Source organism: Rhinolophus sinicus, linkage group LG13 (genome assembly GCF_036562045.2).
Source record: "Rhinolophus sinicus isolate RSC01 linkage group LG13, ASM3656204v1, whole genome shotgun sequence".
Taxonomy (NCBI): domain Eukaryota; kingdom Metazoa; phylum Chordata; class Mammalia; order Chiroptera; family Rhinolophidae; genus Rhinolophus; species Rhinolophus sinicus.
The window spans coordinates 2,272,587-2,539,146 of NC_133762.1; the positions used below are offsets into that span (position 1 = coordinate 2,272,587).

Consider the following 266,560-nt stretch of genomic DNA (forward strand, 5'->3'; position numbering starts at 1 on the left):
GCTCCCCAAGTCTCTGGCTGTCCTGCTGGCCCGTCTCTTACCCCAACCTTGAGTGTCACTGAATCAGAACATCGCCTTTGGATGAATGGAGTGAAACTTTCTGGGCTTTCTGAGGCACCAGCAAAAGACACTCCGACAGCCACACTCCGACCTGCCCCAGAGCACACCTCGCTGACAGAGAACTCGCCTTTGCAGTGGCTGTTGCTGTCTGGACAGGTTGCCAGTTCCCCAACCCATCCATTCCCGGTCTCTTTGTGCTTAATGCTGTTCCTTCCATTTCTCTCTCCCTTCACACATTCTACTACCAGCAGCAAGGTGAAAGCAGGCTGTACCTTCCCTACTTGCTGGGAAATCTCAGCTAAAGGACCAGGCTTGTCATTTGTAAGTTCTGTAGCGTTGAAGCGCAGTCTCGGAGCTGTCACCAGTAGTGGATGGAAAGTCCTTATTTCTCCTGTGGTGATGTAGGCATCCTCTGCGGGACTTAGGAGTTTTGTCCTCTGCTTTTCACGTTCTCTGAGGTCTCCCTACCACAATCCCTATGGTCTGCAGGTCTGGTCACTGTCTGTCCATCACCGTCTAGGCTTTTACTGTCATGCTCCACAGAATTCTCCTGCCCTCTGACCGAGGCCTGATTCACATTTCTAGGTATTTGTTACAGCAGCACCCCACTGCCCAGGCAGGAATCTGTATTTGTGTTTTTCTGTTGCTGCCATAATATATTCACAGGTGTAACATCAGGTGGAGGAATCCTGGCGACAAACCCCTGCCTGTCACTCCTCCTGGGACCCAACTCCGAGCTGTGGTTGGTTATACAATTGTAATGAACCCGAGCCCAGCCTGAGACTGTGCAGAGAGGAAAAAGGCAGGCAGTGCTTCCGATATGGCAGCAGTGGACCCACAAGGTCTTCTGGCTCTTGAGGAAGTCACAAAAACAGAGACTAGATGGCATGGGCCCAGGAGGGTCTCAGACTGGAGCAGCAAGTGGAGAGGAGAAACCCCCTGAACAATTAGCCCCAAGAGGCTGCATTACACCACATATGTGTCTTCATTCCACAGAAGTGCTTAAGGCAGGGGAGAATGAATCAGTACCTGTTTTCTTCTTCTCTACTGTTCCCTCCAAAACATGCATCCGCGAGTGCACGCGCACACACATGCACACACTACAAGCCACTGCATTTACAGGAAGTTTTACACTTCAGGTGGGTCTACTAGTTTCCAATAAACAAGCTTGCCATCTATTTTTGGATGTCATTACCCTAATGAAAGGATTGCTGAATGCTTCACCGCAATTACTGTGCACAAGATAAATGCATATATTTATTCATTCTCGATAGTGATGATTAACAGGGAGTTCATTTCACCGACGTTTAAAATATAAATGAACTGACTGCAGGAAAGAATACCCAGCCCAACCTGAGGAAAAGGCTCTTCTAGGTAGGGCTGTCCTGTCCTATTAGGATGGCATTGCTCTTCTGTTCTTTCACATGCACTGAGGATGAGCTAAGGCACGTGCCAGACAGATACCAGTCGAAGAAGGAGACAGCCCTCCCTTTTCATCTGAGAAGCACAAACCCCAAACCTGGTCTGCATTCTGGGTTTCCCTTTTCTCTAATGGTTTCTTTCCCACTGCAGTTCCATTAGGCTGCATGTCATATTTATTTTTCTACAGCATAAGAAATAGATTCATGCAGGAAAAGATATCTCTAAATAAATCTGCTTTTGAAGTTCTTACTGAGAGACACATTTTAAGCTGCGATCTGTACTATGGAAATATGCATCTGTAGCCTTATATTTGTTGAGGCCTGTTGAGAACTCCCAAAGCACCGAGCACCAAAAAGTCCTCCTTTGGTGATGTCGTGATGGTTTGATGTAGACGGACACACGCTGGAGGAACAGCCTTGCCATCCATGCACTCTGTGCGCTTTCCAGGTAACTGGCCTACCGGACCAGGCCACCCAGCATGGGCGAGCAGTGTGCTTTCCCAGACCCATGAAGATTCCACACCGCAGAGTCTTAGCACATTCAAATGTCAAAAAGGTACCTTTTAAATGGAGACATAAGCCATGCTCACACTCCGCCTTGTTGTTAGTGTTTTGAGGAGCTAGGATGTGAGCCTTTCTCAGTGGCTGAATGACATGTGAGGCCCCAGGAGGTGCTGGAGTCCCCAGCAGGGCTGTCCCCACATTGTGCTGTTGGTCCCCCGACTCTGGAAACCTTCACCACATACAGTCTATGGATTCTCTCTGTCTTTGGCCTCCCTATGCCCAGTTTCTGCAACGCTCCAGAAAACTCTAAGAGGAAGGTGATGGAAAAGTCATAAAGTTAGTGCTTAATGTGTGCATATTATATTATGTAGCCAAAATTGTCCCATATTTGGGCCAGGAAAGCTGCTGTTAGAGGCTCTTGTCTTCCTTTCTCTCCTCTCTGCAAAACATAGTGAATCATGGACTTTTCTTTTTTTTTTTCCATGAATTTATTATTATTTTTTTTTTACAGGACTTTATTGGGGAACAGTGTGTGCTTCCAGGACTTTTCTCCAAGTCAGGTGGTTGTCATTTCAATCTTAGTTGTGGAGGGTTCTGTTCAGCTTCAAGTTGTCCTTTCAGTCTTAGTTGTGGAGGGCGCAGCTCAGCTCCAGGTCCAGTTGCCGTTGCTAGTTGCAGGGGGCACAGACCACCATCCGTTGCGGGAGTCGAACCGGCAACCTTGTGGTTGAGAGGACAGGCTCCAACCAACTGAGCCATCTGGGAGCTCAGCGGCAGCTCAGCTCAAGGTGCCGTGTTCAATCTTAGTTGCAGGGGGCAGAGCCCACCATCCCTTGCGGGACTCGAGGAATTGAACTGGCAACCTTGTAGTTGAGAGCCCACTGGCCCATGTGGGAATCGAACCGGCAGCCTTCGGAGTTAGGAGCACGGAGCTCTAACCGCCTGCGCCACCGGGCCAGCCCCTGAATCATGGACTTTTCGATCAGCTCCACCAATAAGGAGAGAACACAGGAAGGGAACATGATCAAGATATGGATGTAAATGCTGCTGAATACTTTCTTTCTTCTTTTGCTTTATGAGTGTCTTATACAACTTTCATGACCAACATTTCTGTTTGAATATTCACACACATATATACGAGGTCTGACAATTAAGTCGTGAACTTATTGCAATGATGTCACTAAACTTTTTTGATATCAGAGGGATTATTCATTATGAATTTGTACCAACTGGACAAACAGTTAACCAACTTTTTTCTATTTGGAAGTGCTGAGAAGGCTGCGTGAAGAAGTTAGATGACCTGAACTTTTGCCAACAATTCATGGCTCTTGTATCACGACAATGCACCCGCTCACACGGCACTGTCTGTGAGGGAGTTTTTAGCCAGGAAACAAATAACTGTATTGGAACACCCTCTGTACGCACCTGATCTGGCCCCTGGTGACTTCTTTCTTTACCTGAAGATAAAGAAAATATTGAAAGGAAGACATTTTGATGACATTCAAGACATCAAGGGTAATACGATGGCAGTCCTGATGGCCATTCCAGAAAAGAGTTCCAAAATTGCTTTGAAGAATGGACTAGGCACTGGCATCAGTGCGTAGCTTCCCAAAGAGAGTATTTCAAAGGTGACCATAGTGATATTCAGCAATGAGGTACGTAGCACTTTTTCTAGGATGAATTCTCAAATGTAAGGGTCAAACCTTGTATGTATGTGTTAAATAGTATTTATTTATAAATTAAATAAGTTAGTATTTTTACTTTTAACACAAAATAGTTAACAAACCAATTACATTCAATTAAACAATTCTAACACCAATGAAAAGTTCTGGTTTCTTCTCATTTAGACCGATGACATTGTCTGACCCTTTCTTTGAGCTAGCACTTGAAGTGGCTGCTGAGAAACAGAGGCATCCTGCAAGCTGTACAAAGCTCCACGAGCTCAAATGTCTCCTTCCAACGTGGGAACTATAATGTCAGGTTTAGAAGCAGCACACAGAATGGGTCTCGTCACTGCCTGCGTGATGCCGACTGCACCCGGAGGTCAGTAGCTGTTGGTTATGTTAACAATAGAATTAATTCCTGGAATAACGGGAATCACACAATTTTATTTTTCAGAGATCTCCATTTTAGCAGCCTTTTGAGCTTCAGTTCAATCTTCTCCATTTCTACTCTGTGTTAGAAATGAGTTGATCTCACCGGTGGCCAACGGGCGTGTTGTACCTTCTGGTTAAACTTGCTCAGGGGAGCGGGGAGGGGACAGGCCTGGAAGCATGTGCTGTGGGGGCAGCCGAGGAAGTGACCAATTCTCACTGAGATGTCTGCGAACACATTCGCTCCGCTCTGTGTTTTTTCTTTACAAATCACAAGCTTCTAATTTCCCAAACAAAACTACCTGGTGTCACTGGTCTCATTGTGGTGGAAGAGTTGAGAGCTCCCTCCCTGCGAACAGCCAAACAAAATGTAAGATAATTAACACTTGCTTTAGAGTCACAGGGCAAGATGAAATAGTATTCCCAATTTAAATCAAACTATAATTTTCTTAATGGAGTTTCTATGCTATGTGCAGGTCACACATACAAGAAAGGGGGCCGGGCTTCTCTCTGCAGCAAGATGGTGCGGCACTGCCACAGCACTCCACAGTAGTAATTTCTGGGTAGGAAATGGTCATTCCTCTGTGATTTACATATTGTAAATGATGACCTCATGTCACATCCACCATTGCCACAGTCGTTCTTCTTAACAGGAAAACAGAGACTGTCCCCATTTTGAACATATGGATGCTGAGGCTCAGAAAAGCTAAGTGTCTTGCCCAGAGTCAAATGTATGTTTGTAGTTACCATAGTGACATTAAAGGACAAAGTGTTTAATACACAAATATATGATTAATATGTAGTCATTATGTAGTATGTAGTATAACATTATAGTAATATATAGTATTATTAAGGATATATAATACATTAATATATTAACTGAAACATATTCTGTTAACATATATTAATATAGTAACATAACATACTCAATATATATTAATATATTTATATAGAACATGTGAATACAGTGTATTAACTAATATATAATGTATTATATATTAATTATATATAATGCTACATTAATACATTAATATAGGACTATGATATATCAAATTATATATTATTATATAGAATGTAACATAAAATATAACTATATAGTATAGTATATTAATTATGCATATAAAATATACATTACATATTAATGTGTATGACATATGATATATAATTACTATATATTAAATAAAATTATTTATTATATATTAACATAATATATCTGAATATAACAATTATTTTAGTAATATATAAATTATTAATTATGTAGTGACATATTATACTAACACATCTGAAATATGTCTTGCCTCCCTTCTTTGAGAGGAAGGGGCAGATCTTATATTATTTTGCATCTCCTCTGGCACCTAGCACTGTTCTGTAATCATATTAGATGTTTAATAATGTTTATTTAATTAATCAGCCGGACAATTTGTGTGTGTGTGTGTGTGTGTGTAGTAATAGTTTGGACAGTGTCTTTCATGACAAAAAATACAAGGAAACTAGTGTGAGGCGACAAGAGAATTACTGGCTGATAAAGGTGAGAGGTTCGGCAGCCAGGGCAGGTTGATGATGTCATCAGGATTCCATCTCCCTTTCGCCATCTTGTCTCCTCTCTATCGGCATTAGTCTTTGGAAGACCTGTCACAAGTATATAATTCATATGCTCCGTACGAAGAAAAGATTCAAAAGAGAATTCTAACAAGAAGAAAGTACACATTGTAAGATAGGGGAAAATAACAAGTAAAGAAAAACCAAGTGGGTGTAGTCCAGTGAATGAGTTCCATCCCACTAGCCCATATGCTCTTTGGGGAGCTTTAAGTATTGGGGAACTCCTGAGGCTTCTTCCCCTTACCCTGTTGGTCCCCCAGCCTGGTGTGGGACCCCTAGTACACTGGTCAGAATATGGAGCAGGAGAACCTGTCAGAGCTGGGCCTCCCCTGCAAGTGAGAAGAGTCCTTTCATTAACTCACCTAGAGGGAAAATTGAGAAATCCCCATTTCTCAGAACACACCACATTAAAAAGGGAGCTGACACCCATGATTGCTGGGGTTTTGCATTCACAGAGAGGACACCACCTGAGGCTCCTGAGCTGGAAGCCTGGGGACAGAGTGCCCTGGCCGTCTCTTGTCCACAGTGATTCTGGCGGCGAAGGCATGGGGCAGTGGGAACTATCGTTCAAGCACATCTATAAGCCTGCACATCATCGGGAGTGATATCAGACTCTAGGTTTTATCAGCTGCAGCAAATAACATGGGCTTGCAGAGCCATGGCCTCCCCACAGCACAAGGCCCAGAGGAAATGGCCCAGGGTGGGGACCAACGTCCATTTAGGTGTATCCCCAGGTAGCGGGCCACACCGGGGCCTGAGCCAGCATCTGCCCAGAGGAAGGAGCAAAGACAGAGTGTGATGGTGGCTGCCAAGCCCTGGGGGCAGCAGCCACCGAGGAATGAACTGGACAGAGACCTCATGCTGCAGGGAAGAACATTTGGCTGAGAAGAGTGTGCCCTCTGCACCTCCCCTCAGAATACTGCTCCCAACTCTCCTCCTCCATCACTGTCCTGGACACAGGCCTGTTCTAGCCTCGGGGTCTTCTCCTCATGGTGACACTGGGGCGATGGCACCAAAGTCCCTTCTAATCCCACCAAAACCACCCCAACTCCTAAAACCCCCATGGCTCCTGTGGTCTCACGCCTCCCTCACCTGAAACACACACCACCTGTTCCAATCTGTCTCTGTGGCCATACCCAGCACCATCTTCTGGCCCCACTGGTCCTTCAGAGCCTCTACCCCACATACCAGGAAGCCAAGACAAGATGTCTGCTCTCCAGAGAAACCACTGGTTTCTGCTCATGGACAGCTAGCTCCCTGCTCGCATTTTCATTGCCTGCCTGCCACCAGCCTCTAGATATCTGACTTCTTCAGTTGCCACCTGCTCAGCTCAGATTAGCTTTGTGCTTCGTCCACCAGTGGGCTATAGATAAAAGGGCAGCACAACACAGACTGTCTCTCTGAGGAAGGAGTACTGAGGGAGGCCCAATGTCGAAAGAGGTGACAAAATCAAGGACCAGAGCCTCTGGTATCTGCAGCTTCAACAGACATTCGACAAAACCCAAATCCTAGCCAGATTAACATCAGTTCTCATGCTCTGTAACCCAGTGTCCATTACCCAATACAATATGTAGGGATTGCAACAGAAACTTCCAAGGCATGACAAAAGGTGCAAAATTAAAAAGTCTGAAGAGACAGATCAAGCAGTAGAACCAAGCTCAGATACGGTAGAGATTTTTTTTTATTTTTTTTTTAAGATTTTATTGGGGAAGGGGAACAGGACTTTATTGGGGAACAGTGTGCACTTCCAGGACCTTTCTCCAAGTCAAGTTGTTGTCCTTTCAATCTCAGCCGTGGAGGGTTCTGTTCAGCTTCAAGTTGTTGTTCTTTCAGTCTTAGTTGTGGAGGGCGCAGCTCAGCTCCAGGTCCAGTCGCCGCCACTGGTTGCAGGGGGCACAGCCCACCATCCATTGCGGGAGTCGAACCGGCAACCTTGTGGTTGACAGGACACGCTCCAACAAGCTGAGCCATCTGGGAGCTCAGCGGTAGCTCAGCTCAAGGTGCCATGTTCAATTTTAGTTGCAGGGGTGCTGCCCACCATGCCTTGCGGGAGTCGAGGAATTGAACTGGCAACCTGTGGTTGAGAGCCCGTGCTCCAACCAACAACTGAGCCATTTGGGAGGCAGCTCAGCTCACGGTGCCGTGTTCAATCTTAGTTGCAGGGGGCAGAGCCCACCATCCCTTGCGGGACTCGAGGAACCGAACCGGCAACCCTGTGGTCGAGAGCCCACCGGCCCACGTGGGAATCAAACCAGCAGCCCTCGGAGCCAGGAGCACGGAGCTCCAACCGCCTGAGCCACCGGGCCAGCCCATGGTAGAGATTTTTAAGACATAGAATTATAAGACATAGAATTTTAAATACTTATGATTAATGTGTTAAGAGCGCTGTATGGTTAATTTTATGTATCAACTTAGCTAAGCTCTAGTACTCAGTTTTTCATTAAACTCTAAAACAGGTGTTTCTGTGAAGGTATTTTATAGATGTGGCTAATATCGCCAATCATTTGAGTTCAAGTAAAGGAACTTTTCCTTGATAATGTGGCCAAGCCTCCTCTAATCAATTAAAAGACCTTAAGAAAAAAACCGAAGTTTCCTTGAGGAAGAAGAAATTCTATCTCAAGACTGTAGCATCGGCTCCTACCCAAACATTCCAGCCTTCCAGCCTGTACTTTTACACTATAGATTTCAGACTTGCCAGCCCCCCCACAACTGCTTAAACCAATACTTTGAACTAAATCAATATCTATCTATCTATCTATCTATCTATCTATCCATCTTCTATCTATCGTATGGATCCAGCCATATATATTTCTTTTAAGAACACTAACTGATATAGTCTCTAATGGAAAAAGTAGCCAACCTGCCACAACACATGGGTAATGTAAGCAGAGAGAGGGAAATTCTAAGAAAAAACAAAGGGACAGTCTAGAAATAAAACACTGTACCAAAGATGAAGAATGTCTTTGATGGACTCATCGGTAGACTTGAAATGACTGAGGAAAAATCAGTTAGCTTGAACATAGGTCAATAGAAACTTCCCCAATTGAAATGCAAAAAGAAAAAAAGGGCAGAATATCTGAAAACTGGGGGATAATTTCAAAATCATATCATATGTGTGATTGAAATACCAGAAGTAGAAGAAAGCAAGGAAATGGTAGAATAAATATTTGAATAATGACTGAGAACTTTCCAAAATAAATGATAGACACCAAACCATAGAGCCATGTAGCTCAAAGAACAACAAACAGGAAAAAGCCAAACAAAACTGTACTTGGGCATATCATGTTCAAATTTCAAAATACCAGAAAACAGAATATCTTGAAAGAAGCCAGAGCAAGGGTTGGGGTTGCAGGTAGGAGTTACCTACAGAGGAAAAGAGATAAAGGACAAGAATTACAGCCGAAATCATGTAAGCAAGAAGAGATAGAGTGAAATATTTAAAGGGTTAAAGATTAAGAAACCAACCTAGAATTCTATATCCAGCAAAATTATCCTTCAAAAGCAAAGGAGAAATAAAGGCAATTCACTATCAGACCAGTCTTTCAAGAAATGTTAAAAGATTTTCTTCAGACAGAAGAAAGATTGATATGGGTCAGAAACTTGGATCTAGCTAAAGACGAGTGTTGGGGAAGGAATAAATGAAGGTGAAATAAAATATTTGGTTAATTGATCAAAATATTTTGTTAATTGATCAAAAAATAACTGTTTCAAGCAATAATAGTAACATGATATTGGGAGATTATAGCCTATAGATCATTCAAATGGATGACAGCAGTATCACAAGGAACGGGAGAGGAGATTGGGAACACATAGTTATAACATGTCTGTTCTGCATGTGAAGCTAAATAGTGTTATTTGAAAATAGACATAAATTAGTGGAAAATGTATATTGCACACTCCAGAACAGCCACTAAAAATGCTTAAAAGAAATACAACTGATACTCTAAGAGAGAAGATAAAATAGAATAATGTAAAATGCTCAATTAAAACCAGAGAGGACAAAAATAAACCATGGGCAACCAATAGAAAGCAGATACAAACATGGTTGATATTAATACAAATATATTAATATCATGTTAAATGTGAATTGTCTAAACTTATCACTTAAAAGATATTGCCAGAGTGGATAGCAAAACAAGACCAAATTATATCTTGTCTACAAGTAGCCCACATTAATCGTAAAGTCTCTGGTGGGTGAAAGTAAAGGTATGAAGAAAGATATACCATGATGGCCCTAATCAAATAAAAACTGGAGTGGCTAAATGAATTTCAGACAAACAGACTTAATAACACGGAGAATTATTGGGGATAAAGGTGGGGGAACTAGATAACCATAAAGAGGCTAATTCTACAAGGAGACAAAATAATCCTAAACATTTTTGTGCCTAAAAACAGATTATCGGAATATGTGAGGCAAAAATGGATAAACTGAAAAAAATAAATTGACCAATCCGCTATCATAGTTAGAGACTTCAGAATTCCTTTTCCATAACTGATAGCTCAAATAGACAGGAAATCAGTAAGACCACAGTTGACTCGAACAGCACAATCACCTTTACCTGACATTGAGAGAAAACTCTATCCAAGGACAGCATAATATGTACTCTTCCTGAGCTCGCATGGAACATTCACCAGCATAGACCACATTTTAGGCCATAAAACACAACTTATCAAATTAGAGAAAAACAGAAATCATAAAGTATGCTCTTAGACCACAACTGAATTAACCTATAAATCAAAAACAAGAAGACAGCTGAAAATCTCAAATTATCTGGAAAATAAACAATACATTTCTATATGTATTTGGATCAAAGATGAAGTATCAAGAATCATTAAAATATATTGAATGAAATGACAATATAACATCAAAATTTGTGGTACGCAGTGAAAGCAATGCTTACAGGGAAATTTATAGCATTAAATGGAAAAGAAGAAACAAAAATCAACAACTTAGGCTTCCATCTTAGTACACTAGAGAAAGAAGTGCAATTTAAGCCTAAAGTAAAGCAACAAGAAAAAAATTAGAGAAGAAATAAATGAAACTGAGAAAAGGAAAACCATAGAAAAAATTAGCAAACCCAAAAGCTGGCTCTTTAAAAAACTCATTAAAAATGATAAAACTGTACCAGGATAACAATAAAAAAGGATATTAGCCACACTTTACCAACACCAGCAATGAAAGAAGATTTATCCCTCCTAATTTCATAGACATTTAAAGAATAAGAATTACAATGAACAACTCTATACTCACAAATTTGGTTATTTAGAGGAAATGGACCAATTCTTTGAATAACACAACTACCAACATTTACACAAGAACAAATAGATAAGTAGGTCTATTATCTATAAATTAAATCAATAATTAATAATATTCCAAAATTATCACCAGATCCAGATGGTTTCACCAGTGAATTCTATCAAACATTTACAGAAAAAAAAATCATACCAATTTTCTACAATCTCTTTCAGAAGATAGAAGCAGAGGGAGCACTTCTTAACTCATTCTACAAAGCCAGCATTACCCTGATACCAAAAAGAGATAAAACCATTACAAGAAAGGAAAAGTACAGACCAATATCTGTCATGAACACAGATGTAAAAATCCTCAACAAAATATTAGCAAATTGAGCCCAACAATGTACAAAAACAACTGTACATGATGACCAAGTGGGATTTATCCCAGGTATGCAAGACTAGCTCAACATTTGAAAATCAAACAAGATCCATCACATCAGCTAGCTAAAGAAAAATAAAATCACGCGATCATTTCAATAGATACAGAAAAGGCATCTGACAAAATTCTACACCCATTCATAATTAAAAAAATAAAACTCTCAGCAAACTGGGAATAAAAAGGAACTTCCTCAATTTAATAAAGAATATGCACAAAAAAAACCCTACAGTTAACATCGTAATTAATGGTGAGAAACGATGCTTCCCCCCTAAAATCAGGAACAAGGCAAGGAAGCCCTCTTTTACAGCTCTCAATCTACATCATACTAGAAGTCCTAGCTAGTTGAATAAGGCAAGACAAGAAAAGAAGAGAAAAAGGGAAAAAAACAATATACCAATTGGAAAGGAAGAAATAAAACTGCTTCTGTTAGTAGATGACAATATTCTACATAGAAAAGAATTCTTAAAAATACACTTGGAGCAAATACAGCAAAGTCACAAGACACAAGGTCACCACCTAAAAGCCGACTGCTTTCCTATATTCCAGGAATTGAAATTAGAAATACAAAAACCCCATTACAATAGCTTCATAATAATAAAATGCATGTAAATCTAACAAAATATGTACAGGACTTTTATGCAGAAACTACGAAACATTGCTGAAAAATGCAAAGAGGATCTAAATACATAGGGACATGGATCATATTTATGGATTGGAGGACTCGATATTGTTAAGATTTCAATTCTTTCAAACTTGATGTATACATTTAATGGAATCCCAATCAAAACCTGCACAAATTATTTTGTAGATATCTGCACACTGATTCGAAAGTTTATATGAAAAGGGAAAAGACCTAGAATCGTCAACAGAATACTGAAAAATAATAAAAAGGAATGAAACCTCCCAACTTTGACTTACTATAAAGCTATAGTAATCAAGGCACTGTGGTATTGGTCAAAAAATAAACACACAGATCAAGACAACAGACTAGAAAGCCCAGAAATTAGACTCTCACAAATATAGTCAACTAATCTTTGACAAAGCAGCAAAGGAAATTCAATGGGGAAAAGGATGATTTTTTTAAAACAAATGATGCTGGAGCTACTAAACATCCACATGCAAAAAAATAAAAATCTGACACAGACCTTATACCTTCACAAATTTAAATAAAAATGGATCATAGACCTAAGTGTAAGATGTAAAACTATAAAACTTTGAAAAAAATTTACATAAATCTATGTGACCTTGGGTTTGGTTATGTTTTTAGATACAATACCAAAAGTATTTTCTGTGGAAGAAAAAAATTGCTGTTAGACTTTATTAAAATTAAAGACTTCTGCTCTGCAGAAGACAGTTAAGAGAATAGAAACACAAGCCTCACACTGGCAGAAAATATTTGCAAAATACATAGCATAAAAATACTATCAAAAATATGCAAAGGATTCTTAAAATTCAACGAGAAGGAAATAAAAAAACCCGATTAAAAAATAGGCAAAAGATGTGAAGAGACACCTCACTAAAGAAGATAAACAGATAGCAATAAGGATATGAAAAGATGCTCAACATTATTTTTCATGAGGGAATTGGAAATTAAAACAATGAAATATCACCTATGAGAATGTCTAAAATTATATGTATTGCAAATACCAAGTGCTGACAAGAATGCAGGAAAGTGGAACTCACATTGCTGGTGGTTAACATGGTGGAGTCACTCTGGAAAACTGGAGGGTTCCTATAAACTTGAAAGAAGTTTACCATAAGACTAGCAATGGCACTCCTATTTTGATAACTTTTGTCCATACAAAACTCTGCATTCAAATGTTTATAGCATATTCACAATCGCGAAAACATGGAAAGCATCCGAGTAACCTTCAATGAGTCTGAAGAGAGCAAGTATGGTACAGCTAACGGGATAGTACCCAACAATAAAAGAGCCATTGATACACGCAACATGAATGAATCTCAAAGATACGATGGTGAATGAATAGTCAGTTTCAAAATGCTGCATAGTGTATAATTTCATGTATATGATATTCTCGAAAAAACAAAACCACAGCATTGGGGAACATAGTAGCTGCCTTACGCCAGCACATAATAGGGTTCGGGGAGGGCGCGGCTATAAAAGGACCGCACAAGGGAATCCTTTGAATGATGTATCCTGACTGCGCTGGTACTTACACGAATCTAAGTAAATGTTTAAAAATCACAGGACTGTGCATTTTAAAAGTCTTTACTGTGTATTAATTTCAGACGTCAAATAAATTACTAAATTTTATTAAATATATGTCTGAAACCACGCAAACGTCCGAAGCTGTACAAGAAATACAGGATGGTATCAGCTATCTGCAATACAACATGGTATTTGGAATAGGGGGCGAGGTTCCCCCAAGAGGAAGATGTGAGAGTGGGCAGAGAGCAGCGGGCAGTCCTTGCTTGACATCGGCGAGGGGAATCACCCAAAGTGGCGGCGTGAGAAAGTATTAAGAGGAAGCAAGATGGGCAACGGCCGGAGAACCGGTTTAGGAGGCAAAAGAACCAACTCTGGATTAGATGGGATGCGTTGGCCACGGAGCAGGGCTTGGAAATGGAGCCGAGACAGGATGGGTGGGAGAAAGTTTGGGATGCTTAGGACGGAAGCGCGAGGTGGGGGAGGGAGGGGAGAAATGAGAAAGGTGGCCCGGACTGTGCGAGGCAGGCAGAGGGCAAAGGCGGGCGGTGCACGCAGCGTTTCCTGCTGCCCAGCGGGCAGGTGCCAAGGGGCACCGCGAAGGGCGAGCACGGGAACGCGGGCGTGGGGGCGCCGTGCGCTCTCCCCGGAGCTCGGGTCTGCGGCTCAGGTCGCGGCCGCGAGCACGCGCGCTCATAGGTCTGCCCGGTGGGGCGGGGGCGACGCGGCGCGCGCACGTCGAGAGGCGGGGGCGCGGCTGCGGCCGGTGACGTCAGGGCAGGGCGCGCGCCGGGCGGCTGCGGGCGGAGCCGGGAGGCGGGCGCTGCGCGCGGCCGCGGGCGGAGCGGCGGGGCGCGAGGGGCGGAGCAGCGCGCGGGAGGAGGCGGGGGAGGAGAGGCCCCCGGGACCGCGAGCAGCAGCTGGGGAGGGGGCCGCGGAGCCGGAGCGCGAGCAAAACAGCTGATCTGATTTTCCTTTAAAGCGAAAGAAAATGGAAGTCGGGTAGCGGCGACTGCGGCGCTGCGGGCTGGCGGAGCGGAGCGGAGCCGCGCGGCAGGTGAGACGGCGCTGGCCGCGGTGCTGCCGGCGGCGGCGGGTCGGGGCCGTGGACCAGGCAGGTGCGCGGTCCGAGCGCGGGCGCGGAGTCCCTCCGCGGCGAGGCGAGTGGGCGCAAGGCCGGTAACCGTGGGGCAGGGGCGCGGGGGCGCGGGGGTCGTGGCCCCCGCGCGTGGCCGGCGGGCGCGTCTGCATTGCGGGCTCCGCTCTGGACCCCGCGAGCGCCGTGGCCACCGGTTCCGGCCCGGCGAGGCGCGCGTCTCCCAGGCAGGGCGCGGCGCTCCTGCTGGGTCGGGCCGGCGTCTCCTCTGGGCCGCTCAGCTGTCCGCACTAGAACGTGATGACAGGCGTGGGGGGACCGGTCCCTCGGTCCGTGGGAACGCGACGGGGGTCCCGCGGCGCCGGCTGACTCCCAGGCACGGCCCTGCCCGGGACCAGCGCGTGAGGCCGCTAGCGGGGCACCCGGGCTGTGGCTGGGTGGGCCACCGCGGCCCGGCGCACCGCTCCATAGCTCCGCTGGGTCTGGCTGGGCAGGAAGCGAACCGATAATGCAATTTGGCTGTGAACCCGGAGAGGCCTTCCTTAGTGTCCTCTCACTGGAGGGGGAAAAAATTGCAAATGCTGTGCTTTCAGTGCTCCTTTAAATTTGGGAAATGTCAGTGATGTCATCATTAACAAAAACTTTCCTTCATTGGACACAACCGCTGGAGTGTACCCTCCTCCCCGTGCAGCTCTTGCAGCGCTTTGAAAAGCTTTGCAATAAAATGGATTTGCCTTTGCTCTCTAAACTCAACCACCTTACAGAAGTGAAAACAGTTTTTATTTTTATTTACTGGCTTGAGAATTAATAGTCTTGAGAGTGGCCGAAGGGAACTTGTTAGATCCCGCGGATCTTGGAATCGCTACCTGTCCACAGTGCAAGGATCCAGGGGAAAGTCACGCATGACACATGCTATTGCCTTGCCTTATGTTTCCAATTGAAAGTAAGCCATGATCCTATAATTTTTTAAAGGTATTATATTTAATGTGGCAGACGATGTGTCCAGGAAAAGATGGACAGCATAAGCAAAATCTTTACAGGCCTTGACGGCTTCAGGAAAATCTGCAGGTCTCTTTCCTTCTCCATGAACCTCCCCCATCCAGGAGGTGTCTGGGAGCAGCCTGCCTGGGGAACGTTAGCAGCTCTTCCGGTCCTCCTTGCTTTTCCTCTCCTTACCACAGCTGCTGTGTGTCCCACCAGCATCCAAGGCCAATTCAACACCCATAGAGGGCGGAGAGGGGGCGAAGGCTGGAAACCTACCTACAGCACCCCACGTTCTGGAGGCATTTTTCCCCTAAAAGCGAGCAGCATGCCATCATTAGAGTTTGTGAGTGTTCCACTAGTACCGACTATTATGGGAACAAAAGTAGCAAGTTCCCAAGACAGTCTGAATATCTACTTAAGCCTCTCATATCAAAAGGATATTCAGCATGGGACAAAATTATTGACATTTTTGTATTTAATAATTAATGACCACTCCTAATTGGTTAAAATAAGCATGGATTAAGTCATTAGTGTGGTCCTATTGGGTCTGTAAGGAATTTAGTACCACATGCTACACAAAAGTTCAGGCTAGTCAGGAACATGAACCTTCCGAACCCTGGATGGGTATGAAGCAAATGGGGGAAGCAGGGGTTTCCTTTCCACACTTGCCGTTGGGAGTGGCCATAGAAGCCATTGCTGTATCGAGTCTTGCCAGGTGTGGGTCTCAGCCTGGATCCTGTGTGGCAGGTGTCCCGGGAGGAAGTAACCGCGGAGGCCTGAGGCCCTGGTGGAGGCCAGCATTGGAATTGTGGAGATGCTGAACCATCTGTTCTCACCTTGTGCAGAAGGGGAGGGGCACCTCCCTTCTGAGCAAGCAGGGTGTACATGGCGCCTCATTCTTGAAAGTGCCAAATTTACTCATAATGGCAAGGCTGGATGAGAAAGGGATGCTTGTACCAGAACTGTCCACAATACGCGTCATTTGGTGACTTTGACCCACTGTGTACAGTTGCTTTAGAACTTGAGCTCCCACGTCAGGGCTGTGAAACCACTCTTGCCACATATCCACTTTTTTTTTACCTGTAGCCCTCTGAAAATATTTATCATGATGTTTTTTACTTAACTCGTGGTTAGTACTTGTGAAAATTCAAATGCAAGTGTTTTCACTACATCTTTAGATGTCCTGCATTTATTTCCTAAAACATTTCAAAAGCAAATGTTTTAGGCTTTAAAGCTTTTTCATCCCCCTTTTAGAGGGTCGTATCTTGCGTTTCTAAGAAGCCAAAATCGCTTTGGCTTTCCCTTTTGTTCCCTTTGGATCTTAAGGTCATGTATTCCTGGCTGGGGCTGGGAGAAGAAAGGCTGAGTCAGCCCCCGCGGGGCCAGCAGGGGGCGTGCGGAACGCGGCTGGCGAGCCTCCACCTGAGCCACCTTGCGAGAGGATCTCCAAGCCGTGGGGAGTGTATGTGCGCGCCGCCGCGCCTCCTGTGCCTGTCGCTCAAGGGATGGAAACTGAAGGAAGGGCGGGCACAGACTTGAATAGCTAGAGGTTGTGGCTCCCAGAACGTGGGCCTCCTTGGATGAGGCAGGGACGTTGCTCTAATGGCGCCATATCTTGGGAGAGTGGCGGTTGGTTCCAGTCTGAAGATTCAGTGCTGTCCCAGACTGCTGAAGGGGAGTGGTGGCTTGGGAAGGAGTGAGTTGGCTGGTAGGACCGAATCCTGGTCATGCTGAGGGCATGACAGCCAGGACAGCCCGTGGAGAGTCGCCCAAGTCCTGGTACCGTTTTATCTTGGGTTTGACTCCTACTGGCTAAACCCTGGGACTGTGTCAGTGGAACCTCCCTGGGGTTGATTTGCCTGCCTTGCCCGATTGTTGGCCTCAGGATTTCTCCGATGGAGAAAAGTGAATGTTTAATCACTGTACGTTTCTTTATCCATAGGAAATACAAACAGGCGCAAAGAGGCAACTGTGCTTTTCACTTAAATGTGCTTAACCTGACTTCAGTGCGTGGCAGGTTACTCACCAGCAGGTGCCCTGGAGGCTGCCCCTGGCAGACACTGAACCTAGGTCCTGCGTGGAGGGTCATCTTGGGAGCAGGGATCAGTGTTTCCCAGGCGTGGGTGCTCACCACGGCGTCTAAATGTGGTACCGAACAGCAGACTCCCCCCTTCCCTGTGGAGAACCCATGCAAAAGGGAGCCATGACACCTTGAAGGAACAGTTCTCTTCTACTAGAGAACTGTCCAAATGCTACGACTGGATATCTCTTTTTACTTCTTATTCCATCGGAAATGCGTGTAAAAATCCAATTATTGATGCCAAAGGGACAAACAGGGAGAGTGTGTTCTTCAGCTTCATGCTGAGCCAGGCTCTTCACTTGCAATGGCGACAGGGGGAAGTGCCACTAGATTAACAAAACAAGGCAGGTGGCACCTGATCCTTTCAGATGTCCATCCTGAGGACGACCCCGGCACTTCCTACCCACAGGGAGCCCTGAGATCCACAGGCATGGGCATGGAAACAAAACATTCTGGCTCCTTTTTGTAATCTAATTTAAAATATTTCACCCTTGAAACTTGGAAGTGGAGTTTTATTTGTCCTTGGTGACTGCTGCAACCCCAAGCAAAGTGTGTGTCAGACCAAGAATAAGATGGCCCCAACACAGATGAGACGGAGCGGGCAAGGGAGGTACCGCCTTTGCCACAATTTGGGGGCAATCATTCATAGTGATGGACTACAAAAGAGGCTTGAAAATAAGTCTTTAAATTCTGAAATTGAGAGATGGGCTGGATGCTGCCTTCTTACTTGCCCGCTTTGTGGAGGCGCGTTTAGCGGGCTGGTTTGCACGTGGCATCTCTTGACCAGGAGGTGGGGCGCGGGCAGTGTGGGATGAGGAGGTAGTAGACCCTGCTTTTCCTCCTGCTTCAGCCACAGCCGGCCGCTTGTGACAAGACATGGTCCACTCATGCTTTAGGCTCCTCGTGGGAGCAGGAGAGCACCAGCCAGCCTCCGTGTCACCAAGGCCTGATCTCATGTGATTCCATGAAACCCCAGCCCTTGCTGTCCCAGAGTCATGCCATCCACCTTCTCACCTTCTGAGAAGTCCCCTGTCCATTAATGCTCAGCCACGTTCTAGATACATGGCTCTGGTGTAAGCAGGCGAGTCATAAGTACAGTCATTTTCTGAATTGGAAGGATTTTGTGTTTGTCCTTCCAGTGATATGTTTCCTGTTTGACCTGAGTTTACTCTTACGTAGCTTTCCTTATAAATATAATGGGAATTTGATGTCTGAATGAATATACATGAGTAAGATGCTATTGACTTTTATGAAATATAAAATGAGACCTTTGAAATTCATTTCCTTTTCTGCTCGGCATTTCATTCAATTGTTTTGTTAGATTACGGCCGTTTCATGTGGTGCTGAGGATTGGTGTGAACAGACAAGCCACCCACCCTGGGTGAGGTGGGTGTGGCTCAGTTACTGGGATGAGTTTCGGAGCTCACCCCAGAGACAGTGGCTGTGTGGGGCTGGCAGATGTCCCGGGTGCCACCTGCTAGCTTGAGCCTTGACATCTCTAAGAAGACCCGGCTGTGCTGACACAGCCCCAACTCACCCCATCATCTCTGCTCCCATGTCAGGAGTGGCTGTAACGTGGGGCTCTCCCGGTTCTTCAGTGAAGCTTAGCTTGCTCTGTACTGGGTGTGTTCTGGGGCGTGGTCTGTTGCTCCTTCTGCAGCCCCCTCCCACCTGAAAGCTCAATCAGTACCCTTTTCTCTGGGAGGTTCAGAGACCAGGGTTACAACCCATTTCCCCATAGTTCATCTAATGATGATTTTGAGCTGCAAAACAAACGTGTTACTGAAGTATAGGCCACACACTTGCACGTGTCATTCTTCCTGCCTTTAAAAAGGGTTATTTGACCCAAGATATACAGTTAACTTTTTAAACAATGTATGAATTAGAATATTTGTTTTTCCAACCTTAAGATACTATTGTGCCATCTCTTAAAGGAATCACCACTGAACAGTAAAAATAAATAGGACAAGTCGCCAGCCGACTTGGATGGGTGAGCAGCTGTGTGCCCTTGGGCAGTCCCCGAGTCCCCTGAGGGGAGACTGTTGGCTCTGGCCCTCCCACAGGCGACAGGGAGGAGCAGATGGGAGTGTATGCACTGAGTTCTTAAACTCTAAGCGATCAGACATACAGTAAGAGGAATTGGAGACAAGGTGTGTCTGTCACCGCGAGCCCAGTTTCTGTCCCTCGTCACTTGATGGATTCGACAGTCTGCACTTGTCACCCAGGGCATTGCTTGGATGAACTACTTTGTCCTTGATGTTTGTAGAGGAAGAAAGAGGCCTGGGTAAGAGGGATGGATGACCTTCGAGGACGTCGTGGTTCTTGTACTGTATCTAGAATCGTTAGCCTGCTCTGTTGAAAAATGACGAAGGACGCGTCTTTACCTCAGAGGACTGCAGACTCCCTGAGAACCGGGAGGTGTCCCCTGCTGGCCACACGAAGAGCGGCCCCCAGGCTCATTGGGTGGGGTGGTTACAGCATCCTGTTGCTTCCACTTGTAAGCTGATGAAAGCTCAGTCGTTGACACAGACAACTTGGGGTGGGGGCGAGGAGAGAGAAAAGCTTTCCAAAGGTGGAGTCCTGCAGGCTGGGGCGGTGGCTGTGACCTGAGGTCCTGCCTGAGATGGTGGTCTCAGCATGGACCCCTGGGGGAGGTGTGTGCCAGGCCACTGCCGGCCCCACCCTCAGCACACTCCCAGCGTTCCCAGAATGAGTCTGGGCTTTGAGGCCCTGGGGCACCCCTGTCATTGGCATTGCCTGTGGTGAAGGCCAGCTCAGGGATGATGCCGGCCCACGTGGAGGTAAGTGGCCCCGTCACCTGTTAGGTTGAGAAAAAGCTCGGTGGCTCTCTGTTTCCCTTGGCACCATGGGTGCGCAGTTATTGGAAGGCCGGCTGGATCTCTTGGGAACATGAGGCCTGGAAGTGCAAGGATGGGTGCCGTCCGGGTGCACATTCCTGGTTAGTCGCTTGCAAAGCCTGTCTCTGAAGTGCTGACTGAACTGAGCCCTCGGGTCCACTTGGCTGGAAGTGCCAGTTGACTCTGGGTTATCAGGTGCCGCATGTGCTGTCAGCCCAGCTGCCTCCCCAGGGTCCTCTGCCTGCCCTGGGCGAGGCTGACAGGGTGTCCCTAGGTGTCTTCTGCCACTGTTGGCTTGTCCTGTGCACAGTCTGGCAGGCAGTGCATTCAGAAATGCATTATTTTCACAACCGGTGCTGGAGGCTTCAGGGGCCTTAGAGCAGGGTCCGTGTGGGCGAGAGTCCACTGCTTAGTATTTGGGGGTTATTATTATAAGATCAGTGTGTCGTTGCATTTCAGTTAAACTCCTCTGTGCCCACGGAGTGACTGGAGGCCCAGGCCAGAAACACGGCCATGGATGAGCGTCTGCATGTGGCCCTGCTGTCCCCCTGTCCCCAGGGTGACAGCCTGGCAGGGAGAGAGCTCGCAGCCCTCGTCTGGGGCACATTCTCTAGGTCTTAGTTGCACATGAAAAAGGAAGACGGGGCTGCCTGACCTCTGTCGTCGCATTTCACCCCGTGATTCTGTGCCCAGTGACCCCAGTTCTCTCCAGGTGCTGAGAGAGAACAGATAGGAGCAATTCGGTGTCCCCTAAAAATATTTGTATCCATTTCTCTGGTTGGGGCGCCTACCGAGCATTATAGCAGCATTTCCAATGAGAAATGAGTTGCGTGGACAACACCCCCCAAACACTAAGCCCCTCGAGGGGCGTCTGACGACGTCTCGGGGCCACTTGTTCAGAACACACTTGCAGTTTGTGTTTGTCATCTGCGTTCTGTTGTCCTTCAGGAATTAAAATCAGAGATTTAATTATTCTTCCTAGAATTGCTTAGCTCCCGTGCGTTCACCAGTGGTGTGGTTCAGAAGGTAGTTGATGTGAAATTTGGACTATTTTCTATCTTGAGCCCCCAGTTTGGTAGCGCGCGAAACAAACCAAACCCGGGTGATCCGGTGACGGGCGGAATGAGCCTCGCTTGTCCCATAGCTCAGGGTGTGTTCTAAGAGCAGTTCCGGTTTCGTACTTTCCACTTTATGTGATATACATACATCCACTGTGTGCTGTCTTAGCGAGTATTAGCTGCATCCGTTTGATAGGACACAGTATTGAAACGCTCTCCTCCCTGCCTCGCTGTTTCTGGGTTTGCAGAGGGGCCTCGAAGAAGAAAGCGTTTTACACCATCCACACTGCACCGCAAATGCCCCCTTTGGGCCTCTGTTCACATCCTGACCAGGACCGTGCTGTGCACTCGGGTCCCCCGCCCTCATTCTAACTGCCAGGCCTCTTGCATGGGCTCACCTGTGTGCTCTAAAGGGTCCCAGGAGGCGGCCGGGGCCCTCGGACCTCCCCTCGCTGCCACTGAGCAAAATCCCTTATCACCTGCTATCCGGTTATTTCAGTTTGGAAGGAGAATGATACCCTCTCAAGTTCCCGTGACAGACCCACGGCACCGTGACATGCAGGTCTGATCCGTGGAGCTGCGTGGGGAACGAGGCTTTCTGGACAAAGTACTGCTAGGAAAGTTTTTTTGTAAGTAATTAGGCTTGCCTGTCTTTCAGCGTTCTCTCTTTTGTGAAAGTTGCCCAAGGAGGAACGGAACCGCGGTCTCCGTGGTGACAAAGTGAGGGCTTCAGTTAAACAGCAGTGTCTCCACACAAAGCCCTTTATAAGAATGGAGAGTCTGTGGGGGCCCCCTCCCCACCCCCCACGCCCTGTACTCTGCGCACACCTGGGTACGCTCTGGAGGGAGACGAGGGTGGGCACCACTAAGAAAACTAACCCTCCATGGTGCAGGACATGCCCAGGGCATCGGGGGGGGGGGGGGATGAGTGTTTAAGGGCAGGGGGAGCGTTCTGGAATGAAACCCAGAGCCCCCGTTCCAAAACCTGCGCTCGTCACGTCACATTCTTCCTGACAGGGAGGGGAGGAAGCACATGCTTTCTGAGCAGGAAGCATGTGGGCCACCCCAGCTGTGCAGCGCGATGGGACGGCCCGTCTGCATTCACAGAGGTCACTGACACCCCTCCCTGTTGGTTCCTCGTGTTGCCCGCGAGGCAGGTGGTGGTCTTTTGCCCCAGATTCCTGGTGGCATTTCACAGAATAGCAGAGAAAGACATGACAAAGCCCTCTAGAAATGGACATCTGGCTGCCCCAGCCACAGACCCCTGCCAAGGGCCTCGGGTGCTGGCTGGGCTGCACACGAAAGGTGACATGGGACCACTGGGCACTGCACGCTCTTTGGGCAGTCACCAGGGTGGGGGGAGGCCACACAGGAGGGCACCATGTCAGCAGCGCACAGACTCGTGGGAGCCAGGGCTGCCTCTGAGGGAGCCAGGTGGGGGCCAGGGGCTCCACAGGCCAGGCACTTCCTTGGGGGCAGACCTAGCCCTTTACAGGCCCAGCTGCAGAAAAAGCTTCTTCCTGAGGTAGGCAGCGTGCTGACCCCCAAAGCTGCTCAGCTCCTCACCCCTGGCCCCTGTGACCCTGGTACTTTTCCAAGGCTGCAGGCACTCAGAGCTGTAAGTTAGGCGTCTGGAGGTGGGGGTGTGAGCCTGCGCTGCCAGGTGGGCAGCTAGGATCCCGGGAGGCAGAAGCGGCAGAGTGCGAGGTGTGACCCTGGAAATAGGTCAGTGATGCGGTTCCTGGAAGGGTCCATGGGCCAAGGAGCGGGGTGGCCTCTGGACACCATAAAAGACGGGGAGCACATTGTCCCTGCACCCCCTGGGGCACGCAGCCCTGCAGTGCCTTCCCTGTGGCCCAGTGAGACCCAGGGGGCCTCCTGACCCCCAGAAGGATCAGATGACACATCACTGGTGTTTAAAGCCCCACGTTTGTGGTGCATTGTTACGGCACGAGTAGAAAACTCACAGACTGTGGGGAATGTTTTACTGCAAGTGTCCTCACCTGCCCGGTTTGTCGCCATGTAGCTGTGTTCACTCTCTCCCCCCTCCTGCTTCACCCCCGTTTCCGTGCCTGGTCCCCGTGCTGGTTCCTTTGTGACTCTGTCCTGTTTGACACTCAGGGCTCTGCTGAACACGGGGGTCAGGGAGGAGCCTGGGTCTGGAACACACTGCTCGGCGGGTGGGGCTGCGTCCCCAGATGTTCCTGTGTGAGGTGGGTGTGGCTGGGAGCGGGTGCTTTGTGTTTCTGTCTCAGGTCGGCTGCCTGCCTTCTCTCTGGACGAGGCCACGCCCCTCGTCCCCGGGATCTGGCACCACCATCGCTTCTCCCAGAGGGGTCTGTCTCCCCCAGGGGTCAGGCGGGCACGGCTCGCTGTGTCCATTCCTGACGACCTTGGTCCTGGCTTGCGGTGATTTGTTCTTTCTGCTCGTGTGTCACCTCGATGCGTTCAAGGTGGACTATGTTATCGTTCTCATTCCCTTGCTCCCTTTTCATTGTTCTTTGGGGCTTCCAGCGTGTGCAGGAGTAAGCCGTGCCCTAGAAGCGGCTGTCCGGGGGTCTTTGCTGACAAACTCTGGGCACTCCTTGTGCTTTGAGAAGAGAAACGGGTCACCGTTCTCCATCTGGGCTGGGCATTGTGTAGCATTTGTAACTTTGGGGTTCCTTTTCCAAGAGGAGTTGTTGTTTTACTGCAGAACCATTTATCACAAAGGCCCTTCTGTTCTATGAGAACAACTATTGTGTTAGAGATCTGACATCCCACGGCTCAGGCCCCCCTACACGGGGGGCAGGAGGCAGGCAGGTACCTCACTCACTGCGCGTCTGGCCCAGGCTGTGTCTGTCTCTGCGTCCGATCCCGCACCTGCTGGGGCCTGGCGGCCTGGGACAGACCCACCGCCTGTGTCTCGGAAGTTTCTGTGGCCGCTGGACGTGAATCAATAAAGCCTGGAGTCACCACTTCCTGCTTTAATCACTGATGAATGTTAAATAAAGGCCATAATCCCTGTGCAGAAAGAGTCGCCATCACAGATTGCCACGTGCTTTATCAACATTATCTAGTTTAAATTTCACAGCTACACTGTCAGGCAGGTAACACTGTTCAGGTGACGCAAGCAGAGGGCTCCCAGCTCTCCACCTCGTGAAGTACAAGCTATTTTCACAAACACCGACTGAGCCCTTGACACCCAGGAGCTGTGCATTTGCTTTGTTGAGTCGAAGCTTCTAAACATTTTGCATTTTTTTCAAGAGTTCTTTGCATGTGCAAATCTGTGGGCCCAAACTACATTTTGGAACTGGCTTCCTTGCAGCAATCTAAGTATGTTTGTTTTAAGCATTTGGTTTTAAAGAGTTACATGTTTACAACGTTCAGTTCTGCAGAGTTTGTCCATCTTTCAGAGGCCATGGCAACATAAGAGTAGGAAGTCCTAAATCCTGACAAATGAGTGTTGGCAAGGGGTGTGCCCTGGCCAGGTGCCCTGCCGGCTGTCCTGGGTGCAGCACCTTCAGCCTGCTGGGCCTGGGGTCCCTGCCAGCCACGTGGCACACAAGTGCGGGGGCACCCACACTCGCCGTCTTTAGTTGCTTAGTGGGGAAATCCACCAGGCACTGCAGAGCCAGGAAGCGGAAGTCTCCACATGGTTTCTTCTTTGCCTGCCTACACAGGGCGTGTCAGTGGACCGAAGCCTCGTGGACGCCCGCTGGGCTGACCCCCACATTGCCGCAGACAGAGGTCAGCAGTCCCCTGACAGTCAGTTCAAACAATGGCCAACACTGCGCTGTTGCAGATGTGGACGGAAGGTGTCTGGGAAGGACTGCACCCGGGGGTCACCTGTACAGCCCAGATGTGTGACGGCCTGGAGACGGGAGCCCCTGGGTACGGTAGCTCCTTTGAATACCTGGGACCACAGGAACACGAGCCACCATCCACCAGCTCCCGGGTCCTCCCTGCCCAGGGCGTGATGCGGGTCTGGCATCCGTGCAGGGATGTCATTAGATCATTAGCCATCACTGTCACCAGATGTCTGTTGCCACTTGCCTCTTCTCTTTCTTTTCCAGTTGGTCATCTATCAGCCATTTCTGTTCTTTGCCCGTTTTTACAGCCACTCTCACATTTTTTCCTTTCAGCTCCCTGCCCCGCGTTCTGGATAGTTCTCTCTGCTCTCCCTTCGCCTTTGCTAATCTGCCCTTTCCCTGGTCCACGTCACACCCACGACAAAACCCAGCCACTTGGGTTGTGATTTCTGTGATTCTGTCGTGCATTTCTGTAAGTTCTCTTCATTTCCCATGTCCTCAGTCTTTTTAAAACTGTCATACTATTTACTTCGGGTTTTGATCCCTTTTAAAAATGCTTGAATTTATCACCTAAAACAGTGCCAAGTCATTTGTGACCTGAACTTCTTGGGGTGGTGGGCTGGGGGAGGGGGCGCTGTCCATCCTGCGGCTGCCGCCCGTCCGTGGGGAGTCGCTGCTTCTTGCACATTCTCACTTGACTGCCCCCTTTGTTGGCTTGACTTCAGGGCAGGTGTATCTGGCCAGTGAGGTTGTATTTGCTTCTGTGGGGTCCCTGGGGTTCTGGGAGCCCAGAGCCACTGCACATGTGAAGTCCTGGGTGGTTCTGGCGACTCTAGGCGGCTGTGTGAGCCCGTGCCCTTTACCTGGTGTTGTCGTGCAGCTGGAGCGAGGGCTGTGGGAGTGCCCTGCTTGTGACAGGGACGTGGCCGGGAGCTTGGAAAATGGAGCCACCACAGGGCAGGGCAGGGCAGGACAATGCCTGGTGCATTTGTATGCCGAGGCCTCGGGGTAGCCAGGGAGCCGTTTCCTGGCGGAGTGCTCACTGTGGCTGGGCCGCCTTGGTCCCATGGGGAGCTGTCAGCTCTGCAGAGGCCAATGACTGATTGGGTGTCTTGTCTGGAAGTGCACGTGTTTGCTGCTTTTCATCTGGTCACTAAGATAAAAAGTGCGGCGTGGGGTGTGGAGGAGCACAGATGCCGCAGGGGGTGAGTGTGGGGTCTGCAGGGAAGGGAGGAAAGCACCCCAACACTGGCAGACAGCTGGAATATTCTAGAGCCCTTTGTGTGGATGATATCCACCTGAGGCATCTTTTGCAGTCTGCATGATTTACAACTTAAAAAAAGAGAGAAGAAAAGCACACGCTATTTTAGAGTATTTCCTGCTCCCTGGGCACTGCCCCCAGGACACCTGGCCCAGCCCCCACCTCGTCCCGGTCACACCACAGTGTGTGGCTGCCCTGCCCCATCATGGCTGCTGGCTGTCCCGCCAGGCCTGGGTGCAGTAGCCGCCCCTGTGAGCCGTACTCCCGCTGCTGCCATGGTGCCTTTTAGGTTCCTTCTGAAAGCCTTTCCCTGCCAGCCCCTCCCTCACGTCCCCGAGTGTGCATTCCCCCAGAGCTCTGCCGTGAGGGTCCTCGGTCCCCAAGGGCAGGTGGCAAATCTTCCCGTGTTCAGGAATCTCACCCGTGGGCTGCCTGCCCCGTGGTGACGGTGCTTTTCATAGTCATGACACTGGAAAAACTCTTCAGATTCCTCAAAGAAGGGACTAACTTGGGGTGCAGTGTCGTGCCCAGTTAGTGCCCCCATAGAGCCGTGCTCATCACCCCGCACCCCTGCACACACGCAGTGGAGAGGGGAGTCGGAGCGCACGTTGTGGCTACACGACAATAAGTGTAATGCCCAGCCGCTGTGACCTGGCTTCACAGGTGGCCGCCTTCTCCCAGAAGAAAGGGTGGGGGCGCCTGAGCTGCACTGAGGAGGAGAGCACGCGTCCTGCTCCTGGACGGTTAGTGTGTCACACACTCGACATCGGGCACGCGCGTGCCATGCCCCTACTCTGGGTGCTGTTCTGCGTGTGGGGCCTGGGGTGGGACCATCTCGGGAGCACACAGCTCCGACTGCCTGTGTGTACTCCTGGACGAGGTCTGAAGGACTCAGGTGTTTACGTAAAAGGTCCCCAGGTGTCTGCCTGCTGCATCTTGAACTTTCTCTGCCGTCGATAGTGTCATTCGCGTACCCTGACCCTCAGTCCCGTCCACCTGGGGTGCCTGGGGTGGCAGCGCACTGGGCAGGCGTCCTGCTGCCTGGGGACAGCCAGGGGGGTGGGTGTGGGTAAGGGCGGGTCTTCAGTGTCCACTGCAGCCCATGATGGTGGGCGACTCTGGGCATTTTCTTGGCTCTGCGTTTAATCTTTCACAAACTTCTGCTGCCCTTGACTCTGTGTTATCTCATTCGTTTGCCAGACGTTGTATCTAAACATTTCCTTTCTCCTAAAAGTAGCAAATGCTCTTCGGAAAAATACCCATCAGAGAAGACGTAACCATGGGTGCAGAGGATGTCCCGTTGGTTTTCTTCTCCTCTCCACCTGGCACTGTTTCTTGCCCTTTGCACATCACTGAGTCCCTTCTGTGGCCGCCGGGCACTGCGTTGCCCTGGTTATGGCTCGCGGGGTCCCTGAGGCCTGGTTGCCAGGCCGTGCTGTGGATGCGCTCCAGGTGGGATGGAGAGGTCGTCCCAGTGCCGTGTGGCGGGTCCCAGGAGAAAGGGACCCACCCACCGGTTCTCGTTCCCCAGAGCTGTTGTCAGGTTTCTCCCTGTATTACTGATCCTTGCACTTTCGGGGCCCCCTCCAACGTCCCATCAAAGTGAACGTGCCTAGAACGTCACAGAGAGGATTAGTAAGCTGTGGTGCGAAAGCTCCGATGCCCTTCCGGCCTGGCTGGGCGGTCCTCGCTGAGGCCACACGCACGGGAGTGACCGTGACTCCAGGGCCTCTCAGGCCAGGGAAGCAGCTTCCGTGCAGAGCACGAGCCCGCCCCTCGCAGGGCAGAGGTGCATTCCTGGTCTGCGGGCTGTATGTGACAGAGCCGCTCTGCTAGTCCTTAAACTGCTTGAACAGAACAGAAAAACTAAGAGGCCCAAAAGAGTAACTGACCAGCAGGGTTTGTGCCCTGTCCCCCAGCTCCGCAAGGACTCCTCAGCGACACTGCCACCTATGGCTGTTTGCAGAAAACGTGGTCGCCGCCTGCGTTACCCTGTTAAGCAGAAGTGGTAGAGATTTTCCTTTTAAAGCCATCCATTTTTAAAGGAAGAGCTGGAAACATAGCACAGGTGGGAAAAAGGTCACTGTCAGGACCGAGATCATATTAATAAAGGCTCATTGGTATTTCCTGGTTTTGAGAAAATGTTTACAGAATTGTTGTCACATGGAAGACGAATGCTCCTGAGAGCCACCCCCCAGGAGATGGGTGAGAGGCGGGCTTCCAAGTCTGGGGCCTCTCGAGGCCCCTGTCCTCATGGCCTCAGGGCCTGGCGTGGGCACCGTGTCCCTGCTGGGTGGGGACTGAGGCCACACAGCACCCGTGTGGGGCAGCTCCTCACACGTGTCCTCAGCCCTTACCCTCGGGTACCCAAGGCCCTGATGGCGACCCAGGACACTTTAGTTGGCATTTGGGGTCTGCGGGGTCAAGTAGCAAATGGAAACCCATCTTTTGGAATGCAATAAACTTGGGATTTTCTTCTGTGCTGCTCTTGCTTAAGTCATGAGAGACGCGCTTTAAATAGGGACGCAGCGATGTCACTGACAGGCGCCTTCCCAGCACTAAGTGGGTCAGCGTTTTGTCACAGTTTTGACGAGATCATAGGTTGGTCACCGTAAATTGGGAGAGCCACGAATCTTGTATGCATTTGCAATCGAGTTAAACAGCACGCCTTAATTCCTGGCCTGCAGGGCGTCCTCTGGCCCCCACTTCCCCGCCACCCCCCTGCCACCCCTCCCACAGCACAGTCTCGGCCCAAAACAGCCATCAGAAAGCTGGCCGTCTGCAGGGCCCAGGAGGGCTCCCCCTCTGTGCTGGCGACGGACCACTGTCCTCTTGCCTGCTTGGCTGCTGGGAAGCACCCTGTCCTGGGGGCGGCCTGAGAGATGCCTCCCCTGTACCTGGCCGCCAGCTTTGCGCAAAAGCACAGCCTCCTGCAGAAAGGGGCACAGCAGATGCACACAGCTTGATGAATGTTGTCACAGTGAATGCACCCTTGTCATCCACAGCCAGAGCCCGAAGCAGACACCCGACACCTGGGAGCCTGCTGGTGTGACCACTGTCGTCACTTCTCACCCCCAGGTTGGCGTGGCCTGGGACCCACGAGTTCACACCGTGTGCGTGCATCCCACCTGCGCCCTTTCCGGCCATGTGCTGTGTGCAGAACCTTCCGGGTCCTTGTGTGTCGTCGCAGGTCATTCATTCTCAGTGCTGTAGCTGGCGGTTTCCAGGTTGGGCGCCGGGAGCCCTGTGCTGCGGCCTTTCTGGAACATGTCTTTGCTCAACCCTTGGATGCACTTCTGACAGGTGCACACCTGGGAGTGGAATTACTGGTCGTGGGGATTCAGGGCGTCGGCTTCGGCGATGCTCTAGCTTTCCACAGAGACGCCATTTCCAGGTAGAAGCCAGAATGAGGGTTTTCGGGGAGAGCGAATAAAGTTACGATGGCGATGGAGTGTATTTTGGTGGCTACTGGGTCAAGCACACATCCAAAGACATTTCAGTAAGCACTTATTCTTAGAAATCTGGGAGAAGAGAATTGGTCCTTAGAGAGGCAAATCCTGCCTTTAAATGAGGACTTTGTATCCCAGTGTGTGCTTGTGCACCTCAGTTCACTCTTTCTCACTGTGCTCAGATGATGTCCTGCCCCTGATAAACCCACTCTGGGTGGGGAGTAAGGGAACGGGTCATGCAGACGTGCAGAGGCAGAGCGGAATCGCCACATGGTCCCTTGTCACATGTGCCCCAGAGGCTGTCGTACATTAAAGTATGTAACTGAATGGTCCTTGGATGCTAAGAAAAACCCCACCCACATGTCCCATTTCCGAGGTCAGGCTTCCGACAGCATCACCTCTTACACCTTCTGAGACTGGGGAGCAGGGACAGTGTTACCCTCTTGTCACAGTTGACGAAACTTAAGTTCAAGTTAAGTGACTAAGTAAAGGGGGCCTGGCCGGTGTCTTTTGGTCACAAACCCCAGGACACTGTGCCATTCCCAAGCCCGGTCTGCTATTTACCACGCAGGTAAAGTAAAGGTGGTGGCTTATTCTGTGGTGACTATTAACAAGCTCACCACAGCACCCAGCTCCTTCGGCCTTTGCCACCTCCATCTTGCACAGATGACGTGGGCGCTGGGTGACAGCAGCACGGGACTGTCCCTCGGTGGGCCAGCCAGCGTGACCAACACGACATCCTTTTACTGTGCTTGTTTGTATGGATTCTAGAAAAGTTATGTTAGGAAGTTTGGATGGTGGGATACAGTAAATCAGGTAATGTGAAATCTAAACCTTCAGAAACAACATTTGGGCAGGTGTATGGATTTAATGTTTCCTAGCCATGTGTGGTATATTCTGAAACCGCAGCGTTCACCTTAAAAGTATATTTTTCTGAAACTACTGACGTCTATTAAAGGGGAAAAAAATAGACTAAAACACAGCCTCGTTAACTCAGCAGTATGTCTGTCGTTACAGGAAGCTTGGTGTTTGATGTCACCTTTGCTACTTCTCATAGAAAACACACAGCTGTTGTTGGCAGGTGGGCTCTGGGCTTTGGTTGTGTGATGTTCTGTAGAATAATTTCAGAAGCTACTGCCTGTGTCGTCAAACTGTCAATGGGGATTACCAGCTACAATGTTTTATTTTTATTATCAGAAGACATTTTTTGTGCAGCTAGGTTAGTTCCCGTCTGACCAAGTTAAAGATCTGAAAACCAAACCAAACAGCAGCAACAACAACAAAAACCCTAAGTTTATTTTTAAGTAAATAAAGCAATTTGCTGAATGTGTAGTTTATATTTATATTAAAAACAGTGTATTGATATTAATATTCATATGTGGTTTTACCCTTCACTGTATCTCCCAGGAAAGTGACTGACTTAATCACTTACAGAGTGATCATCCCAATAAATCTAGTACCCACCTGACACCATACATAGTTATTACAATATTATTGGCTATATTCCCTCTTGTTAGGGTCTATTTCTGTTTTCTTAATCCTGTTCCACTGATCTATGTGCCTTTCCTTTCACCATTACCTCTCTGTGGTTTCTTTGTCTTTCCATAAATGTTTTAGAATAAACTTGTCTATATCTACAAAAATGCGTCGCTGGGATTTCAGTAGGATTGTTGGAGAGAATGGACATCTTTATACTATGTTGACTCTTCTAACCCATGGAAATGGTACATCTCTCCATTTATTTAGATCTTCAATTTCTTTAATCATCTTTTCATAATTTTCAATGCGTAAGTCCCATAAATGTTTTGTTCAATTTATACCTAAGCATTTATTTTAGTTTGAATGATTGTCATATTGTGTTTTAATTTCAATTTCAATTCCATGGGTGCATTGTTAGTATATAGAAACAGGGTTGATTTTCGTATGTTGATTTTGTCTCCTATGACCTTGCTGAATTCACTTAGTTTTAGGAGATTTCTTACAGATTTCTTAGGGTTTTCTGTGTCGGCTATTACATTATCCATAAATAGCTTTGTATTCTTTCCCAAACTATATGCCTTTTATTTCCTTTTCGTGCCTTATTGCACTTGCTAGAACTTCTAAAACTAAGTTAAATAGCAGTGGTGAGAGTAGACAGCCTTTCTTGTTCCTGATCTTAGGGGAAAACATTCAATCTTTGGCCTTTAGTTATAATAGTAGCTTTAGGTTTCTCAGATATGCCCTTAATGAGTTTGAGAACGTTCCTTGTATTCCTGGTTTGCTGAGTGTTTTTAGCACGAATGTATGTTGGATTTTGTCAGCTGTTTCTCTGAGGCAATTGATACGATCATGTGGCTGTTATATTTAGTCTGATTTTTGAATATCAAACTCAGCTTGAATAAGGCCCAGTGGATCACTGTGTCTGATTCCTTTTCTATATTCCTAGAGTCTGGTTTTTGTGTTTTGTTGAGGTTTGCTGTGTCTCTGTTCTTGAGGGATGTTGGCACTTTACTTGCACTGTCTTTGACAGGCTTTGGTATCCTGGTAACACTGGCCTCATAAAGTGAGTTGGAATAATACTCTTATTAGTAAGCGTCTCTAGGAAAGGAATCATGAGTTAGCTGTTGCACTGTAAATTCTGTGTAGACGTTCTCAATCTAAAATGATATAAGTTCATGAAAAGTACAAAAGGAAACATTCAGAAGAAACTGAAAAGGGATTCAGTTATGCAAGCACCCTCTTCCAGGTTCTAAAATGACCCATCCCAGCAAGACTGGTGAAAGGCTATGTCTATACTACAATTCTGCATTTGAGGGGCATTTCAACATTTCAGAAGCGCCAAATATCACCTTTGGAGTTTGCCTGAAATATGTGCCTTGGATTAGAGGCAAATTATAAAACAGTGCTGAGTTTCAGAGAAAAAAAAAAGGTGTAGTATGATTTTTTGTTTGTTTTACGGTGGTGTGATCACAGGGACAGTGCTTTGGCCACCTAACCGCATGTGTAATATTTAAATCTAGGTCCAAAGAAATAGGGCAGTTTGAAGAACAAAGAAGAGAATATTTTTTAAAAAAATGACAGGAACAGAGTGACTGCATTTCTTGTTGGTAATGGCCAACCCTGCCTGCCTATGGCTCACCATTTGCAGTGCAAACTCAGTGACATGTTTGCCTTGTGTTGCTTTACCATTCTGTATGGTGACTAGCAGAGAGGCTTTTAAGAAGGTCAAACAAGTGTGTATTTCCTTAACAGTCGCCAGATGTAGTGAACAGAAATAGAGGATGCCCTGTGAAATTTAAATTTCAGATAAATCACTGGTGATGTTTTAGTATAAGTTAGTCCCAAATATTGTGTGGGACATACTTATATAAAACATTGGTTTTTCATCTGAAATTCAAATGTAACCATCCTATATTTTATCCAACAATCCTAGCTTTTTTCCGTATTTTTTCCTCTACTTCGAACCTTGTTCATTTTCATTCAAGGGAAAAGCGAAAGAAGTACATAGAATGTCAAAATTCTATTGCAACTGTTGTATTTAGTGTAAGACAGTTGCCTTCTCCTGGCAAGTGAACTCACTGGCCGACCTTGTGTCATATTTCATTGTTTTGCTCTGAGGGGTGCCTGTGGCAGGGGTTACACCCCTCCCTAGTTTGTGCCCTGAGCCACCAAAGCCCACACACACTTTCTGTTTGGAACGCTCTCACTTCATTCAACTCGCCAGCATCTACTTATCCGAAAAGATTCCTACTTTTCCACACACTGGCACCTCAGTCCTACTTGCAGTCTTACCCTTCCCGGATGCTGCCTAATTTGGTGCCCTGCACTATAGACACGTAATAGCTTTTACGTACTTCCGCATCGGGTGTATAAGTAGAAGCAGAGTTTATCTCTTGCGTTCTTTACTTTCATGACCCCCCCGGTAAGCTTCGTTCTGGTATCTGTGGTGCCTGGATTAGATGAATGGCCTAAGAGGATGTAAGAGAACGTCTCTGTCACCACCTGGAGGTCTCAGACATCAGCAAGAGGACACCTGCTCAGGAGACGCTCTCAGAGGTCACCCTGTGTCCCTCTTGGCAGCAGCACTGGTCCCAGAGCCCGCCGTTCTGTTCTCTTCTGCTTTCACTCTGTTCCATGCATCTGGCAAAACCACTTTGCTATGGACCGTATGCTTCTTCTATGTGTTAGCATTTGTTTCAGCCCAAGGAAGGACGTTCCCTGACTCTTTTTTGTGTTGTTGGCTGGCTTTAGGGCACTTGAGGCCATTAACAAAGCTGGAGTATTACTCATGTAAGAACCAAATGCCCTTTAATATCAGCTCAGATTAAAAAAAAATTAGTCAGTTTAGCAGCAGCTGAAATGGAGGCCTTCTCTGGCCTTCCTGTTGCATTTGTAAGATCACAAATAACGTGGGGCTCTGGATGGGGACGAGTCAGGGAGCACCCCCCCCAAAGCAGAATGGCAGCTTCTGGAGGCATTTTCTTCATGCCTTGTGAAAACTGAACTCACTATTCCCAAGTTTGTGATTGATTCTCTGATTTCTACAATTTCCATCTAAATTCACTTAAAATACAGGTTAAAATATTCTTTGTGATGGGCTATTTTATTCACTCAAAACACAGGAGTGAGAAATTTGATAACTGCCAGTAACTCTGGGATTCTGAGCGTATTTAAATCTGGCCTGGTTCTAAAAGTCCCAAGAAATTATAAATATAACATTTTTATATGGACTTAAATATGTTTTATTGGTTCATTTGCATAAATATATATTTGCTAAGAATTGGTCTTTCAGTGCTGAGAATGAATATTTTCCTACAATTTTGATGTTATAATAGGTAGGAAAAAATTTGCTGCAATCCTATTATAATTTGTGGGGATGTTTCTGCAGCTGTTAAACCTGAATAAAGATTTTCAAATAGAAATTGCTTCTTTTGTAAATATTTTCTGTTTCTTAGCTTTAACACTTAAACATAAAGAAATCTCTTTGGATTCTAACAACTAGGAATTATACACACACTTGCATCACATGGGTGTTGGCTACACGTGTGCAGACGTGCCGGGCGGCTCAGCAGAGTCAGGCGTTTTGTGGAGACAGGGCCCCCATTTTCATCCCCTGGACCTTCTCTGCCTCAGTGTCCAGCTACGAAACTGAGTGCTCTGCTCGGAAGTCATACCGGAAAATAAGACCTCCTTATTTTTCCTCTGAGAAAGGAGCAGAGAATTCTTCTTTCTTTAAAAAGTGTTTAGGATGTCACCTCACATCTATCAGGATGGCAACTATCAAAAAAAAAGTAACAAGTATTGGCCAGGATGTAGAAAAATGGGGAGCCTTGTGCACTGCTGGTGGGAAGATAAAATGGTGCAGCCACTATGGAATACAGTATGGAGGTTCCTCAAAAAATTAAAAATAGAATTACCATATGCTCTAGCAATCCTTCTTCTGGGTATCTACCCAAAGAAAATAAAAGCAGGGATTCTGACAGATATCTGTACACCCATATTCACAGCAGAATTATTCCCAATTTCCACAAGGTAGAAGTAACCCAAATGTCCATTGACAGATGAACGGATAAATAAAATGTGGTCCGTACATCAAATGGAGTATTAACCATAAAAAGGAAGGGCATTCTGACACATATTACAACATGGATGAGCCTTAGGACATCAGGCCAAATGAAGGAAGTCGGTCACAAAGGACAAACCCTGAGCCCACGCGTCCGAGGGCCCTAGAATAGTCCAATTCATAGAGACAAACAGTGGGATGGTGGGTGCCAGGGGCTGGGGGAGGGGAGAATGGGGATTTGTTTTTTTAGTGGGTACACAGTTCAGTTTGGGAAGTTGAGAAAGTTCTGGAGACGGACGGTGGCGATGGTGGCACAACAACGTGAATTCACCTAATTCCACTGAACTGTGCACTTAAAAATGGTTCAAATGGTGAACGTTATGCTGTGTGTATCCTACCACAATGCTGAGAAAGAAGGATGTGTACCTGTCCGGAGATGAAGGCATCATGCATTCGTTCCTCTGGAAGGTTCTGCTTCAGGTTGCTGCGCCCTGATCCTGCACAGCTTTATCCCAGCTCCCCCGCCCTCCACACCGGTGTGACTGAGGGTCCCCAGCAGAGGGGACAGGATTTCAGAAGTGCCTCTAGGGGTCCAGATCTCTCAGCAAACCAGCCCAACTTCTTTTTGAAGTAAAATGAAATGCATAAATTTCAGGTATACTTTTAGATGAGCCATGACAGGCACATGTGTCTGTGTAACCCATGTCCATATCAAGATATGGAACATAGTAACATCATTCCAGAAAGTTCTCTCACGCCCTTTTCTAGAATGTCATACAAGGAATCGGGTAGTAGGAACTCATCTCTCCTCTGCTTAGTGTTTCTGCGACCCCTCCCTGCTGTTGCTCTGTCAGTGGCTTGCTCCTGGGCATTTCATCCCACTGTCCCACCCTGCCCGGGGTTATTGGGCTGCTTTCTTGTTTCTGATCTGCGGGGCTGTTCCCAGCTTGGGGCTCTCATAAATTAGGCTGCTGTGAACATTTCGATACCAGGTTTTTGGTGGACAGATGCTTTCATTTCTCGTAGGTTAATGCCTAGGAATGCAATTCCTGGGTTACAAGGCAGGTGTATAAAAGACCCCCAGACCATCTTATACTCCCACCCACAAGGCGCGAGCATTCCAGTTGCTCCACTTCCTCGTCAACACTTGGTGTCATCAGCTTAGATCCTTTAAGGCTTTCAGTGGGCGTATAGTGGGATATCATCAGAGTTGTAATTGGCATTTCCCTGGTCATTTGTCTTTATATTATTAACTCGTACATGTGACATTTGATAAGCAGACTTTTTAAACTTTTATGAAGTTAACGTACCATGTTTCATTTATGGTTATTGCTTTCTGTGTCCTCCAACAACCTTTGCCCACCCCAAGCCCTGCAGATATTCTCTTATATTTCTGCTTGACGTTTTATCATTTAGCTTTTTACATTGAGGTTTGGGGTTCATCTTGAATTCTTTTTTGTGTATGGAGTCAGGTAGGGGTTGAGGTTCATAGCTTTCGATATGGCTTTCCAGTTTTTCCAGCACCATCTGTTGGAAAGACCATTCTGTCCATGCTGAATTATAATGGTACCTTTGCCAAAAATCAAGTGGTCACATAAGCGAAGGTCTATGTCTGGGCTCTTTATTCCGTCTCCAATGACTGATTTGTCTGTCATGGTGCCAGGACCACAGGACCTTGGCCATTGCACCTGGATAGCCACATCCCACAGTTCAGTCCATGGCGTTGCTCCATTGTGAGACAGCGGATGCTATTAACACTGTCACTCACACTTGCTTTCCTTGTGCGTAGAGTAGTGATGCTATCACTGAGCAATGCTGTTGGCTGTGAATTGCCTGTGGCGACATCGGGCACAGCCACACGTAGGCCATGCTCAGTGAATGCTCATCTCCCTGTTTGATTCTGGAAGTGGCTCCCCTCTTTGTGTACCCTTACCCCATCTCTGTGGTATGGTTGGGAAGTCAGCCGGGCAACAGGGTAAGATGATTTTAATGATGCCATTTGATTCTGTGACAGAGGGAAAACTAAGCTACAGTCTGCTTAGTCCCAGTGTTCAACTTGGCTACTTTTTTTTTTTTTGCAACATTCTCTAATCTTTTAAAGTATACTTCTCTGAGCCTCAGTTTTTGCATCTATAAAACAAATAATACCCCTCAAGGTCATTGTGAGACACGTCTGCATCTAGGCGTGTGAAAGTACTCCGTATGGTCTAAAATGTTATAGCAGTATGAGGTCTGATCAAACAATATGGTGAAGGTTTAAAAAAAAAACTTATTACAGCAAAAGACACATTGCCATGAATCCCTCTCAAAACACACCCTCTCACTTCGAACACACTTATCCCATCGTTCTTGCCACTTTCTGAAGCAGTTCTGGAAGTCCTCTTTCATGAGTGTTTTTACTTCATTCTCCATCATGACAACGCTCTGTGTCACACATCGCTTCTGGTACATGGCAATTTCTGTCAAATAAAAACATTATGGTGTGTCCTCATCCACCTTATTCACCAGATCTGACTTCTGGCTCTTCCCCAAAGTCAAAATGACCATGAAAGGTAAACATTTTAAAATAATTCAGCACATTGAGGCAGCGACGACACGCAACGAAAGACACTCACGAAAGAGGACTTCCAGAACTGCTTCAGAAAGTGGCAAGCACGATGGGATAAGTGTGATCTAAGCGAGAGGAGTATTTTGAGGGGGATTAATGTCAGTGTGTCTCTTACTATAAACATTTTTAAAAATTTAAATGTTCACCATATTTTTTGATCATACCTCATAATTTTCCATCTTTCCCATTCTCTTCCATTGAGGATGCGGATATTCAGAGGGCAGGGGACTTGTTCCATTTTGTCTGTGACTCAGATCCGAGGGCTCACATCATTGATTTGGCGCCTATTTCTTTTTTTTTTTTTTTTTTTTTTGTCGTTAAAGTAATTGCTTCTATCAGGATTTTCTCAAGGACCATAGATAACTGCATATTTGATTCCCTGCTAGGAGCTGTCACACTTTATGAACAGCCCATTTAAAATCATTTGCCAGAAGTGTTTACAGACGCAAAGAGTCAGCTCTTGTTTTCTTGAAGGCTTTGATTTAAGACACAAAGCAAGGCAGGTCTGAACAAGAGGTGGAAATGGTGGAAAGTGGACATTCAGAGCTGAGTAAGCAGAGGAGGCGATGGCTGACCGTCCACTCTGGAGCCGTCCGGGCCTCGCCGGATACGTCCGGAACATGTCGTTGTCCCTTAAGCCATAGGAAGGGTGAGAGCCCCAGGTGAGGGGCATGGTAGGCACATGGAGGATGAGGGCAGAGAGGACAGGAAGTGGATCCTGGGGCCCCGAGCCCTGAGCAGTGGCTTGCAGGACTGTCCCAGAGTGTTGCAGGTGAAGTGTCTGCACCGCCGTCCACAGCGCAGGTTCAAGAACCAGCCCTTTCGCTTTTCTGTGCCTCTGCTTCCATTCTGAGTCTGAGCTTCTGTCCCACCAGGCTCACAAGCCATGGGTCACGTCATTTGGGGGTCAGAAGACACCCTCTCTGGGTGGTGCTGGAGACGGGATCATCGTAACTGAAAGAGGGTGGCCAGCAAAGGGGAGTGGGCACGCTCAGGCCAGTGGGCACGGGGCCACACAGGTGGTCTGACTCCCAGGGATCCGTGCCCTGTGGGCCCTGGGCTCACAGGTACGTGTACCTGGTGAGGTCGGGAACGTCTAGCATGTCTGTGGTGACATTCTGACTCCTCGTGTCCTCAGAGCACTTCATGGTGGTCTCCACTCCCTGCAGCTGTTACCTGCAGTGGGCAGAGGCCTATGGAACAAAGAGTGACGATGACAGAAGCCTCCTTCATCTGCTCAGGGTGTAATTTCCAGAACAAAGCTGGCATGGAGGAGGGATAAAGTGTGGGAAGCCTCCCCTTACTGTACTGACAGCACCAGGCTAAGCCTGAGCCAGAAAATCTGCTGGAGCCACAGGCAGTGCCGACACATCAGCCAGCCCTGGCTCAGACCTGGGACCTGCTGGAGGAGAGGGAGGGCGGCTTCCTGCCTCTGGACTTGACCGGCCAGCTCTCCCGCTGCTGTCTCTATTTGCAGTGCTTGCTGGCCATACCCTGCTCTGCACCGATCGTCTCTTTGGTTTTCTTCATCATTTCTAAATCATTCATTTGTTGATGCAATGATTGATCTAACAGATGTTTACTGAGCATGTGCTGTGGACTGGGGCAGAAGTCAGTAAGCACCTTCTCTGCTGAGATAGAGCCAGCTCAGTGCCACTGGACGTTCAGAGGCCTGGCGATGAAGAAGGGGCCATGCCCTCCTCCATTGTACTGTATGCGATCTGGCTCCTGGCTTAGGGACCCTCCGACAATGCTTAAGGAGAGGCATCTATGGGAGGCAGCAGTGCCGAAGCTGCAACCAGAGGGTGTGTGGCAGGAAATGCTTTGTTATTAGCCAGCCCCACCCATGAAATCCACAAACTCCAGGAGACGGGGTCCCAGGACAGAAGAACGTGCAAGTGGATGAGAATATTTCAGACAGATTTGGATCAGGGCCTCCCATTTTCTCAGGTTAATCTTCCGGTTTATTCCACACTGTTCCTCGGTCAATAGCGGATTTCATTCAGAGACAGCCAAGGACAACAGAAGGACTAGCACACAGAGAAACAAACCGGAAAATAAAGATTGGGAGAAACCAGGGAAGATGATGAGAGAAGGCGGACCACTCAGAGACCACCTCCAGAGCACAGAAAAGTGCGTTTCCAGCCTCTCAGGAAAAAATGCTGGCAACACGATTGCTAAAGCAGAGTTTGAGAATAGAAGAAAGATTCAGAGGAGTGAGAGAGACAGAAGAAAATGAGGGCCAAGCTGGCAGAATTCAGGGGGGAAGCGGAAGAGAAAAAAGTAAAAATGATACCGACACAAAGACGAATTCAGAAGTCACACAGTAGGAAGGCCTCATGGAAGAAACACTCGCCGTGGACAGGCTGGAGGAAACTACGCAGAAGGAACCAAGCATCACCATGATTTGATTTGCTAACAAAGAGTTTTAGAAAAGAAGAGAAAAAGATAAGTATAGGATAAAAGATAACCTGTGTCAATATCCAGGCCAGACGTGGCACATTCAAAAGGAAGTGTTGCTTTTAGGTAAGCAATAAAAAGAATAAGCGAAACCAGACCCCCTATCTTACACCATTCACAAAAATCAGCTCAAAATGGATTAAAGTCTTGAATGTAAGACCTGAAGCCATAAAACTCCTAGAAGAAAACATGGGGTGCAATCTCCTTGACTTTGACCTTCGCAGTGATTTTTTTTTTTTTTTTTGAGTTGACACCAAGAACAAAGGCAAGAAAAGTAAAAATAACCAAGTGGAACCACATCAAACTAAAAGTTTCTGCAGAAGAAAGGAAACCATCAAAATGTAAAGGTAGCCTACGGAATGGGAGAAAATATTTGCAAGTCATATATCTGATAAGGGGCTAATATCCAAAATACTTAACACACACAACTCAATAGCAAAAGAGAGATTGAAAATGGGCAGACGTTCTGAATAGACATTTTTCCAAAGAAGACATCTAAGTGGCCAACAGGTACATGAAGAGATGCTCAACCTCACTAGTCATCAGGGAGATGCCAATTGAAACCGCAAGGAGACATCACCTCACCAGTCAGAATGGCTGTTTTAAAAAGACAAGAGATAACAAGTGTTGGTGAGAAGGTGGAGAAAAGGGAGCCCTCAGCACTGTCGGTGGGATTGCAGACTGGTGCGGCCACTATGGAAAACAGTATGGAGGTTCTTCAAACAATTAAAAATAGAAATACGTTAGGATACATCCAAGGAAATGAAAATAGGGTCTTGAAGAGGTATCTGCACCCCCATATTCATGGCGGCATTCCTCATAGTAGCCCAAATATGGAAACAAGTGTCCATCAACAGGAGCGTGGGTAAAGAAGAGCTGATGCACATATGCGCATGGAATATTATTCAGCTACGTCAAAGAAGGAAATCCTGCCATTGGCAACAACAGGGGTGAAGCTGGAGGACATTACGCTCAGTGAAATAAGCCAGACAGAGAAAGACAAATCCTGCAGGTGTCACTGAAATGTCAAACTCATAGGAACAGAGAGTGAAAAAGTGGTTGCCAGGGGCTGGGGGGAGGGGGACGAGGGAGAGGTTCGTGATGGGAAAACAAAACCCCCACGCACAAAGGAAGGAGTGATACTCCACCCCGCAGACTTCCTTGGTTTCCGTGGTGCCCTCCACTGGGCATGAGGCAGAAAAGGTAAGGGACATAGGTGGGGTGGCACTGTGCTGGGCCGGCCTCTGCCAAGCTGTGCCTTCTGAAAGGACGCTTGGAGTGGGACAATAGATGTGCCAGTAATTTCCCATTTAGCCAAACTGCCCTAAGTAGAAAGAGGGGCACAGTGGACAGACCTCAAGCTGCCAGAAATCAGAGAGTTTAGCTACTGTGAGCCCTTGTGAATAAGGGGTTTGAGGAAACTACTGAATGTCAACATTCAGCCCAAAAGAAGTGACTAAAAGTATAGAGCTTGGTAGAAGATGGGTGGTGAGCCCCAAACGTGTTTAAATATAAAACGAAGGAAGATTGGCCGTCCGTGTGAATTGCAGCAGCAGAAATCACTAGACAAGGAAGTGAGAAGCCACCAAATATAGAATGTCCTCCTCTTAGCAGCACAGTCCATGGACGCTAAGCTGAAAACACTGTTTGCAAAAAGGAGGGCTCTAAGTTCAAGGCTTCTCATAATGCTGGTGTTACCTTCAGAGCCCTGCCAGGCAGCTGTCTCCTGCAGTGAGGAAACATTTCTCTGAACTTCAGCGGTGCTTTCTCTTTGGCTGTCACATCCGTCCTTCCCTTTCTTTGTCCCTAATGGAAACACTGCTTACCGAATGCTGAGTGTGCTCTGGGGATTGGGAACACCTGGTGAGTGCCCAGCAGGAAAGGTGAGCAGTGTTGCTATGGAAACGAAGCAGGTGAAGTGATGCGAAAGCAGAGGTGAGATGTGGCTGAGGAAAGCCTGTCTGAGGAGATGCTTAGATGAGGCCTGGATGCTGAGCTGGAGCCAGGCGTCCAGAAGCAGAACAAACGCCTTGTTCGGGGTGCCCCGCTTTGCTGGCACTCGAGCAGACGGCCTGTCTTCTGTGTAACCCTATCCCCACCATGCTCTTCATGCCTTGGCCTGTGTCTTGGTTTTCCGTTTTGCCTACCTAACCAGCTTTTAGGGCTGTCTGGAAGAGGCTCGATGAATGTATAAAGACAGATGAAAGAGAGAGGGAGGGAGGGAAAGAAAAAGGAAGGGAGGAAGGGAGGGAGGGGAGGACTTTTTGGTGTTGTCGGGTTAATGACTTATCACAGTGTATGCCATGAGCTGCTTTTTAGGTTTAAGTTTCATATTTTTAAAGTAGATGGCCTTTTGGAAACAGTGTGAAATCCACTTTTTCCAGCATGTGACAGGCTGCTAATGATGACTTGTGACCAGCCAGTTCAGTGTTCTGCCACCCGCCTGTGAGCCACGTGAATAAGTTTCAGGTTCTAAGGTACACGGAGCATCAGAGAAAGTGGATGTATGGCCAAGGTCCTCATCGGTGTTTATCTGAGGGGACGCAGGCTGAGCTGTTCTCTCTCAGGTCCAGGAGGGCAGCGCCCTTCAGGAAGCAGCACATGCACCCACTTCTTGCTCACCTCTTCTTTACATACAAGCAAATAAGGAAAGAAATTGGATAAACTGGACCACATCAATACTAAAAACATTTGTGTTACAAACAGTATGTTCAAGGAAGCAAAGGTCAACCCACAAAAAGGGAGAACATGTTAGCAAAGTCATATCTGACGAGCGATTCTTATCCAGAATATATAAAGAGTTCTTAGAACTCAATAATATAAACACAAATAAATCGCCCAATAAAAATAGACAAAAACCTGAATACACGTTTCTCTCCAGAAGATATATAAGTAGCCAATAAGCCCATGGGAAGGTTCTCAGCATATCGGTCACCAGGGAAGTGCAAATCAAAACCACAAAATATCACTTATACCCATTAAGATGTCTAGAGCAACAGCAAAAAAAACACAAACAAGTCTTGATGAGAAAGTGAAGAAATGGGAACCATCACATGTTGCTCTTGTGCTCTTTGAAAACCAGTTTGGCAGTTCCTCAAAAAGTTAAGCACAGAATTTTCATGTGACCCGGAAATTCCACTCCTGGGTATGTACTGAAGAGAATTGAAAACGGACGTCTCCACAAAGACTTCTCCATGAATGGTCATCAGCATTTTTTAGAGTAGCTAAAAAGGAGAAGCAACCGACATACATATCCATCAACTGATGATGGTTTTAATTTTGATGTGGTCTAATTTATCTATTTTTTTCTGTAGGGCTTTTGGCGTCCTCGGTAGTAACTCTCTGCCCCTGTATGGCTGAGGCTAAATATAGAGTAGTATACAGTGGAATGCCGTATATTGTGGCATACATAGGGTATTACCCAGCAATGAAGAGAAATGAGGTACTGATGCAACTGCAATGCAAATGGCCCTTGGAAACATCATGCTAAGCGAAAGAAGCCAGCCACCGAAGACCTCGTATTGTTGATTGCATTTGTATGACACGTCTACAACAGGCAAATTTATAGAGAAAGAAAGTAGAGTGGTTGCCTAGGGCTGGGGAACTTGGAGAGAATGGAAGTTGCTATTGGCGGGCACAGAGTTTCTTTTAGGGGGATAAATATGTTTGAGAATTAGACTGTGGTGATGGTTGCACAACTCTGTGAATGTACTAAAGACCATTGACTTGCACACATTAAATAGGTGAATTGTATGGTAAGCAAATTATATTTTTGTGCTTGTTAAAAAAAGAAAAAATTTAAAAAATAAGAACAACCTTTACATCCTGATCCAAATTCCTGGAAAGGACACTGATGCAGTTTGTGGAGAGGCAACCCTTGGACCCAGAGTGGGGTCCTGTTGTAAGACCACGGGGACCAGGTCCCCACGTACCATGCCCCTGGCAAAGCAGGAAAGCAGGGAGCTGAGCGACGGGTGTCCACGCATGAAGATGATAGCCTCCTCCTCACAGAGTGATATTAGGATGAAAATCAGTAACTTGGTGTTGATCATTTAATTCAGAGCCAGCACACCACACACGCTGACCGAAATGGCCTTGTCAGTGTCATGTCACCCTCGGGAGAATGGTGAGACTGAGTGCCCACATTAAAGCTCAGATAACAGTCGCATGATGAACTTGACCTCACAGAATCTGGAGATAAACCCACGAATGGACAGGCCCTTTCATGGATGCACTCTGCTTGCTTGCGTGAGGACTGTCACAGGTTTCCGTCTGTTTCATATTGTCGCAACTGTCCGTTGTCGCTTCCTACAGTGTTATGCGTTCAAGGGTTGCCAACAGAAGCGACAAACAAGATCATTTGAGGGTGGGGCTCTCTCTAATGGCCCTTCGTGTCTGACACTCAGAGCAGGAGCCTTCTTCGGCTGCTTAGGTTTCAGATTCCACCATGTGAATGACGCCTGGGGTGAGAGGATGGCGGGTACCTACCTACATATTATACCTAGAGGGCAATCACAGAACCAAATACTAGGGCCATAATTTTAATAATCACAGCGTATGTAAGTAATCTATGTAAAATACGTACACTTATATACACTCTAAAAGTAATATGAATTTACATGAAAAGTAAAGTGTTTCAATTATGCACATAATATATGACTGATCACCTTTTAAAAAAGACTGTGCAAATATACAAAAGAAAGGAAATTGAAATCTCAAAATTTCATATTCCCAAATAACCACTCTTGGTATCTATCTGGAAAGAGTTTATGTATTACGCTAATCATATTCTTTTTTTCCCCCCGAGCATTTATTAAATATCCTCGTGTGCTCATAAGTGCAGGTTTATGTCATCATTTTGATTTTTTTTTCTTTTTGTTTTCAGATCATTTTAGACTTACAGATTAGGTCGCAAAAATAGTATTTACCTGCCTCACTCTGGCGTTTGACTTCTCATGCGTGGAAGGGAAGCTGCCTTTCTTAGAATATAGTGGGTTTCTCAATCGGGACAACAGACAACTTCCCCGGACTTTTAGTAAAATCTCAGTGATAAGCTGTGGGTGATGGGGAAATAGCTGGAACGGTACGAACACAAAGAGGAGACAGTGTAATAAATTGGAGGCTGAGGCTGTGGACCACAACCTGAGTGACCTTGAACTAGGTGAGGCTCGGGAAACCCAGCAGGCCGGGGGCCCAGGGAGACTCTGCTCATAGAAACCAGAATGCCCTCAGACTCTGGAGAGGGCAGTGCCGGGAGGCTTTTTGTGTGCTTCTTCGCTCGTCTTTTTTAAAGTGTTGTCACACGACTGGTGCCTTCATGCTGTTAGGTGTCAAGTGCCATTCCTCAGAGCGGGTGGGGGTGGACCTGCCGGCCACTGCCCCCCATGACTCCATGAGTGTGGGGACTCCTCTCCAGCGCCAGCTGTGGACCCTCCTCTGTGTGCCTGTAGACCTGCCTGTCAGCCATTTCTCATTGTAATCTTTTCCATTTTTCCTGTATGCTGCATTGTTTTAACAGAAAAGCACGAAGGCCCCTACAAACCTAGTATGTACAAATTAGATCCCGGCAGTAATAGTTTATGTAACAAAGACTTTATTCAAGGATTTTTTTCAAGTAATAAGCATCTCAATGTACATGTCACACGTGATTCTGGTTTTAAAAATAATTTTCCTTAATATAATCAGTTGTTAAGGAAAAAAAAATCTGACTCGTATTTCAGATGGCTGTTTATCCTTCTCTTTTCGGGCCTTAGTAGGAAAGAATCAAATACCTTCTTTGCAAATTTTGAGAATGGAATGCTGGGATTGCACGTGTGCGTCTGGGCCCGGCCCCCAAAGTTTGATGTCACCGCACATGCACTCAATGACTGGACATGTCCAAAGCATGCCTGCTGCTTGTGACCCTCTGACCCAGGTGGGAGGGGAGCTGGCGTGCTCACAGCAGAGTCCTGGCCTCGGCGGCAAGCACCTCCGCTCCTGGAGGCCGGCAGGGGCCCATCTGGAGTATGTGCCAGTCACTGTTACTGTTGCCAGGGGGAGATGTGGCAAGAGCATAAGCCACCACTTTCCCTGGAGGCTGGGAACGTAGACGGACGGTTCTCCCTGTGAAGCCCTGGTCCCTTTGGGGGGGGGGGCACTAACCGTCCCTGGGGACGCTCCCTGTTCATCGTTCTCCCAGGATGCATGCAGGGGTCCCCGAGGGACGCTGTCCCTTTTCCGGGTGGGTAGAGCCTCAGCCTATCCCCACCGTCCTCATATCCTGGTGCTGTTTCCAGAATGAACCCACCAGGTTCCTTCCTTCCAGTATTGGCAGGTCTAGTCTGAGGCCCTTCTCAAAATGGACTCGCATGAAACATCCCTGCCCCTCGGATGCCTTGGAAGGCCAGTGTCAGAGGGGCCAGAAGTGCTGGATGCCCAGTAAACTCGGACACAATAGCCAGGTGGCCTTGCGCTGGGTCCTTGCCGGGTAGATGTGTGTCCATCTGTAACGTAGGACGATGGTGCATCACCCCGAGCAATGGCTGTGATGATTAGATGGGGGACAAATGTGAAGGGTCCCCCACATTTGGGGCACCGGAGCTGACAGGGGCCCTGGTTCCTGCAACAGGGAGGGTGCGCTGCTTTGTCTGCTAAAACCAGGTGCCTGCGATAACTGCCCCCCCCCCCCGCACCGCATCCCAAAGGTCCTGGCAGGGGCATGTCCACACTGCATGGACTTGGGCACCCAGGGCCCTGGAGGCAGGGGACGGGCTGGGCATTCCTGTACCGCCTCCGCTAAAGGACTGGGGACAAATGCCAAGCAAGGCTGCTGCCTCCTTTGCAGCCATCCCGGGGGCCCAGAGCCGAGCGGCGGCTCACCGCAGCCTTGGTGGGGGCGTGGGGTGGCTTGGTCGTCCAGAGGTTGGGTAGCAAGACCTTGGCCAGTGCAGTGTCCCTTGTACAGAATTCACCTGCTCAGTAAATGGGGATGGAGCTCAGCATTGGTTATAAAGTGCCATTTTCATAAACGTCAGGGTCCATCTTTACATCACAGCTGCCGAAGTTGGGATGCGTCAGCTGGGCGGGTGGCAGCAGGCCCGCCCCCCCATGGTCGTGGTTGGCATTCTTCTTGCCAGCTCCCCGTATTGGTGGCACCTGGCAGGGCCTCTGGTGGCAGGGTGAGCTGTGAGTGGGAGTGACGTGTGTCAGCTGCAGGCTGTGAGCTCTCCTGCCTGCTGCATGGGGGTGAGCAGCAGCTCGGGGCAGCGGGGGTGGGGGGAGCTGCCCCCCCAGCCTGCAGCCCACAGCAGGGGGGCCATGGCAGCACCGCCCGCCCGAGGTGACCACAGCGACTGTGCAGCCTGAGGAGAAAGACGCGTGGTGGGTCTCAGCCACCAGGGTGCTCGCTGGAATTCGGCCCTTTTTCTTCTTTTCTCTTTTCTCTGCGAGCTGTTTTCAGACTGCTCCTGTCTCAGAATCGGGGTAGTATGCTCACGCCTCTGGGTACTTTCCAGCTGTCGCGGTTAAGGCACCTTTTCAGGCGTGCTCAACAAAACAGGGAGAAAGCCTCTTGACTACAGAGGGAGGAAGTGGGCATGGCTATTCCAGGAGAGTCGGATTTACAGAAGCATTTTGAACGTGAGAAAAGTCTGGGACATGGTGAAGCCGGAGCTCTCCGATGTAAGTGTCATGATGCTGAAATAGGTCCCCCTAGAAAATAGAATAAGGTTCTGGGACCCAGTGAGCTTGGGAGACGTCATGTGCTGGCGTCTGTCCGTGGAGATGCTTGCTGTCCAGGAGCGTATCCAAGGCTCTGAGAAGGCCCGCAGTGAGGGAGCCATTTACTCAGTGGAATCCGGTGTCCTCCAGTGTGTTTGACCGGAGAAGGTCCTGTACCCCAGCCCCACGCACATCTCTTGGGAAGTCAGTACACGAAATGCGGATTTGCTGGATGTTGGGGAACTACAACAGGTCTTTATGGCTGAAAGCTGCGTGTTGTGTCACGCAGGAAATCACTGGATACGGTATGTGTTGTTCCACAGTCACTTCCTTTTCTAGTCTTTTATGTAACCATTTAATGAGCTCCCATTGTTACAAGGCCAGCTGTGCTGGGTGGTGAACCGTACACCAGTGTCAGTGCGGGCAGGGACCGTCCTCCACGGCCCCTGTGTGGGCAGGAACCAGCCTGCACGTCCCGGCCCCCACGGCCCCTGTGCAGTGGGACCGTCTTCACTGAGAACACGCTTCACTGCGAACACGCTCACTGAGAACACGCTCCGTGTCATTGTCACGGTCCTTGATATTTGGAAGGCACTGCGTCTGATATCTTGCTTCCACCCTCTCTCTGTTTGGGGTTAGGTTCTGGAAGTGGCCGGGAAGGTCCTGGCCTTGAGAACCTGGGCGTGGGGTCCCAGCGGAGCCCACGCGATGTGTCAAGACCTCACGTCTGTGTTTGCAGAAATAAGCTTGGAGCCCTTTGGCAATGACAGCTAAACTCTTGCACTTTAGAGGAGGCTGTCACTTGCGTGTTAAGGGCAAGGGCACTGAGGACCGAGGGAGGCGTTCACCAGGTGGCCCCTGGGGCCTGGGGGCCTGTGTCCCGGGCACAGCTGCGCCTCAGACACGCAAAGCTCGCCATATGGTCGGGTAAGCTTCACACTTGCAGTTGGTCACCCACAGGGTGACACCCCAAAGGTGACACTGTGGGAGGCAGCAGGGTGGGGGTGCAGGGGAGGGGGCTCCACGGCGGCAGGTCAGACTGTTCTAGCTCGTGGGTGCCTTTCCTTTCGGTGATGGGTGCGACGCCTCCGGTGAGGCCGGGCTTCTGGAATTTGTCCAGGCTCTTGTCACTGGTCCAGGAAATGGCTTCAGGGCTTGTGTTTCCTTGGGAGCTGTTATTAACCGTCACATGAAATCTCTCCCGAGGCCGCTGCTTCTCTCCTCCAGGAAAGGCAGTTGTGAATGAGGCAGACTCATTTAAATTCTGCCCTGTTATGTTCAGATTACCTCGCGGTGGCTGATGGAATTGGCCTTGGTCATTTGCTGCTGGAACCATCTGATTTGGGCACAGATGGGCCTCTGTGGGGAAAGCGCCAGCACAGACTTTCAGGGCGACGGGTCTGGCAATTCAGGGAGGCTTAAAACAGTATGGAAGCTGGGGTCCCACCCTGGGCGCCTCCGTGGACGCTCCCCAGATGAGTCAGCTGTCAGCACTGGGCTGTGAGCCCAGGAAAGGACCAGCGCGAAAGGAGCAGGCCTGCGCCTCCTGTGCCCCAGGCGAGGCTGGGAGAGCAAGTCAGTCGGCGGCCTTGCAGCTCTGGCTGCAGTGGGTGAGACCCTGCCTCCCGCTGCCCAGCCGTGGCCCCACGCCCCACACGCCTCCCGCCCTGGCCAAGGGGCCGCTCCTCTCCCTTTCCCCATGGGGCAGTGGCCGGACCACAGGGCTGGGCCCCCTTCTCTCCAGTGCCGTGGCCTTGGGTGACACTGGGCTGCGTGCTCGCCTGCGCCCTCCTTCCCCCGAGCCCCGGGGGTTTATCCGGCTGCAGCACAGTGTTCTCACATCCTGTGTCCCCAAAAGGATCAGAAAACACATGTGCTCATGGCACACACACGTGCACGCAGACCGTAACACACATGTTCACAGTACATGTGCCACATGTGTGCGTGCCATGTACAAGCAGGTTCGTATACACGCATACCCCCTGCTCGTGCACTTGTCACACACGTGTCCCCATGCACACATGCATCCTGTTCATCAGGGTCTGCCTCTCCCATCACATCTCATGGTGCTGCCTTGGCCCCAGGCTCCAGGCCACAGGAGGTGGTGGCCCCTCCTTTCCTCCTGCCATCCAGGCCCTCGCCAAGGCCCGTCCCTTTTAGCTTTAGCGTCTGCCCTGACTCAGCCTCCCACCCCGACTGTCTTCTCTCCACACAGCTGCCAGAGTGACTGGAAAGGCTGTGAGTCAGAGCCTTCCCTTCTGCTCTGAGCCCCGGGCCCCGGCCCCGCACCTAGTCTCTGGCAGCCTGTGCGGCCCTGCTGCTCCCGGGCAGGAACCCTGCTTTCCAGGCCTCCCAGAGGGACTGTGGGCATCCACGGGCTCTGGGCCGATGCGCACATCCCAGAACCTTTCCCCACGCCGGCTGTGGGAGCCCCGGCACCTTCCCGATAGGACACCTGCCTCTTTTCCTCCACGCGTGTCTCATTAGGGTGTCTCTTCTGGCCCGTGTCTGCCCGGCCTGTGGAAGGGAGACCGCCTCGCGTACTCGGAGTGACGGGGCTGCCCGTCGGTGCTGTCCCAGCACGTGGAGCTGCGTCTCCCGGGCAGAGCCCTCAGCACTGAGCCCAGTTCCCTCGTCTGCATCTGACACGGGGTGTGCGTTGAGGGTCTCTAATGAGCTCATCGCGGTGCTCGTGTGGTCGTGGTCAGGGGGCTGGCACAGAGGTGAGATGGGGAGAAGAGGGCCCCAGGTCCTCGGTGTGTCTGGGCTCCGCACCCCAGTGGCGGCAGGTACACATTGCAGGTAAACGTCCACCGTGTGGAGCTGCCTCTGGGGAAGCTGTGAGGCCCAGGCACACCCTCCAGCCCTTCTTCTCGCTCGCAGACTGGGGGTGGCAGGGGCCTGTGGGTACAGGGCAGGTCATGCTCTGGGGCTCGCAGGGCACATTGCTGGCCATGTTTGGGGGGGGGTTGCCACCCGAGCCTGGGCCCAGGGTCTGCGTTTGCCCTTCCAGACGCCGGCCCACCTCCCCCGCTCCACTGCCCCCACAGCTGCCCACACAGGCTCCGCACCCTCTGGCTTTCCCTTGAGATTGGGTAGGGGTGAGCCCAGACAGAGCATGGTGGGGGGGTGCTCATTCATTCTTGAGACCCTGCTCTGCTCCCATGTATTTTGGCCCATCTCGTCCATCCAGCTCTCTCCTGCTTCCCTCCCCTCATTGGGGTCCCTGCTCTCTCCCATCCCCCCACGTTCATGAAGACCCTTTATCACCATGCCTGTTGGTCCTGTTCCCATTGCCGTCTCACCTCTGGGCTCTAGCCTCACCTGGCCTGAGGCTTACCACGAGCATCACAGCAAATGCCAAAGAGCAACCCCCCTGTGCCCCAACCTTGGGTAAGTTCCGGGGCTCCTCTGCATTTGCCTGCAGGCTGCACGTCCGTTTCTCTGGGGCTCAGTGTGGGAGGTTTGAGAGCCGCTGGTGGGAAAACACGGTGACAACGGCAGGCTGGTCCCAGTGACACGCACACAGAATAAGGGTGGACTGTCATCACCTGCTCCGGGGAGCATCAGGCCAGAACGGGCGTCCCCACAGAGGCCCTTTACGTTGTGAGCTTCTCAAGCGCTAGCTTTGGTGAGACTTGTGAACTAAATCCACTTCTGGTTTCTCTTCAGGACACTCTGTCCCAAAAGCGAGGTTCATGTGTGTTTCAGGGGTTTTTTTTCCCTCTCAAAGAGGCGGAGGTGGTGGTGGCAGGGGCAGTAAGTTCCCCTCCTCTGTGTGGCTGGTGGGAAGGGAGGTGGCAGCCAAGCTGAATCGGTGCGGCCAGTGCACGTCCCAGGCTCTCCCCAGGGCCCCCAGGAACGCAGCGTGCCCATGACACAGCGGATGGGGCCAGGCTGGACCTGTGCCCAGTGCCAGCACCGGGGTAGGAGCCGGGGGAGGGGCAGGGCTCTGCATGGCCCCTGGCCCTCCCGTCTTCTCCACATGCAGTGGAGCAACGGGGTGTGAACTGTGCGAATCCACTGACATGCAGAGGTTTTCCAATCGACAATCTGATAAAACTCGCAGAGAAGCTGCGCCGCCTAAAGCAGATGGTGTACGCTTACGTATTGATAAATGCAGTGCAGTATTGTGAGTGTGTTTTCTCTTCTTGCGGTTTTCTTAGTAGCATTTTCTTTCCCTGACTTTATGTTCAGCATACAGTATACAATACATACACAAAATACACGTTAATTGGCTGTTTATGTGACCGGTGAGGCGTCTGGTCAACCACAGGCCATTACTAGTTCAGTTTTGGGGAGTCGCAAGTTGCATGTGGGTTATTGACCGTGCAGGGGGTCAGTGCCCTTAACTCCCATGTTGTTCAAGGGTCAACTGTCATTCCTCTCCTGGCGGAAGTCCTGGGGCAGAGCCCTGAGGACACCTGCCAGCGTTGCTCACGGCCGTGGGTCACCTGTGTCCTGGTTCTCAGCTGCCTTGGGGCCCTTGTGCCCCCCAGCTCTGTGAGGAGGTAGCCACACCCACCAGCTCATGGTGGTCTCCCTCCAGCTCCTGGAGACAGGACAGCCCTTCTTGGCCCATCCTAGGGCCACCGCGGCCGCCTCCTATTGCCGACCAGGTGAGTGCAGGCCTCAGAGGCAGGTCCATGTAAGTCCTCGCAGGCAGGACGTGCTCCTGGTGTGGCCAGGGCTCCCCCCTGCTCAGCCACCTATCGGGGTGGCCCTCTGTCCTCCCCGGCCATGCCCTGTGTTCTGTACAGGACCCACCGAATGCATCTGCTCACCTGTCTGTCACGCTCAGTGTGTTTGCTGTGGCCGCTCCTCGCACAGTTTCTTTTGGTTTGTTCTGTGGCTGTCTCCCCTGCTGGGATGCTGGCACCAGGCAGCTGTGTGTACCCAAACACCCATTGTCCCCGGCACGTGATAAGATTTGGTGGTTGGCACGAATGGAGGAGTGAGTGAGTGGGTGGGTGGGTGAGTGAATGATCAGCTGTTGCCCGTGTATGGCCCTGGAGGCCAGCAGGAGAGAAGCACGGTGCCTTAGTCCAGGCGGACGCCGCGTTGCCTGCAGGCGGGGCCTGGCCAGTGTCCGCACTGGGCAGGTGGCCGGCCTCGCTGTGTCCCAGTGTCCTCGCTGTGCAGTGAGGACAGTGAGGCCATTGTTGTGAGGGCAGATGGGCCACCGTGTGCAGCCCTTTAGATCTGGTGTGGGGTGTGGCACGCTTTCGCTCAGTGTGGAGACACTCGTCATTCCCACGGCTCGGTCCTCAGTCTCTGTCTCCTCCCAACGACCCATACGTACATGCACACACGTGCGTGCGCACACACACACATACACACACAGTAACACACACAGTTACACACACTGTACCACACACACAACACACACACAGTATCACACACACACACAGTACCACACACAGTATCACACACACACACATACAGTCACACACACAGTCACACACACACAGTCACACACACAGTTACACACACACTGTACCGCACACACAACACACACACAGTATCACACACACAGTACGACACACAGTATCACACACACACATACAGTCACACACACACACAGTCACACACTCACAGTTACACATACACTGTACCACACACAGTCACACACACACACAGTACCACGCACATACACAATACCACACACAGACACAGATACACACAGTATCACACACACACATGCAGTCACACACACACAGTTACACATACACTATACCACACAGTCACACACACACAGTACCACACACAGATACACACAGTATCACACACACTGTACCACACACACACAGTTACACATATACTGTACCACACACAGTCACACAAATACACAGTACCACACACAGACACGGATACACACAGTATCACACACACACATAGTCACACACAGAGTCACACACACAAACACACAGTACCACGCACACACACACAGTATCTCACACATACACACATACACACAGTATCACACACACATGCAGTCACACACACATAGTTACACATACACTGTACCACACACAGACAGTCACACACATACACAGTACCACACACACACAATCCACCACACACACCACATGCGTGCACATAGCACATGTACTGCACACGCATGCATACCACACACACATCTCCCACACACCACATAACACACTGTACACACACATACACATCATCCCACATACATGTCAATCAGTTGAAAGGTCCCCGTAGTTTCTTTCCCCAAACATCCCTCACTCTGTCCACCCCCTTCCATCCTGCTCTCCTGGCTGCAGCCATCACTGTCACTCACTGACCTGAAATACTGTGATCTTTTCCAACAAATGTAATTGAACTTGTTCCTGCTGGCGTCTGTCTTGCTGTCCCCCACACACAGCTCAGTCCCTTGGCGTGCTATTGGCTTGGCTTTGCATTCCATCTCCACTTTGGTCAGTTGTGCAACACCTTTGAAAAGGAACGGCTGGACGCCAGGCACAATGAAACATTATAAAAGGGAGCAGGCCCGGGCCTCAGCCAGCCTGTGGGGCCCAGGAAGGGGTCAGCGCCTGCCCTGCAGTTGTGAGGTGCAGGGAGGGGGTGTGCGTCTTTGTTCATTTTTTCACTCGCTCTCACACCGGAGTGGGTGGCCCTGTGTACACAGCCTGGTGAGGCCCCAGGCCAGGTCATCCCAGCAGGTGAGAATGTGAATGAGAGCCGATGTCGTGCTCTCATGTGTCTCAAAAGGCAGGTGATGCTTTGACAGCAGAAACATCAAGCGAGGTCCTAGGTAACTGTACGGAGGCAAGGTTGGTTCTGAGCAGGACTCAGCGAAAAGGAGGTGGGCCCCAAAGGAGGTACAGCCAGAGCTTCGCCAGACCGCTGGCTCAGGTGCCTCTTCTGTTTCCAGACCATCTGTTCTCTGAGAAGCAAGTCTGAGCTTGGGCTGTTGAATGCTTTTATCTGAATAGGGTGCATGTTGGGGAAATGCAGCCATGTCCTTGGTGTTTGACGGTATTTCACCTCACCTTGGGGCTCATGGAATAGAGAGGCAGAGTTTTTCTCGATAGGTAGATTGCTTTGCTTTGAAAGTTCCTCCTGGCTCCTTGCTGGTGGTTTGGCAATTCTCGAATTACATTCTCATAGAAATCTTATAAAGGATACTTGAGTTATTTTTGTCTTTTGGTATAAAACTTTCTTCCCGTGGTATATAGACATTTACGGGCTCAGCTGTGGAACAAAATAGTTGTTTGGGTTCTCTCTCTTCTGACCCTGCCTTAAGTGGTTCGGGCTGCTGTAACAGAATACCATACCCTGGGTGGCTTATAAACAACATACATTTCCCTCTCAGTTCTGGAGGCTGGAAGGCCAAAGCAGGCACCAGCTTGGTTGTGTTCTGGTCAGGGCCTCCCCAGCTTGCACACTGCCTACCTCTCCTGTCCTCACACGGGGGGAGGGGCCAGGGCACTCTCTGTGGCATCTTTTGTAATAACACTAATCCCATCGTGAGGCTCTGCCCTCATGACCTAAGCACCGCCCACAAGCCCCGCCTCCTTACCCCCATCACCTTTGGGGATTAGGAAGGATCTCAGCATATGAATTTCAGAGGGACCTGCATTCAGACCGTAGCAGATCCCTTCTTTGTGTAAAAGTACTACATGCTTTAAGGTGTCAGCTGCTTCCACAGACAAATGAAAATGACACCTCTGATTAATTAAGAAAAAAACCTTGGATTTAAAAAATGACAGTGAAAGTCAGGAAAGCTTTCTCTGGATCATTAAATTAAAACAGCTTCTTGGTAGCGGAGGTTCGCTGAACTGGGTCGTTTCCTCTAAAATCTTGGGAAGATGAAATGACAGACCGTGAGATGGCCAACATCTTGTAAGGTTCCCGTCACTTTCTTATGTGCGTTGTTTTTCGTTGTAGTTTGCTTGTTTTTTGCTCTGTGATTTTAGATCAATCTTTACTTCTGTGAGAATGGAAGCGTTTAATCAAATATAGCACTTTCATCCCTGGGAGACTGGGTCCCATGGGCTCTGCTCACTTTTAAACCATCTCAGGCGGGCAGGTGCATTACTGAGCCCAGCTGTCCTTCCGGGCGGACGCCTCGCGACCTCACCAAGTCCACTGCCAGCGTGTGGGACACTCTCTGTAGAATCCTGTCAGGCCTGGATCTGCAGCTTTACTCTGTCAGTTCTGCCCCCCTCCCCCACCCCACCCTTCACCCCGCAGTCATTTTAAGCCCAGGTAAGAGATTGGGACTACTTCTCCATGCTTTTTGCTGCATGTCTTGGGCCAAATCAGAGTGCCATTTGGAGACAGGATAAGTAATACGTCAGAGCTTAGTACCATGTTTCCCCGAAAATAAGACCTAGCCAGACAATCAGCTCTAATGCGTCTTTTGGAGCAAAAATTAATGTAAGACCCTGTATTATATTATGTTATATAAGACCTGGTCTTATAGTAAAATAAGACCTGGTATTATATTTTATTATATTATATTATACCCGGTGTTATATAATATAAGAGCAGGTCTTATAGTAAAATAAGACCTGGTCTTACATTAATCTTTGCTCCAAAAGACGCATTAGAGCTGATTGTCTAGGTCTTATTTTTGGGGAAGCACAGTATCGGGAACTTAGAACTGAAAACAGAAATTGAGCACATTCATAAACCCTAATGACTTGGAGTGCATCACAGTAACTAACACAGAGCCACACACGCTTTCACAGACATGTGCGTGTGTAACATGTGTGCACATGTGCATACACATGCATTTCCTGCCAGACCATGTGGTAGCAGTGAAAGCCCCAGGATGCAGCGGTGGGCAGACCTACTCCAGACCATAGCTGCTGTGGGCCCATGCTTCGTGCCTCTGAGAGCAGTGCACCTGCAAAGTGGGGAGGGTGGTACTGACCCCGCCGAGCCTGTGTGGGGATTAAATGAGGCAATGCTATAAAAAGACTCCTATGTTGCCTGGCACATAGGAGCTGACAAATAAAGGACATTTGAATTGTACTGAAGTGAATTGCATCGAATCGAATCGAAATGACTCAGAGTCTTACTAATGTTTACACGTGAGAGAGGGAAACGTGGGTTGGGTGGCACTTGTTGCCAGAGCCCCCCACACTTCTAGAAAAGCAAGTGAGCCCACAACCCCATGATGCCGGGTGCTGGTGTCCACAGGCTCCATGGACCCTGTCATCTTCATCTCACAGGTTGCAGACCACCTGTGCCCAGCTGGCTTCCCAGGGGCGGGGCGAGGATGGCCGCCACACCTTTCCAGAGGGAAACTCACTCCTCCTGGTTGGATATTTATACTGGATTGTATAATGCTCTGTGGCTACTTTTGTTGATTATAAAGTTTGATAAATTATCTCTCTTTTCAATGAGAGGACCTGCTTTTTCTCCATGACCCCAGGACAAGAGGCATAGGCGCAGGTATGGAGGGAGAGGCAGGTGGGTCACAGCCTTTGAACCCCAGGTCGCAGTGGTCAGCGCGGGTCCTCTGTGGGCACAGCTCCTCACCAGGCCGCCAGCAGGAGCTGAAGGGAAAGCTGGGCTTTCAGGAAACATTTGAATAGGTCCTTTATATCCCAGAAGCCTTGAATGCCTTATACAATATATTAAACAGACTACACTGATCTTTGATTAATTTGCCAGTGGATGTAAGAGGTCTGCTTGGATGGTTTCTTCTTTTTTTTAGAAGTTATCTTTTTTTTATTTATTGGGGAATATTGGGGAACAGAGTGTTTCTCCAGGGCCCATCAGCTCCAAGTCATTATCCTTCAATCTAGTTGTGGAGGGCGCAGCTCAGCTCCAAGTCCAGTCGCCGTCTTCAATCTTAGTTGCAGGGGACACAGCTCACTGGCCCATGTGGTAATCGAACCGGCCATCCTGTTGTTCAGAGCTCGAGCTCTAACCAACTGAGCCATCCAGCCGCCCCCAGATGGTTTCTTCTTAAAGGTGTTGCTGAGAGAATTAAGAGACTTCCTGACTCCCAAGAGGACACCTTCCCTGGGTGCACCCGAGTTTCTTTGAACCCCTGAAGGGCACATCAGTGAGAGGCTGGGCAAAGTCTCTGTGCAGAGACGCACGATTACCACCAGACAAGCCACTTGCCCCTGGGATCAAATGAGACTCGGACAACTGTGGTGACACCAGAAAAAGTCTTACCTGGACGTGGAGCAGTGACAGCAATCATAGTTCCGTGCACAGAATGAGCCTCGAAGGGGCTGAGGGACCGGAAGCCAGTGGTAGTTTTGTATAAAGCCGTTCCCGGTTGGGCGGCCATGCTCACCACCCGAGCAGATTAGTTGGAATGCAATTCCTGAACTTGTAGGAAATGTCCAAATCTCCAAACTATATGTTGCTATACTGCCACATAGAAACCGTCTTAAAATGTAACTTAAATGATATGATTTTATGGCAATTTTAGGAAGCCAGCGAGTCTTGGAAACGTCCCTCTTACTCGGGTCCCTTCCCTAGCTTGGTAGCTGAGGGGATATTTTAATTGGTTTGTGTTTGTTAATTAAATGTAGATATTTGTTGTTCAGTCTTTTGCATTTTGGAGGAGGGGGCTCTCGAGGGGCCCCATGCTGTCTCTTAGAGGAAGCCCGCAGGGCCGCTCTGCAAGGGCCCATCAGGCCGAGGCCACACCTTCTCTTCCCGCTGCTGCTCGAGTCTCATTCTCCTTGTGCACGTCTGTAAGGTGCCGAGTGCGAGGCAATTGGGACTTGGGTTTTGCTAAATATAAATCTGGTACTTCCTGCGTGTGCCTTTCTTCAGGTGACCTTTGGGTCAATCACAGGCCTCCCTTTGGAGGTCACACTGCCATGTTCTCTGGCCATGTGCTGTACGGACGGGGTCAGTTGTTACTGCCCATTTCAGGAGAGGAGGGAGAACAGGGGACATGCACCAGCGACCAGATGTCATCCTGGTGCCCGCATCGGGCGCTTCCTCCCACAGGCCCCTGCAGGGCAGGCTGGTGTCGGGGCATCCAGGGTGACACTGGGCCCCAGGGAGAGGCAGGGGGAGTCCAGGCCTGTTCTGTGTGCCGGGCTATTAGTGCGGGCTCATTGCTAAGCTGTCCACTCTCTCTGGCTTACAAGGTAGCCCAGTCTTTCCAGGTCGTGAAAACCCAGGCTTAACCGTCCTGCACAGGGCAGCCTCGGGCTGGTGGGGTCTCTGTGGGGCTGTCCTCCTGCCTTTAAGCTGATCATGGCCCCATTCCTCTTGGGGCCTGTGGGGTGTGCTAATAGGTGGTCTCAGGACGCTTCCTCCCTCTGCTCCGTTCAGGAGGAAGAAAGGTCAAGAGTGGCCCCTGGCAGTTTCTGGCAGTTCTCGGGGCGGGATGGCCACCAACCAAGGAGCCTCCACACGCAGCCTCTTTCCGATGCCCGTCTTCTCCCCACGTCTCCTCCCACGACACGGGGTGGTGACTGTTTCTCACGCCCGTTATTCCTTTAGCAATGATTGCGTGCATTTGGCGAGCAGTTCTAGAGCTTTGCGGAAATAGCTTCTCTGCTTGGACCAAAATAGTCTGTGCAGATATGGGGCTGACCTTTTCCTGGGCAGGGCGGGACACACATGCACCCTGTGGTGGGAGTGTCAGCAGGTGACATCCAGCCGGGGTACAGTGTTCTCAGAGCCCCTGCCTGACAGCGCCTCCCTCCACCCCAGCCCCACCCCAGGATGCTGACAGAGCCCCCAGCTCACCACACCAGCGAGAACTGACATGAAGTGGAGGGGAGGACCATGGAGGTCATGGCACAAATGTCCCCGGGAGCATGACATCCTGAGGTCCTGTCCTGTCCAGGGGGTGGAAAGGAAGGAGGTGGGCCAGGCAGGAGCAGGGGGCTGCCTTCCCCCTGCTTTGGAGGGAGGGTGTCACTCAGCGTGTCGGGGTGGGGCCTGAGAGTTTCCCATAAACCCTAAAACTAGGAGCCCCGTGGGAGTGTGCCTGGAAGGTTGCATGCAACGGGCTTCCCCAACATGTCGGGAGGAACGGGGGGCGGAAAGGGCAGCCTCCCCCCACCGCCCCACTCTGCATCCCCATTTTTATTTCTTGAAGTTACATTTGTACAACTTTATGTGGAAAAAGAGCCACCGCTCCGAGAATTTGGAAGCTGTCCCCTGGGGCTTGGGAGTGAGCGGCACACAGAAGCACCAGGGCGTAAGGAGATGAAATTAGTCCACTGCACTTCGCGTGAGACTGGGTGTGTGTCTCAGCCCTGTGACACCCCACCATTGTCGTGAGGGGAGCTTCTGTCTTACCTTCCACCAAGGGTGACCCACTTGTCACCCACTGTCATCGCTTAGTTCCACAACCGTGGGGAAGCTTCGGATTTCCCAGGCAAACATGTCCACTGGGTTATGCCAGTTTGGATGGAGACCTCTGCTCCCTCCGCCATGCTTCTTGAAGAATCTCCTTGGGGTGTAGTGTCCATGGCTTGTCGCCCTGGTCGTGGCATGCTCTGATGTCAGCTGCATGAGGGCACTGCCCTGAGATGGTCATATGGGACTCACTGCTGTCACAGAACTTGCCTGGGAACAGGGTGACAGCCAGCTTCCCAAGTGATAAAGAAAATGCTGTTACCGCAGCCGTGTGGCTCTGGTGGCACATGTGGAAAAGAAATGGGGTCTGAGTTCCAGGTGGGGCGGCTCTGCCAGCTGAGGGACACGATGGCTTTATGAGAGGGAACTGGCCTTTCCCAGTGTCATTGGGAAGGCAAGCGCACTGGGGTCCCCGAGCTTTCTGGGGAAGCCCTGTTGCCGAGCTCAGAAAGGGGGTGTGTCGCTGGTGTGTTTGTTGGGAAATCTGAACCATCAGTGTCTTAGGGACAGTAAGAAACATGCTTGAAATCCACCATTTTCAAGAAATGTTTTGTGAATGGGAAAGAAATAAAAGGAAAATGACATTGGGCAAATGACTGTGTTTTGCAGTTCTGCTTAAGAATTCTGAAGTCTGATGTTTTTATCCCAGTGCCCTGAGCAGCAGCAGGCAGTGTGGCATAGAGACAGCACGTTTCTAGCCTGCAAATTCACGAAGACCAGTCCCCATCTGAGTTCGCTGCCCCGTGGCCCCGTGATGTGGGCCACTCTGAGCTTCTGTCTCCTTTTCTAGAACATGATTTTTGATTGTGTGGATTAGTAGATTCCAGCTGTTATTATTTTCATTTGCCTTGGAATGCCCCACTCAAGTAAAGCTTTCCCTCGAAAGTAGACAGATAGGCCTGTCCACTGATCCCTCTTCCTCAGCCAAAAGGGCACCCAGAGGCCGGGGAGAACCTCGAGACTGTGATTCCTGGGGCTCCCTGCCCTGTGGGGCAGCTGCAGATACTGACAGACCCAACAGCGCTCAGGCCTGAAGGGTTTGGACAGGAAACAGTCCAGGTAGCGTTTTTGTATTAAAGAGATGGTAAGTGCCTGTGAAGGACACTCTGAGAAAAGTAACTATGACTGCATTTCTGATTTTCTTCTGTAAGTCAGTCCATTAAAAAACATGTAAGATGTGAAGATGCCCGAGGCCTACTTATTCCCACAGATCAGATGTGCTGCCGCAGGACTGAATTTTAATAACATCAAATGTCTTCATAAATGTTTGCTTCTAGTGTGAATATTGGCGTAAGTGAGCATAAGGTGAGGTTGAGAGTTTCCATACCTTTTTTATGATTTCATGAAAAGGCCATAGATAAATGGAAGGTAACTGCACTGGTGTACGTGGAGGTTGTGTGACAGTAAGAGTCTCACACAGTACAAAGTATAGACACGCACTTGACATGTCCCGAAACTATGCTGTGTGGCTCATTGTTTTATACAGAAAACATTTCTCAACCACCGCCGAGAAATTTCCTGCAGAAAAGTCTGTGCATATCACTTAACGTGTCCCAAAGTCACTACCACCACTAGATTTCATTGTTTTAAAGACTTATAGAAGCAGTATTTTAATCTTCATTTTTATAGATCTTTATTCAATATCAGAACAATGACTAAACTCTGGAGGTAGAAAAAATCACCCGCTAGTTCACTTAACCTAAATACACTGACTTTTATGTTTAAAAGTATGTCTTGGGTAAATGTATTCATGTATCTGGGTTGCCTATAAGCCCTAGAAGAAACAATAACATTCTTTTAAATTTGCAAGTTAAGATGGTCTCTCTTCTCATGAAACACTCACTCAGGAGGCCAGAACAGGCTCTTCCCAGGGACCCTGAAGGGAGCAGGGGCTCCCTGGAGAGCGGGCTGGGGGAGGGAGGGTGTTTGAAATGATTTCCTGACTTCCTCATTCAAATGTAAGTTCCACAGAGGCAGGATTTGGGTTTCGGGTTTTGTTTACTGCTGTGTCCCCAGCCTTTAGAAGGCTGCCAGCTAGCACCCAGTGGGTGCTTAATAAATATTTGTTGAATGAATGAGTCAGTCATTTATTTATTAATTTATCATTTTTCCCATCCTCCATAGCATACCAATCATGACTGGCACTCAACGAAAAACAGGAAGTGACCATTTTTATATTGGAACATGTGTATATTGGGATTGTCACGTTGCCTTCTGCGTGGTGAGATAAAGTTATTAAATAATCTCTTTAAAAATATAGCTGTCAGTATCAAGTTCTGTGGCCAGATCTAAGGCATACAACAAATCTAGGGTGATTAAAAAGTGTGACCTTGATGCAAATATAGAAAAGTGGACCCGTGGCACAGATAGAGAGCTCCGAGACCCACTTCCACGTGGCCGGAGCTTATTATATACTCAGGTGGAACCACAAATCAATAGGGAAAGTTTCTCTATAGAATCTCTCCATATGGGGAAAATTTCTATGTAGAGAAAAATAAAACTGTGTAGTTCCATACCAAACACCACACACCAAGGTTTAAAATACTTAAATGTGAAAGACAGAACTATAAAGTGAATTGAAGAAGGTGTAGGTGTGGGAAGGACTTGTTTAAAAAACATCACAAGAGTACAAATTATAAGACAAAAAAAAATAAATGAATTTGATCACATCAAAATGAAACGTTTCTGACCAATGCAGGTCACCTCCTGTAGCATCGCAGACAGATGACATTGAGGGGGGGCATCAGCAGTGCTGGGGAACAGTATGTGAGGAGCTTCCAAATGAGCAGGAACCAAGAGGATCCCAGGTGGGAAATGGGCAGAGCTGGGTGGACACTGGTGCTGAGAAGAAGGGGTGAGGAGCAGGCCTGAGAGGGCGTGGGGTAGGACACGAGACGTGTGGCAGGGCGGTGCTGGTGGGAGACCAGCAGGGATGCAGGCAGGCAGTCCCAGGGACCCGCCTGTTTAGAGCCTCCACGACAACTGCCTTTGGGGGGGGTGGAGAGCGTCCGGCACATGTGCAAGTGGGGGCTGTGGTGCCCGTGGGGAGGGAGGAGAGGAACCAGGAAAGGCCGGTGTCGGCAAGCCACGGCAAGGAAGGCAGTGATTCAAAAGGGGCTGATTAATATAAAATACACCCCATGGCAGGTCACAGAAATACGTGTCAGACCAGTGGACACAAAGCTGACGAGAAAGCCTCTGAGGTGATGGGCTGGTCCGGGACCATTTACACCTCGCTCCCTCTTTACATGCTTCTGTCAGGAATCCCTGCTCAGTGATGCTTCTTGGCTACAAACTAGAAGCAGAGATGTGGGTGTTTCTTCAGCCCTTCTTCTCTCAAGGAGGGACATAGCAAGAAAACCGAAAGAGGAGGTAGAATGAGAGAACAGAATTTGAAAAATCCCTGAGAAAACATCAACCTGCCTCACCTGTTTAATAAAAGCCAACTTCCCCGAGACCAGACGACTCGCCTAAGATGACGGTTAGTTGTAAAGTCAGGACTAGAACTCAAGACTTTTGTGTCTCACTCCACTATTTTTACAGTGAATATTCTGGGAAATATGTCACCTCGGGAGATGTCTCAATTGTCAAATTCTTACCCCGACTTAAAAGGAGGACCTTGACCTCTGACCCTGTCTCCTTGAGACCTTTTCTCTGGGGGCTCCATGAAGGGCACGTCCCTTATGCAGGCTGCTGTGTGTGGGTTCGAGGCAGGTGAGCCCCGGGAGTCAGTTACGTTGTCTGAGCTGCTGTGGGCACATCAGCAGGAAGGCAGCTGACCAGTGGGTTCCAGAACGAAGGTCACGGCCAGCTGCAGCCACAGAAGTTTCCTCACAGAAGCCTGGGTGTGTGGAGGGAGTGTGCCTAGGGAGCTGTTTGGTGCTTTTTCTCCTTTTTTTGAGGTCATCTATTTAATTCTTTCCTCCCTTCCTTCTTTTTTATTGAACCTCTCACTCCCATTAGAGTATGGCTAGTGTTTGAGTCAGGAGACTTGTCTCCCGGCATGCCTCTCCTTGGAGGGCCTCACCGTTCTCACCTACAAAGTGAAGGCTTTCGGATACATCAGGGCAGAGGCACCCGAACAGTGCACCCCCACCCCCACCCCCAGCAGCGTCAGCCTGACCGACCTGAGAACCTGCTAGAAATGCACATTCCCGCCGCACCCCCAACCTACTGAATCAGAATCTCTGGCGGGGCCCAGCCACTCGGGTTTTACAGGCCCTGCTGGGCTTCTGGCGCCCACCACTGTGTGGGAGCCCTGGCATCAGACGTCTCTCGTCACTGTTGGCTGTTGGCCCTGGGCCATCTGGGAGGGACGACAGGCTCCGTCTGTGTGACTTTGTAGGGCAGTGGTGGTGACATCTCCACATGGTAGAATCTTAGAATCTGGTGATGGATTCTCCCGGCTGCTGAGAACCCTGAGAGCGGATGGGCACTGGCCGTGATGCGTCCGTCCCAGCGCTGGCAGCCCATCGCTCTAAGCATGTAACTGTAGTGGCAGAGGCGGCCTGTAGGTGTGACAAGGTTGGTGGACGGAAATGCAGCACCGGCTGTCCCCGTGTCACCTCTGCCTTCCTCAGGATCGCAGCTATGGTGTCTGTCTGCTACTGTAAGTGTCACAGGGACGGAAATAACGAGGATTAGCATTTCCCGCTCGCTTTCCCCTCCACTGCCGGCCACGCTGCCTCCTTCTGTGCTGCTCTGGGGCCAGCTGTGCTGACAAGCACGATGGATCTGAGAAGTAGAGGCAGATTAGAGGCTGAGATCATTTGTAAAGACAGGGAGTAAAGACCAAAGTAGCCCAAGGAGAAGGGGACACGAGGGGAGCCCTGAAGCTGGTGGCAGGGGAGCTGACTTAATTTGGGAGTTTAAAGGACTAAATAAGCGCAAAAAAGTGACACAAGCTCCCTGCATCACTGGCAGAGTCCCCGTTCTCAGGTGCCCCTCCGTGAGGGTGGGCACTACACATGTCCTTGCGAACACGCTGTGTTGCTTTTGAAGGTGCCGTCCTGCTGCCGTCGGACTTAGGGTGTCAGCACGATTCTGTAGCCCACTACCATCACACTCAGTGTGGAGCGTTAGAGTTGGGGAAGGGAATCATGGAGAAAGACAAAGTGTTGTCCTTAAGGCCACAGCTTTTCATTTCAGACCATTCATGTAGAGAAACTGCTTGCCTTCGTTTTTTGTTTCCGAACTGAACAGTTAGTACGCGAAACAGGTACAATGCTGAAATTTTGGTGGCGATCACTTTCAGGTGTCCTGAGAACAGTCGTATTGCTTGGGGGACAGCACAGCAGGAGAAGAAACACACATGTCCACATTTGACTGAACGCGACACTGGATGTGACTCTGATGACGGGTTCCCCTCGTTTCTGCCCCATGGGAGGAACAGCATGGACAGAGGAGACGTGCAGGGTCGGTTAAACACCGGTGGACGTCCTTTGTGTCCATTATTTGGGTGTAATGGGGTGTGTCCCCCTGAAAGTATCAAAAATGGAAAAGCATTTCCAACCAGTTAAGATTTTAATGATGCCAGAGACCTGACTGTAGTGATAGCTACATAACAGGAGCCAGAAAGTCTGAAGGGACAAGGGAATTTGGAGTCCGGGTCCCTGGGTTTAGTAATTGTGTGTCCTTGGAAAAGTCACCAACTGTCCAGGTGTCAAATGGGCTTTTAAAGGAACCCTGGTCCGTGAAGGTGGAGCTACTGAGAGAAATGAGGTGTTTGCTACATGCTGTGGCTGTCAGCCTAGGGGCACTTTCTCAGCAGCTCTGTTCAGAGGACATGCTTTGCCTTCACCACACTCATGGCTGCACATGTGTAGAAGGGTCCCTGCGCCCCGGTACCCCTCTGCCACTGTCGCAGGTGATTGATGGGTGCTTACCCAAGCTGCGGCCAGCACAATCCCAGCTGTGGACGGTGGACCCCTGGCCCAAGGAGGGGTACCTGGGGGGCAGTGCATTCTTTTCTGGGACTTTGAAAACGATTCCTTGGGAGAGTCATGTCTCCTTGAGTGGCTTCTTCATGACCTGGAAGCAAGGTTGTTATCTCTAGCCATCAGTAGTCACTGGGATGGCAAACTGAAGAGATAGACTCCAGAGAGTGACATTTGGGTACCGGCCGCCATTGGAGATGGGGTCCTGCCGCCTCTGAAGCCCGAATCTCATCCTTCCCTTGTCCGCCGTAATTGCAACCCAAAGAGCCCTTTGACATGGCCATACCCTCATCGGCACATTAGTACAAGGTCTCGTTCACATTTCCCCGTGCCTGAAATGCTGGCTTCATGCATCACCGCAAGGAAGAGGAGAAAGGTATACATACTGGAAAGACAGAAGCAAGACTGTTATTCTTTGCAACCAATATGATAATTTACCTAGAAAATCCAAGTGACTCTATTCATTCACCCGATTACTCACAAATTAATTCCTGAGGGGTATGCTGGGTCTGGCACTGCAGAACAGCTTAGAATGAGGCACGTATTCAGCAGTGCGGCCAATTGCAAGACACTTACTGAACAGCATGCGTTTATGTCAAATAGAGCATGTTACAGATTCTTCGATGTTGTCCGAGGCTTGGGCCATGACTGCAGGGAGGAGATGTAGTCGTCGAGTCTGGTGAGTGTCGACTCCATGCTTCCCTCGCGGGATTGAAGGCCCACACACCCTGTGCATTGGAGGGACTCACCCCTGTGAACTCCACAACCTGTGACATCGTTGCCATTCCTGTCAGCCTCCCTGCCTTGTTTGTGTTCAAAGACTTTGTCACCATTGTGACTCCTGTGACACTCTTGGAGGCTGGCGTTGCGCCTAAGGAGCTTCCCACGTGTCACCGTCAAGGCTTCTGGGCAGTGTGAGTGCTCTGAGCGCATGGTTGGTGGCCCTGAGTGCCTCCCCTCATTGTCACAGGCGTAGGGTCTCTCGGGTGGGTGTGACTTCCCCAGTGCAGCCCAAGGCTCCCTGGAGCTGAAGGCCCGCCCCCGGCCTCACAGTCACCCTGTTTCTGTCCATTACGGATTCTCTGAGGCAGAGTATTTATGTTTTCCCGGACAGCTGATGAGCACACATCTTCATTCAGAATTTGGGAAATGTGTAATTCCTCTTAGAGAATCACATACTGTCCTGCTGTTGCCTTTAAGAACTGAGTTTCGAGGGAGCATTTAGCCCCACTCGCTGAGTCACAGATGCACCGCCTCCCTCCCTGCCTCAACACCTCAGGGGCCTTTTCCATTGCTCCAGCAAGACGCTCACATCTGGTGAAAAAAATATGTCCCATGGGAGGTGGGCTGATGGAGGAAGCACTGGGCACCACGGGCTGTGGGCCCGTGATGGGCCAAAAGTGTGCACTGTCACTTAGGTGCCATCCGCAGCTCAGTACCACACGCCCAGCCCAGGAGACACGCCCCAGCCTGGGCACACACCGTCTCACACGCACACACCCACCCCCGTCTGGCTCATGCTCGCCAGAGAAGTTTCGTCCTGCCCAGCCCCCAGCCTCCTGCCTCAAGTGCAGAGACAAATGAGAAAGAAGTATCATGGGAGCCAGGGAGCCTCCTCTGCTAGGTAATGAGGTTTGTGCTGAATCACAATGGGTGCCAATATTAATCAGAGCTTATTCTATGCCCAGGCCTGTTTCGGGTGCTCTGCAAAAGTCTGGTCGGCCTCAGTCAGGAGGCGCTGCTCGCCCACTTCACAGGTGAGGAGACCGAGGATCAGATCAGAGCATTCGTGCCCTTTGTCCAAAGTCACACAGTGAACACGCTCGCCTCGGCCGGGTTGACACGGCTTCGCATGGACCTATGTGTGCTGGCTTCGCTCACGGACTTTCCTGCGTTAACTGGTTTTCTGGTTGTTTGGGGTTTTCTTTTTTGTAACTCTGTTTGACGGTGAAGAATACAGAGACTGGAATGGTGGGGGTTGCTGCCATGATGTGCGTGGCTGTGCCCGCACTTTTACCGGCCCTGCTTTTGCACCATCAGGGTCCACACGGTGAAAAGACAAACACCATCTTAAAACAGGTGTGAACATGGTTTTGACCTTGAGGGGCTCTTTCTTGCTTTTGGCAATTCCCGTTCTCTTAGCTCGTGTTCTCTCTACAGACTACTTCCTGGTGCTCTATGGCTTTGCCCCAGGAGGCCTGTGAGAAACCCCTCACTGCATCCCTTTCCTGGGCTGCAGGCGTCTCCCAGAATCACTGAAAGCTCGAGCATCACAGTCCAGGGCCTGGGTGCAGACGGTCTCTCTCTCAGAGCTCAGGGTGGCTCCTGCTGGTCCCGCCAGAGTGTGTGCCGCTAATGAGGCCTGATTTACATGACATTCACTCGTTAGTTAAATTCAAGAATCTAATCCAGAGTGAGGTTGATGACCACCCTCATTTCCAAAGGAAAAGGAACTGTTCCTTAACATTTCAGAAGCCCTTTATATATATTATAGGAGTGAAAGCTAGGAGCTACTTTGCACGTTAGTGCTTATGGGCATGTTATTAGGAGTGAAGGAAACAGTGGGAAACCTCATGGGCTGAGCTACACGGAGGCGCGGCGGCTTTGTTTTAAGTGATTCCGTAAAGCAGAGGGGCAGATGTGCAGTCTGTCAGCACAGCTACCCCAGGCTGCCTGCTTCCACCACGGTTGTTGTTTAATCACGCCAGGCGCGCTCTTTCCTGCGTGGGGACGCAGGCAGGAGGCGTGATCACAGCCCGTGAGCTGCTCTGTCCCGACTGGGTGGTGGAGAGAGACCCCTGGGCTACATGCAGGGTGTTCAGAGCCCCTGCTGGAGGGATGGTGTGTGTGATACCCAGTCTTGGCAGGGGGGTCACCTTGGAGAGCATGAACACCAAATCCTCATCTCCCATGACAGATGTGGGGCTGTCAGGCCCTTTGTCACTGAGTGTCATAGCAGTGACAGTGGCAAGCTGGGGTGCTGTTCCGAGGCCTCACCAGGAGCTCAAATCTGTGCTTTAAAAAGTGTGCCCATGCACTGAGGATGTTTCCTGGAATGTCAGCCCAATCAGACGTGTGTGTCCCAGACAGAGGCCGGGCCACGGAGCAGATTGCCTCGTCTACCTGACTCTTGACTGTGGTCCACCTTGCACGCAGGAGCAGCACACTTTTTTCCTTATACGACAAATGCTATTTATAGGAGATGATCTGCTTTATGACAGCCGTGAGGTAATTCTAACAGGTTTGCTATATGATGAAATGTAAGGGTTTCTCACATAGCTTCTGAGCGTGGATATAATGCAGATGTTACCTGGCTGCCTTTGGGTGAAAGGTGAGGGCAGTGGAGAGTGCTTTTCTAATTGCATTAGCACCACACGCCACTGCTGAGGGGTGTCATTTCCAAGTTCTGGGACAGGTGGCTGTATGGGGTCTTAGCGCCACAACAGAAGTGGAACCCAGAGACTCCAGGGGGCGCCCTTGGCCTCTGGGTTGAGTGTGCACTTGGGTTCAACAGGTGCCGGATTCGACTTTGACAGTGAACCTGGGAGAGAGTCACAAAGGAAAACAGTCTTCTTTATTTCAAAGTGACTCAAAACTCTTCTGTGGCAGCAAACTGTTTAGATGTAAATATTAAAAATTCCTAAAATAACTTTATTTTCACCAAGTAGATATTGTCCGTTTGAGATACAGCTGTTTCTCAAGTGTCCGTCTTGCAGCTTTCCTTTCACTGTGCTGAAGCACTGCATTTGTGCCCCAAAACTCCCCGTGATTTTACTGATCATGTTTCAATTACAAACGGAAAATGGAAGATGTTACTCTTGATTCTGGGGGTAGGAGGAGGGGAAAAGCAGAGAAAGAAAGAAATGCCGCTCCACACGTGTGTGTGTGTGTGTGTGTGTGTGTGTGTGTGTGTGTTGGGGTCCTTTGCTCTGAACACTGAAGCCATCCTCTGGCCTGGCTCCTGCCTTCGGCCATTTTCCATACCGTCCACAGTGGTCTGCCCCCAGCACTCCCACTTAGCCCCCTCTAGGAGAGGGCACCCCCTCTCCTTCCCCCGGCCCACCTACCTCAGGGCTGTGAGGTCTCGCTCAGTGTGCGTGTGGGCCAGAAGCCCTGCCTGGCTGCCCCGGACCCCGGCCAATGGGCAGGAGATGTGCTAGCACCAGACCCCAGCTTTTGGGCGCCGTGCTCCACACACGCCACCCTTCCTCGTGCTGTGCTCCCAGCCCAGCCTCCCTCTGTCACCTGGCCGTCCTGTGTGCCAGCTCGAACCGAAGACCCCCGCAACTCCACAGCCCTGCAGGGTCCACACGAGTGTCCTGACACCATCCCTGGCAAGGATGGCACATAATCATAGTTCACCATTGACTTTTTGGATCACCTTGAACCCAGGGAATACCAGCCATTAGGGGGTGTTGCAGACTGAATGTTTGTGCCCCCCATTCATATGTTAAATCCTGATGCCCAATGTGATGGTGTTTGGAAGTGGGGCCTGTGGGAGGTGGTCTTAGGTCACGAGCCCATGAATGGGTTTAGGGTCCTTATAAAAGAGACCCCACAGAGCTCCCTCATGTCTTCTGCGGTGTGAGGACTCAAAGAGAAGGGCCACCTGTGGGCTGGGAAGTGGGCTCTCAGCAGACCGAGTGTGTCAGTGCCTTGATCTGGGACTCTGCCTCCAGGACGGTGAGAAATGAGTTTCTGTTGTTTGTAAGCCGCCCAGTCAGCAGTGCTCTGTTCCAGCAGCCCCAGCGGAGTCAGACAAGGGGTCAGATGGCTTTCCAACAAGATGCTCCATGTCACAGAAGAACTAACAATAGGAACATGTTAAGTAGCAAGCTTTCCTAGAATACACCTCGAGCGCAATTTCACTTACTAGAAAATGGCATGACCACTTTTAGGGGCAAACTGGTGTGAGGGGCTCCGCTCACAGGCCACTCGCCCCCTGCAGGCTGTCACGGTGCATTGCAGAGCTTTTTGGTGCCCAAGGAGGCTATGCTTTTTCCTTCATGGTCCTAAGTTTTGTGGTCATGTCACTTTAATTGTAGTTTTAATAAAACCAAGTAGGTTTCCACTGTTAACAGATCAGCAACTGTCCCCACACGCCCCCACATTTGGCTGGAGGCTAATCACAGTAAACCTGTAACACTCTGGTTTTGACCAGCAGGCGTTGCTTCTCCAGCAAGGAAAGCTGTCTCATTTTTGGCCAATTTCCCCATAGGAAGCGGAACTAGATTTTACCTGAAGTTTCACCATTAGAGTCTGGCTTCTGCAGGTCAGATGGCTGCGTGCAGCTGTGCAGTTCTGACGCTGACCTCCCAGAGTCAGCGAAGACCCCACAAGTTAAGGGCAGGGTCCCCAGCAAGACGGCCCTCCCTTCAGACCCCAACACAAGTTCAGCAGTCCCCAGGCCACCCCCACGTCTGACCAACTGGCCACAAGTTACAATTTCATTATAAAGGATGCAGGTCAGGACCAGCCAGAGGAGAAGACGCAGGGGGTGAGGTCTGGGTGCTTCAGGGTCCTCTCTCCGTGGAGTCAGAGCTTGTCCCCCACGCCGCACATGGATGTGTGTTCAGCAACCAGGAAGCTTACCTACCCACGATGTCCAGAGTTTTTACTGGGCTTTGGTGACGAAGGTGTGATTGATTGAATCCCTGACCATGTAGAACTCAGTCTCCAGCCCCAGTCCCCTCCCAGGAGGTTGGAGATGGGTCTGATAACACCTGGCTCAAAGCCCCCACCCTGAGTTACCTCATTAGCATAAATACCGCCTTTCCCCGAAAATAAGACCTAACCAGAAAATAAGCCCTAGCATGATTTTTCAGGAGGACATCCCCTAGACATAAGCCCTAATGCGTCTTTTGGAGCACAACTTAAGTTAATATAAAACCCAGTCTTATTTTCGGGAAAACACGGTACAGGTATGATCCAAGGGGCCATCATGCATGACAGACGCTCCTATCACTCGGAAAATCCCGAGGACTTAGAGGTTACCTCCCAGGAACCAGGGACAAAGGCCAGGCAAACTCTTTATTATCCAACAAGCTGTCCTTATTGGTGGTAAATGACGCTGTGGTTGCTCGTCTAGAGTCTAGAGTCAGACTGGGAGATTCGAATCCCAGCCTCACTCCAGCTGTGACCTTGGGCAAGTGACTTCATCTCTCTGAACCTCACTTTCCTCACCTGTAAAATGGGGAAAATGATACTACCTCATGAGAAGGTAGAGGCAATAAAATAAAATGATGCATGTTAGGTGCTCATAACAGGTCCTTACACCTTCAGTGTTACCTGTCGCTGTGTTTACAAAGAAGTGCAGTTAGGGTCATAAAAATATTATATACACAAAACCTAACTGAAATGTTGATTTTCCTCAGCTGTAGCTTTGTACATCAAAACCAGTTTCCTACTTATCCCTGGTCAGCAGAGTTCATGTGAGTCAAAGTGACATTGGCAGATGCTATCCTCCACCTTGAACATGTTAATTTACTTGGCACCAGTTTTATTGGCCCTGCTACTCACCAGTGGCTGTGCTGGGGGTGGGGACACAGCTGTGGGCAGTGTCTGCCCCTCCCTCCTGGGAACCTTCTCAGCCACTTTACAAACCTTTGCGGTGGGCATGGCTGCGTGCATTCAGGCTGCTCCAAGAGAAGACCACAGACTGGGGGGCTTACACACAACAGACATTTACTTCTCACAGTCCTGGGGGCTGGAAGGCCAAGGTAGGGTGCCGGCTGGGGGGTGAGGGCCTCTTCCAGGTGCAGATGGCTGAGTTCTCGTATCCTCACATGGGAGAGAGCGGGCGAGAGATCTCTCCTGGGGTCCCTTTATAAGGCTCTTGGGGGTGGGGCTCTCCCAAAGCCCCCCTCCTAATACCGTCACTTTGTGGGGTTAGGATTTCAACATGGGAATTTAGGGGGACACGGACCTCACAAGGAGTGAAGGCCTGACACAGAGAGAGCCCTTCGTTCACTCATGTTCCCCTTTCCTGAGCTGTCCGGGCCGTCCTGCCACAGCCCATCAGCCAGGTCAGAAGGTCGTCCACATGAGCTCAAGTTGGGCCATCTGGGCAGCCCCCCAGGACTGGAGCCACTCGCCAGGGTGCAACAAGCACTCTGAATGAAATGGAATCGAGCGAGAATTACACGTGCCCTGAAGGGCAGTTGGGGTAATTTTCATTGCATATGAAATGCCCTGGAACCTCATATAAAATGCATTTAATGGAGTTGATTGTGAATTTTAAAAGAGTGACAAGCATTGAACTCAAGGAAAGGTGAAGTGGCTGCCACCATTCACCAAGTGGTCCCCAAAGCCCCTGGAGGTGGCTGGGGTGGTGAGAGGGGTCCACGCCTCCCAAGCTGAGGGGGGGCGAGACCAGCGTGGCCCACGGTCAAGTCCCGACCCAGCCGTCCCCACAAGCTGGCCCAGGCAGCTGCCCGGTGGAGGCAGCTGGGGCTGTCGGGCTCCCAGGGCCCAGCCAGGTGCCCGTCCCCGGACTCTGAGAGCCAGAGGATACGCTGACCCAAGGCCCACACTGTGGTGTCAGATGCCAAGGGTGCCCTCACCAGCCTGGGCACCGATGCTTGGGAGCTGCCAGCCGTTTGTGCAGGAAAGTAAGAGGAGGGAGAGGTGTGCACAGGTGTGTGCTTCCAGCACATCCCAGAGAAAGTGAGTGGGTGTGTGCCTGTGTGGGAGAGAGAGAGTGTGTCTACATTTATGTGTGTGAGTGTGTGTGTGTGTTTTAGCTTTTAAGTTTCTAAACCTGCCCGATTTGCCTGGACACGTCTCGTGAAGTGTGTATTCTCTGAGCTGCAGTGTCCCACGGTGGGCGTGGCCCTTTCCCAGCACTTGGGGAGACGCCGCCTGGTTAGGAAGTGGGCTTGTCCCGATCCCGGCACACCTTGCAAGAGCTGTATGGAATAAGCTTCAGCCGTGCCGGGTGGTGTCAGGCCCTTTGGGAGCTGTCCTGGCCAGTGTGGTCTGGACCGGGGCTGGGGCAGCTGTCAGAGGCCACCCCAGGGCCACTTCCCCCGAACTGTGGCCCCAGCGCATGGCTGTGGCCTAGGGCAGCAGGTGTCAGGTGCCTGAGGGGCAGTGGCACGTGTTCGTGTCCACTCAGGTGTACATCGTCCCCTGGAAATGTTCGTCAGTTGGTTTTCAATTTGTTTTACCTCAGATATTAACTGTGTGATGTCTGGACTGAAACAAAGCTGAAAGCACTGCTGCTGGAAACCAAACGCCTGTGCTGAGAGGTCAGGGTGTGTTCACACTGCCCCCGTCTCTTACTGACCTGCTGCATTGACCATCTTTAAAACCACTCCTGGGGCAAGTCTTGTCTGCCCAGTGAGCAAGCTGTTCATTAGCATTGAGTCAGAAGAGTGCAGTGCTCTTAAGCAAATCTCATTGTGTTGCTTAAAAAAAATCAGTTTTCAAATAATGTTTTCCTTCCAGATATCTGCACAGCTGATCACATCATCTTCAAGCTTTTGTGCACACGTTGTCTTCTCAATGAGGCTGTTTGACTTTTATATTTGTTTTTATCATTTAAAACAGTTGAAAAAAATTTTTTTAAATTTTCAATTACAGTCGTCATGCAATATTATGTTAGTTTTGGGTGTACAACATCGTGGCTAGACATTCATATAACTTACGAAGTGACCGCCTGGATAAATCCGGTACCCACCTGCCACCGTACATGGTTATTACAATATTACTGACAGAAGCTGTTTGATTTCACCCCTGTGCTCCCACACCTACTGCTCCCGGTCAGCACACCAGGTCGTCTGTTTCACCCACAGCGCTTACAGACTGGAGGCCTGTTGCTTAATTGACTTATTTTTATGCGAATCGTGTGTTATTTGTCGGTCTCTGTGCTGGAATCTAAACGCCACCAGGGCAGGGATACTCGTGTTCACTGATATGTGCTCAGCACCTCAACTAATATCCATTACGGGATTAATTGTTGAATGAACGGGCGCATGGTTATTGTTATTTTAAATGAACCCGCCCCGTTGATCTTCAAAATGCACATGGGGCCATGTATTCTGACATTTTATTTCTTAAGCAGCTGAGTCTTCAAGAGCATATAAGGGTGATGACTGACGTCGAGAAACTCTCCAGCACTTGGGGTTGCTAATGTGGAGAGAAAGGAGGGGTAGGTACGCACGTGCACACATGTGAGCCCCCATGCATGTGTAAGACAGAGGAGAGGAGACTGTGTTTGTGTCTGGCATCTGGCTCTCGTTCCAGTGGTATCAGCATTTTCCATACTCTTGTTCATCAAAACCATCCTGCTGAGAAGATACCCAGGCTATCCTGCCCCAATGAAAAGGCCCCACGGGGGGCAGCTGACAGCTTCAGGTCCTGCTTTGGGTGGCCTGCGACACCTCCTAGGATGGTTCACTCTGCTGGGAAGAAAAGTGTTCCCAGCTTCCAGCTGTTTCAGGGCAAACGTCTCTTCTTCTCCCAGATTAATTTACGGGGCTGATGGTGCCGTTTAGCCACTGGGGATGGCGGCTGAGGCCTCCATAAAGAGATGCCACGTGGAGAGTGGCATGCGTGCTCAGCAACTGGCCGGCGTGTGTGCGACGTGCCCCTCTGGAGGTGCATCTCATTCCTTTATGTGCCCAATGTCACCATGTATGTCCTCACTGGCAGATGCAAGGTTTGTTTCCCAGTGGCAGGTTCCAGCCAAAATGCTTCTCTGCAGACACAGGGCTCATCACTTGTCTTCCAGTCTGGTCGTAGTTCTGTTCTTCTGCTCAGAGGACAGTGTTTTCCTCTGGGTGATAAAGGAAGTCTAAAGCAGTGGTGAAAAGCCAGGCTGGAGGCAGGCATGCAGCAGAGGTGTGGGGCAGCCCCAGGGCTGGTTACGGAGCTTTGGGGCTGGCTCTGACCCAGCGGGCAGCAGGCGGCCTGTGCCAGCCTGTTCCCGGCTGCAGAGAGCACCTGTGCTCACCTGCACTGCCTGCTGACTCATGTTTCCCTGGGGCCTCGGACGCCGGTGGTCAGCCCTCTACCTCGCCAGCCTCCTGTGTTCCACTGACTCCGGAACCTGTTTCCAGGAGCACCCAGGCAGGCTCTGTGTGAGGAGAAGCCTGTCACTCTGCTCTCTCCTAGCATATGGCTGGGTTAGGGTTTGTCTCTTTGGTAGCCTTGCTCTCTGTCTTTTCACCCCCTCTGCTGTTACTTTCATTTCACTGGGAATAATGCAAACTTTTCTTCTTGACAGTGAAACCATTGGTTTTAAAGGTGCTGGTGATCAGATTTGGATAGATTATAAATTGCCTCTCCCCACCTCCCACCGCCTTGTACCCTATTTGTGGGCCAGGCAGATGGGCTGCAGCAAGGGAGCAAGTTCATGTACGTGAGTGCCTGTTGATGGACAGGAAACATGTATGTGTCAGACAGTATATTTCATATCATTTCAACCTGTCAAAAGCACCAGCATCCAGCTTGCTCTTCTCGCTTTTCAGGTGAAAAACTGAAACTCAAATATTAACAAAATCACCTCCATTTATGCAGATCATATGTAGTGCACCCTGGCGTTGAGCTGGATTGGGTAGGGAAGGCCCTGTTTCACAGTGAGCTCTGGAAACAATGTATCACTCATCATCTTAGCAAGCTGTCAACATGTAACTGTTTTGCGTAAGTAACGTGCCATCTTCAATTTCCTGCATTGTACAGTGTTGAGCAGGGCACCGCCCAAATAGTAGTTGTTCATTAAATGTTTTTAGAATGTATATATGTATGTTGATTGGCCTTTCCCTTGAAACTTGAGATGTTCCTGGTTGTTCAGATATCACGTAATTCAGATTGCATGCTGGACATTTTGAATATTGTGCTATGAAAATCTGGGTCTTGTTTATTCTAAGGAGAATGTCATTTATTTATTTATTTATTCATTCATTCATTCATTCATTCATTCATTCATTTATTTATTGACCTAGTGAAGTTCAGGCTTCCAGTTCTGGCCATTCTTTCTTGGGATGTGGTTCCAGTGTCAAGTCTGGTTTTAGAGCCTTGACAATGCTGTTTGGATCTTTCCAGCATATGCACCACTTTGTGGCAATTCAGGGACCTGGAAGGTGGTTAACTTCTGGTTCTATTGTCAGTCTTTGCTATCCTCCTCAGCGTTATCTGTGCACACACAGCTTGGAAATGAGCCACAAGTTCTACGACATGCGGTCAAAAAATACAGGGAGTGTTTAAATTAAAAAATGTATTACAGTAAAGACACATTGCCATTAATCCCCCTCAAAACACTCCCCCCTCACTTCAGACACACTTATCCATTGTTCTTGCCACTTTCTGAAGCAGTTCTGGAGGTCCTCTTTCGTGAGTGTCTTTAGTTGTGCTGTCGTGGCTGCCTTGTTGTCCTGAATCGTTTCAAAATGTTTTCCTTTCATGGCCATTTTGATTTTGGAGAAGAGCCAGGAGTCGCACGGTGCCAGATCCGGTGAATAAGGTGGATGAGGACACACCGTAATGTTTTTATTTGACAGAAATTTCCATATACCAGAAGTGATGTGTGACACAGAGTGTTGTCATGATGGAGGATGAAGTAAAGACACTCATGAAAGAGGACTTCCAGAACTGCTTCAGAAAGTGGCAGGAACATTGGCTAAGGGTGTGCAAAGTGAGGGGGAGGGTTTTGAGGGGGATTCATGGCAATGTGGTTTTTTTTGTTTGTTTTTTTTTACTAAAGTTTTCTTTTTATTTTTTTAATGTATTGGGGTGACAATTGTTAGTAAAATTACATAGATTTCAGGTGTACAATTTTACTAACATTTTTTTTTAATTTAAACATTCACTGTATCTTTTGACCACACCTCATAGATCACTTTATGGTCCCTCTCTTGAACTCCCCCTCTTTACAATCTTCTTGACACTTTCTGGTTCTCCTGGCCCCTTTAAAGTTATTCCAGAAAACCAAGGATTCAGTATCTCTGCACTGATGTGAACTTCCCACGACTTTACCTGTGTCTGAGGTCACGTGATGGGAGGACAGAGAGAGAAAAAGAAACAATGAGCTTTTCCCCCAACCCTTGAGACCACAGCTCCTGTGGTCACAGAGAAGGGTCACCACCTTGAGAGTTTTAGGTACGTTCCTGGAAGCCACTCCAGCCACTCCTGTCGGTGCTGAATTAAAACCTCCCCACTGGGTTTTTATGGTTACTTTATACATTTTTTTGTTGATATATAACTCACATATCATAAAATTCATCCATGGAAAGTGTATAGTTCATTGGTTTTTAGTTTATTCACAGATTTGTGCAACCAGCAATACAATTTAATTTTAGAACATTTCGTCACCCCAAAAAGAAATACCATACCCATAAAAGTAAGTCTTGCATTGCTCAGTCCTAGGTAACCATTAATTTATTTTTTGTTTTATAAATTTACCCATTCTGGACATTTCATACAAATAGAAATCATATAATATATCACCTTTTATGACTAGCTTATTTCACTTATAATAATATTTTCAAGGTTGTAGCAGGTATCAATACTTCATTCCTTTTTATTGCTAATAATATTTTATTATATGGATTGACCATGGATTTATCTGTTAATCAGTTGATAAACATTTGGATTTTTCTATTTGGGGCCATTATGAATAATACCGCTATGGAAATTCACGTTAAGTGTGTTTTTATTTCCCTTGGATCCAGATCTAAGAGTAGAAGCGCTAGTTCATTTGGCAGCTCTGTGTTTAACCTTTTGAGGAACTGCTGTACTATTTTCCCAAATGGCTTCCCACCAGCAGTGTGTGAGGGTTCCAGTTTCTCCACATCCTTGCCAACACTTGTCAGCATCTGCCTTTTTACTTACAGACTCCTAGTAAAATGTGAAGTGGCATCTTATCGTGACTTTGATTCTCGTTACCCCAATGACTAATGACATTGAGCATCTTTTCATGTGATTATTGACCATTTGTGTATGTTCTTTGGGGAAGTGTCTATTCAAATCCTGTGCTATTTTTTACTGATTATTTCTCTTTTTATTACTGAGTTGCAAGAGTTGTTCACATATTTTGGATATAAATCCCTTATCAGATATATGATTTGTAAATATCTTCTCTCATTCATTGGGTTATCTTTTCACATTCTTTATAGTATCCTTTGAAACAAAAACATTTTTTAATTCTCATGAAGTATAATTTATTTCTTCTTTGGTTGCTTGTGGTTTTGATATTATACCTAAAAAACTATTGCCTAACCCAAAATCACAAATATTTACTACTATGTATGTTTTCTTTGAAGAGTTTTATAGTATTAGTTCTTACTTTTAGGACATCTATGATGTATTTTGAGTTAATTTTTGTGTACAGTGTAGAGTAGGGATCCAACTTTATTCTTTTGAATGTTGATATCCAGTTGTCCAAGCATCATTAGTTGAAAAGACTTTTTCCCCCACAAAATTGTCTTAACACCCATGTCAAAAATCTGTTGACCATAAATGTAAGTGGTTTACGCAAATAAACTACTGTCTTAATTACTTTAAATTGGTAGTAAATTTTAAAATCAGTAAATATGAGTCCTCTGTTTTTCAAGATTGTTTTGGCTATTTCTTGGGCCTGAATTTCCATGTTAGTCTTAGGATCCGCTTATCAATTTCTTCAAAAAGCCAGCGGGAATTTGATAGGGATCGCACTGAATCTGTGCGTCAGTTTGAGCGGTACCGCCGTCTCAGCGCTGTGGAGGCTTCCAATCCGTGGGCTTGGGATGTTTTTAACAGCAGTACTGGGAGCTGGAAGACATGGGTGGATGCCCTCAATATGCTCAATGCAAACCTAGAATTCTATTCCCATTGCAAATATCTTTGCAAAACGAAGGAAAAAGAAGTGTGCATTTGGTGCCAGCCAGTACAGGTGTGTCTTCAAAGGTTGCTGAGCCAAAAAGTAGTGGCAGGTGGAGGAGATCCTAGGGCTAGGTTTAGATGAGCAATTTGAAAGCTTAATCAAGTGGAACAGGAGAAAATGGTGATGCAGTGGAAATGGGACAATTGGAGGGATTATGTCCCTCAGTGACCTTTAGCAGGTGAAGTGGGTAACCCACAAAGGGAGGTCATGTGAAAGGGCAGCGAAGGATGAGGGTGCAGAAGCTGCAGAGTTGGCAATGGAAAGACCAAGACGCTCTGCACAGACCTCTGTGGGGCGCAGACAGCAGAGGCCCCAGGTGGGGCTGAGGGAGAGAGGCTGTTGGAGATTTGGGAGGAAGAGGAAAGTGTGAAAGAGTCATCTTGAAGAAGAGGAAAGCGAAATTTCTAAGGAAACAGAACAGTGTGGCAGTTTTGAGGGCCTGTCTTGGGTGTAAATCTCAAGAGCATCCAGTCATTGGAGTTTTAAGACTTTTTCCAGCCACGTTCAGAAGCACTGGTTCTAGTGCAGAATAAGTGGAGTGGGGGGGAATGGCGGGCACGGCTGTGTGCGGGACCATAGTCTGTTTACTAGGCCATCAGGGAAGCGAGGATTCAAGGAGGAGGGTGAAGTAGGACAAGTGACAACTGGCAGATTGGAGGTCCCGAGCAGCGGCAGTCACGTGGGCACACATGGCCATTGGCTGCCTCGCAGAAATTAGTAATTCTCTTTGGGATGGGTGCCAACCCACTGAATAAGTGGTACTTAGCTCTGGCTGGGCATCAGGATCTCTGAGCATCAATGTCTTTTTAAAAAGTGCAGGTGATTGAAATATGCGGACAGAGCTGACAACCCCCACACGGTGCCTGGGCCCTGGGAGCCCTGGGGCTGCAGTGGCTGAGCTCCCCACTGTGCAGCTGTGGAAGGCATCGCATTCGTGTACTCCACACAGTGAGCCTGTGTGGAAGGTTCTAGCAGCTGAGAGCATTCCAGGACAGAAGGAGGAATAGACCCACCAGGTACTGGGAACTTAAAATACCCAGAGCAGCGATTCTCAACCCTGGGGTGGGCCAGCTCTTGGCCCATCTCAATGCCAAGACAGCATCCCAGACTAACTACATGAAAACCACTGGGGGTGGAGCCCCCGCTACATCAGGACTTTTATTTATTTATCATATGGTAACTAGAATACTGATTTTTTAAAAACATTTTTTTGTTAGTTTCAGGTGCACAAAACAATGTACTAGTTAGACATTTATCATTCATGTCCCTCACACAGTGATAACCCCCCCTTCCACTACCCCTCTGACGTCACACACAGCCATTCCATTTCCACTGTTTCTATTCCTAATGCTGTACTCTGCTTCTTTTAAGTGTAAACTTGTAGTTGACATTCATTGTTGTTCAGCTTCAGCTTCAGGTGTACAGGGCAGTGGCTTTAGCTCAGCGGTTCCTTCGCTCAAGTACATCAGGACTTTAGAAACCTTCCCAGATAAATCCATTGTTCATCCAGAAGTCATGTGGGGAGGGCTGGGACTTTTGGGGTTTTTTTTTGTTTGTTTTTTGAAATGGGAACACTGGACATAGTGCAGGTTTGGGAGAAGATCTGATAATGTCTGTTGGGGTCGTGCTGAGATGGGAACATGCTGCATCCGGGTGGAGATGCCAAGAGGCCGTCAGCGCCAGGTCTGGAGCTCAGGAAAGAAGGCTTGAGCTGAAGCAAGAAAACTCCCCCAATTCGGGGTGAACTGTTGACTGCCATATATTTGTAGAGCATATTAGTTATGTGATATTTCAGTGAAATCTAGTCTTTATAAATAACCACCTGTCTGCCCCTGCTTTGAGCAGATTCACATAACCAGAGAGGGGAAAACAGACAGTTCAGGGAAGATGCAGGATGCTTGTAAAATCTGAATCTTAAAATTCTAAAAGAGACCATCACAGAGGGATGGCTTCTCTCGAGTGTCGGATTGTACTTGCTGATTTCACACAGTCAGAGGCCCGGTTGGTGAAAGACCCAGGTCCTGCAGATATCAGTACCCGGTCAGACCAGCCCAGTCTGCTGACCGCCTGGCAGCACCACCCCGGCCATGGGAAACGACAGCACGCCTGGCCGGAAGGGCTCTGTGCCTCCTGTGTAGTTATGTTTGTTTGTTTCTTTTGGGGGAGTGTGTGACAAACATGTTGGTATTTTTCTTTATCCAAATTATACTCTCCCATTCGCACATTTCCAGATAGATTTAAGAGGGAGTTGCTATGTTGACATCATTTTTTAACTTGACCTTTTAGGCCCCTCAATCCATTTTGGTAATTTACCAACCTTAAAAGTAAACAAAACCCTGCTTTTTTGGATTTGTAGAAAATAAAAATCTGAGACGTTTGTTTCTGTGGGTGCCATTAAAATACTTCAAACTACCTGGCAGTGTATATGTTCACAATTGTTACAAGTGAGTGGCCATTGTTTTGGGGGTCTCGATGGTTGAGGACCCCACCTAAAGGTTATCAGTGGGTCCGCTGCCTGTGTGGAAGCTGCTGCCCATCTCTTACGTGTTTTCATGGGATGCGTCTACTTTGTAGAGTCTCAAAGCATTCTACAGAATTAAAGGTCTTTCTCATTAGATTCTGATTTATCATATAAAGTAACATTTTGCCCAGATCATAGTGACCTGTAGGGACATTTAGAAACTGAATTGACATTTTGTGGTGACTTTGGGTTTATGTCTTGGGGCAGAGACTGTCTTCAGAGCCAGGGTACAGGGGACAGTTCCAGGGGAAATGGTGCAACTGGCTGGTTCCCCAAACTCCGTCTTGCATTGTTGGTTACTCTCTGTCTCATGTTTGTATGTATCCCTGAGTGTATTTGATGTAATTTTGCAAGGACCGAGTGAAAGAAATGTGAGAGGGCTGCTTCTGTGTCTGGCCCTGGGGGCTTCAGGAGATGGAGCAGTGGTGCCCATGGGTGGTTATGTGAACGAGGGAGGTGACCTTTGGTGTCGGTGCTGGGTTACAGCTTTCTCCAAGGCCACAGTGGCAAGGCTGTTTTAGGCACTTCCAGGGCTCCGAAACGCACCCAAGAGGGGGTCGAGGGGTTTATTTAAGACATAGATTATTACTGTTTGCACTGGAACTTTCTGTTCCCACTTTAACTGGTGAAGAGGTAGATAAAATAATGATGAAAAGTGATTTAAACATCAAGCTACAGAAAAAGAAAGGTAAGCTGCAAAAGAGTTCGGTGTGTTTTAAACAATACAAGGCCATGGAGGCCCCACGAGGCCCTTGGTCAGAGGTGTGGTGGTTGAAAGCAGGTGCCCTCGAGCCCTCACGTGGGCACAGACCCAGCTGGCTTCCTGGCCAGGGAGAGCAGATGGGACAAGGGGACGCAGTGGGGCTTCTCAGCCCCAGCACCGACCCCACTGGAGGTGAGGCCTGGTGTCCCTCCTGCTCTGTGACCTGACTGCAAAAAGCACATGTCACCATAACTCCCTTGGCTGGGCATCACGTCTTCATGCCCAACAGACAGTGCCAGCCAGTGCACAGCCCCGCCCACCTTGCTTCCTGGCTGCCAGTCCGTTACCCGTTGACCTGGGGTCAGACCTAAGCCCTCACTGGGCAGGAAAGCAAACCGGTAAGACCAGAGCTTGCAGGTAGAGAAACATTTCAATTAAAACACCAGCTCACTTGAACGTCTCCTTGGCAGTGGAGACCAGCACTGTTGCTTAAAGAACCCAAATGTTAGGTTTCCCTTTAAATGATGCCTCACATCTGAGACCACTTTACAGGGAAGGCCCCATCGTAAGTGTTGGCCCTGTAATGTTCTAGCTCCCCTTCACATAGAACAAGAAGCCTTCCTGTATTTCCCACTGCTTCTGGAACTATCAGGCTAAAAGAAAACAAATATACCGCATATGACCTCTTATTATTTCTGTTGTGATTTCTTCTTACATACTTGGGTTATTTATTACATTACGTTTTTCACAGTGATTCATTTATGCTGAATGTATTTACTTTTACTTACACTCTTGAAGATTTAACTATGGGAAATATTAAATATCCGTAAACGTATTCAGAGTTGTACAATGAATCCCCATTGGGACCCACTCCCCAGCTTCTGTAATTACCAACTGTGGCCAGTCTTGCTTTTCCTATACCCTTGTTAAACCCTTTCTTTACCCACTGCTACCCCAGCCTCCTGTATTATTTTGAAGCAGATTGTATGAGTTATTTAGAAGTGTGTGTTAAATTTTCTAACCGTTGGGGGATTTGTGAGTTATCTAACGTAATTGCACTATGGCCAGAGTACTTTGTGTGATTTCATGCTTTGAATTTCTTTGTGTGATATGCTTTGCATCCCAAACTATGATAAATATTTTATAAATTGTTCTGTGTATACTAGAAACACTGTCTTCTTTAGCTCTTGGGAGTATAATTCTGTACGTCCTTTGGGTAACGTTTGTCACTAGTATGCTTCAATCTTTTATGTCCCTACTCGTATTATGTCTAATTTTATGATTATAAAGCAATTATCTTTGTCAGTAATAAATAAGGCCTTTTACCTCAAAGTCTATTCCATCTGACATTAATATAGCTACAACAGTTTTCTGTTGATTATAATTTGTATTCCTTACCTACCTTTTTAATTTTACCTCTTCTGTAGCTTTACTTGTAGGTGTCTTTTATAAATAGTGTATTATTGCATTTTGTATTCCATCTGCCAATTTATTGCTTTTAACTAGAGCGTCTGGTGTCTTTACGTTTAATTAGTGACACATTGAGGACTTAGTCCACCCATCTCATCCTCTGCTTGCCACTTGCTTCACACCTGCTCTCCTCCCCTCTTGTTTATCGCTTTCTTTTGGATTCTTTTTAAAATCGACCACTTCTCACCACCCCCACTGCTGCCATCCTCACCCAGACCAGCCCCCTCTTTCCCCTGGAGAATCAGTGGCCTCCTGACTCATCTCCTTCCTTCTCTCCTTCCTCCCACGTCCCACCCGCCCCCCACCAGCTGCTCTCTAAGCAGCAGCCAAAGCCAGCCTCTCGCCATGTAAGCGCCACCACTTTCTGCCTCGGCTCCAAGGCTGCTGCACGGCCCCTCGTTTCAGAGGGCAAGACCTGAGCGGCGTGCTGCCTGGGGGACCCTCAGGGACGAGGCTGCTGCCTGCTCCTCACTCAGGGTGGGACACTCGTTCTCACCTGCCGAGCACCCCGCTTGCCAGCTCACCCCTCCCATGTCCCTGTTCCAGAATCATGCTCTCGCCTGCACCGACCAGCCCACAAACACAAACATGTCCTCAAACATGCCCTCCACCTCCCTGTGTCCCTGGCTAGTCTCTTTCCTCACTTGGTCACCCTCTGTCACCCCACACAGTACGCTGACGATGGTGTCACGTGTTTGTTTCTCTGTCTTCTGTGAGAAAGGAAGCCCCGTGAGGGGGTCTGTCTGTCTGGTTCATGGATGCGTCTCGAGACCTTCCAACCAGGCCTGTCCGCTGTCAGCACTCAGAGAGGCTGGTGAGCAAATGCGGGACGTGCGTGGTTTCCCTGGTGGTGGTTTGGAAGCTGTGTCTCAGCTCAATGTTACCATAGGAGTGACAGCATGTATATTGAACTAACCAAAGTCTAAAGGTAGGTTAGCCGATGCTGTTACCTCCTCCTGGAATGTGACACTGGCCTGTGAGCACTTTCCAGGTGCTCCAGTTACTTTAGGTTTGTTGATGTTTTGCTTGGTGTGTGTGTGTGTGTGTGTGTGTGTGTGTGTGTGGAAGGTCACATACAAGGGTGAAAATTCAGTTGTTTTGTTGGAAACTGAATTCAGTATTTTCAGTATTAGACTGAATGACAGTGCGTGACTGAAAGGCAGGACCTCGAATTGCCTTCTTTCTACAATCAGCCAGTTTTGCCCTCGTTTCGTCCTCACAGCAGTCCAGTGAGGTGAGGCCTAAAGAAAGCAGAGCCCAGACCAGCCACCCACTGGCCACACATGCACAGCCTGTGGAGTCAGGATTGACGTTTGCACCCCCAAGCCCGCTGTGGCCAAGACACTGTCAGGAGGTTTTTGCAGGAGACTGAGCCCATTCCGTTGCTGCATTTCATCTGCTGTGTGGAGGAGCAGTGAGAGGTGGGCATCTGGGCTGCAGTTGGTAAGAGTTACTGTGACCATAGCAAAACACGTAGTCAGATGCCCGAGGAAAACGCAACTAAGAAAACAGAGCGCGACGCCAAAAGCAAGCATTCTAGGAGAAAAAGGACCAAGAAAAATATTTGAAGTAAGAATGGAGGAAAGACATTGGACAAAATGTCGCGTTATTCATACAGCATCTTCCCCCAATGTTTTATGAAGGCGTTTGCAGTCAGGAGGCCCACCTTTGTAAAGTAAACTTGTCAAGAGCAAGCTTGATGTGCTCCAAGAATCACACAGTGACTTTTCCCAGGAACTAGAGTATGCTTCTCCAGGAACCAGCCTTTTGGTGGTTTTAGCTATGTGTTATGAACAGCTTTCTAGTGAACTGTATGTTTCAGCGGCCTGATAAGCTGCGCTTACACAACTAAATTTCTCGTCTCTGTAGTACAAGCATGATGTGAGACGTGGCATAATTAAAAGCTCATTTAATGGGGCAGGGGGGGGACAGGCTGTGCTGTTTCGACCCCAGCGTCCCCACAGCCCACACCAGAGCCTGTTTTCCTCACCATTCTCTCCAGCCCAGTGGTGTGGAGTGGACACAAACACACGTACACGGTCAAGAGTGGCGTCTCCAACAGCAGACGGTGTCTGCAAGGTTCCTGCTGCTTAGGGAAAAAAAGATGAAGCACTGCCATTTGTGACAACATGGATGGATCTTGAGATTATCACGCTAAGCGAAATAAGTCAGACAGAAAGTTGAGAACCATATGATTTCACTGATATGTGGGATATAAAACTGAAAACAACAAAGGAAAAAGATGTACAAATAAACAAAAACTCATAGACACAGACAACAGTTCAGTGGTGACCAGAGAGTGGGGGGGGGTGCTAGATGAGGGTAAAGGGGGTTAAATATATGGTGATGGAAGGAGAACTGACTCTGGGTGGTGAGCACACAAGGCAATATACAGATGATGGGTTATAGAATTGTGCTCTTGAACCCTTTATAATTTTACTAGCTAATGTCACCCCAATACATTTAATTAAAAAGAATTCATTAACTCTAGGTGGTCTCTGTTTGGTGACTGATCAAAGAAAATGGACATAGAACCCTGGGGCCATGGAGACATGACGGGGCTGAGGGGACAATTCATCTGGTTTTTAGTGCAATTTTAATATCAAAGGAGAAATTAATTCCAGGCAAGAGGAGGAGAGAACCCCGTCCTGATTCAGCCTCTCCCCTCACACCTGGGATTCGTTCCCGAAGGACTAGAGCATGTTCAAGAAGGGGGGCTGAAGGGGAGGTGTGTGTTTATGTGATTGTACACTTTTTTCCCCATGGGAATAATTTCTTACCTTTTTTTTTTTAGTGGACTTAACTTTTTTAGAGCAGTTTTAGGTTCCCTGCATAATTGAGGGGAAGGTGTGGATTTCTCAAACCCCCCCTCGGGCCCCCCCACATGCACAGCCTCTCCCTTATCCACAGTCCCATCAGGGCCGTATGTCTGTCACAATCAGGGAGCCTACAGTGACACGTCATCACACAGAGTCCCCAGTTTACATTAGGGTCACTCTGGGTGGTGCACGTTCCGTAGGTTTGGACAAAGGTGTAATGACATGTGTCCTCAGTATCACACAGAAGTGTCACTGCCCTAACAATCCTCTGTGTTCTACCTGTTCATTGTCCCCCACCCACTCCTGCCAACCACTGACCCTTCACTGCCTGCCCAGTTCTGCCTTTTCCAGAATGTCACACAGTTGGGGAATCATACAGCATGTAGCCTTTTCAGACTGGCGTCTTTCACTTAGTAACATGCATTTAAGGTTCCTCCGTGTCTTCTCATGGCTTCATAGCTCATCATATTCCATTGTCTATTCCGTTTATTTATTCATCACCCACTGACGGACATCTCGGTTGCTTCCAGGTTTTGGCAATTCTGACTATGCTGCTGTAAACATCTGTGTGTTTATTTTATGCCTGTAAAATGCAAAATCAGAATGTATCCCCCAACTTCTGAGTATGGAAAATCTCTGTAGGAATGTAAGAAGGCATCGCCCTTAAAAAAGGACTGAAAGAGTTTGATACAACTGCATTTGGCTAAAACATGAAACAGTGATGATATTTAAACCGAAGAATTGATTTCTGGGCCTTGGACCACCGTTCAACCAAGGTTTGGTACAGACGTGCTCTCCCAGCAGCTCAGTGCCACACAGCCACCAAGACCCATGGATGAAAGAGGGCATTTCAACCATTAGGGAGAGAGGGGGTTATGGGTCCAGTCCTCAGTATATTTTATAATCCTGTATTTTTATTCGTTTCCTCTGGCATCTTAGCAACGTGACCAAGGAGTATTGACTGGTCTCGTGCAGACAGCATCACATCTGTCCTTTATGATTCCTGCCCCTTTGTGCATCTGGGCAGCACCCATCACCATCCTCCCCACAGAGGCTCTGAGGCTCAGTCTGAGGGATGACACCATCCCCGGGGGTGCCCCCTGTGGGTGACGAGGACACCGAGTCTTATAAAGCCCGAGGATCCTGCCCAGGGTTGTGCAGTTGAGAACTAGCGAAGCTGGGACTGAGCCCAGGTCATCACCTCCAAACCTCTCTTGTCCTGCGCCATCGCAGGGACCACGCGTGACCCCACGTCATCTGGTGTGGGTGCTGCAGCGTGTGCTCTGGGAAATAAAATTGCCCAGCAGACAACTAAGAACCAACTGAGTGTAAACCAATAGGCCTGCTGGAAGGTAAACATTTCAGAGCCAAACGCATGAGGGGTGGGTGGTCTCGGAAATGGACGGATGAACTCTTACAAGCCAGGCACCACAGAGGACCACAGCAAGGCAGTCAGAGAAGAAAGAGAACTGGCATTTACGATAGTGGGAGACGGGGCCTGGGAGAAGGAAAGGTGTAAACCCGCGTCTCGGAGAGCAAGAACTTTCAGTCTGGGTTTCTGTAACAACCCCGGACAAGGGGCTTTGAACAATAGAAATCCCTTCCTCTCAGCTCCGGAGGCTGAAGTCCGAGATCGCAGCAGGCAGGGTCAGCTTCTAGTTTGCAGACAGATGCCTTCGTGCTGTGTCCTCACATGGCAGAGGGAGAGGTCATCTCTCTCCTGACTCTTCTTATAGGGTCACTGGTTCCATCATGGGCTCCCCCGCATGACTCGACCACCTCCCAAAGACCCACCATCACGTGCGTGGTTAGGGTGTCAACATCTGAATGTTGGGGGGACATACAGTCCATGGCAGGCGTCACGGTATCACGGGAGAGTGAAGGAAAAACCAAGCATATGTGAGACCCAGAGGGAGAAGTAAGGATGGCAGGCCCAGTGCAGAGGGCTCAGGAATGGGCAGAGAAGGAGGGGGTGACGGAGCACAGGGATGATAAGGTCGTCAGGTCTGACAGTGAGTGGGGCTGTGATGGAAGCAGAGCTGGCGGAGGCCTGGCGTCCGGGGAGGGTGTGGAGGCGTGTGAGCCAGCTCCCACCAGGAATGTGAGTGACGCAGGGCAAGGCTACAGGAAGCAGGCGATGACAGTCAGAAAGTGGACAATGAAAATGAGACCCAGTTTTCACTGCACCTTTGAAAACTTTTGTATCCAGGTGCCACATGGCATGTCCTGGAAGGCAACTCGGTGTCAGATCTGTTACGTTGTTTTCACTTTAAACATCAAAACGTTAAAGGACCGTAGTCAGCAACCGCCCGCCGCCCGCCCGTTGTTCTGAGCCCCTGACGAACCGCCTCCCGGGCTCCTCTGAGTCCGAGCTTCTGTGGCGACGTGACTGCCCGTGTCCTGGGCTCTGAGCTTCCTGTGCGCGTATCTTCTCTTTCTCGTGATCGTCGCTGTCAGAGCTGTGACACAGGCCAGGCCCGGGGGGCACCACAGCTGCGAACTTGAGTTGTTTCTTTGTTCAATAAGCAGGTGTGTTTGTGCTTATTTGGCACTTTCTGTGTGTGTGTGCTGGCGTCGTGCCAACTGCTGAACGCCCAGGAGACACTACCAGACGTGCCCGCCCTTCCCGGAACTCACGGCGTGATGAAGGGTACAGCTCCTAACACGCGCGCACACATAATCGTAATGAATGTGAAGCACTGTAAAGGGCAAAGGTGGGGGCTGTGAGAAAATACAGAGGGGATTTACTTTAGACATGTTAACCAGGGGAAGCCTTAGCAAGTGACAGGGTCTGAAAGCGGGGGCTCAGTCAATACAGGAAACACTGCAGACGGAGGGGGAAGAGTATATGGAGGGTCTGAGGGAAGAAAGCGGTTGGGGCAGGAGCATGAGTGAAGGAAAGTGGTGTGAAGGGACCTGGAGAGGCCGAGGGGGCCGGGTCATGGGTGGCCCCAGGTCCTAGAAAGGAGCTTTTTTCCCAGATGCAATGAGAAGCCACTTTAGAATTTAAGGCAAGGCATGATCCAATTTAAAATGCATGCATGTTGCAGTGTGGAGAATGGACTGGGTGGGAATAAAGAACAGCCGGGGTCATTCCAGCCTCTCTGTGCTGGCTGATTGTGGGGAGATGGGTGGAAATGAAAGTGAGAGAGAGGCAGGTGGACTCAGGTCATTTGAAGGTAAAATCCCCGGCTTTTAATCGTGGACTGATGACCATCATTTGTGGGCTGTGCATGAATGGAAGACTGATAGCTCATTGGTTGTGAAGGGAGAAGGTTCCAGAATGACCCCAGGGTTCTGCGTGATCAGCTAAGTGAATGGAAGATGCCTTTACAAACTGGAAAGACTGGAGGAAAGGTCACGTCAATGAGTGGAGCAGCACGTGTTCTTAGTCTCCTTATGTCCGAGGTAACAGATATCAGGGGAGACGTCCCATACGAATGGGCAGATCTACAAGCCAAAGTCAAGTTCAGAAGAGCTCAGGGCTGGAAATATAAACCTGGGAATTGTTCAAGTTTCGGTGGTGTTGAAAGACATGTGTTGACAACTTCATCTGGGGAGAAAATAAAAGTGAACATAGCAGAGAGCTCAGATGAGGCCCCAGGAGCTGTGGCCTTACAGGTCACACAGCCACGGAAGAGCCAGGAGACAGGACGAGAAAGGGGTGCAGAAGTGACAGAACACCAGGAGAGCAAGGTGTCATGGATGCCACTGAGGAGAATGTTCAAGGAAGGACTCATCGATGGCACTAAACGCTACACACAACTCTAATAAAATGTGGAGCGAAAAGCCCGTGGGATCAGAAACGCGGCCATCCCGTGGGTCTCAGCAAGAACAATCCTGGAGGAACAGCCAAAGCCGAAGCCAGCTAGTGCCAGGTTGGAGAATGAATGACAGATACACGTCATTCTAGGTGGCAGGACGCGCTGCAGCAAGCCAGCAGCAACTCACAAGTCAATCTCTCAGAGCAGTCTGGATGCCAGGATTTCAGCATGGCTTTCCGTAGAATGTGACAAACTAATTCTAAAATATGGCTTGAATAGTAATCGTCTAATTGCCAAGACAAGTGGAAAAAAGAACAAGGCAACTGATATAATGGTAGATTATCTGGTAGATACTGGAGTTTTCAATTAGTCATAACTGTAAGTACGTGCGATTTGTGTGTGGGCTGGGCACCGTGGGAGGCAGGGAGAGCCGAGACGCTTGTGGGAGTTTGCACAAAGCAGAAGCAGCCGTCCACAAATGAGCAGGAGCTGTCGTGGGAAGACACGAAGGCAGGAATGTGAGGGTGAGGTGGAAGGATGAACCATGCAGAGTACGGCTGGGAGCCTGCGGCTGGTGGGAACATCGTGCTGGACATCAGGGAGCCAGGGAGCCAAGGCCTGGGGTCCCCATCAGGTGTCTTCGAGGCGAGGGAGCCTGGGACCCCTCACGATGACCTGCGGGCCACACAAGATGGCATGGCCCCGTCCCATGGGCTGCTATCTCCACCTCCGTCGTCCTCACCACTCTGGTCAGGACTCACAGCAGGCCTCACGGGAGAGTGTAGGGGATTTCAGGCCTTTCCCGTGTCTCTTGATGTGACACAGTGAGGCCAGCCAGGTGTGTTTCGGTTATGGCTGTTGTCTTCCATCTTGGATTGAGGCAGCTCGTCCCACACCATCCTCCCATCGCAAAGTGTTGACACAGTGACAATGTCAACGTCACCTCTAGCTTTCAGATCGCCTCCAGGATATGCTTTCAGCTCGTGGGCATAGGGACAGGGGCTCCCTGCAGCTGTCGACTCCCAGGAGAGGAGCACAGGTGATACTTCAGGCCTCATAAGGCATAAGATCGCCAAGGAGGAGATGTGGACAGAGAAGAGAAAGGAGCCCACGAATGAGCCCTGGGCACTTGAACTTGCAGAGGTTGGCAGAGGCACAGCCAAGAAAAAAAAAAAGTTTTCAGTTCAGAGGTGAGAACTGTGCTAGAATTATTAGGTTGGTGCAAACGTGATTGCTGTTTTTGCAATTATTTTTAACCTTTTAAACACAATTACTTTTGCACCAACCTAATATAAATCTGAGAGTCAGTCTAGAGATGATGTTTGAAGCCAGGGGATGAATGAAACTCCAAAGCCAATGTGGGAAATGACTGAGCTGTGTGTCTGCTGGCATGGAAAAGCATTTACGGTGCACAAGAAGAAGCAAATCCCCCAAGGACATGTAACGTGACCCTAATGACATCACTGGAAACAGTGAGGGGGCGTAGGTGTGTGCATGCGAAACATCCAGTAGGGTGTACAGCTAGCACTTCTTTCTGTAAGGCTGGTCACTTAGCTGAAGTCCCTGCACCCCAATGTCATACGAGTGGCAGGTGGAGCATAGGAGTAGGTTCAGGTGGGGGTCGGTTGTGTCCTGAGAGACACCAGCCCCACTACCTGGCAGGCTGTGCTGTGCAGGCCGAGCAGGGGATGTGAGAGGGGAAGGCTCCCAGCCTGGCCTCCTAGCCTTCCAGGCGGCCCCGCTGTCCATGGTCCTGCCTCCTGGCCGTCCCAGCGTCTCCCCTGTCCATGGTCCTGCCTCCTGGCCGTCCCGGCGTCTCCCCTGTCCATGGTCCTGCCTCCTGGCCGTCCCGTCGTCTCCCCTGTCCATTGTCCTGCCTCCTGGCCGTCCCGGCGTCTCCTCTGTCCATGGTCCTGCCTCCTGGCCGTCTCGGCGTCTCCTCTGTCCATGGTCCTGCCTCCTGGCCGTCCCGTCGTCTCCCCTGTCCATGGTCCTGCCTCCTGGCCGTCCCGGCGTCTCCTCTGTCCATGGTCCTGCCTCCTGGCCGTCTCGGCGTCTCCCCTGTCCATGGTAGTGATGGCTGGCCTCACCCTCCTGCTTCAGTCTCCCCCCGCCCATCTGGCTGGGCTCCTGGTGGTTGCCTCCTTCCCACCCCCTTGCCCTCCTGCATCACCGTTTCTCCTTCACCGTCCTCACTTCTCCCAGTTGGCCGCCTCCCACGTGGTCCCACTGTCCTGGTAGGATGGCCGGCTCCCTCTTCAGCGGGACTGAGGTACTTCCGGGGACCGCTGGACAACAGCATCTCTGCTGCTCTCTTCCCGTCCATGCTGCTGTCACAGGGGCCAGGGGTTGGGCTCACAGCTACCATGGCGCGGACCTTTCCTTTCCGATAGCCATTGAAAGTCCTGTCCCTGGAGAATCACCTGATGTTGTACAGGCCTCGGTTTCACCATTGGTGAGATGAATGCACGGAGTGGCACTGGCGTCCTGCAGCCCTGACACGGCTCCTCGGCCGTCCAGTGCCAGTGGTGGTCGGGTGGTCGTGGGACAACTCTTCCTCGGTGTCCTCTGCCACCAGGTGTGGGCCTGGCAGGGGAGGACTCTCGCTTTCGGCCCCCACAAAGTTGTGGTTTATATTTACACAGATCATGTGTGGGTTGGGTGAGTTTTAAGACAATGAATAACCACAGGGAATGACCAGGAAACAATTCTAAGGCTGTAATTTTCTGCAGCAAAGTTTAGCTCTCCAGGAACTGTGTTCCCTGGGCGCTGGTGGCCCAGCTGGCACTGTCACCCTTCCCAGGCCATGGCTTTCCCCCTCGCATGCCATCTTCAAACCAGCATCCCCACGCCTTGTTCAGTCATGCCAGGGCCATCGTTCCAGGAAGACTGTCACCCCATGCCACACGGCTGTGTGTCAAAGCCGCAAGTGCCTTCGGAAGTACGTCAGCACGTCTGCAGTTTCCAGCCAGGGGGAGCTCTCGGAGCCAGCATGTGAGCACCCATGAGGACCTGCCCACGTTCTGAGAAATTCATGAATACGTTGCCAAAAGCTTTGTGTGACAGCCATTGCATATATACTTATGGGACCCCCACCAGCCTGGTTTTCTCAAGGTGTCAGCCTGAGAAACCTCACAGATGTTCCGGGGAGGCTGAGGTGACAAGGGACTCAGTGTGCTTTTGGGGCCACCTTCTCCCTGCCACTCAGACCTGCACCCCCACATTCACTCCAGTTCCTGCCACAGATTCTGGGTAGCTGCGTTCTTCTTTCCTTCCACCGACTTCTGAGGGACCTCAGGGCCTGTTACTCCCCATGGTATGTCTGGGCTCAAGTCCCAGAACCCTGAAAGGGACAGTGAGGTCAGCCACCATCCTTTGACACATGCTCCAGGTGGAACTTTCCTTACTATTCCGTCTGTACACCCAGATCCTGCCTTTTCCTCCTCAGCGGTTTCTTCATTCAGTCAGCCAGTCAGCCAGCAGACTTACTGAGCGCCTGCTACAGTCAGGCACTGGACTGGGTGTGGGGGAGTCAATGACAAGAACAGGCCATGCCCTCAGGGAACCCTGTCAGCACGAAGGCTGATGTGCAGAATGCGTTTGTCTCCAGCTCCGTGACATGGTCACGCTGTGTACAGCAGTTGTCGCTCAGGTTCTTTGTGGGGTACAGTGGCATGACTTTTCAATGGCCTCCATTAACCTAAGATAAAATTTTAACTTTATGGACGTAAAAAGAAAACCAGGTGTGGATTGCACTAACTTAGAAAGCATTACATTATTTTGCATTGGATAGTTCTTAATGTATTTCACAAATGATGCTGGAGAAAATGAGTAGTAAGGTCTTTTAGTGGATTTCAACGTTGTTCTTGAAAAATGCTTGAATAGGCTGATGGTGGCTGAGGAAGGAACAGAAATACGAGAGTGGATGGACTCTCGAAGGCCGCGTATGTTGACTCCCCAGGACACAGGAGGGGCCCAAAGCACCAGGTTCTTACAACATGTGCGTTTCAACAGTTTCGCCGTTGGCTCCACCCAACCTCATGGGATTCTCACGCCTGCTCCCGATTGTTATACCACATTAATGTACCTGGATTGTCTCCATGGCAACACACAGCATGCGTGAATGTGTATACACCACACACACTGGTGTTGGTTGGGGCACAGATGGGACTTACAGTCTGTAAAAGGTGGGTGAACCAACCAACTTCCTGCCTGGCAGGATTCTGCATGTATTTTAAATGCTGCCACAGTTCTTCCACTGTTTTGGAATATTTTAATTAATTTGCCATTAATATTGCCATTTACATTTTTATTAAGCTTTTACAGGGAGCAGCTACATTTCTTAATTTCTGGGTTAATGTAGGCTCATTTCAGCTTAAAAGCGAAAAAGGGCCACTGCATCTGATGGTATCTAACCTGATGCCATTGGATTTCCTTGGCCTTGAGATAGGCAGGCCATTGACAGTTTTTCAAACTGCTTTAAAAGTAAAGAGCAACTCAAGTCCACCTGTTTTTCTTTTAGATAGAAAACACACTGCAGGGTTGGCCCGGTGGCTCAGGCGGTTAGAGCTCCGTGCTCCTAACTCCCAAGGCTGCCGGTTCGATTCCCACATGGGCCAGTGGGCTCTTAACCACAAGGTTGCCAGTTCAATTCCTCGAGTCTCACAAGGGATGGTGGGCTGTGCCCCCTGCAACTAGCAATGGCAACTGGACCTGGAGCTGAGCTGCGCCCTCCACAACTAAGACTGAAAGGACAACAACTTGACTTGGAAAAAGTCCTGGAAGTACACACTGTTCCCCAATAAGGTCCTGTTCCCCTTCCCCAATAAAATCTTAAAAAACAAAAACAAAAAAAACACACTGCAAATTTCCCACAGTGTCTTTCAAACTATTGAAAAGCTGAGTAAGATGCAAGAAACCTCCTTCAAAATGTAGGACTTGCTGCATTTTGATTTAACTTTAAGGTATGTGTTGTGTACCTGTTTCGTGCCAGGCAGTGTGTGTTAGTGAGCAGACAGGTGAAACCCCATGTCCTCCCGGAAATTACATTTTAAGGGGGAAAGAACAAACATACAGTGTGTGTGTGATATGTACACTGTTGGTGATCAGTGCTGAAGAGAACAAACAAAGCAAAGGAGGGGGCTCCAAAGCAGTGAGGACCCACGGGGGTTCAGGGGGGCTGAACATTTAGACGAGGGGTCTGGGAAGGCCTCCCCAGGTGGGGGTTGTAAGGACCCTCATGCAGGAGGGCAGGACGGGCCGGGAGGCTTGGCGGTGCGCGGGGAGGGCCAGGGGTGTCCCAGGAAGAGGGAGGACACACGAGGCCTGTGGCCAGTGCGTGCTGGCATTTTAGGGAGCAGCTGGGAGGAGTATGGCTGCGGAGGAGAGATGGGGGAGAAGCAGATAGGATCAGAGGGGAGCCCAGGGCCATGTCATTCAAAGCATTGTCAGGCGTGATTGGACTTCGGCTTTCCTCTGAGTAAGATGGGACATCATTGGAGTGTTGTGGGCAGGGGACTTGATCCAATGTAGATTTAACAGAATCCCTGTGGTTGCTGTTTTGAAACTAGATGTCAGCTTGCTGGGCAGGAAGACTAGTGAGGAGACAGTTTCAATCATGCAGGTGAGAAAAGACAGTGCTTGGATGAGGATGAAGGCAGGGCAGCCGTGAGAAGTGGAAGCTCTACCTTCAAATGACATTGGGGACCCAGAATGACTTGCCAATGGGCCAGATGCGGATGTGGAAGGAAAAAGGTAAAGCTGACTCCTATGGTCTTTGTCTAGAACAACCGCGGGCCTGGAGATACTCAAAATGAAGGCAGGGGAGGTCACAGCAGGTTGGACTTGGAAAGAAATATTAGACTCTCTGAAGCTGAGTTTGGGACATGTGTCCTCGCAGATGTACAGTACACCCCCAAGTTACAGAGAAAGGGAGGATTGGGGACCAAAAATGAAGGAGGAATTTAACACCTAATACCACAACCCGCTGCTCAAGAACGTAGGAGAAATTGACAAGAGATAAATCTGCCTTTTTCAGTAATTTCAAAGAACAGGGGGGAAAGTAGCAAGGATGATATAGGCAATCTCCACAACAGAATTGGGAGACTTGGTCTAATATGTAGAATCCTGTGCAGTGGCAGGTTGTGCAGAATAAGAGGGTCCCCCGTGGCTTTTCACTTATTCAGCAAACATTTACTGAGCAGCTCATGTGGAGCAGGGAGGTACTTTACAGGGTGAGAAAGAAGTGTAAATCCCAGACCCCATGCTGAGGCTTCAGCAAGCATGCAGGATGGGTGATGGGCAGGGTTGTATCGCGCTTGGAGCAAGATTTGGGAAGGCACGATGCGAAGAGAGAAGTTAAGGAAACTTACTAAGTTGGCTCTTTACAAAGTAACCGGAATTATCTGGCAAGGAAGGCGGTGCCATGAGAAGAGACTGAGAGAAGCATGGTACGTGTGTGGAACTGGGCGTTCAAGGTGAAGGAAGGAGTCAGGGAGGGGACAAGTCAGGTGGCACAGGGACAGTTTGAGCCTCAAACCAATCATTACTGTAACAGGTTGTTACTTAATCACTAGGCAATGATGCTTACTAGAGGACAGTGCATATGTCTGTATTAATATAAATAAAAGACTGAATAGAGAAATAAATTGAGGGGTAGTGGACAGCTTTCTCTCAAAGTGGAATGCCAGCTAATAAATGTAGAAGAAAGGAAGGAACTAGAAAATCACCATTGGACAACCTCCAAAGTATTAATTGTTGCAGAGGAGAATATCATGGGTTGCTAAACCAGTGGAGGAAAATTCAATGAGAAACAGAGGATTGACACAAAGTATCTCCGCGCAAGGTGCATAGTAATTACAAATGGATAAATAGTGATTTGACAGTGGAGGAGTGGGGCAGACAGCACCTTAAGCAAGAGACTGAAATCAGCATCACAAGCAATGAGCCCAGTCACCATGTGTCGCCTGATGTGGGCCTGGGGGCAAAGCACCACTTTTCTGATATTCCTGCCGGAAATGCTCAACTGAGTCAGATCACGAGGGATTGCAGGACAGACCCAAACAGAGGGACGTTCTACACCTCACTAGGGTGTCAGAGTCATGAAATGAAAGACTGAGAAGCTATTTCAGATTTTTTTTTAAAAAAAAAAAAGCTAGATGAAACGCATGAGAACAAAATGCAACATGGGATCCTGGTGTTTTGCTACAAAGACAACGTTGTTGGGAGAATGGCTGAAATTTGAATAAGGTCTTTGGATTAGACTCAGAGGTGGAAAGAATGGCAAAATGTAAATTTTTAACATTTGGGGGATCTAGTAAATAGGAATTGTTTGTACTATTTTTGCAACTTTTCTGTATGTCTGGGATTATTTCAAAATTTAAAAAATTAAAAATGAAATAGACAACGTTAGATCAAAGGCGTGTTTACCACACATTACAGTGGTGTACGTGGGGCTTACCCTGTAGTCTTTGAAGTTCAATCCAAACTGGAGTACTGTGTTTCCCTGAAAATAAGACCAGGTCTTATATTAGTTTTTGCTCCATTAGGGCTTATTTTCAGGGGATATCTTATTTTTTTTCATGTAGAACAATCTACATTTACTCAGTTACAATCATGTCACCTTCTTCTGGAACATCATCATAATGTACTAAATGTGTCCGTCTGGCTGACGATCTTAACTGGGGCTTATTTTGGGGGTAGGTCTTATTTTCAGGGAAACACGGTAGTGACCCACTCAGATTTCTACAGTGCAATCACAGGGAACCCACCGTTTGGTAGTCTTCATTGTTTAGATAGATGACTTGTAAGGTCTGAAAAATGTTCCACTGACGTCGATAGGCCAAATTTCTAACAACCTCCCCCATTGCTGGGTACACTCAGATGGCTTCCAGCGCATCCCCGAGCTGCAGTGAGGAAGGTAACTATTATAACTGAGCACCATCAGAGCACATGTCCCCCCCGCATGACCCTGTGTCACATTCTCAGAGTGCCGTTGCTGGGCCAACTGCGCAGTTTGCAGCGCTCGCTCCTTTCTGGCATGTTCCTATCTGTGGGGGTCCTACCTGCTCACATGTCCTGTCTGATGTCGTCTGCTGCCTCTGGATGCATCTCAGCAATGTGATCTCCTTTTAGAGCACAGAAGAAAGGCATTAGTACAAACCATGTCACTGAAATAATTATGCAGTATGTTGTTTAGTTAGTAGGTCAGAAGAGTTACTACTAAATGCTTTTTTACTTTGGCTGTTTCTGTGGGTTTCTGACCAAAAAACAGATGCTTGGTTTCATTTTCGTAGTTTTTTTTTTTTTTTTACAATGACATCACTTCCTTCCAGACTAGGAAGGAACCACAGTAATCTATTTGTGTCTCACTCCACCGCTGAAATGTGGGCAGCATCCGGGTCTCAGTGTTTCCTCAGCATGCAGCACACTCCTGAGCGAGGAAGGGCTCCGCACAGTTTTGTTGAATGGAAATAGCAATGTACGCATCAGGAAAAGGTCACTTTGCAGTTTAGGAAAAGGAGGAAATGCTCAGATGGGAAGCAAAAAACAGTGTTGAATGGTTCATTGCCATTATAATTTTCGTTTATTTCTTCACCATGTTTTTTCTCAGTAGCTGTTACATGCCGTGGACTGTGGCTGGTCCTGGGGAGACAAAACAGGCACATTTCCAGAACTTAAATTCTCCAGAGGGAGCATACACAGGATGGATGGATGGGTGGATGATGGCTGAGTGGATGGATGGATGGATGGATGGATGGATGGATGGATGGATGGATGGGAGGATGGATAGATGGATGGATGGACGGACAGATGGATGAACACATGGATGGGTAATATTATTACAGATTATGCTAGTGCTACAGAAGAGGTAATTGATACTGCAATAAAATAACAAGGAGGGGAGTTTAGACAGGGGAATCAAGGAAGGCTTCTCAGCGGTGGTGAAATTGCAGTCAAAGAAGGAGGATGGGAAGTGCTGTGGGATCTCGTCCAGGCAAAGTCAGTCACGAGAGCAAGATGCGGTGAGGAAAGCACCTGGCAGGTGTGAGGGCGAGAGAAGGCTCAGCCTGAGTGCTGACCTAGGCCAGCCACGGTGCCAGGTGAGCTTGGAGAGGCCAGGTGGTGCAGGACTGATGGAGGCTTAGAAAGAAGTTCGGATTTTATTCTGACACAGTGGGAAACCATTAATGGGTTTCAAGCAGGGAGTGACATGATATAATTTACCGCCTTTAAAGAGCTTTCTGGCTGTGTGGAGAAGGGATGGAGGGACGCGGCACACTGCTTTGCTGATGTGAGTAAAAGCATTCAGACGGACTGAAGCGATCCATAGCATACTAGCAAATGTCCAGCTACATGCCAGTAAGGCTGGTTTTCAAAACTGTGTAGACAGAAGTTGATTGGAGCGTTCCTTCGTGGGCCTATTTATTAGCTTTCCATAAGGGCTCTTTCATCGTCCATAGATTTTTATTGCCCATCCTTTTTATTGAAGTATAACATACCTACAGAAAACACACATCAAAATGCACAGCCTTGTGAGTTATAAAAACGCAAATATCCCTTTGTAATCCCCACTCGGACCAAAAAAAAATAGAGCATTTTCTGCAGCCATTCTTTTCCCACGTGCTTGTGCCCCGTTCTACCTCCTTTATTCCTACCTACTCTTTCCAGTCTCATGACCTCCAACTTGCAGATTGTTTTTGCCTATTTTTAAACTTCATGGGATGAACCAGATAGTATGTTTGCTGGGTCCCTCCTGACTACCCCACCTGGTTCATATTAAACTACGGTTACCTGTGAGGGGACCTCCCTTCCTGCAGCAGGCCCTCCATCTAAATTACTGTTGGGCAGAGGGGGGAAGGTCAGCATATTTTCCTGAGTCTTTCATTTCTTAGAAGTAATCAGCTAAAAATAATTAATATCTCAAAGAGTCATAGTTTGGGGTGACACAGAATGGGTACTAGTCCATTCTTGATTTGATGGATTTCACTGATCATTTCTCTCTCTGTAGTTTTCCCTGTCACCCTCCTAAAGATATGGTCCAGTGAAAAGATGCTCTTGACATTAATACGCGTATGTCTGTCCGTTTTTTAGAGTTGGCATTTGGGGCACCCTGTTTCAGGGGTCCTTGTGCATCCCAAGTCCATGAAGGTGCCTCGCTACGTTGCTTTCCAGACGCTTTATTGTTTTACTTTGCACATTCTGAAATGCCATGACCCTGGCATTGATTTTCACGTATACCGTGAGGTAGGGATCAAGGTACATCTGTCCACGGGGCCACCCCATTAACTCAGCACATTTGTTATACTGTGGAAACAAATCTCTCAAGTGCTCTGCAGTGTTGTTTTAGTGACATATGACGTCCTTTGCAAAGCCACGTGCAGTGTGGGCACAGGTGTGGCAGTAGCCGGTGCTGCCCCCCAGCGTGAGGGGCGGGGCCAGCGTGGAATGGACAACAGAGAGGAGCTGGGTCGCTCCCCTGGTTCTAGGCCCCTGCTGGTCAGTGATGTAACGGATGGATCAGGTGTGGGGCGGGAGAGGATTCCGTGATGAGAAACGTTGACAAGGCCATTAGAATGCTGATGTCAGCTCCTCTGTCTAACAGGGGTGAGGGGAGGTGCCCGCCTCGCATGGGGACCCTTAGGCTGAGCGTCCACAGGCACATTGAAGAATAAGAGGACATCTCTTGGTTGGGAGCAGAGTGGATGGGGCTCTGGACCTCACCTCACCTAGTGGGTGAGGAAGGGATCGGGCCACGTTCCTCGAGGCTGTCAGAAAGCGATGCGTGAGTTGTGTTGGGTCCTGTCACTGGGGCCACTGCAGGAGCAGAGGGACCCCAGCAGCAAGAAGCCAGAGATGTACATCAGATTCCCAAGGAGGCTGGAATTGCCCAAAGTGACCATTACAAACAGGCATGCAGCCACCCGGGTCAAGGAAACTGCAAGTAAGTGACCTGAGGTAGCAATCTTTAAGGAAACAACAAAATTGCCCACAAGGGCATGTGACCCTTTAACGTGCCAGGCCTGAGGCACAAGACAGGGTGTGGAGTCCCCTCACGTCCAAATGCCTTTCTCCTCCTTCCAGTTAGCAAAAGATGCCAGGCTTCGCCTCTTTACAGCAGGCAGGAGCCCCCCCCCACCCCCACCATGGGCCTGGAGGGGCCCGAGGAGAAAGATCATCTGACATGAAGATTGAGAGACGGGGTGTTGGATAACACCAGCGACACAGTGTATTCCTTTCATGATACAGATTGCTTTCGTAAGTCAGGGGCGTGCCAGCTTCTCATCCAGCGGACGGAACGCCCCTTCTGAATTCCTCCAACTGAAGTCGTTTTAAAGAGGTGAGAGGGAGACAAAAATGAAGCTGCATTTTCATTGTATTCCCCAAGTCATGCTCCTTCAGGTTCCTGGAAACTTTACCTGCACAGGTAACTCCCTACTCAGCCCTGTTCCTGCCTGATGATGGGGGCCTGTCACCCCTGTGTGGGCTGCTGCCTCCTGCAAGCCCAGAGGTGCCTTGGGGGCAGGACCCCACCTTCAGCCCTGGGCATAGCTGTGCTTCTTTGCTGCGTCCCTATAGATGCTGAAGCCGTCGTTGCCAAGGAAATGGAGGGAGAAATCCAAGGAAATGTGGGTAAAACCTCCGGTCACTCAGAATTTACCCACAGGGAGAACCTTAAATGCAAGCAATTCGTCTTCATCTGAGATGACACAAACAAAATGCATTACTTCTCCCTCATTTCCAGTTATCTCCACTGTGCATTATTCTCGTATGTTCTTCGAACCTCAGTGCAAACCATGGGATCAACTCTCCAACTTAACACTGGCGAGTCGTGTTCTCCAGGAAGAACAATACCTCACGGTGAGAGGTGTTCAGCAGGTGAAGACTTCCTCATACTTGCGTTTGTATCTCTCCATTTCTCAGGAGTGCCCTCCGGATTCCATCAAGCAATTGAGAATTCATTCCTCCCAGAAACACAGGGGGCTTCAAGATGATTTATAGCAAGTGAGGTTCGCAGAATTATGGAGAATGGCAATAAGAAGTAAAGTAAGGCGAGAGAGAGAGTGAAAAGCCAAGGAAAACCATTTCAAGCAGCGGATTTAAGAGCAGGTGATGTGGTTCAAAGTGCAGGGAAGAAAGTGACACGCTCAGACACAGCGGGACATCCTAGCAAGACGCACTGCACTGCCCGGGGGAGGCGGCTCCTGGAAGACAGGCTGAGGCAGGAGGTGTAGACAGTCAGGACAGGACCCCATCTACACCCGGAAGGAGGAACTGCGAGCCTGCAGCCCACTTTACACCCCCGTTAAGTCCACGGCCAGCTGGTGACCAGCCTTCTCCACCCCTCACACCTTTTCAGGATGGACCATTCCCATTGCTGGCTGGGGACATCAGGCTTGCAGCCGCTCATCAACCAGCCAGTCGGCAACATTTAGCAGAACCGTCATTTCCTCACCTCTCATTCTCATTCTCCTTCTGACTTGCTCACGTCAACACTCCCGCCCTGGGTGTGCTCCTGTCTGAACCACAAACAGGATGGAAAGAATACTCAGTGCCCCAAACTGTGACCCACACTTAGCACAGTCCCACTTGGTGCTGGTGGCGGCCTCGCCCTGTGTGTGGGTGGCAGGTGGCCCTACCTGCTTCCTTCCCTAGGGCAGGATGCTGACTTTCTTTGACACTCTGGATCCCAGCCCGGGGAGTGGGCTCGATTTCCCTATTGATATTCCCAAGGACCGCCTGTAACTCAGGATTTGCTGACTCCTTGTTGTAAAGAATAGAATCTATTGTGGCGAGGGCGGCTGAGTATGTGATGGTTACCTAGTCATAAGCTCAAGGACGAGATTCTTTAAAATATAGTGTTTTTAGAATATCTGAGACAACAGATTTTCAACAGATCAGGAGACAAGAGCCATTGAAAAGACTGTTTGTTACAGTTCCCTAGAAGCAGGAGGCACACCGCGCCACGCCACGCCACGCAGGACCACGCAGAGAAGCACCAGGCCGGTCAGGAGGCAGGGGGAGTGGGGGGGCGTGGGCACCAGCCTCTGTGGTGGTTTCCACAGGGAGGCTCAGATGCAGCAGGGCAGAGGCTCAGGATGGCCAGTCTGAGTCCTGTCAGGGCTCTGGGTGGCGGGGCGGCCCCAGTTGTCTGGTACCTGGCTGGGGGTGATTAGGGTGGAGGGTAATGTACCCTGAGGGTAAGAGCCCCACGAAGGGGGTGGTTGGGCTGTGGTGCTGGACTGGTTGTGTTGCATACAAAAGATGGGCTCCTGGGAGAGGGTTTTACTGTCTCTCAGACTTGGCCACCTGTGGGGTGTGGGGGTGTCAGCCCCCCCAGGGTCAGAAGGCCGCACAGGGTCAAAGCATCAGAACAGAGAAAATAAAACACATGGTTAACGCACAAGAACAGCTCCTGTGCGGTGCCAGGTCATTGGGGTGTGTGGGGGACCTACAGAGCTGACTCCCCCTTTGCCATGCAGGATGCATTTCCAGAGGTGCTGTGCCTGAGGGGCACCTCTGCCCTGCCCCCCACAACCCTGAACTGGCGTGTTGGTCACCCTCAGACCTTCTTCTGTATCTCTTACCGCTCCAGGGGCACTCCTGGCAGTTTTAAGCATCTCTCCCTCATTTGCCTGTGTTCAGACTTTCTTAGCACATGTGGAGGATGGGTCCGGGGTGCCAGGTGGGCAGTCCAGGTTCAACAAGAGGCCACAGGAGAATCTGCAATAGAATTTATTACTCAGGTTCTGGAGGAAGGGCATGGCTTGCCCTGAGGGACCACACAGGAGGTCGAGGAAGAGAACAGACAGAGAGAGACAGGACCTGGGGCTCACGCCGTTATTGGGGCAGTGGGTGGAGTGCTTTGGGGTTCCTGGCTAAGACCAGATTGGTCCATTTCAATAAAAAACAGTAGGGTTTTGGAAAGCTCCACGGGGTTCTTCCCTAAGGGGCACACAAGGGGAGGGCTCTGTGAGACGGGGGAGACTGTTTGTCACAAGGACTGTTGGGGACGTCGTCTCAGGGACTTGCGCTGCCCTGTGACTCTGCAGGCTGTTCGTGAGGGTGTGCCCTGGCATGAGGGGCGAGTGTCAGTCTAAGACCCCCCCAGGCCACCTGGCCAAGCATAATGGATGACGAGGCAGAGATACATGGAGTCACTGAGCTAAACTCTCCACAACCGGCCAACACAGGTGAGCAAGGTGACCTGGCATGGCTGTGCTGTAACACAGTCACTCAATACACTGGTGGGACCCATGACCTCAGCACTTGGGCCCACCCAGCCCAACCCATGTAGTCCTGGGGCACAGATGCCAAACGGCAGGGAAGCCTCCATCTCAGCCCAGACTGGCTCAAGTTCAGGTTTAAGTGCTTCACACAGGCCTGGCTGGCTGGCTGTCGCTCTGGGTTATGCTGTGGTGCTGGCATCGCAGACAGGTTCATATGAAGCCCTTCTCCACTCCCTGTGACATCTCATGGTCCTTTTTCTGCTGAGTAGTTGCTAAGGAAGACCCCATGCCCCCCCAACTTGACCTGGGTCCCTCCATGTCCTAATTGGCAGTCTTTTCTGGGTTCTGCCCGCAAACCTCCCCTAGCTGAGGGCCGGGGGTGCTACTGTTTAATTATTGCTCCATTTACCTACTGGTCACAGCAGCAGTGATGCTGTTACATATAAAACCATTTCTTTATAAATAGCCTTTTCAGCACTTTCACCCATGTCCTAATTGGATTGTCTTTTAGAGTTGAATTATCAGAGTACTTTCTGTATTCTAGATCTGAGCCTTTGGTCAGATATGTGGTTTGCAAATATTCTCCCCCAGTCCGTAACTTGTCATCTCACCTTAACAGGGTCTTCCACAGAGCTCAAGGGTTTTAATTTTGATGAATCCAATTTATTATTGATTTTGCTGTGGATGTCACTAAACCCTATGTCCCAAAGATTTTCTCCTATTTTTTTTCTTCTAAAGATTTTATAGGTTTATGCTGTCCGTATAAATCTATGATCCATGTTGACTTAGTTTTTGTATAGAATGTGAGGTGGAGGCTTTTATTTATTTTGTTTTGGGTTTTTTGCTGATGGATATCCAAATTGCAAATGATATCCATTTGTTGAAAAGACTGTCCTTCCTCCACTGAATTATTTTATCACCTTTGTCAAAACTCGGTTGGCCAGCGCTCACTTCCGTAGCACACACACTGAAATAGAAGTGATACAGAGAAGATTGCCGTAGGCGTCATGCAAGGATGACATGCAAATTTGTGAAGCGTTCTATATTTTTGAATGCCACTGAATTCTACACTTAAAAACAGTTAAAATGTCAAATTTTATGTTATATATTTACCATAATTTTGAAAACTTGATGTAATACTACAACAGCCATTGCATTGTACACTTTAAATGACATAATTATGTGGTATATGAATTATATTTCAATAAATATAATATATTCTAATTTGCATGTGTAAAAAATGCAGCCAAAAGAAAAAAACCAAGAAAAATCAATTGGCTATCCTTGTGTAGGTCTATTTCTGGGTTCTTTATTCTATACCTCTGAGCTGCGTAGCCATATAATAAGCTGTAGCTGTAGAACAAGTCTTAAATTCAGGTGGAGTGATTAATCCAAAATTATTTTTATATTTCAAAACTGTTCTGGCGTATCTAGTTCCTTTGTCTTGCCATATCAGTTATATAATGTGCTGTCTGTCTCTACAAGCATCTTGCTGGGATTTTGACAGGAATTGCGATAAACCTATAGATCATTTGGGGGGAATTCACGTCTTGATTGTGGGGGGTCTTCCAGTCCATGAACATGGAATGTCTGACCCTTTTGTATGGCTGAGTAATATCGCATTGGATGACTTCTTTATGCACTCCTCTGTTGATGGACACCTAGGTTGTTTCCATGTCTTGGCTGTTGTACGTAATGCTGCAGTGAACGTGGGGGTGTAGGTATCTCTTCAACATAGTGATTTCGTTTCCTTTGGATAAAGACCCTGAAGTGGAATTGCTGGGTCATAAGGTAGTTCTATTCTTAATTTTTTTAGGAACCTCCATACTGTTTCCCTAGTGGCTGAGCCAATTTACAATCATGACTGCAGTGCTTTATCAACCATGTAAGCTTTTTGTGCATTAAGAAGACTAATTTTTATTATTTGCAAAGATTTGTTTTATATAAGGCAGATCATAAAGGTAGCTTCTCACCCACTTGTTCTGACAAAGGTTCTTACTATGTAACCGCAGAGCTGTAACTGGAGACTTTTGACAATTGGTTAGATTCACATCAGATACTTCAAAGAAAGTTCAACAGTAATTCTCCCTATTTTGTATTGAATAGAATCAGAGAAGCATTTTAGTGTTCCTCCGGCAGGATTTCTAAAGCTACTTTTGCCAGAAGGTTCTTTAAAAAGCTTCATTTTGATAATTAAAGATAAGTTTTTCTAGGAAGAGAGGGTGGAAGGCAGAGAAGAGGGAAGAAATCTTACCGGGATGTATCATGGCCTGCAGATTAAAATGTGTGGCCTCAGCTAGTAATGATCTTAAACTCAGAGCCCTGCTTAGCTGATGTCATTTCTTTTCAAAGAAATGACAGTACTGCTGTGTAGTCGTCCGGACATTAGTCTAAGAATGGGGTCATGGTAAATTAAAAAGATTAATAAGAAAAAAAGAAGAAGTTTAATTTTTGGTCAGAGTCTTGGAAATCATTTTTCCTAGCCTCTTTTAAATTTTGTATATATTGTATTTGTATTTTGCCATAGGAACGCTTATGAAAAGCAACAAGTATGAGAAGTATGAATTTTTAATAAAGAACTTAAAAATCTAAGTAGTGGAGAAATATACTGTGCTCCTTGATGGGAAAACTAAATTTGAAGACATCAGTCAACAACAATAACAAAAAAACCCAAACAACAGCAACTTGAGAAATAGGAAACGCTAAATAAGACAGCAAGAAACGTCCCAATATACCAGTCACGGCTCTGCCCTGCTCCCACCCCCTACCAAAAAAAAAAAAAAAAATTGTCACCCCAATAAACTTAAAAAAAATAAAAGTAAAATTCCCCAAATAAAAGACAGATACTCTGAAACTGAGTAAGTAATTAAATTTATCTAGAAGGTATTAAATGAGACACAGCTGAAATAAAATGGCCTAAAAAGGTGAAAATACAAAGGCATAGGCAAAATTATAAGAAAAAATATTACCAAAAAAAGAGGAGCCATGATACAGGTGGCAGAATAGAGATCCAGGTGGGACGTTATACAGAAAGCACATGTATGTTACGCTGATAAAAGATACAAACCACCAAAAAGGGAGAGTGGTCACATCAGCTTTGAGGTGTTGACACAGTCGAGCTTCTGCAGATGTGTGATTTATCCGTCTGGGTGGGAGATGTCAGAGGGGGAGCCAGCTGGGGGGTGGGTGGCACCCCAGGCCTCTCAGGACCTGTGGGAGGCTGCGCCACCCCCACCTCAGGGTGCTCAGCCCAGCAGGTGTCTCCAGAGACTAAGGCAGGATCCCCAGGCTTCACCCAGAGTCGAGATGGCATCAGGTAGTAAAGCAGCGTTCCTGCACCACGTGTGGTGTAGTCTGTCGGGTGGATGAATGGGACTCAGCCCCCCTCCCCTGTGCAGCCAGCACCCTACGGAGTAGCTTCCAAGCATCTTAGGCTCTGACTCCTGCAAGCAAACCCCGCATTGCAGGTCAGTGAGTAGATCTCAGGAGTTACGACGCTGTTGATGTCACTCCATACCCCATGTGCACTGGACACCATGGTGCCCCTGCCTGGACTGTGACCGCTCTGCGGGGACCCTCCAGACTCAGGATACTGTTTGCATCCTGACCCCCCACGTGGAGTATGGGCCTCCCCGTCGGGACCTCTGGATTCCGTAGGGACCACAGAGCCCGGGGCTCCACGGCAGGGACTGGGGACAGCTTCCTGACTCCCAGGTTCCCGGGGGCCACACCAGCTGAGTCACAGAACATCAGGAGTCGGGTTTGGTGTGAACCCCACGTGGAAGCACCCTGCACGCTCCTGAGCTTCTCAGGACGGCCCTTCTCACAGTCGGTGCGACGAGACTTCCCGTGTGTCCCCACCTGCCTTCCCACGCCAGCAATCACTACAGATTAAAGGGTGGGACCGCATATGGGCAGGAGAGTCGGGCATGGGGCTCACTCTCAAGACCATTTCCAGTTCCTGTTGAGTACTGAAAACCATTTTGCAATTGGAAATATTAACATTTACATTTTTAAATATTTTTTAAACTTCTTAAAACTGAAATCTTAAATTCTCACTCTTGAGAGAGTATGAACATTATCTTCTGCTCTTGTTTCTTTCCCAGAGTTCTCAGGGTCTGTGGTCTCACACCTTCTGGGGCGACATGGGCCACTTCCGGCAGGGATGGTGCAGTGTCAGCCCGGACGTCTGACTGCCACACGCCTCCAGGGAATCGCAGTGTCTGAAAAGTAAGTCCTGTGCCCACGGGGCCCCTGGTGACCGTGCCAGAGGGGCCGGCACAGTCAACATCTGTCATGCTGCTGGGGACAGGTGACAGGTCAGATTAAAGCCAACGAGGGAATCTGACCTGTCTACTAAAGTCCACTGAGAGAGAATTAGGAAAGGAATTTTCATTGCATTAGAATTTGCATCTAGAATAATAAACATTATTCTTCAAAAGAACATGCCTGTGGTGAGTGAGCAGCCAGTGATTGGATGTATAGTCGTGCACATTTTAAGGAACAGCTACCAATGATTGATTTTTAAAGTATGAGATTCCTCTAAAGAAAAGATAGTCTCATCATCTTCAAATGTCGTTTTCCATTTTAAGGTTTCCTTTTAGTTCTTGTCCAAAAGCGCAACTTTCTCTAGTTGATAACATGGTATAGCGCTTCCTTTGCCTTATGACTCTTTGAACAAACATTTTCATTTACTTTTTTGCCTACTTTTTATTTTGATAAACCTCAAACCTACAGAAAAATGGAAAGTGAACACCCATATATTCCTCACTCAGATTTACGAATAGATTATCCACACACACGGAGAGACTATAAATGTGCATTTGTGTGCGTCACGTACGTGTGTTCTGTTTTTCCTCTGCATCATTTGAAAGTAAGTTGCAGACACCATGATATACTTCGGCATGTATTTCTGAAGTTCATAGGCTGTATTCCTTAGAACTATAATACCATTTTATACACACACACACACACACACACACGTATACTGGTGGTGCCAAAAAAATGTATACAAGTGGACACTTTGGTCAACATTGCTCAAGCAGTAGTTCGCCATCATAAGTGTCTGGACGCTGATGGGAACCACTCTGAGCACCTCTTGTAACTGCAAAAGTCAAACGTGACTTGTATTCACCTTTTGTTATTGGTATATATTGAGTATTACAATTTTAATAGTTTTCCTTTCTTAAAATGTGTATACACTTTTTTTGGCACCGTGTGTGTGTGTGTGTGTGTGTGTGTGTGTGTGTGTGGAGAGAGAGAATATATAGTTTTTATATGTAATTATTATGTAATTCCTCATTATTACTGTTTAAATTTACATTGATGAATTTAACATTGATAAATTCTCCTTTACTACTGTGGAATTGAACATTGATGAATTTAACACTGATCCAATATATAGTCCCTATTGCAATACCTCCGGTTGTCCCCCAAACATTCCTTATAGCTCTTCTCCCCTATCTGGCATTCAGTTAGTTAAGTATTGTGCACTGAATTTGGTTATATCTTTCAGTCTAAACCAAAACGTGCTTTTGTTTTTGACTTTGTGCAGTTGGCATTTTTGTGCGGTTGACATTTTTGGAGAGTCTCCCCGTCTGGATTTGCCTGTTTCTCATACATAGATTCAGGTAAACATTTGTCTATTTACACCACATCCGGGGGCCACCATGTTATCGTGAGCTGGGGCTGGCGACAATGATAAATTTGTTCAGCTGGCTATGGCGGATTCTGCCGGAGCTTTATAAAGTCACTAGGTTTTTAAAATTTTTTTGTCATTAGTAAGTAATTGGTGGGATTACCTCAGAGACCGTGTGAATACCTCTTCCCAGCTAATTTTCACTTGTTTTACCTTCCATTGATGGTTGTATTGTGACTTTTAACTAATCTATTTATCATTTCACCAGCCGTTCTTCCTCCCTGTCCCGTCGCCCTTCATTTTTCTCTTTTTCCACAGTTGTGAGCTATCACCCAAGGGAGAGTACCAAGGCAGTCAAGAGAAGGACTCTGAAATTAGACAGTCTAGATGCGTGTCTGGTTTGCATGTCGTCTCTGCCACACACTAACCGGATGACCTTGAGCTAGGACTTCAGCTCGCAAACCCTCAGTGCCCTTATCGTTAAAATTAGGAACCTAAGTAACTAATAGCTACTGTCTGGGGGGTGGAGCCTGAGCTCTCAGCGTGTTTATGGGTTGTGAATTGTTACGTGAATAGGTGTGACACTTCCCAAGGTTTTCAGAACGGCATCAAACAGGCTCGTTTGTGTTTTAGGAGGATACCCAACATTCGAGCAATCATCGCTTTTCCTTTTTCTCAAGTTTGGAATACATTTTTCTATAACAATTTGCTGAAAATAAATAAACAGAAGAGTGGCTGAGGAATTTTGAGTAATCAAGTGTTGCCTTTTCGGCTGTACAATGAATGAATTTGAGCCCTCGTGTAAATGCTCCAAGGACATCTGGGACAGGCAGCTTCTGACATGGTTCCCAATCACTTCTGCCTCCTGACAGCCACACTCTGGTGGTGTCCCCTGCCCTCGTGTGGGCCTGGACCCCGTGACCTTCACCTCGTAAACAATACAGCAGACGTGACAGGCTGCTACTTCCAAAATCAGGATACACAAACGCTTGTGTGTGTCGCCTTGCTGATAAAGCCAGCTGTCATTTTGCAACTTCACCAATGGAAAGGCCCATGTGGCAAGAGATTGAGATCCTCAGCTCAACAGTCCTTGAAAAACAATTCTGCCAACAGTTGCATGAGTGTGCCTGGAGGGGGCCCATTCAGACAAGACTGCAGCCCCAGCCATTGTTTCTGCAGCCTGTGCGAGGCCCCGAGCCAGAAAACCCAGCTAAGTGTCACCCTGAGACCTGACCTGCAGCACCTGCGAGATGATAGATGCAGAGTTTTAAGTCACTGAATTTGGTGGCGGGGCGGGGGGTATAATTTGTTTTCCAGCGGTAGATAACTAATACAGCACCCACAAAATGTGTAGGGTTGATTATATTTGGAGATGTGCTTCTCAGCCAGGCTCTTTCATCTCTTCTGCTTCTCCCATGTTCCTTCTCTTGCCTTCTCTCCTACCTTTCCCCGCCTTTAATAATCTGTAAGATTGATAATCGTCCTTTCTTGCTTCCTGTTCCGTGCGGGGTCCCTTTTTCTGGCAGCTGTGATTACATCCTGGCAGTTGATTAGAGACACTTGAACTCAGAGGCAGTGTATTCATGGGGACAATATGCTGTTCAGAAAAAAAAACCAACTCCATAGCAAAATAATTTTCTCAGTTAAAATCAATTGCTTCGGACTTGCTATGACTCTTTCCTCCAGAGCTGCAAGGCTTCTTATTTGGTGATCCTAAGCCACTGCTAGAGTGTTGGAGGGAAATTGGTTTCACCATTCTTTCCTCCGGGGATTGAGGACATACATTTTTTTCTGCTTAAAAATGCAGTTTCCTTCTTGACTCAAACAGCTCATCCTGGAACTTGACCTTCATTTTTATCGGTTTCCATACAGCAACAACCTTTGAAAAACCCTAAGTTCCTTGGGTATGATACAAAATTGACCAAAAGCAAATCTTCTGAAAGAATCGTACTCCAGAGGGTCTTACTAGGTTTCCAAAGTTATTAGTTTAAGAACATATTTGCAAATAAGTGAATAGATAAGAACACCAGCAATAGTCCTGCCCAACCTTTTCTTGGCACTGCTATGGGCCAGGATCTGTGTTATACAATCATCTGTGCATCCGTATAAGTAGGACCCGTTATCCTCTTTTAACGATGAAGCAATGAGAACTGGGGGCTAGAAGCAAACTGTCCCCATGTTGCTTGCATGCCTGTGTGAATTTGTATTTTCAGATAAGCGTTTCTAGTGACTGAAGGGTAGAACCCAGATAACTAAAGAACATGATTAGTAAATTAACACAGTAGGTCGTCTAGGTGCCAGGTAATTAAAGAAAGTTGGTTCTTAAAAAATCCATCTATCTCAGTGTCGTTTTTTAAAAATGTTCAAAGCCGTTCAGGATGATGGCCATCTGTGGAAGTCCTTTTCCTGTGTCATTTGTTTGTTTAGGTAACCTGGCTTGTTCTATTTGGAGAGATAGACACTTATGTAAAATATTGAATTTTACCAATCACCAACGTGTAATTATTCATCTAATATGAACTTATTAAAAAGCCCAAAACCTGAAATTCTGCTTGGGAATTGTGTGTGTGTGTGTGTGTGTGTGTGTGTGTGTGTGTGTGTGTGTGTGTTTAAATGGAAAAGAGCTACTGCATCTTCTCCCTTTGTTTCATTTACTATAAATATTCTGGAAGCTTTCAAGTGTAAATATCCAGCTCACTGGGACTTCTCTCTAAATGTCTGTTAGATAGTTTTCCCTACATTCCCTCATAACACACACACACACACTCACACTCTCACACACACTTGCATGTACGTGCACTTACACCCAACATAACCACGAGTACACACACTCATACACCGACACACAGAAGCTCACACTCCTGAACACGTGTACAGACTCACGATGCACATGGAACACACACACATACATACACACCCCACACATGGACACCTAAACACACATGCACACTTGGTCTATGCTCCATTTAGAGTTAAATTTACATGTGATGTGAGGTGGAAATTGAGGTGTTTTATTTGTTTTTGCATATAGATGTCCATTTGTTCCAACACCATTTGTTAAAAGTGTGTCCTTTCTCCACCCAGATTGCCTTTGTCAAAAAATCAGTTGTTGGGGCAGCCGGTTAGCTCAGTTGGTTAGAGTGCAGTGCATATAACACCAGGATCGCCGGTTCAATCCCTGCAGTGTGAGCTGCGCCCTCCACAACTAGATTGAAACAACTACTTGACTTGGAGCTGATGGGTCCTGGAAAAACACACTTAAAGTAAATAAAAGTTAACAAAAAAATTTTTAAATCAGTTGTCTATATTCAGTTCCATTGATCTAAGTGTTCTTTCACAAAACTATTGTCTTGACCACAGTAGGTTTATAATGCATCTTAAAATTGGGTGGTGTGAATCCTCCAACCTTTTTCTTCTTTTTCAAAATTGTTTTCGCCTAATATAGTTCCTTTACTTTTCCATATAAATTTTAGATTCAGCGTGTTCATATCTACAGAGAATCCTGCTTTGTTCCTGGTTGGGATCCCACTGAATTCATAGATCGTATGAGGATAATTGCCATCTTCACTGTATTGTACCTTCATCCGTGCGAACAGTACGTCTGGCTGTGTATTAGGTTGCTCTGGTCTCTTCTGTCTGAAGTCGTACGCTCCTTACCACGTCCTGTTTATGTTTCTGCCCCATCCGTACCTCCCCCACTCTGCACTCACATGGAGACCAGCCGCTACCTCTACTGCACAATTCCTCATCCTCCTGTGGTTTGCAGGTGAGAGGGACCGTCCTCAGAGCCACTGCCATTCTCTCCTCCACGCCAGCACGGTGGTGCCTTCCCCCATGTGTTTCTACAGCATCTTGTCTCTCTCAGAGCACTGAGTACCGTGTGATAAAACTCCTTCTCTAACTTTAAAATTGTTTTTATGGAGTTCACATTGGTAACATTGCATAACTTCCAGGTATTCAACTTTATAACTTGGTGTCTAGGTGCACGATAGCGGGCTCACCACCAAAAGTCGAGGCCACCAGCCTGAATACTCTTCAAAGGCGGAACCCATGCCTGCTATTGGGTTGTACCCCTGGCACATAACACAGAGCAAAGGCTCAGTTCCCAGCAGTTGATTGCAGAAATGGAGAAATAAAGGGATGGAGGGAAATGAAAAGGGGGAAGATTAACATATATTGAAGGTCTTCTCAGTGTCCATCACTATGACAGGGTAGAGATAACTAGATTGGTTAATAGCTAAAATTAGATTGACAGGAAGTTAGACTGTCAGGAGACAATGAGACAGGAAGGGAGGAGGAAAGAGATATGGATGGATGGATGGATGGATGGATGGATGGATGGATAGACAGATGGACGGAGGCAAATAATCATGTGAATACATCGACAGGCATATATGTGTAGATTGGCAAATAGGTTGAAAGACAGATAGAGAGACCAACAGATGGACAGTGCAACAAAGAGTTACTAGGTAAGATAGACAGGTAAACAGATAGTAGTAAGAAAGATAGACAGATCAACAGAGAGAGAGATAGTTAGACACAGACAAAAAATAGGAAAAAGAGAGGCAAACTTATGGCAAGAAAGGCAGATATTTATATACATAGATAGTGAAATAGATAGATAAACATGTAATTGGTGAGATGGATAGCCAGACAAAATAGAGATAGATAGAAAGATAGGTAGATAGATAAGTAGGTAGGCAAATAAGCACGTATGCAGGTAGGTAAAAATAGAGAGAGGTAGTAGATTAGATAGATAGGCAATAAGTAGGTAGGCAGGTAGATAGATAGACAGACAGACAGACAGACAGACAGACAGATAGATAGATAAATAGATTTAAGTTTTGTCAAGCTTAACAAAATTCTAAGAAAGATGTGGCATCTTCCCCATGTATAGGTGAAGAAATAGATTCAAAAGGGTTTAATGACTTCCCAAAGACCATACTTGGTGTTGGATATTATGAAATGGATTTTGGTTTTGTTTATTTTAAATGCTGAATTGGCTAATGTTGGTATGTAGGAAAAGTATTGATTTTTGTATGTTGATCTTGTTCCAGCCATTTAAAATATTCTCATTTGTTCTAACATTTAGTCATGGGCTTGTCTGAACTTCGACGGAATTGTTTCTAATGTTTTCATTATGAGGTAGGGTAACTCCTGTAAGCTTGGGATCAATGCTTACAGTTAACTAAAGGACGTTTCTTCTATTCGTCGTTCATTTTGAGCTGTTATAATGGGTGAATGTGGACTTTTCAGCATCTTTTGAGACCAAATGGTTTTTCTCCTGTGATTTAATAGAGTACGCTAGCATCAGAATCCTGTCTGGCCATTGGTAACAGAAAAGAAAAACGGAATTTAATAAGAGGGGAATTGATTGCTCTCTCATGTTAGTCTGGAGTGAGGCATGTCCGGGATGCCTATGGCAGGTCTAGAAAATGCCATGGTCTTTTCTCAGTCCACCTGAGTCTCCATTTATCCTTAAGCTCCACTATCAAACACTCTTGCTGCAGCCCCAGGTCTCTTCTTTGTCCTTTTTGTCTTTTTCTACAATTTGGATTCATTTGCTAGTCTTTTAAGTTTTACATCTACGTTTACAAATGAAATTCACCTATGATTTTCTTTTTGCTGTAGCTTCTAGTTTTGCCATCTGAGTTATTCTACCTTCATGTATCAATTAGGGATAAGTTGAGCTACAAGTAACCAAATATTTGACTTGAATAAATAGCATTTATATGAGAAGAAAGATCAGAAGTGGGTAGTCTAAGGCTGGTACAAATATTCTGTGAAACCAGCATGAATGGACTTTCAACTCCATCGACTTTGCATGTTGGTTGTTGTCGTCTGGCTTTCAACTCATAGTCCCAAGATGGCTGGTGTCCTTACAGATGTTTCCTTGCTTAAGGCAGAAAGAAGGAGGGGAGGCAAGTGGGAACAGTCTATGCCAGTGGAGTCTGTCCCTTTCTATCAGGTAAGCAGCAGCTTACCCAACCAGTTGACTTCTGTTTTCATCCTGAGGACCAAATTCCAGGTCAAGGGCATGAGATTACCAAGGACTGACTTTGACCCGTTATGATTCATCCCTGGGTGCCAGGACTGTTGTCCATCTTCTCTGAACTCCAGGATTCTCCACGGCTACCTGATAAACGAACGCTCTGTCAGCCATAGGTGAATAGGGTAGGGAGGGCAACACCTAAGAAAATGAGCACCTTCCCATTTCTTTCTATGTCTTTGACCCATTTTCCACTTTGTTACCAAATGTCCATGTCTTTGTTTTTTGAAAACATGTCGGTTCCCTCCTCAGAAACTCCCAGTGCCTTCCCACTGGCCTCACGCTGTACTCCAGCTGCTCTCCCGACAGCCCACAGGGCCTGACCCTGACCTTCAGCCACAGTCTCTGAGCCCACTAGCTCTCCTGCCCCTGGGACCCATGGCTCCCGGTGGCTCCCGGACACGTGCATGTCTATTGCCCTCTGCTTGTGGTGTCCCCCCAGCAATGGAATGTCCTCTTTCAGCCTTCCTAAATCCTCCTCAAAAACTCATCTTACATTTACCTATTTCCATTCTGCCAGATAGAAGGAAATGTTCCTTTCTAGTATTCTAATGATTTTTCTTATAAACAGCATTATAGTGTTTATTCCAATCTGAGTTGAATTATGGTTATTTTCCTGTCCACCCATCAGACTGGAGTAAGAATTTGGATTTAAAACTTTTATTTGCACTTTCTTTATTCACTCAGCAGATTTATTTAGCATCTTTTATATTCCAGATCATGGTGCTGTTAAGACAAAACGTGAACTCTGCCCTCCAGGGAGAGGGAAGGAGGCAAGCAGGTCAGGGCTGACAGCCCAGGACTTGCAATGTTTAAAGTGTTCCTCGGCTGTCATGACAACAGGAGGCCATGGAAAGAGTCTGACCCATTAGGTTCTTTTTGTTCAGTAGAAAAGGCACCTTTGGGGTGGCCGGTTAGCTCAGTTGATTAGAGCACAGTGCTTTTAACAACAAAGTTGCCGGTTCAATCCCCACATGGGCCACTGTGAGCTGCGCCCTCTACAACTAGATTGAAACAACTACTTTACTTGGAGCTGATGGGTCCTGGAAAAACACACTTAAAATAAATAAAAGTTTTTAAAAAAGACAACATTAAAAAAAAAAGAAAAAGCATCTTTTCCCAGAAGAAGAGCTGAGTAAAATAATTGAAACCAGTAGAACAACTGTAAACGTATTTAGTGAGTTGTTTGGGTCTTGTTGACCCAACTCTTGTTGATAGCGCACTGGTCTGGTTCAGACACATATTTATGGCAGTGTTACCACTCGATTTAAACGGCTGGACAATACAAACGTAAATCTTTCCAACAAGCCCGTCTTGCAGTCAGTCCAGTGCTGGAGGCGTGGACTCGTGCAGAGCAGCTCTGCTCCAGATTTGCAATGATGAGATAATGTCTCTGGCATTCAGGTTCCCTTGGAAGGTGACCGTTCCAGGGTGAGGGCACGTGATGGAATTGCAAGGATGTAGTCGTCCTCTACGACTCAGAAATGTAAGTGCAGCCAGGTCTCGGGGCCTTAAAAATGAGCTTCTGTGTTCAAGGGTTGTCTTACAAATGAGTGCTTGTTATTCCTTGTGGGTTCTTTAAGAATTGCCTCATTTTTAATGTGAGCTCAAGCCAGGAAGTGGCATGGAAAGAACAGCCTGTAACTCTTTGGGGGACATGAGCCTTGAACGTGATGACAGCTGTTCACCTCTCATATTAACAACCCTTGAGGAAATAGATATTTCACTGATTCATGTGTCACTTCAGTGCACACAATAGAAACCACAGTAGAGCCTACACTCACTATTATTTCCCCAAAATATAAATTTTAGGAGAGAACGTTCTTCCACCTTTCCACACAGGAGAAAACCATTAAAGGTGTGACTGAGCGTCAACTAGGGAAATGCTTTGCTTCTGATCACGCATCTAGGCACCTACCATATTTCAGAGGCACCAGACATTTTGGCCTGAGAGCATTTGAAGACCCCTGTACCACTGTTAGGGGACGGTGAATGGCCACCATTGTATCGAAGTGGGCTGTGTGGGAATCATAACTCTGCCACTGGACTCTCTGGGCTTCAGCAAAATAGAACAAGGTGGCTGCCTCATACAGCTGTCGTCTGTGTGCGAGTTAACTCGTGATAAAGCACTCAGCACTTGTTGTTGTGGGTACACGGCAAGTAGTAGGTATTCTCCTCGTTTAGACATAGAGAGGATTTAGACCCTTAGGAAAAATGTCTTTCATTGTTCAACTCCATTAAAATAAACTTGAAAACCAAGATAAAATGGATATAAATGTAGGAAAATACAATCTAACAAAATTGTATCTTATAGAGTTAGAAAGTCTAAACAGAGTAATTTCCATAGGAAAAGAATAGAGACGGTGGTAAAAAGAATTCCCCTTTCCCCCCAAAAGGATGGTTGATTCACAGGAATATCTTCAAACCTGTGAAATACCAGATAACCCCAAATGCTACTTAGGTTATTGCAAGAGAATTGAGAAGGAAGGTAAACTTCCTATTTTGCTTTGTATACATAATGTTGACTATACAACCTGACAAAGATTGGACATAAAAACCATGTCTCAGTCTAATGCATTAATAATATTGATGTAGGGATTTTTTTAAAAAAATTAGTTTTTAAATAATAATTTTAAATAATAATTTTTTAAATTTAGTTTTTAAGTAAAAACTGAATCACAAAGCATATAAATAAGTACCAGTGCATGATTAAAAGGGATTTATTACAGAAATATGAGTAAGGTTCAATATTAGAAGCCATTAATAGAATTCATCATAGTAATCACTCTTAAGAAAAAAATCATGAGAAAGTCAACAGTCATCCATGATAATATGATGCTTTCTTAACATTTGTATGTGTATGTGTACACATGTGTATGTACCAAAAGCCAATAGACAGCATCTTATTTAATATGGAAATGACAAAGTTATTCCCATTTAAGTTAAGAGCAAAGCTATCAATCACCACTACTAATATTTACTATCATATTGAATTAGTCAATTCAATCAGGCAAAAGAAAACAGAAGCTTAAAAACTTAAAAATTAAAAGGGTAACACGATACCTATTTGCATTTGATATGATTGTATTTGTGGAAACCCCCCCCCAAAAAAAAGATGGAAAATTTTCTACTGATATTAAGAATTTAGTGAAATAGCAGGTTATAAATTTAACACCCAGAAATCAATAGGTTTCTTTATAAATATAATAACCAGTTAACACAATATGAGAGAAAAGATACCTTTTATGAGTACCTAGGCATAAACCTAACAAGAAAATACAGAAATAGACCCAACTGCATATGCAAATTTAGCGTACAATAATGGAGGCATCTGAACTCAGTCAGCTTAACATCTGATGGGCTTTTTCATAAGCAGTGTTGGAAGAGCTGGACAGACATAGGGGAAATGGTAAAATTGGATTTATTCCTAATTTAATACACCAGGATCAATTTCAATTGCATCAGAGCTTTAAATATAAACATGAAAACTTTCAATTAGTAGAAGCAAACATGGGTTAATTCCCCTATAGTCTGGCAATAGGAAAAGTTTTTCAAATTAAGACTCAAAGTCCAAAAGCATTAAAGGAAAAGACAGAAAACTTTATATAAACTATTTAAATAGACTTCGTTTTTTAGAGCAGTTTTAATTGTGCAGCAAAATTGGGCAGAAAGTACAGACAGTTCCCATATACCTCCTGTCCCCCCATACACATAGCCCCCACTACTAACAACATGCCACACCAGAGCGATACTTTTGTTAAAATCAGTGAACCTACATCGACACCCAAAATCCATACTTTACAGTAGGGCTCACGCTTGGTGTTGTACCTCTGTTGGTTGGCAACCTGGGGACTTACCCAGGTGAAATCTGAAACTGGCCCCGTATGTGGAGGTCAGGGAGAGACCGAAGAAAGAGGCAGAGCCTCCAGGTTGGCCGGTAGCAAGTTTAACAAGCAAGGGAGTGAGACGTGTTTGGCTGCAAGACGAGTAGATGTCCACACCTGCCCGCCAGAATCTTAAAACTTTATACAGGAGCCTTAACTGGGTTCAGTCATGTATTCAGTCCAGATGGCCTGGACAACACCTTACTTCCCAAGACCCATGTCTCAGGTCAACTGGCACTCAGTGACCTCCTCCAGTAGCAGCCGATGGGCTTTGACATGTCTAATGACACGTGTCCGTCATTGTAGTATCATGCAGAGTAGTTTCGCTGCCCTAAGCATCCTCTGTGCTCTGCCTATTCCTCCCTCCCCCTCAATATAAATCTTTTTAAATAGCAAGGAAAACACCCGCAAAAGCAAAGGAAAAAGACAAAATTAAAACTAGGGGAAATCTATTCAGTGTATATCACAGAAAGATTGTTATCCCTGATATATAACGAGCTACTAATGATAGAAAAAATAAAGACCAAAAATCATATGTAAAGAGGGGAAGGCCTAGAAAATTGGACAGCATACAGATAATGAAATAAAAATGGTTCTTCACCTTAATAGAAGACACTCAGCTTCATTCTTCGTAAGAGAGTGAATGCAAATTAAAACCATAGTGAAATGCTGTTTCTCACCTATGGGATTACCAAAAATCCTAAAGTTTGACAAGATACTTTGTAGGTCAGATTATGGCATAAACAGTCATTTTTCTACGTTGCCAATGACAGTGAAAACTGGTACATCATGGAAGGAGAATGATTTGGCAGGATCTAGCCCTACTGCGTTGCCATTACCTTTTGATCCAGCCTCACTTCTAGGAATCGATCTAAAAGATATATTGAAAATATATTATATAAAAAGAATTTACACCAGAAATCTTTTTCATTCCTTTCTGGAGCCACAGAGCAAAGATCAGTCCCCTATTGGTGAACATTTGTGTCACTTGCAGTCTTTTGTTTTCCCAGGTGACAAAGTGAATGCCGAAGGAACATCTTGTGATGTATTGTTGTAAAGGAAGGAAAACAAGAAGGGGGAGAGCATCTATAATTCAGTTTATCCAAGCAGAGGGTGCAACAGGACTTTCTTAAATCCACTTAAAGTAAAAAAGTATAAATCATGTAACTAAACATAAAATTGTAAGGCAAGGAAGGGAATAGAGAACAGGAGACAGAATAAAACCAGACTTCTTTGAATATACTTTGTTTTTAAGATGGGTCTTCAGAACTTGATAAATATTTTACAAAAGTATAAGATAAAATTCACTTTAAAACAGAGTCTGTATAATAACAATAAAGTGAAGCAAGTGAACGTAACTGTGTATCCAGTTGGTGACAGAGCCACACAGAGACCTGTTCTAAGTGACTTTTTTAAAAAGCCGAGTAATTTGCTTGTTCGTTCACAACGGGGTGTCCCTAAGGCCAAAGAAAGTAAATACTGTAAATAAATGACCTTGAACTGTTTATAGTAATCATTCTGCTGTTGTTAGTGTTTTATTAGTATTCTGAGACTCTTGTGTGTATATTGTGGGGAAAATTGAAAGAATAATGTGGACTATTCTGTCCTTCCTGATGTTCTAAGAACCTAGATTAGGAGTGAAGACGTTTATAAATAAGATGGATGAGGTTAAATAAAACTCTGAAGTCCTCGATTTGAATTGGAAATACTAGAATGAACTCAAGATGTATTTTGTCTTAAAACATACAGATTTCTTAGCTCTGTTCAGTAAAACGTCCCATGAAGCATGACTAATTCAGTAGCAGTTGGTACACCCAGCACTCAGATTATGGTCTTGAAAAACTATTCTCACTAAAAAAGACTCGGGGTTCTTAGAGAAATGGCCAGTTCCAGGTCTGGAGCAGAAAATGGACAAGATGAACCTGAAATCCTTTTCCTTCCTGATGGGAAGGACATGATGGGTGGTGCCAGGATCAAAGCTGCTTGACTCAGGACGCAGAAGCTAACGTGAGGAGGCTCTGACTGGCCGAAGTTTGGACAATTGGATCATCAATAAAGAAAATAACTGCATCTTTATTGGATGGATCAAAATGCACCAAATATGTTTAAATCCGTGAGCACAAAAGGATACTTTAAAAAGGAAGAAAATTGATTGAGTGCCATTGGAGGAAGCTGGTGAACCAATTCGTCCAGTAAATAGTGAGTTGAAAAAGGATGAATAAGGCATTTAGCTTGCTGTTTCTGCTTGACGTGTGCCACTAGGTAACCAAATGGGAGATTGGGGGAAGTTTCCCTTTAAATAATTATTTCAGCTAAAGAATGAAGAAGTAATCAAAGAATTAGACTGTCACCATGTGTGACGCTGAATGAATTGCGGGTTCTGGGCAGTGATGAGTGATGGCTGCCACCTCCACAAGCAAGACAGTCAGACATTCTGACAGGAGAAGACAGCACGACCTACGGTGTGGTTTTGCCCACAGTTGAACCTGAATTTGGTCAAACCTTCATATCCAAGTGCCAATTTGTAGGAAATTCAGAGTACGGAGGAGCATGGTATGTGACACCGTGGGAGTAATCAGTAAACGCCAGACGGTAGGAAACTCGGCAAGAAAAATGATCAGGTCTTTTCAACAAACTGAAAGTAAAACAGAGATGGAGGCAAAACCTATAAATGAAAAAGACATATCAACCAGTGACAATGCCTGGCAGGCGAGGGTGGCCCCAGGGTCCCTGTGGAGGGTTCCCTGGCTGGTTCCGTGACAGTCACGATTTACTGAGCTTGTGCTGGGGGCCAGCATGTTTCTTGCGCCAGCTCCTTAAGTCTTCAGTGTAACTGCGAGGTCCTACTGTTCTTCTCGTTCCGCCATGAGGAAACTGAGGCACGGAAAGGTGAACAGCATGCCTGAGGCCCCACAGCAGTAATGGTGGAGCCACTCTGTCACCGAGAGACTGATTGCAGGGCCCTGTCCCCACGCTGCACTGCCTGTCCTGAGGTACAGTCACGGCAAGAACAGCTGGACACGCCAATGTCCCCAGGGCAGGAGGTTAGCCCCTCAGAGAAATGCTGGCCAAGGGCCAGGACTGCGGAGCTGGGACACGGCCAGCCTGAGCCTCACACTCTGGAACCAGGCCGTGTGGGTGCTTCTGCCCGTGAAAGGCAGGTGGGGGCCCAGCACTGCCCTTCAGAGGGGTTGCACGGGTGAGGACTGCCAAGGTGGCCGGGAGCCCATGTCCCTGATGGCACAGCTCCTGCCATGTCATCACGATGCATGAATGTGAGGTTTGGTGGCAGCGGTGGGATCAGGTTTAAGGGAGAAGTCTCCAAAGGAATATGCACAGTAACTTCTTGCCATGCAAATGTTTATACGTGAATGTGGTGAAAAATTTACTGTAAGCCCACCCTTTCACCTCTGTCTGCCTGGACGACATGGTACAGAGGGGGAGGTTTGGGCATAAATGTGCCCTCTAACACCAATTTGTCGTGGTCACAGCATGGTGACCTGGTCTAAGTACAAGGATGGTTTAAGCTGAGTTACAATGGCCAAAAGGTGAAGGCAGCCTGAGCGTCCAGCTACGGATGATGGATAAACAAGAGAAAGGGGTCTATAGGTACAAAGGGGTGTTGTTCAGCCTTGTTGTGGACTCATGCTCGTGCCCCCCAGAATCCACATCTTGATGCCCTAACTGCTGATGGGATGGTAATAGGACGCGGGGCCTCTGGGAGGTTATTAGGGTTACATGAGGTCATGAGGGTGGGGGCCCCGTGATGGGGTTAGTGCCCTTATGAGAAGAAGAAGAGACAAGAGGTCATGGTGTCAGTGAGGTGAGGACAGAGCGAAAAGTCAGCAATCTACAAAGCAGGCAGCGGGCCCTCAGCAGACACGGGATCTGTCAGCACCTTGATCTCGGCCTTCCAGCCTCCAGAACTGTGAGAAATCAATGGATAGTGTTTAAGCTCCCAGCGCAGCCTGAGCTAAGACAAGTCTGAAAAAGAAAAGCAATTCTGACACGCTCCAGCACGGATTAACCTTGAAGACATTATGCTGAACTAAAGAAGCCAGTCACACAAGGCCACATAGTATATGCTTTGCTTTTATGAGGCTCCTAGGGTGTCAAATTCAGAAACAGAAAGTGGGAGGGTGGGTGCCAGGGCCTGGTGGGGTGGGGGAGGGGGAGGACGGGAATTAGTGTTTCGTGGGTACAGAGTCTCAGTTTGGAAAGATGAAAAAGTTCTAGACATGGAGGGTGGTGATAATTGCGCAACAGTGTGAATGCACTTAATACCACTGAATCAGACTCTTTAAAAAGGTTGAAAGGGTAAATTTCATGTTATGTATACATTATTACAATGAGAAGAGCAGCTGAGATTAAATGTCCTGATGTGGTGTTTAGCAGCAAGAGTTAAACCAGCTTTGCACTGTGAAAGGGATACTCGCAGAAATGTAAGTGGTCGCTGGAATGAGGAACGTGGAGAGCCCCCTACCCCACACACACACACCTGTGCAGAAGTCCCCCGGGTGTGGGAGCTGATGGCCAGCTGACAGGCAGGTGCCTGTGGGGCCCCGGAAGGCAGCCGTGCTCCAGACGCAGTCTCATGGGACAAGAAGCGAAGCCTTCAGCCTGTCTGAGGGGGAGGATGGTAACGTGCTCTTATTCTCTGTTCGTCCCCCAGGTGGAAGTGACGGAAGAAACGACCGTCCGGCCGAGGCCCAGTGCGTGCGGGGAGGAAGAAGGCAGTCTCTTAACTGGTGCCACACACATCAGGTCCAGTAACTGTCTTGTTTTCTAGCCACACCACCAAAGCTTTCACGCAGGGAGGGGCCACGTGGAGGGTGGTGTGTGGAGAGTGAGCACCTCTCGGTCACAGAACCCCCTGCCCAATCCCAGGCCTCCCAGCTGGCACCTTCCATGAGCTCATTTCCCCCAGTCTTACAAATACACAGATGGGCTCCAAGAGGTTACACTGCATGTCACAGCTCGTCAGTGACAGAATCGGGGGAAGTGGCAGCAGTGGTCACAGAGCCTGGCCCATAGGCCTGAGTGTCCAAGGAGCTGTGTGAAAAGCAGGAACGGAGGACACACCATGGGATCAAACTTCCCCCTGCAGCATGTAAATTAATTCCACGCTTACTTTATACCAGTATGAAAGTCCGTCATCTGTGCTGGGCTCAGCACACTTTCTGTAAAGGTCCAGACAGGAAGTAGTTTGGGTTTTAGGGGCTTTCCAGTCTCTGTTCTAACTGCTCCACTCAGCCATGTGCAAAAGCAACTAGAGATAATATGTAAATGAATGGGCGTGGCTGTGTTCAGTACAACTTCATTCACAAAAGTAGCTGCTGGGCCACCCTGGGCCCACAGGCCATAATTTGCTGACCCCTTGTCTTTGCAAACACAGGGACGTATTTGCACTTTTCCAGCCATGACTGGGTTCCCACCAGTGGCCCAGCGCTGGCTCACTCAGGCGTTACCCTCACATGCCATGTGCTGGTTACTTTTCCCCAGCAGTTGGCTGGCACAGCCTGTGGTCACGCTAATGCCTGTTGTATCATCCCAACTGGGATTATTGTGCCAAGGAAATCGGACTTGTTTATGAATGCTGTCGGGTTGTTGGGCTGTGACTATGACAGTTCTTGGACAGAGGGCAGACGGTGTAGAACTCACCTTCAGCACGTTTGGTATTTCATGGGGTCTTTCCTACGAGCCAGGTGAGGGCTGAGAGCCGGGGGGCAGGTTTGCTCACTGATAAAAGCATAATTGGGATGGCGTGTGTGACCCAATCACACTGGAAGTATCACACATCTGTACAGCTTAGAAGAGAGTTAGACATCTAGTACCTCCTCATTCATCGCTCTGTTTGATTTTTCTGTCGTTGACTCCAATAAATTCTATCTTCTAATATCTCTTTAATTATTTATTTCCTTTTGTTTTCGGTTCTAGTTGACCTTCGATATTATTTTATATTAGTATCAGGTGTACAGAATAGTGGTGAGACGTTCATATAATCTAAGCAGTGCTCCCCCCAACTCATCTATGTATGGTGCCAGGTGGGTGTTAGGTTTTTAAAAAGCAATCTGTCGTCTTTTCAGTCCCTTGTCATCGGAATTGGCAGAATGTGAGGTTGGAAGACTGGACGTGGCCATGGCCCCTTCTGTCCTGTGGCCTGTACAGGAGGCTGCTATCTGAGTTGGACTTTTCTTACTGGATCTTACGGGGTCTCTGCATGTGTCCTCGGGCACTTGGCCGCGTGCCTCACCTATGCTCCGTCTTCCTCCTGCAGGTGGATGGTTTCTAGCCTGCTTCCCAATCCCACCTCGGCCGAGTGCTGGGCAGCCCTTCTACATGATCACACGACTCTTGATATGGACGCAGTCCTGTCAGACTTTGTTCGGTCCACGGGGGCAGAACCTGGTCTGGCCAGAGATCTGCTGGAAGGTAAGCCGCCTCCTCGTCCCCACACCTCCCTCTCGGAATAACTACCTGCTAACCCGGTGACAGAAGCTAAGGTGTCCGTTACCTGATAACGGTGGTGCTTGTGCTCTTAAAAATGTAAAGGAAGCTGTTGGTGATGAAATTATTTGTGTTACCCTAGACTTTGTTTGGGGTATGGAGTATATCACTCAACTCTGCTTTGCATGAAAGCTTATGGGTAATGAGTCAAAATGTATGAGTAATTACTTTTTTTTAAGAAAATATATTCACTAGAGCAGACATTATAGAACATCCCAGAAAACACTTTTATTGGAGACCTGAGCTTCTTGTCGCTGTCTTAGCTGAGACAAAAATACCTTAGGCCAAAGTTTTTGGTGAAGAAATTACCTAGTAGCCAGTAAAATGGATGATAATAATTCACATGCATGAAGACAAAATTCTTCCTCGACCTTTTAGAGCCGATGCCATTCGCTACATGAAAAATGTGCAGTCCATATGCAGAATGTTTTCAGATATTTATTCAGCTGTAATCATAATGGACTAACACTGGAAGTTTCATTTCTGTCCCAGTCTCTAAAATGGACTCACGTTGTATATTTTTGAATATTTGTGTGTGTGGTGGGATAAAAAGAAGAGGTGGGAAGAGCCAGTGATAACTTCTCGGGACAATCAAATGTGTGACAAGAGAGGGTTTTCAAATCATTACTCTCTGCTTCTAATGTATAAACCACTATTTGTGTACTTAGTTACTACTCAGTCAAGTATTATAAGTCACAAGGATTCCTTTATTCATGTGGGAAAAATCTGAATTGTGGTACATATGGATGAATGATGGTGATAACTATTCGTTCCTTTTGAAAATTAACGACCATCTATTGGAGGATTCTGAGAAAATGGAGGTGGTAATCGTGTAATTGTAAATTTCCATGAACGTCCCAGAATTTCAACCAAACTTGGCTTAGAAGCAAATATGCTTAGAGAGGGTTCGTGATGTGTGTGAATCAGTCTGGTTCTCACTTCCTAATAGTCATATTATGGGATATCTCCCCGATGGTTCCCACTGTGTTTCTCCATCTAAGTGAGCGAGTGGTCGTGTGGACGAGAGGTTTATAATGCGGTTGGCACTGAGGCCTGGGGTCAAAGCCAGACTCGGCCACTTACTGGCTGTGTCACGTAGAGTAAATTATTTTACTTCCCTTAAGCTCACTTTTTTCTATCTATGGAGCCTAACCTACCTTCCAGGGTGTTAAAAAAAATAAAATTCAACCAAGTAAATCTGAAGATCTAGTTGGCTTTATTAAGCAACTCATGACTCAGGCAGCATCTCATCTAGCAACTAGCAGGGGCTCCGAGGGGTTGTACAAAGTGGGAGGTTTTTATAGGAAGGAAAGTGGGGCAAGGGAGCTAAGGACAGAGGATTAATTTGGGGCTGGGATACCTTTTCTTCTGGGGAAGAGGAAGTAGAGGTTTCATCAGCAGATTGCCTCCTTTCTATGAGGGATGGAGAGGGATTATGACATTATCCTTCTGGGGCTTGACCAGAAAATTCCAGACTGGTTGATTATGGTTCTGGCAGTGGCTGAAACTACATTTCTGTCAGGCATTAAATCTCAGTTTGGCATCATGGGTTTTAGCATGAGGGACGCCATTTGTGGCCCATGGTTTTCTCTTCGACAAAGGTGGTTATGAGCATTTGTTGTGATCTAAGATGCTTGGCGGAATGACCAGCTTCCAGCAGAGGCTCCAGAAATAATCGAAGAAGGTCAAGTTTGCTGCTGCGGCCTCTGTCACGGGCTCTAACATTACTGTTAATGTCGGATAGCCTTCCATAGGAAGCAAGAGTTGTCTGCTCTTTTTTCCTTCCTTTTTAAAATTGAAATATCAAAACATTAACGTTTTTGTGTGTACAGTTCTACGAATGCTGACACAATGTATACATGTGTTACAGTCACTCTCAGAACACAGAACCATCCCATCGTCCAAATACTCCCTCCTCCCTCTTTCATCGCCCTGCCGACTCCAGCCCCGTAACCCCAGCTGTTTCCTGTCACTGTAGTTTTGTCTCTTTCAAGAATGTAAATGGAGTCATAAGGAACCCAATCTTTTGAAACTGGCTTCTTTTCACTCAGGATAATTGCTTCGACATCCATCCAAGTCGTGTGTGTCAGTAGTTTGTTCCTTTTTATTGCTGAGTTTTATCCATGCAAGAGAGGGACCACAGGTGTTTATCCATTCACCTGTTTGAGCGTGTTCAATTGTTGCCAAGTTTGGGCATTATGGACTAGAGCTGCTATAAACATTTGAGAACGGGGGTTTTGCAAACATAGTTTTCATTTTTCCAGGGTAAACACATAGGGATGGAATTGTTGGCTCATATGGTAAGTGTTTAACTGTATAAGAAGCTGCCAAACTGTTTTCCAGGGTAGCTGTGCCGTGTTGCACTCCCACCAGCAACATATGAGAGTTCTGCTTACTCCACATCCTCACCAGCAATTGGTATTTCTCGTGTGTTTTTGTTTTTGTGTGTTTGTTTAGCCCTTCCAATAGGTGCAGAATGGTATTTCTTCATCATTTTAGGTTTCATTTCCCTAATGACTAACGATGTTGACTTTTTTTTTTCATATTATTATTTTTCCATCTGTACATTCTCTTTGGTGAAATGTTCATTCAAGTCTTTTGCCTATTTCTAAATTTAGTTATTTGATTTCTTATAGTGGAATTTTGAGAGTTCTTGATATATTCTGAGTATAAATCCTTTGTCGTATATGTGATTTGCACATATTTTCTCCCAGTCTGTGCTTGACTTTCCATTCTCTTAATAGCTTTTGCAGAGGAAAATCTTTTGATTTTGCTAAAGGACAATTGATCATTTTTTCTTTTATGGGTCAGGCTTTGGGTGACATGTCTAAGAACCTTTGTATAACCTCTGTGGTCTCTTAAAAGTTTTATACTTTTATGTTTTACGTTTACATCTGACTCACTTTATGTTGATTTTTGTATAGCATGAAAGATTTAGATCAAGGCTCATCTTTATCCATATAAATGTTGAGTTGTTCCAGCGCCATTTGTTGAAAAGATTACCCTTCCTCCATTGAGTTGTCTTTGCACGTTTGTCAAAAACCAACGGAGCATGTCTGGGAGTCTTTTTCTTGATGCTGGTTCTGTTGCATTGATCAATATATGCCCATAGCTTGGCCAATACTACACCATCTTTTTTTTTTAATTTTTATTAAATGTATTGGGGTGACATTGGTTAGTAAGATTGTATAGGTTTCAAGTGTACATTTCTATAATGCATGACCTATATATTGTATTGTGTGCTCATCACCCTGAGTCAGTTCTCCTTCCATCACCATATATTTGACCCCATTTACCCTCTTCTGCCTCCCCATACCCTCCCGCTCTGATAACCACCATGCTGTTGTCTGTGTCCATGAATTTTCATTTGTTGTTTGTCTTGTGTGTTTGTCACTTTCAATTTTATATCCCACATCTTGATTATTACATCTTTGTAGTGAGTTTTAAAATCAATTAGCAAGATTCTTCCATTATTCTTCTTTTTTAAAAGCGTTTCAACTATTCTATTTTCTTTGCCTTTCCATATAAATTTCAGGACTAGCTTACTTCTACCTATAAAATTTGCTGTTGGGAATTTTGGTTGGAATGTTGTTAAATCTATAAATAAATCCTAACTATGTTTTGTCTTCCAATCCATGAAGTCAGAATTGCCATACTTCCCATGTATTTAGGCCTTTTTTTAGTTCTTTTATAAATATTTTATAGCTTTTAGCATATAGACCCTGTACATGGTTTGTTAGATTTGTATCTATGGGATTTTTTTTTTGAGCTATTGTATTTTTAAATTTTCTGTTTCTAATTGTTCATTGATAGTATAGAGAAACATAACTGATTTTTATGTGTTGCCCTTGTATCCTGCCATCTTGCTAAATTCATTTACTTGTTGTACGGTGTGTGTATATTTGTCCATCCTCGTGTGTACAGGTATGCACGTGTGTGTGTGTGTGTGTGTGTGTGTGTGTGTGTGTGTATTCCTTGGGATTTTCTACATAGACAATCATGTTGTCTCTGAATATGGAGAGTTTTGTTTCTCCCCTTCCAATATGTGTGCCTTGTATTTTTCTTGACTTATTGCAGTAGCCAGGCCTTCCAGTGAAAAATTGAACAGGTGAAAGACAACATTCTTTCCTTGTTCATGATCTTAGGGGGACGGCATTCAGTTTTTCCCCATTATGGAGAATGTCAGCTGTAGGTTTTTGTGGATGCTCTTTATAAGGTAGAGGATATTTCTTCATATTCCTGGTTTGCTGAGATTTTCGTCATGAATACATGTTAAGTTTTTTTTAATGTATTTTCTAAGTTAATCGATATAATCAAGCTTTTTTTCTTCTTTAAACTGCTAACATAGTAGATTACATAGATTGCTTTCTAATAATAAACCAGCCTCAGCCACTATGTATTTACAGATTTTTCTGCTCCACATTTTTCTCCTCTCATTCTGGGACTCAGTTGACATGAGTTCCAGAATTTGTTATTGTCCTGCACGTCCCTACAGTTCTATTCATTTTCTTTTTCAATCTTTTTTCTGTCTGTTGTTCAGATTAGATCATTTATATTGATCAATTTATAAATGTCCTGACTGCTTCCTCTGTCATCTGTATTCTGTTATTGAACCTATCTAATGAGGGTTTGTTGTGTTTTTTTTTGGAGGGGGTGAATTGTTTTTCATTTCTAACATTTCCACTTGATTCTTTTTTATATTTTCTATTTTTTGCTGAGATTTTCTACATTATTCAAGAGTGTTCTCTCTTATTTGTTGGAAAATATTTATAATAATGCTTTAAAGTCTTTGTCAGATGATTCCAACGTCAATTTCATCCCAGCATTGCTACTGAGATTTCTCTGTGGGGTTTTCGTTGTTGTTGTTTTCTTTTCTTTTCTTTCTTATGTATGCTAAGTAAATTTGGATTCTATCCTAGACATTTTGAATATGCTGTTTTGAGACTGGTAGTTGTTTAACTCTGATGGCAGATATTGTTATTTTTGTTTTAGAAGATAGTTGCCCAATAGGGTCCAGACCATAATTTCCAAGTTCCCCAAGACTCCTGTGGGTGGTGGTTCCAAGATCATGTCTTTGAGAAACGCTATTTGGATCTGGCTTGCGTGTGTATCACCCAGTGGTCAGTCTGGGAGCTGGGCAGTAGTCTGTCCCACATTTCACTGCCCAGAGTCTCTGGAATCTGTTTAGGGTCACATCCATACATGTGCCACTCAGGGGTAAGCCCAAGAGTTCATAAACAACCATAAGGGGTTGCTTTCCCGGCTTCCCTGTAACCTCCCCAGTAGTTCTGGGTCCCGAGGACACTCTGCTTTGCCAGTCCTCCAGCAAGCACCCTGCGGCTTTGTTTACCCCAGACTCTTGCACCTGATGGGACCATGCCTACCTCGGAGCTGAGCAGTCAGAAGCCAGAGAGAAAAAAGCAATGGGATTCACCCCTGGGGACCACAGCTCCTGTGGTTGGAGAGGAAGGTTCCCGGCCTCCCAGTTTTAATTTCCTGCCATCCTGCTTTGCTGCCACAGAATTACTTGAGGTTTGGAGCACTAGAGAACCGCAAAAATATTTTTAAAGAAAAACAGATAATGAGGTGTTTCTAGACTCTGATCATTAGAGACCCCTTTCCTGCTTCTTGAGGCCGGGCTAGTGGGCTTCTCCAGGAACCAGTGCCCACCTCTGGGTTTGGGCTGCATCAAGGTCAATTTCATCTAGTCTTAGAAGAAAAAAAGTGATAGACCCACCACCAGCTCGTTGTCCTCTTCCCCAATCTGCCTGCTCTCAGTTACTTTGCTGCGTCCCCAGGAGCTGCTCCATTCTTTCTGTCCAGGTGTCACAGCTGCTTCCAGTAGGAGAGATGGGGTGAGTGTCCTTATACCATGTTACCCAGGACTGGGACCTGTCCTCTGTTTTGATAAGTGGGAAAACTAGGGTGACATATGTATGGTGGGCCCTTTAAGTTGTCAGAGTTACATGGATCAAGATTTTTCTAAAAGTCAGAGTTTCAAAGAATGAAATATTTTTGTTGTGATCTTTCTAAGGGTAAAAAATTGCAGTGATGGCAGAAGCCCGGTGACAGGTACATGGGCCCCTCTCTGTACTGTGGTTTAACCTTTTTGTGAGTGTTCTTAATGAAATTATTTATTTCAAAATAAAAAGTGAAGCACATATTATAACCTGGGAATCACAGCACAGGGAGGCCGATGGGAAGAAAGAGGAGCCTGGCTTGAAAAAGACCCTGCCAGAAAGAGATAGGACAGGGAGAGCAGGACAAAGACAGAGAAAGTGAACAGTGACCTGCCTCCAGTGAGCAGGTGCGTCCTTACCTGGCCTCCCACTTCCTTCACGTCTGCCCTTGGGACGTTGGCAAAGTAATCCTGAAATAAGGTCAGGTCAGGTGACTCCGTTTCCCTTCCTGTCCCCCTATAGAATCAACTCCTCCTGTGACACTCAGGTCCCTTCAGCGTCTGGTCCTATTTCATCCTTTCCGCCTCACCTCCCACTGCATTCCATCTCCGCTCTTTCCCCAGACACACCACCCATCTCTGGGCTCTGCTGAAGCCCCTTTCTTATGCACACACACTCTGTCTCCTTCTTGAAACCCTGCTCCACTTCCAACTTGCATCCTGAGCTCCACAGCAGGGACCACCCAGATTTCGCTCGCTGCGTGCCCCCCACGCCTGCCATATGCCTGTCCCTCAGTGGAATGATTTGGCTGCTAGGGACAGAGCAAGGATCCTTGTCGTCATGGAGACAGACAATAAACAGCCTAAATAAGTTACATCGTAGTTTAGTTGTTAGTGCAAAAGTTATATCAAGGGGAGGAGGTAGGGGATGCAGGTGGGGGTGTGATTTTAAATTAGGGTTGGTGGAGAAAGCATCACTAATTAAAATTTTGAGGCATGAGACAGTGAACCATGTGGGTATCTGGGGAAAGAAGTTTCTAGAAAGAGTTGGAATTAATTGGTCATTCCTTGCCATCCCGCAAAGTTTTGTAGACTTCTATTGTAACATATATTTGATCGTTTCTTGTTTTATAATTAATCACCTACTTATTTTCCTCATTAAATTAGAGGTTCTTAAAAGCAAAGACAGTGACATTGGCAATGGTGGTTAGCATTTATGGTGCGCTGTTATATGGCAGACACTAAATGTGATGTCTCATTTAATCCATACAATGTATTAGAAAAGTGTTAGATTGCCCATGTTATAGGCAAGGAAACTGAGGCCAAGAAAAGTCCCTGAAGTCACACAGCCAGAATGTAGCAGACCCAGCATTTGAACCCAACTGTGTCACCAAATGCTAGGTTCTTTCTGCAAAGCCAGGTCACCTACCTTTTATCTTCATACTCACTGTCCTTGCAGCGCGTAAGTACCAGCACGTGGCATGCTGTATCCACCCGAGAGAACATTAATTATTCATCAAAGGAGTGCTTATTAACCCATCTTATGATGTGGCTAATTAACTTTTCAAATGGAACATTACTTCAATAGACCACAAACACTATTCAAAAAGTAGAAGGAATAGCTACCATTCAGGAGCCAGACACTGGTCACTTTACATATATTAGTTTGTTAAAAGATTTTTGAGTGGAAGTCCCAGGACAAGTGTCAGTTCCCTCCCTAAAGAAGCAGCTCTCGTGCTTTTACAATAACTGGGAATGTTAGGCCCTGTGCTTTCCTGAGATCTTCTTTCAGTGGACGCATGCCTCACTTTTGTTGCTACCCAGGGAAAAAGTCCTGAATAAAGCAGTCAGGTCGCGTTTAGGAAGAACATTGACTGGAAATTAATATCTCACGTGTCCCTAGAACAGTCTTGCCCAGGCGCTGCAGAATTTGCAAAATCAAAAAAAATGGTGGTGACTAAGTTAAATTGTATTCTTCCCCACCCCCCACAAAAAAAATATTTGCATGTGTGTAGTAGTCCACATGTTTTAAGATGCATATTTGTTTATCAGTTGAGGTGATAATCTGAGAACTAAAGGATTTAGGGCTGTGTATGGGGAAATATATCCCTCTTTTCCAATCCTGGGCCCCTTGGGTTTGAAGTATATATGGTTTGGAAATTTGCAGACGGTGTGGTTTCTGGTCCAGCTCACACACAAAGGGAACTCCCAGTCACTTGCCAGTCACATTGAGAGGTAATCCCACTAACATTTCCATTTGGCCTTTGAAAGCTTTCCCATGATGTGGGGACAGCAGCTGCTGATTTGGATAATTGCAATAATGCCCCAGAGAGAACACCCAAGAAATGGGGGAAGGGATGGAGGCAACCAAGGCAAGAATGTGTTTAGTAAAACTCCCACATCAGCCCAACGGCTGGTCACAGGACCCACCCACAGCAAACCCACTTGGTTGCCTGTGGGCAAGATGAAACCGGAAGTGGTGGGCAGAGGTCAGGGGAGCCAAAGGGCCTGTGCCTGGAGAATGGTCACCCTTTTCATGAAAATGTCCCAAGTCCAGACATAGCAGGTGTATGTAACCAGAGCGTTGTTTCTCTGGGATCCAGCTAGATCTGAAGCCCAGTCTTGAGCACATGCCCCATGGCTTACCAGAAGGTTCACTGCTCCAGCCTTTCCTAGTCTGCACGATTAGAGAGCTCGGTGGCAAGTCCCACATCCTTGAGTGGGAACCAAAAAGTGTCCTGGTGATTGAGTCCTAAGCAGAATTTAGAGAAGAAGATCTGATGGTCTCCGGCCAGTGTTGGAATTATCTTGTCAGTGGCTTTAGGAACACTGAAATAAACCCCGTGGCTGCTGTCCTTATGGTCCTATTCCCACTGGGGACAACTCTACCATGAGACTAGACATATTTGAAATAAAATGACAAAAACAAAAAACAAAACTCCCATCTAGAATCAGACTTCCAAGATGCCCTCTGTCCGGGTCCCATCCAGAGGACACATTGTCTCTTTAGAAAGCTGAGTATTTAAATGCTCTGGAAAACAATCTGAGACCCATGAGGACACGTGTGGTGAGTTTCCTCTGGCGGGCTAATCAATGCGGTAGCTCTTACTGCCCTCATTTCCTTTCCATTAGGGAAGACTGTAACCCCAGTACCATCGTCACTGGCCTGCTTTATTGGCTTTACTCAGAGGACTGTCCCATCTTGGCTGCTTGAAATTAAATGCTTCCTTTCTGGAAAGCCAGCCACATCCATCACAGAGTCCTTCCCAATGGGTGTCTCCACATGGGAACCCCGTGCCCCCCCCCGACCTTTTAGGTTCTTCCACTTGCTCCCCTGACATGTGCATGTGTCCAGACCCCCAGTCCAGGGCGATCAGTGACAGCTTAAAACAACAATCATACGTTTTTCTCACCACATTTCTGAGGGTCAAGAATCCAGGAGTGGCTTAGCTGGATGGTTCTGGCTCAGAGTCTTTCTTGAAGTTGCGGCCACATTGGGGCTGCCATCATCTGAAGCTCAACTAGGGCTCGCTCACCTGGAAGCTGGCAGGCCTCCGTTCTTCACTGGTGATTGGCAGGAGACCTCAGCTCTCAGTACATGTCTGAGTAGCCTCATAATCATCATAAGATGTCAGGTCACTTCCCCCAGAGTGAGTGATGGTTGGCGGGGGGGTGGGGGGGGGAGGGTGAGAGAAAGGGGGGAAATCTTGCTAGGGTTATAGGTTACTTTAAGTCTTTTCATAGAAACACCTTTTGGTTTTATGAATTCTTTTCATTGTTGTTTATTTTATTAAGTGCTGATTTTGTCTTTATAAAATCTTGACATATTTTGTTATAGAGCTATTATCTCACTAGTTGTTTTCTGTTTCTCTTATCTGTTCTTTTTCTCATATCTGTTTCTTTTCTTTTATCTGTTTCTCTTATCTATTTTCTCCTTCTTTTCTCTTATCTGTTTCCCTTTTTCCTTCTGTTATCTTTTGGTTAAATTTGCTAATTTTTGAACTTTCGTACTTAGATCTGGGGTTGGCAAACTTTCTGAAAAGGACAGATAGTGTGCACATTTGGCTTTGCAATCTGTACTCGTATGTGGTCTCTGTCACATATTCTTTTATAACCATTTAAAAATGTAAAAGCTGGTCTTAGCTCATGCACTGGACAAAAACAGGGGGCTGGAATCGGCCTGCAGACCAGTAATTTGCCAGCCCCCTACTTAGATTATTGAGGTTCAGTTCAGCCTCTTCAACTGTTGACAGCGAAAGCCATCCATTTCTGTTAAACTCACAGCAGGTGAGGGTTTTCTAATTACCTTCTTGTTACTGATGCTGTCGAACCCTCACACAAGACAAGACCAACGCGAGCCCTGACGAATTCCACTGCTAAAGAGGCAGTGAGCCAGTTGGGATTCGTTTATTATCAACACAAACAGCGAAACAGCGAAAGGAGGAGTAGCCAGAGGTGCCAGCTCCCGGGTCCTCATCCCACACACCCGAGAGGGCGGCACCGAGACACAGAGGGCACGTCTGCGGCGTGAGCTGTGGGGAGGTGGCTGAGGAGCCGGTCCTAAGATGCTTTTAAATCTACACTGACCATTGTTGTCAATTTGATCTATCAGTTCCTCCAAGCACTTTGTTAAAATCTCCAACTATGATTATGGACTTGTGTGTTTCTCTTTCCTTTTCTGTCAGCTTTTGCTTTATATGCTTTGAGGTTCGGTACCTTTAGTCTCATCATATCTTCCTATTAACGGATCCCTTTATCATTATAAACATTGTTTTCTATCTTTATTACAGTTTTATTTTCCTTAAAGTCTATGTATCTGATGTATGCCTACATTAGTTTTCTTTTGATTAGTGTTTGCACAATATGTTTTTCTATCATCTTTTTACTTCAACACTTCTGACACTTTGTATTTACAGTGTAGCTCTTCTAAGCAATATATAATTAGATTTTTTTAAACTCCAGTCAGATACTCTGTCTTTAATGGGGAGTATTTAGTGTACCTACACTGGATGTGATAACTGATATATTTGGTTATAGATCTAACATCTCTCTGTTTGGGGTTTGTCCTATCTGTTCTTTGTTCCCCTTTTCATCTTTCTTGCCTTATTTTGTAGCAGTTCCCTTAAATTAGGACTTCACCCACATTTCAGATGAATTCTGCACAGGTGTGTAATTCCACCACTGCTAGCGAGCAAGGGTTCGCTGCCCGACATGCATAGAAGCCAATATGATGACAATGGTTTTTGCGAAAGGAAAAGGCTTTTATTTGCAAGTCGACTGATGAGGAGACAGGAGGCAGGGCTCAAATCTGTTTCCCCATGCAGGGCTCAGGCAGGATTTTAAGGGGTGTCAGCACCAGGTCTTCCTGGACAGCGGACTGTTTGCTTCTGGCGTTCACGTTCCAGTCGTGTCCTGGTCCTTTGGTTCCGTGGGGGGAGCAGTTAAGGGTTCACAGGTGTTACTCAAAAGTGGTGTATCCAAGGTTTAAACATTGTTTCTGGGTCTTGTTAGAAGCAGGATAGGTCCAGTTTGGGCTGGTTCTGCCGTTACATTACTGTCTCATTTAATGCATTTTTTCAGTAAAGGAAATTTCTCAAAACCATGAATGCAGGTTCTCTACCATTGTTTACAGTTTACTAGTCACATTAGAAAATTCAGTTAATTTTGTTAGCCCTCCACATCCTGACGATTTATTTTATTTTTTCCTTTTTTTATTAGTTTCAGGTGTGCAAAACAATGTAATAGTTAGACATTTATACCCCTCACACAGTGATAACTCCCTCCCCTCCAATCTATACCCTCTGACATCGTATACAGCTGTTATAATTCCATTGACTCTATTTCCTACGCTGTACTCCACATCCTGTGATTATATATATATATATATATATAATTATAGTGACATTCAGCTTTATTCAGCTTCAGCTTCAGGTGTAGAGTGCAGTGACCAGGCCATGGGTCTTATTAGGGAGACCACTGTCCGTGAAGTGGTCTCCCTAATAAGACAAGTGCCCATTTGACCCCCTACAAAATCTTTACAACACTATTGATTATATTCCCCAAACTGTCTTTCATATCCCTATGACTATATTGTGACTACTAATTTGTGCTTTCTAATGCCTTCACCTTCTCCCCCATCCTCACCCCACTCCCATCTGGCAACCGTCAGATTTTTCTCTGTGTCTCTGAGACTATTTCTGTTTAGTTTGCTCATTTATTCTGTTCTTTAGATTCCTCATATAAGTGAGATCATATTGTATTTGCCTTTCTCCATCTGACTTAATCCATTTAGCATAATGTTCTCTAGGTCCACCCATGTCATTGCAAATGGTAAGATTTCTTTCTTCTTTATGGCTGAGTAATAAATACTCCATTGTACAAAAGTACCACATTTCCTTCATCCAGTTGTCTACCGGTGGGCATTTCGGTTGTTTCCATGTCTTGGCTATTGTGTATAGTGCTGCAATAAACACTGGAGTGCATATATTTTTTCAAATTAGTGGTTTGAGTTTTTCTGGACAGAAACCCAAGAATGGAATTGCTGGGTCATAAGGTAGTTCCATTTTCAGATTTTTGAGAAACCTCCATACTGTTTTCCGTAGTGGCTGCACCAGTCTGCAATCCCACCAACAGTGCACAAGGGATCCCTTTTCTCCACATCCTCGCCAGCACTTGTTGTTTGTTGATTTACTGATGATGCCATTCTGACAGGTGTGAGGTGATATCTCATTGTGGTTTTTATTTGCATTTCTCTAATGATTAGTGACGTTGAACATTTTTTCATATGTCTGTTGGCCATCTGTATGTCCTCTTTGGAGAAATGTCTCTTTGTGTCCTCTGCCCATTTTTTTCATTGGGTTGTTTTTCTGACCAATTTATTTTAAATGGCTCCATATACCACCAGTGCTAAGAACTGACTTCCAGTGTTGACAGGAATTTCTTGTTTTTCCAGCTCTCTCCCTTTATGTGTGCCACGTGGGTGTGGGTCTATGATGGTTCCTCTAAAAGCCTGTCTACCTCCCTGAGACTAGAATCAACTTGCCCGGGTGTTGTAAGTGGATATTGTAAAATACTCAAGCCAAGTTTCACAACAGCCCTGTGATGTAGCAAGAGGTGTGTGGGGGTGGGGGTAGGGGTGATATGCATTTACTCTGGGCAGAACATCACGGGCAAGGACCAGCTGTAACTGGAACATTAGGGTAGAAGCAGATCTCTAGAGTCAAACCAGATTTCGGTTCAACGTCATCTAGATGTTTAACTTTGCTTGAGGGAAATGAGCTCTGTCCTTTTTTTTTTTTTTTTTTTTAAGTTCATTGGGGTGACAATGGTTAGCAGAGTGACATAGATTTCAGGTGTACAATTCTGTAGTCCATCATCTATATATCACATTGCGCGTTCACCACCCAGAGTCAGTTCTGTTTCCATCACCATATATTTGATCCCCTTTACCCTCATCTACCACCCACCCCTCTTCCCTTCTGGTCACCACCATTGTTGTCTGTGTCTATGAGTTTCTGTTTGTGGGTTGGTCTTGTTTTTTGTTGCTTTCAGTTTTATATCCCACGTATGAGTGAAATCATATGGTTCTCGACTTTTTCTGTCTGACTTATTTCACTCAGCATAGTAATCTCAAGATCCATCCATGTGTTACAAATGGCACTATGTCATGTTTTCTTATGGCAGAGTAATATTCCATTGTGTATATAGACCACACCTTGTTTATCCAAATGAACTCTGTTCTTAATGACCTTCTACAATGGGGACTGGACCAGACAGGCCTGCTGATGCTGAGCCACTGCTGCTGTGTGGTGGTGCCATCTGTGGGTTCCCACGGCCCCAGCAGTGTGGGGAGCCATGGTTACAGCTAACTCCGAGCCGTTTATGCTTAACTTAAGCTGCTGAGTAACTTGAGTGCTTGGGCTAAAAAGATAAACTCCCATATTGCTCATAATGTCCCGTCCCCATAGGTTAACAGGCAGACCGGGAATAATGTATGGTTGGAAAGTCCCCTGATGTCCTTCCTCATCTTGCCATGACAATAAATTACTGCTTTGCTTAGGGGAATGAGACTGACCTATGCCCTGTAAGTCTGTGTTAGTGCATCGCATAGGCCAACTAGAAGGCCAATGCTCAGCAGATATACAGGATACATCAGCTCCAGTATCTAAAATCCCTTGAAAACTTTTTCCACTAATTGTAAGCTGCAAAACAGGTCGATCTCTTTTTATTTCCTGAACCCAATAAGCATCAGAGGAACCGAATCCTCGGTCTCCACGTTTCTGACTTTGCCTATTTTTTCCTATTTTTACACGAAGCAAAATAATTAGCTGAGCTATACGAGTCCCAGCAGGTATAACTGAAACATTTGAAGATGAATAAGTCATAATCTTAATTTCTCCAGTAAAGTCCTCATCAATAACTCCCGGGGAAACTTGAATCCCCTTCATAGTGGTACTACTTCTTCCTAATAATAAACCTACAGTTCTTGGTGGTAGTGGCCCAAAGATCCCTGTGGGCAATGCTTGCATTCCCATCTCAGGAGTTAATACGATGTCGGTGGTGGAACAGAGGTCCAATCCTGCACTGCCTGAGGTGGCCCGGAATAAATCCGTGATGTATTTCCTCTCAGAGGCTCGTTCCCTCTCTGTCCCTGCATCTGCGCTGGGATCTGCAGTGCCCCATAACATTGCTGACTCGGGGCCAGGGGCTGGCCCCTCACCCAGTTTCCCTGGATGGGCTTCCCATCTTTATCTGTCTTGGATTTGCATTCATTAGCCCAATGTTTTCCTCTCCTACATTTAGGACATATATCTGGAGGCTTTTTTGTAGGAGCGGTCGAGTTCTCAGACTCCCCTTTACGAGGGCATTGGGCAGCTCGATGTCCCAATTTTCCACAAGTAAAACAAGCTCCAGAGCGACTCCCTGCATTGAGTCTTGCCTGTTGATACAATATTTCTTTCATAGGCTTCCCTTGTATAGCTGCCGCTATGGCTATGCCTTGGGTAAAAGAGGATCCCACATCAGCACACAAACGAATATAATCAGACAATGTTCCCTTTTTTCTAAACGGTCTAATAGCAGCTTGGCATGCAGAATTAGCATTTTCATAAGCAAGCTGCATTATAAAAGACTGAGTGGCAGCCGATGGCCCAAAAATCCGCCCCGCGGCTGTATTGAGGCGAGCCACAAAATCTTGAAAAGGCTCATCGGGTCCTTGCCTTATCTGAGAAACATGTTCCTCTTTGCGGGAAGTATCAGGCAACATTCGCCAAGCGTCTTTTGCTGCAGCAGTGGTCTGAGCGTAAGCTCCCACTGCAAAGCCCATCTGGTTTCTTAATTCAGCATATATGCCTTCTCCTGCTAGCATGTCAAAAGTGATAGGGATTTGCCTTAGGGCATTTTGATTAGCCTTCTTTTTGCAATTTTCATAAAACTCTGATTTCCATAAGAGATAGTCGCCCCCAGAAAGGCAAGCATGAGCAATATGCTTCCAATCCTCTGCAGGGGTAACTTCACTAGACAGGGCATCCAAAATTGCCATAGTGAAAGGGGCAATAGGACCGTACTGTACACAAGCCTCTTTCAATTCCTTCAATTGTTTCCATTGAAATGGCCTCCATTCTCTAATCCTGCGCCCTGCCTGGTCTGGCCTTTCAAAGATAGGATATATTCCAAATTGCTCTGTGGACTCCCCTTGCTTGTGAGCTTCTTCACAAGCCATTTGAAGAGGGGATCGTACAACAGAGTCCGATCCTGGCTTAACATAACCTGGCGAAAGCTCAGCAGGCATTTCCCAAACCGAGGACTGCAGCGGAGGACCCCACCTACAGGGCTCCTCAGAAGGTGGTGCAGAGGGATTAACTGTGGGGGGATCTTTACCCCGAGGATTCCATTGATCTCTAAAAGGAATCTGGGGACCCCGAGGACAATTTCCTCCATCCACAGCAACTTTAAGTTCTATCAACTGTCCCTGAATCTTTTTTAGCTGATCTGCAAGAGAAAGTGCAGTGCCTGCAGGTTGCTCGTCTCCTTGAGCCATAGCCACCAACGGAGGGTATTTATCCCTATCATTTTTGGCTGCCTCATCCTCTAATTCTTCCTGATCCTGAGGGTCTAAATCTTCCCAGTGCTCAACCGGAGATTCCTGACAAACAGGCTCTTTATTAACCTTAAAAAATCTTTCTGTATGTCTGGCTCCCTCCCCCTCCTCTCTCTCTGCCGGAGAAGCGGCAGGCGGAAGAATTTCCTCGTTCCCAGCTTGTTTCACTTTTTCTAGCTTGCAGCCCTCACGGTTACTGACAGTGCCTTTTTCTGGAAACCATGGACAGACTTCTTTTACAAATTCTAAAAACTTGTCTAACTGTTCTCTGCTCACCCGACTGCCACGGGCGGCAAGCAACTTCTTAAGTCCTCTAACATACAGGTCCTTGCTGCTCACGTGACCCATTTTTTCCCTTTCTCGGCCCTTCAGTCAACAAAGAAAACAATCAGATGCCCGTCTGGCCGTGCCCCTCGCAGGACTAAATCTGTCTTGGCTAAGGCGCTTCGGTATAAATCCCCGAACTGGTGGATTGAAATCCAGTCGCCGTTATGCCGTATGACAGAAACGGAACCTCAGATTAGGGCCCAATCAAGCTCCGTGACAAGAAGTCGTGGAACTATCACTCATTCACACATTCATTCGACCGAGAGGTAATATCACAGTGTCTTACTCACCGCGCATCCACTGAAATAAGCTCCTCTACGAGACGGGCCCTTGCCACGCGGTGTTCCTCACTGTTACCCCCGTATTCAGGTCCCTGTTCGGGCGCCAAGTGTGACGGGCCAGCCGCCACAAGTCGATCAGAACCCGAATGGGGGAGTGGGAATGAATAAAAGACACTCACACAAAATGATGATGCGATCAATCGGACTCCAGTGATGCTGAAGCCTCCGAGTTTATTTTACTGCACCCATATAAGCAGTTTGAGTACGTGCAACTTAGCAACGAAAGTATGCATTATCTTAGCAAATGTAAATTCTTTAACTTTTACATAGAGGATACAAAATTCACTGAAACTCTCAAAAGTAATTATCCTATCAATTGCCCTGATAGGCATCAGTCTTCTGTGTCCGGGAACTGGCCGCTCCCACCACATTCCTCAGCAGCTTAAGTTAAGCATAAACGGCTCGGAGTTAGCTGTAACCATGGCTCCCCACACAGCAGAGAGAGTTCAGTGCTGGAAATGGGAGCCCTCTCTGTCACCACTCCCTGTCCACGTGCAGCCAGGCACGGTCTCCCTAGCAGCTGGAAAGGGCATTGGAGTGGGAGGAAGACCCTGCTCCAGGCAAAGGCAGGTGGACTCTTCCTTTTAGCACTGACATCACAGGAGTGTCACTACTAGAGTTCCTTATAGAACTGGCAGAATGTTTGGCCTGAGGCATGGGTTAAACCATTCCAGAAAATGAGTCTGAAAAAAATAATTGATTGTTCTCTGCTTTAATTGGTTTGTTCCATGATTACAGGCCTGAGTCCCCAGCAGGGTGTCAGCAATGGGGGTGGGTGAGTGTGACGATGCCCCCTCATGGCTTTTCCTACCTGGAAATCCCTGGCCACCAGCAGAGTGTCCATACTGCCAATGCAAGTGGACGTGTGTGCCACCGCCAGCCCTGCAACTCGGATGTGTCAGGCCCAGATGCCACCAAGGAGAGTCAGGCCTCTGCTCCACCCAGGGGTCCAGGTTGGTGTTTCAGAGGAGAACAGCTCAGGTTTCCAATACAGGCGGCCCCGTGACACTAAACGCATAGCCACTGTCCCCGGTGCGCCCGTGTGTCCAGTGTATCCCTCACATTCCTCACAATTCAGGGGTCCTTGAGGTCTGTGGCTGCCATAGAGGGAGCCAAACGAATGGCTGCCCTCAGGAACCAATGTGTAGACACCACACACACACACCACACAGTATATGAGGTCTGACAATTAAGTTCGCAAACTCATCCTAGAAAAAGTACTACATACTACATGGCTGAATATCACTACGGTCACCTTCAAAGTCCTCCCCTTGGGAAGCTTTGCACTGACGCCAGTGCCTAGTCCACCCTTCAAAGCAATTTTGGAACTCTTTTTCTGGAATGGCCATCAGAGCTGTCGTCGTATTACCCTTGATGTCCTGAATGTCATCAAAATGTCTTCCTTTCAGTATTTCCTTTATATTTGGGTAAAGAAAGAAGTCACTGGGGGCCAGATCAGGTGAGTAGGGAGGGTGTTCCAATACAGTGATTTGTTTACTGGCTAAAAACTCCCGCACAGACAGTGCCGTGTGAGCTGGTGCATTGTCGTGATGCAAGAGCCGTGAATTGTTGGCAAAAAGTTCAGGTCATCTAACTTTTTCACGCAGCCTTGTCAGCATTTCCAAATAGTCAACTTGGTGGACTGTTTGTCCAGTTGGTACAAATTCATAATGAACAATCCTTCTGATATCAAAAAAGGTTAACAACATCGTTGTGACAAGTTCACGAACTTCCTAGTCAGACATCGTATTCACCCAGACCACTATTCACCCTGCACCCCATTCTACACACGCACCTCACAGCTCATGCCAGACTGCACACAGGTGCTTGCAGAATCTTCCCACATTCCACACGCATGCAACACAACACACACACACCGCATGCACGTAGCACAGACATACCCGCACATCCTCTACCCACACACACGTACACGTGAGCGCACCCACCACAGGCTGGTCCCAGCTCTGACCCTGCACACGCTCAGATCCTGTGTCCTGCCCCTCCCTGTCCTCTGGCCACCCCCTGGGACGTTGCATGGAGAGAACATGGCATGGTGAGGCCTCATCTGATGGAAAAAGGAATGGAATAGGTTTTAAATGTCCCAGTTGGGACTGAAAACATGAAAACATTTATATATAAAAACACCTATACATTTATAACTTTTACATAGCTAGAACACCTATAAAACATTATGTTTAAAAGAAAAGAAAGAAAAAAGAACCTCGACCTTCTGCCTCACGCCATACACACAAACCGCTTCACGCCGGTTACACCCTGTAACGTAAGAACAAAAACGATAAAGCTTCTAGAAGAAGGCCTGGGGCAGGGACATCTTCATGACCCTGCAGTTAGCAAACACATTTGAGAGACACCAAAAAAAGGACGAACTATGAAAGGGGAAACACATGAGAAACTGAATTTCCTCAAGATCAAAAATTCCTGTTCATCAAAGACACTTTTGTGTAATGAATAAGCCACAAAGGGGGACATAATACCTATAAAACACGTATCTGAAAAAGTGCTTGTATCCTGAGCATATAAATAACAGCTGCAAATTAATTATAAAAATAAAATAATCTCATTAAAAAAAGAGCAAAAGACTATTTTAAAAGGAAGAAAGATGAATGACCAGTAAGTACATGAAAAGATTTTTAGGTAAGTCAGCCGGGAAACAGAAATTAAAACCACAATGAGATATCAGTACACAGCCACCAAAATGGCTAAAATTAAGAAGACTGACGATACCAACTGGTAGAATAATGTGGAAGAAACAGCACTGGTTCATTGCTGCTAGGAAAGCACAATGATGAAACCACTTTGGGAAAGTGTTTGGTGGTTTCTTATAAGACTAAGAATAGAGTTTCCCCTTGATCCACCAATTCTGCTCTTGGCTATTTACTGAAGAAAAATGAAAACATATGCCCCAAACCAGTTTGTATTGGAATGTTTACAGCAGCTTTGTTTATAATCACCCAAATCTGGAAACCACCCAGATACCCCTCAAAAAGCGAATGGATAAAGTAACTGACGTGTTCACGCATGAACTAGTGATGTGTTTACCGGGACGGCTGTCACAGACCTTAATCTGGGTGGAGAGGCCGACCCAGGAGGGTACGTGTAGCCTGATTGCATTGAGATGAGTCTCGAGAACAGGGCTGTGTGGGAACAAAATGCTAGAGACGCCCCAAGATTCCTGCTCCCAGTGCGCACGGAATCAGACACTGCGGTAGGTACTGGCCACGGAGGGATGTGGCAGATGGAATTCAGGCTGCTGTTCAGCTGCCTCTGAAACAGAAGATGTCCTAGGATTATCCGGGCTGGCCCGAGGCGATCTCTTGAAAGCAGAAGAGGAAGGCAGAAGTATCAGAAGACGAGGAAGAAAAGATCAGACAGATTCAGTGTGGAGAGACAGACTCGTCGCCCGCCATGGCTGGCTCGGAGAAGCTGACAGGTACCTCCGGCTGACAGCTCTCAAGGAAATGGGACTCTGTGCTGCAGCCACAGGGAACCGAGTCCTGCTGCAGCCAGAATGATGCCAGAAGCGGTGCTGGTCTAGAGCTTCCAGAAAGGAACCAGTCCTGCCAACACCTCCACTTTAGCTTTGTGAGACTCCAAGTGGAGAAACCAGCCGAGTTCACTAGACTAGGCCCACAAAACCACGAGGTCATAGATGGGAGCTGTTTAAGTCACTGTGTGTGTGGCGATTTGTCACGCAGCAATAGGAAACTACTATGGAGGGACTGACTGGAGAAGGGCATGACACCCTTCTGGGTGTGAGGGACGTGGTGACACAGGTGGGTGCACTTGGCAAAAGTCATCGAACTGAGCATTGGTCTGGGCGTTCACTGCACTGTGTGTAAACTGTGCCACAAATTTTTTTTTAATTAAAGTTTATTGAGGTGGCAATTGTTAGTAAAGTTACATAGGTTTCAGGTGTACACTTCTGCAATACGTCATCTACATATCATATTGTGTGTTCACCACCCAGAGTCAGTTCTCTTTCCGTCACCATATATTTGATCCCATAGGAAGATGAGTTAGTGCCATTTGCGACAACATGGATAGATCTTGAGATTATTATGCTAAATGAAATAAGTCAGACAGAAAAAGTCGGGAACCATGTGATTTCACTGACATGTGGTATATAAAACTGAACATTTTGAAAATTAAATAAAAGGACGTGGGAACTTTCTTTCTGTGGCTGCAAATCTGCCAATGCTCTCATCTCTCTCAAAATAAAATCCTGCAACTTGGGGGTGCCCCACCCTGCACAGGCCACCTCGCTTACCCACAGCCTGTGATACGACCCACTGCAGGGTTTGACCTTGCTCCTCTAATGACCGACAATGCTGTCCTCCAAAAGCCATAGGACCCTGACAGCAGTGGGTCTCTCACCTTATTAGGGAACAGCCTGGTGCCAGCGTACGAAAGCAGCACCCGGGAACCCTGTTGAGTGCACGAGCCGGCCTCCTGGGGGGGGGGTGCAGCCTCCTGGCCTCGGGCCCCACCCAGCAAGGTGGGCTCTGTACCTGTACTGAGCTCTATCCCCGCCCTCACCTGCTTCTCCTGGGCACTCCACCTTCTCCACCAGGCAACCGGGGAGGACGGCAAGCACTGTTCCCCTGAATCCCACTTCCTACATGGTTGTAATTGGACTATTTTGTAGACATAGGATTCCATTGAATCTGAACGAGCAGAAAATGTCGTAGGAATTCAAGCAGCCTTTCTTTCTGTCATGTGGACTGGTCAACTGCCCGCGGTGGCTTTTTCACTGTGCTCTGGGGTCTCTGACTCACTTTTGGGGGGCCAGTCATCCTCCAGGGCCCCCTTGCTCCCCAGAGAGGAACCTGGCTGGGTGGGAGGCCTGGACCCCATGGCTGCAGCATTCTCATTGCTGGCCTTGAGGCACATAATACGGTGGGAGGGGAGCGATGGGACACCTTGGTAGAACTGGATGGACAGCGCTAGAAGGATTTCTTAAGCAGGCACAAATTACGACTCCTCGTGGAGGCCAGGCTGGCAAACAGCCAAGCGACATAAAGTGATTTATTTCTCAGATATTCAGGATTCAGTTTGATTTGTTTCAAAAAGCTGCCTCGGGAATTTTTAACTGAACCAATTTCACCGCAAGGAGTAGATTTCTTTGTTAAATGACATGTGGACCTAAGGCCCAGAGGTAGAATTAGAGGACACACACGATGGACAGCCGCCCACATCACAGGAGCAGAACACACCTCAAGTACCGGGACCCAGTGTCTCATTAGGACAGTCGGCTGACTGTCTTTGACCTAATGGAAGCCAGGAATCAGACATGTCATGAAGCACCATTTGACAATTAAAGCCCGGGGTCCTTGCTTTAGTCGATGGAGCCACTTACTGCTGATTGCAGAGAGTGAGAGCTGGAGGCTGGAGCCGCGAAGATGGTTTGAGCCACAGATTGGGTCTCTTCCTGCAACGTAGGTGTCCACCTCCCCTGAAGCAATGGCAGGGACAGCGCTGCTTGGATGCCCGGAGAGTAGGGGGTGTGACTGGGTATGAGACAGCACTTTGAAATCAAGTTGTGTATATATATATACACACACACACACACACACACACACATATATATATATGAGGTCTGACAATTCAGTTCGTAAACTTGTTGCAACGATGTTGATAACCTTTTTTGATGTCAGAGGGATTATTCATTATGAATTTGTACTAGCTGGACAAACAGGTAACCAAGTTTACTATTTGGAAGTGCTGAAAAGGCTTGTAAAAAAGACGACCTGAACTTTCGCCAACAATTCATGGCTCTTGCATCATGCCAATGCACCAGCTCACACGGCACTGTCTGTGAGGGAGTTTTTAGCCAGTGAACAAATCACTGTATTGGAACACCCTCCCTACTCACTGATCTGGCCCCCAATGACTTCTTTCTTTACCCGAAGATAAAGGAAATATTGAAAGGAAGACATTTTGATGACATTCAGGACATCAAGGGTAATACAATGACAGCTCTGATGGCCATTCCAGAAAAAGAGTTCCAAAATTGCTTTGAAGGGTGGACTAGGCGCTGGCATCGGTGCATAGCTTCCCAAGGGGACTACTTCGAAGGTGACCATAGTGATATTCAGCAATGAGGTATGTAGCGCTTTTTCTAGGATGAGTTTGCAAACTTAATTGTCTGACCTCATGTGTGTGTGTGTGTTTGTGTGTGTGTGTGTGTGTGTGTGGACATACACACACATACTAAGGTGCCAAAAAATGTATACACGTGGACACTTTGGTCAGCGTTGCTCAAGCAGTAGTTCGCCGTAATCAGAAGTGTCTGGACGCTGATGGGAACCACTTTGAGCACCTCTGGTAATTGCAGAAGCCACACATGACTTGTATTGAATATTACAATTTTAATAGTTTTGCTTTCTTAAAATGTGTATACATTTTTTGGCATCCCCGGTATATATGTTTGAAAGACCCACCAGAGTATCATCTGGGTCTTTTCTGATCCAACCCTACAGCCCAGCCCTGGTGACCCCTCGACAATGACTGCTGATGGCCCTTGCGTGTTGGCTCCTAGCTTGGTTGTTTCTTCACTGCAGGCTGAGGCCCTGGGTCCAAAGCCTGCCAACCTCCCATTTTTACCCATCCAATTGTTTTAAACATAGCCCAGATGGGGAGATTTTAGGCATTTGTAACTTTCCTGCTTTGCCTTCCCTCCGAAACCTTCCCCAGCATCTGCTGGCCATTGATAAGGTAGAGCCTTCGGCTGTAAGACCCAGGACCTCTCAGACACAGGGAGTCCCCGGCCTGCTGCAGGGACACCCCTGGATACAGAGTCCTTCTCCCCTTCCCCCCCCTTCTGAGTAGAGACCCCCAGGTAGCCTTCAGACAGTCTCCTGCTGAGAAAGACTTATCACAAGCAAACCTGTCCAAGCATCGCCCAGCAGAGTCTGTGAGTGTCACTGCCACCTTGTTGTCACATCTTTTTTCCTTGACCAGCACCCAAATCCCTGGACCCCAACACCTCTGTGCAATTGGCTGGGCAGACGGTGGTTTGCAAGCCTCTGAGCCTCTGTGTGTGCTGTTCCCCTTTCCTCGCCTGCCTCCTCCTCTGCTGGGACGTCTCCTCCCCTCGCTCACAAGTGACAGGCGTGCGGCCCTGTGCACACCCCACCCTCTGCACACACCTCTCAGCCATCCCAGCCACGACAGCTGTTTACATGTCTGTCCTACCGCCAGCCCGGCGGGCTCATAAGAAGCACAGGTGGGTCCTTATTCATATTTCTGTCGTCAGTGCCCAGGGAAAGACACCCACACAAACGGGGTCTTTGTCAGGATTGGTGGATGAACCAGGCCTTTCCCCCAGGGCAGCAGTGGGGCAGTGTCCATGTTTCTTTATCTGCTATAAAAATGGTTCATCATATATTTGCATCCCTGTTTAGATTAATTGCATTGAAAGCCTACACATCTGGACATATTTCAAAGTTACACTTTGTTTATAAGCTTGGGAGTGTGTGACACCCAGAATAGAATGTCTCAGACTGCAAGTACATATTCGCTTAAATGTTCATACAACAGTTAAACTACTTCATTTGTGGAAGAAGTCAACAATGAGTTAGTATCCGCCATTGTACGGAAATTGCTCTTCTTTTATTCAGTTGATACATATACATGACCAAATTGAAGATTTTCTTTCCAGAATTATTTTATCCTTTTACCATAAAAATATACTAATTAGATTATATTTCACATCACTATGATGTTGGCAATTTCAATACTTAACTCTGCAGATTAACATAAAATAGTCACCCCTCAGTGCCAAAGTTGGCTGTTTTAATTTACTTTTCTCTATTATTTAACCAGTTGTTTGAAATGGTTGCATCGTAATTTATTTGAGCTTTGGATGTGTGCATATTTGTTAAAAACAAAACCAAAAGAGAGCCAGTGAGTAACCGAGACAAAGGAATCCCGTCCACCAGTCATTCCAGTAAACTCAGGCCCCGTGGATATTTTAAACATTAGATGAATTCATGGAAGAAAGTTAAGGAACTACAACAAAGGAAATGAAAGTCACTTGTGGTCCTCCCCTTTCGAGAAAACTCCCAGAGTGTTTCGTGCTCCTTCTGTCAGGTCTCACACATCTGTGCATGTGTGGATGTGTAGACCCGTACGTACATACATGTGTATGTGCACATATGCAGACAAGTACATACCCAGGATTTCTTGTATCTGTAGTTCTCAAATGTTTGAGGTAGGGCAATTTACTAGGTCCGCTGTCTACAAGCAGAGACGTCATCTCCCAGGTCCCCTGCTCATGGACATGGCCACGTCACAGGTCCCCACAGTGCAGGGGCAGTGACAGTGACTGCACTTCCAGGCCCCGTCATGACCTGTCTCAGGAGATGAGGTTTGAGGAGCGACCGCTGTGAAGTGTGGGAGAAACGTATGCTCCGCCCCCTCTGCCTGGTGCCCCCAGGGCCACCTTGGGAGGCATGCGCTGCAGAAAACACCTGGGTCCCTAGGTGATTGTGTGGGGGGAGCCACCGCGGGCCTGGCCGCCCCCAGACACTGTGTGTGAAAGGAACAAACCTTTCTCTGTGAGATACTGATGGTGGCAGGTGTGGGGGGGAGTCTGCTGACTAGCACAGCTTAACCGACCCTAACTAATTCACCATTTTTATTAGATACTGAGACGATACAAAATAATATTTATCAAAATTCGTTATAAAGATAATGCACTTTTAAAGCACCCAAATTTAAAAGGGGGGAGGGATGGAATTTGTCATGAACTTTGAAGTCCCTTGAAGGTTGTGATAGATAGATAGATAGACAGATAGACAGACAGACAGACAGACAGACAGACAGACAGACAGACAGACAGATAGATAGATAGATAGATAGATAGACAGACAGATATATATAAGGTACAGCTATAGATACAGGTACAGTATAGATTTCTATTCTTACTCAAAAGGTAGGACTGTAAGTATTTTACACCTCCCTTATTTCATTCCCTAATGTCTGTTAGGGACCTTTCCATGACTATTTCATCATAACATTATTAGATGGAAGGTACTATAATTTATTTAATAATCCCCTATAGATGGACACTTAGCTTGTTTCCATTATTTTACTGTTATAAATTGTGTTGCAGTGACTGCATTGTACATGTCTCAGATTTATGTGTATAGGTATTTCTGTAGGATGAATTCCCACAAGTGGGGTGGCTGGGTCACAGGATAAATGTGCTATAATGTCGATGACTGCTGGGAAATTGCCTTCCTTGGGGTTCTGTCATTGTGCACCTCCACCAGCAAGTGGGCGAGTGAGCCTATTTAACCACAAAGTTGGTAAGCAGGAGCATTGCCAACTTTTACATTTTCATCTCTCTGATGTGTGTAAAATTGTTTCTCAGTATATTTCTACTTTGTATTTCTTTTGCGAATGAAATTAGCAGATTTTCAGATGTTTAAGGGCCATTTGTAATTATTTCCCATGAACTCTCCATTCACGTCCTTTGCCATGTAGCTTTTGGGTTATTAATCTTTTTCTTCTTTTTCTTTATTGAGATCTGGACAAAACACATACACACACACACACACACACACACACACACACACGCACACACACGAGAAAATAGTTTGTAGCTCCTGTGCCCAGATCCTTTTCTTGGGGGCCCAGGCACTCCTGCCAGAGTGGAGAGCGGCCACTGATGGCTCACAGCTGAGTCACTCTTCAGGCGTTGTCCCCAGCAGCCAACGGACATCACTTCACCAACCTATAGAGTCCATCTGGGCCTTAGCCCATTCCCTCCCTGAGGTGGTAAGGCCCCAGGGGAATCTGCCCTTCCTGTCACTGTGACATCTGTTGGGACTCTCCAAAGCTTAAAATGGAAAAGATGCAAAGGGGCCTTGAAATGTATGCTGTCTGGGCACCAAAGCATTCCGCCAGGCCACCAGGGACCCACTCGTGTCCATCGTCTAGATGTTGTTTTTAGATACAACCTACACATCCCACCCTCCAATGCCAAGCTGACCAGTGGGGCACCCCACTCAGGGCGTCTGTTAGTCACCATTTACAATTCTGTTTTTCCTGAGCCACCATCTTTGGAACCGTGTAAAGCAGGAAGCGTATCCTGAGCGCGTCTGACTCCCCAAACAACTGATGGTTTTGTCTGCTGTCTGTCTTGTTTCCTTCCCACTTCAGTGGCCTCTTGGGCCTATCCACACTGAAGTGCTGACTCCTGAGGAATTCTTAGAATCTTAGCAGGGAGCATTTAGGAGCTAGGCTCCTGGAGCAGTGCTCTCCCTCCCCTCCCCTCCCCTCCTCTCCCCTCCCCTTCCCTCTCTTCTCCCCTCCCCTCCGTCTTTGCTCTTACCTCACACCCACAGAGTCGATTTGGGACCAGGTGAGGCCCAGGTCAGGACAAGGATGCTCGCTGGTTAGGATACCAGGCAGGTGTGTAGCGAAGGGCGCGTGCGTACAACGCTGTGCTAGAAGAACACAGGGGAGGCATGAGCCAGTTGGACCGTCAGCAGAGTGAGAGGCCACTGGGGAGGAGAGCAGAATGGACGGGTGTGGGCACAGAGTCCCAGAGAGCAGTTTCCAGGCTCTATGCCTCACGTGGAAAGGTGCTGGCTCAGGTAGTAGATGGCCATCAGCTGAGACTGGTTGGCCATTAGCTGTAACCAGTTAGCCACTGGCCACTGATATAACTGCCATGACTGCGCTGGTTGGTTGGCAGGCAGAAAGGTGGACGGCAGATTGGGGATCGTGTGGATCCTACTTTGTGTGCTTCTCACCCGGCCGCCAGAGAGACTGGGGTACAGGAAGACCCCTTGTCGGGGTGCAGGCAGGTGTTTGTTCCCTGAGTCTGCAACCCAGCTGCCAGCGAGAACATAGTGGTATGACTCCCCTATCCATGGCTCTGTGGGTGTTCCTTTTTGGCCTCACCATAGCCTGCATTCTTAGCGGGGAGCGGGAGCTGAGACCCCACATGACACCCGCGTGACAACAGGCCTCCCCTGGTGGCTGCACACGTGCCATCTCGGTGTTGTCCCAGTTGGTCCTCTGACAGAGGCAGGCAGTGGGACCGCACCCCATCCTGCGGCGCTGGCCCAGGGAGGTTGCACGTGAGAGCTGTATGCTGCCTGCACGCTCGGGCCTGGCCACCAAGGGGTGGGAGCTGTGGACGGGACTCTGGGGACCAAACAGGCACAGCAGGACAGGCTCTTTCCTGTGGGTGGGTGGGAGGCGTGCCGTGGGGAGGCAGTGGGCTGCCCTCAGGAGCCGTGCCAGCTATGGCTCTTCCAGGACCAGGTCTTGTGCCCGGGCAGCCCTGCAGGGGACATGCAGCTCAGTGGAAAGACCCAGACTGCAGGGCTCACATGCCAGCACCATGACGTGTCCAATGGGGGGCAGCAGCAGATGCCGTAGCACTCTAAGCCTCGTTTTCCACTTGGGACGTGCCAGAATAATGCCTGCACCCCATGTGGTCCCAGCTATACCCAGAGCTCCTCAGACGCTCTACGTGAGCTGTTTCTCTGCTCTGCTGCCCTCTGCAGCCAGACCTTACCCACCGCTGTCACTGCTACTACGCAGCCATAGTGCAGTGGCTGCGTTTTGTGGTAGGAACCAGGGGTGGCAGTGCCCCTTCTCCGCTCCCCTCTCCTTGACCTTCCTCCGGACAGGTTTGAGCTCCTTTGGCGTTTCCCCCTCAGCCCTGCACCTGAGTGAGGTGCCACCAGGTTGTCGCCCCTGTGGGGGCATAATGGCCCTAAGGACAGGCCTTTGTCCTTCTCTTCTTGGAACTTGTGCCCTGGGATACAAGTGCCTGTGTCACAGTCACCACCACTTCGACTCAGAAACGGCAGGTTTTGATCAAGAGGTAGTATTTGTACATGTGACTGTTCGTTCCCCTAAACCAGCCCTGGCGTGGCCACCACCCCACCCCCACGCCCAAGGCCACCCCCCATTACTACTGCTAACAATAACGGGGGTGAGGTATGCCACTCCCCCCACCTACTGTCACTTATAGAAACCCCACGAGCCCTGCTATCTTTTTATAGAGTGATCTGGGTGCTTTAATTTGCTTTTCTTATCCACTGAGATGGTGCCAAGATGCTTCTGTTGGGTTTTTGTTTGCTGACAGAGGGGAAAAAAATACGATTAAATTGTAAATGACCGTGTGATATAATTTAAGTATGATGATTGATAGTTTCAAGTCTGTCCTAGAAAACAGTAGAAAGACCGAGGGAAGATGCTCAGATATTATTTTATACATTCAAAGCCTCGTTCTACTGTAGACACACGTAATTCAGCATCTAATTTGTCAACATGATTAATATCTGCAATTCGCAGCTCACCGGAAGACGATAAGATTTTATTTGTTCTTTCAAATGAAAGCTGGGCGTTTAATCCCTTGTCTTTAAAAAGTGCATGATGCCCAATTGAGTGGGATTTCGTGTGTGATGTCTGCTCCCTTCCTTTAGAGGTCCCCCGACCCTCAGTCAGGAATCAGAGCCCCCATTCTGAGTTCCAGCCCCCACAGAGCTCCCCTAGTGCTGTGAAGGGTCTGCTCCAACTCTCAGCACCCATCCCAATGTTGGGGGGCCCTGCTGAGCACTCGTCCCAGGTCTGCCTGGCATCTCGCCCCATTCAGTGCCCAGGCTCTGAAGTCTGCCTCTTGCTAAGGCCGTCGCACAGAGGACCTCCACCAAGTGTCTGCTTGTCCCATATTAAGCTCAAAAAAAAAAAGCCCACAGAACAGTTGAGAATGTTTCTTATTCATTTTTTTACTGACATTTTGCTCTCCTCTGAGAGTGAGCTCTACAACTTGGTTTTTGACAGGGCTATGGCAATTAGAATGTCGTTTTGAAGTGTGTGTGTGTGTGTGTGTGTGTGTGTGTGTGTGTGTGTGTGTGTGAATCTAAAGTCTATGAGACTGGACGCATCACATAGTAGGTGGACACCCTCCGTGGGTGTGAAATTCTACTTTTGGAGATTACCCCTAAAGTCATGGTATCCCTTTGAAACCAAGAGCTACTGCTGGAAAATTCTTCATGACCATGCTAATGAGAAACCCTTCTTTGCAGAGTTGTTTCCTACAATGAGCCCGTCATGTGCCTTAATGCTAGAATCCCTTGTCATCTCTTGTCCACAGGCAAAAACTGGGACCTGACAGCTGCCCTGAGTGACTATGAGCAGCTCCGACAGGTGCACACAGCCAACCTGCCCCATGTGTTCAACGAGGGCAGATGTCCCAAGCAGCCCGAGCGAGAGCCACCCCAGCCTGGACAGAAGGTGGAGCGGTCCTGCCTGCAGAGACAGGACGATGTCGCTCAAGGTACCAGCTGAGGGACCAGCACCCTGGTTTGCTGCGGGGGTGGGGCTGGGGGTGCAGGAATGGTGAGGTCATCACCTGCCAGCTGCAGGCAGGTCAGGCTCTCAGTGCCTCGTTCCTCAGACTGAGCTGGACTGTCCTTGCAGCTTCCATCCATGCCTCAGAAAAGCAGGAGAGAGTCCAGTTCTCTAGGACCCTGGGCGATTATAGGCCCACGTACTCATACGCCTCCTGCAGTCCTGCTTTTTCCAGGCCACGCATCTCCAGTTCCTTCCATTCCTTCCCAAGTAGCATAGTTTCCAAATCTATTCAGCACTGATGTTCCTCGTCCCATGGGCTCCGTTTGCTCTTTGCTGTTTCTTAATGACAGAGTAAGACATGCTACTGTAACAAAGGAAACAGTCCAAAGATATGTACAGAAAACCAAGTTTTCTTCTCCACACCTCCCAAACCTCCCGGAGTACTAACCAGTGGTTATGTCCTGGTCTGTCTCCCTCCTCTGCTCTCACTACGTTTGTCAAAATATGAATGCATCAGAGCCAAATGCACACAATACTTTGCAGATTGCTTGTTTTGTTGACTAAAAAAGTCACAAACATATTCTCCTAATATTTTATTCCATGGCATATAAGCCACACCTGTGGTAATGCTTATTCTGTTTTTTTCTTGGGTTTTGTTGTTGTTTGTTTGTTTTTTTCTGACACTACAAGCAATGCTGAAATAAGCTTTCTACCTGCAGTCTTACATACTCGTACTTTCATTTATGTGTGTTAGTATTCTCAAAGTGGATTTACTGGGCTGACACATGTGTGGTTTTTATCTAATAACTTCAGGATTTCTTTCCCAGACACATTTCTGCTCGCCATGTGTGAAATTGAGGATTTCTCTTTATTCTTACCAGGACTGGATGTGCTCACAATGGTTTCATGTTGTTTTTCTACTCTGAAGAGTGAAAAAAATGTTATTTTAACTTTCATCCTGTCATTTGCTTTTTAGCCACTTGAATTTCCCCTTCTGTACCATGCCTGTTCACATACTTTGCCCATTTTTCTCTTGATTTGTTTGCACTTTTCATAGCAATTTGTAGCATTCTTTGTAATTAAGACCACAAACATTTATTTTATATATATATGTATATATTTCTCTCTCACTTTAGAAGGTCTCCGAGATACAAAATTACTAGCATATTTTCCCATATTTGTTTTTAAGTTTTGTCCTTAGCTCTTTTAATCGATTTGAAATTTTTATAAATAATAGCTCAGGATCTAGTTTGGCTTCCTCTGGATCAAGAGTGAGTTAGTCTAGCATGTTTACTGAATAAAGCAGCCTTTTCCCACTGAACTGAAACGCCACTTTGCCATACATTAAATTCCCAAATATATTTGGACCTGTTTCCAGACTCTGTCTGTCCATCCATGTAGCTGCTCATCCTGTTACACTTAACTGAGGTAGTTTCATATAGTATTTCTCTCTCCCAAGGCCAAGTCCCTTTATTGTTATTCTTTTCCAAAAGTGTTTCACTACTTTTGGATATTTATTCTGCCATATAAGCCTTAAAATTAGAATTCTGATTGGAATTGAATTGGATTTTTATTTTATTTTAGGAATAATTGACATATTTTAATATTGTGTTCCCATCCAAGATCACATATGCCTCTCCATTTATTCAGATTCTGTTAAGACTTTAGGCACAGAGAAAAGCAACTTATTTTTTGCTTATTTATCTTTAATCTAGTCATTACATAAATTCTCTTATTAATACCTTGTTATTAATTCTCTTATTAATACTGATTATCCTAATGTCTTGGCTTTTCTAAATATATAATCATAGCACCTGAAATAATTTGATATTCTTCTTAATATTTACACAGTAATTCCATTCCTCTCACGTTGCATGAGGTCAACCCTCCAGAACTGCTATGAATGAATGTTGTCTTTGTTTCCCTATGCTCAGTCTTATTATTCCAGTTGTATTGGAATCTGTATCTTGGATTTTTTTTATGCTTACTCTGTTGTTTACGAGAGCTACAATTGAGTACATTATCTGTTTCGTCTGTTAGTTTCATCCTTTCCACTGTTTTGAGCTATATTGTTTGGCGCATATGTGTTCGTAATTGTTAGGTCATCTTGCTCTACTGTTTGGTTGTGTGTGTTTTTTTAACCAATAGGGATAGAGTGTCTCTTTGTCTCATATAATGTTTTTTATCTTTAAATCTGTCTTAGTTGTCATTAAACCTCTACCCTGTCTTTCTGATGGTTCATATTTGCCTGGAATGCCAGTTTTTCAGCTGTTATCTTCAACCTTTCCTTGTCCTTTTATATCAAATGTGATTCTTGTAAGAAATTTATCATCAGATATTATTCTATTATTGATGGGTCTCTTGTTTCAAGCAGTGAATTTAATCCATTTATTTTATTCAATTATTGTTATATCTGTGCTTCTTTATGTGATGTGTTTTATTTGCCATGCTTTTTTTTAAATATATTTCTCTCCTTTCCTTTATTTGCTGGCTAATTAAATTTTTCTACTGGTTTGAAAGTTATACATTCTACTTTTATTCATGTTACAGTTACCCCTATTCCATTAAAACCTATATTTCAATTTTCTCCCTATTATTTTTTAAAACTTACAAACAACTACCATGTTTCCCCGAAAATAAGACCAGGTCTTATATTAAGGTTTGCTCCAAAAGACTCGTTAGGGCTTATGTTAAGGGGATGTCATCCTGAAAAATCATGCTAGGGCTTATTTTCTGGTTAGGTCTTATTTTAGTGGAAACACGGTACATTTTATCCTAAAAAAGACATGTATCTTAGTATGTTTTCATCTTGTCTCTTCCTGCCTCAACTTGCCATCAATCATAGTGAGGTTTTTTTTGTTCCTTGTATAAACAACAATTAACTTCTTTATTTATTCACATTTATCTTTTGCTGAAAGCCTTCTTTCTAAAAGAATTTTGCATGATCAGTCTCCTAAGGCCGTGCATGCCTAAAGATGTTTACGTGATGCACTTAAATTTTTGTTTTGTGAAATAAGAATTCTAGGTCCAAATGATTCTCCTTGAATGCTTTAAAACTATGCCACCATTATCTTCTTGCGTCTCATTTTCCCGTCTTGTAAGAGATTTCCTTGACCTTATCTTCCAACATCTTCATTCATTCTTCATTTGATTTCACTCTGTTCATCAGCATTCACATTTTTCATTCCAAGTTAGCTCTTTGTCTCTATTATTATTTCACTTTCTAATATTTTCTTTATCTCTTTTTTAACATTCTTACTAGGCTTATTTTTAAACTTGCCCTCCTGGTCCATTTATGCTGCTTCCTCTGACACCAGTACTCTGTAGACTTCCTATAACAGTGCTCGGATGCTTCAGATGTTTCCTGAAATTACCCTGTGAGCACATTATGCCTTGTGGTTATCGGCCATCTTAGCTCGTATACCTCAGGAGAAAGGAATAAAGGCATGCCCCCGGTTTGGGCTCCTCCGAATGGGAGTGTACGAGGAAGTGCACTCACGTTAGAGAGCTTTCAATGCTTTCATCTGGGCTCAAAACATTCCCCATTTGCTCCTTTCCTCACAGTTGGCTTTGGCCTTGAGTGGACCTCCCATCACCTCTGTTCTAGCAATTATTTGTTTCTAGAGGACGCCATCCTCTGTTGTAACTGCTAAGCTCACAGGGCCTGTTGAAGAGAGGAGACAAGGCTCAGGGCCTGGCAGCCACCTGTTCTCATGGTTACTGGCACCCAGTCCCAGCTGTCCTCCAGCACGGCCCTGGCATTCTTCCGGCTGGCGCAGGCCAGCGCTGTGGTGCTGGTGGTGTAGGTAGTGAGTTGCCCACACCCAGGGCCATACCAGGGAGAGGACAGGCATGGCCAGAGCACCCTCCCCCAGTCCCTACCCATGGAACCCAACCCCCACCCACTCTTCTGCTCCTGTGGATCTCCACGGCGGGTTAGGAAGAGGACGCTGAGGCTCGGTCACTGTCTCGTCCATCTTTCTGAATTGTTCTCAAGTTCTCCTTCATTTCCGCTATTGGGTCTGACTCTGGAGAAAATACCCCTTGGAGTCTTTCAGTTCGATCTTCCCCTCACAGCCCTCGTGACCGTGTTTCCTTCCACACAGTTGAGGCTCCTGGCCTCACTCACGCACTGGCAATCCAGACATTTGGCCGCGTGGCAGTTCCTCCTCTTTCTGACTGGCAGTAGGGAAAACAACCCACTATCTGATCCTCCCACCGAGGGAGCGAGAAAGAGCCTCCTCTCTGCTTCCAGAGGTTGGGCAGCCAGGGCCTTATTACTGTAACTGACACTTGCTGCTATTCATACGTGACTTTCATCTGATATTATTTAAGGAAAAAACAGAAGTCTTCATAGCATAATTCCAGTAATTGAGACTGTGAACAATCATATGTATTTTTAATAAAATAGAAATTGTAGTTTCTGAAATAAATACATACACACACACACACACACACACACACACACACACACGGTGCCAAAAAATGTATACACATTTTAAGAAAGGAAAAAACTATATTAAACCTGTAATACTCAATATATATCAATAACAAACGATGAATACAAGTTATGTTTGACTTCTGTAGTTACAAGAGGTACTCAATGTGGATACCATCAGTGTAATTTTAATACAGTTTTTTCCTTTCTTAAGATGTGTATACATTATTTGTTTTGGCACCCTCTGTATGTGTGTATGTTTAAATGAGTTCTTCCAGAAATCATAGCACACTAAAAGGGAAAATGAATTTTGTTATATTCTAAATCAAGGGTCAGCAAACAATGAGCCAAATCTGGCCACTGCCTATTTTTTTAATAAAGTTTTTTTTTATTAATTTTAGGTATACAAAACAATGTACTAGTTAGACATTTATCATTTATACCCCTCACAAAGTGATAACCCGCCACCCCCAATCTACTACCCCTCTGATATTGCATACAGCCGTTACATTTCCGCTGTCTCTATTCCCTATGCTGTACTCTTTGTGAATATATATATGTAAAATTATAGTTAACATTCATAATTATATATATATGTGAAATTATGGTTAACATTATTGGTGATATTCCCCAAACTGACTTTCATATCCCCATGGCAATATTGTGGTTACTGGTTGTGCTTTCTAATCCCCTCACGTTCTCCCTCATCCCTACCCACCCCCCCTCCCACCTAGCAACCCTCAGTTTTTTTCTCTGTATCTCTGAGATTGTTTCTGATTAGTTTGTTCATTTATTCTATTCTTTACATTCCACATATAAGTGAGATCATATGGTATCTGTCTTTCTCTGACTTATTTCACTTAACATAATGTTCTCTAGGTCCATCCATATCATTGCAAATGGTAAGATTTCTTTCTTCTTTATGGCTGTGTAATACTCCATTGTATAAATGTACCACAGTTTCTTAATCCAGTCATCTACCGATGGGCATTTAGGTTGTTTCCATATCTTGACTATTGTGAATAGTGCTGCAATAAACATAGGGGTGCATACATTTCTTCGAATTAGTGTGTTGGATTTCTCTGGATAAATATCTAGGAATGGAATTGGTGGATCATAGGGTAGTTCCATTTCCAGTTTTTGAGCTACCTCCATACTGTTTTCCATATTGGCTGCACCAATCTGCAATCCCACCAACAGTGCACAAGGGCTCCCTTTTCTCCACATCCTCGCCAGCATTTGTTGTTTGTTGATTTATTGATGATAGCCATTTTGACTGGGGTGAGGTGATATCTCATTGTGGTTTTTATTTGCATTTCTCTCGTGATCAGTGAGGTTGAGCATTTTTTCATATGTTTATTGGCCATTTGTATGTCCGTTTTAGAAAAATGTCTCTTCATGTCCTCTGCCCAGTTTTTAATTGAGTTGTTTGGTTTTTTGGGGGGTTGAGTTGAAAGTTTTTTATAAATTTTGGATATTAACCCCTTATCAGATATATCGTTGACAAATATCTTCTCTCATTCAGTAGGATCCCTTTTTGTTTTATTGATGGTTTCCTTTTCTGTGAAAAAACCTGTTAGTTTGACGTAATCCAGTGTTTATTTTTCTCTCTTACTTCCCTTGCCTGAGGGGATATATCAGTAAAAATCTTTCTCCAGGTAATGTCTGTAAACTTTTTTCCTATATTTTCCTCTAGGAGTTTTATGGTTTCAGATCTTACATTTAAGTCTTTAATCCATTTTGAATTTATTCTTTTATATGGTGTAAAGAGGTGGTCCAGCTTCATTTCTTTTCATGTGTCTGTCCAGGTTTTCCAGCACCATTTATTGAATAGACTGTTTTTACCACACCGTAAATTCTTGCTTCCGTTGTCGCAGACTAAATGACCATGTAGACATGGGTTTATTTCTGGGCTCTCTTTTCTGTTCCATTGATCTATGTGTCTGTTTTTATGCCATTACCATGCTGTTTTGATTACTGTAGTCTTGTAGTATAATTTGACATCAGGTATCATTATGCCTCACACTTTGTTCTTATTTCTCAAGATTGCTGAGGATATCCGGGGTCTTTGGTTATCCCATATAAATTTTAGGATTATATGTTCTATTTCTGTGAAAAATGTCCTCAATAGTTTGATAGAATTGTGTTGAATCTGTATATTGCCTTAGGCAGTATGGACATTTTAACTATATTAATTCTTCCCGTCCACGAGCATGGAACACCATCACACCCTTCGTTCATGCATTATCAATGGCTGCTTTAGTGCTACAAAGAGAATTGAGTAGCTGTGACTAAGATTGCATGCTCACAAAGCCTAAAATATGTATATCTGCCTCTTTAAGAAAAGCTGTGTCCACCTTTTTATTTTTTTTAATTTTATTTTATTAAATTTATTGGGGTGACAATTGTTAGTAAAATTACATAGATTTCAGGTGTACAATTCTGTATTACATCATCTATAAATCCCATTGTGTGTTCATCACCCAGAGTCAATGTACCCAGGATTTGTTTTAATCAGATGTGGCAAGACACTCTGGCATGGAAATGACTGTCACGAAGAAAGATGTTGTTATACTCACGGTTCCTTAGAAACAGGAGGCACACCACGCCATGCAGGGCCACACGGGGAAGCACCAGGCCAGTCAGGAGGCAGGGGGAGTGAGGAGTGAACATGGCACCAGCCTCCATTGTGGTTTCTGTGGGAAAGGCCAGTTGAATAATTTTAGCGGGCTCTCTGGGGTACAGGGTCTGTCCCTAGTTCTCTGGTTCCTGGCCCTGGGGTAACTAGGGCAGGAATATTGCCAGCTGGAGTGTAAGAAACAGGGGACTTAGTTAGGAGCATGGGCTCTGAATTGGTTGGTTTGCATAGAAAAGGTGAGCTGGCAAGTGAGTCATTTGAGGTCTCGAAGAGTCACCTCACCTTAGTGGGGAAAGCCTCTCCCGGGTCAGGGAGGCCCCAGATGCCAGAGCGGCGAGAATCCTCCCTTGGCCTAAATCAGAGATGCTTCAGTTAGCTGTGTCAGTGGTTAGGAAATCTGTATATTCTCGCTCTTTTGTTTTCTAATCTCTATATTTCTCTGCAGCATAACTTTGAACATGGTGATTCCTGTAAAAAAAATTTCATTTATACTTCCAAAAGCAGGAGCACTAAGTTCATGTTTAATCAGTGTGTGAGTGTGCATGTGTGTGCGTGTGTGTGTACGTGTGTGTGCGCGCACGTGAGATTACATATGTGCATTAACAGAGGTGGTGGTTGAGAAGTGTTAGAATCAGGAGCACATATTTCTCACTCTATTATCTTTAACATCATTCACTTTTAGTTCAAAAAGACTTTTCCTTCAGACTCCAAATATTTAATATTTGGAACTACCTGACAACAGCCTGTTACTCTATGAATTGCAGTGTTTCTAAGGTCCCCGTAGTATCTCATCAATGGGCGAACAGGTCCTGACTGATAAGCCAAGAAGGAGTATGGGTAACCCTGCCCAGGAGGCCACCTGTTCAGAGAAGCAGCGAGCATCTGCCCAGTGGGTGTGGGTTCACACAGCACCTGGGGTGTCAGAGAACACCTGATGTCCATCCCCCTTGGGTCCCCAAGGATGGGACAGCTCCTCCCTTCCCAGATACAAAAAAGGCAGTTTGCAGCAAGAGGCATGACCTCACATGGCTTGTAAGAGGCAGAAGGACTTGAGGTCCCCTTGGCTCCTGCTCAGGGACTTGCACCAACCCCAGGAAGCGAGGGACCACCCCCCACTGACAGACAAGCCAGCCCCGGAGCTCTGTTTCTCTTCTTTCTCGTGGCCTGTGTGGTTTGACTTCCCTTCTTGCCTTTCCTCACAATACAAAATAACTTAATCGTCTTGGTCTCAGAATGAAACTGAGGGTGAATCGAAACGATCCGTTTTGAAAGACTCTGTCTCTGGGACGTGCCATTCATCTTATTGCACAAAAGCTCGAGGCCTCTGAGAATTAACTTTGAATTTAAAACTAACCCACCCCAGGATCAAAACCCCCTTATTTGGAGTCTACTTTAGCAAAATTATTTTAATGTTATTTCTGTCCACTGCTCTTGCAAATAAAAGGCTCCCATTCTGCATGAGGGCATGGGCGTGGGTTTCTGCCAGCACAGGGGGCACAATGTGCCTCAGGAGGGTATCAGCATGAGCACAGAACACCCCCCACCACCACCACCCAGTGAGCAGGCAAAGCTGAAATGAAGTGGGTGTCCTGATGACCCAGGGTTCAGACAATACTCATTCAAACACCAGTTTGAATTTTGTTTTCCTGAGCAAAATAACCGCGGACTCCTGCCTTGCTAAAATAATTCATCATTATTACAAATATTGACCGTGAAAAATGAAAACCTATTCCTAATTTGTATACTTAAGAGTTCTTGTGTCATGGTCACTGTTAGCTATTAAGCACAGGGCTTACAAACAACAAGTGGCTCTCACAGTGCCCAGAGAACAGACACATCCACTGTTTGCTGTGCGCGGACATCACGTGATCAATTTCCTAACAAGGCAACATGTTGTCATTAGAGAAACTCTACACTGCGTTTCCCATTCCTGGTTGGAAAGCCCAGGCAGGAGCCAGAGCAGACCAGCAGTTTTGATTGCTGGGGCAACAGAAAGCCCAGACAGAAGACAGACAGATACGATGGCTTTAGTATTGTGTTTTGGTATCTTCGTGTGGGATGTTTACAGAGTAACTTTAGTAAAGCATGCTATTGTGAAATCCACGCCACAATGGAGAAAAGCTGAATCGATTGCTTCCTGCTTTAAGTCCACAAATGCATGAAAGCCAAGGCCGTCTCCCTTATAGCATTTCGAGTTGGGAGAGGGCTGCCCTGCTGTATCGAGTTGGACACAACTTAAGACCCAAAAAGCAGGACGTGATCTCTAATGATGTGTACTTGTGATGTGGACGTGTGACGTGTGCGGTGGACTTACAGTTGCCTTGTTGTAAATGGTTTGATGATCAGAGTTAAGTGTCATATGCCAGGTGGTAGCACTGATAGCCCAGCAGCTGGAAGCCTGTGGGAAAAGACCACAGGACAGAGGGCTGGTGGGGAGGGATGGGGGGTGTGCAGGCAAATGTGTGTATACATGCATATGTGTGTGTGTATGTGTGCATGCCTGTGGTGTGGGTGTACATGTAGGTGTGGTGTGTGTGCATGTGTGTATGTGTGTGGTTTGAGTGCATGCATAAGTCATGTGCGTACACCTGTGTGTGTCATGTGTGGTGCATGTGGTATGAGTGTGTGTGTGTGTCATGTGTACACGTGTCATGTGGTATGTGTGTGTCATGTGAGTGCCATGTGTATGCTGCATACACACGTGTGTGTGCACACTCGCACAGCACACCCACATAGCTCCTGTGGTCCTCTCCCCCCCTGTAGAAAAGCGCCTTTCGCGGGGGATTTCCCACGCCAGCTCCGCCATCGTCTCCCTGGCCCGCTCCCACGTGGCGAGTGACTGCAGCACCGAGCAGTTCCCGCTGGAGATGCCCATCTACACCTTCCAGTTGCCGGACCTGAGCGTGTACAGCGAGGACTTCAGGGGCTTCGTTGAGCGGGACCTGATCGAGCAGGCGACCATGGTGGCCTTGGAGCAGGCAGGTGAGTTGCCCCGCCCCCAGGCCCATGTCTCTGAGGTCCAGGGAGCATGTGACGCTGCTGTCACTCATCTCAGAGAGCAACACGGACACTCCGGCGTTTCCAGTTACCACGTGGGCTGCTCACAGACCCCTGCTCCGGAGACGGGCTCCGCTCGGCCCAGTGCTGGCCAGACGCAGGCGACTGAGGGCAGTGCTGAGATCGCTCGAATTTTCCCTTTGAGCCTAAATCCAATCTGAGGAGGCCAGTCCCCCCAAAGACAACTCTGCTGCTTTGCGTCTCTCCTCCCCATCCAACTCCCCCAGGGGTGCCCAACAAAAGATAAGAAGCACCATGGGCTTTGAGAAAACTAGGGGACCTGTCACTTTGTGTGGACATGGGCAAGTCATGTAGCCATCTGAGCCTCAGTTTCCCCACCTGCAGAGCTGGGAGGACGGGTACCAGCCCGATGGAGCTCTAGTGTTAAGGTGACCCGTGCCTCGCGTAGCTGCCAGTCTCCTGCCCACTCCGCCTTGCCCGCCTGCAGGCTGCGGACACAGAAAGCTTGACTTCAGTCTCCTCTTTCTCCTCGATGTCTCTTCTGACATCCTGATAAGAAAGAAGTTCAGGGAGCAAGTCAAACTGTCTTTGTCCGAGTCCCCAAGGAGAAATTAGTTCAAAACAAACCTGAGACAGTTGTAGGTTCATTCCGACACAGAGCAAATACCCGTCTCACTCATAGTCATGTACACGCTCAGTCTTTGCAAAATCACATGCTGGGGCATCTCAGACGCGCCTCTGGGAGCATCTTCCGTGGTGGCCCCGCCGGCCCGTGTGGCTGGGTTCTCAGTGTACCTGGAGCGTGGCCTCACCTAGTCGGGGCTGGAAAACAAGGCCATCCCATTCCGACTCAGACATCAGCCCTCTGATTCCATCTGTTGTGGAGTGGGGTCTCCACTGCCGAAGGCCTGGCCCGTGGAGATGCTCCCGTGTGCAGCATCCCAGGACAGCAGGGTGGCCTCTCTCCCGTCAGGCCTGCAGCCAGCAGGAATGGGGCTTAGCTTCGCTCTTGGCCGGCACACAGCTCAAATAGCCTAGCACTACCAAGCCTTGTAGAGAGGATCTACAGGTTGGTGTGATCTTGACCTTGTTGGGTAGACCAGTCATTTCCTACCAATCCTGGAAGGAAAAATAGGTGGCACACCAAAACTAGTGAGACAAGAGGGTTCCATGAAGGGGCTGTTGGCCAAGGCCTGGGCAAGGTGTGAGGACGGCAGCATCGGCGTGCCGTGCCCCAAGCTGGCCCCACGGGGACATGGCCCCTCCAGGGCCTGGCAAAGGGGCAGAGGAGGAGAGACGGGGTGTGGCTTTGGGGAGAGAGAAGATGCTGGAGAAATAAATAGTCCGACTGCAGTCTTCCCAGGTCCAGGCTCTGACCAGCGCAGATCTTTCTGGAGCTCGGGCCTAACAATTGCTAACAGCACCGATAATCGCTGCCCCTTCATTTGAAGCCAGAGTTCTGATTAAGGCAGAGTCCACCATGGCGGCCTTCTCCGCCAGCCCCACCCTGCTCATGAAAATCCTGTGCTGCCTTTGAATGTCTGTTCTGTTGTTTCTTCCATCTGTCGCATACGAATTTTTACCACTTACATCTTACCTTCCGGACTCATATTTGCAACCATCTGGCCTTTGAAAACACCTGTTAAGAAAGTGAATTTACTGAATTAAGATGCTAAATTCACCAACAGCTCATTGTTTGTCACATGCCAAGAGGATGGCGAGAAGGGACAGCAGGGTCCCCCTCCCAGCGCTGGGGGAAGTCCTGTCACTGCTGCCGGAAGCTTTGGGGAAGCTGGCCGGCCACCCCGTCTTCAGGAGCCCACTCCTGACGGAGTGACAGCCCGGTCACCAGGGTTTTGTGCCTGCATAAGGAAACGAGGAGTTCATAAACGACGAAGGACTGCGGAACAAAAGTGCATTCATTTGCTCAGTGCCCAGCCCACCATCCATGTTATTTCTCTGAACTTTTCTCTGCTCAGCCCTCAAGCACATGAGAGGGGGCATAGAGGACACCATCCCTTAGGCCCTTTCCATGCCCAGATTCTGGAGGGCCCCCCAGCTAGTCCCACACCGGCCCCAGCCTGTCTGGTGAGGAGCCCAGCCCACGGGGAGAGGCCCTGTTCCCTTCTGCTGGGTCGTGCCGCTCAGGCCCGGCTCTTACTTTGTGGGGGAAACGGGGCTGTACCGTGAGACAGCAATTTGGGAAAGCTGGTCAGTGTAAATTCCTCCTTTTAGTAACTTAGCGCTGAGGATCGTGATAAATAAACTCCTGCTATGCCATGTCACTGACGGTATACATGGGAGATGGAAATGATGTCCCAAAAATATTTAGTGGAAAAAGTATCCACTTGTTTAAGAGACAATTCTAGCTGTGCTTGGAAGGACATATCTCTTCATGGGACCTTGGAGTGGGGGACCTCCCTGCCCTTGGGACCCAGGGTCATATGGTCCCAAACCATTGTTGGCAAAACAATGGCTTTCCATCAATGAGTGTTGCCCATGGTCCAGCTGCCCATCACGGGGCCTCAGCTCCACCCTCTCAGTGCCCAGCCCAGCGGGGGCATCCTGGGGGCCGCCACCTGCCCCAGGCACGTGGGCAGCCCTGTCTTTTTAGGGGCCTCTGTGTCGGGTGGGATGCCAGTCTTCACCTCCCACAGAATCCACAGATGGGGGAGCACCGTTCTCCTCAAGCCTTAAAATCCAGGAGGGTACAACGATCTCCCACCCATGCCAGTCGGGGGACAACAGGAGGGCCAGAGCTGCAGGGCAGACAACCGCCGACCTCCTGAGAGAGGTAGGAAATCCTTTCCTCCTTTATTGGTCCGCCTGGCGAGGAGAACACAAGTTCATGGTTTCTCTGTCTGGTCATCCTGCTGCGTCCACGTGTGAGAAGGCTCAGAGATCGCGGGTCTGGAGGTTTGAAACGTACACCTGGTTCCCCATCCAGAAGCCCACATGCTGTGGGCAGTCAGTGCACTGAGCTTCTGCAAGTTCACGGTCACAGGACAGAGGCAGACTTTCGGTAGCAGTCACTGCGTCCACGGGAAATTGAAATGTAGGTGTCACAAAACACTTAGGGAGTCTGAGTCATGCTGTTGAGTCTTGTCTCCTGGGAGGGTAATCTGCCAGAAGGTTCTGAAGGTTTGGGGAGTCAGCCCGACCTGGCCAAGTCCCAGGTCAGCTGGGAGGATTCAGCCAAGCGACCTGGCCCTCCCAAGCCTCGGTTTCTTTCATCTTCACATCAGAGCTGTGTGACAGCTAGGATGACAGAGTCACCAAGCTCACACCCAGGACCGTCCATGTGCTGGGAGTATCTGCAAACCACACAGATGAAACACCTCCCCTCATGGCCTCATGGAGGTTAAATTCTAGGGGGGGAAGGAAGACCACGACAGGTGCAACACCCAGGACCAGGACGTGGGACAGCCAGGACTGCTGTGGAGAGTTAGAAGCAGGTGGGAGGGACACCGCTGCAGGGACGGTCGTCCACACGGGTGGTCCTGGCAGAGGAGCAGTGTCAGGGGTTTGGCTTATTCAAGGAGCAGATGGCAGCCAGGGTCTATGGAACCAGCATGCGCCCTTGGGCTTAAAACTGCAGAGAGGACGTGCAGCCAGGAGGGTGCTGAGCTGGGGAGCGACACTTTTGGGTTCACATGTGACGCCTTCTGGCTGCTCTGTGGAGGGTGGACTGTAGGGAGGTGAGAGAAGAGGCAGGGAGAGCAGGGAGGAGGTGTCTGCTCTGTCCTAGAGGAGGGGCAGGTGGCCAGGGCTGGGGGGGCAGCAGTGGGAGTGACAAGAAGCAGCCGGCTATTGAGGTGACATCTGTTTTGAAGGTGGGCCTCCGGTACTTGGGTTTGGTGGGGACCGTGGCAGGGAGAGAAGAGCTAAGCATGACCCCGAGAACACTGCCCATAGCGTGCGGGTACATGGTGGTGCTGTGTGGGGCTGTAGACCCCTGGAGGAGGGGCAGGCTTGGGGGGCAGTGGAGAGGCCAGGAGCACAGGCAGAGGCTGAGATCCCGGTGACCCTTGGGGCCTTACGTCCAGCTGAACATGTGAGTCTGGAGTTCGGGAGCCGTCTGGGCTCCGGATGTAATGTGGGAGTTCGCAGTGGTAGGTGGCATCTGTGGGAGGGGATGAGCTCACCATAGGCACCTCCAGCCACGCCCCCAACACAGCTCTGCAGTGTTGGGGACCAGTTGGCTGAGGGAGTCTGGAACACGGACAGACCCGGAGCGAAGCATTGCAGTTCCGTGGGAGGGACTCGCGGAAAGACGTGTGAGGCACAGTGATGCCCGAGGAAGGGGGATCAGTGGCCGTGGGTGGGTGGGTCCCTCCAGAAGAGCGGTGACGTTACATGGAATCACAGGGGCACGTTTAGGGCAAGAAAGAGCTCATCTTCCTCATAGAGAATTGTCACATTTTGTCTTAGCAGGTGATGAGCGAAATGACATCTTATTTTAAACTGTGTGGTAACCATCTGTTACAAAGCTCCAGTGAAGTGGTCCCATTGTCAGGTATGAATCAGAGGACCGTTGCTTGCAAAAGGCAGAATAAGTGACTAACAACTCCTCACCCATAACGCCACCAGCCTCCTTGATGGGGTTCACCTGATTCTTCTCTGCAGGAGCCCAAGTTTTTGTTCTAAGAACTTGAACCACACTGCCCACGCGGAGAATGGCTTTGTCTCCAGCGTCCCTTACTGGGTCTGGCTGGACATGTTAGAATAGCCCTGGGCCATTTTTGGTTCTCCAGAGGCTGGAAAGTGCTGGCACAAAGCCGAGCTGGGTCATCAGCCCAGGTGGGCACGCCTGGTTCCAACCGCAGGAATGCTCTCAACTGGGGAGTCGTGAGTTCTGGAAGCCCAGCTAAATCCAGCCACAAAGCCTTCCCTTCCATCCCCCCAGCCACGTAATGAGGTTTTGCCGTGATTTGATCACATGCAAAGAGGGACTGAACGTGTGGGCTGGACTGAGATTTAGAAAATGATAAATTCCCCGTAAGAAATGTGAATGAAGGAAAGACATGTTCAGGGAGGGTGCCCTGTTTAAAATGGTATTCATTCGCAGACCTGGAAAGATTTTCTAGGTGTACAGATTTCTTCTAAATGAAAGATGACGTCTGGCGATGCCTGGCTATGCCAGGGGGCTTACACCCCAGGGAGGGCTCCTCTCCTGGGTTCCGGGTCCCAGCGTGACCTTGACCCCCAGAAGGAGGGTAGCTTGGGGCTTGCTGTGAACCAGACTCAGTCTCATTCTGCGTGGCCTCATGGCGTCCCCACTCTGAGACAGATGCGAAGCAGACGTGCTCAATTGCTGTTTCAGTTTTTAAAGATAATGAGGTATTTTCTGACACACGTGCTGGCTTCCAAGGATGACTGTGCCTGGCCACTAGTGGCCAAGCCTGTGGCATCTGTTGTAGAAGGTGACCACAGTGGCAAGCAGAAAGAGGAAGGGGACATAAGAATTGCGGCAAGAGCATTATCTAAGTCATATAAAATGGCGCCCCCACCCTGACATTTTGGGTGCCTCCCTGTTTTATGGGATGCCTCAGGGAGCTGAGGAGTTTGGAAGGCCTTTAATAATTGGGGGGAGGTCGCCCCATTTACACTGGGGAGGTGAGGTGAGCAGGACAGAAAAGAAATCTATCTTCTGGGGGCCGATGGAAGCACACTACAGGGGCATCTGAAAGTCGTGGCGTCTGTCCTCTCACGGGGTAGGGCCCCATCTGACCTGGTGTGACAGGCTGTGTTGTGCGTGGGACACAATGCCACTGTCTTCCTCAAGGTCAGAGGGCCACACTTTCTCTAGGTCATTCTGCTGCCCCTCCTGCCACCAGCACAGAGGAGGCCTGGGCCGCTGGGTTGAACTCAGTGCAAGGTCAACCCCCCTGAGCCCTGCTCGGCACAGAGGAGAGGGCCCTGCCCCAGGACCCACAGGACACAGGGGGGCCGTATGTGTGAGACAGCGCCCGCGTGATGTGGGGCGGTGTATGAGGACACGTAGAATGGGACCGAGCACAAGGCTTAAGATCCGAATGAGGGATTAAACCATTTGGAATATATTGTAGTCCAGAGCGTTTTCCCAGCTCCCGGAGGTACCACGCTTAGCCATGTCACTTGGACCGCTATGTCGCAGGAGGCCAGGGCTAGAGGCAGAGTATGTGTTTGGGTTGAATTCGACTCTTTTAGATGTCAAACAACGTGTATTTGAACCCTTGGAGGAAACCGTGCCTTGACGTTGGGCTCTGTCACAAGACATGTCATCAGAGTGGGGAGGGGGAGGCACTGTGGTGCTGAGCTTGCGGGGGTGATGGCCGTCAGGTACCTTGTGTGGCGTTAACTACCTCCCCATCTCACATCAGCGTCTCGCATGATCTCTCTACAGATAAGGACCGGGGCGGGGAGGGGTGTTCTGAGAAGCAGAGAGGTCACCGTAGTTCCCCCAAAACAGCAAAGCCATCAGAGCCCCACTCTGGGTGTCTCCCACCCTCCCGGCCCACGATACCCCCTCAGCTCAGCTCAGCACCTTGGGGGGAACAGTCCCCCTTTCCATCAGGCTATTTTCTGCTGAATTTCCCATTCCAAATCCTAGCTGCATAATTTCTTGGTTTTCTTAAAAGAGGAAATTACCAATACCAGAGAAAATCTCCAAGGGAACGCTCTTGGAGCAGCCACGTAATGAAGTCAGGTGGTCATAGGGGGTCATGTTGCTGAGAGAAAACATCACACAGGAGGCAGAGTGAAGGGGCCCCGATCTGTGCATTTAACACTTCTCATCTGACACATGGTGACTGTCCCATAACATATAGTCATAAATGAAGCTCATGTGATAAATCAGGCAGAACAGATCTCCTATGATAAAAATATATTCATTGAGTCACATTTGCATTGTCACGGGTCTCATTTTTGTTTGTGTGGGAAAAAAAGCAATAGCACTAAAAAGGATTCCATTTGTTAATCCAAATATTAGACATGAAAAGAAAGAAAGGGGGGTGTCTCAGGAATGGTTAGAAAATGGAACTTTTAGATGACTTAAGAAGCGGTAGAGATTCTTGGTGATGTCATAGGAATGGCAGCAGCGAGGTGGTCTTCTTGAGTTCTCCTCCGGAACTTACCACAAATTGAACGTCTATAACCCATCAAAGGACTCTGCTCATCACACAGAACTGCTGAGAGACACGTAAGAGGATAACTTGAAGGTGGGCAAACTGGGCAAGCAGGAGAAGAGGGAAGGGAGCGGAGTGGAGACGTGGCTGGCATCCCCGGCTGCGGAGATGCAGGGGGTCCCAGGACGGAACAGAGAGCACAAGAGCCAGGAGGTGGGCTCTTTCCCTGTGTCCCACAGCTGATCTCTGCCGCCCAGAGAGCAGCATATCCAGCGGTTTTGAGGCAGTAACCTCAGCTGGGACCTCCAGCTGGGTAGACAAAGGATATAAACACCATACCTGGGCCCCTCCCCTGACTCTCCCAATCCTGCCCCTGCCCTTCCAGAGACTCAAGCTGGCCCCTGAGCTGAGGAGTAGTGTCAGATTACAGAGGAGCAGAAGCACTCAGGATCTGGGAGGACCTACCTGGTATGCAGCTGCTGTGACCCAGGGAAGAGACTGGGAAGAGTGTGACACTGCTGGGCTGGGAGAGAGAAGACCCCTCCATCCCCAGCCCCTCTGTTCCTGGCCTGCCTAGGGCAGGGCAATTACAACTGCGGAGACATCCCCAGGGGTCAGCAGTAGGCGGCAGACAGACACAGCTCTGGGCTTTCAGCAGCTCAGAAATCTCGAACCCTCCACACACACACACACACACATACACACACACACGGAAGAAGTGCCCTAAGACTCAGGAGACCTGGGCACAGGGCTGGTTGTGTTACTCTCAGTGTGCATCTGTGCAGGCAAGAACAGAAACTGCACTGACTTTGTAGAAACTACCATCCAGACCCCATAGCCCCACTCATCTAGGACTGCAGTCCCAGGGTCACTCTGGGCACAAGGTGACCGGCTCTGCCTGAACAATACGCAGAGGACTCTTTGGTACAGCAGAGGACGGCCTGGAGATTACTTGGTGGGCTTAAGCCAAGACTGGCGCTGCTTTTTTTGTTTTGTTTTGTTTTCGTATCTTTTATATTTTTGCCTGTGTTGAGTGTGGGTTATTGGTTGTTTATACACGTGAGTGTATTTGGTTTTTTCTTTGTTGTTGTTGTTCTGCTTGGTGATTTGCTTTGTTCTGAAATTGCCCTACACCAGGGCCCAGCCCAAGAGTCACAATATTCAACACACCCAGACTCCAACTCCAGACCAAACCAGAGTATTATCGGGTTTGACCTACAAGTGGCACACCCAGAGGGAATTCTCTACAGGCACATAGGGGCTAAGCCTCATTTGAATGGTCAACCCTCACATAGCAGATCATCCACCGTGGGCAGAGCTAAGTCTCACAACTTGTCAGCCTAGGATCAATCCCACCTACTGACAAGCCAAAAGCAATTAAAGCTCAACTTTAACAGGACAATATACACAACACAAGGGTCACCTTTGGAACACACGCATAGGAGAATATGGAAGTGGTGCAAGTCAAATATAAAGGACACACACTACATAAGACAACCAAGCAAAACCAAGAACCCGAGGGGATCTACCTAACACATTGAAGCAAACACAGAGAGTCAGCAGGAATGGGGACACAAAGAGACATGTCCCAAATAAAAGAACAGAAGAAATGTCCAGAATTGGAACCAAATGAAATAGAGGTAACCAACCTATCAGAGACAGAGTTCAGAACACTGATGATAAGAATGTTTAAGGAGCTTTGTGACGACATAAGAAAGGATAGAGAAATTATAAAGAACAACCAGTTAGAACTAAAGAACACGATAACTGAAATAAAGAACACACTTGAAGGAATTACCAGTCGGTTAAATGAGGATCGAATCAGCGACTTAGGAGACAAGTTAGCAGAGATCACCCAAGCGGAACAACAAAAAGAAGAAAGAAAAAAAAACAAAACGAAGCCAGTAAAATAAAATTGACAGTGGCTTAGATCTATAATACGCCAATCTATCAACAATTCTCTGTAGAAATAAGAAAGTTGTGATGTTGCGGTATATTTTAGGACAGAATATATGTTAGTGGTTTTATGACGTAGCCTTGTGTTTTTAGACTCAGTAAGCATCTGAGGTGCCCCTTCAATATTTCAGAAATATTCTTCTGCATTTTATGAGGGAAATAATATGGAATGGAAAACTTTTTGCAAATTGGGGTTTTCCGAAGGCCTCGCATCCAGCAGCTTCCAGCTGTCTCTCCCACATGGTAGTCTCCGGAGCTGGGCCCATCACCCTTTTGTTACTTTAACTCTTTATTGAAACATAACACGCATACAGAAAAGTGGGCAAACTGTGACTGCAAAATGGAATCTTTCTTATAATAAGGACGCAAATCCAGACATTCAGATCAAGAAAACTGACATCTAGCAGTAGACTTATTTGGCCTCTTTTTGAAGTGGAATCGTGAATGGGTTACACTGGGTTCTTTCATTTAATATCAGGCTTGTGAGATTCATCCACATTGTCAAGTGTAATTATAGCCCATTCTTATTCTCACGGCTGCATGGTATTGTAATGTACACACACACTACAAATTATTTGCCCTTTATATTGCTGATGGACGCTTGGTGCACTGTCAGTCCAGGTGGTCATAACCCCATAGATGGGATGGCTAAACAACAGGAATTTATTTCCTCACGGTTCTGAGGCCAGAAGCCCCAGCTCAAGGTGTTGGCTGATTCACTGTCTGGTGAGGGCTCGCTCCCTGGCTTGTGGATGGCCACCTTCTGGCTGTGTCCTCGCATGGCCTTTCTCAGTGAGTATGCAGACAGAGAACACCCTCTCTGGTGTCTCTCATAAGGACTAACCCTGTCAGATCAGAGCCCCACCCTTATGCCCTCATTCAGCCTGGATCACCTCCTTACAGGTGATTAGAGGCCTCATCTCCAAATATAGCCACACGGGGGCTCAGGGTTTCGGCACAGAAACCTGGTGGGGACACACTCAGTCCTCAGCATTTGGGTCCTTTCCAGTTTTTGAATATTATAAATAATGCTTTCTAATCTCTTCACCTTCTCCCCCATCCCCTCCACCCAAAGAGCGAATTAGTAGACACAATACAGTGATTGGAGATGTGAAATACAGTATTAGGGATATAATCAACAATGTTGTAAAGATCCTGTAAGGTGCCAGATGGGCACTGGACTTATCAGGGGGATCACGTCATAGACTGTGTAGATGCCTGACCACTGCGCTGTATACCTGAAGCTGAATAATAGTGTATGTCAACTATAAGGAAAAAAAAAGTATATATATGTATATGTATGTATATATATATATATATACTTTTTTTATATACACACACACACACATACATATATAGTCACGGGGGGTGGAGTAGAGCATAAGGGAGATAGTCAATGGCATTCTCTATATAAGATGTCAGAGGGGTAGTAGATTGGGGAGGGGGATTATCACTTTGTGAGGGGTGTAAAAAAACAAACAAAAAAAACAGATTCATAGATATGGACAACAGATGGGGAAGGGGTGTGGAGGGAGGGCACAATGGATAAAGGGGGTCAAATGTATGGTGAGGATGGAAACTAGACTGTTGGTGGTGAGCATGCCGTATGTTGTATACAGATACCAAATTATAATGTTGCACACCTGAAAATTATTATAATGTTATAAATCAATATTACCTCAATTTAAAAATAAAATAAATAAATAAAAAAGAATGCTGCTATGGGCATTCTTGTACATGTTTTGAACACATGAATATATTTCTGAAGACATAGACCCGGGAGTGGTTATTGCTGGCTCGTAGGATCTTCTTATGTTCTGCTTTATTGCAGTGATCAGTGAATGTACCAATTTGCTCTTCCCCTGTCAGGAGTTCTGGCTGCTCCATGTTTCTGTCTTGTCATTGTAGTCATTGTGTTGGAAGTGTTGTGGTCTTTTTTCTTTTCTTTTTTTTTTTGCCATTGAAAGAAGAATTTTTTTTTAAATTTTACTTTATTAAATTTATTGGGGTGACAATTGTTAGTAAAATTACATAGATTTCAGGTGTACAATTCTGTATTACATCATCTATAAATCCCATTGTGTGTTCATCACCCAGAGTCAGTTCTCCTTCCATCACCATATATTCGATCCCCCTTACCCTCATCTCCCACCCCCCACCCCCCACCCCCCTTAGTCAGGTACCTTTTCATGTTACTGGACATTTGGATATCCTCTTTCTTGGTGCCTTTTCAAGGTTTTCGTTTTTGTTGTTGTTGCTTTGTCCATTTTTCACATTCATCTTTGTTGATTTGTGCGAATGCCCTAATAAACATTTCAGATATGAGTCCTTTGTAGATACACATTACAAATATCTTCACCCACTCACTGGGTTGCCTTTTCATTTTCTGACCGATACGCTTTGAGGAACAATCTTAATTTCAAAATAGTTCAGTTTACCATTTTTTCCATTTACTTTTTACCGTTTATTTTGAGAGCTTCTATTTCAGTTTAATAAATTTTTGCCTACCCCAAGATCTGAAGATAAAGCCTCCTGCTTTTCACACTTAAATCTGCAATCTACCTTAAAATGATTTTTATATATGGTGTAACATGTGGTGAAAATCCGTTTTCCCATATATTTATCCACCTGACCCGGTACCATTTAGTGAAACCATCCTTTCTCATTATACTGCAGTGTCACCTTTGAGATAAAGCTGGGAACTGTATCTGTGTGGGTCTGATTCTAAACTTTAATCTATTCCACTGATTTATTTGTCCTTGGAACAAAATAACCACAGTTTTATACATTTTAATGTAAGCCCTCCAGCTTCATTTTTCTCCTTAAGGTTTGTCTTCATCCTCCACTTAATGATTTGGGAGAAAATTTCACCATTTTCTAAAAATTTTATGAAGAAATGATACCCAGACTCATGGATCTCAAACTCCTCATATTGGTCATGGATCCTCCTGTTGAACTTCTAGTCGGTCAGTCAGTCAGTTATCACTCAATCACAGGTATTGGGTATTCACTTCTGTGCAGGGCACTTTAGTTGCATGTGGTAAAGTTCAGCTCTGTGTTCAAAAACCCTAGAGGGAAGAAGACAAGACTATAAATAACTATACCCAGGAGACCCAGAGCAGAAAGAAGAAGGATGATATGGTTTTGGAAAGGAATAGATCCCAGGCAGTGGAGAGGGTCAGAAAAGGCCTCATAAGCAGGTGACATTTGAAGGAGAAGATTTTGATAGATGGAAATTGAAGGGAAGTGAGAGTAAGATAATCAAATAACATTATCCAAACCTAAACACTTAGGAAAGGGAAAGGGGATACGATTGATACTTAGTCCAGGAAAATAGGCATAAGCTGGCCAGTCTACGTGAGGAGGGGGAAATGAGTCAGCCCCTCCATTAGCAGAGAATAGGGAATAGATGAATCAGGCCAGGCCACTAGGCAGGTGATGTGGCCCCAGATACCTCTGGACTCCATCTTCTTCACCTGAGTCTCCAGCCTGGCCGCTGCCCCCAGACACACCAAGCAAGCCCTTCTCAGGGTCCTGCCTCAGATGACCACGTGGCTAATGCCTTCATTCCATTCACGTGCAAATAAAAAATACTTCCCATGGGGGGAAAAAAAGATTTGTTTTCACTATTGTCCCCTTTTGCATTTCCATACATATTAACTTATATGGAAGTACATAGATTAATTATATACTTTATATGGAATCTATATACGTCAATTCCATATCAATTAATACATCAATTGCAAGACAATTGCTATCTTCAATATTAAATCTTCTAGTCCACGGACATGGTATGTTCCTTAGTTTCTCTTACAAATATTTTGTAGTGTTCAAAGTAAAGGTCTTGGAAGTTATTAATTAAATTGATCTCTATACATTTTATGTGTTTCTTGACATTATAAACAACAATTTTTTTAAAATGCGAGCTGAAATATAGAAATACAATTGACTTTTATTTATTGACCTTGTACTCTGGAACCTTCCTAAATTTACTTACAAATTCTAGTAATTTGTGGATTCTTTTGGACTTTCTAGTTTCATAATCAATAAACTGCAAAGAATGATAATTTTATATTTTCCTTTCCAATCCTTGTGGGTTTTTTCTTATCCTTCTCCCCCCGCCCCCCGACATCTTGTGCATGGCTAGGCCTTCCAGGACAGTTTTGAATTGCAGAGGTAATTAATAGCAGACATCCTTGACTAGTTTCCAGTCTCAAAGAAAAGCTTGCCCTTTTCACAACTAAATGTGATCTTAGCTGTAAGATTTTTGTAGATACTTTATATCAGATTGAGGCAGTTACCTTCTAGTTTGCTAAGTTTATTTTCTTTCATGAATGGTGTTGAAAATTTCAAATGCTTTTCCTGCACCTGTTGAAATAATCATATGATTTTTTCTCCTTTGCTTCTGTACATTGGTGGATTAGATTGATTTTCAAATGTTTACCCACTCTTACATTCCTGGAATAAATCCTATTTAGACATATATATGTATGTATATGTCCTATTTAGACATATATATGTATATTATATCTTATATAATATAAGACCCAGTCTTATATTAATTTTTGCTCTAGAAGATGCATTAGAGTTGATTGTCCGGCTAGGTTTTATTTTCGGGGAAATATGGTAGATGTGTGTGTATATGTGTGTGTGTGTGTGTATATATATATATATATATATATATATATATATATATGTATGTATGTATGTATGTATGTATATGTATATGTATATGTATATGTATGTATATGTATATGTATATGTGTGTGTGTGTGTGTGTGTGTGACCCAGTTTTATTTGCTAGTATGTTAGCATCTATGTTCGTGAGAGATGATGATCTTTCATTTCCTGTAATGTCCACATTAGGTTTGGGCACAAAGATTATTCTGGCCTCATATAAAGACTTACAAAGTCTCTTCTCTGTTTCTTGTCTATGAAAGAGTTTCTATATGACTGATGTTATATCTTCTTTAAATGATTGGGAAAATTCACAGTAAAGCCATGTTATCGTAAGGTTGTGTTTTGTAGGTGATTTTTTTAAATTACAGATTCAATTTCTTTAAAAGGTTTTGGACTATTTAGACCTTCTGTTTCTTTTTATGTCATTTTGCAATGTTTCTGAGGAATTTATCTATTTCATCTAAGTTGTCATATTTTGGGTGTTTACTCTTATTGTTTTTGAATATCTATGGGATCTGTGATGATGGCCTCTTTTTCATTTCCAATGTTGATGCTTTGTAATTTCCTTCGGTTTTCATTAATAATGTTCCTAGGGACTTATAAATTTTATTAATGTATTCAAAGAACCTATTTTAGCCTCTACTGGCTTTTTCATTGCACATCTCTTTCCTGTTTCATTAACTTCTGCTCTTACCTTTACTTTTCTATTTTCTTCCTTTGGTTAGATATGTTGGATTGAAGATTATGTCATTGTATCTTCTTTGGCAGAGTGCTATAATGCTATAAGTGCTATAAAGCCCTAAATGTCTTTCTAGGTGTTGTTTTAGCTAAATCTTTCTTTTTTGGGGGTGGGGGAGTTTTTTATTGGTTATTCTTCTTTATCAGTTAATTTTAAACATTTTCTAATTTCTCTTGTAAGTTTGTCTTCAATTCATAGATTATTTGGAAGTATATTTCTTAATGTCCATGAAAAGGGGATTTTCTAGGAGTTTTTTTCCTAGTTTAATTTTTCTGTAGTCAGAGAATATACAATGAGTAATTTCAGACATTAAAACTTGCTGAGGCTGCTTTATGGTCCAGTATATGAAGTTTGATAAATATTCCTTCTGTACTTGAAAAATTTTAATTCTGTCCTCAGATGTAGTATTTTTATATGTTAATTCGATAGTTTGTTGGTGATGTTGTTCAGATCTTCTCTATCTTTGAGTTTTTGTCTACTTTTCTACCAGCTATTGAAAGGGGTGTGTTAAAGTCTCCCCTATGGCTGTGAGTTTCTCCATTTCCCCTTTAATTCTATCAACTTTTGGTTTCTATACATTGAAGCTATGTTATTGGGTGCACACAAATTGAGACTTGTTATACCATGATGGTATGGTATAATTTCAGTTTTGTTTAGTTGCAGGCCTGATGGCAATTAATTCTTAAAATCAGTTTGACAACTTTTGTCTTTTAACAAATGCATTTAATTTTAATGTAACTACTATTAGTCTCTGTTTTGTGTGAGGGGTTTTCTCTCCTTATAAGCCCTCTTTTAAATCAATTGAATATTTTGAATATATTTTAGTTTTTCCTCTGCTAGTTTTGAATACACTCTTTCCAATATTGAGAGGTTACCCTAAAAAATATAACATGCATGCAAATCACAGCCCTAATTATTCAACATCTTAGCCTATAACCGGATAACACAAGGACCTTAAAATAGTTTAATTTTATTCACCCCCCCTACCTGATTTATGTTGTCACTTATTCCAGTTCTTTTAATCTCATCAGACATTATTATTATTGTTTGATACAATCAGTGTTCATTGATATTTACCCATATATTTACCATTTTTGTTTCTCTTAATTTCTTCCTGCAATCAGACCTTCCTTCTGTTTGAAGTTCATCCTTTACAATTTCCTTCGGTGAGTGTGTGCTGATTTTATTCCTTCAGTCTTTATTAATCTTAAAATGTCTTTGTTTTAACCCCATTTTTGAAAAACATTTTTTCTGGACACAGTATCCTTGGTTGCCAGTTATTTTCATTCAGCACATTGAATTTATTTTTCCATTGGCGTCTGACTTCTATTGTTTCTTTTGAGAAGTTAACTGTCAGTCTGCCACCCCTTTGAAGATATTTTTTTTTTAACTCCGCTTTAAGAACTTTTCTCTTTTATATTCTGCAGTTTCACTGAGATGCATGAAGGAATAAATTAATGTTATTTTTCTTGCTTGGACTATTCTAGACTTATTAAATCTGTGAATTTATTTTTACATATTTATTTTGAAAAGTCCTCAGTCAGGATCTCTTCAGTGTTGCCTCTGCCTCATTCTTTCTGATTTTCGATCAGACAGTGTTAGACCTTTCAGTCTGCGCTTTATGTCTCTCTTATGTATTTTCAGTCTCTTTTTTTCCCCTTTTAGTCACATTCTGGATTTCTTCTGACTTATCTTCAAGTGTATTTTTTTCTTCAACAATGTCTAATCTGATATTAAACTGATTCTGAGTTTTTCATTTTAATTACCTTTTTATTGTCTTTCATTTTTAAATTCTATTTTTGGTTCCACGTCTGCCTCTTATGCTTTAGTTGTGTTTTCTCTCTTTTTTTTTTTATGCCTTCTAAACATTTTAAACGAACTTATTTGTCATTTCTAGCTGACAGTATTTAGCCTGAGGTCATAGTAGGTATCTATGAACTGCAGCTTTTGTGTCTATTATTCTCACTCGTGATGGCTTCTGTCCTGTTGGGTTTGTAATTTGGGGTTGTGAGCAGGAAATTATCTGTGGGGATCTTGTGTGGCCTGTGTTGAGTGTTTCTCCACTATGCTGAGAGATATATGTATTTGTTTATGCCAGATTCCCAAGGGAAATTACCATCCTATAACCAATTTTTATGTTAATTTCTTGGCTTAAGGGTTCCAAGCCACAAATCAATTTTAACTCACATCAGAGCCACGTCAATAGTTACAGCATTTCCAGGAGAAGTTGTTTTGGGGTTTTTATTCCTCTGCCAAGCCCAGTCTAGAACTCAGCTTCCTTTGCCAGGAGGAAAATTACTTATAATCCTTGCACTCAAGGGAGAGTTCTTGAGGGCCCTGACTTAATGTGAAGGAGGGAGGGATTCCCAGCCCCAATTCTCCACATCACAGGTCAGGCACAGTGTCTCCACCCACAGGCAGTGGCAGGGTTGGTGCCTAGTTCTGATTTCCATTCCATATTTATTTTTTGGTCATTAGGGATTTGCCACACTTTATTTCCAAGTTGGATATACATCTCAAAGGATTGGTAGGAGGAATTTTGTTTGTTTTTGTTTTTTGTTTTCTATAAATTTTTATTGGGGAACAATGTGTTTCTCCAGGGCCCATCAGCTCTGAGTCGTTGTCCTTCAATCTAGTTGTGGAGGGCGCAGCTCAGCTCCAAGTCCAATTGCCGTTTTCAATCTTTAGTTGCAGGGGGTGCAGCCCACCATCCCATGTGGGAATTGAACTGGCAACCTTGTTGTTGAGAGCTCGCGATCTAACCAACTGAGCCATCTGGCTGCCCCTCCGGAAGCTCAGTTGCAGCTCATTGTCTTCAATCTAGTTGTGGAGGGCGCAGTTCACTGGCCCATGTGGGAATCAAACCGGCAACGCTGTCGTTCAGAGCTCGCGCTCTAACCAACTGAACCATCCAGCCACCCAGTAGGAGGAATTTTATCTTCTCTGTTCCCTTTTTCTCCTCAAATCTATGTCTTCCCACTTAATTCAGGACAAGGAGCTTCTCTCTCCCTAATGACTGAGAACAAAGCCCTCAGCTCCCACTTTCTTTGCTCTTCTACACGCATACACACAACCTATTATTTCAAATGATTTTATGCTAAGTATCTCAAAGAAATCAGGAATAGCTAAATAGAAAATCACTAACAAAAGTGAAAATCAGTGGGAGGTAGTAGGGATATGAGAAATATTTCAGTGTTTTTAAAGAGTCATTTTCTTTGGTCCCTGTACTTGGTACCTATAAGGCCAGCTGGTTTCCTGCTCTTTTCTTATATTCCTAACATGATTCCTGTTCCCTTAAATCTACTCAGCTTGTTTCTCTAAATGCTCTTTCTCCTAATACTACAACATGAGCAATGAATGTAGCCAAAAACTTTAATATACTACTGAGTTCTGACTATTAAGTTCAGAAACTTGTTGCAACAATGTTGCTAACCTTTTTTCATATCAGAGGGGTTATTCATTATGAATTTGTACCAACTGCACAAACAGTTAACCAAGTTGACTATTTGGAAGTGCTGAAAAGGCTGAGTGAAAAAATTAGACAACCTGAACTTTTCACCAACAATTAATGGCTCTTGCATCATGACAATGCACCAGCTCACACGGCACTGTCTGTGAGGGAGTTTTTAGCCAGTAAACAAATCACTGTATTGGAACACCCTCCCTACTCACCTGACCTGGACCCCAGTGATTCCTTTCTTTACCCAAAGATAAAGGAAATATTGAAAGGAAGACATTTTGATGACATTCAGGACATCAATGGTAATACGATGACAGCTCTGATGGCCATTCCAGAAAAAGAGTTCCAGAATTGCTTTGAAGGGTGGACTAAGCGCTGGCATCAGTGCATAGCTTCCCAAGAGGAGTACTTTGAAGGTGACCGTAGTGATATTCACCAATGAGGTATGCAGCACCATTTCTAAGATGAGTTCGCAAACTTAATTGTCTGACCTCATATGTTAGAGGTTTACTGCATTCAAGAGTATAATTTGATTTCTGAGACCCTCCAGACAGGGCTTCTCAAGCTATCTGTTCTGAAGGACCACTTTTTTAACAATTTCCAATCCACTATGAGCTGATACTTCTATAATAGTCAATAAAAATATTGCAGCCCATTTCTGTGAAGCTCCTGAGCAGTTCCCCTCGTTTCTGTCCCCTCCTCCCTGCACCCTGGCAGCCGTCCCTGAGCAGCGCTGGGCAGTCTGCACGAGAAGAGCTGCCCTCAGACCTTCCCTGTATGAATGCAAACAACTGTGTTTGCCCCCAAAAGGACCTTAGTGTGTGAAGGTTCATTCATTTATTCACTCATGAGTTTATTCATAAATACATTCCTTGCATTAACCCAGGTGTTGGACCTTCTTTGACAAACACACATATGGTGCTTCCTATGTACCAAGCCCTGTTGTAAGTTCTTCTAAAATATTAAATGCTGCATAATAGCTCTATTAGATCAATACTATTATTATCCCCATTTTTTTCAGAAGAGGGGACAGAGACAGAGAGGTTAAATAGCTTATCCAAAGTCACACTGCTGAGAAGGGGGACTGAGATTTGAACCCAGAAAGTCTAGCTCTGCTGTCCACCTCTCGAGCCCTCTAATCTCATAGATGCTTTGGCATCAGCTCTGCAAGGGCAGGTTTGCCAGAGCCTGCTCTGGGGATAAGTAATTCATTCCATCCTCATGGTCAACATGAAACAATTGATCATTTTTGCATAGAGATGTGCCTTGAGGAGGGTGAACAAGGCTTCTGCCTGCTTTGTGGGCAGAGTGATGATTGATTAGCTTGTCTGTCTTAAAAAGGAAAATGGTTTATTAATGCGGTCTGCATGGGTGTGAAAGCAGATCAACATGAGACCCGTCAGAGAAATCGCCTGGAAGCTCAGGTCTCTGTGCCTCTGAAAAATGTGAAAGTTAAAACCAAATTGTAACACTTCCAGCTCAGCTACTGAAGAGGAGAAAAATTCCATCAAAGTAATAATTGCTTCAGTGAGATTCCCCCAAAGTGTGTTTAACTGAATTCAACCAATTTTTTAAAACTGAATCAAGACAAACGAGGTCATTTATATAGAAATTGTCTTTGGCACCAGAATAGAATGTCTCCATTCATAAGTGTAAAACTGTGGAACAACCCCCACAGCATTCTCTTTGTCCTGAATATTTTCAAATCTACAGGAAAGTTGAAAGATAGTAACTATACGAGATCTGACAATTAAGTTCATGAACTCATCCTAGAAAAAGTGCTGCATACCTCACTGCTGAATATCACTACTGTCACCTTTGAAGTACTCCCCTTGGGAAGCTATGCACTGACGCCAGTGCCTAGTCCACTCTTCAAAGCAATTTTGGAACTTTCTTTCTGGGCTGTTATCGTATTACCCTTGATGTCCTGAATATCATAAAAATGCATTCTTTTCAATGTCTCCTTTATCTTCAGGTAAAGAAAGAAGTCATTGGGGGCCAGATCAGGTGAGTGGGAAGGTGGTTCCAGTACAGTTATTTGTTTACTGGCTAAAACCTCCCTCACAGACAGTGCCGTGTGAGCTGGTGCATTGTCGTGATGCAAGAGCCATGAATTGTTAGCAAAAGTTCAGGTTGTCTAACTTTTTCAGTAAAGTTTCAGTAAACTTAGTAAACTGTTTATCCAGTTGGTACAAATTCATAATGAATAATCCCTCTGACATCAAAAAAGGTGAGCAACATCGTTGCAACAAGTTCTCGAACTTCATTGTCTGACCTCGTATATCTTGCACCAGGAATCACCAGTGTTCAGAATTTTGTCACATTTTCTCTCTCTCTCTCTCTATATATATATATATATATATATATATATATATATATATATATATGACTCTTTTTTGAGCCACTTGAATGTATATTGCAAGTGTGTATCTCCTGAAATTTCTCTTATAAAACCAAAACCTTATCACTCCTAAGAACAATAGCATTCACTTAACATGCTATCTAATATAGAGCCCAAATTCACATTTTCCCAGTTAGACGCAACATCTTGTTTATAATTTTTTGTCTAAAAAATTCCAAGACCCAGTCCATTTCGACGTTGCATTTGGCTATATCTCTTTAAAGAACCCCCCATATCTTTTCTTCTGTTTTGTTTTCCCTGCTAATGATTTTTTAAGCATTCCACATTTCATTGTTGAATGACCCCACGGAAGGCACTGCCCACTACCTGTCCTGGGGGCCATGTGGCCCTGGCTCACTTCCCTGTTTCTGGAAGAGTGGCTGGAACCAAGTGAGGCCAGAGCAGTATATTCTGTCTGATGTGCGTGCTCTGTGGGAGAGAAAGAGGTGAGCTTGCTCTGCCTGAACACTGGCAATCCCAGGGGTAGACAGAGACAGAGGGGGGAGGGATATGGGAGAAACAGAAATAACAAGGTTTTGGTGTGAAAACCAGAGAAACAAGGCTTGTGCACAATGCATTTTTCAACACTTAATGGTATAAGTGATCTGTCTTCCTGTTATGTAATGAAAAAGTTGCCAAATTCATAGGGAAGGAGGAATGAGAATGAAAATTGGGAAGGCACATAAAGGGAACTTTCAATTTGATCTTTAGTGGGGTTTCTTTTCTTTTCTTTTCTTTTTTTCTTTTACATCAAAAGGAAAAAGATGGAGCTGATATAACAGAGGGTGACATTCGCTTGGTCCTGGATGAGAGGTGTATTGCTGTCAGCACTTTTCAAATTTTTCATAGAAAAAAATAGACTGAGAGGAACAAGCAAGAGAGATTGACAGCAAGAGCCAGAAAGGGAGAATGGGTGGAAAGATGGGTCTGTGACTTCAGGCAAACTTAGATTTGAGTTTCAACTCCCCTACTTACTAAAGTATATTTTATGAAATCATACCGGTGCAGAGAAATTAAAACTGGCTCGTCACCAACTCAGCCACCTCTGATGGAATGAGACCAACTTTGTTCATGGTCTGGTTTTGCCCTGGACCAGCAATGGCTACTTTAAGGTTCAGGATACTGTGGGCATGTTTATTAACGCTCTCTGAGGCTCAGTTTCCTTATCTGTAAAATGGGAATATGTACCCCCACACAGAGCAGGTCCTGCTGTGAGCAGGAGGGACATGAAGCCAGCAGGCGCTCCCAGCCTGACTCTGTCTTTATTCCATGGGACAGATAGAGCTGGCTGCTCAGTGTCATCCAGGACCCAGGCACACCAGCTCCCTGCTCCTCTGTCCCGTGTGGGTCAGTGCTGTCTGCCTTTGGGGGACAGCATAGCTGTAGATGTGTCCGGTCACACATCCTGACATCGTCCAGGGTGGCAAGGAAGAGACCCTAACTAAGTAAGTACCTTTTGAAGCTTGAGCAACACTTTCCCAATCGCTGCCCTAGCCGATTTCCTCTTACAACTCATGGGCCAAGGGACAGCATTTGGCCACGCCCACACTGGCCCCTCGTTAGGGGCATGGAATGGCAACAATTGTCTGGAACAATTGTTGTGGACATTCATTTCAGAAGTCAGGGAAGCCAGGAATCTCCTCTCACCTGAAAAACACCAGACAGAGCAGGGCTCTGTGTGCAGGGACAGGAGGGAAAGCTATTGGGTGGGCGGGCAAACCACGGGTCTGCCCATAAATGCAGACCACATGCCTCATTAGCATACTCCCAGCCCCTTCCCCATTTCTCTACAAACACCCCCTGCACTCACCGGCTCTCACCAGGAGCCACTGGCAGCTTAGATCCAACTCTGAGGATGAACGTGTCAGGCGTTCAGGTGGCACAGCCACTCTGGAGTCTTGTAAGCAAGAATCCTGGAACTGTCTTCCACTTTGTGGCCACCCAGTTTTAGTATCTCCCAGCCCCGACGTTTATGAAACAGCTTTGCCAAAGTCAAGTGGGACAGGTTGCTATTTCACAGCCGAGGAATAAAGGAGGTAACTAAATGCTGGCACGTTATCCCCAGTGACGTGTCCGGCCGGCCAGCCAGTGCGCTTAGACGGCATTCCTCCTGCAGCTGTAGTGAGATGAGGTGTGAGCCGTGAGAATATGCCCCTTGGTGGGCATCACTCTTGGTGTCTTCATATAATAGATCTCATCTAGTTCATGTTGCAGCGTTCGTTTTAATACGTTTTCATTTAGAATTAAGGGTGCAATTATTATGCGTTAATAAATCCACTTATGAAAAGGTAGTCACTGAATCTTAACCAGAAAGCCCTGCAGAACAGAAAGGCTTCCAGTTTAAACAAAATACTCATTACATTAAACTTTGTCAATGTCCCACCCTATTAGACAATCACTCTCTGGCTCCGAACTAAATGTACTTCTAAGGGCCTTACTTTTCTAGTATCACTGTGTTTCCCCGAAAATAAGACTGGGTCTTATATTAATTTTTGCTCCAAAAGACTCATTAGGGGGTATTTTCCTGTTAGATCTTATTTTCAGGGAAACATGGTATTTCCAGTGCCATCCTTCATATTTCATTGTTTATGTACTGAAACAACAACGACCTTTATGAAAATTAATCTTTAATAATGACAGATGGCTTGCTGGAACATAAAGAATGTAACGCCCCTCCAACCATCCCAATCCTATTAGTAATATTCTCTTTCCTAAAAACAATTTTTTATTACATGTTTTCCCCACTTGTTGGAAATATCTATTATAAACATTCTCAGTTGGTTGAAATTCCACAACGAGTTGAAAGCTCTGAGAGGTGATTTATATTCCATCTCCCCCCATAAAAAAAAAATACATCACTAGTAGTTTCATATAACAGTAGAAACATAAAACCATTGTTAAGCTTGAAGCAATTTTTAAGAGAATTATCACGTAATCCAAGACATGTGAAATGAAGTTCACGTCGCAAAACCTGTAAGGTAACACCCGCCACTGGATGGGGCAGGCACTACAGTCATGCGCCGAATAACAACATTTTGGTCAACAGTGGACCAAACATATGACAGTGGTCCCTTGAGATTATAATGGAGCTCAAAAATTCCTACCTCCCAGTGACATCATAGCCATGTAAGGTCATAGCACAACGCATGGCTCCCGTGTATGTGGTGGCGTTGGTGTACACACACCTGCTGTACCGCCCGTCGTGTAAAAGCACATACAGTTATGTTCAGTACAAAATAGCTGATAATGGTAATAAACGACTGTCATGCGGGAGATCCTGCGGGGTCTCTGCTCCCGCTCCCCACACAAGAACGCAGGATATGGTGAGGCCAAAAAGGAACACCCACGGAGCCATAGGTAGGGGAGTCATACCACTACGGTCTCACTGGAGGCTGGGTTCACTGGACGTGCGACCTGCTGTCCGTTTTGTCTGCAACCCACCGACGACTCTCTTTCAGTCTCCTCCACTCTCCTCCGCTCTCCTTCGTAGCCGCAGCAGTTATATTAGCGGCTAATTGGCTAACTGGCTACAGCTGACGGCCAATCAGCCACAGCCGACGGCCATCTACTACCCGAGCCAGCACCCCTCCACGTGAGGCCGAGAGCCTGTAAACTACTTTCTGGGGCTCTGCCCCCACACTCCACCCCTACAGGTTCTCGCCTCACAATGTACGCGACAAGCGTCTTCCGCGAGGGTCCCTGTGTCATATTAGCCTACTGACACCTATGGACGAAAAGAAACGGTAGTCTTAGGAACCAACAATGGCAAATCCCTTCCATCTGGGAGGATACATGCCAGCTTCTTGTCCTGGGAAAGGAGGGTTGCTGCCACTGGCACCTTTCCCGGTTTGTGGTACCAAACCTTTATGGCAGTGCTTGGGGTCCCTTGCATAGTTTCAACATGTAACAGAACAGGGGACCCCATAATAGGCCATAGTGAGAGCACATAGTTTCCTCGCAAAATCATCCCGGTATCGGGACCTCTGTATACTACAGTCACTTGAGGTGGCCACTCAGCCACCACCCCTGGCGCCACTTGCAAATCATGAGTCAAACCGGCCCCCCATGGGGCTATCAGACCCAACCACCGACAGTGGGGGCTTTTGACCTGCCAGGGCCAAGTCCATTGCTGCCGTTCCCCTGCTTTCAAGCATGTGGGTGCTGGCAGCAAAATGTTCCCATTTCTGCCGTAGCCTGGCTTTAACAGAGTCTCACTGGTGGTAACTTGTAATTGAATGGGAGCGGCCGTTCGATGTAGCAGAGCTTCTACTGGTGCGGGCCCTCCCTTCCGTGGTCTCTCATTCAGGACTCTCAGGACGTCCCATAGACGCGAGGCCCAGTCACGCATCGTGGGAGGGTGTTTTGACACCCGGAGACCTTGCTTCAAAAGACCATTATAACGTTCAATCATGCCAGCTGCTTGTGGATTGTACGGGGTGTGAAACAACCATTGCACGTCCATCCTGGCAGCCCAGCGCTGCACTTCTTGCCCCGTAAAATGGGTACCCCTGTCACTTTCAATGACTTGGGGGCGCCCATAGAGGGCACACAGCCGTGTAAGGGCGACTACTGTATGCCGCTGATCCGCAGCCGGACAGGGCCAAGCAAACATCAACCCCGTAGCAGTGTCCACTGCTGTAAATGCATATATCGCATTGCGGGCCTTAGGCAGGGGTCCAATGTAATCCACTTGCCAGCGAGTGAGGGGCACCCTCCCTCGCGTAATCTGCTGTGTCTCCCAGGGGAGCCTCCGCCTTTGGGGGCTGTCCTGGGCACAGACAGCACAGTCATAGCAGGCATCTGCTATCTCCTGCCATTTCAAAGGCAGGCCCCAGCGTCTGCTTACCTGCCACATGGTTCGGCTTCCAGCGTGCTGCAATTTCCTATGCAGCCAATGGGCCACATCAGTGGCAGGAGCCCGCTCTAACCATCGTACCCGTGCTAGGGCGTCTGCTTCATCATTACCTGGGGACACTAAGGGGGAGTGACCTGTGACATGCATTAAGGTCACCTCCTTTTTCTGCCCTAGGTCCCAGAGGTCCTGCCACATGGCTTGACCCCACAGTGGACGGTGTCCCACCAACCAGTTTTGGTGTTTCCATGTAGGCAGCCACAGCGTTAGGCCCGGAACACTGCCCAGCTGTCAGTGCAAATAACTAGGGGCCCAGGCTCATGGCTGATTACCATCCACACAGCCCATAATTCAGCCCACTGGCTACTCTGGCCCATCCCAGTATCAAACCAAATGGTGTCTGTTTTGGGCTGCACACCAATAGCCGTCCAAACAGCTGCAGCCCTCGGCTAGAACCATCAGTAAACCAGGCATCCTCAGGTACTGGGGACTGTCCTTCTTTGTAGGGCGAGGGCTCCAAGTCCTCCCCTCTAGGCAGAGCACTTGGCTCAGCCTGGGCTACAAGCTCCACAGGCCCCAGGACCTGTTGTAGCTCTGTGCTCAAAGGGCTTGAACTAAGGGTGCTACGTTGCTCCAAGTAGGCACCCCACTTGGCGAGGTGGTGGTCTGTGCCACCCCGTTTTGGGTCCCTGGGTCCACGTACGGACCCACCCCTGGACAGGATACGTTGTTCTAACCAACACGCTCCTGTGATGGCTTCTGTGGCCACTAGGGCTGCATACACAGCAGCCAGCTGTTTCTCTATTAGAGAGTAGCGGACCTCCGCTCCTTTCCATAATTGGGACCAAAATCCCACTGGCAACCGGAGACGCTCCTGCCGTTGCCAGAGGCCCCATCCATACCCCTCTTGGGTTACATGAACATCAAGTTCAAATGGGCGGGTCCACTACTTGCAGAGCCTGTGCCTGCTGCACTGCCCGTTTGTGGCAATGAAGGCTTGCTCTATAGCCTCTGTCCAATCCCATGAGGCCCCTTTTTATCATATTGTACAAGGGCCTTGCCATTTGTGCTAAATGGGGTACAAATGCCCGCCAATATCCTAGCAGACCCAAATACGTCTGCAGTTGGGAGACCTTGGTCGGCCGGGAAAGGCTTGTATTTTGTCAATGATTGCCTCAGGTATAACCTTTGTCTTACCCGACCACACAACACCCAAAAACTTGACGGATAAGCCAGGGCCTTGGACCTTTTCCTCATTCACCGCCCAGCCGCGTGACTTCAGGTGGCGGAGAAGAGAGGGAGCTGCTTGCTCTAAATCAGAAAGAGAATCTGAGGTTAACAGAATGTCATCAACATAATGAAACAAGGCCACAGAGGATGGGTGATCCCACTGTGCCAAATCCTGGGCCACAAGCCCGTGGCAGATAGTGGGGCTGTGCAAGTATCCTTGCGGAAGGACTTGAAAAGTCCACTGGCGCCCATCCCACGTAAAAGCAAACTGCTCTTGACACTCGGGTGCAATGTCAATGGAGAAAAAAGCATTGGCCAAGTCCACTACATAGTGATATGTCCCCAGGCGGACAGTCAGACGATCCATTAAATCATGAATTGAAGGCACTGCAGCGTGCAAGGGTGGCGTCACCTTATTTAACTCCCTATAGTCCACAGTCATTCGCCAGGTCCCATCTGGCTTCTTGACAGGCCATACTGGGGAGTTAAAGGGACTGTGCGTTGGCCTCACAATATGTGCCTTCTCCAATTCCAATATTGTACGACCGATCTCCTCCTGTCCTCCTGGCAGGCGGTACTGTCGCACTGTAACCACGCGCCAGGGCTGTGGCAACGCTTGAGGAGGGTGGTGAGCATGCCCGCGTGTCACTGCTTTCACCACCCGGATCCGGAGACGGAACTCTCCTACCGACGTCTGTAAGCTGAGGCCATGTAGCACGTCCACCCCTAGAATATACTCCGGAACGGGGGAGACATAAACCTTGTAGGTACGAGGAGGGAGCCTTCCTATACCCAGTGGTAAGGAAACGGCTTTCACAGTCACAGTTTTTCCCCCGTAGCCATCAATGCAGACTGCTGGTCCAGGGAACAGTTCTGGGTTCCCGTAAACGAGACTGCAGTCAGCACCAGTGTCAACTAGAGCCAAAACCCTCTGTACATTCGAAGGGGACCAATGTATGGACAGTTCCACGTGGGGCCTCCGGTCCCTGCTCGTCCCCTCTGACCGGGTACCTTGGCCCCACCCCTAATCAAGCTGAAAGGAATCAGCCTCAAGCGGCTGCATGAAGTCCTGGAGGGACACGGGTCGTGCTTTCCCAGACTCCTCCTTTATGTTTCTCTGGAATTGTTGTTCCGGACGCAACTGTTTCCAAAGTTCAAGCAGGAGTGCATTGGGTTGCTGGTCTATTTTTTCCTGATCAACCCCTGCTGCCACGAGATCACGCCACATCTGTGCGTGTTACTCTCTGAGGCCCGCGACCTCGCCCCTTTACCTTTGGTTTGGGCTTCCAGGTCTCAACTGTGCGGACCTCCTGTCTTAACTTCCTTCGCCTCCGCTTTCAACATCCCCTAGGCTGGCCATGGCAGTTGTAACTTCATGGATCCGTCGCCCTACATACGGTGTAAGAATAGCAACCAAGGATCCAAAAGCACTGCAGGTGCAGTGTCCAAAACCAGATCTCTCATGCTGGCAGTAAAAGCTCGTCATCTGGGCCCTGCATGTTGAGGTTAAAAATAGCATGTCTCATACCCATTTCACGGATTATTTGCGTAAGTTCTGTATATGACTGCCATTGACTCACAGTGTCTGGCAGCTCGCCAGCCTGTTCCCATACGCAGCCGTGAGCCACGCCATTAGAGAATGGTTGCCTGGTTGTTGGCCAACCTATGGCAGTTTTGTAACCTTTGTCGCAGGGATGGATGCACTGTCACAAAGGCTAGCTTTTCCATCTCGCCTGGGGAGCAGAGAATGCTGTCTGCTCCCTCATCCCATAAACGTAACAGCCAAGCTGAGACTGGCTCTCCAGGGCGCTGTCTGTACCGCCTCCCAGCTCCTGCAACTCAGTGGGAGTGTATGGGGTGTAGGTAGTGAACTCAGTCACAGCTGGGTTGCCGGCAGCAACGCCTGGGCCCAAAGGTTGCTCATGCTTTACCTTGTGCTTCATGATGGGCCGGGCTTGGGGGTTGGGAGGTACATTTTCTCCACTTGCTTCCTCTGCCTCAGAGTCTCCACCTTGGGGCCCCTGTTCTAACAGGCGGACCCGGCTTCCAGCGCCCAACCGGGACACCTGGTCAGGCACCTGGGCCCTTTCATTAAGCACATTTTCCGTGTTGAGACTCAAAGCCGTGAGGAACATCCAGCCCAGGCCGGCTGTAGCCTTCTCCTCCTCCGGCAACTGCTCAGCCAGAGCCTGTAGGGCCCTCTCCACGCTGTCTGGAGAGCCGTCCATCTCCTCCCACCCCTCCTTGGGGGTCCAACTCTTGAGAACAGTGGCCACCGAACACCATATACTGTGTGGGGGCCATACATCCTCCTGCTCAGAGTCAGACGCCATTCCTACCTGGTCGGAATCTTGCTCACCGTGGCAGGTGTCTGAGTGGGTGGAGGCCTCCTTGTAAGCTATCCACATGCTTCGGACCCTAAGGCCGCAGCAGATCAACAAAAGGAGGACACCGCCTTCTATGCCCAAGAAGGTGGTGTGCCAGCTGGAGGCTCGAGTCTCCCAGGCAGACCGCGCCTCCCGTTCCCGGTGTCGCTCCTCATGGGCCTCCCGAAGCTGGGCTCTCACACGCACAAACCGCTCCACCATGCTTTGGTAGGTTTTGGCCGGCACCGCACTCTGCTTACGAAGCTGAGCTTTTATACGTGTAAACTGCTCCAGTACATTCCGGAGAGTTTCAGCCGACACCATACCCTGCTCGCTGCGCCATTTGTCATGCGGGAGATCCTGCGGGTCTCTGCTCCCGCTCCCACACAAGAACGCAGGATATGGTGAGGCCAAAAGGAACACCCACGGAGCCATAGGTAGGGGAGTCATACCACTACGGTCTCACTGGAGGCTGGGTTTACTGGATGTGCGACCTGCTGTCCGTTTTGTCTGCAACCCACCGACGACTCTCTTTCAGTCTCCTCCACTCTCCTCGGCTCTCCTTCGTAGCCGCAGCAGTTATATTAGTGGCTAATGGCTCAATGGCTACAGCTGACGGCCAACCGGCCACAGCCGACGGCCATCTACTACCCGAGCCAGTACCCCTCCACGTGAGGCCGAGAGCCTGTAAACTACTTTCTGGGGCTCTGCCCCCACAACGACCATGTTCCTGGCTTACGTATTTACTCGGCGATACTTTTTATCGTTATTTTAGAGTGGTCTCTTCCTACTTATAAAAAAGTCTGCTGTAAACAGTAACCGTGTTACACCGGCAGCAGCCTCACCCATCATTTTCTCTTGTGCGTGATTTCATCTCGTGCTGTTTTGTGCAGTGACGTGCTGTCTGTGGTTGTAACCCAGGAGCGCAAGGCCCAGGTGCGCAGTGGGCTGGGCCATCCAAGTTGGTGTACGTGCCTCTGTCATGTTCACACAGTGACAAAATGGCCTAAGGACACATTTCTCAGGACGTCACCCCGTCGTTAAGCGGTGCACGATGTATATCCTTTTTGTAGATACAGACACACCTCGTTTTATTGTGCTGTGCTTTATGGCGTTTCACAGATGTTGCATGTTTTACAAATTGAAGGCGAGACGCTCCACCAGCAAAATGATTACCACTCGCTTTATTGCAATCCTCACTCATTGCAGTGGTGTGGAACCCAACCTGCCGTGTGCCCAGTGTATGCCTGAACTTTCTTTTGAAAAGCGGTTCTGTGCTCAAGTAGCCCAACAGGAGAGTGGCATCTTCTGTCTCCTCCCTCCCGCAGATTGCCTTAGCCTTTCCTGCATTTGTCACCCCATTTCCCATCTACCCCTGCTTTTCCTTTCCCTCATTTTGGTGCAGTACATCCGCCAGAAGCTTCCTGAGAAAGAGTGAGTGACTAAGGGTGTCTTGACCCAGATTCACTGGAAAACATAGCCTGAGGCCACTCTTGAGTGCTGGTTATTTTGTTGATGCAGTCCGAGATTTGAAAGCAGCTAGTTTTGTTGAGAAATAAGGCTGCTAGGAATGCTCTTGTACAAATCTTACGTTTCCATTTCTCTTTGGTAAATACCCAGGAGTGGAATTGCTAGATCATATGGTAGGTGTATGTTTAACAGTATTAGAAATTGCCAAAAGGTTTTCCAAAATCAATGTGACATTGTACATTCCCAGTAACAAAGCAGGAACGTCCCAGGTATGTATATCCTCAACATTTGGTATTGTCAGCCTTTTAAATGTTGCCACTCTAGTGGGAATGAGAGGACTTACTGTGGTTTAACTTTGCATTTCCTTGATGACTAATAACTGAGCATCTTTTCTTGTTCTTTGTGACCATTTGCAACCCTTCACAGGGAAGTGTCTTAAATCTGTTGCCCATTTTTATCAGGCTGGCTGGTTCTTACTGAGTTGCAGGAGTTCCTAATATATGCAGGTACAAATCCTTTCCCAGATGTATGTTTTGTGAGTATATTATCCCAGTCGTTTGCCTTTTTATTTTATAATGGTGTCTTTTTTTTTGGTGGGGAACAGGACTTTATTGGGGAACAGTGTGTACTTCCAGGATTTTTTCAAGTCAAGTTGTTGTCCTTTCAGTCTTAGTTGTGGAGGGCGCAGCTCAGCTCCAGGTCCAGTTGCCGTTGTTAGTTGCAGGGGGCACAGCCCACCATCCCTTGCTGGACTGGAGGAATTGAAATGGAAACTTTGTGATTAAGAGGATGCACTCCAACCAACTGAGCCATCCAGGAGCTCAGCGGCAGCTCAGCTCAAGGTGCTGTGTTCAATCTTAGTTGCACCATCTCTTGTGGGAGTCGAGGAGTCGAACCAGCAACCTTGTGGTTGAGAACCCACTGGCCCATGTGGGAATCGAACCAGCAGCCTTTGGCTTTAGGAGCACAGAGCTCCAACCACCTGAGCCACCAGGCCGGCCCCTATAATGATGTCTTTTAGTGGGCAGAAATTTTTTATTTTGGTGAAGTCAAATGTATGGTTTTTTTTCTTTGCTTATTCCAGTCATATTCTATTTGTTTTTTCTGAGACGTTTTATAGGTTTAGCTTTTATACTTAGGTCTGTGAATCTTTGTAGCTCTAGCTTTTACATTATGTGTGTGCTCCACCTTAGGTTAATGCGGGTTGATGGTGTGAAGTAGGCATTGAAGTTGTTTTCAAATATCCACTAATTCTAGCACCATTTGTTAAAATACATTTTCCTTTCCCCACTGAAAGCCCTAAGAGGCTTTATAAAAAAAACTCAAGTGGCCATAAATGTGTGGCTCTCTTCTGGTGTCTCTGCTTTTCTCCATTCATCTATCTTCCTTACACCACCACTATGGATTCCTATAACATTGTAATTGATGAGTTATGAAATCAGGAATTAACGAACCCTCCCACTTCCTTCTCCTTCAAGGGTATAGTTCTAGATTTCTTGCATATCCATGTCAATTTAGAATCGATTTGTCAATTTTTTAAAAAGTAGCCTTCTTGGATTTTGATTAGGATTATGTTAAATTTATAGATCAATTTGAGAAGAATTTGGTATCATTTAATAAGGAGTCTATCGATGTACATGATAAATCTCTCCACTTATTTAAATCTGCTTTTCATTTTCTCAGGAACATTTTGTAGTTTTCAGTTTGGACATCACCTGTCTTACATGGAATTTATACCTAGGTATTTTGTTTTTTATTTCTTTTTTTTTTTATTTTAGTGGGGAAGGGGAACAGGACTTTATTGGGGAACAGTGTGTACTTCCAGACCTTTTTTCCAAGTCAAGTTGTTGTCCTTTCAGTCTTAGTCTTGGAGGGCGCAGCTCAGCTCCAGGTCCAGTTGCCATTGCTAGTTGCAGGGGGCACAGCCCACCATCCCTTGAGGGAGTCGAACCGGCAACCTTGTGGTTGAGAGGACGCGCTCCAACCAACTGAGCCATCCGGGAGCTCAGCGGCAGCTCAGCTCAAGGTGCCATGTTCAATTTTAGTTGCAGGGGGCGCTGCCCACCATCCCTTGCAGGAGTTGAGGAATGGAACTGGCAACCTTGTGGTTGAGAGCCCACTGGGCCCATGTGGGAATCGAACTGGCAGCCTTCGAAGTTAGGAGCATGGAGCTCTAACCGCCTGAGCCACCGGGCCGGCCCTGGTTTTTTTTTTTTTACTTATTCCTTTTGGGATTTACAAACCTTTTAAAATCTGTGTATTTCATCAATTTTGGAAAATTTTGATCATTATAGATTTAAATATTGATTCTGCCCCATTTGCTCTGTTTTCTTGAACATATTAATCATAGTAACTTTAAAATTCCTGTCTGTTAACCTCAAAACCTGAATCACTTGTGTGGCTTTTTTGGTTACCTCATTTTCCCCTCTTGGTTTCCAGCCATTTACTCTTGTTTCTTGGTTTATTATTTGGTTTGGATTTGTTTTGTTTGTTGTTTGTTTGTTTTGGCATACCTAATAATTTTTGATTGACTTCTAGACATTGTGAATATAAAATTGTAGCAGCTCCAAATGATGTCATCCTCCTCTGAGGGGGCTCACCCTTCCCTCCGCCGACAGCTGAGTCCCTTCCTCGATCTGACTGCTGAGCTGAGGCTGGGTTTCATTCCTCATAGGACCCAGACTACTTCCTGCTCACTCCTGGTCTTCTAATATGTTGACTTCATCCTGTTGTCTTTTGTGGGACCTTCCTCCCCCAGTGGATAGTGAACTCTCTAGCTCATGAGATTTCTGAAAAGCTCTGTGTCAAGAACTATGAGACGTCTGAGCTTTTATTCTGCTTGCAAGCTAAGAACTTCGCCTTTGATGGTTTCGTAGAGGAGCTGAGATTCCTGGGTCACAGAAGAAGGACACCGGTACATTTAAGGCACTTGCAGCCCTTTGGGAGATCCACACCAGAGCATTTTTCTTCACGTGGAAGTCTGCAGTGACAGTTCTAAAAAACAACATTATCAGTGTACCATCCTCCCCCTTACTTTTGGGGTCTAGAATGTTCCCTCCCCACGTGCCAGGGTTGTTGCACTCACTCCACCATCACAAAATTGTCCTATACCATCACAGTTCCTATAACTTACCCTTTTTTTTTCCAATCATCTCCTAATCACAACTAGACCTCTTATTCCCATAAGTCAGCCATAAGAGGGACAAAAGCATTTTCATAAAACTGAACCATAATTAATCTGCATTGATGATATGATTGAGTGATTTTTCTTATGTAAACTGTTAATATAGTGAATTAATTATATTAATTGATTGATTTGCAAATATTGAACCTTGTATCCCTGCATAAACCCCACTTGGACATAGTGTCTACTTTTTTCTATATATCACTGTGTTCTACTTGTTTATAGTTTGTTAAGAATTTTGTATCATATTCATGAAATGTATTTATCTGTACTTTTCTCTTATGTGTACTTTCTTTGTCTGGTTTTGGTATCAGCTTTCTGGAGGAGATTGTATAGGATTGGTTTTTAAGTGTATCTCTTTGTATAGCCTTTTTAGTGGTTGTTCTAGGTATTACATTATATAGACACACTTTATCAAAACCTACTGGTGCTGACATTTTACCACTTTCAGTGAAGCATATAAACCCTACCTCCCTTTATGCTCCTTTACCCGCCTCCATTTATAATTGTCTTAAATATTTCTTCTGCATACATTGAAATATAGAGACAATGTTACAATTTTTGCTTCAACGATCAGACATAATTTAGAAAACTCAAGAGGAGAAGGAAAGTCTAGTACACTTTTTCATATTTTTACTCTTTCATGTTCTTCCCTCCTGATGTTCCACGACTCCTCCTTTCATCATTTCCTCTCTGTCTAGAGAACTTCCTTTAGCCATTATTTTAAGGTCGGTCTGCTAAAAACAAATTCTCTTAGTTTTTCTTCATCTGAGAATATGTCCATTTCCTCCCTTATTTCTGGAGGATATTTTTGTTGGACATAGAATTCTGAATTGACAGTTTGTTTCTTTTAACACTTGAAACATATTGTGCCATTTCCTTCTGACCTCTATAGTTTCTGATGAGAAATCCATTGTCATTACAATTGTTTTGGTGTTGTTTCTCTTTAGAAGCATTTGAGGTTTTTTTCTTTGTCTTTAATTTTCAGAAGTTCGACTATGATATGCTTTGGCGTGAATTACCATGTGTTTTTTCCGTTTAGAATTTGTTCAACTTCTTGAATCAAAATTTATAGGTGCTTTTGTTTGTTTATTTGTAAAACATGGGAAATTTTCAGTGATTATTTCTTTCAATAATTTTCTCAGCTCTACCCTATTTCTCCTGTCCTATGAGATTCTGGTGACATGAATTCTGGATCTTTTGTGACAGCCCTTCATGTCCCGGATGAGTCTGATCATTTTTAGTCTGTTTTCTCTTCATTATTGAGATTGGGTGATTTCTATGTTCGATCTCTATGTTCACAGACTCTTTCTTCTGTTCTCTCCATTCTGCTGTTGAGCACATCCATTGACTTTTTTAAATCAGTTATTATTTTATTTTTATTTTTTTAGTTCCAAAATTCTTATTTGTTTTTTCTTGGTGTCTTCTAGTTTTGGGGTGAGAGTTTCTGTTTCTTTCTTTACCTTTTCTGTTTTTTTCTTTTGCTCCAAGCATGTTTGTAATTGCTTATGAAGCATTTTTGTGATATCTACTTTAAAATCTCTGTCAGATAATTCTAACGTCTCTGTCATCTCAGTGTTGGTGTTGGTTGATTGCCTTTTCTCATTCCGTTTGAGATCTTCCTGGTTCTTGGTATAACTAATTTTCCATTGAAAATTGTATATGTTGGGTATTAAGTTATAAGACTCCGGATTTTATTTAAATCTTGTGTTTTAGCAGACCTTCTCTGATACCACTCTATGCAGGGGGCCGTCGACTCATAATTGCCAGGTGGGGGTGGAAGTGCATGTTCTCTGCTCTGCTTTGTTGACATGTGCTGTGGAATGGGCTTCGTGGTACTGCCAGGCAGAGGGAGGGGGGCACCTCATTGCCATCAGATGGGTGTAAAGTCCAGACTCCCCAATGTTCTCCATTGATAGGGAGTGGAATCTCCAGTCCTGGCTCTGCACTCAGCCTTCTCTGACACCACCTGGCAGTGAGGGAATGGGTGGTGAGTGTCTCGTTACAGTCTGGTAAGAATCAAAGTCTTGGCTCCCCACATGGCCTTGGGTGGTGAGAGTGGTGGTAGGTAGGGCTACAATATTTTCTGTGGTGTTTGGCTGGAATAAATAGAGCAATTATTGTCTAAGTGTTTGCTGTCTTGCTAAGCTGCACCTTTCCTGGTATTCAGTCTACAGAGAGCTTGATTTTTACTTTTTTTTTTTTGTCTGCCCTCATTGGTGTTTCCAGGTTGCCAGCTTCTCCAGTATCTAGTGTGGGATTTGTGCGGCAAAAAGAACATCAGGGAGCCTACCGCCATGCAGTGGCTCAGTTCCCAAGGTTCCTAGCCAGTCTGATTTCTCCACTGCTCAGTCTTCCAGGGTTGTTTTACACATAATGACCAGGGGTTTTAGTGGTATTTAGTGGAAAGAATAGGGTCAAGTATGTCTAGTCTATCTTCCTGGAAGCAGAAGTCTTGAGATGTGTTAATGCAATTTAACATGACTATACCTAAGTAGTCCTAATGGTTTTGATGTATGTATGAAATTAAATGTAAACCATACTTTCAAATGTATGTATGCATCAACAAGGAAGGATAACTCAAGGAAAAAAATAACTCTCAGGAGGGGAAACATTGTTCAAAGAAATTATGAAAGATAAATTTTATGTTTTGTGTAAAATACATTCCCAGATTAAAGAAGAGAAGGCTTTCGTCTTGAGTTTTTTTTTTTTTTTTAAATTAATCCTCTTGCTAATGGATGGGAGGATTTGGCCATCTCTTATACTAGAGAAGAAAACCATCTGTATTTTATTTGAGAAAAAGCAGCCATAATGTCCTACCTTCCCACCGAGACTCTCTACAACCCTCTAGAAAACCCCCATGGATGCTCACGCTTCCTTAGCAAACACTCTCACGATGGTTCCTGCCTGTTCTGGGATTCTGTTCTAACATGAGCTTCTGTTCCAGGTCGCCTGAACTGGTGGTCCACTGTGTGTACGAGCTGTAAACGGCTTCTCCCTTTGGCTACGACAGGGGACGGGAACTGCCTTTTACACGCTGCCTCACTGGGTAAGCTCCGCAGTGTAGACAGCGGGTGGCAGTGCCCAGGCCTGCTCTGTGCGTCGTGAAAGGACAGGCACACGCTAAATAGAGCTACGTGCATCACTGTCTTCTGAGAGAGTCCCCAGCAACCCCAGGCCTTCTTGTCAAGTACCTGGCAGGCTTGGGGGGGGGGGGGGGACATGGAGCACATGTGAGAAAAGACCTGTCATGATAGAAGGAGGCCTGAGTGGAGCTACAGGGATGGGGATTAGGGGGCATAATCTAGAGCAATCAAGGGGGACTTCCTGGAGGAGGTGGCATTTACTGAGATTTGAAGAACTTGACAGAGTATAAAAGAGGACGTTCCAGGCAGGGAGACCACATGGATAGCGCATAAAGGCAGGAATTAACAGGGCATTTGGAGGCGGGGCTGAGCTCAGTTGGGCTGAAGCAGGAAGTTTGGAGAGCAGTACATGAGGTTGCCAGGTATGGGGCCACCATATTGACTGCAGTCGATGCACTTGGACTGACAAAAAGGCAGATGTATGTACTACAGGGGACTCAGCACAATCAGAACACACAGCCGAGAGGTCAGAAACCTCCTTTAGCAGAGATGTGAGCTTCCTGGTCACAGAAAGCTAGCCAGCAGGTGGCACTGTGGACAAGTGAGGGTCATGGTGGGCCTTCTGGGAGCTTGTTATCCTTGTAGACCCAGCCTTATACACAAGGCTGAATCCGTGTCGACAGGCAGGATTGGGTTTGTGCCAGGGACACCGGCATTGGGGCCAGTTGTACCTCATCAGCCCTGAAGTAGAGGGTCTCCCTCCAAGGAGGGACCCTCAGTGGGAATATGGTCCTTGTTGGTCAAACTCACCTCCCCAGGTAACCATGGCTGATGCTGTGCCCCAGAGCAAGGGCAGGGCCCCAGACCACCCATCAGACCTGTAGTGAGGCCCATTCAGCAAGAGGTGGGCTGGGAGGACCCTGAAAAGGCTTAGAGGGAAACACATGGGGTCTGGGAAGGGCCCCCAGAGGCCCAGACAAGCTGGAGGCCAAGAACCAGGGGAACACCCGCATTCCACGGGCTTGAGAGGGGTGACAGGGAAACATAGGCACCACCTACCAGCTCCTTCCTGTTTCAAAGCTAACACGTTTCTATCTGTTATAGTATGAAAGGATTCCACACTCATCATGGCAAAAGAATAAGATTCAACAATCCCACCACCCAGCGATGGCCACTTTTAGCATTTTGGTGTATTGTCTTCCAGTCTTTGGTCTGTTCTTCAGTGAAATTATGATCTCACCATGTCCACAGTTTGGAATTCTACATTTCCCCCTTAAAATGCTACTGCGAATTTTCCGTGCTTTCATTCTTCAAAACCACATTTTTAGCAGTTGTGTCACATTTCCTCATAGCATATTAACTATTCCCTGATTATGGAACATATTTCTCCGTGTTCTGTATAAAACTTGGGGAAAGAATATAAAAGAAGAAACCCCTGTCAACCAGCAGCCTCGTTGCAAAGTCTCAGGTGTGCAAACGCCTTTGTCCTTCAGAAACAGCAGCTCGGGTGGGCAAGGCCCCAAATCAGACGGCCACACACCACTCGGCCTCGTCTGATGGCAGGCGTTTCCTTGTGAGCGGGGTGGTCCACCCGCTGCCCTGCTCCAGCTGCCAGAGGCTGGGCCATGGCCGAGCCCGGGGCTCAGGGCCGGTGGTCCTTTGTTTTCCTTTTAGACTCAAATAGCTACACTGCACAGGAGTGGGACTGCCCTAAACAGCCACATGACACTCACCAGAACTACCCATTAAACCTGCTGACCAGGCCTGACATCGAGCTAGGGTTGGATACACACAGAAATAAGTGACAGGAATCCTGGAGTCAGGCTTGTGGGCAGACATTTATGGGACCAGGAGACCCTCTCTGCAGGAGACGCCCACACGAGGAGCTTAGACAGGACCCGGGGGGCTCGCCCTGCCTGGGAGCACCCCGGGAGGCGGCAGCAGGCAGGTCTGAGGGAGGAGTAAGGTCAGCCGAGCCTGTTTATGAAACGATCCTTGGTCGCCATTCCCTTGCTCTGTACAAAAGCCTCACCTGATGGGAAGCCCGCAGCAGCCCCTGGTTAGTGCATATCTTTGCACTAAAGGATACACGGCCAACTTGAGCCTTTAGAAGTATCGGTCAGTGCTGTTCACTCCTCTTTTAAAAGATCTCCAGAGGCTTCCACTCACTTGAAAGCTCACCTTTCACTTTCTACCACCTCCCTTCTGTCCCAGTTCTGGCCACCGTTCCCTCTTGCTGTTTTTCAAATATGCCACATCGTTTCCCCTCAGGTGGTCCCTGGCCTTTCCCTCCACCTGGGATAGTGACCCAGCTCCCTCCTTCACCCACTTGAGTCTGCTCTGATGTCACCATTCACGCCATGACCTGTACCACCCACACTCTGTCTTCTTACCCAGCTTTACTTCTCCTCCCATGACATGCTCCCCTGATGGCTGCCCCACCTCCCCAAAAGGTGTGTTCTGTGAGGTTTTAGGGGCATAGTCTGTCCTTCTCACTGCTGTAGGGAGTCCCAGCACCTGGAAGGGTGCCTCACGCCTAATTATAAAATATTGTGGGATTAATTAGGTAGAATTGATGGGATTCAATTAAATGAATGGATGGATGGACAGACGGACGGATGGACAGACGGGTGGGTGAGTGGATGGACGGACGGACGGACGGACGGACGGACGGACGGATGGGTGGATGGATGACTGGATGGGTGGATGGGTGGGTGGGTGAATGGATGGATGGACGGACGGACGGATGGATGGATGGATGGACGGACTACCCCACTCTTGCCCGTAGCCAGGGCCGTACCTCTGGTGGTTGGGTGTCTGGCCACATCTGATGAGCTGGTTGCTTTGTCCTCATCACGCCTCATACCCAGCACCGGCCTGCAACGGGTCGGGAACAGCCTCCCCCTGGGGAGCAGGCTCTGTCCTGGGCCCAGATATGTGCAGCTCTGCTTCTCAGGAGGTTGAGATGCCACAGGGCTGCAGGCCAGCCCTAGGTGAAGCCAGGGGCTCTGTGTGAGGACATGTCACCAACTTGTCCCCATAGGCTGCCTCTCACTCAAACGTAAGACCTGGGTGGGGAAAGCAGGTCCCTCAAAGCCAAGCTGAGAGACTGAGAGTGACTTGCCAAAGGTCCCAAGGAGGCAGCACTCAGCATCAGCACTGTTGTTTTGCTGAGAAGGGGACGTGCTCCTCCATTCACGTACGTGCGTGGACAGGAGATCTCGGGAGAGAGAGCAGAGGGGACTGCCAGCTGACATGAGCACTGAACAGTGACTGACGAGTCCCCTTGTGCATGCGGACACGGGAGGCCTGCCCGGTAAGTTGGGGTGGCTTGAGTTGCCTCGTGGCCGGCAGCCTCCTCATGCCCTGTTTCCTGTCCTCTCTATGGGTCTCCCGCTGCAGGAATGTGGGGTTTTCACGACCGGGACCTGGTGTTGCGGAAAGCACTCTACACCATGATGAGGACGGGGGCCGAGAGAGAAGCCTTGAAGCGGAGGTGGCGGTGGCAGCAGACACAGCAGAACAAGGAGGTCGGTGCCCACTGGCGTGTGTAGGACTTGGGACCCACACCAGGCACGGCCGTGGGCCATGCTGGAGTCTGGAGCTGGGCCCCAAGGCCACGTCCATCTGTAAGATCAGGCAGAAGTGGCTTCGGGAAGAGCAGGTCTCTCCCATTTAAAGCCACTGATGAGCCCTTCCAGTAGCTCAGACCCTGGCACAGTGACACACGGCCACTCACACCACCTGTCCTGGCGTAATAATGAAAACCAGCCACCTTCACTCTCAGAGGTGCCCGGCTTGGATGACAATTATATGGTCACCGACATCCGGTCATTGCTGGTGGCAGCTGGAAACCTGGATGCAGCTGCCAGGTTGTGTGACCCCGACCTTGCCCACAGGCCCAGCCCCTGTGTGCTTAGAACTTCGCTTCCGGGAAGAAGGATCTGCCTGCTTTCTGATGGAAGTTGCCCGTTATCCCTTTAAGCTTGTCAGTGGTCAGCCCCAGGCCTGGAGCAGGTTCAGTCGGTGGTTCTCGCCCCCGGGCAATGACCCGTGTTGCTGGGTGGTCCCCCGACAGCACTGAAGGTACAGTTCAGGGATTCTGAAAAAATATTGTCCATAGTAAATGGGGACATCAGTGACCACTAACAAGTGTGCTCAGCCTGGGTTCTGGTCGGGCTTGGACCAAGCAGAGAGGTCCAGCGTGGCTGCCCAGGCTGCCCTGGGGGGGTGGGGGAGGAGGCCCGCCTGCCTCCTCCTGAAGCCACTTCCTCTGTGCCAGTCAGGGCTGCTGTACACCGAGGAGGAGTGGGAACGAGAGTGGACGGAGCTGCTGAAGTTGGCATCCAGCGAGCCGCGAACACACTTCAGCAAGAACAGTGGTTCGGGTGGGGGGTAAGTGCTGCCCCCGGCCCCCTCCCTGCTCTCCAAGGTCACCTTGAGCTCCCAGCCGCCCAGGGACAGCCCAAGAAGTGGTGCTGGGGAGCTCACAACCCCCTGAGATTGCGAGAAACAAAACCTCGGGAAAGTTGTGGGCAATGGCCGGACCCTCCTAGATACTCCGGTCAGTGTACCCGGCCCCATAGGCAGAGGCGCACAGCTCACACTTGCTGTGTCGCCATGTTCCTTGGAGCTCATCACACCACACTGTGGGTGGAGGGGGGCGGGTGCTCATGGCACAGCCAGCCTTTGGAGGTGGCACCTAACTGTGGTCCTTCCCGCCTACGGCCCTTGGACTCAGTGGCTCCAAAGCCTCCGGCTACCAGGTTTGAGGTGTTTCCCAACTGAATATCCAATCGCTGGCTTCAAGACGTCACACTAAAAGTCAAATATCATTAAGCAAGCCTGGTGTCACACAGATGTGGTTGCTGTGGGGTCCCTTCTGTTCAGACACCAGTGTCCCATCACGGAGTGAAGGTGCGACTGCACAGCCGGGGCTGAGAGCCCTTTCTTCTTTTCAGCATTAATCTCTGACTCATTACAGCTCATCTCCTGCCAGTGCTGACCTCTCCATCCATTAGGGAAGGAACAGCACCCCACATTTCTGGTCAGGGTATTTTTCTCTCAAATATGCAGGTTGTAACCCCATGTTCTCTCCTCTCTGGATTGCTTTTTGTCTTGTTCAACCTTCCACTTGCTGTGAGTGATTGAGTGACAGGGACAAGCAATGATCAAGCACTTGACCTCATGCACACAGCAGCTTCCTCTCGGCAGAGGCTGGTCACCTGGGAGGTTTCAAAATGCAGAGCATTGAGTTGATATTTGGCATATGTGTTATATTAAAACACTCCTCCACTCCCCTGCCCTTCCTGAAAAACTTATCTCTAAAGCCATAAGGGTGGCAAAGCAAGGTGGGCATCTGCTGTGGGAAGGTGGGGGCTTGGCAGACACAGAGGACCATAGGCAGGGCGTCAGAGAAGGAGACAACTCAGGAGAGGGGTAGACGTAGAGGCAGGGGATTGCTTGCATCTCAGGAGACTGAAGAAGTAAGGAAATAGTTTAAAATGAATACAAACCAGGTGTCCCACTGTCAGAGAAGGGAGTTCCAAGTAGGATGAACTTTGGGGTATTAGAATGGAATTTCAGGTATCTGTGGACTCCAAGTTTCAGATAGATAGCTAGATGACAAATGAAAATATCTATGTATGTGTGTGAGTATGTACACACACATCCCCTAGCTCTACTTACTGAATGAATCTAGGAGGAATACCATCCTGATAGTAATAATAATATTTTGTCTTCTAAACACTGTTATTCACTATTTTTAAAAAAACTGGGCTCCTTGGAGAAATGGCTGAATCCAGGGCTGAGGCAGAAAGGGTACAAGATGAACCTGGACCATCTTCTTGTGCTGGAAAGCAAAAACGGTGCTCTAAAGAATGATGGGGGCTGTCACAGGACACGGACCCAGCTTGAATGAGCCACACTGGCCAAACTGGGGAATATGTGAGCATCAAAATAATCACACTAATGGAATAACCCACTGTCTAAAGTAAAAACCAGGAGTCCATAGTGATATCGATAAATGTGTCAGGTTTGGTGAGGAGTGGAACATGCATGTAGGTGCAGAGTTCTTCCCCACAAAATGCTTATTTGTCATGGAGGGGCAATAAGTAACTCTGTGGGATGAAGCCTGGCTTTGGCGGAGCGATCCATGTCCATGTCACCTACAGGCCCAGGCCTCCTAACAGGACACCTCAAGAAGGGCACAGCATAACCTGAGCAAAAGGGTCAAGGTCATGAAAGTCAAGGATACCCTGAGTAATGTTCCAGACCGAAGGAGTCTAAAGAGACACCCCAACTATATGCAGCGTGCTGCCTGAGCTGTGCAACCTAGAAATAAAGGCCATTCAAGGTCAGAGGCAACAAGCATTTTTTTGAGATCAGTAAGAACAGCTATTGGGACACACGGATTCACGCCGCAGCCCAAATGGTGTTTCGATTTGGTGACCAGGGCAATCGGTATTTATGAGAAGGGGAAGGGGACAATTACATCACAGAAGGAAGGCATTTCTATTGGTGCAGATAAGCGAACATGGTGATGCTAACCCTAGACAATGTTTTTAATTTTCAGCCCACGAGCCATCAGTCCAGTAGTCATAATATCTGCCCTCTTGCTGTCTTTGCAAACAGGTCTTTGAGACACAGTCTTGCTTTAGGCCCAGTGCAGAGGTTATTTTGCCCTGTTTTAGCATTCCAAAGGTTTGAGGCATCAGACATTCAAGACAGTTCCTCTGGGATGGCAGCTCTGACTCCATTTATAAGTGGTTTCGTTGATATTACTTTTTTACAGCTGGAACCTGTGTTTGAATGGTACTATTGGGACAATTGGTAGACGGTGACGGGGGTCCGTCATGGTAGTTAGATGCATTAGTGTGTTAGTACTAGAACATGTTCCTGATTTTGATGGCTGCGTTGGGGGTATATAGGAAAAAGTCCCATTCATAGGACACACTCACTAAACTCTACCAGGGTGATAGGATTTCAGGTTGGAGATTTACTTTCCAATGGTTCAGGAAAAAAAACGTTATTTATACTATATGTGCAACTTCGTGAGCTTTCGGTGGCTGCCAATTTTTTTTTAAGTATTAAAATAAGGTATATCGAGTCACCAAAAAAGTAAATAAAGAAACACGACAAAAATAAATAGGTACAATAACAACAGAAAAACTCCCCGGGTGATTGAGATGCCTTCCCAAGGATTCAAGGCCTTGGTTAAACCCTTGGCTGTGGGCTGTGTGTGCGGAGCTGTGTCCCCACGTCACCCCACATGGCTGCCTCTGGCCCAGCTGCCCCAGCCCTCACAGACCTCCCCCAGTTAATTCTGGGTCCCCCCAATCTGAGTGCCCAGGAACAAGCCCACATGCCACCTTGGCAGGCCCCCTCACCATGTCGGCACTGGCTCTTGCCTCTCGATGTTTCCATCCCTGTGGAGTAGCTGGTGGCTGAGGGCCATCAGGCTGCCACCCTCTGCCCAAATGTCTCAGAGTCCAGAGTGAAAGCATTTCTTGCATCCCACTCTCTGCCGGGGCTGGGGAGGGTCCCAGGAGCCTGGCTTGGCCATGCAGTCACTCCCTCCCCTCCTGCACTGAGGATTGAAATCCTGGCAGCCTCACCACCCCCTCCTGTCAGGGTATTTCCTAGAAAGCCCCTCGGATCTTGGTAGCAATGGGCCCCACCAGCCCTTCACACGTGCCCGGGCACACCTGCGCCCTAGTGGGCAAGGCTTCAGCCCAAGCATTGGAACCAGACGGAGGCCTTCCTCCCTCCCACTCCTGCTGTGTCCTTGTCAATCACTCCCAGAGAACCACCCCCCATGTTGCCACATACTTTGAATGGGCTGCCTCGGCCACCAGGAAGACCTTAACTTAAAGGTGGCTGGCAGCCATCACAGGCAGGTTCTCTCCCACGCGTGTCCTGAGACCACCCAACCCTGGGTGGAGATGGGGGCTGGGACTGTGTTTGCAGTCATTGGAGGGCATGGCAGTGAGGTGGCCTCAGATGGCCGTGACATCCAGGCTCCATGGAGGTGAGCTTGGAGGGGAGGCATTCTATCTGCAGCCCAGTGACAGGCTGCCATTTGTCTCCTAGCATGGACAATGCTGAGGACCCCGTGTACGAGAGCCTGGAAGAGTTCCACGTTTTCGTCCTGGCCCATATACTGAGGAGGCCAATCGTTGTCGTAGCAGATACGATGCTGCGGGACTCAGGGGGAGAAGGTAAGTGTACCCGTAATCACACAGATGTGTTTCACTCGTGACCCAGAAAGCTCACATCGCAGCTAAGGAAGGGACAGCCGCATAAGAGCAGCGCCCCGTGGCCACGGAGCCTCCCTCTGCGTGGACACAGGTCATCTTATTTCTCCTCGTTTCTCCTCACTTCACTTGCGTCTTTCTCCTACCTGGCAGCAGGAGGTTTGCTCTCAGCCATTTCTTCACCTTGCGTGTTGCTGGCAGGCGGCCTTGGGAAATCTGGCCAAGTGAGGGCAGGGACTGAACCCCGGGGCCCTTCAGCCCCCACCCTGGAGCCCAGAGCAGCAGAGAGCCGACACCCCTGAGCAGTGCCTATCTTGGCCCAGGGCCACTCGGCCACTCCAGTCCCCTCCCAGCCCTCTGCAAACTACACCCGTGGTAGAAGCAGACGGAAAGCATGACGTCGCTGGGCAAGCTTGGGGTGGAAGCAGGACCGGGGAGAACGCAGAAAGGACAGGAGAGCTGCCTGTCACCTGGCCTCCCAGAGCCGCTTTGCATGTGCCTCTCCCTCAGCCCTCACACAACCTCCGGGGTGGACAGCGGCCTCCCCACTTCAGCCCTCGGCTCGGCTTTGGGGGCACTGGGGCCCACCTGGTCCCGGATGGTGAGGGTGCCGTCTGTGTCCCCTCCGCTCCACACGCCCTCACCTTCATTTGTGTCCACAGCATTCGCCCCGATCCCGTTCGGAGGGATTTACCTGCCCTTGGAGGTGCCTCCCAACAGGTGCCACTGCTCACCTCTGGTTCTCGCCTATGATCAAGCGCATTTCTCTGCCCTCGTGTCCATGGAGCAGAGAGACCAGCAAAGGGAGCAAGGTAAGCCCTCCGCAGAGTGGGCACAGCGGGGCATAGGGGGCCAGGTGGCACCTCCTTGCAAGCATGCCCAAGGTGATAAAACTACCGCATATGTGCATCAATGTCATCATTGAAAATAACATAGCAAAGATAGCTTTTAAAATATGAAGCAAATTAAAAATTCCACCAGCCTTGGGTAGCCTCTAGTGTTGTTCCCTTCCACGTGCACGCATATTTTGTGTGCATGCAATTAATCTTAGATGTACATTCTGAAAAGCAAAGCTGCTCTAGGGCAGGGGTCGGCAAACTACAGCCCACCACTTGTTTGTGTAAATAAAGTTTTATCGGAACACAGCAACACTCATTCACTGACAATTGTCCGTGGCTACTGCTTTTGCAATGTAACAGTGGAGTGGAGAAGTAGCCACAGAGACGGGGAGGCCGGCAAAGACCAAAATATTTACTCACTAGAACTTTATGGAAAAAGCTTGCCAATGTCTTCTCTTGAAGCATTTGAATCCAAAGATTGGTATTTCCATTCAAATCCTTACAAGTCAGTTTCCTGCCCATAGCCCTGTGAATGCCACAGATGGGCTGTCCCCACAGGCTGCGCACTGCACAAGTCCAGCCACCAGCCGGAGACTCACGGGGCCTGTCTTCAGTCAGTGCATTTCGTGTCTGCTGCGGAAATGGCGGGATTCTGGTTGCAACCGTCGCTGTTTTCTCGTGTTAACCGCTGATAGGTGCCGTGACTAGCTGAGCAAGGAGGGGGAAACTTCCTTTGTCACTTGTTTCTGGTTTAGCTAGAATCCCCCAGGAGACGAAAGGACAGACGGGACTGATTGGTTTTGGGGCCCTGGCCATTGGTGTGTTCTGGAAATCCGTGGTGACTTGTCACATGGCGATGTGGTCCCAGAGGAAGAGAGCAGGGCTGCAGCCAGCTGTAAAGGGACTGTCGCATCATTTATCTGTGTTATTTACAGGCTTCTCACTTTGACTGAAGAAGAAAAGTATTTAGTCATTCAGGCCTGGGAGGCATTTTGCCTTTTTTGTTGTCTCTCAGCTTCTGGCTGTGGGTTTTAGCTCTTCTCCGTTCTTACCGGGGCTCCTGGGAGAAGAGAAGGCCCTTCCTCAGGACCTGGGATCCAGGCCAGGGCTGGGCCTCTCTGCCCAGTCTCCCAGAGACTCTGTGTGGTCAGCGAGAGATACCAGTCCCGGGCTGGCGTCTCTGGTGCAGATGCCCGGCCCCCTCCTCACAGAAGGCGCTGAGCTCTCCTTCAGGCTTCTCGATGTTCTCAGCGTGAATACAAAGGTGCCTTTTGATAAAAGGACAGGTGTGGAGCGGCTCTCGCTGGGCCCCTCTCAGAAACGGAGGTGTGAGCGGTTTCACCTCTGAACACTTGTCTTTCCCCAAAGTGGGTCCTGGTCCCCGTGTGCCATTGTGTGCAGCCCCCACCTGCTGTCGTACCCTCGGAGCGGTGTGGGTCCCAGTGTCCACGCCCTTGTGTGACCAGAACTGCACTTTGACATGTCCAGTCCTTATGGCCCACTTTAGGACGGGCTACAGTGCCACCTTCCACACAAGCAGAAGCAAAGTACCTGTAAGTGGCTCCCACAGCTGGGGGACTTCTGTGCACATGTCACGATCTCACACATTTGAGTACGACACAAATGCTCTGCAGACTTGACAGCTTGAAGGATTGCTGCCAGCACGTCCCCTGTGCCGCCTCGCCACGCTGGTGGGTGCTGGTTGGTGCAGTCCTGCCCCCCGTACCTCACACTAACCTGAAGTCCAGTGGTCCTGTCGTGTTCATTGCAGGGGCCGGGGGGGAACCACCTTGTGAGGGAGACAAGCAACCCCACCAAGCCACATCCGGTACCAGGCAGGGTGTGTCCCGAGCAGGCATGAGCTCCATTCAGGGGGTAGCGATGATTCCAGTTCAGAAGGACAGACAAACAGATGTGTGACAGAATCGGGTTAGAACCAGTTGGACGCTGCAGTGATGTCTGGAGGCTGGTGCCAGGGGCCAGAACGGGCCTGAGCAAAGGTGCGGGGCTGCCAGCGGGTGTTGCCGGCATGGCTGAGCAAGCATATGCAGTAGGAGCGTGACAGGGCATGGAGAGGCCTGGGCACGGCCGCTTCCTGAGTGCCCGAGGGGCACCATGTGACCTGCAGGCCTGTCCCCTCTTCTGTCGGCCGGTGCTGAGCCCTTTCTCCTTCCTCTCCCCTCCCTTCTATTCCCATCCTTCCTTTCTGCCACTCTCCATGTTGGCCACTTTTCATTTGGCATGTTCAAGGAGCTCACCTCTTAATTATGCAATGGCCACCGGGGGACAGCCCCTCCACGCACTGACGTCCTCAGTGTTCTCGCTGGCAACTGCTAGGAAGGGTCCTGCCTGTCCCTAAGCCAGGCCTGTCCCCTGTCCTTAGCTACTGCTCCAAAGATAGACCTACAGTCCTTGAATAGCTCCTTTCCTGGCCACCATTAGTGCTCAGCATGTCCCCAAAAGGACCTACCGTAGGCGGAACAGAGCAGATGCTGTACAGGAAGCTGACCCCAGGGCTCCCCCAGGTGTCTTCCTTCCTTCCAGCCCTACAGCAGAGCCTGCAGAGGCCTTTCTGCAAATACCAGATGCTAGCGTCCAGCTATTGTTAGCTGGTGGTTGGGGGTCCAAGGGAGAAGCTGAGAGGCTGTCAGGAGGCCACCCGAGGAACAGACTCACCCCCTCTTCTCAGCCTTTATGATGCCAAGAGAAATGGAAGCCTCCACAGAAAGCCATGATATAAGCCCCCAAATGAAGATGGTGCCAAATAGCACTGGGCTGCCAGGGGCTCAAATGAGAAAGGGGCTGCCGCTGCTTCTCTAACAGGCAGTCCTGGGGTTGGTGGCCCAGCGCTGGTGCAGCAGCTCTAGATGTTCTCAGAGGCCCAGGCTCCCAGCCTCTCCCCACTGTCCCCTTCTCATCATGTGGTTTCAGCCTTGTGGTCATAGGAACTTCATGGTGATAGGATGGATGCTGTAGCTCCAGGCATCACATCCAGATGCCATCATCCTGAAAGTTTGTCTTTTCATTTGGGAAGAAAACCTTCCCCAAGGACTCATGCTGGCATCTTACTGCCAAAGCTCAGCTCCACACCCACTAGCAGCCTGAGAAGTGAGTGCAGTGGGCGATGGAGGGGGCGGGTGGTTGGTGGGGGTTCAGTAGCCAGCTGCAAACTAGGGTGGGCTGTGATGTTTCCAGGCAGTTCCATCTGAACTGTCCTCTTTCTGTCACCCGTGATGACCAGGACCTCATCTGAGGAAAAGCAAGACTGCAGAAACGTTCTTTACCAACTGGGTGCTCATCTGGAAATACACTACTGTCAGCTGTTGGGCTCTCAATCCCCTAAAAAGCCGGGGTGCCATGAGGCTGTCAGTGCCATGCTCTTTAGACGGAACCTGTTCTCTCTAAGTGCAGAGATACTCAGGCTTGCCTCCCGGCACCACTCACTACTTTTGGGTTTGGGGGCTGCTGCAGGTCCAGGGTGGCCTACGCGCCCTGCGGGCCTGGCAGTGGCCGGTGCCCCCCACCCCAGGAAGGGGAGCGGGAGTGAGGTACTATGGCAGCAGACCTGGCACTGGTGGGCGACTTGATGTCACGTTCTGGTGTCTCCCACATGTAAGTGCCACCTGGTAAAATGTCAGGGTCAGCGCCTTTCTGTCCTAGAGCTCTGGGACTATGTGAGGACCCTCCAGACAGGGCGTGGCTCTGGACTAGACCCTTCTGAGCTGAGAGCTCGGCTTGCCACTCCTTCCTTAAAGAAAGTGTCTGTAGCTCTGTGCCTTCAGGTTGCGTTGGACTCTGCCCCAGGAGAGCTGCCTGGGTCTTTGCTGGAACAGGAACCTTTTTAGGGATGCTGAGGTCACCACCCCTGGTCGCCTCCTTGCCTAGCGGGACAGCAGCTGAGGGAGAGGAAAGGTATCAGGAAAGCAGAAGCCTGGCCTTTCCAGCCACGCCTGTCTCTCCGTTCCTAGGGCTCCCTGGCGCCAGCTGGAGCCCCTTCAGCTCAGGTAACCAAACCCAGCTCCACGGAGCTTAGACAGGGAGGGCGTGGTTCTCTCGCACACGCAGCCGTCTGGAAGCACGCAGGCCCCCCGGGGCAAGGTGGGCTCTTCCAGAATGCTGGACATGACCTGGCCCTCTGTCCCACCCTGCAGGCTCCTCACCTTCCATGCAGGGCAAGCTCTGCCACCATCCCAGGGGTCAAGCAGATCCTGTATGTCCCCAAGCTCCCATGTCTGAGAGCGTGGCTGGATCTGGGGCAGGACATGTTCACAAAGATGACAGAGCATCTTGTTCTCGGAGAAAGTAAAACATTGTCACAAGCCACCAGGGCGCCGAGTTCCTTCGCTGCACCTCCCAGAGTCCCAAAGCGCAGCCCCTGAGGAGGGGGTCTCGCTGAGGGGTACAAGGGAGAAGAGCTGGTGTGGGGACATCAGACTTTTAACTCCGACCCCTGCAGCACAGGGCCTGGGACAAGACGAGGGCTGTGGTCTTTCACATTATAGGTTCTTTTTTTTTTTTTTTTTTAATTTATTGAGGTGACAATTGTTAGTAAAATTACATAGATTTCACTGATATGTGGTATATAAACCAAAAGCAACATTATAGGTTCTTGACCCGCATTCCTCCCAAAGGGCCACCAGGCGGCCAGGAGCTGTGGGTAGGGCTACGCGGCTGTGGTGCTCTGTCCTCGGCTTGTGCGTTTGTTCCCCGAACATCTGCCATTGGTCCGTGGGCCACCCTGAGGACCATCAGTCCGCAGCCTGAAGCTCGGTTCCACGGGGGTGCCAGCTGCAGCCACCTGCGTGGGGAGAACTGGCTGAGGGTCTTTCACTAGTAATGCTAGGGCCTGGAGAAACAAGAAAGTAGAGTGTGCCTCAGGCAGCCCCCCAGAAGCTCCCCCCAGATACCTGACTCCCCTGCCCCACGTCTCCCCAAGACATCCATGCCTCAGGAAGAGCGCCTCCCAGGAGCATACGAGCTACCGACTCCCCACTCCTGAATCGTCCCTAGCTCCCATCTCTGGTTAATAACATATAAGTTTCAAGTGTACAACTCTATGACCCATCCTGTGTATATTGCATCTTGTGGTCACCACTCAATCTAATCTCCTTCCGTCCCCGCCCCATGTCTGTGACCCTTTCCCCTCCTCACTCTCCCCCTCCTGCCCCTTCCCCTCTGGTCACCACCATTCTGTTGTCTGTGTCTATGAGTTTGTTTGTTCATTTATTGCTTCTGTTTTATGTCCCACATATGAGTGAATCACATGGCTTTCGTCCTTCTCCATCTGACTTATTTCACTTAGCACGATACTCTCAAGGTCCATCCATGTCGCAAGTGGTAAGATTTCATCCTTTCTTCCAGCCGAGTAGTATTCCATTGTGTATATGTACCAATTTAACCTTTGTTCTCTTGTATAGATAGGAGATAAAGATCTGTAAAAGACGTGTTCTCAGAATTCTTGCCAATGTTTTTGTGAGCAGCAGCCTGCGAGGGCATGGGAAATGCCCCTAACCTGCAGTCCCCAGGGGTTTTTCTGTCACTAGGCCACACTCTCCTTTTACCAATCTGTTAACAATTTTAGCTGAATTCTTCTTACTGAGGCTGGCTGAGTCTGCCCCATTGAGCTCACGTCTGTCTGTCCTTGGAGATACATGTCCTTCCTTAGATTTGGGGCTAGCTGGTTTCCTGTGACTTTAGCTGTCTGATGGGTGAAAGGAAAATCATGAACGTGTGGTTTGGATTGTTGTTGTAATGCTCTCCCAGCATTTCACATCTCAAACAGAAACCTAAAGCCTCCGTTTCTTTTTGGAAAATAAATACTCAAAATATATCCAGGCTAGTTTGAGATGGAGCCTACACATTTCCAGGTTCAAAGAGAGGAGAGAGCCTTTTCAAAGAAAAAGAAAAAGGTTGCAGGGTTATTTTGAAAGTCATTTGCTGTTCTTGACATTTGCCACCAGAGGGCAAGCTGTCCCATCACTCCACTTCCTGCTGTGAGGGTGGGAATTCCCAGGAGCCCTGCAGTTGGGAGGTGAGGCCAAGTGGGGGTGCAGCTGATCTCCAGATGGGGAGTTGGGAGCGCACTCCTGCCACCTTGTAGCCCCACTGTCTTCAGCAGGCACCACGATCGGGAGAGGTGTGGGGGAGAAGGCCCCAAGCCTAACCACAGTGCTTCTGCTCACATCCCACGTGTACGACTAGGCACCTGCTCCCTCCTAAGTGTGACTATGGCCAGGCAGAAGCCTCCTGCTGACACCTCTCCCCTGGGAAGGGGGTGGACAGATCCACATTGCCCAAGGTGCAGCCACAGAAACTGCCTCAGATTGTTCTAGAACAACAGTTTCCAGATTTGCCTGTTTTTAAGATCCATGTTTATTTAAAATAGAGTCCTTGGGTACTTTTCCTGGACACTGGTTTGGCCATCTGATGGGGGGGCTGGAATCAGCGCCCTTACCAAGCACTGTGGGAGCTGAGCTGTCCTCGCAAGTGCTTGAGGAGGGGGCCTCTATCCCCGCTCCTCCCGTTCTCTCCCTGTTGGCATGGTGACTCGTGGAACCCTGGTGCAGGCTCCTGGGCATGGCCCAAGGGAGGCCAGTCCTGAGGCAGCCCTGCAGCCCTCCCTGGGTGTAACTACCCTTCAGCTCAGCCCTGGGAAGGCCTACCTGTGTGACACAGCCACTCCAAGGCAGACCGGGCCACCCCTGACTTCCCAGCCAGAGCGCAGTTGCCCAGTCCCAGCCAGATTAAAAATGGAAAACCCGGAGTAAAACTGTGTTTCCCTTTCATGGGCAACACAGGGGTAGGATTATTTGGGCTCACATTTTCTCCTTAGCAACCCCAGAGGGCAGCACTGAGTCAACTTTTCCATGTTCTCAGGAGAAAATAAACTGGTAATGGTATTCAGTCTTAGATTTTGTTCGTTTGCCTTTTTGTTCTTGCCATAGCACCCTTGCCATGAATCATGCGGAAGAGACACCCGGCTCATGGCTCGCACCCGGTGGCGGGGGGTGGGATAAGGAGTAGGAGGCCCAGGGCAGGAGTGGTGCTTGGGGACTCTGTGACCCCCAGGTCTTGGGGCCAAAGGAAAGCAGCCAATGGGAAGCACCCTGTGCCTGGGTCAGGGCAGGGCAATATCTGGCCCCATCCCTCCACCTCCTCCACCACCACCTCCACCACTACCTCCACCACCACCATCGCCACCTCCACCGCCTCCACCGCCACCACCACTACCTCCACCACCACCATCGCCACCTCCACCGCCTCCACCGCCACCACCACTACCTCCACCGCCACCACTGCCACCACCACCACCACCTCCATCACCACCGCCTCCACCACCACCTCTACCTCTGCCACGACCACCACCTCCACCACCGCCTCCACCACCGCCTCTACCACCACCACCAGCACCACCACCGCCACCAGTGTTCCACTAGGAGGGGCGGTGATGAAGCAGGCCCTCTCCACAGTCTCTCTCTACTGCAGTCTCCACCTCCATGTCACCTCAAAAGGCTCCCCAGCCCGCCCACAGCCCGCTGTCTACCCTGCAGGGAGCTCTCACTGCCTGACATGATGAAGTGTTTGTTACCTGCTCAGCCCGTCCCCAGCACAAAATGGGAGCTCCCTGTGGGCAGGGGCCCCTGGGTCCATGGGGTCCCCCTGAGTTCCCTATGGGCAGCCCCCCACCATGGGTCCCCTGTACTAATGCCGACTTGAGTGAAATCACAAATGAGATGAGCAGACAGCCCTCTCGCCTGATTCGCACATTGGGAACGTCTCTGGGAAGCCCAGGCCCTCTTGACCTTCCAGGTGAACTTGCACAGTGTGCTGAGTCCACCTGGGTCCTTCCTCAGAAGTACCGAAGCTGTACTAGCCTTTTTGTGTTTGCTGACAGACCCATTAAATCGTCCGCGGATTCCAGGTGACTTCTCCAAGTACACTTCAAAGCCCACAGCAAAAGATACAATCTTTAAACTGTCAGCAGTGGTTCTGCAACCTGTGGTCTTAACGCTCCTGCTGGCACTGGCGGTCCAGTAGACATCGCCAGTCGCTTTACGTAATCACGGAGACACCTGGTCTTGGAATTCCCTTCCCTGTTTTCCGGGGGGCGCTGCCCTTGGGCCACCTGGCACCACGTCTCTCTCTTTCATTCCAGCCGTGATCCCACTGACGGATTCCGAGCACAAGCTGCTGCCCCTGCACTTTGCGGTGGACCCCGGCAAGGACTGGTTGTGGGGGAAAGACGACAACGACAACGCCCGGCTAGCCCAGTAAGCCCCGCCCTGCAGCCCCGCCCCAGCGCCCCCGCTTCTCCCGCGACAGCTGGCGAGCCTGCTGGCGGGCCGGCGCGCGCTTCACTCGGTATTCTTCTCTCGCCAGCCTGATCCTGTCGCTGGAAGCCAAGCTGAACCTCCTGCACAGCTACATGAATGTGACGTGGATCCGTATCCCCTCCGAGACCCGGGTGAGCCTGGCGTGCCCCGGGACCGACCCGGTGGCTGGGCGGTGGCTGCTGGCGCCAGGCAGCCGCGTGCCTCTCCTAATTGCTGGGCCCCGGGGCAGAGCTCGCCTGCCCCCCCACCCAGCAACCACCGCGCCCGGGGCCCCACCCTCGGGTCCCAGCCGAGCACGTGGTCCCTGCCCCGCTGGCTCTGCCTGGAAGCAGCCCGGGTTTGCGGGGTGCGTGTGTGCACGCGGGTGCGTGCGTGTCTGTATGTGGGCACGCATCCTGCTGGGGATTTTTGTCCTGTTTTCTCCTGGAGAGAAATCAACACGCCCACTCAGAAAACAAACGGTGGGCAAGTCACAACACAAAACTATCTCTGCCGAGGTTGGAACACGATGTGCTGGGCGCAGCGGAATTAATTTTGAACTGTATGCGGGGGCCTGGGACAACCAGGCACCCCAGCGCGCCAGCCCTCAGCCCCAGCTCCTCTGTCCTCTGTCCCCTGGCCCAGGCTGCGAGGAAAAGGCCTCTCCCCCAGGCAGGGTCTGTGCTTCCAGGTACTAAGGCGGATTCACTTTAAGTATCTGACTGACGTTTTTGTCAGCTTAGTAGTGAATTCACAGGGTAAAGGATTTGTGGGGCGGGAAGAAAAGCTTACAAATCACTGGTCCTCCCCAGACATGGGTTTCCTTAGTCATAAGGTGGGGCTCATGCTACAGGCAGTTCCGGCCCGGACCTGCGCGCACTGCTCAGTGCTTTCAGCCTTCAGCCTTCTCCCTTTCATCCCCCGCAGCAGGAAGCAGGCACTGATACCCCATTGTACTGATGGCAAAAGTGACAGCCTGGCTACCGAGTCCTGCTTCTTAACCTAACCTCCACACTGCTTGTCAGATGCCTGCAGAGTGCCACTGCGTGGCTGTGGGTGTTCTTCCTAGCACCCACGAGGGCTCCAGGCAGCAGCTCTAGATCTTGGGCTGGGACACAGCTCTGTCCTGCAGTGAGTAGGGCCCCCTGCCAGGCTTTGGCTGTCCCCCAACAGAGGCAAGGCCCTTCCAGCCCTCGGGCACGTGAGCCATGGCTCCTGACTCACTGTGCTCCCACCAGCGGTACCCTCCCAGCACCAAGCACACCTCCCTTCCCAGGCAGAACCCGAGCTTGTACACTTGTGTCTGGCAAAGCAGTTTGAGACCTCCAGCTCCTTCCAGACTCAGGGTGGGCAGGGGCAGGAAGGAATTTTGGACTGGGAGGTGGTGAGGGCTGGTTCCATCCCTACCCCGTTTCTGGGTGACCTGGTTGCAGGAGGTTCACCCCTCTCTTGGACCTGCTTGGTGAGGGGGGGGCAAAAATAGAGTGGGGAGCAACAGTCCTTCCAGGCTCCCGCTCTGGAGGCCAGGAAAGCCCTTTCAGGCATGAGCACAAGTCCTGCCAGACCCGGCTGCTGGGGTGAGGTCTGTACCCACTGATGCTCTATCCGAACTCCCTGCTCATCCAGGAAGGAACCTCTGGAAAGCCGCAGTAGGTGCTGCCATCCTCTGTACCCTCTCTTCTCCTTTCTCGGGTTCTCCACAAACCCCAGGCACTGGTCCTGGCCACGTTCCCGTACCTAGTTGCCCTCCTGGCTGGCTGACAGTGGGCCTCATCCAAGGTCTTCGGAGAGGCCTCCTTCCCACTGCCACTCCTTTCCAGGGAATGGTAGCATCTTTCCTGAGAAGCCCACGTCCCATTTCAGAGCCCTTCTCAGTGCTGCGCTCCACACTGCCAGGCTCAGAAAGGCCATCGCTGAATGGGAAGGGTGTTTGTTCCATGACCCAAAGAGTGAGGTTCTAAGGGCAAGGTGTCCTCTGCCTGGAATGAATAGATGAGACACCTTTGTAGGATGGGCGCCGACAGGTGCGGGTAAAGTGTCATCCTCACCTGAAGGCATCTACCTGTACAAAGAAGCGGGCCTAGGAGCCAGTCCCATGCCTGGGCAGGCAGTAGCCTCGCCAGGGTGGGAAGGCCCGAGGCTGGGCATGGTAATCCCCTGGGGCGTGGAGAGGCTCTGGGGCTCCAAGCCAAGTGGGGAGCTGCAGCTTGCCAGAGCTCCCCGGCCCAGGGTTTCAGGCTACCAGCGACCTGAGTTCACCAGCGCCAATCGGGATTAGGACAGTGGGGCCCAAGGGCCCCAACGTACCAGGACAGGGTGAGGTCTTGGCGGATCCCACGTGAGGACAGCTCGTCTCTAACCTCCCTCGTGCCCCACAGGCCCCTCTGGCGCAGCCGGAATCCCCCACGGCCTCCGTGGGGGAGGATGTACAGTCCCTGGCCGACTCCCTGGACTCGGACCGCGACTCTGTGTGCAGCAATTCCAACAGCAATAACGGCAAGAACGGCAAGGAGAAGGAGAAGCAGCGCAAGGACAAGGAGAAGACCCGCGCGGACTCCGTGGCCAACAAGCTGGGCAGCTTCAGCAAGACGCTGGGCATCAAGCTGAAGAAGAACATGGGCGGCCTGGGCGGCCTGGTGCACGGCAAGATGGGCCGCGCCAACTCGGCGCACGGCAAGAACGGCGGCGACGCGCCCGAGCGCGCCAAGGACAAAAAGGTCAAATCGCGCAAGGGCAGCAAGGAGGAGTCGGGCGCGTCGGCGAGCACCTCGCCGTCGGAAAAGACCACGCCGTCGCCCACGGACAAGGCGGCGGGCGCTTCGCCGGCGGAGAAGGGCGGCGGGCCGCGGGGCGACGCCTGGAAGTACAGCACGGACGTGAAGCTCAGCCTCAACATCCTGCGCGCCGCCATGCAGGGCGAACGCAAATTCATCTTCGCCGGCCTGCTGCTCACCAGCCACCGGCACCAGTTCCACGAGGAGATGGTCGGCTACTACCTGAGCAGCGCGCAGGAGCGCTTCAGCGCCGAGCAGGAGCAGCGGCGCCGCGACGCCGCCGCCGCCGCCGCCGCCGCCGCCGCCAAGCGGCCGCCGCGCCGGCCCGAGGCCGACGGCGCTCCGGGCCCCGAGCGCGCCTCGCCGGGCCCGCCGGCCGCGCCGCCCACGCAGCTGGTGCTCAAGTTCGCGAGCGCCCGAGCCCAGGGCCGGCGGCGGGCACGCGGGCGGCGCGGGCGGCGGCGGCGGCGCGGCCTCCCGGGCCCCGGCGGCGGGGCGCGCGGCGCGCGGGCGCCAGCGGACCGGCCCCCGGGCGCAGCCCCCCGGCGCGCCAGAGCGTCATCCACGTGCAGGCGGCGGGCGCGCGGGACGAGGCGTGCGCGCCGGCCGTGGGCGCGCTGCGGCCGTGCGCCACGTACCCGCAGCAGAACCGCTCGCTGTGGTCGCAGAGCTACAGCCCGGCGCGCGCCGCCGCCCTGCGCACCGTCAACACGGTGGAGTCGCTGGCGCGCGCCGTGCCCGGGGCCCTGGCCGGCGCGGCCGAGCCCAAGTCGCAGACCTACACCAACGGCTTCGGCGCCGCGCGCGACGGCCTGGAGTTCGCCGACGCCGACGCGCCGGCCGCGCGCTCGAACGCTGAGTGCGGCCGCGGGGGGCCGGGCCCCGCGCAGCGGCGCTGCCAGCGCGAGAACTGCGCGTTCTACGGGCGCGCGGAGACCGAGCACTTGTGCTCCTACTGCTACCGCGAGGAGCTGCGGCGGCGGCGCGAGGCGCGCGGGGCCCGGCCCTGAGCGAGCGCCCGTGCACGATTGCTCTCCATCCTGTCGGTGTCTTTTCTACGTGCCCTGGTCACCCGGAAGGCCGGCGACCCCCGTGTCAGTGCCGTGTACGTGTTTGGTCAAATGTTCCTACTGGTGCCTGAACCTACACTGACGCCACTCAGGTAGTAGACGGATAGGAAACAAGTCATACTGTCGGCAGTGGGTGTGCTAGCTAGCATCTGCCTCGTACCGTGGAAACTCATAGCCATTGCGAGAGTATTTTTGTTCCGAAATAAAGAGATTTGCTGCCCTTTGTTTTTAGAAGGGAGTGTTTTACATGCTTTTTTTTTTTTTTGCTTTTTTCCCCCTAACTCAGCCACAGACCTCTTGCAGGAAGCGGTCACATGCGTGCGCTAGGTACCATCTAGGGGTGAGAAGCAAAGGCTGCCGGGGACTGCGGGGGCAGCTCCACCTGCTTCGCCTCCCAGGTCCCTGGAGGAGAGGAGGCACGTGGCCGCCAGCTGACGCTCCGGCGGTCACGGTGGCCCTTTAGGAATACCCACGGCTCCAGCTCATAAGCAAAACCAACTCCCACAGCCCCTTTCCCCCACCCCCACCCCCCAGCTCGAGCAACACTCACACTGCCATCCAACCACGGGCGTCCGTAGGATGGGAACCGGACAAGCTACCTCGCAGAGCGCGGTGAGCTGTAGTGATCGCTCCCGGTGCTGGGCAGCTCAGGTGACAGGAGCTTTCTAAAGACATCTTGGGTCCAAAAAGCAAAGTCTGAACCCACTATTTGGAGTTGCCCACATATGAGCAAAGATGCCAGCCTGCTCACGTTTCTCCTTTGAAGACACTTTTCACAGTTGACTGTCGCAGGAGGGCCCTTAGGAAGGGATCATCGGTGCCGGTGCCGGAGGAGAGAGGCAAGGAATTGACCCTTTTGGGTCACTGTGTAAGCCCCCACTAGGCTGCTTTGAAATCCCGCTGCGCCTCTTTCCAAAGGGAAGGGGCCGCGGAAAGCCGGGAAGGAAGCACACCGCACCTCACGTTGCATCTGTCTGGGTTCAGCCAGGTATAGGGGCACCATTCCCATTGGGGTCCCCTCCGTAGGACAGGGACCTCCTTGCCTGTGGCTCCATAACGCAGTGAGGGGGCAGCCCCATCCCCAAGCGGTCCCTTTTTTGGTGCCTCCTACATTTCTTGAGGGAAAAAAAATGTGTCCTTAGCTACCCTGTTTTGTGCAGCAATATGCAACCTCTTCCTTCCAAGATTACCTCTGGAGATCCGGTTCTTGGCTAAGGACACTAAGTTACACCTGCCTCACGAGAGCTCCTTTCCAAGAAATACCGCTAAGGTGGGGAAAATCTTCGCTAGGAAAAGAATACTCTAAAACCGGTGAAAACTTAGGAGCGCCTCTAACAATCCTAAGAAACGCGAAAGCGCCCAGCTTTGCTGTAATAACCTCAGGAAGTGCAGGAAGCAAACCATCTTTCATTGGAGCCAGCTTCTCCTCCAGAAAGGATTCTTTACCCTTACCCCGCCCGACACAAGGAGCAGGAAACACACACACACACACACACACACACACACACCAAAAAAAAAAAAAAAAAACGGGGAGGGAATTTTTTTTTACTTGTTTGAAGAATTATAATAAACTAATTTTGAGTATCTCCTGTAATTTTCTTTTTGTTTTTAATTATTCCACAGCCCGTGGAGTTTTCAGTAACTTACTCATGTTTTACATAAGTGGTTCCTTAAAATTAATCAAAATTATTTATGAAATAGAATCTTTCAGAAATTTTTTGAAAATTTTACTTTTCACACTGAACAATACTTTCCATGTCTGGTAATAAACATCACGTCCCTGATATTCCTGGGGTTTCTTTTGTTACTTAGAGCAACAACAAAAAGTAGTTTTTCTAAAAAAAGCTCTCATCAAGAGGGTTTGTGGCAGCTTTTTGGACTGACTCTTCATGTTACACTTTTGTCATCCAAAGCTGTGAGGTCACAGGTAGTGTTACTTCACATGTAGACACTGCTCTTACTCCTTAGTCTTAGGAGGTTGCCACGGCCAACCTTGAAACGCTCATTCAGAAACCAGACTTATGTGCACAAGTAGTCAAGGAGGCATAGAGTAAATTTTTGCTTGTTTTTTTAATTTTTTTAATGTGAAAACAGCCAACCAGAAATTTCTAAAATGGGCTATGCAAATATTATATCTTTCTCATGCCCTCTGCCAGATTGAAGGGAAAAAAAAGCCAAACTGAGAATAAAAAAAAACTGTCCGTTGTAATAAGAGAGGAAAACTTTCAAAACCAGACAGTGTCATTCACAGGTATTATGAACCAAGGGTGACCTGTCTCCTTGAATTTCCAAGTCACCTCCGCCCCACCCCACCTGACACGTGCCACGAATAAGAGCCAGAGATCCAGCCACTGGCCACCATGTGGGCGCCTCCCCCACGTGGCAGGCCCCTAACTTAGTGTGGTCCTGAGGCTCCAGGGCACCTGTGGGTGCTGCTCTCAGCGGACATACAGCTCAGTCCACCTCGTTTACAAATAGCCGTTTCCTTTTGTGAGAGATGTGTGTCCATCGTCCCTCTAAACAGTGTTAATAAGTGAGGGAGGTTGCTGTTAGATTAGTCACTAATCCAGGGTGGGAACTGGGAGAAATCGCTGTCTATTTCACATGTGGGCCAGGAGGTCCCCCAATGTCCTGTGACCTGGGGGCCCTTTGTGCGGCAAGGACAGGGAAGTGGATTATGGGTATTGGAGAAAAGGAAAGCCAGTCCTAATTCTAGAAAGGCTGCGAGCCTTGCTTTCGCACTCGTCCTGTACACAGGCCAGCCATGCCTGGGAGTGGCCTTTCCGCCTGATCTGGCCAAACTGTCCCTTTCCAGGAAGGTTGGACATCTCCAAGGGACAGCAGGTTTCCAGAAGAATCCCAGATACTTCTAAACCCCAGTGGAGGTTATTTCCATAATTTACTTCACATTTCCCATACATGCGTTACCTGGGTATATGATTTTTTTAGAAATAATATATTGTTCAAGGAAGGTGTTTATAAGTGTATTGTGTCTGTAGATTTTATGCTATGTTACGTTGAAATTTTACAAGCCAAGTTTAAACTGTACTATAGAAATTATTTTTATATTATTTTCAGACTATGCCACAGAGCAATATTTTGTGCCCTTACATTGTCACAAGTTGTCCCCTTGGAAAGGTAACTTTGGGTGGGAAGGGGCCCCACTGTGGGCACTTAGAGTTTAAATGCTTTTCGCTATTTGTTCAAACTCCCTCTGAAAGTGGGAACGTGTAAGTGTCTTCATTTTCCACAGAAAGCTTGATTTGTTGGTTGTTCGTGGATTTGGGTACTGCGCATTTCCTCTTCAATTAATATATTCATGAAGTTACTGTGGACTTTTTCTTCGCAACCCAAGAGGAGTTCTGAAAACTTTGGATCTGTTCCCTTCCAAATTTTATGTTTTCCCAAATAATTTAACTTATTAATTCTGGAAGCTTATTGTCAGGAATGTGGTGACTCAAGATAAAAAGGCACTCCACACTTCCCGGTACACACCTCTGGGTGTGGAAATTCCGTGGGCAGCGCCCACAGCCACCCTTAGCACCTACGAGCTTATTTTGCAAACCACTTTGCAAAAAGAAAATTAACCTACCAAAACATATTTTGTGTTAGTTAAGAAAAAAAGGGCTGTACTTACTATCAGTGGTGGGAAATTTGTGCGAGGGGAAGAAATGTTTTTGCCAAACACGAGTGTAACGGTGCATTCTCTGCATTCTCTGCGAGTGTTTTGTTTACTAAGAGACCCAGGGTAAGGGCGGAAGAGACCCAGGGTAAGGTCTGCTGTGCATTTCAGGTTTCTTTCTTCATGGTAGGGTTCCTTTTCCTAATCCTGGTATGGACTTTGACAAACTAAGTTCTTCGAGTGCTTTTTCCGTTTCTTTTGTTCAAATTATTTTAATAAATGAAGAAGAAAGCGCATTCCATGGCTGAGCGAGCCCTGCCTTGTCCAAATTCAGCCCCTCTGTCTTCAGCCCACGGGCTGCTGAGGTGGACCTCTGGCTAGTCTGGTTCTGCTGTCCCCTGAGGGCAGGGACTTGGGGACAGGGCCCAGAGGTAGTTGGCACTCCTGGGCCAGGGAGCAGGCCCCCCTTCCAAAAAGCCTTAAAGTGGTGGAGCTCTGGGGACCTCTGAGTACCACCATCCCATTCAGTCCCATCCATCAACTCTTTCTGCTCAAACTGGCCACTTGGGTGTGGCTGTCTAGAACAGCGTGGGACCTTGACTTCATTCTCACTTCAGCCTGGTCCACGCCCCTTCCCCACATCCACGCACACCTGGTTCTGTTGGCACAGAGCGTGTTTCCAACGGTGCTGCCTGTTAACACAGGGCTGGGGCCAGTGTAGTTCATCCCGGCAGGCGTGATGGTGAGGGACCCCCATTCACCCCAGGGCTCCCCCAGGCTGCAGGGAGTGCTTCCAGGGCACAGTGCTTTGGAAGATTCTCATGACTGCTCCAAGCAGTGTGCGAACTGGTCTGTTAGCAGCTTGGCAGGTAGTTCCATCTCCAAAAGCAGCCCTTTCTCCCACTCCACCCCCCAGGGAGAAGAGCGAGGGAGAGGCCCATGGGACCCTCAGCAATAACCGGGTGCACGGTCTGTGAGGCGTACAGATGCCTCGACGGGGCTGACCACACACACACACACGGGCAGCTCCGAGCCATTATCTGCAAACACTGCTAGCAATATTACAGTTTGTACTTATTTTGCAATGTGTTGAAACTTGTTCTTTTACTTTTTTATTCTTGCAAAAAGAAAGAGTCCCACCAACCCCAGTTATGTATATACAAAATGATGCCCATTGCTTAATACTTTTTTATGTCCCCAAGAGAGCAGCTGAAGAATATATATATATATATATATATATATATATATATATATATATATATATATAATATAACCAGTTCTTTAATGTAAGGTGAAGAGTAGCAGTGGTTTTCAGAGTAAATATAGGCTGAATCTGCTCAAGACCAAGGCAACCCGTTAATTTAGTTTGGACACGTTAGCAAAACCAGCTGTTTCAGAACATCTACAGACACTGGGGCATGACTTTAAATGAAGAAACAGCCAAATCCTTACAAAGAGCTCTCTCACCCCAGTCTCTCCTCTGTCAGCCCGCTCTGTCCCAGTGACCTGGGCCTGCCTCAGGGCCTTTGCACATGCCGTTCGTTCTACCTGGAGTGAACCCCCCACCACATGGCTCATTCCCAGAGCCACATGGCTCATTCTTCACTGCCAGCCAGTCTTTACCCCATTGTCACCTTTCAAGGAGGCCTTCCCTGAATTCTTTATTTACAATGACAACACAGCTCCCCTCCCTGCCACCTCCCAGTACATGTTCCTCTTGTGTATCTATCACCATCTGAGTGCTGCCCACATGAATTACTCATTCATTCCTTTTAAGGCCCCCGAGCCCCTATAGAATGTAAGCTCCACGTGGGCAGGAATTTTTGTACGTTGTGCTCACTGCTATATTTCCGGTGCCTACAACAGTGCCTGACACATATTAGGCGCTGGATAAGTATTTGTTGGAAGGAAGGAAATGAAATCAGTAATTTGATAGCTGTTGAGCCCCGACATGTCGTTTTCAGCCTTCACCAAATCCAGATTCTACTACTATCCTTAAATGTGCAGAGTGTTTGCTAATAAAGCAGCCTGGCTCCTCCAGCTGGTGCTACACGTTGGCCACATATAGCAATGGGCACATACCCGTGACTGCAGGCATTCTTCTGGGTCTCTGACCTGTGCCCTCCTCTCAGATGAGACCCAGCTGTTTACAGAGAGCAGCCAGAGCAAAGTGAAGTGGGGACAGTTCCGCAGGGCAGCTATCGTGGTCAAGAAGGTCGGTACACTGTGATGGGATCCTGTCACGCCCCCTTCCTGAGGTCATTGTGGACCGGACTGTTCTAGAGAACCTCCTCCAATTGGTCTTTGGGGGCCTGTGCCCTACACAGCATCTCCAGGGAGACGGGCCTTCCCTCCCAGAACAAACTTGGTGGCAGGCAGGGAAGAGAGTCAATATGACCACTAGAAGAACCCATCCTCGTGTCACCAAAAGCAGGCCTGCAATGGAAGAGGAGCTTGTCACACAGACAAACAGAGGCGGGCGTGGGTGACTGGAAGAGAACCAAGGGCCCCCGGGTCCCTTCGGTCGCTGGTGGCTGTGTGCTGGAGGGACACAGCCTGGCCATCACAGAGCCAAACATGCCTCCTGGGCCCTCCAACACAAGCAGGTGACCTCACCCACCAGCGGGAAGAATGGGTCCCCCGCTGAGCGTCCTCCCCTTGGGGGGTGGGTTTCACAACTACCTAACCTTGCTGTTTACTTCTAGGTCCTTTGGCCAACGTGTTTTTCTCTAAGACTTGTTGGCAAAATACTGTTACAAGCTTCCTATAGGACCTTTGTCCTACTGTGGCCTGGTTACAAGGCTATGTCCTTCTCTTTAATCCCCTCCTGTGGCTTTTGCTGTCATTTCTCTGGGTGCCATATTTTCGAGTCCATCATGGACGGGGTGGATGTAAGGTCTCCCTCAAAACATTCCCTCTGCAGCTGCTCCGCAGACAGTGAGTGGGCCCACACATGTGTGTCCCTTTGCTTGAATTGCCAAATAAACAGTGTCCCTTTCACTGCTGCCCTAACAGGCCGGGGCACACTCCTGCCAGTACTCAGAGAAAGAGAGAGAGACAGAGAGAGAGAGAGAGAGCAAGCTTTCCCAGGGCCTGTCCAACCTTTCTCCATGGCAGGTGTCTTTGCATCCTTTTTCCTGCCTGCCCACGGAATGGGATCCAAACACACAACTCAGCAGGTAGCAGTGGGACTGCTGGTCTCCACGAGCTTATGACCAAAACAAGTCACGTCACCAGGATCGTGGTTGGGAAATCAGTCACGGCCCGGAGCCCCAGTCCAGGAGGCACATTCCACCTCCAACAGAGCCAGCCACCACCATCCAGCATGGAGGGAAGGTGGGCCCTCGGTCACACCAGCCCAGGGTGAGGGGCTGTGAGAGGCACAGGGGCTCACCAGGCTGGGCACCGCTTCCCTGCTGGTCGCCATCTTTGATGCCCGGGGCTCCTTTTAACTTCTGGTTGTTGTAGTTGCTTTGCTCCTTTAAACATGCATTCAGCCTAGGAGAGTCAGTAAGTGTCATTCCTCCATTTCTTTCTTTTTCTTTCATTGGTTCATTTGACTGATTTGGGGGTGAAATACATTGCTTCGTTTCCTGACTGACTTGATTACTGTGGATGTTGGAAAACGTCGAGGCAAAAAACGGGTCATCGATCCTGTTCCTTTGACCCAGTCGTCCAGAGCCCTTCCTACCTGCGACTGTTCGTTCCAATTCAGTGCAAACATTCTTTGCCATCTGGTCCACCCTCGGAACCATTGTCAGAGCTGTCTTTGGTGGTTGGGTCGTTACTTTGTAAAGTATTAAAGCACTAAACCAATTTTTGCAATATGTAGGACATTTTGCTTTCATTTTGGAAAACTTCCAGTAATGACTACTAAACTTTTTATAGAAGAACTGTATTTCATTTCTTTCTTTTATGAAAGATGATTTCAAGTAAAAATAGCTCTATAATCCGTGTGACACAGCTTCTCCATCACTTGACACAGAGAGAAGCTGTGATGCCTCCTCAATAAAATTAACATGTTTGTAAAGCATTGGTTGGCCCAGTTATTTGCCCGTGCCTGTATTCCTGGGAAAATGCCATCTGAGCAAAGCTTTGTGGCCCAGAAGAAGAGGTTTCTAGCAGGCATCCACCCACAGCAGTTAAAAAAAAAAAAGAAAAGTGTTCTTCCAGTGAGATGAGATGTAAACCCAGTTATTCCAGTTTCATCATGTGGGAGAAAGTTTCTCTCCTTTTTAAAACGGTCATGACGCTTTCTAGCTGAATAAAAACAAGAAGGTTTTTCTTAATATGTATTCGTCAGAGGGTACAACGTACGCAAGAGGACGACAGCCAGGAGCCCAGAGGACATAAGTATTTTATCGTGACTTCATTCGTGCATGTTTTTGTGGAGAGGTATGTGTCTGTAAGAAAGTAAGAGGCGATGGCAGGGGTGTCCAAACTGTGGCCCACAGGCCAACTGCAGCCCGCAATCCATTTTTTACTGGCCCACAGCAAATTCCAAAAATATGTTTAGTTTACTTAAATAAACCAGGTGAGGCAATACGTACTTCACCTCGAGTGAGTGGCCCGGCTGTTTGTGTATTTTACCGCATATGGCCCTTGGTGAAAAACATTGAAAAAAGTTTGGACACCCCTGGGCTACGGGAACAGAGTCCCAGAGAGTAGTTTCCAGGCTCTCGGCCTCACGTGGAAAGGTGCTGGCTCAGGTAGTAGATGGCCATCAGCTGTGACTAGTTGGCCATCAGCTCTTACCGTTTAGCCATTAGCCACTGATATAACTGCCGTGGCTGCGTTGGGTGGTTGGTTAGCAGAGAAGCAGACAGCAGGCTGTGGATCGTGTGGCTCCTGCTTCCTGTGTCTCCAACCCAGCCGCCAGCAAGAATATAGTCATATGACTCCCCTACCTATGGCTCTGTGGGTGTTCCTTTTTGGCCTCACCATGTCCTGCGTTCTTAAGTGGCAAGCAGGAGATGAGACCCCACATGACAGAGGCTCTCGCAGAGGCCTGAGGATGTCATCCCGGCCTGTCTCAAGCAGGTGATTGCAGCCGAGGGACGCCGTCACAGCAGAATGGGGCACCTGTCCTGGGCTATGCACCCTGCTGGGCACTGGGGACCATGGCCATGTGGTGACTGGCACCCCTGCAGTAGGCACGTTCAAGGCATCGTGGAATTCAAGCCATGCAACAACCTGTGAGTTAGATCTCAAGATCCCCATTACATAGATGAGAAAAGGAAAGTTTGGGAGGTAAGTGGTGAAACCAGGGTTCTATCTCCAGTTCGCCTGACGTGGGGACCTGTGGTCCCAGCAGCCGGCCCAGGAGCAGCTCAGAGTCTGTCTGGTGGGAGCTGACACAGGAGTCTTTGTCCTGTTTACAGGGTGCGGGGGTCCATGGGCATAATTGGGAGAAGGAGAGGAGAGATGCTCTCTGGTCTGCGGGACTTGCTGGGGCAGTGGCCTCTACACAGTCCTGGGGTCAGCATCAGGGCCTGTATGCCACCGTCCATTTCTGGCCCTGACATTCTTCTACACGAGAAAGTATGAGACCACTCATGGTTGTTTCTGGATGGGCACAGAATCCCACAGGAAGGCAGATTCCTCCTTCCTGTGGGAAATGTGCCTAAAAGACTGGATGGAATGGTGACAGGAGCCCTGCCCTGGGAGGCAGAAAGTCTGGCCCCTAAATTGCCATGACCTTGAGAAAGGCATCTGTCATGCAGGGTCTCAGCTCCCGCTCCCCACACAAGAACGCAGGCTATGCTGAGGCCAAAAAGGAACACCCACGGAGCCATGGATCACAGGTTCATACCACTATTTGTCGCTGGTGGCTGGATTGGAGACACAGGAAGCAGGAGCCACAATCTGCCGTCCGCTTCTCTGCCAACCAACCAACCAACCCACTAGCTCGCTGCAATCCGCATTTGCTAGCGTAGCTACAGCAATTATATCAGTGGCCAGTGGCTAACGGGTTACAGCTGACGGCCATCTACTACCCGAGCCAGCACCTTTCCACGTGAGGCCAAGAACCTGGAAACTGCATCTCACCCACAGCATCTCACCTCTCAGGCCCGTTTTCTGTAAAACTCGGTTTACTCCATAAAATGAGGGACTGGAAGGAAGGACTTAACTTGCCTCCAAATCAAAGGATCCGTGTATCATTTAGGAAAACAAGTCATCCATTATTTTAACAAAAAGAATGTACTGTGGGGAGCTGGTTGGACGGATATCAGAAGATGGAGAATCACCAAAAGGGGACATGAAGTCACATGGAGAGGGCGCCAGGGTAAGCAGCTCACACAAGGGGGGGCAAAGCCAGGAGGGGTTGTTACTGCCACAGGCATGGCGGGGGGCTCCACAGCATGGGGCTCAGGCCTCCACCAGGGGCGTCTGCCTGGCGGTGCTGGTGCTGTGGGAGGAGACGCCCAGGGCTGGGCTCAGGTCTCTGAGGGGTGGCTGGGATCTGTGAGGGAACATGGTTTGGCAAGACCATCCATGTCGCGGGGAAACAAAATTGGAGCAAACTACAGCTGGCAAGCGACAAACCATTGCCAGGACAATGCTGAGAGAAACGGGAAGCTAAAAACAAGCAAGTCGTGTGTGTGCGCGCGCGCGCATGTGTGTGTGTTTGCATATACACATATGTATTGTGCACATACACACCCCACCCAAGCAAGGAAGGAATTGAGACAGTGCCCCTGTCTGCCAGTCCCCAGGGCTGCAGCCAGCTGGGGGCCATGGCTGACAGCCCTGACTTCCGTCTCCCTCTCCCATGAGCCTCCAGCTTCCCCTGGGCTCAGCAGGACCTGGGCTTGTTGGGATTCTTTCATTCCTAATAAAATGTCCCCAACTTTCATTCCTGAGGGGTCTGAATCCTCACAAGGCTTTTTGTTGAATGCTGCAGTTAACTTTTATTTTGGGACATGGAAACAATGAAAGGCGCCCCCAAGGAGCCCCCCTAGACTTCGAATGTCACCCCCTTGGCTCCCACAGTACAATTTTTCCATCAGAATAAGGTTCGGTCGCTCAGTGAGTAGCTTGAAAAGCCCAGAAAACTGGTCTCAGTGCCCAGTGCAGTGACACCGCTGAGCAGCCCAGGTGGGGACGTTCCTTCCTGGGGAACGAAGACCTACCAACCCGAGAGCCTGGGGTCCAGGCAGGGGCTCTTGGTCCTGCAGCATAATGGTGACAAGAGCCACTGCCACACCTACTCATGTCCCCAGACTGTGCTGGCCACGGACAGACCCCACCATATGGCGCTTGCTGATTCAAATCAGAAACGCCACCTGTGAGACAGAAGTCGCACCTGCCCAAGAGCCCCCTGCTGGCCATCCGGCAGCTGGACCACGCAGCTGCTTCTGGGTCAATGGGACACGGAGTGAGTGAACTCAGGGCCTGAGCCGCTTGCTGGAAAAATGAAACTTTTCATCCAAAGGCACACGTGTGGCACTCATAATGGGGGACAAGGTGTCCCGTAAGTCCACGAGCAGCACAGGCAGAGAAGACAAATCAGAGTCCAGAATACGTGCTTTCCAGTGAAGGAAGCTGGCTTCCTCCATGATGGAAGAGGGTCATCAAGGGTCCGGCTGGCCATCCCCAGGAACGAGCCACAGGGGAGTCTCGACACCCGCCTCTGCCATCACAGGTCACTCGGGCACAGCAGTGGAGCACTCCAGGCTGGCCTTGGTGACAGGAAATCCATGTGGCTGTGTTCACCTACAGTCCCCATCCCCGCAACCGGGGGCCCAGCAAGCAAGCATGACGGTAGCTGGTGAAACGGTGCAGACAGGGCACAACAGGCCATCCTGTCCACCTGAGCCTGGTAGCTCCTCCTGCACGGGCACCGGTAAGGAGCACACACATGCAACAAAGAGCTCCACGCTCTGTGCACATTTGTGGGGACACATCTTCCCTTGGTCACCATACCTCCTTGTCACCAGTCTTTGAATCCTGTCTTTCCAAAGTCTGGGCCATCTCCTCAAACTATTTGTCCCAGCCATATACCCGTGCCACTCACAATTTGTCAACAGTGGCACTAATGACATCTGGGGCCAGATAATTCTTTTGTAGGGGACCATCCTGGTGCATGGTGAGACTGAGCAGCTTCCCTGACCAACCTCTACCCACCAGGTGCCAGCAGTGTTCTCCACGGAGATGTGACAGCCAAAAATGTCTCCAGACATTGCCAAATGTCCCCAAGTAGGGAGGAGGTTTGTACCTATGAAGAATCACCAGTGTAGGTTCATTCTTCTGGCTGCCTTTTCATCCAGAAAAGGGAACTTTCGTTCTGCGAAGGCTGGGGTGACACCATCTTCCAAGGACACTCCAGAGCGTGGATGAAATGCTCTCAGCTGGAACCAGCACATCCCAAGGAGCCAGGGAGCCATCTGAAAGCAGGCCTCCTCAGCCATCTGGTCACAGGAACGTCCCCTGAGGTGTAGATTGAGGGAGAGGAGACCACGAGCAGGAGGACGGGTGACAGCATGGGAGCCACCTGCTGACACCCAGACTGTCATGCACCGCCCCCTCTAGATGACAGATTGCAGCTGTCTGTGCGCGATTTCACAGGTGGGCGGGTCATGATGGGTGGCTCAGGATCAGTCAGCTGCTGTCCCCTGGGCAGCTGTTCGGCCCCTGCAAGACCAGCAGTATGCCAGAAGCTCTTTCTTAGAAAGGAGACTAGTCACACGCAGAGGCGGCCATGGCGTGGCTTTCTCCCAGAGCCTACAGCTCTGAACTCTGGTTCTCCCACTGGGACTGTCTTCAGCCCGGCCGTTGGCTACCACACCTGAGCACCACTGGCTCTGTTAGGGCATGAGACTCAGGGGGTCCCGCTCACAACTGGAGGCCTTCCCGGTTCCCTGGGGAGCGCACCGGGGTAATGCACCCCAATAGCGAGCGAATAGGTTGCCTTCCAAATGCGAAAAGTCTCAGTGAGCACCATGCCTCTTTGAGGTACCAGGATGTACCTTTCCCTTTGTTGGGATGTCCTGGGAGGCTCCATAGACTCCCCAGCGACTTCACCAACCTGGTTGGACCCTGGATACCTGTGGGTTTTGCACCCACATCTGTGTCATCCTGAGGCCAGCACAATCAGCATGATTGGGTGGATGCTGTGGCCCAGTGAGGTGTTCTCTGCTGGGGGGGTCTCTGCCAGTGCTGTCACGGCAGAGAGCAGGAACATGGCAGACCCTGAGGCAGGGGAGGCAGCTGCTGGCACTCCAAGACACGAGCAAACCATCTCCGGTGGCCCGTGCACGCTGGCACAGATGCAAAGCCACCTGTCAGCACCCAGTAAAGATGCTTCATCTAGAAGGGCCACCGTTTATTAAGTTTACTATGACCCGCGGCTTCTCTCCAGCATGCATCTGTCCTCTGTGCAGGGCAAACAGGCCAGGGACACTGGATGTGTCAGGAACCTTGGACCTCTCCAGCTGTTGACAGCCCCACTAATCTCTGCTGTTCCCCAGGATTTAGTTAATTACCTCTGACTTGCTATCCTGGTGGGAGGGGACATTCCAAGGCTTTTCACTTTCATTCTCCATCCTACCAAAATAGCCTTCAGACCAAGGCAGGAGAACGGACTGGGGACTCTGCCCATGGCCGAGTGGAACTCTTCCAATGATGCGTCAGAAATGAAGAAGTGACCACAAGATGAGGCCACAGGCCCAGCTGCCCCATGGACACCCACACTTCAGACAAAACGCTTTTATCATTTGACCGCCACAAACCCCCACTTTGAGGGATCACAGTGGTATTTTTAAGTCCCAGAAATTAGTGACAACTCAGAGCCAGTGCCAAGTACCCTGAATTATCGAAGTATTCCTATCCCCGACGGGTTATGTGGGAATAGACATTTGTCAGGTAAGTTTTCTGATCCCAGGCTCCATCACCTGCGGGAACCGGGGTCAGAGGCAGGGTCGTTCTCAGGGGGACCTGGGTCACACTGAGCCAAGGAGGCTCCGTACCTGTGAACTGGCTGAGGTCTGCCAATTCCATGAATGGCTGGGACTCTATAGCGTGGCTACTTAAGGGAGCAATTTTGCCTTCAAACCTGAAGGTTTTGGGTTTTTTTTTTAAATAGAATTAATTTCATGTTTCCCCGAAAGTAAGACCTTGCCAGACCATCAGCTCTAATGTGTCTTTTGGAGCAAAAATTAATATAAGACCCAGTATTATATTATATTATATTATATTATATTATATTATATTATATTATATTGTATTATATCATATCCGGTCTTATATTACATTAAAATAAGGCCGGGTCTTATATTAATTTTTGCTCCAAAAGATGCATTAAAGCTGATGGTCCGGCTAGGTCTTATTTTCAGGGAAACCCAGTTGTATGGAGGTGTCTTTTATGTGCAGCAAAAGCACAGATAAAAAACATACAGTTGGGTGAGTCCGGACAAACATACTCCCCGGTCAGCCACCACAGGCTCCAGAGGGTTTTGCATTCATGAGAAAGGAGACATCTTGGTGTTGGACCAAGAAGGAGGGTGGGAGGCTGGTGCCCGAGGGGAAGCAGCTTGCTGTGGCCCCTCTGTCACTCATGCCTGATGGCTGTGCCTCGAGGCCTGCTGTGCTCCCTTCCCCATCTGGGACCTTCTCTAATCTGTGATGAAACTGACCCCGGTTTAGTCACTGTGTCCCCTCCCGGCCTCTGGTGACACAGGCCAACAGCCCTGTGACCACAGGTGTCAGGTCTAGAGGAGGCCCTGCATTCCCCACGTAAAGAATACTAATGCCCTCGAGACTGTGTCTGGAGATGTGCTTGTATGTGTGGCTCAACTGCTTATAAAAAAGGCTTTGCTGCTTTCGCAGGATTTGAGTCTTGTTCTTAATTAGGGTCTGTAAGCTGCATTTAAGTTGTAAGTAAAAAACCCTTATGATGATAAGAAAATTCGGGGAGCAATTTTCCCCCCTTAGATTCAGTCTTGGAGGGCTTTTAACCACTTTTTGTTTTCGATATTTTAAGCCAGTCAAGAAAGACTGCTAAGGGTCCTGGCAGTGTGAATTACACTGATTGAATTGGGGTGCTGATGTTTCCTTTGGTACTAATTCTATATCTATTGATGAATATTTTTTAAAATTCTGCAATAGTAAATGTATTCATTCTACACTTAATCCAGTTGGAGACCGTGTGTGATTTCTGTGTTTGCCTTCTGGAATGGATCAAAGCTAAACCGCCTGCTCCCGATGGATGGCAGGGCGGGGCGGCGTCGGAGCCAAGGTCAGCCAACTGCTGCCCCCTGGTGGCCAGGGCCGCCACGCCGGGTCTGAGGGCGGCTGGGAGGGCACTCTCCCTTTAGGCGCTCCTCTTCTTAGATGTCAGAAGTCCCAGAAAATCCAGGGTTTTCACGTTTTGTTCCTTTAATACAGACAGGAAAAAACTCTCAGTAAAATGGACTTGAGCAAACCAACGACGTACTTGTTTCAAATCTAACGTTTTGGCAGGTTGCTTCTGCAGCTCTAGATTTTCCTGCAGTTAGTGATTGTGATCTGAAATCTGGAGGCCAACAGTAATTAAGTCAGAAGGTTGGGCTTTACCCTGTGTTCATTATAAAAGAAAGCCCAGCTACTTTGCCACCAACAAGCAGTTTGGGGAAACACCCAATGCACACAATCCCCGCTGAAAAATAGAAATGAGTAATGATACCAAACACATGAACTTCCAAAACAAGTTTTTCTTTAGAAATAATCAATTCCATTAGTTAGATTTTTTCTTTTTTTTTTTTTTTTTTGGTACTATGTTTTTAAAAATTCTTTTGTGGGTGCCTCAGCATTGCCCCCATCAGAGTATTTCTACCCAAGAGAAGCGAAATAGGTGTAAATGAGAAGCTCTGGAGGGTGCTTTAAAAGCGTTTTTAATGGCCCCAGGGTTAGGGCCCATTTGAATAGTTTTTTGAAGACACCTCTGCACACACACACACACACACCAAAAAAATCCAGTGTCCTTTCCCACTTGGTTAACGCTCATGGTTATTTCCTGCCATGGATGTCGTGACTCTGAGGACCTTGTGTCAGGTGCTTTGTGGGGCACCCCCTGCTGTCAGTGTGCTGCGGCCATCAGCCCTCCAGAGGAATGGACCTGAAGGGTGGATAATGAATGACAGCTAGTGAGGATAGGGTTGGTGGGCCCCATCAGAAAGCTTCAGCGTAATAGTTACAGGGCTCCTTTGTCTTTCATTTCTGTTAGGGACTGGATGTGTGTGTAGCCCCAAATTCATATGTTGAGATCCTACCCCCAAATGTGATGGTCTTAGGAGGAGGGGCCTAAGGCAGGTGAGTAGGTCAGGAGGGCGGAGCCTCATGATGGGATGAGTAACCTTATGAGGCCAGACAGCCCCCTCTCTCTTCCTCCCTCTCCCCCCACCCTTCTCTCTCTCTCTCTCTCTCTCTCTCTCTCTCTCTCTCTCTCTCTCTCTCTTCCCCCCTCCCCCTCCCCTTAGCTATCTGTCTCTCTTTCTCTCTCTCACCCCGTAGACTGGGTTTGAAATTCTGGGGTTGAGAGTAAGGGCTGGAGCTAAGAAATAAAGTTTTCTTTTGATAAATTTCTGGGCCCTGGGGTGACAGCTAGAGGTCATCTAACCATTGAGGAGAAAGTCTTGGAGGCCAGACTGGGGCTCAAAGGGAGCTCTGCTTGGTCCAGGTGACAAGGTGTGGCTTCGAGCTGGGCATGTGCCCATCAGTCCTTCCACTCCTGTGGGGAGGCGGGCCATATTCTGTGGCGGTCGGTGCCCTTGCCAATGGGGAGGCGCGTGCGGGATCATTGTGCCTTCATAGTTTGGGTGTAATTTGGGTATAAGAAGCATGAGCATATTACTTTGTGGTCATAGGCTAGTGACCTGTGAGCCATATCCACATCAAATTTTATATAAAAACAGATTGCTTTCCTTCCCAGCACCCAATAAATATTTACAAACATTGATTACATATTGGGCTGCACAGAAAACCTCAACAAACACCAAAAAGCAGAAAGTGCATTGAGGGCCTAAAACCTCAGTGCAATAAATGTACAAGTGAATAACTAGAGTTTAATTTTTAAAACGCTCCATGTGTAAACCAAACCTCAATTAAAAAAAAAAAAAAAAGCTAACCTCTTGAAACTTCAAAACACTCTCCTAAATAAATTTTGAGTCACAGAGGAAACCAAAACTGCAGTGACACAGACAGGAATGATGAGAAAACCACGCAGCAAAATGTTGGGGACATAGGCACAGCCCGCTTTCATTAGTAAGCAGGAAGGAATGACTATATACAAGATGAGTCGTCAGCATGAGAAGTTAGAAACAGAAAAATAAGACGTGAGGACTGCATTTTAAAAGACACACATAGACACATAAGGATAAAAGCAAAAGTAAATAAAATAGAAGAGAAAAAAATAGGGCGGCCGGATGGCTCAGTTGGTTAGAGCGTGAGCTCTTAATAACAAGGTTGCCTGTGTGATTCCCACATGATCCAGTGAGAAGCAACGGCGTGAGCTTGGAGCTGAGCCACAGGTGGGCGGCCGGTTGGCTCAGTGGTTAGAGCACGGTGCTCCTAACTCCAAGGTTGCCGATCTGCGTTCCAAGTCCCACGTGGGCCAGTGAGCTTCACCCTCCACACCTAGATTGAAAACAACGACTTGACATGGAGCTGAGCTGCACCCCCCCCCCCCCCGCCCCATGACTAGATTGAAAAACAATGACTTGACATCCTGGAAAAACACACTATTCCCCAATATTGCCCAATAATCATAAAAAATTTTAAAAAGAGAGAAAATATCAAGCCTTGATAAATAACTATAGGCGACTCATCATCCTGCAGACATTGGGTCCCCCTCCCAGATGTTGACATCCCAGCTGGCCTCTCTGAGCCTGGGCTCTCCCTCCATCTGCTGTGGACCAGCTGGGGTTGTAAGAGTTTGCGTGTAAATTAGACCCTGTGGATTGGGCCACACAGCTGAGTTGCCAAGGGCACTGGTGCTGGAGGAGTCCACCATGCGCCATGCTGTGTGCAAGTCCCTGGTACCAATCTGGCCTTCCATCTAACTTACCTGCTGAGTCATTTTGGATGACCGGGATTGGGTCATTGTCTCATTATGGATCTTGGTCTCCTAATCCCAGCCCTTTCCAGTGTGAGGGCACAGAATGGTCCAACACACGGTGGTTCTGTGGGCCCTTGCAGCCAGCACCACCTGGGAGAGCCAGGCCCAGACGGCCTGGACAGAGAAAGGTTTCTGGGTCTTTAAAAACAGCGCCCCCTACCGAGCCCGTGGGGGAATGCAGATGCATGAGCAAAACAAATGGCACTGTGAAGCCACCGAGTTTTGGGGTGGTTTGTACACAGCCACAGTGTGCGTTAAGGTGCATTAAGGATGAAACCAAAGTCCAGCAAGTCTTATTTGCTGGACGGGGATGTGACTGCCCTAGGGTGATATGTTCCGCCTCAAGTAAAAGGGTTGTTCAGATAATGATTGCATACCTCTGGGTGTTGTCAGGATACAGATAGTGTGTGTAAGGTAGCTGGGAAAGTGCCCTGCACAGGCAGTAAACTGCCGCAAAACTGTCATCGCCACCAACGCCTCTCAGAACAGGTATTCAGCTCCGATCCAGGCTTTCTGTGGCCAACGACCAGTCCCTACGCTGATGTCCCTTGCTTAGTCTTTCATTCATGCACCTTTTTTACTTTTTTTTTTTTTTTTTTTTAAATTAAAGGTCCTTCTCTGCAAACTGGTCTCCAGCCAGCTTCCAAGTTTGAAAACAGGCTCCGGGTATATTTGGGGTGGTGGTGGGGCACTGCAGAGGCGCGTGCTGGGACAGTTTAGCAGAGCGGTGGTGGGGGTGACACCGCTGTGGGCCCTGGGCGCGGGGCGCGGCGTCTCCGAGTCGGCCCGCAGGCTCCGCCCTCCCTGGCAGGTCACCACGACCTTGAGCCACTGCTCTCTCTGACTTGCACTTTCCGCTGTCTCCGCGGGGGCGGTTCCCGGTTCCCGGGACAGTGAAGGGGCAGCAGGGTCAGTGCCGGCCACCCCTTCCTGCTGCCTGCATCTGCCACTGGAGGGCGACCGCGTGCGTGCGTGTGTGCGCCGCGGGGTTCAGGGCCCCACCCCCTGTACCCCACTTCTGGGTTCCTCCACAAAGATGGGGGAGAGGGGGCGAGGTGTCTTGGTCCTACGTGCTTCTCCCATTGGTGAAAAACATCGAAGTTCTGCTAAAAGTGGAATTGTGTGCAGATGAAATTCCCCAGGCATGGGGGCCAGGCTGGACCCCGGACCTGCCCTCCAGGAGCCCGCAGTGCATCGGGAGGCAGGGCGGCACAGAAAGGATTCCGAGGGGAAGCCACACGTGCAGGGAGGGTCCAGGCTGGGGCCCCCACGATGAGAAAGGCCCCTCCACCTGGTCATCGTGACAGGGTGAGAGAGGGGCTAGAGAATCAGGCTGGACTTGACAGAGGACCCCTTTGCTCACAGAGCACTGCCAGAACCACTAACTGTGAGGACCCAGAAGTGTCATTTCCCCGGTCTGGATAGGAGGAGAACCAGATGTGGTGGGTTCTAGAAGTCTCTATCACGAAAGGGCCTGAGCCCCCAGGTCGGGCTGTGCCTACAGTCTGCTTTGGCAGGAGGCTGGCCTGTTGGCCAAGGCCATGCCCCAGGCATGGTCAGCTACACAAGGGCATAGCCCTTGAGTGGCTTGTTAGAAGTCCCGTTAGGCGGTTTTGTGTAAAGGACCTAGGAGTAGCTCAATCCACCCTCAGACAAACCTCCCCCCCTCCCGCTGGGGAGGTTAGAAATTCCTGCACTCAGGAGGCAAGCGGAGAATTTAGCGTGGGAGTAGACTACAGGGGCTTGCAGCCATCTCCCCAACTTCTCCTTCACTCCTACCTTCACAGAGTGGGCACGTGACCCACGGTTGGCCACATCTGTGCTTCCCAGGGCATGCATCAGTCCAGAGCTGGGCACATAACCCAAGGGGGGTGGGGGCAGTCTGAGGGGACTCAAGAACTTCGTCGAGCTCTCTGCTCCAGAACCTCTAAACTTGGAGCTGTTGGTGGTCAGCTTGCCACCATGTGGGGGAGCTGGCCTGAGAAAGAAGTCAAAAGGGTTTGGCGAGAACAGAATTATGGGGCGGCGTGGGGGGAGAGGGAGAGCGATTTACTATGGATGCAGCTTTGAGACCCTGATCCAACTCTGCCTGAAGCCAGCCACCCAGTCTCAGAGCCAACACATTTTTTCCTCTTTCTCTTTCAGCTAAGTCTGAACTGTATCTTCGAGCAATTACAAATGAAAAACTCCTGAGTGATGCAATTACTAAATGGCTTTTGACTGCAAACCCCAACCCAGAATTCTTTGAAGCTGGGTCTTAGCACCAGGATCCCTCCTTCTGCTGAGGCTACGATTTGAAGGGCCCCTTCTCCCTGAGGCCAACCTGTTGGTGGCAAAAGTAAGGCCTTGGTGTGGGAGCGGGAAAGATGGGCTGTGTCTGCCCCTGGCTGTCCCTCCTGTGCCCATCTTCCCCTTCCCCTTGAATCTTACGTCCTGAGGTTCCAAAGGTCAGGAGGGGACAGAAATGAAGTGGCCCCAGGACTGCTAGAGAGCCCCATCCCCTGTAAGGTGGGCACAGGGGGCAGCTGAGTGAGCCTCCTCTGTCCCTCACAGACAGCCCCTGGTGACCACTGCACAGTCAGGGTGCTGGCGGGGCATGGTGTGGGAACAGAGACCTTCTCGTGTGAGCTTCACTGGAGGGGATTTCCTAGAAGGTCATGTGAGATCACAGCCCACCCACGCGAGGGTTTGCGGGGCCCCGGGAGCTCTCACAGCTTTTCTGTCTAGGGTCCCTTCAGGCCCCACAGGACCTCTGGCTTTTCTGTCCCCTGTCTGTTCTCTGCTGCTTGGTGGACTGTCCTGGCTGCCTCCCGGCCTGCAGCCTCAGCCCCCAACCCCTGCAGATGTCAGGGTGAAAGGCCCAGGGTGCAGGATGTAGGGTTCCTGGATAAAATTCAGGACGCCCATGAAACATTTGGACCATGCTTACAGGAAAAACTTCATCGTTTCTTTTAAATTCAAAGGTAATGGGGCGTCCTGTATTTTCATTTGCTAAACCTGGCATCGCTAGTGGTAGGAAGCCCTGGCAGGGAGGAGGGCAAAGGTGAAAAGGGGGGGTCCCAGGGCTTGCCTCTTGCCAACTGTGGGGACAGAGTCCCAGAGAGCAGTTTCCAGGCTCTCGTCCTCACGTGGAAAGGTGCTGGCTCGGTTATTAGATGGCCATCAGCTGTAATGAGATGGCCGTCTGCTGTGGCTAGTTGGCCATCAGCTGTTACCAGTTAGCCATTACCCACTAATATAACTGCCATGGCTATGCTGGCAAGGGGCTTGGTTGGTTGGCAGAGAAGTGAGGATGGCAGATTGCAGATCGTGTGGATCCTACTTCCTGTGTCTCGCCTGGCCTCCAGGGAGACTGGGGTGCAGGAAGACCCCTCATTGGTGGATGTTTGCTTTTGTGCCTCAACCAGCTGCCAGCGAGAATATAGTGGTATGACTCCCCTACCTATGGCTCCGTGGGTGTTCCTTTTTGGCATCGCCATGTCCTGCGTTCTTGTGCGGGGAGCGGGAGCTGAGACCCTACATGATACCAACTCTTTCCTGGGGTGCACCCCAGCCTGTCCCCTGCCCCACGTATACTCAGGCTCTCAGCATAACTTAGCCATCCCTCCCTTCTCACTGGGGAACTGGAGGTGGTTGCAAGGGCACTCAGAGGTGGAGAAGAGGTACACAGCTGCCTCACAACATTCCCCGTGCCCGGCCCCTCTGACCAGGACCCCAAGGTGCTGTCCCATGCCAGGCAGTGCTGCAGGCAATGATCTGTGAAACTGCTGGGCTGTATCTCTGACCTGGTCCAGTGACTCTTTCCACAGAAGAATGAGTCACTTCCACCCCTCTCACCCTTGCCCACTCTCCATATGAGGGCCTAGGGGAAAACCAGTCCCGCACAGATGGCCCTGGGAACCAGGGCTGGTGACCCCCTCATCTGGCTAAGCTGGGCGGGGCAGCCTGCACTTTGCACCCCCCCAGGCTCCTCCCCCCCCCCCCCCCCCCCCCCCCCCCGTGGTTGTGTAACCCACCCAGAGGCCGATGGCAGGGGCTTGGAGCTACAGTAGCTGCAGCCTGGGCTGGCAGGGCGGCTGCTGGATATTTAGTTCCATCACTGCTCTAAGTACCCTGCAGGATAGTAACTATGAGAAAGAGCACCTCATCCTTTCCCATGTGGGTAACATTGTCACCTGGCGTGACACACAGGGGCCCCATGCGCCAAGCCTCTGGGGTCCCACACCCCCTGCCCAGGGCTGGGGATGAGCTAACACTGCCCCACCGTCAGCTCCTCCCACACACGTGTGCCTCGGGAGGGGGTGGAGCCAGCGTGCCTGGTGAGTTAGATGGAAGCACCTCTGCCCTGCATGCCTCCTTCCACACCAGGTGTCGAGATAAACCCCATCCTTCGAGCAGTACTGGAGCTGGGGGTGCACCCATTATTATCACCATCACCCACAGGTAGAGGAAGTGCGCTCGCACACGGGCTGGGGCGTGTGTCGCCACCTGGACGGCATGGCCTGGAGTTCCTCCTCCCTGAATCCCCCACAAAACACTTCCCCCCCTAAGAAATCGCATAGCTCAGGGGTAATTCTCATGGGACGCTTCCTCCCTCCAGGGCCAACTCCCTGTCCTTGGCTGGGGGGGCGGGAGGGAGCGGTGCAGTGACCCCTCCCCCAACTCTCCTGGGATTTCTAGGCTCCCACAAACATGAAGGCTTCCTGTTCAGGGTTGTGACTCATTCGTGCGGACATGCTCAGTGGGCAGCGATCAGTAGAACATGGGAGTATCACATGCAGACTGTGTCACAGATATACATACATGTAGGTATGCATGTCTAATGCATGCACACATACATACAGAAATCTGAGTGTATTACATTGTGGGTGGGGTGAGCGCCTCACACAGGATGAATATTTTCGGTGAAAATTGTGTCTGTGATAGATACATGTAGGTACCTGTGAATACACATGTATGTATATACCCACATGCGTGCCTATATACATGTATGTGTGTGTGCAGCTGCCATGTAAATCGTTCATCTCCTGTGAGTCACAGCCACAGAAGTTTGAGCAAGTCTCTTATATTCTGTTTACCCAAAGAGAAAGAAAACTAAGAAGCCAAAGGTCCCTTGGCTTCTCGGGAAACAGGCTCCCAAAGTGCAGCTGGAGACTGTCCCTCGCCTGCTGCAGGCACTGGAGGGCGTGTGGACATGGCCTGTGGACGTCCAGGAAGGAGCCTGGACTTGGGGGGCGGAGAACCTGGCAAGGTCCCCAGCTTCTCTGACCCTTCACGTCCTCGACCTGTCTTACATGTCCCCTGATGCTGTTTTGAGATTAAGCCTGACATCACATGTGAAGGGTCCCTAGTGTGGCCCTAAAGAGACCTTCTGCCTTCTCATGGTCTCAATCAGAGGTTTTTAACCTGCAGAGAAAACCCAAGTCGCCCCCAGTCACAAAGGCCCCTTAGAAGCAGCCCCACCCGCTAGACTCCAACTCACAAAGGAACAAAACATAGACAAAGACTTAAAAGAAACAACAACACACACACTGAGCGGCCCCGTCCCTCGGTGGCGTGCGTAAGATATACACAGGAAGGAAGTGGCCGGTGATTCGAAGAGGCAGCACTGCGAGGTCTCCAGGAAAGGACTGTTTTCCAGCTAGTCCGCCCTGACTGTGGTTTTGAACAAGATTTCAGATGGAGCGTTGGCCAGACTCCCCCACCCGACCCCCGCCAGCGCTGGTAGTGTCTGCTGTCTAGACACAACAGGGAGGGTGGCCCCTCGCAGGAAAGCACCCAGCAGGCCACTGCTCCTTGGTGCCATTCTGGCTGGATCTAGCAAATGCTGCTACCGCTGGTCCTGGTTGTGAGCTGTGGCCGAGCTGTGGTCCAGGGCAGGGGGCGGGGGCAGCCGCCCAGTCTGTAGGCTGAGGGAAGAAGCAGACCTCAGAGGCCTGGCTGGCTCTCTGGGTTCCAGCTACTGACTCACCAGCAAACCTGTTTCTGATTTCTGCTCAGGAGCAGCTGCAGCCCCTGTGGGTCCTGGGTAGCTCTGCGCGTGTCACTCCCCAACTCAGAAGTCCCTTCTGCACTCCTGCCACCCCTGGGGGCTTACCCACAGGACCCAGCCCCTGCCAGCAGCCTCCCTGCTTTCCATCTCTTTCTGCCCCCGAGTCCAGGTTCCACGGTGACAAGGCCCCCGCCCATTTGAATGTCCTGCTAATGCTGACAGCATGGTGCTGAGGTGGCTGAGATTTCCAGGCAAGGCGGCTCATGCTCCTTGATCAAAACAAACACATTGCTCTTGAGAATGTCACGACAGCCATGCGTTGAGGGGCAGACCAGCAAGGCTGGCCTTGGACAATTGGCCCAGCGCTGGGGCCAGGTGGGTCCCAGTGGGCTGACCCCAGGGGATCGTGCTTCCATGACAATCAGAAGGGCAGGACCAGGACTGTGCAGCTGTCTGAGGCCCTCTGGACGTCGCCCTTTGGTGTCACACAGATCCCTGGTCCACTAGCTCTCCACTGCCCAGCACTTTGCCACCATCTCCTCTCACCTCAGGCCAAGAGAGGCAGCAGAGAGAAATCCTGAGATCCCCGCCTCCCACCTCTGCGCCCACAGCCTTCTTTCCTGTCTCCAGAGTGGGCAGTCCTACCCAGCGTGCAGCCCACCCTCCACTGGGGCACGCCCACACCATCCTCTCCAGGGCACCGCCCCCGGTGCCCCCTGCACCATCAAATTTTCATGCCTACCCGATCACTGCCATTAGCGGACCATGCTGGCATTACTCCCACATTGAAACCAACCCTGTCTGCCTCCCCTTCCACCCAGGATGGAGTAGCAGGGGCCACACACCCCACCCCAACCACTGAAGCTAGGTGAACAGCAGGACACCAGGCAAGGACAGACTGTGGCTCCTGGGAGGTAAGACATGGGTGGGGTAAGCCGCCAACAGCCCCTCACTGCCTGAGGGGACTAGGAAAGACTCCCCAAGTTCAGCACAACCCTGGGAGTCCAGGGTTTTCAGGACAGAGGACCAAATAGGAGACGACTGCCAAGGGCGAGCCCTGGCCGTCTGTACCCCGAGGGAATACAGAATGGTGCCTGGTGCTCACTGGAGCTCCCACCGGCCACCCCGGAATGTCTGCATTCCCTGGCTGTCGGGTAGAGGGCTCAGTGGTCAGCCCAGACTCTGAGGCCTGCCTGAGCACAGCTCCAAACCTCCCTGACAAGTCATAAAAGCAAGACCCCCAAAGATCAAAGGACTTCGACGTCACTTAATTGCCTCTTAGAAACCAGCTCAAGAATATTTATAAGAACACACAAAAAAATCAAGCATCAGCGTGGTAACATTCACAATACCTGGCAGCCAGTTAAAACGGCCTTGAGGACAAAGCAGCCTGGAAGCAAACCCCCCGGTGAGGAGAACTGGGTCTGGTCCAGCCGACTAGACCAGCACAGCGGCCTGGTGTGGGTCAGAGGCCGCGTCTGCCCGGGAAGCAGTGATGAGACAGCTTCCGGAGGGGCTTCTTCTGCCAGCGCCCGCCCGAGGTCCCCATAGGCCCAGGAAAACCAGGGGCCGGGGTTGGGGAAGAGGTCATTAAGTACACAAAAGAAGTAGGGGGAAAAAAAGTCTCAACTTTACATCCTTCTCCAGGAACCATACTTTCTCCGCAAAACAGACGGGTTTCCATACCTGCTCTCGCTTCTTTCCTCCTGTGTCTCTATTTTTTTATTGGGGAATATACATCCAGGAAAATGTTTACAATATAAATATCCAGCTTAGCAAGCTATTGTAAAGCTGACCCCTGGGTGGCCACCACTCAGATGCATCCCACTCACACGCCCCCCCACACCCTTGGCCCCTCCTAGGACATTCCCAGAGGGCACTTCGTGACACTGCCTTATAGTTTGTAACGTAGTTTGTCACCGCCTTAAATGGTAAGGGTGGGATCTGTACGTCTGTGTAACGAATACCAATGGAATCTTAATTTTTCCTCCTTCAGCGTGTGAATGTGGACCATTTTAACAGCTGATTTTGTAATATGGAGTCATCTGAGCGTTCCTGGGATAGGACGTGTTTTCACTGTAGTACAAACTTAGCTCTACAGTTTGGGGACACCTTATTTTTCTTTTCCTTGATGTTATTTTCTCGTGACCAGAGTACATCTCAAGTTATGCGTCCTCAGATGAAGTCCATGGGAGGTTAACTTTCAGAATCCTTTTTCTTCTATTAAAAAAAAAAAATATATATATATATATATAGATATATATATATATATTTTTTTTTTTTCTGCATTGTAGAGTCAAGGTCGTTTACCCTCCAGACTGAAGGAAGTCTCCTATTTCCCCCTAGCTTACCATCGCCAGGCCAGGGGTCTTCTTCCTCTGCCAGGGACCTGGGCCCTTCCGTCTCCAGGCAGCCTCCAGGGTTTTCTCCTGCTCTATCTAAATCCTCATGGCAGAGTGCCCAGGGGTTGATCCTTTCTCTATCGCCTTATTAAGTAACTCAGAGGCTTTTCTAATTTTAAAGCTTTCCCTCCATTTTCAGCTCTGGGATGTGTGCCCCCATCCCTACTTTATTTCCCACTGTAGTTGACAGAATAACAGCGCCCCCTGCAACCTCCCTCCAACCAAAGATGTCGATATGCTAATCTCTGGAACCTATGAATATGTTCTATTGCGTGGAAAAGGGGACTTTGCTGGTATGATTAGGTTACGGATTTTAAGATGGGGAGATTTTCCTGGATTATCCGTGTGGCCCAGTGTCATCACAACGGTCCTCATAGGAGGGAGACAACAGGGTCAAAACCAGTGGAGAGGAAGAGAGTGCAATGCCATGATGGGAACAGGGATCGTGGTCAGACGGAGAGACTTGAAGATGCCACACGCTGGCCTTGAAGGTGGAGGAAGGAGCCACGAGCTAAGGAATGTGGGCACCTCCAGACGCTGGAAAAGGCCAGGACACAGATTCTGCCCTGGTGCCTGCAGAAGGAAGCAGCCTGGCCGACAACTTGGTTAGGATTTCTGACCTCCAGACCGTCAGATAACACATGGGGGTTGGAAGTTGCTAAGGTTGTTACAACAGCAATAGGGAACAATACACTTACCCTCCATGTTTTCTCCTGTTCATTCTTGTTGGACACCCTGGACTGATGCTACTATACATCTCTTAACTTTCCTCTCATGTTTTTTTGTCATTTTGCCCGACAGTCTGGGAAGTTTCTTTGACTATATTTTCCAACCCTTCTCTCTCTCTCTTTTTTTTTTTGACAGTCATATTTTAATCTCCATGAATGTTTTCTGGTTCCCTGACTTTTCCTGTCTCTAGCTTCCCGGTCTTGTTTTGTGAACAGAGAACGTCCCTGCACGTCTCTGAGACATGAATCAGGATTCTTTGGTTCTCCTCGTGGCCTTTGTTGTGACTTCCCAGGACAGCTGTTGCTTTTGTTTATCTGGGTCCTGCTGTCTTGTGCCGACTGTTTCCCTTGGTTGCCTGTTTACACGTACAAATGAAAGAGAAGACCGACTCCTGCAGACAGCTGGCAAGGGCTCCCTCTGTGGTTCCCGGTCTGTTTACTCAGCAGGCCTTGCCCTTTCCTGGGAAGCCTGGCTTCAGCTCTCTCTCCATAAGGGTGACTCACAGTAACTGGCAGTCTTCATGAGCGGGTGCCCGGCCTCCCCACCCCACAGAAAGACCCAAGCAATGAGGGCTTTACTCGGGTGGGTACCAAGCCTCTCCCCAAGGTCACTTCCAAGTGCAAACGCAGCACTGCTAGAGTCATGGTGGGGCCTGGGGCGGGGGAGAGGTAAGCAGAGCCCTCACTCTGCTGTTCTGTGGACAACCCCACCCCCACCCCCAGCCCAATAACGGCCCTGACCTTCTCCTGTTCTCAGCTTCAGACTCAGGTGCTCAGGAGGCTGGCACCTCCACCCAAGCTGCCTCCCGCACATGTACTGGGCTGCAGTCTCCTCTGCCGTGGTCCATAAATCAATGTGATCACGCCTGTTTTTTATTTTCTGGAAGCCCACGAAAGTCACTGCTCCACTGATACCTGCCTATGCCCCATCCTCTTCTCAGGTCTGCCTGGGGTTGTGCCATTTTGCCATTTCCAGGGGGTTTGGAGAGAGATGGAAATAAAAGGGGTGCCCAAAAGCAGTTCACTCAGCGTGGGAGGTAAGAAGTCCAGGGTCACTGCAGAGACTGGAGCACATGGGGTGCAAACGCCACCTGTCCTGTGTTTGCTGTGTGTGGCTTTTATTCCCAAGATCATCTCTTGGCCCAGCATGGCAGCTCCAGCTCCGGTCATCACGTCTACATTCTGGCCAACAGAAGAGAAAGGGAGAAAGGGCTTCCTGCTCTTTTTAAAACTATCTTCCTGGAATGGAAGTCATTCCTGATGCTGCCACTCAAACCCTGAGCTGGTCCAGACAGCCACAAATCAAGCTCAAAACCAAGGGTTTCATTATCGTTACGGGGGAGCGTGTATGGTGGGTCCCGCTGAGGGAGCCCAGGCCATGACCCCTTCCTGATTTCACTCCCGGCAGTGGCCCACATGTCACAGGCCCTCGGGAAGAGAGCCAGCTGACTGTCTGCGGCTCAGGGCACTCTGCTCACCTTTCATCACCCCTCTCGCTATGGTCTGAGTGCCTGTGTCCCAATCCTGACATCCAACGTAATGGTGTAGGCGGTGACGCCTTCGGGAGCCACTCAGGTCCTCATGGGGGATCCACGCTCCCACCATGTGAGGACACCAGGCCAGGTCTGCCACCCAGAAGACGGCGCTCACCAGGACCCACCCTGGCTGGCACCCTACACTCAGACTTCCAGCCTCCAGAAGGGTGAGCAATAAATGTGTGCTGTTCACAGCGCACCCAGTCTGTGGAGACACCCCTCCCGAGCCCTCCAGGCCAGTGCCACGTTTTCTCTGCCTGGAGACAGGAATCACAGGGCCAGAATTAATGTTCCATTACTTGCTAGACACCCAGTTTCATCGTAGCCTTTGGTTTTAAATGCGTTGCCCAGGCCAAAGCGAAAAGGCACAGAAGGCACCAAGGGACCCCATACGTCTGTCCTCACACTTCATGCGCTGGGAAGACCATCGGGTTGAACTGCGGAGCTTGGCAGCGAAAGTCAGTGGAAAAGAAGTTGTTTGCTTCTTTTGGCACAGGGCTTCCCTGGTGTAGCATGGGCCTGCTGTTGTCCACAGTCCCTGCTGTGTCCCGAGGGACCTGTGCCCTGCACTTGGGTCCTGCTGGGACAAGTACAGTGGCCCGGCCACGTTGAAAGATGAAACAATTCATGAGGACCCTCGCCCGCCCCAGGGCAAACACTGCCCACACTTTCGCATCTTGTGTTAGGATAAGGCTCTATTTACTGCCGTAAAGCCAACGGTCTCCACATCCCGGTGGGGGTGGGGGGTAGGGTGGGAGGGGAGGCGTGCTGCTGCCGCCATAGAGAGACTTCCAGACTAATGAGCTGGAGAAACTGGTATTTGGGCATGGGGACATTGTGCCTGCCTTCCCGCACCAGCCTGGCCCTCTCTGCAGGGAGACAGTACGGTGGCCGTCGGGAAAATGGCACTGCCCGTGTCTGGTGCCTCCTGACTCAGACAGAAGGTGAACACTAGCGCCTGCTGCAGACAGAGACGTTTGGGCTCAGTCCCCGTCACTTCCACATGAAGCACGCATCCCTGCCTCGTGGGAACTGCCGTCCAGGGCCTTTGGTGTCTGGGGCCACCTGGGGGCCTGGGCCTGAAGTCCCAGCACAACGTCAGTCCACGTGAATAAGGGGCCCAGGCGCTGCTTTTGCCCTCCTCCCCTATAAGCAGTGCTCCTGTGGGGGGCTCCCCACTAGACGGCCCTCCTCACCTACACCTGCAGGTTCCAGACCTGGCAAAGGCTGTCTCCCCATCGGGGGGCTCCTACAGGGAGGCCAAGCGCCTGCCCCCCAGAGCAGTGGCAGATGCAGGAGTGAGATGCGCGTCTCCGGCTCGGAGGTCAGAGGTTGCGTCCTGGACACACTGTGTACCCCAGGTGGCAGACATTAGTCCCATCACCCACATTCCAGTGCACTTCCCAAAGTCAGCGGCAGCCATCCCCAGGTCTGACGGGCCTCCTGCAGAGAAGTGAGGCGAAGGTCCTTCTCCCGGGCCCAGGCAGGATGCCACTCTGGCCAGGGGTGTTATCTGACTTCTCTCTGAGGCTAGGTCACAAACGATGAGACCGTGTCTGCCTGGATTTCTGGAGACAGTCCCCGTTGAAACACCGCCACCATGCTGTCAGGGAAACCAAAGCAGCGAGACAGCCTGGAAGATTCCCAAAACAGTCCCAGCCAGCAGGTGAAGAGGTGACCCTTCAGATAACCCAAGCCTCGGGTCCTCTCAGGTTTAAGGAGCTCTATGCCAGGGAGGAGGGACAAAGACCAAACGCATTTCTTACTGCACCAGAGGGCCAGTTGCTCCTCTGCCAGAAGCCCCAGGCCACGCTCTGCACACCTCCACCTCCTCCAGCACCCCCACCCCACCCCTCCCTCGGGCTGTTCTGCCCACACACCAGCCCTCCCTCTCAGGACCCTGCATTTGCCCCTCTCTCTGCCTGGAAACTCGCCCAGGTAGGTAGCTGCAAGGCTCGTTAACTCACTTTTTTTCAGGTCCTTATTGAAATGTCACCTACTCAAGGCGTCCTTCTGACCAACCCATTTATAACCCTGGACCACCCCCTCACCCAGAGTTCCTTGCCCCTCATTCTTGTTTTCCACTTATCATGATCACCACGGATACCCAACACAGGCGCTTACTGCCCCTCCCCTGTGAAAACGCGGCCTGAAAGGGAAGGCAGGGCTTTGTCTGCATCTGTTCCCCTGCACCACCCCCACGGTTTCGGGGGTACCTGACTGTGGGGATGCCCCTTTCCATCGAGGCATGCTGGCAGAGTGGGAGGAGAGTGAGGAAGGCATGAGAGGGCAGAACCCAGCACCTGGCAGGCCATAGGGAACCACTTGCTCGTCCTCTGTGGGCGCGTGAGGCACTGAAGGAACTGAGTCACCCTCCCCCCGGGCAGTGACTGAGGAGCCCCAGCTTGAACGGCAGATGCAGACTTCGAAAGGGGCCCCCACAGCTGTGAAGGGTGATCCAGCAAAGGGGCCTGGGAGAGGATGAGACAGTAAGGTGCAGGCCCAGTGTGGCAGGAGACTGGAGCCCAGGGACAGGCTCTGAGTTCTCCCTGCCTGGCAGACCCTGCAGGACATGAGTGAGACAGGACAGGCTTGGGGTCCAAATGTGCACAGAGCTCCTGGGCTGCAGGCCCCTGCCTCGCCGTGGCTGCTGTCCCTCGGCCCTGCAGCGACCTCATGCTGGCTCACCCACCAGCTCTCAGCCCACGCTCAGCCCGAGGATGGTGGTCAGCAAGGTTTTCAGCAACCTGGTACCCTATCTGGGAATGGAGGGGGCAGGCCTGGGCCTGGACCTGGAGCAGTGGGCGCCAAAGCACCTGTGTGGGTTGGATGGCTCCAGGAGCCAACGGCATTATCTGTTGGTTTGGCACTGCCGACCCTGGAAAACGCGGGGAAGCAGATACCCTGCCAGGTAAGCTGGGGCCCCTTCTCTTTCCAGAGTGAACTCAACACTCTTCCAAGAGGGGTTTGGGTAAGGCGGCATATCACGCTTGGCTCCACCTCTCCGAGGGTGGCCTGTGCCATCCTCTCCCTGAGAGCAGTTTGAGGGGGTGGAGCTTGGGCTCTGCCAGGGACACAGGACACAAGGGCAGTGGTGAGGCTGAGCCTCCCCCGGCACAGACTCCAGAGAAAACCTAGCTGAGGACCAGCCCTGCCCATCTGGGTGGATCAAAGAGAGCCTGGGGGGCGAGGGGTTGGTTGGTAGGTTGATTGGCAGCAGGGCGGGGCCGAGCAGCCCCACACCACCGCCTGCCCCCCACCCTGGGTGCCTGGGCAGGCCCACCCATCCTGCTTCTTGAGTCAAAGGTCTCGGCCTCCTGCCTCATCTCTCCAAGGCCTAGGGCCCTACCCCTAAGTCAGCCCCCGCTGATAAGGGGCACCACATGTGGCACTGTGGCCCAGGGCAAAGGTGACTCTGAGGGGCCTGGTGCTCACCCCTGGGGGTGGGGGAGGCTCCCTCCTGAAGGGGGGGCCCAGGAGCCAGAAGGACCACGCTCCAGGGGGCATTCAGGCAGCACCTTTGGGGAAAGGGGGACATCAGCCTTGAGCATGTCCCCAGGAGAGACACTGGACAGGAGCCTGGCTGGCTGCAGGTGCTGGGGTTGGTGGTGTCCATCAGACCACCTGGAGCCATGGCACACAAATGCCAGCAGCTGGCTTTGCTCTGGGATTTTCTCCCCCATCCCCTGGTAGCATCTGTCAGTGCAGCCCATGTCTGGTCTGCTCCGTCCCTGTGCAGCCTGTCCCCTGATACTTGTTCACTTGGGGAGATGGCCCTGCCTTTGAGGACTGGGCTCCCTGAGGACAAAAATGGGAGTATGTGCAAGTTCAGTGACCGGAAGTGACCTCACAGGGTGGTCCGGGCAGCTCTCGGTGGGTGGTCACGCGCCAGGCCTCTAACTTCCTCCGTGAGAGGTTTCAAGCCGGCCCTGCCCATGGTTCTCCTGCCTCCAGGGCAACACACCTTTGAAACGTTGAAACGCAGAGTGATCCCCCTTTCCAGGCCCCTCAAAGGTGTAACCACCCTTCAGGAGCACACTCTCCCCACCTGGCTTTCTCCCGCCTTCAGGTAACCTTCCTTACCTTCCCTCCTTAATTCCAAATGGATAAAATAAGCTGCAAACTGTCATTCCCTAGAGCATTTGACATCTTGCTTCCTGGCATGTCGTCCGTTTGGCTCAAACAAATTCTTATAAAAATTCTCTACAGGTTTGGAAGTTCTGACGTGGCCACCCCACAGCTGGGAGCAGCGGGGGAGGAGGGAGTGAGGAGAGTATCACCAGCTCCTGCCCCGCCCCAGCCGGTGTGCTTTGTAGGAAGCCTGTCCAGGCAAAGACCTTATCCCAGAGATCTAGCAAATTACTAGGCAGCCGTCTGAGTGGGGCCCAAGCACAGACGTGAGCAGAAGGCACCTTATTAGGCTAATTACGGGCTCCTGGGCCATGATACCGTGTGCCACGTAAGATAAACTCCGGGCTGGCGCGAGAGCAGCTCCAAGGACTGTTTACCCTGGGAGGGGTGCCTGCCACTGAGGCACTGGGGGGCAGGGCGGGGGGATGGAAGAGTGAGGGGGAAGGGGACCCCAGAAATAGTAGAGGAGTCTGCACACCCTTCCTCGTCTGTAAAGTTCACCCCTCCACACACCTGATTCGCCAGGAATGGCTGGCCACTGTTTGGCCGACAATGATGCTTCTAGCAAAACTGGCTTCGCCCTGCACACAGATTAGCTCCTTTTGTTCTCCCAACAAACCCATCTTTTTTTCACAAGTAGGAAAACTGAGGCCCAGGGATGGTAAGGGGACTTGCTAGCAGCCGTCAGAGCTGGAAACCAAGAAGCAGCCCTAGCCCTAAAGGGAAACCAGACTCAGGAAATTCCCAGAACAACAAGCTCATGGCAAGCGGTGCCCGGGAGGGCTGGTCCCCCCACAGGATCCTTGGTGGCTGGGCCTCCCAGCTGGCAGCCATTGCAACCTGTCCCGTCACAGGAAAGGGAAGGGCGCCCTGCCCCAGGGCAGGTGGGTGGGCGAGGCTGGCTGCTCCCCAGCTCAGGGCTGTGATGATGCCCTGTGGCTGGCTGCCCAGACCCCACCAGGCACACCCCTGCCCCACCTGACAGAGTCTCCGCCTCTCTCTCCGCCCCGGGGGGGCCGCCCTCACCACCCTGCCCCACACCCATCAGTGTATCAATCTCAAGCTATAGGGAAATGACCCTTGGGGCTGTCCACACCGGCAATGTCAAAGGAAACACAAGGACTAGAGGAAGGATGGTGCCCACTGAGCTTGTGGGGACAGGGAGGGACGACCTGTCATCCCCTGTCACCTGGTCCCCCTCTTCTATGAGCAGCCAGTCACCTCACAGCCCTGGCTGGCTCTGTCTCTGGAGCCTGGCCCCTCCTTAACTGTCTGTGTGTCCCCATGGGCTGGAGAGCTTGGGGGACAGGGACGGGGATGGGTGGGGACTCTGCCACACCTCCAGGGAGGCCCTGCCCGCTGAGACGCTGAGATAAGGAACAACGCAGGACAAGAAAAAGAGCCTTCCTTCAGGGGCCACCAGGAGTCGCTCAGAAACTCCGCGTCCCTCCCCAAGGCCCTGTGTCTCGGGCACCACCACCCAAGGCCTTGGGTTCTTTAAGGAAAGGAGGAGGCACGTCCAGGCCTAAGTTGGACCTACCGGCTTCACGGCCTTGACGTTCTCCTTTGGGTCTTTCCCTCTTCGTTAAATGAACAGAATAAAGGGGCACAGCCTTGCCTGACAGCACACGTCCTCGGAGTGGTGCCAGGGTGGCTGCAGAGCACTTGGGAACTGGTGCAAATACCAGGCCGTCCGGGACTTCCTGGGTCAGAGACTGCTGGTGGGGCCAGCACTGTTTTTAACCAGCCCTCCAGGGGTCAGGGCAGCCATCGTGTGAGACCTCCCGGCTCAGAGCTTCCCTGTCCCACCCGGGACATGACTGTCCCCACGGAGTCCCTCCAGCAGCTCCAAGGCTTCTCCAACGGAAGAAGCCGGCTCCAGGGCTCCTCTCACCTCCTTTTGTCTAAAACCACACCCGGGCTGATGCCTGGGACCCCTGACCTGTCTGAATGTCCTCTCACCAACAGTGGGAGAGAGCATGTGGGACACTTGGAGGTCAGATCCCCTCCTCGCCTCACAGCTGGAAACCCCTGTCCCATGGATGTCACCTTCCAGCTGGGTCACAGAGCTGTTTCAGTGTCTTGTCTCCTTTCCTCAAAGGCAGCACCAAGCACCTGAGCAGAGACAAATTAGGGCATTCTGTCACCTCGGCCTGCCTAAGAGAGAAGGAACTGAAAGGTCATGCAGAGATGGGGTGGCTTTCACAGCGGAGTGCCCAGAACTATACTCCAGGAAGCCAGCATACTTTGCCTGGGTTCCCTGACTGTGCCCCAACAGCCCCAGTTCACAGGGTCAGGGCCAAGGGGATGTGTTTTCATGGCTCTCTCCGGTCCTTTGCCCAATGGGGGTCAGTGTGCTCACCCAGAACTAGTCTGTGAATTGGAGCTGAGTTACATGGGGTGCAAAAGCCTGCAGCGGCTGCCTTACCCTGCTTCCCACAAACCAGAGCTCTCCAAGTCTGTCCAAGACAAGAGCTGCGTCTGTCACTCACTCACCCTCTCTGTCTCCCCCGGCGCCAAACCCGCGTCAGAAAGACCTGCGGTCAGATAGCATCAGATGGATGATATACGAATTATAGCTCAACCAAGCTGTTACAGGAAAAGAAAGTGTATGCAGAGAAATCTCACTTCCACCCCTTTTTGCAAAAATAAGCAATGTATATAATTTTTAAAAAATTTTTATTGGGGAATATTGGGGAACAGTGTGTTTCTCCAGGGCCCATCAGCTCCAAGTCGTTGTCCTTCAGTCTAGTTATGGAGGGTGCAGCTCAGCTCCAAGTCCAGTCGCCATTTTCAATCTTGAACCGGCAATCTTGTTGTTAAGAGCTTGCACTCTAACCAACAGAGCCATCCGGCTGCTCCTCCGGAAGCTCAGCGGCAGCTTGTTGTCTTCAATCTAGCTCACTGGCCCATGTGGGAATCAAACCGGCAACCTTGTTGTTCAGAGCTTGCGCTCTAACCAACTGAGCCATTTGGCCACCCTACATATAATTATTTTAAATGTCCCCTACTTTCTTACACATCCAGTGGCATCTTATCTGTACTATGTGGCACCCTAACAGTGCGCCCTATGGCTAACAGTTTCCATCTGTCTCCTTTTTCATGAGTGCACAGTACTTCCTGGTGGGAACCTGCCCGTTGCTTCATCTCCGTTCAGGTGATTCGCTGGGGGCATTCCTGGATCCGAGGGCACAGAGCAGGTTTGGCCAATGTGCACACTGCCCTCCGTGGCAGGCAGCCGTTGTGCTCTCTCTCCAGCCAGGGGGCTGGTCCTTGATTGTTTGCAGGCGCCTCCGTCTTCTCATCTATAAACCGGCTGCTGTGGGAACCCAGCGAGTCCACACAGGTCAAGGGCGCAGAACAGTGTCTGGGACATAATGAACACGACTTAAGTGGGAGCTCATTATCATCACCCTCACCTTCACGGCTGAGCAAGCCAAGGTCTGGCTGGCAAGCTCTGCCCACTGCCTGGCACAGGCGTGGCTGTGGCTTCACCCAGAGCACAACAGTGTTCAGCCCAGTGAAGGGGGCAGACGAGCAAGAGCAGAAGTGGGTGGGGCCTCAGGTGGAGGAACAGAGTGTGCAGGGTGGGGGTGCTGTCGAGACAGCCGAGGAGGTCAGTGCATCCTACATCAGAGGTGATTTGGGGAGGTGCCGAGGGTCGTGGGGTGGCGTGCTCTTTAGACAGGTTTCAGGGAGGGCCTGTCTCCTGAGGAGCCTTTGCGCAGAGGCCAGCACAGAGCAGGGAGCAGACCTGGACCTCTGGGTCAGAAAGGGTGAAGGCCCCAGGCAGGCACCCCGCTATGTGCCAGATGCGCAGGGAGATGCGTGCGTTCCAGCAGGGTGGGCGCTGGCAGGAAGGGAGGGGTGAGGCAGAGTTCTGGGAGAGCAGCAGGTGCCAGGTCAGGTAGGGTCTAGTGCCATGGGGAACAGGAAGGGAGGCCACCTATGAGTTCTCATCGGAAAAGGACCCAACCATCTACCTCTGGATTTGAAATGCTCCTGAGGGGCTGGGCTGGGAATAGGTTGTATGTAGCCTGTCAGGGGGGGCTGCTGTGTTAGTCCAGGCAAGACAGGGTGGGGCCAGACCCAGATGGCAGCAGTGGAGACACTGCCAAGCCTGCAGAGAATGGTCTGCTTTGATGGTGGGGCCACTGGAATTTTTAATCTATTCATCTCCATGTGGCTGGGTGTACATCCTTGTCAGTGACAGGCCTACACCTGCTGCAGAGACCTTCTGGAAACTTCTAGGGTGTCTGGGGTGGGGGAGGTAGTGAGAGGAGCAATCGAGGAAATGAGTGCGGGTCCCCAGATGGGGCTCCTGGTCCACTCCCCACCTGACGTATGTTTAGGACCTGTGCAAAGCCTATACTTAAAATAGCATGAGCAGACTCTTCACTGAATTTCCAAAACGTCACCTGGCCCAGCCACTCTGCTTTGTGGCCCTTCTATGGGTCCTCCCCGATATCCCCAGGGCTTCTCTGGACACTGTGGTTCCAAGGGCTCCCGGACATTCAGGAAGGAGCCCGTGGGATAAAGCGGAGCAGAGGGGCCCTGAGGACAGGTATGAGGGCACGGAAGTGGCAGTGCTGCTGGGACACCCCCAGGCCTCTGCAGGGAGCTGGACGCCCACCTGAGCAGGTGGGGGACAGAGAACACGTGGTCATGGACCAGAGAAACCTGGGGGGTTGTGGTTACAAGGATACTGGTGGGGGAGCTGGGGCCACTGTCCTGCTGGACGGAGCGTGCAGGGCCTCGCGCACGGCTCTGGGCTCAGCCCTCGCTCAGTCACATGACCTGCTGCACCTCAGCGCCCCTTCCATCAATGAGGATGGCGTCTCCCTCCCTCTCTCTGGGGCTCATCATCAGTAGTAACTGAGCTCATGTGAATCAAAGCACCTTAAAGTTACAAAATGCAAAGAAGAATGCAACAGTGACCACCATAATTACCCGAGACCATGGAAACCCCGTCTCTATCAGGTAAGGGGTGTGTGTTCGCATGCGCGCGCGTCCCAGGGGGGAGCGAATATATTCTCAGCACCAGAGGGCTGAAAGGCATTTGGTGGTGAGAAATGCAAACCAGCAGCAGCCAGGAGTCCCTGGGCCCCAGCTGAGCACGGAGGCCCACTGGGCATCCTGCCAGGCCAAGGGCAACGCCAGAGGTCGGTCCGCTCTGGTCTGGGAAGTGGGTGAGGGAGGGGCCCTCCCAGGGACAAGGGAGGCAGGGGGAGGGGACGTCTGGTGTGGGACGGCCCAGGTGCGTGGTGGCAAGTTGAGACAGAACGCGGTGGAGCGATGATGGAAGCAGAGCTAGGTGGGAGTTACACAGTGACAGTGAGGTCTGGTTTAGAGGAAGGGGCTGGAAGGCCCCATGCCTCCCCCGGCCCTATTGTCACTCGTGCTGTTTCACCAGTCAGCCCTTACAGGAATCCTGAGCCTTCCAGGTCTCCACAGAAAACCCCTCACTGGGAGCAGTTCATGAATTCCAGGAATTTACTGGAGCCCTGGGGAGCGCGGGAGGGGCCTCCTGGCCCAGCCTGGCTGCTCTTCCTTCCCTCCCATGCCTTCTCTCAGCCCCTCCCCGTGCCTGTCCTTAGAAGCCCCTGACAGCCTGGACAGTGCACTACCCCAGAGCCCCACCGCACAACCCCACCCATAGGCCCACCATTTGCAGCCCAACCACACACAGCCTTTCACAGCCCCACCCACAGCCCTGCCCACAGCCTCCTACAACCCCACCTCATTTTCCCACCTCCCCTCTCCCACGGCCCCGCCCACAGTCCCACCCACCACGGCCCAGCCCACAGCTCCACCCTGCAGTCCCCCACAGCCTGACCCCACAGCCCTCTCTACCTGGTAGAGAAAGCTGATGAGGTTGAGAATAGTGCATCTTTTCCAGTTTCAGCAGCCTAGAAAGGGTCAGGGCAGGGCGCTTCCAGATGAGGGAGCCGTGGGCACCACCTTGGTAGGGATGCCAGGAAAGGCACGAAGAGGACACCAGGTGTGGTCTGGTTAAAGAAGCCCGTTCTGGTCAGAGAGAAGACGGGAAGACGAGAGGACAGGTAAACATGAGGATAATCTAGGACAGAAAATGGGAAAGAAAAGCTGAGAGATACACAAGATACAATAAGTCTACCTTCAACTAATATGAAACAAAAAAGGAGAGAACATGGAGGGAAGAAAATCAGCAACAAAATATTAGAGGAGAACATTTCCAGTCCTAAAGAGACACGGGGTCTTCAGATGAGATACAACAGGGAGTTGGAATAACAGGGAGTAAGAAAAGGGTGGAAGCTTTCAAGAGGGTAAAAGGAAACTGTTGGCTGGGAGGAGTGAGAATGGCAGTGGCGTCAGACTTCCCATGGGTAGCAATGGGTGTAAGAAGACACATGGGAAGCAGTTTTGAACCTAGTTTTCTATACTTGGCCAAATTATCTGTCAAGTATGGGACAGAATAAAGATATTTTCACACCTTCAAAGACTCAGAATTATATGCCTCCCACGCATCCTTTCTTGGACAGTTATTTGAGGATGTATTCCAACAAAGTGAGAGAGAAAACTAAGAGAAAGACATGGCATTTGGACTATAGAGTGACCCTCTTGGGTGCAGTAAAGGGTGTGACAGGGAGCTAGATGGGGTAGGGAGCCGGGAGAGGGTTGGGAGGAGGTCTTGGGAACAAAATGGAGGTAAAATCGAGGTTATGGCAAAGGCACCTTATTAGTTTGTCAGCAAGAAAGAAGAAAGGCAATTAAAAACTACGGAGAAAAAAATGTAATAAAATTAAGTTTCAAATATACAGCAAACTCCAATGAGATATGATTTTAAGCTACAGATGGAGTGTAAAATGTGTTCACCCAATTTGCCCTTGATACTAAGACTATCTTCTTGGAGTTGCCCTGTCAGGGGTGGGGGGTTGGGGGGGTGACTGTCTCCTCACGGAGAAGGAAATGTCCTCTAGCCCAGGGCCCCGCAGTGCAGTCAGTGACATGTAACGCCAGACAATCTCAGAGCCCAGGTGGTGCAGAGGCCATGAGAACCCACCTTTACTACAGATAGAGTTTGCAGATGTAAAGCTTCAGAGGGAATCCACAGGAGAGTCCGGACATTCCCTGTAAGGTAAACGCAGGTTGGAGAGCTGGGCTGAATTACCCATATTTCATATCAGGAAGCCAGTAGAGGTCTAACAGTTAAGTGCGCGAACTCATCCTAGAAAAAGTGCTCCACACCTCATGGCTGAATATCACTACAGTCACTTTCAAAGTACACCCCTTGGGAAGCTATGCACCGACGCCAGCGCCTAGCCCACCCTTCAAAGCAATTTTGGAACTCTTTTTCTGGAATGGCCATCAGAGCTGTCATCGTATTACCCTTGATGTCCTGAATGTCATCAAAATGTCTTCCTCTCAATATTTCCTTTATCTTCGGGTAAAGGAAGAAGTCATTGGGGGCCAGATCAGGTGAGTAGGGAGGGTGTTCCAATACAGTTATTTGTTTCCTGGCTAAAAACTCCCTCACAGACAGTGCCGTGTGAGCTGGTGCATTGTCGTGATGCAAGAGCCATGAAATGTTGGCAAAAAGTTCAGGTCGTCTAACTTTTTCACGCAGCCTTTTCAGCACTTCCAAATAGTCAACTTGGTTAACTGTTTGTCCAGTTGGTACAAATTCATAATGAACAATCCTTCTGATATCAAAAAAGGTTAGCAACATCTTTGCAACAAGTTTGTGAATTTAATTGTCAGACCTTTTTGTATATTTTGCCTAACGCTCATAAATCACAAAACAGGAGGATGGACAAGCATTTAATTGAAGCTTCAGGGAATAACCAACAAGATATTTAAAAACAGAAACAATGCAAAAGGGCTAGCCCCAGGCGGTGGTGGTGGTAGTGGTGGTGGTAGGGGGGACAGAGACATTTTACCACTAGGTTTTTGGGTATTATTTAGTTTTTTAACCTTGTTTGTATATATTACTTAGACTTTCAAATTCGTGAATGTTAGAAATGAAACCAACGACTGAATTAATTCCGAAGTCCTTGGACACTCTGAGTCTACATAAAAGCAGAGTGAGCC

The 266,560-nt window shown here is 48.6% G+C and overlaps 1 protein-coding gene, 1 long non-coding RNA gene and 1 other non-coding gene across 3 annotated transcripts; 2 read left to right on the forward strand and 1 right to left on the reverse strand.

Annotated features, from left to right (window-relative positions):
* The first annotated feature begins 14,435 nt into the window (after nt 1–14,435).
* Nucleotides 14,436–226,061, forward strand: OTUD7A (OTU deubiquitinase 7A). Its single transcript, XM_074318359.1, is given in 15 exon segments — nt 14,436–14,575; nt 110,133–110,256; nt 126,270–126,361; nt 127,875–128,029; nt 157,915–158,097; nt 167,954–168,172; nt 204,600–204,701; nt 208,141–208,268; nt 209,021–209,133; nt 212,830–212,957; nt 213,656–213,805; nt 221,988–222,102; nt 222,212–222,296; nt 224,523–225,324; nt 225,327–226,061. Coding segments are annotated over 12 exon segments (2,778 nt in total). The 5' UTR covers nt 14,436–14,575; nt 110,133–110,256; nt 126,270–126,361; nt 127,875–127,878; the 3' UTR covers nt 225,929–226,061.
* LOC141568341 (U6 spliceosomal RNA) lies at nt 106,970–107,076 on the forward strand. The gene has a single exon (XR_012491491.1). It is a non-coding gene; the product is annotated as a U6 spliceosomal RNA (small nuclear RNA).
* A 35,089-nt stretch (nt 226,062–261,150) lies between the features above and the next one.
* Nucleotides 261,151–265,526, reverse strand: LOC109459043 (uncharacterized). Its single transcript, XR_002139327.2, has 2 exons — nt 264,344–265,526; nt 261,151–261,857 (listed from the first exon to the last, which is right to left on the reverse strand). It is a non-coding gene; the product is annotated as an uncharacterized LOC109459043 (long non-coding RNA).
* Nucleotides 265,527–266,560: the final 1,034 nt, after the last annotated feature.